Raw genomic sequence first — 288,358 nt, forward strand, 5'->3', positions numbered from 1 at the left:
ACACTCTGTCTCCCTGGTCCTTCCCTCTCCCGCTGACCCAGAGACTGGGGGTTGGTGTTGAGGCTGCGTGTTGGTGGGGGGGATGGTGAGATGATCGAGAGATGTGGGAATTGGGATGTGGGGAAAATCGGGTCGAGACGGAATTGCAGGAGGGAGACCGAGACGGCAGGAGAGAGAGAGAGGGAGGGTGAGTGGGAGAGAGAAGAATGGAGGCAAGTGGAGAAACACATGTTGGGGGTGTGAGAGAGAGAGAGGGGGAGAGTGAGGCAGAAAGAATAGTGGAGGCAGGTGGAGAAACCGGGGTTGGGGGTGTTTTCTGAGAGGGGACCAGAGAGAGTGAAAGGGAGAGGTGGTAAGAAAGAGAGAGAGTGCAGAAAGAGAGAGGGGGAGAGAATTGAGGAGGAAAAGTTGGGGTGAGGAAATGGGGATGCCAGGTTGGAGTGGGGGGGGGACAGGGAGTTAAACCCAGCTCCTGAGCTCAGGGCGCGGTGCCGTCCCCTTCCCTGAGGACCAGGACTTGGGGCTGAGTCTGTCTCTCTCCAGCTCAGCTTCTCCAACACAAAGACACACAACAACACCGGTCACTCTGCTGCTCGGCACGCTTTAATCAACATTTTTATTGGTTACAAATGGAAGTGATGGATACAGTCAGTGGGATGGTGCCTTTTCTCACTGGCCCCTGAGTTGTGAGAAACATTGAAATGTTTCCCTTTTACCCCCCTGTGGGATAAGGATGGACAAACCAGCGCTACCCTCAGTCTGTTACCATAGCGACAGGCTGCTCCATCGCTGAAACACTGAACTGAAATGAGAAAATCCCGGATGGATTGATTAATGAGGGAATTTGATGGATGGATGGATTTGGGTGAAGGGATATTTCAGCACATTCTTCAGCTGCTGCCTGAACTTAGTCTGGGTCACGGCATAAATCGCAGTGTTTGTGCAGCAACTGAGGAGCTGCAGCATGAAGCCCAATTCCTGCACAAAGCGATGGAGATACACAGACTCATACCCAATCCAATACATCCGTTTCCATATAGAATACAGCATGAACGTTGACCATAACAGGATGAAATTGGCCGAGATCACAAACAGTAAAATGATGGATTTTTTTCGGTTTCTCATTTCAGTGTCAGACTGAGCGTCCCCATTGGTGTGAGCGCGGAGTCTCCTGCGGGCTCTGCTGGTCACTAAGATGTGTCTGACGGTGAGAACATTGAGCAGCAGAATCAGGAGAAATGGGACACACGGGGTTAGAATGTGGTGGAGGAACTCGATTTTGACCCAGACACTGGAGAATGTAACAGTGCTTGTTACATAACAAAACCAGGGGGAGTTCACCAGCGAATACCGAGCCATGAGAATAAAATACCAGGAAATGTTCTTTAAACAGCTCAGCACAGTCACTGCTCCCAGAACCACAGCCGCCGTTTTCTCACTGCAATATTTACTTTTCAGCTTCTGGCAACAAATGGCCACAAACCGATCAAAGGTGAAAGTGACAGTGAACCAGACAGAGCAGTCAGTGGCTGCATAAACCAGGACCCCGTGGATATTACACAAGCGGACGGAGTACAGGAAATAAAACTGTTCATCATAAACAATGGGAATGTGTCTCAGGATCAGGTCGAGGATAATGACCAGGAGATCCGCCGATGCCATGGCCCCCAGGTAACGTCTGACACATGGAGACAATCCACAATCTTTCTTAAGCAGGACGTAGATGGTCACTACGTTAACTGTGAGGAAGGAAAACAAACCCATTATCCATCAGCCTGGAGGCAAAGGGACCCGTTTGATCGGGGACCCAGTGAGATTTTCAAATGTGTCCCTGTATTCATGGATTTATTAAAATAATTGGAGCTGGAATAACAAATGGGAAGATCGGAATTACTGACGAAAATGTGACATAAACCACAAGAAACCCTCCCTCCCCAAACACACAGAGACATATCCATAAGGACCGATGGTTTCTAGAAAATTCCCACACACTCGACCACTCGAGAGCAGACACAGGTCACTCCTTCCCAGTTCCTAATACGGAGGGTGGAAACTTTGCTGTCCTGAAGGATTCTCTCCCAGTTTCCTGAACACAACCGGAGTTTGGGAATTCCTGTATTTTGCTCTAAATTGTGGTCGATCCTGTGTCGTGGAGAAATGTAATCGCAGGGAAAACGTATTCACCCCTTTAACTGCCTGAGGGTCCTTCGGAACAGTGTCTCCTTCTCCCTGGAACGGGATCTCTTCCCTCGCGATCGTATCGTTTGTTCAATTCACTGACGTCCGGCCGTTCACAAACAATGTCAGGGACAGAACGTTCCGGGGAATGTCAGTTATAGAATGTCAGGGACAGAACGTTCCGGGGAATGTCAGTTATAGAATGTCAGGGACAGAACGTTCCGGGTAACCCCTTGACCTGTCCATCACCTTTCCCCCATACCCACTTCACCAACATGATGTCCTGTGCCTGGACACACTGTAACATTGATGGGGTGAGAGACGGAGGGTCCAGTCACAGGAATGGGAACTAAAGGCATTGCCTGATCAGCTGAAATGGTGTAATATACCACATTCTCAATCCACCTCACAGAACCAGCCCAGACACCATACACCCAGAGGAGATATCTGTTCACCGGGGAACACTGTACAGACCAGGCCAGTGTCCTGATCAGTACAACCCAGCAATCTGTCCAGATTCATCCATTACACTGGGAAAATACAACCCAGCAATCTGTCCAGAGTGGAACACTGCGCAGACCACAGCAGTGCATTGATCGATAAACCCGGACTAGATATCTGTCCAGGACGGGGAGCTGTGCAGACCACAGCAGTGCATTGATCTATAAACCCGGACTAGATATTTGTCCAGAACGGGGAGCTGTGCAGACCACAGCAGTGCATTGATATATAAACCCGGACTAGATATCTGTCCAGGACGGGGAGCTGTGTAGACCACAGCAGTGCATTGATATATAAACCCAGACTAGATATCTGCCCAGGACGGGGAGCTGTGCAAACCACAGCAGTGCATTGATCTATAAACCCGGACTAGATATCTGTCCAGGTCTCGGAGCTGAGCAGACCACAGCAGGACACTAATGTGTGAACCTGAAACAAATATCTATCCAGCGTGGGGAGCTGCACAGGCCACATCATTGCAGAATCTATAAACCTCAACCAGATAGTCTGACCAGCTCAGCGATCTGTGCAGTGATCACCCATGAATTAATTTGCAAACCAGGAGCAGTTACCCTCCCAGCATGTAGGACTGTGTACACTACCCCAGTGCATTGATCTGTAACCCAGGAGCAGTTACCCTCCCAGCATGTAGGACTGTGTACCTCACCCCAGTGCATTGATCTGTAACCCAGGAGCAGTTACCCTCCCAGCATGTAGGACTGTGTACACCACCCCGGTACATTGATCTGTAACCCAGGAGCAGTTTCCCTCCCAGCATGTAGGACTGTGTACACCACCCCAGTGCATTGATCTGTACACTTGGAGCAGTTACCCTCCCAGCATGTAGGACTGTGTACACCACCCCAGTGCATTGATCTGTACACCAGGAGCAGATACCCTCCCAGCATGTAGGACTGTGTACACCACCCCGGTACATTGATCTGTACACCAGGAGCAGTTACCCTCCCAGCATGTAGGACTGTGTACCTCACCCCAGTGCATTGATCTGTAACCCAGGAGCAGTTACCCTCCCAGCATGTAGGACTGTGTACTCCACCCCAGTGTGGGGAAAGTTGCAGCCCATGCTGGAAGTGAAAGGATGTGCAGCTCCCACCCATTTACAGCTCCATCTCAAAATTGTGCACTGACAAGGGGGTGCTGTGGGTATGAACCTCACTGCCAGAGAGAGATGGCGGGGGAATCAGTTTAGATATCATCACATGGGAGGGGTTTGGGAAATAGACAGAGAAGGGGAGACTGAGAGACAGTGTCATGGAAGGATGTGTTCCCAGGTTGCAGAATGCTGAAAGGTAGACACTTTGATCGCATCCTGTAACATGAGCCAGTCTTCCCAGGAAAAATGGGAAAATGGGATATTGGCGTGAGGTCAGATGATGGAGAGTTTTGGATGAGCATTTGTTCTCCAGCTTTGTAAATGCAGTCCTTCATGGCTGGAGGTACACACCATCACCCAGATGCTCCTGGATATTCCGTGATCCCTGACACTGGGGCCATCTTTAAAAGCCCAATGGGCACCCGATTGAGCTTTCACAGTTTGGAGCTGCCCTGCACAGTTTACCCCGAGCCTGGCAGATAAGGGACAATTACACCATGGTTTGTCAACAGGGGTACGGAGGTCCTGGTGAATGGGCTAGTACAGAGGGGGACCATTCTCTCCCCAGAGGGGGCGACACCACCAGACCCACCGCGCATGGTCTGAGCTCCCCACCCAGCTCAGGGCAGTATCTGTAGTCTGAAGAAATGCCCAGCAAAACAGGACAAGCATCAATAACCTTCCCCACTCTGTAGGGATAAGGGTCACCATATTGTCTCTGCTCCCTCACACTCACTGTATGTCTGTTATAGCACCGACCCCCGAACAAGGCTCATGGTCCACCACTCTCACTGTCGCATGCTGCACCCTGTCTCTCTGTCTCTCTGTCTCTCCCTCCACTTCACCCCCACACTAATAACACTGCATGGATACAAGACTGTGGACTGACTCCCTCCGGACACCTCACTATGACACCCAACTCACCTACACTAATGCTAATAGGAGGACCACCCACTCCCACCCTCCCTCCCTCACTCCCTCCCATTCCAGGAGAAACAGCCTGGAATAGGACAGAAAGGGCCAAGCCCGGTGGTGGAGTGCCCGATATCCGTTCCCTCACCCCCCTCCCCCGCCATGTGTGGAGGACCCTGGCAGGAGCCGGAGAGGACCGGTACACCTCGTGTGGAGATTCTGAAACATCCACGTCCCACCGACCGAGTAAGGAGCAATGTTCAGTGAAGGGCAATTCTCACTTTAAACCCACTGGCAGCTCCGTTTCCCCCCGGCACAACTTAGAAGCCGTGGCCCTGATGCCATCTCTGTTTTGTGTCGAGCTGGTACAGATGGAATCCCCACGGTTTCGGTGGGCAGGAGGGTGGGCTCACAACACATCGTCACCACCACCTCCAGGAAGGGAGCCCGGAGACTCCCTCCTACACCTCCCCCTGTAAACAGTTCAGATACTGAAACTAATCTGTGATAGTAACTGCTCTCCCCACTTGTCCTGATATCTTCAATAATCTATGCTCATATACAGGCAGGACCATCTGCTCCTGCACCCCCTTTATAATGGTACAGCCTGTTTTAAACTGTCTTTCATTGTCCTTCCGACCAAAGTGCATCACCTCACACTGCTCTGCATTGATCCCCATCTGCCTTACACCTGAAAACTACACCAACGTGTGATTGTCCTGTAAGAGTTCCACACTCACCTCCATAGACTTCAGAGGTCTTCCAGGTTCGGTGCCATCTACAAACATTGAGATTGTTATAGTGTCACAGTCCCCATGAAACAACTGACTTCCTGCCCCACATCCACGAGTGTGAGCAAGTGAAATACTGACATATTCCCACGGACTGAGTCGAATTGACATGCTGTCAATGGAGCAACAACAATCCTGACACATTCCAGAAATATTGACAAACCACAGAGCAAGAGAAATCCGGTTAGGTCCCACTTATCGATATTCATCAGGGTACAATGTGATGGAGTTGAAAGTGTGTACTGTACCTTTAAGAGAGAGGGAATGCTGTTCTGAACTGAGAGCTTACAAGCATCTGTGATATGAGAGGATGGAAGACCCAGAAACAGTACATTGCTACAGAGCTGGAGTCGGGTAATAAGCAATTAAGAGAAAGGGGGGTCCCAGAGTTGTGAATAGTTGATGTCAAATGTTCACTTTCAGAGTGAAAAAATAAATTGATGTTTTTATTTAAACAGTGGAATTTGGGAGTTCTCTGTCCCACATATTTTAACAGTTTACGAGGCGAATCGAGCATTTCTTTATGTTTCATTTAAGTTACCAGATGAGTTTCACGCCGTGTCCTAACCATCCCCGTGTGTGTATCTGTGTGTGGCAGGTCTGGTTGTCTCTGTGGTGCCTAAAGTGATGCAATGCCACCCTCTGCTGGCCTCCACACGCCACTGCACAGGCGTTGGCAGAGGGTGAAAACCAACAGGGATTCATTCAGAGATGGGGAGGGAGAGGGCAGCTGCTCACAGCACCATCCAAACTGATGTCTTATCCATGTACTGATCTAAATGTCCTTTAAACGTTGTAACTGTCCCTACTTTCACCACTTCCTCTGGAAGTTCATTCCACACACAAGCCAGCTTCTGTCTAAAATAATTACCTCTCATGACTTTTGTAAATCTTTTTCCTCGCATCTTAAAAATCCCTCAGTTTTGAATCCCCAACTCTAGAGAAAAGACATCAGCCCTTCAGCATATCTGTAACTCTGATTATTTTATAAACCTCTGTAAAGTTACTGCTTAATCTCATATTCTTCAGTGAAAAAAGTCCCAGCCTATCCAGCCTCTCCTTTTCGCTCACTCCCTCCATTCCCAGCAACATCCAGGTTAATCTCTTCTCAAGCCTCTCCAGCTTAATAATATCAACGTCAGTAATATCAAAGTGAATAGTCAAGGTATTTTCTAAGGGTACGGGGAGTCCAAAACTAGAGGACATAGGCTTAAGGTGAGACGGGAAACATTTAAAAGTAACCTAAGGAGCAGCTTTTTCACCCAGAGGGTGGTGTGCCTATGGAATAAGCGGGCAGGATGACCAGGCTGGACACAGAGGTCTCACCAATGTCCTGTACAACCTCAACATGACATGCCAATTCCGATACTCAAAGGTCTGTCCTATGAAGACATGTGTGTTAAACACCTTCTTAACCACACGATCTATCTGAGATGCAAATTTTAAAGAATTAAACCTGACGGCCTAGGTTTCTGTACTACAGCACTGCCAAAGGCTCTTCTTTTAATTGTATAGGTCCTGCTCTTGTTTGATTTACCAAATCCAATACCTCGCATTAATCCAAACTAAACTCCATCAGCCACCCCTCAGCCCAGTGAGTGATATTACTGCCACCTCCCGCTCCCCCTTCAATTTTAAAATGCCCATCCCTTTCCAGGATGCCTGCACACTCCGGCCTTGATTTTCACAAAGACCCTGAGCTTGGTTTGCCTTGTGTGGTTAGGGGGAGGAGGGACAGATTGCAGACACAGTCAGTGGGGAGGAGAGGCTGGACAGCAATCAGCGGCCTGGTGTCATTTCATGGTTTTAGGAAGAGAGGAGTCGCACGTGAGAGTTGGGTAAGAGTGATCGGTGTTTTGGGGTCAGAAATTAAGCTCTTCCTTCGTCTCTGGTGTTCAGTAATAAATATCTGTTTGGGACCCTTCATTGGGCAGAGTGTGTCTGCAGGATTTCTTTCCCTAATATTGCAGACTACAGATCATAGCAATTAAAGCTGATCATAGTTAATTTCAATGGCACAGCACGTACCCTCAATATCCTACAGTTGAGACAAATATCTTGCATTTGTTTAACAATACAAAGTGTTTTGTGTAGTTCAGTAATGGTAACCTGATTATAATAAATCCACACAGAGCTGAAAGTGGGCACTAAAATATGACCCAACATCTGGGTATGGTAGTGTCGTGGGTAGTGTACCTGTCTCTGAGCCGGGCTCTGGATTTGATTCCAATTCCTGAACGTGTGTGGTAGTGTTCCTAGCACTGGGCTAGAAGGCCTGGATTCAAGTTCTGCCTGTTGCAGAGGTATGTCCCAGCATGTCAGAACAGGCTGATGAACAAACACACAGGAGAATACTGTTACAGCTTTATAGGTATTGTTGAGCGATGCTAGTGTCCCTGCCTCCGGGCACAAAGGTCTAGGCGTAAAGCCCACAGAAGTGTCTCAGGATACAGCTGAACAAACTGATTAAAATGGATTGAGAATTGTGACTTGATGGAGAAGGAAGAGGTGTCAGTATTGAATTTCAGAATTTAAGCCCAGGATGACTGAAAGTACAGCCATTCGTGTTGATTGGAGTCACATTTTGCAGCAGTAAAGGTTTATAAAATCAAAATGGTCATGGATAGGGTGAGTAGTCAGGGGTTTTTCCCCAGGTTAGGGGCGTCCAAAACTAGAGGGCATTGGTGGAAAGTGAGAGGGGCAAGGCTTTGAGGAGGCCGAAAGGGCACCATTTCACACAGGGGGTGGTGTGCGTATGGAATGAGCTGCCAATCGAAGTGGTGGAGGATGGTACAACTACAGCATCTGGGTACTGAGAGACCTAGCGAGCTTTTCCAGCAATTTATGTATTTCTTTAAAAAATGCATTTAGTTTAACGCAGGTATTCTGAATAAATTAAACATTTTTATTTTATAATGACACAGGGACATATAAACATATCTTCAGATTGACCGAGACCATTTTCTGCGAAGGGTATGGCACTGTGTATGACAGCAGAAAATTGCACCTACATGGAACAGGGAATGTGATGGAGAAATAGTTTGGACAATGTACAAGGAGACCTCACATGCTCCAGTTTGGGAGAGGATGACATTACTGTGTGATTCAACTCAGAGAGGGAGAAAATGTAATCTTCCTGAGAAGGAACGGCCTATTGCACTCTCTCTCCTTCGTTGTTCCTCATCACAGCAATGTGCACGAGCTAAAAAAAAAACTCTACAGTCATCGTTACCATTCTTATTTTTATGGAATCAAACAGGCCCTTCGACCCAACAAGTCCATACCAACCTTCCCAACCCATTTCCCTATATTTATCCCTGACTATTGCACATAACCTAGAAATCCCTGAACACTATGGACAATTAGCGTGACCAATCCACCGAACCTACACAGTTTGTGGTAGGAAACTGGATCACCCATTAGAAGCTCACACAGACAAGGGGAGAATGTGCAAACTCCACACAGGCAGTCACCCAAGGCTGGAATCGACCCCAAGTCCCTGGTGCTGTGAGGCTGCAGTGCTAACCACCGGGCTACCCTTTGGATGATCCCGAACCAGAATTCACTGGAATCTACTCACTGCCTAAAGCAATGGGAATTCAGCCAAATCCAAACTCTTCCAGGATGAAATCCCATTGCTAGCAGCTTGTGTGAGTACAATACCTTCAAAAGCAGAATAAGGTTTTGGACAATCTCACAATTGTTCCTTTGTCATGAGTTCCAATAATATTTGGACCAAGTTCTGTCAAGTTAAAATTGCAGTGTGTGTGTGTGTGTGTGTGTGTGTCAGCATTTTTAGAAACGGAAATATTGATTATATAATTGCAATACCCAAACAGTTTGCCATTCATCTTTCCATCATAGTTTGAGTAACATTGCTCTGGATCATAAACGTTTTAGCAGATTAAAGAAACTAGCCTGACTTGTTCCTAAAACTGACACTGACCCAGTCTGAGACCGAGATGATCGGCCATATCACCGAACTGGTTACATTTAACATTTGTTGTGAGCAGTGGAGGAGTGGGACTAGAAAAGGAAACAGTGGCCCAAAAGGCTGGGGACCATAGAACGGTGAGCCTGATGTCAGTGGTGGGTAAGTTGTTGGAGGGGATTCTGAGGGACACGATTTACATACATTTGGGAAGGCAAGGGCTGATCGGAGTAGACAACGTGGCTTTCTGCATGGGAAATCATGATTCTTTAATTTGATTGAGTTTTTGAAGAGGTGACAAAGAAGATTGATGAAGGCAATTTGGTAGACATTGTCTATATGGACTTCAGCAAGGTGTTCATTTAAAGAACAAAGAGCAAAGAAAATTTACAGCCCAGGAGCAGGCCCTTCGCCCTCCAAGCCGGAGCCGATCCAAATGTACTGTCTAAATCTGTCGGTCTATTCCTAACCATCTGTATCCCTCTGCTCCCCACCTACTCATGCATCTGTCCAGACGCATCTTAAGTGAATCTACCGTGCCTGCCTCTACCACCTCTGCGGGCAACGCGTTCCAAACGCCCACCGCCCTCTGTATGAAGTACTTACCATGTGTATCCCCCTTAAACTTTCCACCTCTCACTTTGAAAGCACAACCTCTCGTTATTGAATCCTTCAACCTGGAAAAAAGCTTGTCTCTATCCACCCTGGCTATACCCTTCATGATTTTGCAAACCTTAATCAGGTGCCCCTTCAATCTCCTTTTATCTAGTGAAAATAAACCTAACCTACTCGGCCTGTCTTCATAGCTAGTATTTCATTCTGATTGGTAGACAGATTAGTAAGTTTCAGTCACATAAGATACAGAAGAAGCTAGTCATAATTGGCTTGAAGGAAGAGGGATATTTTTCAGACTGGAGGCTTGTGAGCAGCAGTCTGCTGTAAGAATCAGTACTGAGTTCACAGCATTTCATCATTTATGTAAAGAATTTAGATGTGAATATTGGTGCAATAGTTAGTAAGGTTACAGATGACATCAGAAAGGTGGTGTAGTAGATTATCTCAGAGTACAACAAGACCGCAATTAGATGGGACAAAAGGACAAGGAGTAACAGATGAGGTTTAATTTAGATAAATATGAAGCTTTGCATTTTGGGAAGGCAATCAGGTCAGACATTATACACTTCATGGGCAGGTACTGGGGAGTGTTCTGAAACAAAGGGACATAGGGCTGCAGGTACATTGTTCCTTGAAAGTGGAGTCGCAGGTCGACAGTGTGGTGCAGAAAACATTTGGCACATTTGCCTTAATCAGTCAGAGTATTGAATATAGGAGTTGTGGTGGTATGTTGTATCTGTGCAGGATTTTGGTGAGGCCACTTTAAGAATATTGCGTACAATTTGGTTTTCTGCAGAAATGATTACACGGAAATTCCAGGACTGGAAGTTTGAGCTTTAGGGAGAGGCTGGTTAGGTTGAGGTGTTACCCCCTGGAGTGTCAGAGGCTGAAGGGTGACACTATAGAGGTTTATAAAACCATCAGGGGCATGGATATTCTGAACAGCCACGTTCTGCTCCCCAGGGTAGGGGAGTCCAGAACAAGAGGGCATAGGTTGAAGGGGAGAGGGCGAATGATTTAGAAGGGACCTGAAGATAAATGTTTCACACAGAGCATGGTGTGTGTACAGAAAGTGCTGTCAGAGGAAGTGCTGAAGGCGGTTACAATCGCACATTTAAAAAGTATCTGAGAGGAGGGAAATTGGCTAAATGCTGGCAATTGGGACTGAGTCAGATTTGATATCTGATCGTAGTGAACAGATTGTACTAACGGGTCTGTTTCTATTCTGCATGATTCTCTGATTCTATAAGAGGGATGACGAAAAATTCTGAAAGGACCTTTCAAGTGGGAATTCTCTTCACTGGAAGTTTATGTGCCTCTATGTTCACATTGATTGAAAGCTAAATATTTGACAGAGAAGTGAGTCACGGATATTGGGATACAGACAGGAAAGTGGGGCTGAGTCCAAAACCTGATCAGCCACAATCTTAGTTCCTGGTGGAGAAGGGTCAAAATATCTAATGACCCACTCCTGTTCCTCAGTCCCATGTTTCTGTGTTCTATTCAGCCCCTCATACCTGCTAGACAGGAACAGTTGGAGGCCACTTACTCCTATAACCTGGTGCACAGAAACAGAGGAGACCATTCAGCCTCTCAAGACTGTCACACACACTTTGAAGTGATTTGGGAAATGTAATTGGAAAATCCAGGCACAGGTATGAAAGAGTCCCCTCATCTCTCTTTATAGAGCTTCCCCTATCTGCAACTTGTGCTTCAGTTGTAGGTCACGTTGTAGACCCAGATTCACTGTGAATACAGCCCATATACCTCACCCAGAGATGGCTCACAAAATCATCTGCTCTTCCTGACTGAAATATGCAATACCAGAACATCCATGAAAATAACACCCACTAACTTTCCAATAACAGAATGTGAGAACATCAGAAACACGGACAGGTCGTTCACCCCCCAAGCCTGCCTTGCCCTTCACTAAGATTGTGACTGATCTGCTCCTGGTCTCAATTCCTCTTTCATACACAATTTTTCATAACCCTCACCACTCTGACAGGTCAATATCCATCGACCTCCTCTTCAAATACTTTCAGTAATCTCGCTCCCAGAACACTCCTGAGAAGTGAAATCCTGACATTCAATCCCACCTGTTTGAAGAAAACACTTGCTGCTCCTATACCATGGCTTATTGATATGAACAAAAGAAGTTGAGACAAGGGTTCAGGTTAAAATGACTGGCCCCGATATCAAGGCAGTGGTTGACTTTTGTTGACATCAAGGAGCTTAACAAAACTGGACATAATGGGAATCAGAGTAACCACTCCAGTGTTTGGAGTCAAACATGGCACAAAGGAAGATGTTCACCATCTCAGTCCAGTGTCACCTCTGTGCGAGATCCTCAGGGTAGCTTCCCCTTCACAAACAGCTTCAGCTGCTTCATCAATGTCTCCCCACCCTCACCCTCCCCAACATAAGATCAGATGTGGGGATGGTCACCGAACATTCCACAATGTTCAGAACATTTTGTCCCCCGTCAGCTCCTGAACTAGTCTGTGTCCATGTGCAGCAAGACCCAGACACCATTGAGACTTGTGCTGTTAAAGTGCTGTAACATTCATGTAAAAGCACTGCCTGACACTGCACATTGCCACAGTAAAATAAGAGTTCATTCAGCACCTCACGCTGGTTTCACAGGAGTATGAGGAAGCCATTCAGCCCATTGACACTATTGGAGAAGAACAGGGACAGCCCATTCAGTGCCTCAAGCCTATTACTCAGAAAGAGAAGGAGTCTAGTGTGATGGACCACACCAGAGCGCCTGGAAAATATTTGAAGGCGGTAGCCTAGACTCTTTTTTTATTTTAATGGAAATATAAGGTGTCTGTTCTAGACGCAATGTGACTGGTCAAAGTACTTGGTGTGAAGCAAAACACCATTTATTGAAACACGAAAGATAAAATAAAAGCAAAGAAAGAGGAATCTAGAATAACTTCATTCTATTGGACAAGTTAACAGAATAATAGACCTATGAACTATTACTAATGAACTGTTCCAACATAGGAAAATCACACAAACACAGCCCTTGGCAAAAAGGAATATTCAGACACAGAATGTCACAAACATTTCTCCAATCCAGGACTTAAAAACAGCATCAAGAGAAATTTCAGACAGGGTGGCAACCACGAGAATTTCACTGTAGCTTCCAACTCTGTGGAGACCCCAATGGTTTCTGATGTTACTGAGAAACCAAAACCCAGAGATCCTAATCTGTGAGAGCTGGCCACACCCATTCAGGCTGCATTAAAATAAACACAAGGCCTCTCTCGTTGTTTACTCGAGTGGTCTTAACTAGCCAGCTTGGTAATGGTCGTTCAGTCTCTCTCTTAAAAGAAACCCGGACAAAATAACCTCTTAAAACTGCAGAATCATCACACTTGTCAGTACATCATGCTTTCAAAAAGAACCAGGGGTAACCCAATCCGGCCCTTGACCCTGTCCAATCGGACGAGGAAGAAGCCATTCAGACCCTTGGGTCACTTACACAGCAATGGGATGAGGCCATTCAGCTGCTTGAATCACTTTCACAGGAACAGTAAGAGGCCATTCCCCCCTCAAAGCATTTACACAGGGGCAGAATGATGTAATTGATGCTGATTCCTGATGAATGGCTTATGACCGAAACATCGATTCTCCAGCTCCTCGGATGCTGCCTGACCTGCTGTGCTTTTGCAGCAATCGATGCTGTACTCTGATCTCCAGCAACGGCAGTCCTCACTGTCTCCTAAATGATGCTCTAACATGATGAACAAGTGGGGCAGAGGCTGCACAGACAGATTGCTCCATGTTGTTCCTCCTGGCTCCGTTGCTCATGATAAACACGTGGGACTTTAACGTGGTTTTCTAGTGGTGAGGAGGGAAGCCTTATGTCTTGTGTGATGTCTCAAGAAGGCATCTTTAATCTCTGAGGTGCCAGCCTGGTGTTCTCTGTGCAGGGCGGAAGCTGTTGAGAAAAGCTACCTGTTTCCGATGGAAGGTATTGTGGCTGCTGTTGGGGATTGTGAGCAACCTGACGTTCAGTACAGGGTTCACTCACCGACTGCACAGTTAATTTAGTCATATAAACTATTAGGAAGGTCACGTTAGACTGATGAATGGACTCTCTAAGTTCAAATCAAGCTGATCTTGTTCATGCTGACCTTGTCTAGTGCATGTCCTGTTCAGTGTAATCTGTATGCCTTACTCTGTCCAAGTCTATTTCCACCCTATGATCTGTCTGGCCATGCTTACTATGACCTGCCTCCACTTCTCATAAATAAAGTGTTTCCCTGTACTGAGGTACACGTGACAATAAATCAAACCAATCAATCCTGGGCAAAGTATGGAATTTCTCACCCTATCAATGTCTCTTTTGGAAATAAGTGATCGCTGCCACTCCTCGTGTTTCAGCGTCACCATTTCTTCGTCTCTCACAGCTCTACAGATTAAACACTCAGCTTCTTCACTCTATCCTCCTGTTACCATCACCCGTGTCTGTGGTAAGGAGACTATTCCTTACAAAGTAGATCAAATCTGTACAGAGTGCCCCAATGCTCTCTCAGCAAGGCTCTACAACAGCAGGAACATGGCTTTACTTATGTACTCGAATCATCTTACAATGACGGACAGCATACCATTGTCTGCACCCATTACTTACACATGGTTTGATTCAGAGCAGTCAGCATATACTTGTGAGTGGGAGATCATGCTTCCCAAATTTGTTAGAGTTCTTTGATGAAGTTATGAGGAAGGTTGACGAGGACAGAGTGGTAGACGTAGTCTCCATGGATTTCAGTAAGGCCTTTGTTAAGGTTCCACATGGCAGGCTGCTCTGGAAGGTTACATCACGTGGAATGCTGGGTGAACTGGCCAATTGGATACACAGTTGGCTTGATGGTAGGAAGCAGAGGGTTTAGTGGAAGGATACTTGTCAGACTGGAGGCTTTTATCTATGATTATCTATGATTATCTATGACTGCAGACACATATACTTGTAATAAAACTTTTCAACGATCTCTGAATCGGTCGAGCAAGACACTGTATTGTATCAAACTGCTCTGAGGTCTTCAAGGATAAACCCAGACAGAACACCCGGCCCCAGCCTCAGTATCGGAAAATTGGAACGGGAAACACAGTCCTGTTGACCCTACAGAAACCTCCTTCCTAACATCTGAGAGCTTGTGACAGCATTTAAACAGCTTTCCCACAGACCGCACAGAAACATCAGGAATGGAGTAGGCCATACAACACATTGAGCCTACCTCATTGTCGTTCATGTTCAAACATCTCCACAATGCACTTATCCCACACAATGAATATATCCGTTAATGTGATTAACCTTGGGAAGTGCAGTAGTCCCTTTAGTCCATCGAGTTTGCTCCCAATTAAATACAATGATACCTCGACCTTTATTTCCACACCGTACTCCTGCTCTCCCACCATCCCTTTCCTGTCTCTAAACCTGTATTTATATTCAGTGTCTTGGTTTCCATGTGCGAGCGCATTCCCCAGGTTCTCCAGTCTCTGAGGGCAGGCATTTATTGTCATCTCAGTGCAGAATAGCCTGTCTGTATCTAATACTGTGGCCCCTTGTTTTAGACATCACAAACTGGAGAATTATCATCCCTGCTTCCATTCTGTCTCACCCTGTCAGAGTTTTACATATCTCACTGAGATCTCCTCCCATTTTCCTAAACCCCATGGAATACAGGCCCAGTCGCCCCCAAACTCTGCTCCCACAGCAAGCCTGTCATCCTAGAGATCGGTCTGGTCATCTTTCGCTGCTCTCCCTCAATGTCAGGTTTGCCCTTTATTAGGTTCAGAGACCAAACCTGCACACAATATTGCACGATGTTCGAGATGGGGTCTCACTAAGGCCCTGTACAGCTGCAGTAAGACACCCTTACTCCTGGACTCAAATCCCCCTGTAATGAAGGTCAACACTCCATTTAGCTTCCTAACTGCTTTCTGCTCCTGCAATATTGCTTTCAGTGACTGGTCTGCAGGGAGATCCAGATCCTTTGCATTGTTACAGTTCCCTACTTGGTCGTTCTATGTACACTGGACAGCGTGCCAATGCCATTCCCAATATTGCCTTCTGGGTTCAGATCTCACTGCGCTGCAGAGACCTCAGAGGCTGCGCAGAAGGAAACAACAAGCAGGAGCATTCGTCCCATGGTAGATCAACAATTTTCAAACAGTCCCTTTTCAAACGATAGGCTGCCAGTCTATTGTTCCCAGCAAAGGGCACACTGTCACATCTACCCACCTTGCTCTCCATCTGCCACGTATTTGCCCATTCACTCCACTTGTCTTAGTCACCTTGAAGCTTTTTTACAACCTCCTCACCCACTCACAATCCAACATCCTTTAGTTCTGTCAGCAGGTTGGGATATATTGTATTTGATTCCTGCAAGCAAATGTTTAATGGGTAGTGTGAACAAATGGGGCCTTAGCACTGATCTCTGTGATATCCCAGCAACCTTCCTCTGTTATTTTATTGAAATAATATTTATTTCCTGAATCTGGGTGTGACTGACTGGGTCAGCATTTATTGCCTGTCCTTAGTTGCCCTTAAGAAGGTGGTGGTGAGCTGCCTTATTGAACCACTGCAGACCACTGTGGATTCGGGGATAGTAACACCATTGAATGACAAGGGGCAGGTTAGATTGTATTTTATTGGTGATGGTCACGGTCTGGCATTTGTGTGGCGTGAATATTACTTGCCATTTGTCAGCCTGGATACTGTCCAGATCTTGTCGCATTTGGAAATGGCCTGCTTCAGTATCTGAAGAACCACAAATGTTGCTGAACATTGTGCAATCATTGGCGAACATCCCCACTTCTGACCTTAAAATGGAGGCAAGGTCATTGCTCAAGCAGCCCTGAAGATGTTTGGGCCTAGGCCACTGCCCGAGGGACTCCTACAGACTTCGATCTGAGTTGATTGACCTTTATCAACCATGACCATCTTCCTACGTGTCAGGTATGATTCTAACCAGTGGGGAGTTTTGCCCCTGATACCCATTGATTCCAGTTTTGCTAAGACCCCTTGATACCACACTTGGTCGAAGACAGCCTTGTTTTAAAGGGCTATCGCTCTCACCCACCTCTGGAAGTCAGCTCTTTTGTCCATGTTTGAACCACGGTAATGAGGTCAGGAGCTGAGTGGCCCTGGTGGAGCCAAACTGGGCGTCATTGACCAGGTTATTGCTCAGCAGGTGCTGATTAAAAGCACTGAGACCTTCCACCACTTTACTGATGATCGAGAGTAGACTGACGGGGTGGTAATTGGCCGGATTGGATTTGTTATGCTTTTTATATACAGGAGATACTTGGGGTAATTTCCGACGTAATCGGCGAAATGTCATTGTTGTAACTGTATTGGAACAGCTTAGCTAGGGCAGTGACAAGGTCTGGAGCACAACTTTTCAGTACTATAGCCAGAATGTTGTCAGAGTATGTACCCTCTGCAGTATCCAGTGTCTCCAACTGAATCTGGATATCGCGTGGACTGAACCAAATTGGCTGATGACTGGTAACTGAATTGTTGAGGACCACTGGAGGAGGCCGAGATGGATCATCCACTCAGCACTTCTAACTGAAGATTATTGCGAATGCTTAAACGTTATCTTTTGCACTGAAGTGCTGGGCTCTTCCATCATTAAGGATGGGGATGCTTGTGGAATCTCCTCCTCCAATGACTTGTTTAATTGTCCATAAGTGGAACGACTGCAGAGACCCGAACTGTTGCTTGTGGAATCACTTAGCCTGTCTGTCGCTTACTGCTTGTGCTGTTTGGTGCACAAGCAGTCCTGGTTGGTGACTTCATCAGGAAGACACCTCATTTTCAGGTATTCCCAGTGCTGCTCCTGCCCTCCTGCACACTCCATTGAATCAAGGTTTATCCTCTGGCTTGATGGTAATTGTTGTGAGGGGGATATTCCAAGGCCATGGGGTTGTGCTGGAGTACAATTCTGCTGCTATCGATGCCCCACAACACGTTATGGAAACCCAGATTTGAGCTGCTAGTTCTGTTTGAAGTCTGTTCTATTTAGCACGTTGATAGTGCCACCCAGAATTATGGAGGTTATTCTCAATGTGAAGGTGTGACTTTATCTCCACAATGACTATGCGGTGGTCACTCTTACCCGACACTGTCATGGACAGATACTTGTGCAACTGGCAGATTAGTAAGGCTGTGGTCAAATATGGCTTTTCCCTCTTGTGGGTTCCTTCACCACCTGCCGTAGGCCCCGTCTATCAGTTATATCCTTTAGGACATGGCCAGCTGAATCGGTAATGCTGCAGCTGAGCTACTCTTGATGGTGGACATTGAAATCCATCACCCAAAGTACGTTTTGTGCCCTTGCAACCCTCAGTGCTTCCTCCAAGTGTTGATCAGCATGGAGGAGTACTGACTCATCAGCTGAGAGAGGCTGCTACATGGTAATCAGCAGGAAGTTGCCTTTCTCATGTGTAAACTAACGCCATGAGACTTCATGGGATACAGGTCACTGTTGAGGAATCCCAGAGCAATTCCCTTCCAACTGTATCCCACTGTGCCGCCATTTCTGTTGTGTATATCCTGCTGGTGAGAGAGGAGATATCCGGGGAAGGTGATGGGGAGTCAGGGATACAGTCATACTCACAGAACCATACCTTTAACACAATGTCAGGGTGTTGCTTCACAAGTCTGTTTATTTCTATTCACTGTTTCCTGCCAGCTGTCCCATTCTAGAAGCATGGCCATATATTCGCTCCAATCCACTAAGATTTGATTTTGCAAATTAGGCTGGGAGGTTTATCAACATTTTTTTCTGAAAATCCACGTGTTTTACATCTATTGCTTCTCTTTCATTTGTCTCCCAGTCAGTTTCTGAAATATAATTCCCATTTCATAAATCTATGTTAGTGTTGTCTATGACCATTATTTTCAGTCCCAATAATTTCTCCCAAACCATTTACTTACTATTTTCAATATTCCATGTACTATTTCGTTTCCCACACCGGTCTTTCCTGGTATTGTCAGAAAGTTCTGTGAAGACAGAACTGAAGTAGTGGCTTCATTGTTTTGCCATTTCCCTGTTCCCCATTCTCCATTCTCTGGTTTCAAACTAGAAGGAACCCGCACTGTTTTTTCATACTTCTCACATTGATATAATTTGACAAGCGATAACAGTTCACTCTTATAACCTTTGTGAACATTATCTTCAGAAACCTATCAATTCCTGTCTTAAGCTGCTCAGCTCCACATCAGACACGCACAGGAGCATAGACTCTGTACCAACAGAAATACAGCACGATCTACATTAGTCCCACTTTCCAACACCAGGCACATAGCCTGGAATGTTGTGACACTTCCAAGTGCTCGGCCAAGTATACTTTACGATTGAGAGGTTAGCCGTGATAACTCCCCTCTCAGGAAGTACATTCCAGAACTCAACACCCTCTGGGTGAAAAAAAGTAATCTTTAAATCCTCTCTGAACCTCAAACCCTTCACTTTAAAAGTGTGCTCCTTTGTTCTTGACCCTCTGTCTAAAAGGAACAGCTACTGTCTATCCACCCTGGCCATGCCCCTTGTTAACTTATCCTTCTGAATCACATCCCCCTCAGCCTTCTCTGCTCCAATGTAAACAACCTGAGCTTATCCAGCCTCTTTCCATAGCTGATATGCTCCATCCCAGGGAACATCCTGGTGAATCTCCTCTGCAACCACTCCAGTACAATCACATCGTTCCTGTAATGAGGCTCCCAGAACGACATACAATACTCCATCATGGACTAAACCAAGCCTGTATAGCACTTATAATCTACTCCCTGATTAATAAACGCTCCACCCAAGGTTCAATTCTTAACTAGTCCATTACCCTGTTCAGTCACATTCAGGGATGTGTGGAGAAACACCCTCTGAGCTCCCTAGTGTGCTGCCAATCATTGTGTACACCCCATGTCTGGTGCCTCCTTCCAAAGTACATCACCTCATATCTATCAGGATCACATTCCATCTGCCATTGATCTGCCCATCTGATCATTCCATTTGTATTTTCCTGCAAAATCAGAACTTCCGCATCACTAGCAACCACCCGGCCAATCTTTGTGTCAAACACAAACTTACTTATCACAACTCCCACCCCTCCACCCACTCCCCCTCCAGATTCACACCTTTACCATTTATGAATGCTACAAACAATAACGGACACAGCACTGATCCCTGTGATACACCAGGGGACACTGGTCTCCAGTCACACAAACAGCCTTCTCCCACCAGCTCTGACTCCTCACACAAAAACAATTTTCGTTGTAACTTTTCAAGTTACCCTTGATACTGTGAGATTTTACTTTATGTTTTTCAATTTCCCGTGTGGAACTTTGTCAAAGGCCTTGCTGCAAAACTAAATAAGCGACCTCCTCAAACTAATTCAATCAAATTCATTAGATGTGACTTCACTCTGATAAAGTCATGATGATTATCCCTGATCAAACCTTGTGACTCTGATTAGAGTTCGATTTTCTCCTGAACAGTGATCTAATACTCACTCATCTATAGTTAACTTGGAACATCTCTACCACCCTTACTGTGAATTTGGGATCATAATAGCTGTTCTCCAGTCCTCTAGCACCTCCCCATGGTCAGATTCTAATTAAAATTTCCAGTCAGCGTCTTTCCTCCCTTGACTCCAACAGTATCCAGACCTGCGGATTGGTCGAATTTTATACCAGACAAAGCCTCAAACTCCTGCTCATACTTAACATCAATGTCTTTCCAAGAGCTTTCCAGTCCATCTTCTCGAATTCTGTACCTGCATCCTCCTTCTCCCAAGTAAAACAGCTGTGATGTTTATATATAACAATCTATCAATGTTCTCCGGGTTGACACACTGATTGCCCCCCTTTGGTTTCTAATGGACACTAACTGTTTGCTGATTATTCTGTTCTACTTGACCGTGTAGAATACCGTGGGATTCTCCCTAATCTCACCTGCTTGCACTTCTCCATGTCTCTCTGTTATTCAGTTCCCTCAATGTTCCTAAGTTTCTAATTTTCACGACAATCACCTCTCAGGTTTTGAAACTCGATTTCACAGGCTGAGTTTCCCCATCAGACAATATTGCCATTTTATGGATTAGTCTGGAAAATACCTTTTGCAGTTCCTCTGTAGTCATAATATTCTATCTTAGATTGGGACTCCAAGCAGTACACAATACTCTAAGTTTAGTCTCAGCAACACTCTATGCAGCTGGTGCACGACATCTTCTATATTCCAATTACATTCACATGAATGTAAACCTAATTTTTAATTTCCTATTTGCATGCGTTCTTCCCAATTCCTTTCACTTTAACTTTTCTTATGATGATAGTGCGAGAGTTCTTAAAAAAAATGATCCTCCTGAATATCCAACGATACGTTATCCATTAGCTCCTTGTTGCCTACGTCCACAAGAATCATCTTCAAACCATTCCAAAAAATGTTTGCCACTTATGGTTTTCGTTTCATCGATGCATTATCATCCTCCCCAGTTTTCCCATTACCTTCTATATATCCAGTAACACGTTCTTTCTAATTCAGCCCAAGAGACACCCGACTGCGGATGATAAGTTAACTGGTCTGTAGTTTAACACTCTCCACCTTCATCCTTTCTTAAACTGTTGGATAATATTTATAACTTTTGCCATATCCAGATTGGCTAAATATCTTTCTGGAATATATTGGAAAATAACATGAAAATCTGAGATGCAATCAACACGTCTATTGCTGCTTCCTCTTAAATTCTTGTATGAAGTACATCTGATCTGTCAGATCTGTAGATACTCAATCCAGCTTTCTTTTCAAAGATGACCTCATCACTGATAAGAATGATCTTAGACTTTACTTACACAATCCCATGGTAACTTGGTATTTCTGGGAGAATTTCTGGATATTCTGCCTTGAAGATCGACACAAAGAAATTGTTTCTTTCCCCTGTGATTTCTCTGTTCTCTACAATAAATAACCCTGGCCGCACACCTACTTTCTACATTTGACCTTGTTTTTACTTTTGTTTCATACACTGATGTACGTTTTTTTTAAGCAGTCTTTATGGTTTTCTTTTATTTGCATGCTGTTTCACTTTTTGATTTCCTTCTCAGTTTCTTGGTCATCCGTTGCTGGGTCCTACATTTCTCCGAATCCACAAGCTTACTACAACACTTGGCATTTTTCTAAGCTGCCTCATTTGACCTAATAGGTAGTTAAAGGTGAGATTGAAAGGGTTAGGTCGGAGAGGAGGGTGGACCAGATTGATGGGAAGGAAGATGAACACATAGGAACGTTCAAAAGGGGGAGTGTGCTGAGTTGGAAGATTGGACTGGGATAAGGTGGAGTTAGGGTAAATGGGGAAACTGGTGAAATCTGCATTAATACCCTGTCGTTGGAGGGTCCCAAGGTAGAAGAGGAAACTTTCTTCATCCATGCTTCGGGTGGTTAGGGTTTGGCGATGGAGGAGGCCAAGGGCTCTCATGTCCTTGCCAGAGTGGAAAGGAGAGTTAAAGTTTTTAACCACAAGGCGGTGGAGTTGGTCAATGTGGCTGTTCCAGCGAAGTTCTCTGAAATGATCCACGTATGTCTCGCCAATGAAGAGAAGACCACACTGAGCTCAAAGGATGCAGTAGATGAGGCGTTCTGTCTCCCTTCATCACTATCACTTTCAACACCACCTTCATCTACCTATCGCATTCCTAGCTACCTGCCTCCTGCCACACCCCCTTCTCATTTATCCCTCAGGTCCCTTGACCCAGAAGCCTCATTCCTGATAAAGGGTTCTGCCCGAAACGTCAATGCTCCTGCTCCTAGTAGGCTGGCCGACTGTGCTTTTCCAGCGCCACTGATCTCCAGCAGCAGCAGTGCCCACTTTCTCCTCACAACTTCAGGGCTTGCATGATTCAGATTTATGACAGTTACTTCAAATAAAATAAACACTATCGTGTACTCAAACAGCATAAAAGAAAACCAATACATTGTGGTCACTGTTCCCAAAAGGTCCTTTACAGCAAAGTTTTCAATTCGCTTTTCTGATCATCCAACATCAATTCCTAAATAACCTGATCTCTAGCTCAGTGCTCGACAAAATGTTAATGCCAGCGATCTAACATATGCTCATGAAATCCATTTTTCCCAGCATTAGCATTCAGTTGGGTTAACACAGTTTAGATATAATGTGAACAGGACATTATTACTGCAGTACCCACAAATGTGTATATCTTATTTTCCTGTTTTATAACATGTCCAGCATTTGTATTGCAGCTTTCACTTTGACATATAACTCTCATCAATTTTTGATCCACTTGCTGTTTTTACACTCCACATTACAAGATTCTGTGGAATCTGAGTGACGTGGGATTTGGGGAAATTAGTGGTAGAGATCATCTTGCCACATCATTTATGATATTCTTAAGCATCATTTTGACATTTTCTCCAGATCTCCCGTTATCCTAATGGAGTAGAGAAGGACAATGATCGTTCATAAATGCTCTGTATTCCCCCAGAGAGCTGAGACAGCTCTAACCTGGGTGGGAACCTTACAGCAGGGTGGTAAAGTATTGCTGCTGCTGGACAGGAACTTAGTGAGATCACATCTGGAGTAGTGTGTTCAGATTTAATGTCTTCAATGAAGAAAGTATGTTGTTATATTGGAAGCAGCTCAGAGATGGTTCCTTCAACTGATTCCTGCAATGAAGGTGCTAGCTTATATCGAAAGGATGATCAGGTTGATCCAATAGCCATTGGAGTTTACAAAAATGAAAGAAGATCTTATTTAACATAGATGACAGGAAGTAGTCAACAACTGAAGCGAATTACACAGATAATGGAGGAATCCATTCCGTTCTTCAGCCTGTTACACACGAACAACAGAAGGATATTTAGGCCTTTAACCCTGTTACACCAGAATAGGATGCGTGTGTTCAGCCCCTGGAGCCGAATATATATTGACAGGAGGAGGCCAATCAGCTCCTTGAATCTATAACACTGGCCCCAGAGTAGGCCATGCGGCACCAGTATCCTATTACACAGCAACAGGATCAGTCCATTCAGCCACCTCAAGTCCGTAGCATAGGAATTGAAAGCGGTCACACATTGACTGGAGATTTGTTTCACTGGGATAACAGGAGGCCATTCAGACCCACCGAGTCTGTTGCAAGAGAATTGGATAAGGATAAAACTATCTGAGACTTATTTCATGAGAAAGGAGGAGGTAATTTAGACACGTGTCTGTTGTATGGGAACAAGAGAAGACCAATCACTCCCTTGGTCCCATCTCTGGGATACATGAGGAGACCGTTCAGTATCTCCACCGATTATGGAGGAATATGAGAAGACCCATCAGCTCCTTAAAATGTTACACAATAACGGGAAGATTCCATAATCCCACACCCCTCTAACGCATCAACAGGAGGTGGTCATTCTGGCCTTGGAGATGACAACATGGGAACGCCAGAAAGACTTCATCCCATCGATTTTGTACACCAGCAGGATGATGAGTCCAGTCAGCCACACATACCGCTTATGTAGCAATTGGAGCACATCTCTTAAAACCTTTTGCCCATCAAACAGGAATTCAAATAAAACGTAAAGGTTTTAGAAAGGGAAGAACTTATAATAACTGAATACATTTGGGAGTAAAATGTAACAATAAAGTATTGTAATTTAAGGCAAATTATTCAAATCCATTGTTGTGGACATTTGCAAACATAAACCACAATTCATCGGAGTCAACATGGTTTTGCAAAGGATAAATCATGATTGAAGTGTTTTCTTAATTTATTTAAAGATGTAACAAACAAGGTGGATAGTGGGAATCCTGGAAATGGAATATATCTGGTCTTCGTGAAGGATTCAGATACGTCCCTTCTCCAAAGAGTGAGTGGTAAGATCAGACAGGAGTGATTCATTAGCTTGGATGGAGGATTGGTTAACGAACAAAATGCAGTCAGATGAATTAACTGTGTCATTTTCTATTGGAAAATGCAATTTGTTGTGTGCCAAAGATTTCAGTTCTCATGCTTCAACCATTTGTGATCGACATTATTACTCGGTTGACGGGATAGAAAATACTATAGGGAGGAGAAAGTGAGGACTGCAGATGATGCAGATCAGAGCTGAAAATGTGTTGCTGGAAAAGCGCAGCAGGTCAGGCAGCATCCAAGGAACAGGAGGGCTGATGCCCGAAACGTCGATTCTCCTGTTCCTTTGATGCTGCCTGACCTGCTGCGCTTTTCCAGCAACACATTTTCAGCTCGAGGAAATACTATAGCTACATTTTCAGATGACACGAACATTGGTGGGAAATTATGTCAGAATGATGATGCAAGAGATTTAAAAAGTATATGGATAGGTTGGGTCAATGGGCCAACATTTGGCAATGAAAATTAAAGTGGATAAATATGGGGTTATTCAAGTTGGCCAGCCTAATAAAAAGGCAAATGATTATCTAAACGGAGAGAAACTTCAAAGTGCTTAAGTGCAGAGCGATCTGGGTGCCTAATTGTATATCACAGAAAACTTGCTTGCGGGTACTTGAAGTAATGAGGAATGCAAGCATAACTTCATCGTTTATTTGTAAAAGGATAGAGTAGAAAGGTTGCTGTAACTATGCAAGGCGTTAGTGAGGCTGCAACTGGAGTACAGTTTGAGTGTCCTGCAGAATGAGGTATTTCCACTGGAGGCAATTCAGAAGAGCTTCATTAGAATGATTCCATATTTGAAGTGTTTGTCTTATGAAGACAAATTGGGCAGTTTAGGCCTATACTGTCGAGTTTATAAGAATAAAAGGAGAGCTCATTGAGGTCTGTAAAATGCTAAACGTAATTGAAAGGGTAGTTGTGGAGTGGATGTTTTTTTCATGTGGCGCAATCTACAATAAGAGACTAGAGTTTGAGGATCGAGAGAGGGCAGGAAAGTGGAACAGAGGCCACGATGACATCAGCCATGATTGTATTCAATGGCGGAACAGGTTCGAAGGGTTGGATTCCTGACTGATGCTCCTTGTTCATATTCAGCTTTAAGACTGTGTTACACAGTAATGGGGGAGGATTATGTGTCAAACAGGAAGCAGGCACTCCGGATAAATCAGTCTAAATCAGTTTGACAGAACGTCACCAGTGGAGTCACACAGTGACCAGTGCTGGGTCCACCACTATTTACAATCTATATCAATGATCAGGAGGATGGAACAGATATAGAGATACTGAGTTTGGTCATGTTGCTGTGATTAGCAAGAGATTAAATTATCAAGAGAGAGTGGAGGGTCTACAGATAGATACAGAGAGGTAAAGGCAATGGCGAATAATTTGGCAGCTGCAATATAACATGATATAATCTGTCATTTCATTTACAGGAATAATGGAAGGCAGTATGTTACTGAAATGGAGAGGGTTTACAGGGATTAATGATACTGTGTACTGGGGGGTTCACTCAGACCCGTTCAGACATGGGAGGTTTTGCTCCATCCCTGATCATCTGCTCCTTGACAGTCCAAGTGACCCCATTGCTCTCCGTACACATGGAATGCTTTGAAGTGTTTGGTTGGTGATGGGGGATGCTGTTATCAAATGTGTATCACGGGGATGGTCTTTATCCAAGATACATTCATTCCTTTCTACATGGAGATCTGAAGACGATGGGAAGGGCTGCCTGCTTGTGAATGAAGAGGCTGTGGCTGCTGTCAGGACAGGGGTATTCACCAACATGATGTACTGTGATGGGCATGCTGCAACATTAATACAGAGAGTGCTCCTTCAGTTCCTCTACCTCTCCCCATTGACACGGCTACTCCGCAGATGCCATGTACACCATCGGGAATCCCACTATACTGGATACACCCAGCAGTTCCCTGCTGAGGGTGAAACAATGTATTTACCTCATCCACCATATATATCCTCCGTCACTGAATGGTTACATTGATGGCAACATACTGAGAGATGATGGATATGTCACCCAGTCCTGTTTGAAAAGTTCCAGAACATAGAAGCAGAATGAAACTGTGACCCGAACAGCCACTGTGACCCGGCAGCACTATCCTTTCCCCTGGGGTGTAGCTGCAGGATGTGTTAAAGAAGGTGACACCGCTCTGTGAACAGCTCCTTGTTCAATCAGTGTCCTCTCACAATCTGCTCCTGGGATAAGTGGAGCTTGGGAAGCTGTTCCTGGAAAATCCGGGGTGGACACAGATCCCTTTCCCCACTCACACTCACTGCGTGGTTTCAAAGCTTCCCCGCTTTGCAACCTCAGCTCCATTTATATTTCATGTTGCAGACCCAGATGTTGTAACTACAGTCCCCAGGCTCCATCCAAAGTTGGGTCACCAAATCCTCAGGTCTCCCTGAATGTCTGAGGCAGCTCACAGCACAACCTCCAGCAAACCATCCCCAGCTGCTGCACTAACTTTTCAATAACAGGAGTCAGTTAGAAAACCCTCGTCTATAAGTGTTGTGGACCAGACCAGATTCCCGCAATATATTTTAAGAAGGCTGCTTAGACCCAAACCTTGCGTTATTTTGAATATAGATGGGAAGTGTGCTTTCCAGATATGTTGTGACTGGTCAAACCACTCGACGTTAAGCAAAATCTAATCTATTTAAATGCTTTAGTTAAAATTCAATCAAAGAAAAGAACATTTCAGGATGGCTTATATGTTGGAACACTTACACAAACAATAGATACCGTACCTTCTTGGTATACACTTCTTGGCACAAAGATATATTCAAATACAGATCATTACTTGCAGTTTTCTGATCCAGGAGAAATCAACATCAACAGAGATCTCAGAGAGAAAAGCAGCTGGGGATTATGTATTGAAACTCCCAACACTTCTGGGACCCAAACATCTTCTGAATGCTGCAGCTAAAAACAAAACAAGGAAACCTGGTCTGGGAGAGCTGGCCACTGCCCTTCCATTGTTATCACCATTTAATGAAACCTAAAGGCTTTCTCAGTTATTTACTTAAACTGTTTTCAGACAGCAGTTCTTCACCTCTGCCTTTAAAAGCTCTCATTAAAAAAACCCAAGAGACAATAACCTTTTTACAGTGATAGTATTCTCACAACTCCATCTTTAATAAAATGATCCATCAATATACAACGGTGGATTCATTTTAGACCTCCTAATCTTCCTCTATTAGTAGACTGGAATGAATATATATTACATTGACTCTGAGCATACAAATGTTCACAGCTCGTTTCGATTTCAGTCATTTTACTTCTGCCACAGAATGCCTTTTGTCTTTCTTCGTCTAAGTCTCCACAACGTGTCAAAACTTACTTTTTCTCGCCCTGTCAACTTTATAACTTCAAATTGAATAGCAGCAATAATAAACTCAATAAAAACAGACTGGTATTTTTCTCCCGAGACTTCTCCACAAACTTTAAGGGGTCACGATCAGTGATAAAGATGCTTCTCATGTATGTTATTCGCAATTTAAATGCTGAAATGTTGTAATGCCAACACCAAGCTCAAGGCCTCCTTCCCCATTGGGGAATAAATCTGTTGATGTTTCCACTGGACACTCTGACCACACATTACGTAATGGAGCACTTCTCATCTCTCCAATAGTCCTTCTGAATGACATAGCTCCTCATGTCTCTGCATAAAAATATTTCATCCTTCTGTACCACTTAATGCTGTAACCTCTTTACCTGCTACTCCTGCCCTTTGCCAGTAAACCTTACTCTCACAGGGATATGTTTTAAGAAGACCTCACACATTCTTCTCAATCCCTCACAGAAACCAAACTTTGATTTCTGTACCCAAACATCATTATCAGCCATTTCTAATCTTGCCATTGTTACTCTCTGCCCTTCCACATGAGTTCTCATGACTGCAGGAAGTGAATTGTTGAACTTCTCCAAAATTAGAGTCTCTCTCAAAGCGTCATAGGTTTGCTCTGTTTTTAATACCCTTCCCCACCTTTCAAAAGTACTTTGTTAGATTCCTTCAAACACAACGTGTGTTTAACCAGGGATGCTATTTTAGATTTCTGAAACACTGTCGGCTTCTGGCACAAGCTCATATGCACTTCAGATGGCTTTCTTCACCTCCTCCAATAGGGATGCAAATACCTATCAGCTTTGTTTGGATAAACTAAATCCACATGTTCTCTGGCCGCTGCACTTGTTTAGCCACTTTCTGAAATGAAATTAAAAAGACTCCCCCATAATTCTCATCCAATTTAGATAATGCCTGGATGTATTTAAACAGATCCTGATCAGGCCTTTGGCTACCATAGGGTTGCTCAACCTCACTATCCTCTAATGAAAATACATACAAAATGAAGAGGAATTTAGAATAACTTAACTATTGGATAACTTAACCGAATAATGGATACAGTACGTTCTACAAATGAACTGTTCAATCTATTAACATCATCTAAACGCACCCCTTGGAAAAAAGGAACATTCAGACATGCATTATTGCATACAGTTCTCCAATCCAGGAGGAAACACCATCAAGTGAGGCTTTAGAGAGAGTAGCAGCTAGGGATAATTTACTAAAACTTCCAACCCCTCTGGGACCCCAAGCACCCGGTGATTGTTACAGCTACAAGAAAAAACAAACTGGAAAGCCTGGTCTGTGCGAGCTGGCCATTGTTACTACTATTTATTAAAAACCCTAAACGCCCCGTAAGTTATTTACTTGAGCTGTTTTCAGTCAGCAGTTTGGCCTTTAAGCTCTCTTACTAAAAAAAAGAGAAACTAACGTTTTATTTAAAAAAGTGACAGCATTGTCAGGCAATTTAGATGCCTGGTCCTTCACTCAGTGGGCTTCCTCGTGTTATTGATTGCAAGGTCAATCTGAGAGGGACAACTACAGGTACAGACCAAGTTACAAGGATGTGTCTTATAACTTCTGAAACACGCCTGTCCATGGACCATCACATGAGACATACCAGGAAGTGAACAACAGCCTGACACACCATTTCAGTATTTCTGAGCTACACAATGCTCGCACTCGATGCACTAGGGAGCCAAAACCCAAGGCCAGAGAAAGATACAGAGGGACAGAGAGCTTCACTTTAAAGTCAGAAACAGTCAGTTAATTAACTGAAAAGATGTTGTGGAAATATGTGGAAAAAGACAGGGCAGTGGGACTAACTGGAGAAGTGAGATCTTGGAGAGTAAAATGACAAGAATGAGAACATTGAATAAAGGCATTGTCAGATCAACGGAAATGGTTTGTTACATCAAGTTCTGAATCTGCTTGACAGAACACCACAAACAACATAAACTGGGACAAGATGACAGCCCAGCATGGAGAGCTGTGCAGGCCATGCTAGTGTGTTGCTCAGTAAACTGCACTATCTGCCCAGCATAGAGAGTATTGCAAATTTTACTATCATATGCTAACTGTCCTCGCATCAGATCACTGCCTGCAATGATTTTGTGTGTGTGTGTGTGTGTGTGTGTGTGTGTGTGTGTGTGTGTGTGGTTGAATGCGAAACTCATTGTTTGGGAAGGAACAGACATGGATGAAACTATTTCAAATACGAACAACTGACAGGCTTTTTGTTAATCAACAGACAGAACGAGGGAAGTTTCATGGACAGATGAGATAAAGTGTTTGAGAATGTAAAAATAAAGGCATTGCCAGACACAACAGCAATATACATCGGCGTGCACATGAATGACAGATGGATGGGAGTTTGGTTTGAGGTCGAATCAAATTTGTTTCGGCAGGTTTGAAGCCGGGAGCGTCAGCAGCAGATTATTAACTTCATTAAGCCTGTACTTCATAGCTCAAGGTTCAAACAGCAGATGGAATAAACCAGTGAGATATGTTCTGGAGTGGGGAGTATTTCAAGTTAGAAATGGTCAGGGAATGGTGTCAAGAATCAGTTCATTGTCAAAGAGATCTCCCACAGTTGTGACTTGTCTGCTTCAGCTGCAGATATTGGCCAGGGATGGGATGGAAACAGTGGAAGGAAGTGGAGTTTGTAACCAGAACAGTAGAGAGTGATCTCCCTGCTCTTAATAGCAAAGTCAATGTTACAATGCATCGTGGTTCTCCCCTGAAACTGAATAGTTCAACATAGAGATCCGTGAGTAACACTGCCAGGGCAGAGAGGGAGGCAGTAATTGAACACGTTCATTAATGTAGTTAGTAGTGGTCTGGAGAGTGAATATCTGGATTGTGAGATTCAACAGGAATAATAACAGTGGCAGGAAGTGTAGACGATATGAAATAACAATGATACAGTCATAACTGGTTTATAGAAAACAAAATCTGGACAGTGACACTCACCAGGAACACCAACGATAGCCAGGAAGGGAGAATAAAAATATTAAATAATGAGAAGAGCGTAATAGATCTGCGATGATAACGACCACCAATAAAATGCAGAAAGATACCAAACATAATCGGATAAGCTCCTGGATATTGTTGGAATATTCCTGTCTAATGTTCTCAGATTCTGATCCATTGTTGGAACATTCCAGTCTAATGTTCTCAGATTCTGATCTCTCCTCCCCCTCTCTCTGGATCTGCTGATCCCTGTCAGTGCTGTCGGTGATGCTCCCGCTCATGTTTTGGAATAACACATTGAACGGAACCCATTTAACATTAAAGGATGGAAACCCTCCACTGGGATAATTAGAATCCATGGAGACTGGCATTAATCGCACTTACTGAACAAATAGGCTGTTAACCTGTTCAAAACATCACTTTTCATTTACTGGTTTTGGATGGAATGGATGAGGGTTGCTGAGGGATGGATCATAAATCTTTAAATCTTTTAAATCTTTTTATTAACTTGTATATGAGAGTATTAATAGGACACTGCAGGGGTCTATATGTGTTCCACTCTGTTTATGAAAGGAGGCAGTTATAAAATAACAGATCGGTTGCATAATAGAAAATCGGGTGGGCAAGTTTCTCGGTACCTGAACCCAAAGTACGGTACTTATTGACCAGTGTGCGGACACTCCTGGTTTTAATGCCCTGTTGTCAAATCCTTTCATAACCTTGAGACAGAGCATTGAGACTGCTGCTCAGGAACAGGCCGAGGCAATTCTGTCCCTATGGGCCTCTTCCAGAGGGATAAGAGAAGGCCATTCAGTCCATATTAGCCTGTTGCTACTTGAAAAGGTGGAAAGCTGGAATATTGGCACATTTTGTCGAAAGAATAATTCAAAACGATGAGATGCATCGCTGCAGTTTTATGAAGTGTTACTGAGAGGGCCCTGGAGTAAATAGTGCTATTTGTGTTTCTGTAACTGAGAAGGAAAAGACCTCCATTAGATACAGTTTACCAGCTGCTCATAATCCACGGGTTGTTGTCTCATTTAATGTCTCGGGTCTGTTACACAGGGACAGGAGGAGGCCATGAAGCCTCTTGAGTCTATTTCAGAGGGACAGGAGGAGGCCATGAAGCCTCTTGAGTCTATTTCAGAGGGACAGGAGGTGGCCATGAAGCCTCTTGAGTCTATTACAGAGGGACAAGAGGAGGTCATTCAGCCTGTCCAGTCTATTACAGAGGGACAGGAGGAGGTCATTCAGCCTCTCGAGCCTGTTCCAGAGGGGAGGAAATGTTTATTTAACATTCAAGTCTGTTACACATAAATATTAGTTTTAAACGAGTTGTGGAATAGGAAAGACCTGATGTAAACATTAAAGTTGTAACTTTGAACAAGGCCAATTTTGAAAGTATTAGGTGAGCCCTGTGAAAGGCTGATTGGAATACCCTATTCACAGGTAAAGGGATGGTTGGAAAATGCAAGGCCATCAAAATGTGGTTTCAGAGAGTCCAGAGCCAACGTGTTCCCATTAGTGAGATGGGCAAGGCTGGTGGGTGCAAGGAGTGCTGGATGGCTAGATATATTGATGCTCTGGTCAAGGTAACGAAGGAGGCATATGTCAGGTAAACAGAGCTGAGATTAAGTGAATCCTGAGAGGAGTATAAGGGCAATAAGTGTATAGTCAATGTGGAAATTGGGCCAGAAAAATGTGGACATGAGATGGCTTTAGAAATAGGGTTAACGAGGCATTGAAGCAACTCTACACATCCTTTAATTGCAAAATATTAACTAGGGAGAGAATAGGGCACATTAAAGATCAGTAAGGCTACGTATGTGTGGAACCATAGGAGATGGAAGGGATACTAAGCAAGTATTTTTCCTCGTATTTAATGTAGAAGAGGTTACAAGAGTGAGAGAATGAAGAAATACATAGTGATATCTTGAAAAGTATCTATATTACAAGGAGATGTTTGACATTTTAAAACACATAAAGGTGAACAAATCCCTGGGACCTGATCAGTTGTATCCCAGAATATTGTGGGAAGCTAGGAAAGAAATTGCTCAGCTTTTTGCTGATATATCTGGAACATTCATTTCCACAGGTGAGGTGGCAAAAGACTGGAGGGTTGCTAACATAGTGTCATTATTTCAGAAATTAAGGAAAACCCAGGTAACTATAGATCGGTGAGCCTGAATGGTTGGAGGGGATTTTGAAGGAAACGATGTGTATGCATTGAGAAAGACAAGGACAAGGACTGAAGAGGGCTTTGTACATTGGAGATCACGTCGAACTGACTCGGTGTAATCTTTTGAGGAAGTGATGAAGATGATTGATGAAGGCAGGACAGTGGATGTTGTCTTCATGGAATTCAGTAAGAAAACCAAAATTTTCTACATGGTAGACTGGTTAGCAAGATTAGACTTCCTCGGATCCAGGGACAGCTCGCCATTTAGATCCAAACTTTTCTTGAATATCGGAGACAGGATGTGACAGTTGGCATTTGTTCATTAAACTTGGAGACCTGTGACCAGTGGCACTGCTCGCAAAGATCAATAGTGGGTCCAATGCTTTTTGTTACTTATACAAATCATTTGCACTTGAGTATATGAAGTATTGTCAGTAAGGTTGTAGATAATTCCAAATTTGGTGGTGTAGTCGACAGTGAAGACTGATCTCTCACAATATAATGAGAACTTAATTAGGTGAGCTGAGGAGTGGCAGATGGAGTTTATTTTAGATAAATGTGAGGTGTTGCATTTTGGCAAGACAAATCAGGGCCAGACATACAGGTAGGATCCTGTTGAAAATTGCCAATCAAGGAGAACTCCATAGAAATTATAGAATCCCGACAGTTAGGAAACAGGATTTTCGGCCCATCGAGGGCACACCGTCCCTCTAAACAGTATCCCACTGAACAAACCCCTACCCTATCCCTCTCAGCCTGCATTTCCCATTGCTAATGCACCTTGCCCTCACATCCAAGAGTACTATGCACAATTTAGGATGGCCAACCTACCCTTATCTGTATATCTTTATACTGTTGGAGGGAAACATAGCATCCGGAGGAAACTCACACAGACACGGGGAGAATGTGCAAACTCCACACAGCCAGTCATTCAAGGATGGAATTAAACCCCGATCGCTGCCCTGTGAGGCACCTTGTGGTGCAGGTTCTCTGTTCCTTGAAATTGCCGTCACAGGTAGGCAGTGCAGTGAAGAAGGCACTCGGGTTCTTCACTTTATTGGTGCGTGCTTTGTGTCTATGCGTTTGCACGACATATTGCATCTGTCCAGGACATTGGTTTGCCTACTTTTGTAATATTGCCTTTAATTCTGGTCAACCTGCTGTCGGAAAGATGTTATCAAACTTGAAAGGGTGCAGAAGAGATTTAAAAGAATGTTGCAGGTGTTGGAGGGTTAGAGTTACAGGGAGAGTTTGAATAGGCTGGGACTATTTTCAAGTGTTGAGGCTGAGGGTGGACCTTAAAGAAGTTTATAAAATCAGGAGGGGCATAGAAAAAGTAAAAAGTCAATGTATTTTCCCAGGATAGACAATTCCAAATATAGAATATAATGGCGTAAGGTGAGAGGAGAAAGATTTAAAAAGGGACGTGAGGGACAACATTTTCACACAGAGTCTGCTGCGTGTATGGATTGAACAGCCAAAAGAGGTGGTGGAGGCAGGTACAGTTACACCATTCAAAAAGGCATTTGGATGGATACATGCATGGGAAGTGTTTAAAGGGAGATGGGCCAAGTGCTGGCAAGGGAGACGAGATTAATTTAGGATATTTGGTTGGTATAGATGACCAGACCGAAGGATCTTTTTCCTTGCTATACATCTCTGAGAGTCTATTGACTCTTGAGAGTTTAACACGGGAACAGGAGGGGGCTATTCAGCTTCTGAATTCTGTCAGTCAGCTGGTTTGCTCAACTACTGACAGTCAAATACAAAAATGAATCATTGAGATTTTGATGGTGTTTTACAGAAACAGGAGAAAGGCTTTTAGACAAGAAAAGCTGTTAAGAATGTGAAGAGGCCATTCAGTCCCTCACCGCCATTCCACAGGAGCAGCAAGTGAACACAGAGCGATTGGAGCCTGTTACTCAGGAGTAGGAGGACGACATCTATTTTCACAAAACTTCGATTAGGAGGCAGTCACTCAACTGCTCGTGACTGGGACACAGGAACAGGAGGCAGTCACTCAGCTGCTGAAGACTGGGACACAGGAACAGGAGACAATTATTCAACTGCTCGAGACTGGGACACAGGAACAGGAGGGAGTCACTCAGCTGCTGAAGACTGGGACACAGGAACAGGAGTCAGTTATTCTACTGCTCGAGACTGGGACACAAGATAAGGAGGGAGTCACTCAATTGCTCGAGACTGGGACACAGGAACAGGAGGCAGTCACTCAACTGCTCGAGACTGGGACACAGGAACAGGAGGGAGTCACTGAACTGCTCGAGATTGGGACAGAGGAACAGGAGGGAGTCACTCAACTGCTCAAGATTGGGACACAGGAACAGGAGGGAGTCACTCAACTGCTCGAGATTGGGACACAGGAACAGGAGGGAGTCACTCAACTGCTCGAGACTGGGACACAGGAACAGGAGGGAGTCACTCAACTGCTCAAGATTGGGACAGAGGAACAGGAGGGAGTCACTCAACTGCTCAAGATTGGGACACAGGCACAGGAGGGAGTCACTCAACTGCTCAAGATTGGGACAGAGGAACAGGAGGGAGTCACTCAACTGCTCAAGATTGGGACACAGGGACAGGAGGGAGTCACTCAACTGCTCAAGATTGGGACACAGGAACAGGAGGCGGTCATTCAACTGCTCGAAACTGGGACACAGGGAAATCTAGAGGCTAGTGAGGCCCGAGGATCCTGTTACGCAGGAACAGGAGGAGGGGACTCACTCCCCCCCAGTATGGGACACTGGGAGAGAAGGGGAGTTTGCTTGGAACAAACACAAATATATGAATAAGTTGCATTCGTTGTCCACACAATCCTGCACCAACATTCACTATGACCACGGCTGATCTGATGGTGATTCCCTCATTCCATTTTAAGGAGACTGTCCTCTCTACAGCCTCTGCTCCCTTTGTTGGTCATGTTGCCGACAGAGATGCTGCAACAACAGTCACCATGACTCATCCAGAGGGTCGGGTCGAACCGGATGAGTCTGGATTTGAAGGGTCCAATAACAAGAATGAAAACTCAAAATAAAGATATAGCCAGATGTTTCGTTCTCTCACATTCGCAATCCAACTCACATAACCAGCCCGTCCGTTGTATGTTCAGGATGGAGCACTGTGTAGATATGGCTGGAATACTGCAGAATACAACCCAGCAATGTCCAGAATGGAACTCTGTGCAGCCCACACCAATGCTGGATCTATAATCCTGGGCTAAATGTCCAGCGTGGGGAGCTGTGCAGACCATACTGTTTCATTCATATATAAACCCAAGCTGTTGCATTGTTCGGTAACACTGTGTTAGATCACTGCCCATTTTGGGAATCCTGCAGCCAATGTTGGAATTCACAGGATGTGCAGCTCCCATCCATTTACAGCTCAATATCTCCACTGTGCCTTCACATGGGGTGCCATGGATGTGAAAATCACTGTGATGTAGAGATGTAAATGGAAACAGTTAAAATACCAATACTTCTGATTAAGGTGAGTATCACACCAGTATTTCAAGTTGAAATACCTGAGATAATATCCAATGAGGATTCGTGAATGGTGCAAAGTAGTTAGAGGGGGATCGTAATGTTATAGTGGTTGCACTATAATCAACAATGTGAATTAGAGGAACAAATATGCAGGGGGACTGGGGAGACTTGCAGGAACTATAGGGTTGTTATAATAGGCGATTTTAATTTTCCTAACATAGACTGGGACTTCCAGATGGTTAAGAACTTAGATGGAACGTAATTTGTTAAGTGTGTTCAGCAAAGTTTTCACAATCAATATGTAGTGTATCGTACTCGGGAAGGGACAAACACGACCTACTGTTGGGAAATAGGGCAGGAGAGGTGAAGGAGATAAAGTAGGGGGAGCATTTTGGTAAAAGTGTTTAGAGTTGTATTAATTTTAAAATAGTTATGGGAGGGACAAAATTGGTCCACAAGTTCAAGTTCTAAATTGGGGCAAGGCGTATGTTGTTGGAGTTAGACAGGGGATGATTGGAGTTGGTTGATTCCAGGGAAAGGATCTCGTGCAAGTGGGAGGGCTTTACAAGTGAGATAGCTCGAGGTCAAGGTTTCCATTTTCCTGTGAGAGTGAAGTTTATGTGAGACGGGAAGAGAGAACTCAAGAGATATTGAGGCTTTGACCAGAAAAAGGAGGCGTGGCTCATGTTCAGGCAGCTCATATCAAGGGAATTCCTGGAGGTATACTGCAGAATACAACCCAGCAATCCCCAGCAGGGGATAGAGGAGTTTACTGAAGAAGGATATCAGCAAGGCCATAAGGGGGTGTGAGTTAGTTTTGGCTGAGAAGATTAGAGTGAGTCCAAATTCAGTATAGTAAAGATAAAGAGCAACTAGAGAGAGAATAGGATGCTTTAAAATCCAAAACCGGCATGCAAGCGTAAAACCTCAAGAGATGGGTGAAGTCCTCAATTTCCCCTCTGTGTTTATCATGAAGAAAGACATGAAGACCTGTGACCTTTGGGAGGTTAGTTGTGATATCTTGGTACAGTCCATATCACAGTAGTTTTGCTGTTGGACTTATTAGAATGCACAAAGTCAGACAAATCTCTTGGTTCTGACAAGATAAATCTGAGAGCAATGTAAGAGGCGAGAGAAAAAGCTGAGGGACCAAGATCCCGGAAGACTGGGCGGTAGCAAATGTTGTGCCCTTATTCAAGAAGGGCTGCAAAAAAAAACGCCTCGGAAATATAGACCAGTAAGCTTCACATCTGTTTTCGGTAAACCACTTGAGAAGGTTCTGAGAGATAAGATATGCATGCATTTGGAAAGATAGAGTTTGACTTGGAGCAGTCAGCATGGCTTTGTGCGTGGCGGATCATGCCTGACAAAGTTTGTTCGAGATTTTTGAGGAAGTGACCAGGAAGGTTGATGAGAGCAGGGTTGTAGACATATTCTATATGGATTTCAGTAAGGCCTTTGATAAGGTTCCACATAGTAGGCTGCTCTAGAAGGTTAGATCGCATGGAATCCAAGGTTGATCTGAGAAATTAGACTGAGCTGCCAGTGGAAGTGGTTGAAGTGGGTACACTATCAATATTGAAAAGGCATTTGGCCAAATACACAGATAGGAAAGGATTAGATGCATACAGAGCAAAGGCAGAGAAATGGCAGATTGGTAGATGAGGGGCAATTACACCATGGTGTGTTGACGGAGCACGGTGGGCGTATTGGATGGGCGAGTACAGAGTGGGTTTCCATCCCAGAGGGTACCACACCACCAGCCCCACCGAGCATGGTCTGTGCTCACTACCAAATTCAGTGCAGTATTTGAGGTCTGAAGGAATACCCAGCAATACAGGACAAGCATCAATAACCTTCTCCGCTCTGTCAGGATAAGGGTCACCGTATTCTGTCTGCTCCCTCACAATCACTGTATATCTGTGATTGCAACTACTCCCGAACAAGGCTCATGGTCCCCCACTCTCACTACTGCATACAACACCTTCTCTCTCTCTCTCTTTCTCTCTCTCTCTCTCTCCGTCCTTTGCAATACCTCCCACACAGTCATAGAACATTCTGGTGAATGCCGATTATAGAATGTTCCAGATAATGTTCCAAATATTTCCCAGTTTCAGGAAAATGTTAGTATCCCAGTGTGCAACACATAAGAGTCACTTGACTCACCTTAATGATATTAAACCAAAAACAACTTCTAAACACATCTTGTTACAAATACAAATTCGAGCAGAGAACATTTTTACCCTCAGGCGTTATCTTGACCGTTATCTGAACTGTACCACTTTCCTTATCATAAATATTTCTCTTTCCCTTTGTCTGTGACTGTTTCTGTTTGTAACAGTTACACAGTTTCCCACTCAGTTGGTTGGACGGCCGGTTTGTGATGTAGAGGGAGGGCCACAGCGCAGGTTCAGTTCCTCACACTGACAGAGATTACCATGAAGGGGACACTCTCTCAGCCTCACCCCATCACCCGAGATGTGGTGATCCTCATGACAAACCACCATGAGTGGGCTCTCTAATTTTAATTTTAAAAAATATTTTTAAAGAGATTTTTAATATTATAATAAACCAATAACAACACAACTCAAATATCTGAAAAAAATTACATCCAATTGCATGTACATACAAAACAAGTTAAAACGCTACACAGACCGAAGAAAAAACAAAACTAAATAATAAATAATGAATAAATAATACAGCTCAGCATAACAAAAGGACAGCTCTCGTTCATCAAGAGCATTAACTGATACACATTCTTATGTTAATAGCTCTTCCTCTCTGGGGGTGGGGGAGTTCAGACATCCAACACAACAGAATATTTTTCGTAGCACAGAAAGTACAGATTGTAAGGATATAATTTTTTTCCCATATTCATCTGTGGAAAGTACCTTGGGCAGGCCCAGGAAAACACAGAAACCAAGTCCATCTCCAATTCAGTCCCCTGGACCCACTCTATCACATCTGACACAGTGCTCCAATGTAGATGAAGTCTGCAGAAGAACCACAAACAATGAGTAAGAGTGCCTGTAGTCATTCTGCATTTCGGACATGCTGAAGATAATCTCACTTTGAATTTTGAGGGACAATTTGGGGACAGATAGACCCTACGAAGAATTTTCAACTGCATGGAATGGGTCCTATTACAAATCAAGATCCTTTGAGCATTTTCACAAATATCCTCCCATGTCTCCGAAGTGTTCTGAACCCCCAACTCACTAGCGGACATCACAAAGCTGCACACTCTCGTCTGAGGGGACACTCTCCAACTAATGATAAAGGGTACTGACAGAAAGTGTATTCTAAGTAAGAAGCGCCCTCTTCCCTTTATGAGATCTAGAAGAGTGTAGCAAAAGTGTGGTTTTTTTTTAAATCAAATCTCTGATTGGGAAAAAATACAGAAGAGTTCTCTACTAGATAGTCCATACGTACGAGTTATTTGATCAAATGACATCATTGTTTCTCCATCAAATAACACGTGGTGGCTCAGTGGTGAGCATTGCTGCCTCACAGCACCAGGGTCTCGCCTTTGGTTCTGGCCTTGGGTGACTGGCTGTGTGGAGTTAACATTCTCGCCGTGTCTGTGTGGGTTTCCTCCCACTGTGCAAGATGTGCAGGTTAAATGAATTGGTCATTGATAAATCACCCACAGTGTTCAGGGATGTGCAGGTTTGGGCATTAGTCCGGGTAAATATAGGATGGTAGGGGAATGGGTCTGGGTGGGTTACTCTTCAGAAGGTCGAAGTGGACTTGCTGGGCCCAAGGGCTTGTATCCACACTGTAGGGATTCTACTAATTCTAAATCACTCAAGCAAGGTACGCCCCTGGCTGCCCACAGTTTAATACTGCATTCGTGGTGCCGGAAGAGCACAGCAGTTCAGGCAGCAACCAACGAGCAGCGAAATTGACGTTTCGGGCAAAAACGTCGATTTTGCCCGAAACGTCGATTTCGCTGCTCGTTGGATGCTGCCTGAACTGCTGTGCTCTTCCAGCACCACTAATCCAGTATTTGCTTTCCAGCATCTGCAGTCATTGTTTTTGCCCACAATTTAAACCTGGAATCCATTATCCCCGAATGACAACGCAGTATACCAATTACAGGGGAAAGAAACATGATTTTGGCTGTATTGCCGTCGATCTGACGCATTGTCATTCATGCTTTAACAATATTGATAATTATTGGGTTATGACAATACTTCATAAATGATGTCAATTTAGCTAAGAAAAACAGACTAATAAAGGTTCACTTTATCTGATAGGGTTCAATATCTCACAGTATTGACACCGAGTCCTCAGCAGCCCAGGCACTAACATAGAATAAAAAAGAGCTTAATTGATAGCTTTTATCTGGGCAATCTACTCCCCACAATCTGGGGGGTAGTTGCAATTTGGTTAGCTTGATAAAGAGTCGCTTATGCTGCCAAATAAAAGCGCTAAACCAGCCATTATGTTTCCTCAATTTCAACCAATGCCCTCTAGGTTTGGACGCCCAATCTGGGGAAAAACCTGACTACTCATCCTATCCATAACCATTTTTCCCCAGATTGGGCGTCCAAACCTCGAGGGCATTGGTTGAAATTGAGAGGGGAAAGCTTTTGACGAGTCCACGAGCACCATTTAACGCAGAGGGTGGTGTGCATGTGGAATGAGCTGCCAGAGGAAGTGGTGGAGGCTGGTACAAATACAGCATGTGAAAGGTATTTGGATGCTGACAGACCTGCCGAGATTTTCCAGCAATTTCCGTATTTGTTGCAAAATGCATTCATTATAACAAAATATTTTGAATACATTAAACATTTTATTTCTTATTGATGCAGCGATATATAAACATATCTTCAAATCGACCGAGACCATTTTCTGCTAAGAGTATGGCTCTGTGTATGACAGCAGCAATGATGCACCTACATGGAGCAGGGAATGTGATGGAGACATAGTTTGGACAATGTCCAAGGAGACATCACATGTTTGGGAGAGGATGACATTACTGTGTGATTCAGCTCAGAGAGAGAGAAAATGTAATCTGCCTGAGAAGGAACGGCTGATTACACTCTCTTTCCTTCATTGTTCCTCAGGACAGCAATGTGTGCGAGCTAAAACAAAAAATCTACAGTCATCGTTACCATTCTTATTTTTTATAGAATCCCTACAGTGTACAAACTGGCCCTTCAGCACAAAGCGTCCATACCAACCTTCCCAGGCTCGCTCCCTTACATTTACCCCAACCGATGCACCTAACCTAGAAACCCCTGAATACTTCAGACAAATTATCATGGCCAATCCACCTAACCACACAACTTTGGACTGTGGAAGGAAACCGAAGCAACCATTAGAAGGGGAGAATGTGCAACCTCGAAACAAATAGTCACCCGAGTCTGGAATTGAATGCAAGGCCCTGGTGCTGTGAGGCAGCGGTGCTAACCACTGAGCCACTGTGATACCCTTGGGCGATCCCAGGCCAGAATTCATTGGAATCTCTTCACTGCCTAATGCAAAGGGAATTCAGCCAAATCCAACTGTTCCAGGATGAAGTCCCATTGCTAGCAGCTTGTGTGATTAGAATGCGTTCAGAAGCAGAATAATATTTTGAAAAATCTCTTAATTTTTCCTTTTGTCATGAGTTACAATAATATATGGACAAAGCGCATTCAACTTGAAATTGCAGAGATTTTGTTTATCTGCGTGTGTGTGTGTGTGTGTGTGTGTGTGTGTATGCATGTGTGTGTGTGTGTGTGTGTATGTTTGTGTGTGTGTGTGTGTGTCTGTCAGTGTTTTTAGAAAGGGAAATATCGATTCTTTATTTGCAATATCCAAACAGTTTGCCATGCATCTTTCCATCATAGTTTGAGTAACATTGCTCTGGATCATAAAGGTGCTATTTGAGCAGATTTTAAAAACTAGCCTGACTTGTTGCTAAAACTGACATTGACCCAGTCTGATACCGATATCATCGGCCATATCACCAACCTGGTTACATTTGACATGTGTTGTGAGCAGTGGAGCATTGGGAATGGAAAAGGAAGCAGTGACCCCAAAAGTCGGGGAACTATAGACTGGTGAGCCTGATGTCAGTGGTGGGTAAGTTGTTGGAGGGGATTCTGAGGGATAGGATTTACATACATGTTTATGCCGAAACTTCGATTCTCCTGCTCCTTGAATGCTGCCTGACCTGCTGTGTTTTTCCAGCAACACATTTTTCAGCTCATACATTTGGGGCGGCAAGGGCTGATCGGGGTTGTCAACGTGGCTTTCTGCATGGGAAATCATGTCTCATTAATTTGATTGAGTTTTATGAAGAGGTGACAAAGAAGATTGATGAAGGCAGTTTGGTAGACATTGTCTATATGGACCTCAGTAAGGTGTTCACAACATTCCGATTGGTAGGCAGATGAGTAAGGTTCGGTCACACGAGATACAGAGGAAGCTAGTCACAATTGGCTTGAAGGAAGAGGGATATTTTTCAGACTGGAGGCTTGTGAGCAGTAGTGTGCTGTAAGAATCGGTACTGACTTCACTGCATTTCATCATTGATGTAAAGGATTTAGATGTGAATATTGGGGCCATAGTTAGTAAGGTTACAGATTACATCAGAGAGGTGGTGTAGTAGATTATCTCAGAGTACAATGAGACCACAATTAGATTGTACAAAGGGACAAGGAGTAACAGATATAGTTAAATTTAGATAAATACGAAGTTTTGCATTTTGGGAAGGCAAATCAGGGCAGAATTATACAGTTAATTGTAAGGTCCTGGGGCGTGTTGTGGATCAAGGGGACATAGGGCTGCAGGTACATAGTTCCTTGAGAGTGGAGTTGCAGGTAGACAGAGTGGTGCTGAACACATTTGGCACATTTGCCTGAATCAGTCGGAGCATTGAGTATAGGAGTTGTGGTGGCATGTTGCCTCTGAACAGGAAGTTGGTGAGGCCACTTTAAGAAAACTGCGTACAACTCACTTGCAGAACTGGAGGTTTGAGCTTCAGGGAAAGCTTGATTAAGTTGAGGTGTTTCCCCCTGGAGTGTCAGAGGCTGAAGGGTGACATTATAGAAGTTTATAGAATCATCAGAGGCATGGATATTCTGAACAGCCATGTTCTGCTCCCCAAGATAGGGGAGTCCAGCACAAGAGGGCATAGTTTGAAAATGAGAGGGCGAATAATTTAGAATGGACCTGAAGGTAAATGTTTCACACAGAGAGTGGTGTGTGTACAGAAAGTGCTGTCAGAGGAAGTGGTGAAGGTGGCTACAATCGCACATTTAAAATGTATCTGAAAGAGGAGGGATATTGGCCAAATGCCGGCAAATGGGACAAGGTCAGATTTGATATCTGATCGGAGTGAACAGATTGGACTAACGGGTCTGTTTTCATTCTGCATGACTGTCAGATTCGATAAGAGGGATGGCGAAATATTCTGAAAGGATCATTCAAGTGTGAATTCTCTTCACTGGAAGTTTATCGTGCCTCTATGTTCACATGGATTGAAAGCTGTTTAGTTAAATATTTGACAGGGAAGTGAGTTACGGGTAATAGTATACAGACAGGAAAGTGGGGCTGAGTCCATTATCATAGTGCCTGGTGGAGAAGGCTCAAAGTATCTAATGTCCCACTCCTGCTCCTCAGTCCCATGTTTCTGTATTCCATCCAGCCCCGCATACCTGCTAGATAGGAGAGGTTGGAGGCCACTTACTCCTATAACCTGTTGGACAGAAACAGAGGAGACCATTCAGCCTCTCAAGACTATCACACACACATTGAAGTGATTTGGGAAATGCAATTGGAAAATCCAGGCACGGGTATGAAAGAGGCCCCTCATCTCTCTTTACAGAGCTTCCCCTCTCTGCAACTTGTGCTTCATTTGTTGGTCATGTTGTACACCCAGATTCACTGTGAATATAGCCCATATACCTCACCCAGAAATGGCTCACAAAAGCTCTGGTCTCCCTGCCTGCAACATTCCATAACAGACATTCATGAAAATAACACCCACTAACTTTCCAAGAACAGAATGTGAGAACATCAGAAACAGGAACAGGTTGTTCACTCCCCAAGCCGACCTTGCCCTTCACTAAGATCATGATTGATCTGCTCACTGTCTCAAATCCTCTTTCATACCCAATTCATCATTGCCCTCAACTCTCTGACAGATCAATATCCATCTACCTCCTCTTCAAATACTTTCAGTCATTTTGCTCCCCACCACTCTTGAGAAGAGAAGTCCTGACATTCACGACCACCTGTTTGAAGAAAACACTTGCTGCTCCTATATCATGGTTTATTGATATGAACAAAAGACGTTGACTCAAGGGTTCAGGTATAAATGACTGGCCCTGATATCAAGAAGCTGAACAAAACTGGAATTAATGGGAATCAGAGTAAACTCTCCAGTGTTTGGAGTCAAACATGGCACAAAGGAAGGTGTTCATCATCTCAGTCCTGGGTCACCTCTGTGTGAGATCCTCAGCGTAGCTTCCTCTTGACAAACAGCTTCAGCTGCTTCATCAATGTCTCCCGCCCCCACCCCCACCCCTACCCCCACCCTCACCCTCCCCACCATAAGATCAGAAGTGGGGATGGTCACTGAAGATTCCACAATGTTCAGAACATTTTGTACCCCTGTCAGCTCCTGAACTAGTATGTGTCCACGTGCAGCAAGATCCAGACTCCATTGAGACTTGTGCTGTTAAATGGTCCGTAACATTCATGTAAAAGCACTGCCTGACACTGCACATTGCCCCAGTAAAATAAGAGTTCATTCGGCACCTCACGCTAGTTTCACAGGAATATGAGGAAGCCATTCAGCCCATTGACACTATTGGAGAAGAACAGGGACAGCCCATTCAGTGCCTCCAGTCTATTACTCAGGAAGAGAAGGAGTCTAGTGTGATGGGCCACACCAGAGCGCCTGGAAAATATTTGAAGGCGGTAACCTAGACTCTTTTTTTTAAATTTTGAAGTGACTGTTCCAGATGCAATGGACTGGTCAAACTACTTGGTGTGAAGATAAACACTATTTATTGAAACATGAAAGATAAAATGAAAGCAAAGAAAGAGGAATTTAGAATAACGTAATTCTATTAGACAAGTTAACAGAATAACAAATCTAGGAACTATGACTAATGAACTGTTCCAATATAGGAAAATCCCATAAACACAGCCCCTGGCAGAAAGGAAAATTCAGACACAGATTGTCACAAACATTTCTCTAATCCAGGAATTAAAAACAGCACCAAGAGAACATTCAGAGAGTAGCAGACAGGAGATAGTCACTGAAGCTTCCAACTCTGTGGAGACCCCAACAGTTTCTGATGCTACTTGGAAACCAAAACCCAGAGATCGTAACCTGTGAGAGCTGGCCACACCCATTTAGGCTGCATTAAAATTAACCCAAGGCCTCCCTAGCTGTTTACTCAGTGGCCTTAATTAACCAGTTTGGTAAAGATCATTCAATCTCTCTCTGAAAAGGAACCAGGACAAAATAACCTCTCAAAGCCTGCAGCATCATCACACTTGTCAGTACATCGCGCTGTCAAACAGGAACCGGGGTAACCCAATCAGGCCCTTGGTCCTGTCCAATCGGAAGAGGAAGAAGCCATTCAGACCCTTGAGTCTCTTACACAGGAACACGAGGAGGCCATTCAGCCCCTGGAGTCTCTTACAAGGGAACAGGAGGAGGCCATTCGGCCCCTAAAGCCACTTCCACAGCAACACGATGAGGCCATTCAGCTCCTTCAGTCTCTTACACAGGAACAGAAGGAGGCCATTCAGCCCCTAAAGTCACTTATACAGGAACAGGAGGAGGCCATTCAGCCCCTTGAGTCATTTACACATGAACAGTACGAGGCCATTCCTCCCTCAACGCACTTGCAAAGGGACAGATGAGGTAATTGATGCTGATTCCTGGAATGGATTCTGCCCAAAATGTGGATTCTCCTGCTGCTCGGAGCTGCCTGACCATCTGTGCTTTTCCAGCAATCTACTCTCGACTACAATCTCCAGCATTGGCAGTCCTCATTGTCTCCAGATGGATGCGCTAACATGATGAACAAGTGAAGCAGAGGCTGCACAGACAGACTGCTCCACATTGTTCCTCCTGGCTCCGTTGCTCATAATACACACGAGGGACTTTACCATGGTTTTCTCGTGGTGAGGAGGGAAGCCATATGTCTTGTGTGAAGTCTCAAGAAGGCACCTTCCATCTCCGAGAATCCAGCCTAGTGTTCTCTATGTAGGGTGGAAGCTGGTGGGAATAGCTACCTGTTTCAGATCGAAGGTATTGTGGCTGCTGTTGGGGATTGTGAACAACATGGCCTTCAGTACGGGTTCACACGCCAACAGCACAATAACATGGGGAGAATTAATTTAGGCATATAAACAATTCGTAAAGCCATGTTAGATTGATGAATCGACTCTCTACATTCAAATAATGCTGATCTTGCTCATGTTGATCTTGTCAAGTGCTTGTCTTGTGCAGTGCATCCTGTATGCCTTACTCTGTCCAAGTCTATTTCCACCCTATGATCTGTCTGTCTATGCATACTATGATCTGCCTCCACTGCTCATAAATAAAGTGTTTCCCTGTACTGTACGTGACAATAAATCAAACCAATCAATCCTGGGTAAAGTATGGAATTTCTCACCCTATCAATGTGTCTTTTGGAAATACACTTGCTACACCTCATGTTTCAGCACCACCATTTCTTCGTATTTCCCAGCTCTGCAGATTAAACTTTCAGGTTCGTCACTTTCCCCTCATGATACAGCCATCTGTATCTGTGGGAAGGATATCATTCCTTACAAAGGAGATCAAATCTGTAGAGAGTGTCCCAAAAGCTCTCTCAGCAAGTCTTTACAACAGCAGGAAGATGGCTTTACTTATGTACTCGAATCATCTTTCAATGAAGGACAGCATACCATTGACTGCACCCATTACTTACACAGGGTTTGATTCAGAGCAGTCAGCACAGTCTTGTGAGTGGGATATCATGCTTCCCAAATTTGTTAGAGTTCTTTGATGAAGTGACCAAGAAAGTTTACGAGGACAGAGCTGTAAATTTAGTCTCTATGGATTTCAGTAAGGCCTTTCATAAGGTTCCACATGGCAGGCTGCTCTGAAAGGTTCCATCACGTGGAATGCTGGGGGAACTGGCCAATCGGATGTGCAGTTGGGTTGATGGTCTGAAGCAGAGGGTTTAGTGGAAGGATGATGGTCAGACCGGAGGCTGGGTCCATTTCTGTTGGTTATCTATGATTTGGTTGAGAATGTACAAGGCATGCTTAGTAAGTTTGCAGATGACACTAAAATAAGTGGTAGCGTGATCAGTGAGAATGTTTATCAGAAATTGCAGCAGGAACTTAATCAGGTGGGGAAGTGGGCCGAGAAATGGCAAATGGAATTTCATATAGATGTGTGAGGACTTGCATATTGGAAACTCAAGTCAAGGTAGGAGTTGCACTGTGAATGGGAGGGTCTTAAGGGGTGCAGTGGGCAGAGAGTCCTTGGTTTTCACAAGCACGGTTCTCTAAGAGTAGAGTCACAGTTAGACAGGGCAGTGAAGAAGGCTTTTGGCACATTGACCTTCATCAGGCAGGACATTGAGGACAGAAGTTGGGAATTTATGTTGCAGTTACACAGGACTTCGTAAGGCTGCACTTGGAGTATTGTATTCAGTTTTTGTAACCTTGTTATAGGGAGGATGTTATGAAATTAGAAAGAGTGCAGAAGAAATTTACAAAGACGTTGCCAGGACCCAATGGTCTGAGTTATAGGGAGAGGTTGGACAAGCTAGGACCTTTTCTTTAGAGTGTAGGAGAATGAGGGAGTCCTTATAGAGCTGTATAAAATCACAAGGGGTATGGATAGGGTTAATGCTCTCAGTTTTTTTCCAAGGTATAGAAAATCAAGGATTAGAGGGGATCAGTTTAAGGATAGAGGGGAAGGAATAAAAGGGAACCTGAGTGGTCACAACTTTACACAGAGGGCTGGTACATGGATGAGCTGCCAGCAGATGTGGTTGGTGGTGGGGCGGGGCGGGGGGCGGTGTACATTAACAACATTTCAATGCATTTGGATAAATATGTCGATAGGAAAGGACTGGAAGGATATGGGCCAACTGCAGGGAAATGGGGTAAGCGTGGATGGACATTTACAAGGTGAAGATGAACCCCTCTGTTAATTAAAACCAAACACCCAGAAAAGCTCGCCTCACCTCGTAATCTGTTAAAATATGAGTGACACAGATCTCCTATATTCCACTATTTAAACAAAACATAACAAGTTTGTTTCTTAACTTTAATAGTGAACACTAAACAACAACTATTGAAAAATACAAGCCCCTCTTTTCTTAGCTACTTACTATCTGACTCCAACTCTGTGAAAATATGCTGTTCCAACAGCGCAAAAATTAAACATTACCATCTCCGACAATTTTTTTGTCATATACACATTAAAATATTGGCAGGCCAGTGCGAAACATAATCATTCTTGTTCAATAATGGAGATTTTGTTTTTTTTTTCTGGTGGATATTGAGTTTTTTCGACAAGTAGCCAATTAGCCATTCAATTCCATCATCCTCCTTCTGTATCAATACATCTCCGACCCCTATATCCCGAGCATCAAACACAATTTTCAAAAGGTTTCAAAATATTTGGTGTATCTAAAACTGGTGCGGTGATTAATCCTGATTTAAAATTCTCAAATGCTTCCTGGCATTGTTCAGTCCACCAGAATTCTGTGTTCATCTTTAATAAATCCATCAGTGGTGCCAATACGTTGCTGAAGTTTGGGACAAACTTCTGATAGAATCCACTCAGTTCCAAAAATCGAATCATCTCTTTCTTCGAGGATGGTTGTGGAAATTCCTCAAAGCCCTTCGTTTTTGTGTTCCATGGGGTCAACCTTCCATGTCTAATGTAATGTCCCAACAAGTCACCGCTGCTTTCGTGAATTCTGTTTTCTTTAAGCTTATTACCAAGTTTGCTTCTTGTAATCGTTCAACATGCTCAGCCAACTGTTACATGTGAGCTTTTAATCACTTCCTAAAGATCACCACATCATACAGATAAACTACACAATTTGTTCATCTGGCCACCGCCCTGTTCCTGAGTCTTAAATGTGGCTGGAGCATTATTCATCCATATAAAATATTCGATTTTTTTTTGTCATCTCCAGTGTTTTTACTAGATAGTTTAATTGACTCCACATTTTTTTTTATTTGAAAGGGGCCACTAAAACTGGCTTTGAAGGGATTTCTTACCGCTGGTGGTGATACTAATACGTGTTCCCCACGGGATATCCTCAAAGTTTCAGAGTTTTTTATCTGCCACCTGCTTCACTCTATGTTGTGCTCTTCAGATACTATTCAATATAGTATTTAGCAAACTCACCTACTCCATCTACTCTCTCCTTCACCTTACACACAGAATCCAAGTGTGAGATTTCCGACTTTGGTCCTGTCAAATTATATTTAATTAATTTCAAAGGACCTCTCACTTCATGTACGAATATTAACTCAAAGGAAGTAATGTGAGTAGATTTATTTAGGGCATCTCTAATGGCAAACAATTTAATGGGGCACCTTTATTCCAATCATTCGGGTAATCATAACAGTACGCTGATAACATGGTCTTCAGCATCTGATGCTAACTTTCCAAGGCTCCCTGGGATTCAGGATCCGATGCACTTGATTTAAACTGCTGAATGCTGAACCTATCCATGACTTCCTTTAACAGTTGAGCGGTAAAATGAGATCCTTGGTCTGACTGAATCTTACTGCCTAGCCCACAGCTAGTAAAGAAAGCTACCAACTCCTCCACCTCCATTTTTATCTTAACATTCCGTAATGGAATTGCCTCTGGTAATCTGGTAGACATATTCATTTTGGTCAGCAAATATAGTTTTCCACTTCTATTTTAGGAAGCGGAGCTACACAATTAATCATAACCCACGTGAAATGTTCTTCGAATGCAGTAATTGGCACGAAAGGTGCTGGTTTTATTCCTGCCTGTTACTTACCTACCATTTGGTATGTAAGTCATGTACAAAAAATAACCACGTCCTTGTACATTTCAGGCCAGTGGAAATGCTTCTGTAACTTAGCCTGAGTCTTCTGTACACCTACGTGACCGCCTGCAGTTAGTTTATGTGCTACCCGTAACACTGTACGTTACTGCTAACACAATCTGGTGCACTTCAGCCCATTTCCCTTCTGCAGTCACCTATCGGGGTCTCCATTTTAATTTTAGGATTCTATCTTTAAGTTAATAACGTTCAACAATATATTCTGAATTGTTTTCACTGTGTGTGCATGTGTATGTGTGTGTGAATGTGTGTGTATATATCTGTTGTAAGTCCATTAGCCTTTCTGGACTAAACACCTCTGCCTGTTCAGGTTTTTCCTGCACCGTTACATCAAACAGGGTGTCAGTTCACTGCACATCAACCCATTTGTCTTTTTCTTTCGTTTTTCCTTCCTGCTGTAACTTATGACAGTGGGATCTTGTTACTACACACTCTGGAAAGATTCCTCGTTATTTTTCTTTGAACACCCCAATTCCCTAGACTTCTGTTCGCTTCTCCACCACAAGGGGTGCGTCTCCCACCTCGCCTCCTGCTAAATCGTTCCCAAGAACAAACTGTATTCCTGGAACTGACATTCTCTTACTCACTGTCAATGTTAATTCCCTAATCTTGATTTGGCATTCCATCCTGATGTTACACAAGGGAATGCTTAATTTCTGTCCCCATTCCACAAATTATCACACTCTTGATTAACATGCCAGAAAGAGTGAAAATACTTTCATCTCTTAGTATTAGCGGCCGAGAGAAATTGAGGACTGCAGATGCTAGAGATGAGAGTTGTAAAGTGTGTGGCTGGAAAAGCACAACAAGTCGGCAGCATCCGAGGGGCAGGAGAGTTAACGGTTCAGGTATAAATCCTTCATCAGGAAAGTGGGGGGTAAGGGAGGGGGGAGGAGGTTGAGAAATAAATAGGAGGGTGGGGTGGAGCTGGGTGGAAGGGAGCTTGGAAGGCGATAGGTAGATGCAGGTGGGGTGTGATGGTGACAGGTCGGACAGGAGGGTGATAGGACTCCTATCGGTGGTAGGACAGCTGGAATCCTCAAACTGTGCAGCATCAAAGTTGACTTCACCAAATTCCAAATCTCCTCTCCACCAACCTCTCCCAGATCCAACCGTTCAACCTAGCACTGCCCTCTTGAACTGCCCTAACTGGCCATCTTCGTTTCCACCTATCGACTCCACCTTACCCTCCGACATATCACTATCACTCCCACCTACATCTTCTTATTGCCTTCCCAGTGACCCTCCCACCAGCTCAGCTACTCCCCTCGTATTTATCTTTCAGCCCCCTTGTCCCCCCACCATGTTCCTGACGATGGGTTTCTGCCTGATATTCAATTGTCCTGCAGTCTGGATGCTGCCTGATCTGTTGTGCTTTTCCAGCGTCTCATTTCTCAACTATTAGAGACTGAGCAGATCCCGTATCTCACAAAATTATAACTTCTTGTCCTTCTCCCCCTGTTCTTTCTGAGTAAACTTTATCTACAGAGGCGAATTCTTTCAGAGATCAGGTACTGACTCCATACCCAGCCCCTGCCTCGGCTGTGCACTCTCCTGCAGCTCCTCAGCTCTACTTGGGGTCTCCTTTACCAGTTTCACTAATGCCACTGGGCTTAGCCTCTACTAACTCGTCTTTCCCCAAAGTGCCTTCATTCAACGCCCATCACGGTGTGTCCCAGCTTACTGCAGTGAAACCACCTTTTCCCAGTGCCCTTCTTAAACCATCGGCACTGTCATTTTATGTTTTCCACTCCCTTATAGTGAGAATACCCGAGGCCTTTCACCACCTTTCAACCCCTTTGGGCTTCTTTCTTCACCTGTGGTAAAGTATTGTGCGCTACTGTTCGCTTTGTAATGTGTGATCGTCCCTTCTCCCAATTTCTATCCCTAACAGGATGAAACTCCTGCCGAAGCTAAATATCATCTCATGCCCCAGTGCATATTTACCTGCCCTTTCTGCCGTGCTTCCCACTTCTTGAACTTTCTATTCATTCACATGAATTCTTACTATCTCTGCAAGTGAGTCTTTTAACTTCTCCAGCAAATTAATCTCCCTTCAAGCCTCACAGGTCTTATCCATTTTTAAGGCCAGCACCCACCTACCAAAATGACTGTAGTTACTTCTTTCAAACTCAATATAAGACTGACCTGTTTCCGTCTCTATTTTTCTGAACTTCTGTCTATATGCTTCTAGTACCAATTCATAACAAATCAAAATAGCCAATTTGACATCTTGATAATCTCTTGAACCCACATTTGATAGCGCTGCACATACCTGACCAGCTGGGCCCACCAGCTTAGTCTGAACTAGCATTACCCACAAGTTCACTGGACACGTCACCTACCTAGCCATTTTTTCAAATGAAACAAAAAAGGTTTTGACATTTTTCTCACCGAAATATGGCAAGTTATTAACATAGTTGTATACATCCCTATGTTCTCCCTTCATCTCCATCCTGTTAACTTAACTTTCTTGTCTAATTCCTAACTTCTGAATTTCAAATCCTCTCCCTCTTTCTTTTTCCTCTCTTTCTCTTTCGTCTCTCTCTGTTTCCGTCCCTTTATTTATCTTCTATCTCCAGTTGCCACATTTGCAATTTAAGGTTTTTATAACTCTACTTCAGTTGCCTGTTTCTCTGATACATCAAAGTGCTTACCCAACTCCATTACAATTTCAGCTTCCCTTTTGTCCCTGGTTAAACCCAATTCCAACCTATTTGCTAATTCTAAACGATGTCCTCCTTCTGTCTTTCTAAACTTCCTTGGAAAATTTGGGAACCTCTTTAGTAATGTTAAAAGGCATTTCCCTCACTTTTGATTTTATCAACTACAAGTAACAAAATTAAACGAATTTTCCCACTGGTTTTATTTGAAGATCAAAGTCACTAATTGCAATGAGTTGGAATTTGCTAGGACCTTTTGTCCCCCAAATCTGTTCAAGTTTGTCCAAATCCCATACGGCAAGGCCCCAAACTGTTATGACATCAATGTCGAACCCCTCTGTTAATTAAAATCACACACCCATAAAAGCTCACCTCACATCATAATCTGTCAAAACGTGAGCGACAGAGAACTCCTAAATTCCACTAATAAACAACAAATAAAAATTTATATCTCTGCCAGTTAACTCGCTGAGCTTGAAGGTATGTTTTCAGAAGTTTCGTTACAATGACTAGTTGACATCATCAGTGAGAGTCTCCGCTGAATAACTGGTGGTATGTCCCACCTCTTTATTTATATGTCTTGGTTTTTAAAGTGGGTGATGTCATTTCTGGTTATTTTAACAAGAGAATGTAGACAGGATCTAAATTGATGCATTTATTGATGGACTTCTGGTTATAATACCATTCCTCTAAGGAGATCCTTGCGTGTCTTAGCATGTGTGTGTGCTTTGTCCCAGTCAAAGTTGTGCCTTTCTTTGTCTGTATGTATGGAACATAGTGATAGTGGATCATGTCTTTTGGTGGCCAGTTGGTGTTCATGTATCCTCGTAACACGGCAACAGGACAGTTTCAATTGTCGAAAAGTGATTTTATACACACTGTTTAATCAATGTTTGTGTGCAGTAAAGTAGCATTTTTCACATGTGCACAACACATTGTAAATGAACAACAGAGACACAGTTAACGAAAAATGATGCATATGATGTATAAAATTGATAAAAAATTAAAACATGATTTGATCCTCTCAACGTTCCCTCCTTTTCTAGAATTCCCTACTCTACTCTCTCATTCTTACCAGGATGTGCGATCCAAATTCTTGATTCTAGTGTCCCAAATTATTCCAGTTAACCCCCTTCAATATTTTGGCCTGTTGGGTTCTTTCCAAAGCTAGTGTCTGTCATAAAATCGGAGATAAATATTCTGGCTTCAGACTCAGCATTTGAACATATTACTCTGTTATACATGCACTGCACCAAGGACCACAGCACACAGGCATTGCCAAACCATTGGGGAATGTTCGTCTACTTCTTTCGATAATGTAGTTTTCTCATTTTCCACATCTCCAGATCTATATCCTCTCTCTCGTTCTCCCTTTATATCTAGTTAAGAAATCCACCAATTATTCTTCTTGTCCCATCTCCCAAAACTCCTTCTTTCGGTTTATACCTAACGCTCTCTTCAAGATGTAATGTGGTTATAATGAAGCAATGTAACTACCAAGACATGCGGGCGTAGCTGGCCAGAGTTAATTGGAAGGGGAGCTGAGCAGGAAAGACCATGGAGCAGCAATGGGAGGAGGTTCTGGGGATAATTCGGAAGATAATACCAGAAATGCAACCCCAAAGAACTTGAAACATACTCATGGGAGAACAAGGCAGCCATGCGTGATAAGGCATCAAACCAAAAGGGAAAACATACAATGAGGTGAAGGGGCTTGGGAATCCAGAGAATTCATTGGCTCTGAAACTACATAACGCTGGCATCACTGATACTACAGAGCTCTTAATCGTGGTCAGGAAGAGAAACAGAGGAAACGCATTCACTTTAAACACAGAAAGGAAAAAGATTCAGGTGAATTAAATATTTGAATTAAGATCAGTTAAATGCTTTTGCGGAATGTATCATATTGGAAGCAAGACCCAGGAAGACAGACCCTCAGCAGAATAACAGTTTGAAAATGGAAGTATTTCCACATCAGAAACCAGGTTAGGTAACTGAGTGCAGGGCTGATGGGTGAATGGGTCTCAGTGAGAATTGGGGAACAGACAGCAGAATTGCATTGCAGATATTGCAGCTATAAACTGCGTATTCACGTAGTGCTGTAGACCACAGCAGCAGGAGAAGGAGAACACCATTCAACCACAACCTGTAACTTTTTGCCAGGGTAACACTTCAGTCTGTCATTACCATCAACACCATGGTAATGGAAAATAAGGCTCAGTGACGAGTGTGGGTGAACATGTCAGAGTCAGAATCACATGAACTTTAACCTGATGCTAACTCATTAAAGCTACCAGACTTGATCAACAGATCTGAACGAAGCACTGCAGTCCTGTCACATTCAGTCATAAATGGTGATGGACGATTAAACAAATGATTGGAGGAGAGGGCTCTACAAACATTCCCACACTAAATAATGGAACAGACCTGCATATTAGTGTAAAAGAGAAGGATGTTTTATCTTTTATCTGGCACCATCTTCTGCCAGAAGTGTTGAGTCGATGATTCACCTCACCCTCATCATGATGCCCACAAAATCACAGATGCCAGTCTTCAACCAATTTGATTCGCTGCATGTGCCATGGAGAAGAGCTGAACACAGTAGATACGACAAAGGCAATGGGCCCTGACACAATTCCTGCAATAGAACTGAAGACTTGTGCTGCACAACAAGCCGTGTCCCTGGGGGAAGCTGTTTCATTCCAGCTCCAACTCTGATATCTCCCTGGCAATGTGGAAAATTACTAAACTAAGTTACGTCCCCAAAAACGGGAATAATTACAATCTGACCAATTACCACCCCCTCAGTCCCATCACGACAGTCAAATTGGTGGGAGTTCTCTTTGACAGAGCTGTCAAGCAGCACAGAAATAACCTGCTCAGTATAGTTTTTGTAGGTCCCCATGTGGAGATGGTACTGCTGTGGAAATGTTACTGGATTACTAATACAGATCAGGCTAATGATCTGGCAGCGGGTGGAAGTTAAAGACAATTAATAAAATACCGAGATCTAAAATCTGGGATCAGTAACAGTGACCTTGAAGCCAATATCGATTATAAACAGAATTTCTTTCTCCAATGTACATTTAGGAAGTGAATCTCCCATGATTTCCTGGGCTGGCCTAAAAGTGACTCCACAAACCCTGACATGGAAGAAACATTTCAATGGTCTCTGAAATGGTCAATCAAGGCACTCATTTGTATCAAACTACTCCGAGGTCTGAAAGGATAAAACCGGACGGAACACCAGGCCTCAGCATCAATGTCAGAAAAGGGAATGGGAACACAGTACTGTCGACCCTGCAGAAACCTCCTTCCTAACATCTGAGAGCTTGTGACAACATTTACAGAGCTTTACCACAGACTGCACAGAAACAGCAGGAAAGGAGTAGATCATACAACACAGTGAGCCTCTTCCATTCTAGTTCATGGAAAAGATCTCCTCAATGCACTTACCCCACACAATATACATATCCGTTAATGTGAGTAACCTTGGGAAGCTATAAAATAGGTGGTGCAGTAGTACGGGTTTGGTCCATCGAGTTTGCTACCCAATTCAACGTAATAATGCTTGGCCCTTCATATCCCCACCGTACTCCTGCTCTCCCACCATCCATTTACTGTCTCGAAATCCTTATTTATAATCAGTGTCTCGGTTTCCAGGTGCGAGCTAATTCCCCAGATTCACCAGTCTGTGAGTGCAGACATTTATTCTCATCTCAATGCAAAGTGACCTGCCTGTACCTAATACTGTGGCCCATGGTTTTAGACGTCCCAGCCAGGGGAATTATCATCCCTGCTTCCAATCTGTCACACCCTGCCAGATTTTTGTATATTTCACTGACATCCCCATTCATTTTCCTAAACCCCTTGGAATACAGGTCCAGTCTCCCCAAACTCTGCTCCCACAACAAGCCTATCATCCCAGAGATCAGTCTGGTCATCCTTCACTGCTCTCCATCAATGTCAGGGTTGTCCTTTATTAGGTATGCAGATCAAAACTGCACATAATGCTGCACAATGTTTGAGATGACGTCACCAAGGCCGTGCACAGCTGCAGTAAGACACCCTTTCTCCTGGACTCAAATCCTCCTGAAATGAAGGTCAGCACACCATTTATATTTTTAACTGCTTTTTGTCCTGCAATATTGGTGTTTTTTACAACCTCCTCACCCACTCACAATCCCACATCCGTTCGTGCTGCCAGCAGGCTGGGATATATGCATCTGAAACCAGCAACCAAATGTTTAAATGGCATTGTGAACAGCTGGGCCCCAAGCACCGATCCCTGCCACACCTCAGCAACAGTCATCTGTTAATTTCTATTGATTTATTTCGTGAATTTGGGTGTGACTGGCTGGCCAGCATTTATTGCCTGTCCCTAATTGCCCTTGAGAAGGTGGTGGTGAGCTGCATTGTTGAACCGCTGCAGTCCACCTGCTGTGGTTGACCTCCAATGCCATTAGGGAGGGAATTCCAGGATTCTGACCCAGTGACTGTGAAGGAGCAGTGATATATTTCCAAGTCAGGATGGTGAATGGCTTGGAGGGGAACCTGAAGATGATGGTATCCACATACATCTGTAGCCCTTGTCCTTCTAGATAGATGTGGTCGTGAGTTGGGAATGTGGTCTCTGAGGATCTTTGGTGAATCATTTCATTGCAGCATGTAGATAGTAAAACACTGCTGCTGCTGCTGAGCGTTGATGGTGGAGCATTGTGGATGAAGGGACAGTCAAACTGGTTGCTTTGTCCTGGATGGTGTAAAGCTTCTTGAGTGTTGTTGGGGCTGCACTCATCCAGGCAAATTGGGAGTGTTCGACCACACTTCTGACTTATGCATAGTAGATGATGGACAGACGTTTGGAAGTCAGGATGTGAGTTACTCGCCGCAGTATTCCTAGCTTCTGACCTGCTCTTATGGTTACTGTGTTCATGTGGCGAGACCAGTGAGTTTCTGAGCAATGATTACCCACCAGGACTTTGATACTGGGAGATTCAGTGATAGCAATACCATTGAATGCCAACAGGCAGGTAAGATTGTATTTTATTGGTGATGGTCATGATCTGGCATGTGTGGCCTGAATATTACTTGCCACATGTCAGCCTGGATACTCTCCAGATCTTCTCGCATTTGAACATGGACTACTTCCGTATCTGAGGAATCACAAATGTTGCAGAACATTGTACAATCATTGGCGAACATCCCCACTGCTGACCTTAAAATGGAGGGAAGGTCATTACTAAAGCAGCCCTGAAGAGGTTTTCGGCCACTGCTCGAGGGACTCCTGCAGACTTGGAGCTGAGTTGACTGATCTTCAACAACCATGACCACCATCCTATGTGTCAGGTATGATTCTAACCAACAGGGAGTTTGCCTCTGATAACCATTGAATCCGGTTTTCCTATATCCCCTTGATACCACACAGGGTCGAATGCAGCCTTGACTTAAAGTGATGTGACTCTCACCCCACCTCTGGAATTCACCTATTTTGTTCATGTTTGAACCACGGTAATGAGGTCAGGAGCTGCGTGGCCCTGGTGGAGCCCAAATTGGGCGTCATTGACCAGGGTATTGCTGAGCAGGTGCTGCTTAAAAGCACTGAGACCTTCCACCACTTTACTGACGATCGAGTTTAGACTGATGGGGTGGTAATTGGCCGGATTGGATTTGTTCTGCTTTTTATATACAGGAGATACTTGGGGTAATTTTCCACATAATCGGGGAAAGCCATTGTAACTGGCTAGGGGAATGGCAAGTTTTGGAGCACAAGTTTTCAGTCCTGTTTCCAGAATGTTGTCAGAGTATGGACCCTTTGGAGTATGCAGTATCTCAGACCGTTTATGGATATCGCGTGGACTGAATCGAATTGGTTGATGACTGGTAACTGAATCGCTGCGGACCACTGGAGGAGGCTGAGATGGATCATCCACGCAGCAATTCTGACTGAAGGTTGTTGCGAATGCATCAGCCTTATCTTATACACTGAAGTGCTGGGCTCTTCCCACATTGAGGAAGGGGTTACTTGTGGAATCTCTGCGTCCAGTGAATTGTTTAATTGTCCCCAACGTTTCTCGACTAGATGTGGAAGGACTGCAGAGCTTAGATCTGATCATTTGCTTGTGGGATCACTTAGCTCTGTGTATCACTTACTGCTTATGCTGGTTGGCGCACAAATAGTCCTTTTTGGTGGCTTCAACTGGCAGACACCTCAATGTCAGGTATGCCTGGTGCTGGTCCTGCCATCCTGCACACTCCATTGACCCAAGGCTGAACCTCTGGATTGATGGAAATTGTTGTGAGAGGGGGATATGCCAGGCCATGAGGTTGTGTGGGTGTACAATTCTGCTCCTATAGATGACCCACAGCACCTGATGGACACCCAGATGTGAGCTTTTAGATCTGTTCGAAGTTTGCCCTATTTAGCGCCGTGATATTACCACCCAAAATGGAAGGGGTTATTCTCAATGTGCAGGTATGACTTTGTCACCACAATGACTATGCGGTGGTCACTCTTACCGATACTGTCATGGACAGATACTTCTGTAACTGACAGGTTAGTAAGGCTGTGGTCAAGTATGTATTTTCCTCTTGTTGGTTCCTTCACCACCTGCCGCAGAACCAGTTTAGCAGTTATATCCTTTAGGAACCGTCCATCTCGATCAGTAATGCTGTAGCTGAGATACTCTTGGAGGTGGACATTGAAGTCCTCCACCCAGAGTACATCTTGCGTCCGTGCGACCCTCAGCACTTCCTCCAAGGAGGAGTACTGATTCATCAGTTGAAAGAGGCTGGTACATGGTAATCAGCAGAAGGTTTCCTTTCCCATGTGTAAACTAATGCCATGAGACTTCATGGGATACGGAGTCAAGAGCAATTCCCTTCCAACTGTATCCCAATGTGCCGCCACTTCTGCTGTGTCTGTCCTGCTCTTGAGACAGGAGATATCCGGGGAAGGTGATTGGGAGTCTGGGACATAGTCTGAAATAGATCATCGACTCAGTACTTCTGACTGAAGATTGTTGCGAATAAATCAGCCTTATCTTATACACTGAAGTGCTAGGCCCTTCCATCATGGAGGAAGGGATTGTTTGTGGAATCTCTTCCTCCAGTGAATTGTTTAATTGTCCCCAAAGTTTCTTGACTAGATGTTGAAGGACTTATACCTTACAGAATCATACCTTATAGACAATGTCAGGCTGTTGCTTGACGAGTCTGATTATTTATAATCACTGTTTCCTGCCAGCTGTCCCATTCTAGAAACATATCCATATATTAGCCCCAATTCACTCAGATTTGATTTTGCAAACTGGACTTGGAGCTTTACCAAAACTTTTCTAAAAATCAAAATGTTTTACATCCATTGCTTCTCTTTCATTTGTCTCCCAGTTTGTTTCTCAAACATCATTCCCATTCCATAAATCTATGTTCGTGTTGTCTGTGATCATTACTTTCAACCGCAATAATTTCCCCTAAACCATTTCCTTACTATGTTCTATGTTCCATGTACTCTATCATTTTCCCACACCAGACTCGGTTTTCCTTGTATTGTTAGAAAGTTTTGTGAAGACAGAACTGAAGTAGCGGCTTCATAGTTCTTTCATTTCCGTGTTCCCCATTCTCCATTCTCTGGTTTCAAACTGTAAGGAAATTGCACTTGTTTTCTCATATTTCTCACATTGACATGATTTAACAAGCTAATACAGTTCACTCTTATAACCCTTATGAATATACTCTTCAGAAATTCATCAATTCCTGCCTTAAGCTGTTCAATAATTGACCTTCCACACCATACACTCACAGGAGCATAGCCTCTGTGCCAACAGAAGTACAGCACGATCTATATTCGTCCCACTTTCCTACAGCAGGTCCACAGCCTGGAATGTTATGACAATTCCAAGTGCTCGTCCAGTACTTTTTAATGATTGTGAGGTTACCCGTGATAATTCCCCTCTCAGGAAGTAATCCCAGAACCCAACACCCTCGAGGTGAAAAAAAGTTTAAATCCTCTCTGAACCTCAAACTCTTCACTTTAAAAGTGTGCTCCTCTGTTCTTGACCCTCTCACTAAAAGGAACAGCTGCTGTCTATCCACCCTGTCCGTGTCGCTTATAATCGTATCCTTCTGAATCACGGACCCCTCAGCTTTCTCTGCTCCAAAGTAAACAACCCGAGCTTATCCAGCCTCTCTCCATAACTGATATGCTCCATTCCAGGGAACATCCTGGTGAATCACGTCTGCACCCTCTCCAGTACAATCACATCCTTCCTGGAATGTGGCTCCCAGAACCACATACAGTACTCCATTTTGGCCGAACAAAAGCCCTGGATTGCTCTTATAATCTACACCCTGATTAGGAAACACAACACCCAATGTCCAATTCTTAACTCGTCCATTAACCTGTCCAGTCACATTCAGGGATGTGTGGAGAAGCACAATCTGACCTTCCTCGTGTGCTGCCATTCATTGAGTCCTCCCCTGTCTGGTTCCATCTCCCAAAGTGCATCACCTCATATTTATCAGGGTTACATTCTATCTGCCATTGATCTGCCCATCTGACCATTCCATCTGTATCTTCCTGGAACTTAAGGCCTTCCTCCTCACTGCTAACCACCCAGCCAATCTTTATGTCAAACATACACTTACTTATCACACATCCGCCACTCTCCACCTAGCCCCCACCACATTCACATTTTATTTTATGAATAACACAAACAATAAGGGACACAGCACTGATCCCTGTGGTACAACAGGGGACACTAGTCTCCAGGAACACAAACAGCCTTCTCCCACCACCCTCTGTTTCCTGCTACTCAGACAATTTTCATTTTAACCTGTCAAGTTATCCTTCATATTGTGAGATTTTACTTTATTTTTCAGTTTCCCAGGTGGAAATCTGTCAAAGGCCTTCCTACAAAACTAAATAATCCACCTCCTCAAACTAATTCAATCAAATCCATTGGATGTGACTTCCTTCTGATAAAGTCATGATGAGTATCCCTGATCAAACCTTGTGACTCTGATTGGAGTTCGATATTCTCATTCCCTATTTTATCCAGTAGTTTCCTTAACAGTGATCTAATACTCGCTTGTCTATAGTTCCCTGGCCTATCTCTTCCACCCTTACTGTGAAGTGGAATTGTATTAGGTGTTCTCCAGTTCTCTGGCACCTCCCCTTTGGTCAGATTCTAATTAAAATATTCAGTCAGGGTCTTTCGTCCCTTGACCCCAACAGCCTCCTGTGATACAACTCATTCAGACATGGAGATTGGCCCACGTTTATACAGAACAAAGCATCAAATCCCTGCTCATATTTTGAATCAATCTGTTCAAGAGCTTCCTAGTCCATCTTCTTGAAGTCTGTACCTGCATCCTTCTTCTCCCTCGTAAAATAGATGTGAAGGTCTCATGTAACAATCCATCAATGTTCTCCAGCTTGACACACAGATTGCCCCTTTGGTTTCTAATGGACTAACTGTTTGCTGATTATTCTGTTTGACTTGTCCGTGTAGAATATCGTGGGATTATTCCTGATCTCGCGTACTTGTACTTCTCCATGCCCCTCTATTATTCAGTCCCCTTAAGTTTCTAAGTTTCACTGCAATCACCTCTCATGTTTTGAAACTCCAGATCACAGACTGAGTTTCCACATCAGACAATCTTGCCATTTTAGGGTTTAATCTGCATCATACCTTTTGCAGTTCCTCTGTAGTCAATATACCCTTTCGTTGATTGGGACTCCAAATGATACAAAATACTTTAAGTATAGTCTCATGAACACTTGATGCAACTGGTGCACGACATCCTCTATATTCCAATTACATTCACGTGAATGTAAACCTAATTTTTACTATCCCATTTGCATATATTCTCCCCAATACCTCTCGCTTTAACTTTTCTGATGAACTTACTGTGTGAGTTCTTTGAAAAAAAAACTCATGAATATCCAACTATACTGTATACATTGGTTCTTCATTGCCTATGTTCACAAGAATCATCTTCAAACCATTCTAAAAAAAATTTTGCCACTTCTGGTTTTCCTTTCATCGGTACATTCTCACACTCCCCAGTTATGTTATTACTTTCTATATATCTAGTAGCATGTTCTTTGTAATGCAGTCCAACCTGACTGTGGATGACAAGATAACTGGTTTGTAGTTCACCATTCCCAAATTCATCCTTTCTTGAACTGTTGGATATTTTTTAATAACCTTTGCCTTATCCAGATTGGCTAAATGACTTTCGGGAATGTGTCAGAAAATAAAGTGAAAATCCGCGAAGCAATCAACATGTCTATTGCTGCTTCTTCTGAAATTCTTGTATGAAGTACATCTAGTCTGTCAGATTTATAAATACTCAATCCAGCTTTCTTTTCAAAGATAACCCCAACACTGATAAGAATGGTCTTAGACGTTACTTACACAAGTCCCATGGTCACTTGGTATTTCTTGGAGAATATCTGGACATTCTTCCATGAAGATAGACACAAAGAAACTGTTTCTTTTCCCTGCGAATTCTCTGTACTCTGCAATAAATTATCCTGAACGCACACCAACTGTTCCACATTTGACCTTGTTTTTAATTTTTTTTCATATATTGATAGACGCTTTTTAGCAGTCTTCATGTTTTTCTTTCATTTGCCCGCTTTTTCTCTTTTTAATTTTCTTCTCAGTTTCTTGGCCATCCTTTGCTGGGTCCTACATTTCTCTGAATCCTCCGGCTTACTGCAACACTTGGCATTTTTCTAAGCTGCCTCCTTTCATCTAATAGGTAGAAGAAGGTGGAGTTGAAAGTGATAGTCGGAGAGGAGGGTGGACCAGATTGATAGGAAGGAAGGTGGACACTTAGGAACATTCAAAAGGGCGGTGCTGACTTGGAAGGTTGGAGCGAGATAAGGTGGAATTAGGGGAAATGGGGAAATGGTGAAATACGCTATGATCCCCTGTGGTTGGAGGGTCCCAAGGCAGAAGAGGAGGTTTTTTTCCTCCAGGCTTCTCGTAGCTCGGGTTTGGTGATGGATCAGGCCTAGGGCCGTGATGTCCTTGGCAGAGTGGGAAGGGGAGTTAAAGTGCTCAGACACAAGATGATGGATTTATTCAATTGGCTGTCCTAGAGATATTCTCTGAAATGATCCACAAGTTGACCTCCTGTCTCGCCAATGTTGAGAAGACTACATTGGGTTTAATGAATGCAGTAGATGAGGCGTTCTGTCTTCCTTCATTACCTGTTACTTTCAACCCTACCTTCATCTACCTATCACAATCCCTGTTAACCTCTCCCCTGCCGCACTCTCTTCTCATTTATCTCTCAGCCCCCTTAGCCCAGAAGCTTCATTCCTGACGAAGGACTTATGCCCGAAACATCGATTTATCTGCTCTTTGTATGCTGCCTGACTGTGCTTTTCCTGCACCACACTCTTCAACTCTGATCTCCAGCATCTGTAGTCCCCACTTTCTCCTCACACCTTCATGGCTGGCATGAATCAGATTTATAGCGGTTATTTCAAATAGAACAATAACTGTCGTGTACTCAGACAGAATAAAAGAAAACCAATACATTGTGGTCACTGTTCCCAAAAGGTCCTTTCCAGCAAAGTTTCAATTAGCTCTTCTGATCACTCAACACAATTCCTAAATAACCTGATCTCGAACTCAGTGGTCGACATAATGTTAATGTAAACCATCTCACACGTGGTCATTAAATCCTTTTTTCCCAGCATTGGAATTCAATTGAGTGAACACAGTTTAGATATAATTTAAACAGTACATTATTACTGAAGTATCTACAAACGTGAATATCTCATTTCCTGTTTTATAACATGTCCAGCATTTCAATTGCAGCTTTCACTTTGATATATAACTCCCATCAATGTTTACTCCTCCTTGCTGTTTTTGTGCTCCACCTTACTAGATTCTGTGGAATCTGAGCGACGTGGGCTCTGGGGAGATTAATGGTAGAGATCATCTCACCACATCATTTATGATCTTCTCAAACTTTAATTTCTCCAGATCTCCCGTTATGCTGATGGAGTAGAGAAGGACAATGCTCTTCCAACAATGCTCTGCATTCCCCCAGAGAGATGAGACTGCTCTAAGCTGGGTGGGAACCTTACAACAGGCTGGTAAAGTGTTGCTGCTGCTGTACAGGGTCTTAGTGAGATCACATCTGGAGTAGTGTGTACAGATTTAATCTCTTCCATGAAGAAAGGATGTTGTTTTATTAGAAGCAGCTCATTCCTGCAATGAAGGTGCTATCTTATAACGAAAGGATGATCAGGTTGACCCAGTAACCATTGGAGTATACATAAATTAAGGATGATCTTATTTCAACATAGATGACAGAAGGAGTCAACAAGTGAAGCGAATTGCACAGATAATGGAGGAATCCATTCCGTTCTCCAGCCTGTTACACAGGAACAACAGAAGGATATTCAGGCCTTCGAACCTGTTTCTTTTATTTCTACTTTTCATCATAATTCAAACTGTTTCAATTCCTTCACATGCTCAAAGTGCCTCATTTGAAATTTAATTGCAGCCATTTCCAAAAAGTCTGATGGCAGTTCTACCAAATGTAATTGCCGTGCTATGGCTGAAATTATCTCTCATTTTCTCACAGACAAACGCAACCCCACCTCCAGCTTGTCTGTCAATTCCTACAGCTTTGCCTTCATTACCTTTTGTAAAACTGCCAACTTCACTTCCTCCACACCCAGAGAACTCGAAATGACTGAAAGAATCTTTATACACAAAACACTGTTTAAACCAACCGAATTCAACATCGGAACCAAAGACAGAACAACTACCATACGCGACCTTTGAACCCAATAGTCTCCCGGTGCATACTCTCCAGTGTCTGCATGAGCTTAGTCTGGATGCTCTGGTTTCCTCCCACAATCCAAAGATGTGCATGTCAGGTGAATTGGCCATGCTAAATTGTTCATAGTTTTCAGGGATGTGTGGGTTAGGAGTCTTAGTCGGGGTAAATGTGTAATAATAGGGTAAAGGAATGGGTCTGGGTAGGTTACTCCTCGGAGGGTCAGTGTGGACTTGTTGGGTCGAATGGCCTGTTTGCACACTGTAGGGATTGTAATTCCAAACCCAATTTGGTATAATCGATTTAGAACAAGACAAGAGTCCCCAGTTTGCTTTCGATCAACCAGACTGCCTCAAACTAGTTTAAGAGGGTAGCTTGGATGCCACACCTTTCTAATTATAAAGGTAGATGTGAAATGGGTGTTCAAGATGTGATGCAACTAGTCAAACCACTCACCATTAAGCAAAACACAATATATTTAAACACTCTAATGAAAATCCATTCAAAATGAAGAAGAATTTAGAATAATTTAACTATTGGAAACCTTAACCGAATAATGTATACAGTACATTCTATAAATGAACTGTTCCAATATACTAACATGCCATAAACACACCCCTTGTCAAAAAGGAACATTCAGACATACATTCTTGCATACAGTTCTCCAATCCAGGAGGAATCAGCATCAAGTCAGGTTTCAGAGAGAGTAGCAGCTGGGGATAATTTACTAGGCCGTTGTTACTACTATTGATTGAAAACCCTAAAAGTGTCGTAAGTTATTTACTTGAGCCGTTTTCAGCAGGCAGTTTGGCCTTTAAGATCTCTTATTTAAAAAAGGAGAAAATAACTTTTTTTAAGTGACAGCATTGTCACACAATTTAGATGCCTGGTCCTTTACTCTAGGGGCTACCTCGTGCTACTGATCGCAAGGTCATCTGAGAGAGACAAATTCAGGTACAGACCAAGTTACAAGGATGTGTCCCATAACTTCTGAAACACCCCTGTCCATGGACCATGCATGGGACATACCAGGAAGTGAACAACAGCCTGACAGACACCATTTCACTGTTTCTCAGCTTCACAATGATTGCACTCGATACACTAGGGAGCCAAAAGCAAAGGCCAGGGAAAGATGCAGAGGGACAGAAAGATTCACATTAAAGACAGAAACAGACAGTTAATTAACTGAAAAGGTGTTGTGGAAATATGGGGAAAAGGACAGGGCAGTGGGACTAACTGGAGAAGTGAGATCTTCGACAGAAAACTTACAAGAATGAGAACATTGAATAAAGGCATTGTCAGATCAGCTGAAATGGTTTGTTACATCAAATTCTGAATCTGCTTCACAGAACACCACAAACAACATAAACTGGGACAAGATGACAGCCCAGGATGGAGAGCTGTGCAGAGCATGCTAGTGTGTTGCTCGGTAAACTGCACTATCTGCCTAGCATAGAGAGCATTGCACACTTTACTATCATATGGTAACTATACTCGCATCAGATTACTGCCTACAATGGGAAGATTTGCTGCGTGTGTGTGTTCATCAGAAACTGAGGGAGACTGTGTATGATAGGAGTGTTTGAATGTGAAACTCATTGTTTGATAAGCAACGCACATGGAGGAAATTATTTTTAATAAGAACAACTGGCAGGCTTTTTGTAAATCGACGGAGAGAGAACGGGAAAAGTTTCATGGACAGATAAGGTAAAGTGCTTGAGAATGTCAAAATAAAAGCAAAATAAAGGCATTGCCAGACACAATAGCAATATACATCGGCGTGCACATGAATGACAGATGGATGGGAGTTTGGTGTGAGTTCGAATCAGATTTGCTTCGGCAGATTTTTGGCTTCCTGAAGCCTGTATTTCATAGCTCAAGTATCAAACAGGAGATGGAATAAGCCAGTGAGATATATTCTGGAGTGGTGAGTATTTCAAGTTAGAAATGGTCAGGGTATGGTGTCAGGAATCAGCTCATGGTCAAAGGGATCACCCACAGTTGTGACATGTCTGCTTCAGCCGCAGATATTTGCCAGGGATGTGAGGGAAACAGTGGAAGGAAGTGGAGTTTGTAACCAGAACATTAGAGAATGATCTTCATGCTGTTAATACTTCACTAAAAAGAGCAATGATACAATAAATTGTAGTTCTCCGCTGAAACTGAGTAGGTCAACATAGAGACCCATGAGTAATACTGCCAGCGCAGAGAGGGAGACAGGAATGGAACACATTCCTTGATGTAGTTAGTAGTAGTCTGTAGAGTGAATCTATGGATTGAGAGTTTCAACAGGAAGATAATAGGGACAAGAAGTGTAGATGATATAAAAGAACAGTAATACAGTCATAACTGGTTTATAGAAAGAAAAATCTGGACAGTGACACTCACCAGGAACACCGACGATAGCCAGGAAAGGATAATAAAAATATTGAATAATGAGAAGAGCATAATAGATCCGCAATGATAATAACAACCAATTAAATGCAGAAAGATACCAAACATAATTGGATAAACTCCTGTCTATTGTTGGAACATGCCAGTCTAATGTTCCCAGATTCTGATATATTTTTGCAACATTCCAGTCTAATGTTCTCAGATTCTGATCCATTGTTGGAACAGTCCGGTCTAATGTTCTCAGATTCTGATCCATTGTTGGAACATTCCAGTCTAATGTTCTCAGATTCTGATCTCTCCTCGCCCTCTCTCCAAATCTGCTGATCCCTATCAGTGCTGTCGGTGATGGTCCCGCCCATGTTATGGGATAAGACATTAAATGGCGCCTATTTATCATTTAAAGATGGAAACCCTCCACTGGAATAATTAGAATCCATGGAGATTGGCATTAATCACAGTCACTGAACAAACACTGGGTAACCGAGCAAAGGCTACGGAGAACAGATGAATCAACAGACAGGAGTGTTCCCTCCCAGTTCGGGAACACTTCAGTGGTCCAGGATCTTCAACGTTGGACCTTCTGGTGACCATCCTCTAAGGCGGACTTCAGGAGACGCAGCTGCGAAAAGTGGCTGAGCAGAGGCTGATAGCTAATTTCGATACACATAGCGACGGCCTCAACCGGGACCTTGAGTTCATGTCACATTACAGGTGACCGCCATTGTACTATACACACACAGACACTGCTATACACACACATACATACGGACACACATGTACGCAGATACGCATACAGACAATCAGACACACCCTTACAGACACACACACACTCCCACACTCACACGGCATCCTCTCAGAGACTGAGACCACTCTATACTCATGCACAAGCATATACATTCTCTCTCACTGATAGTCAAAACCCCCCACCCCAGTCACGCACACACACACTCCACACTCACACATGCACCCCTTCACAGACTTAAGAGACTCTACATCACTACACACATATATACATTCTCTCTCACACTCACAAACCCCCCAACCCAGACAGTCGCAGACACACAAAACGAATAAGAGCCACATGCACACATATATTTTGTGGGATGAATTTGCACTTGCAGAGTTACATTGTAGTTTGCTCAAAAACTGCATGGATTCATGTAAAACTCTGTTATCTCACTTTTCAGATTAGAATCAATCGAAACATCATGGCATAGACAGAGTACACAGGGGGCTAACACCTTCAACATATTGTCTAGCTAAAACTCACTGTTACAGCTAACCTGAGAATGCAACATTGTTTTAAAAAAAGGTTTTGTGATTTACACAGAAAGAAGTGAAACTATCATGGCATTCGAACAGATGAAAGACCCAACAGACAATCAATGTATTTTTCAATGTATAATTTCAGTTACATCACACTCTAAATTTTTGCTATAAATTCTGTGCCTTCGAAGTATGTCCTGCACTATGACCTGATGAAGGAGCGGCGCTCCGAAAGCAAGTGTGCTTCCAATTAATCCTGTTGGACTATAACCTGATTTGTGTGATTTTTAACTTTGTACATCCCAGTCCAACACCGGCATCTCCAAATCATGACTGAGAAAACAGGTTCAATTAACCAGTTCCACACATCACTTTTCATATAACTACAAAAGAGAACATTTACTGGGTTTGGATGTAATGGATAATAAAAAATGGAATGGAACATAAATCTTTAAATCTTTTTTTAAACTTGGAAATGAGAGTATTAACAGAACACTGCAGGAGTCTATATATGTTCCACTCTGTTTACGAAAGAAGAAGTTAGAAAATATCAGATCGGTTGCATAAAGAAAGGTCGGGTGAGCAAGTTTCTAGATTCCTTATTGACCAGTGTGAGGCTACTCCTGGTTTAAAGTGCCCTGCTACCAAATCCTTTCATAATCTTGAGACAGAGCATTGAGACTGCTGCTCAACAACAGGCCGAAGCAATTCTGTCCCTATGGACATCTTACAGAGGGATAATAGAAGGCAATTCAGCCCATATTAGCCTGTTGCTACTTGAAAAGGTGGAAATCTAGAACATTGGCACATTTTGCCAACAAGGAGAAAGTGAGGACTGCAGACGCTGCAGATCAGAGCTGAAACATGTGTTGCTAGAAAAGCGCAGCAGGTCAGGCAGCATCCAAGGAGCAGGCGAATCGACGTTTCGTGCTTTTCCAACAACACATTTTTCAGCACATTTTGCCAACAGAATCATTCAAAACAAAGAGATGTGTCAGTCCAGCTATATAAGGTGTTACTGAGTGGGCACTGGGAATATATTGTTTTGGTTGTGATACTGTAACTGAGAAGGGATGGACCTCCATCAGATACAGTTTAACACCCGATCGTAATCTACGGACTGCTGTGGCATTTAATGTCTTGGGTCTGTTACACAAGGACAGGAAGAGGCCATTCAGCATTTCCAGTCTATTACAGAGGGCCACGAGGATTCCATTCAGCCTCTCGAGCCTGTTACAGTGGGGCAGGATGTGTTTCTTTAACTTTCTGTTACGCGTAAATATTAGTTTTAAATTAGTTGTGGAATAAGAAAGACATTAAAGTTCTAACTTTGACCAAGGCCAATTTTGAAAGTGTTAGGCGCACCCTGTGAAACGCTGATTGGAATACCCTATTCACAGGAAAAGGGATGGTTGGAAACCGCAAGGCCATCAAAACGTGGTTTCAGAGAGTCCAGAGCCAACGTGTTCCCATTAGTGAGAGGGGCAAGGCTGATGGGTGCAGGGAGTGCTGGATGGTTAGATATATTAATGCTCTGGTCAAGGTAAGGAAGGAGGCATATGTCAGGAAAACAGAGCTAGATCAAGTGAATCCCGAGAGGTGTATAAGGGCAATAAGTGTATAGTCAATGCGGAAGTCAGGCCAGAAAAATGGGGACATGAGAAGGCATTAGAAATAGGGTTAACGAGGCATTGAAGAAATTCTACCTATCCTTTAATGGTAAAAGATTAACTAGGGAGAGAACAGGGCCCCTTAAAGGTCAGTAAAGTTACCTATGTGCAGATTGGAGGGATACGAAACAAAAAATTCTCCTCAGTATTTAATGAGGAGGAGATTACAAGGGCGAGAGAATGAATAAATATATAGTGATACATTGAAAAGTGTCTATATTACAAGGAGGTGTTGGACATTTTAAAACACATAAAGGTGAACAAATCCCTGGGACCTGATCAATTGTATCCCAAATGTTTGTGGGAATCCAAGAAGGAGATTGTTCAGCATTTTGCTGATATATTTGTATCATTGATTTCCACAGGTGAGGTGTCAAAAGACTGGAGGGCTGCTAACATAGTGTCATTATTTAAGAAAGTAAGTTAAAAACAGGTAACCATAGATCGGTGAGCCTGACGTCAATGGTGACTAAATTGTTGGAGGGGATTTTGTTGGAAAGGATGTACATGTATTTGAAAAGACAAGGACTGAAGAGGGCTTTGTACATTGGAGATCACGTCTCACTGACTCGGTGTAATCTTTTGAGGAAGTGATGAAGATGATTGATGAAGGCAGGAGAGTGGATGTTGTCTTTATGGAACTCAGTAAGATTCCCAAAATGTTCTACATGGTTGACTGGTTAGCAAGGTTAGACTTCCTCGGATCCAGGGAGAACTCGCCATTTAGATCCAAAATTTTCTTGAGTATTGAAGACTGGGCGTGACAGTGGGCATTGGTTCATTAAACTTGGAGACATATGACCAGTGGCGTGCCGCAAAGATCAATAGGGTGTCCACTGTATTTTGTCACTTATACAAATCATTTGTAATTGAGTATATGAAGTATGGTCTGTAAGATAATTACAAATTTCGTGACCGTGAAGAATGATCTCTCAGACTATAATGGGACCTTGTTTAGGTGAGCCGAGGAGTGGCAGATAGAGTATATTTTAGTTTCATGTGAGGTGTTGCATTTTGGCAAGACAAATCAAGGCAAGACATGATAGAACTTCATAGAAATTATCGAATCCCTACAGTTAGGAAACAGGCTTTTCGGCCCATCGAGGCCACACCGACCCTCTAAACAGTATCCCACTGGACAAATAGCCTATCCCTCTGAGCCTGCATTTCCCTTGGCTAATCCACCTTACCTGAACATCCCTGGATACGGTGCGCAATTTAGCATGGCCAATCGACCCTTACCTGTATATCCTTATACTGTCAGAGTAAAACATAGCACCTGCAGGAAACTCACGCAGACACGGGGAGAATGTACAAACTCCACACAGCGAGTCATTCATGGATGGAATTAAACCCAGGTCGCTGCCCTGTGAGGCAGCAAAGCTAGCCTCGTGGTGCAGGTTCTTCATTCCTTGACAGTTCTGTCACAGGTAGACAGCGCAGTGATGAAGGCATTTGGTTATCTTCCCTGTATTGGTGCGTGCTTTGAGTTGAAACATTTGCATGACAAAATCTGTACAGGATATTGGTTTGCCCACTTTTGTAATATTGCCTTTAATTCTGGTCAACCTGCTGTCGGAAAGATGTTGTCAAACTTGAAAGGGTGCAGAAGAGATGGAAAAGAATGTTGCAGGTGTTGGAGGGTTAGAGTTACAGGGAGAGTTTGAATAGGCTGGGACTATTTTCAAGTGTTGAGGCTGAGGAGGGACCTTAAAGGGGTTTATAAAATCATGAGGGGTATAGATAAGGTAAACAGTCTATGTCTTTTCCCCAGGATAGGCGAGTCCAAAATTAGAAGACAAAGGTTTGAGGTGAGAGGAGAATGATTTAAAAAGGGACATGAGGGACAACATTTTCACACAGAGTCTGTGGTGTGTATGGATTGAACAGACAAAAGAGGTGGTGGAGGCAGGTACAGTTACACCATTTAAAAGGCATTTGGATGGATACATGCATGGGAAGTGTTTAGAGGGAGATGGGCCAAGTGCTGGCAAGGGAGACGAGATTCATTTAGGATATTTGGCGGTATGGATGACCAGACGGAACGATCTTTTTCCTTGCTGAACATCTCTGAGAGTCTATTGACCCTTCAGTGTATAACACGGGAACAGGAGGAGGCTATTCAGCTTCTGAATTCTGCCAGTCGGCTTGTTTGCTCAATCACAGAGAGTCAAATACAAAAATACATCATTCAGAATTTGATGGTATTTTACAGAAACAGGAAAAAGGCCTTTAGTCAAGAAAAGCTGAAAAGAATGTAAAGAGGCCATTCAATCCCTCACCTCCATTCCACAGGAGCAGCAGGTGAGCACAGATCTATTGCAACCTGTTACTCAGGAGCAGGATGAGGACATCTACTTTCACAAACTTGGGATCAGGATGGAATCACTCAGTTTGTCAAGACTCGGACACAGGAACAGGAGGCAGTCACTCAACTGCTCAAAACTGGGGCACAGGGAAATCTGGAGGCTAGTGAGGCCCGAGGATCCTGTTACGCAGGAATAGGAGGAGGTGATTCACTCCCCACCAGTATGGGACACTGGGAGAGAAGGGGAGTTTGCTTGGAACAAACAGAAATATATGATAAATTGCATCAGTGGTCCATTCAATCCTGCCCCACCATTCACTAAGACCACGTCTGATCTGATGGTGATTCCCTCATTCCATTTCACGGAGACTCCATCTCTGCAGCCTCTGCTCCATTTGTTGGTCATGTTGCAGACTCAGATTCTGCAACAACAGTCACCATGACTCATCCAGAGGGTTGGGTCTAACTGGATGAGTCAGGATTTGAAGGGTCTATTAACAAGAATTGAAACACAAAATAAAGGCATTGCCAGATGTTTAGTTCTCTCATATTCGCGATTTAACTCACATAACCAGCCCATCCATTACATATTCAGAACGGAGCACTGTGTAGATCCGGTTAGTGTACAGCTGTATGTAACCCAGCAATGTCCAGAGTGAAACTCTGTGCAGCCCACACCAATACTTGATCTATAATCCTGGACTAAGTGTCCAGCATGGGGAGCTGTGCAGCCCACACTGGTTCATTCATATATAAACCCAGGCTGTTGCATTGTTCGGTAACACTGTGTTCGATCGCAGCCCAGTGTGGGGAAACTTGCAGCCAATGTTGGAACTGACAGGATGTGCAGCTCCCATCCATTTACAGCTCCATATCTCCACTGTGCCTTGACAAGGGATGCTGCGAATGTGAAAGTCACTGCGAGGAAGAGATGTAAATGGAAACAATTTAAATACCAATAGTTCTGAATTAGGCACGTATCACTCTAATATTTAAAGATGAAATAACTGAGATAATGTCCAAAGAGATTTTGTAAATGATGCAAACAAGTAAGAGGGGGATGGTGATGTTTTAGTGGTTGTACTATACGCCTTCAAATAATCAATGGGAATTAGAAGAACAAATATGCAGGGAGACTGGCGAGACTTGTCATAATAGGTGATTTTAATTATCCGAACATAGACTGGGACTTCCAGAGGGTTAAGAACTTAGATGGAACGTAATTTGTTAAGTATGTTCAGCGAAGTTTCCACAAGCAATTTATAGAGTATCCTACTCGGGAAGGGACAAATACGACCTACTGTTGGGAAATAGGAATGGATAGGTGATGGAGGTAAAGTGGGGGAGCATTTTGGGAAAAGTGACCAGAGATGTAATAATGTTAAAATAGGTATGGTAGGGAAAACATTGGCCCACAGATTCAAGTTCTAAATTGGGGCAAGGCGAATTTTGTTGGAATTAGACAGGGGATTGCAGGGCTTGATTGGAGTAGTGTGTTTCCAGGTAAAAGGATCCCGGGCAAGTGGGAGGGCTTCAAAGTGAGATAGCTCGAGTTCAAGGTCTGCATGTTCCTGTGAGAGTGAAGGGAAAGTGAGGCTGGAAGAGAGAACCCTGGATGACAAGAGATATTGAAGCTCTGACCAGAAAGAAAGGAGGCGTCACTCAGGTACAGGTAGCTGGGACTAAGGGAATCTCTGGAGGTACACAGGGGATAGAGGAGTTTACTGAAGAAGGAAATCAGCAAAGCGAAAAAAGGGGTATGAGATAGCCTTAGCTGAGCAGATTAGGGTGAATTCAAATTCAGTATAGTAAAGAAAAAAAACAACTAGAGAGAGAATACGACGCCTGAAAATCCAAAATGGACATGCATGTGTAAAACTTCAAGAAATGGGCGAGGTCCTCAATTTCCCCTCTGTGTTTATCATGAAGAAAGACATGAATACCTGTGACCTTTAGGAGGTTAGTTGCGATATCTTGGTACAGTCCATATCACAGTAGAGGTGTTGTTGGACATATTAGAATGCACAAAGTCAGATAATTCTCTTGGTCCTGACCAGATATATCTAAGAGCACTGCACGAGGCGAGAGAAGATAGTTCAGGGGCAAGGTCCCGAAAGACTGGGCAGTAGCAAATGTTGTGCCCTTATTCAGAAGGGCTGCAAAGAAAAGCCTGGGAAATATAAACCAGTAAGCTTCACATCTGTTTTCGATAAACCACATGAGAAGGTTCTGAGAGATATGATTTGCATGCATTTGGAAAGACAGAGTTTGACTTGGAGCAGTCAGCATAGCTTTGTGCCTGGCAGATCATGCCTGACAAGTTTTAATAGAGTTTTTGAGGAATTGACCAGGAAGGTTGACGAGGGCAGGGTGGTAGACATATTCTATATGTATTTCAGTAAGGCCTTTGATAAGGTTCCACATGGTAGGCCACTCTGGAAGGTTGATTGCATGGACTCCAAAGTAATCTGGCAAATTGGCGACACAGTTGGCTTGACGTTATGAAGCAAATTACTATGGTGGAGGTATTCTCGTCGGACTGGAGGCCTGTGACTAGTGGAATGCCTCAGTGAACAGTCCTGGGCCCATTGCTGTTTGTTATCTATATCAATGATTTGGACCAGAGTGCACAACGCAACGTTAGTAAGTTTGCACATGACTCGAAATTAGGAGACATCATTTACAGTGAGGAACGTTATCAGAAATTACAGCAGTACCTTGATCAGCTGGGGAAGTGGGCTGAGAAATAGCAAATTGAGTTTAATATAGATAAGTGTCTTGCATTTTGGAAAGTCAAATCCAGGTAGGAATTTAATGACGAATGATAGTGCCTTCAGGCGTGTAGTGCAACAAAAGGACGTTGGAGATCAGGTGCACGGTTGTCTGAAATTTGAGTCACAGATACACAGGACAGTGAAGAAGGTTATTGGCACATTGGCCTTCATCAGGGCATTGAGTATAGAAGGTGGGACGTTATATTGCAGTTGTACAGGATGCTGGTAAGGCTGTAGTTGGAGTATTGTGTTCAGTTTTGTTCAGCTTGCTATAGAAAGGATATTATTGAACAAGAAAGTACGTAGAACAAATTTCCAAAGATGTTTCCTGAGCTCAAGGCTCTAAGTTATAGGCAGAGGTTGGACAGGTTAGAACTTATTTCTTTACAGCGTAGGAAACCGAAGGGGTTCTTATAGAAGTGTAGCTCTTATAAAATTATGAGAGGCGTGCATGGGGTTAATACTTCAAACTTTGTTCACAAGGTTGTGGAATCGAGGACTAGAGGACATCCATTAATGTTTGGAAAGGATTTAAAAAAAGGAAACTGAGGTGCAACTTTTTTACATAGAGTGTGGTACGCATATGGACTGAGCTGTCAGTGGAAGTGATTGAGGTGGGTACAATAACAACATTGAAAAGGATCTGGACACATACACAGTTAGGAAAGGATTAGAGGGATACAGAACAAGGACAGTGGAATGGGGTGAGTCTGGAAGGACATTTTGGTTGGCATGGACCAGCTGGGCCAAATGGCCAGTCATACTGGCAGTCTCATGCCTTATGACTGTAAATGAGTGTTTTTGGGGTGGAGTCGTGGTGGGGGTGGGTGGGGGGAGACTGAGATAAAATGTCATGGAAGGATATGTTCACAGGTTTCAGAATGCTGAACTGAAGACATTTCAATAGTATCATGCAACACGGGTCAGTATTTCGAAGAATTATGAGTGAAAGGGATATTGCTGTGAGTTCAGGCGATGGAGAGTTTTGGATGAGCATTTGTTCTGCAGCTTTGTAACTTTGACTGAGGACAGCAGAGTCTTCGCCTCACTGGGTTGAACCTAACAAAAAACTGTCTCAGTGACATTTTCATTGAGTGTGACAGCGGGGTTGTCTGCACGAGGCCGAGCTAGTTTCATGGTGCTATCTTACCAAACTGATCTAATTAACTACATATCCCACTCCATAATGTCCCTCTCATACAATGCCAGCCCAATTCTCCCACCCAGCATGACTGGAGGTACTCACAATCGCACGGATGCCCCTGGATATTCCGTAATTCTTGACACTGTTGCCATCTTTAAAAGATCAATGGGCACACGGTTGCACTTTCTCAGTTTGGAGCTTCCCTGCACATTTTCCCCAAGCATGGCAATGAAGGGGAAATTACACTACGGTTTTTTGACAGCAGCACGGAGGTCCTGGTGGATGCGCTAGTACAAAAGGGGACCCAGAGGGGGCCACACTACCAGATCCACCGAGAATGGGCTGAGCTCACCACCCAGCTCAGTGCAGTTTCTGGGGTCTGACGAAATGACCAGTAAAACAGGACAAGTATCAATAAGCTTCCCCACTCTGTCAGGATAAGGGTCACCATATTTTCTCTGCTCCCTCACACTTACTGTATATCTGTTATAGCACCGATCCCTGAACAAGGCTCCTGCTCCACCACTCACACTACTGCATGCAGGACCTTCCCTCTCTTTCTCTCTTGCCTTTCTAATGCCCCCCACATAGTTATAGAATATTCTGGGGAATGCCATTTATGGAATGTTCCAGGTATTGTTCCAACTTATTCCCAGTTTCAGGAAAACGGCTGTGCCCCAGTGTGGAACACGTAAGAGGATGGAGGAGAGATGTACGTTTTTCAAATCACACTGAATTAAAATCCATCATGAGGCCATTCAGTACTTCAAATGTGCTCCAACGTCCAATTCATTTGGTTTTCTCAGCTCCATGTTACAGGAACTTCCAGTCATTCAAACCCAAGGTTCCTGTTACCGAGCAGACGATTCTCAGACACTTCATACCCCGGGTTTCTTCTAGCATGTGTTCAGAAGGCATTTCTCATAGGGACGGACTCTCCTTACAATATATTTCATCTGATTTATAAATTCATGGAACAGTCAGCAGGCTTTCCACAGACCAATCAAAAACATGCACTTATTTTATGGTTATCGATATCCAATCACAATTAGTCATTCTGGTTATTTCACTTGTCTCACCTTATTGTATTAAACCAAAGACAGCTTCCAAACACTTGTCTCATTATAAAAGATAATTTCTAGCAGAGAACATTTTATCTCAAATCCACCTTTTCCCTTGTCATTGAAATTTCCCTTGCCCTTTTTTTGTGACTGATTCTGAGTGCAACATGACAGTCTCCCACTCACTTGGCTGGGTGATTGGTTTGTGATGCTGAGGGAGGCCACCAGCGCAGGTTCAATTCCCCACACTGACAGAGGTTACCATGAAGGGGATGCTTTCTGAACCTCAACCTATCACCCGTGTGGAAAAGGATATGGAAGATATAAAATGTAGGGAAATAGATGGTGACACTTTGAAAAATGTCGATATTACAGACGAGGAAGTGCTGGATGTCTTGAAACGGGTAAAGGTGGATAAATCCCCAGGACCTGATCAGGTGCACCCTAGAACTTTGTGGGAAGCTAGAGAAGTGATTGCTGGGCCTCTTGCTGAGATATTTGTAGTATGGATAGTCACAGGTGAGGTGCCAGAAGACTGGAGGTTGGCTAACTTTGTGCCATTGTATAAGAAGGGTGTTAAGGACATGCCAGGGAACTATAGACCAGTGACCCTGATGTTGGTGGTGGGTAAGTTGTTGGAGGAAATCCTGAGGGACAGGATGTGCATGTATTTGGAAAGGCAAGGACTCATGAGGGATAGTCAACATGGCTTTGTGCGTGAGAAATCATGTCTCACAAACTTGATTGAGTTTTTTGAGAAAGTAACAAAGAGGATTGAAGAGGGTAGAGGTGTAGATGTGATCTATACGGATTTCAGGAAGGGTTTTGATGAGGTTCCCATGGGAGACTGAATGGCATCGTTAGATCTCTTGGAATACAGGGAGTACTAGACATTTGGATACAGAACTGGCTCAAAGGTAAAGACAGAGGGTGGTGGTGGAAGGTTGTTTTTCAGACTGGAGGCCTGTGACAAGTGCAGTGCCCCAAGGATCAGTGCTGGATTCACTACTTTTTTGTCATTGACATAAATGATTTGGATGCGAGCATAAGTGGTACAATTAGTAAGTTTGCAGATGACTCCAAAATTGGAGGTGTAGAGGAGAGCGAAGAGGGGCACCTCAGATTGACCAAATGGCCAAAGGGCTGAGAAGTGGCAGATGGAGTTTAATTCAGATAAATGCTAGGTGCTGCATTTTGGGAAAGATAATCTTAGCAGGACTTATACACTTAATGGTAAGGTCGCAGGGAGTGTTGCTGAACAAAGAGACTTTGGAATGCAGGTTCATAGCTCCTTGAAAGTGGAGTCGCAGGTAGATAGGATAGTGAAGAAGGCGTTTCCTTTATTGGTCAGAGTATTGAGTACAGGAGTTGTAAGATCATGTTGCGGCTGTACAGGACACTGGTTAGGCCAGTGTTGATATATTGCGTGCAATTCTGGTCTCCTTCCTATCGGAAAGATGTTGTGAAACTTGAAAAGGTTCAGAAAAGATTTCAAGGGTGTTGCCAGCGTTGGAGGATTTGAGCTACAGGGAGAGGCTGAACAGATTGGGGCTGTTTTCACTGGAGCGTCGGAGGCTGAGGGGTGACCTTATCGAGGTTTACAAAATTATGAGGGGCATGGATAGGTTAAATAGGTAAAGTCTTTTCCCAGGGGTCGGGGAGTAAGAACGAGAGGGTTTAGGTTTAGGGTGAGAGGGGAAAGATATAATAGAGAACTACGGGCCAACTATTTCACACAGAGAGTGGTATGTATATGGAATGAACTGCCAGGTGATGTCAGGGAGGCTGATACAAGTGCAACATTTAAGAGGCATTTGGATGGGTAAATGAATAAGAAGGGTTTGGAGGGTTATGGACCGGGCGCTGGCAGATGGGACTATCTGGTCGGCATGGACGAGTTGGACCGAAGGGACTGTTTCCATGCTGTACATCTCCATGACTCTATGATTCTATGACTTATATTAATCTCTGCTTTTTGGTGCACTATGCTGGTGAGAAAGTCAAAAGGGATATTCTCCATGAGGAGTTTACAAAGTCTCAACAGACCCCGGGAGTTTTCAGACATACAACACAACATAATATCTTTCCTAGCATAGAAAGCAAGGATTTTGTTTCCCCATATGCATCTGCGTAAGATACTCTGGGTAGGTCCAGGAAAAGAGAAACCGGGTCGATTTCCAATTCGGTCCCCATGACCTACTCTACCACACCTAACGCAGTGCTCCAATGTATACGAAGCCTGCAGCAGGACCACATGCAATGAGTAAGAGTGTCTGTAGTCATTCTGCATTTCGGACATGCCGAAGATAATCCCACTTTGAATTTTGAGAGAAAATCTGGGGTCAGAAAGAACCTATGAAGATTTTTCAACTGCATGGAATGGGTTCTATTACAGATCAAAATCCTTCGAGCATTTTTACAAATATCCTCGCATGTCTCCGAAAAGATCTAAACCCCCAACTCTCTTGCACAGACGTCACGAAGCTGCACAGTCTTGTCTGAGTGGACACTATCCAATAAATGGTAAAGGGTACTGACAGAGAGTATATTCTTTACAATAATCACCTGCTTCTCTGTATCGGATCTATAAGTGTCTTGTAAAATTGTGTTTTTTAATCAAATCTCTAATCTGGAAAAAAAACACAAGAGGTCTCTACTAGGTAGTCCATACTTACGAGTTATTTGATCAAACGGTATCATTGTTTCTCCCTCAAGTAACACGTGGTGGCTCCTTGGTTTGCACTGTTGACTCACCGCACCAGGGTCACAGGTTTGGTTCCAGCCTTGGGTGACTGGCTGTGTGGAGTTAGTATATTCTCAACTGTGTCTGCGTAGGTTTCCTCCCACAGTCACAAACATGTGCATATTAGATGACTTGGCCATTGCTCAATCGGTCATAGTGTTCCAGGATCTGTAAGTTGGGGCATTAGTCAGGGTAAATATAGGATGGTAGTGGAATGGTTCTGGGTGGGTTACTCTTCAGAGGATCGAAGTGCACTTGCTGGGCCCAAGGACCTGTTTCCACACTGTAGGGATACTACTAATTCTAAATCTCCCAAACAAGGTATCCCCCTCGCTGCCCACAGTTTAATCCTGGAATCCATTATCCCCGGTATACCAATTATACGGGTAAGAAACATGGTTTTGGCTGTATTGCCTCGATCTGACGCATTGTCCTTCAAGTTGTAACAGTATTGGTAATCATTATTTTATGACAATATTCCAAAATGTTGTCATTTTATCTAAGAACAACAGACTAATAAGGGTTCACTTTGTCTGAGAGGGCTCAATGTCTAGCCGCATTGACGCTGAGTCTTCAGCCGCCCAGGCACTAACATACGATTTAAAAAAAAATAATTGATAGCTTTTAATCGGGGAGATCTACTCCTCACAATCTGGGGGACAGTTGCAATTTTGTTAGCTAGATAAAGAATCGCTTATGGTGCCAAATAAAAGAGCTAAACCAGCCATTATGTTTCCGAAATATCTGTCTGGGAAACATCATAGAAAGCATTTGAACTGGGTGTACGAAATGAGGAAGGACATTCATTTTAATAACAGCTATCTGACCGAGCCAGTATATTGGAAATGCCTCTCATCTTTGAAGGTCTTGTTGAATTTTGTCAAACAAATGGACATAGTTCATGTTAAATAAATGATCAAAGACAGATGTAATGAATATAGATTAGATTACTTACAGTGTGGAAACAGGCCCTTGGCCCAACAAGTCCACACCGACCCACCGAAGCGCACCCACCCATACCCCTATATCTAACACTACGGACAATTTAGCGTGGCCAATTCACCTAACCTGCACATTTTTGGACTGTGGGAGGAAACCGGAGCACCCGGAGGAAACCCACGCAGACACGGGGAGAATGTGCAAACTCCACACAGTCAGTCGCCTGAGGCGGGAATTGAACCCGGGTCTCTGGCGCTGTGAGGCAGCAGTGCGAACCACTGTGCCACTGTTCTCCCCGTGTCTGCGTGGGTTTCCTCCGGGTGCTCCGGTTTCCTCCCACAGTCCAAAGATGTGCAGGTCAGGTGAATTGGCCATGCTAAATTGCCCATAGTGTTCGGTAAGGGGTAGACGTAGGGGTATGGGTGGGTTGCGCTTCGGCGGGTCGGTGTGGACTTATTGGGCCGAAGGGCCTGTTTCCACACTGTAAGTAATATAAAATATACTAAAATAGGGAAACCACCCCCGTGACTATTTCAAAGGAAACCAGGATTTGCCCTCAGTATCAGGTATTTCCCTAAGACCTCCCATAGGCATGGCCTCCAACTTTGTAAAATTAATCTTATCGCCCGGAAAGGCAACAAGCGAATCAATGCATTGCATCACATGACCTACCGAAATTGCGGAATTTGACAAAAACATAAGACCCTCATCTGCATACAATGTAATCTTTCGAGACTTCGACCCCACTTCTGGGTCAGATGTGTTGGCATCCCTACGGATGGCCTCCACCAGTGGCTCAATCCCCAACGTAAACAACAATGGTAAAAGGTGTCAACCTTGTCAGCTGCCTGGAGAAATATTAATATTACTGGTTGGCCACACCATTAGTGAGAACTGCAGCCAGAGGATCACGGTAAAGGTCACTCACCCACTTGATAAAAACTTTGTGGATACCAAACCATTCTAATGTACAGAAGAGATCCGGCCACTCAACCCAATCAAATGTCTTCTCTCATCTAAAGAAATCAATAATCTCTGGACAGATTGTTGTTGACACTCTTGGATCATATTGAGTAAATTCTTAACATTGTAGGAAGATCTGCGGCCATTTATAAAGCATGTTTGGTTCTCTTTGGTAACGGAAGGCAGCAAAGTTTCCAGCCTGAATGCACGGATCTCTGCATGGATTTTGAGACCAATATTTAATAGTGAGATTGGAGTGTAAGAAGCACAATCCTCCGGGGTCTTCATTTCTTCAGCATCAGAGAGATATGGGCCTCTCTTAAGGATGGAGGGAGGGGTCCTGACTGTATGAGTGAAGGAACATATTAAACATCAGCCCTGACAATAGGTTCATAAATTATTTATAAAATTCACGAGGAAATCCGTCAGGAACGTGCACCTTTACATTCTGAAGCTGCTTCACACCCTCCTGCGCTGACAATGGTGCATTAAGGCACAACACCTATTCAGGGGTTACTCCTGGAAGACCCAGGTTCTTGAAAAATAACTCAATCTTAATCCATCTATCCTCAAAATGTTCAGTCTGAAATAATTCGGTGAAAAATCTCGGAAAGGAGACGTTAATCATTTTGGAATTGAACGTAAGGATCCCAATACCTTCCCTAATTGAGGTAATGGCTTGAGAGGGGCGATCGTTTTCCTGGCAAGATAGAATCAATACCTGCCTGGCTTATCACCATGTTCAAACAGTCTTTGTTTTGCAAAAGTAAGTTCCTTCTTGGATGTCTGTGTGAGCATGGAATTCACTATAGACCGAAGCGTTGTGATCCTCTGCAGCTTAGCCACTGAGGGACAATCACAGTATTCACTCTCGGCTGCCCTCAGCTGTGCCTCAAGCCAGCGTTCCTGCTCCCGCTTCTGCTACATCTTAAGGAATAATTATTGCCTTGGCATAAGCCTTAGCAATTTCCCATAGAGTGGATGAGTTACTGGTTGAATCTGAATTAATGGCTAAGAAAGACCTGAATACAATGCAGTGGTCAGCACAGTGGCACAATAATTAGCACTGCTGTCTCACAGCACCAGAAACCCGGATTCAATTCCTGCTTCAGGTGACTGTCTGTGTGGAGTTTACACATTCTCCCTGTGTCCGCGTGGGTTTCCTCCCACAGTCCAAAAATGTGCAGGTTAGGTTAATTGGCCATGCTAAATTGCCTGTAGTGTTAGGTGGAGGGGTATATGTCAGGGGGTGGGTCGATGTGGACGTTTTGGGCCGAAGGGCCTGTTTCTACACTGTAAGTAATCTAATCCAACTACTCAATTAACCAACTAGTCTTAAGAATAAAGGGATACATTCGCGAGTGTCTCGAATCTATTATATTGCCCTTAATCTTAATCAATAAGTAAACTGCTTCATGGTCAGAAATGTTAATATTCCCAATTGTGCAGGATGCCACCGAATCTAAGATTGTTGCAGGAATGGGGAAGATATCAACCCTCATGTGGCATTCATGCCTGTTAAAGAAGAAAATAAAATCCCTACTTGTGATGTGGACCTGCCACCAGACATCCACCAGCTCTCGTTCTACACACATATCCACTAATTGCTTACCTTATAACGAGGGTATTGGGCACTTTTAGACATTCTGTCCACCGTGGGGTCCGTAAGACTTTTGAAAACTTCTACAATAATGTGCCACGATGCAAGATAACTGAATTTGGAAAATGCATCTACCAAGAATTTAAGAGGGTGCGCCGGGAGTGGGTGGGGGTGGAGGGGGAGGGGGGGGGGGGAGTAATAAACATTCAAAATACTATATTCTTTACTATAGTCTATAGTTCAAGGCTTTGGGTATTATGAACCTCCCGTGAGTGTCAAATACAATCTAGTAGGTTAAATGGAAGATTCTGTTTATCCATTATGGCTTCTCCCCTCCTCATAAAATTAAAAGAGGAGAAATAAACCCGATCAAGCCCGACCCGTTGTAATGTCAAATGTTCTTTGTCATCAAGGTGCATCTCCTGCAATAGGACAACATCCACCCTCTCTTTCTAAGACTAGAAAGTAAATGTTTCCTCTTTTCTGGCCAATGGCGCACCTTAATGCTCCAGGTAGACCATTTAAGCACATCTTTACCCAGAACACACTGTAGCAACATTTCAACTCGAGAGACGAAGAACTCGAATTACTGATCATTAATAAACAAAGTCTCATAGAGCTTAGAAACTACACAAACTAAAGCTACTACAACTGCCAACTCTCAAATCTTTCAAAAACTAAGCATTTTAAGTAAATGGCTGTGATGGAGTGGGTGAGGGAACCACTTTGCCCGTGCTGTGATGCAGAGCCCAACAAACCAGACCTTCCAGATAACCACCATCTTGAATTTCCCCTGAACATTTTATCGATATTATCATTTCATTTTGCATTATATTCCTGGATGTTCTGGAGCAATGTGATTTTTTTTTATTACCACTGTCAGCATTTCCCCAACACTGCACATTCCTGCCATTCCCCGATAACCTTGACTCTGTTATTCTTTATGAACCTTCTGTCCGTGCCTCAAACATATTCAATATCTCTGCCTCCAATTCTTTGCAGGGAAGAGAGTTCCAAATACTATCACCACTGAGAAAACTAAAATTAACTTCATCTGTGTCTGAGATTATTTTTGTCTCCTTACCTGAGAAAGGATATAATGAAATTGGAAGCAGTTCATAGATATTTCACTTCATGCATTCCAGGGATGAGGGTCTTATATTATGAAGGCTTTAACAGGTTACTCTTGGAATGAGAGGTGATGTTATTGAAACATACAAAACCTAGATGAGAGTGATCAGATAGATGCCCACTTGGTGTTTGCATAGTAAAACTTCTTGTTTTTATAGAATCTCGACATTGTGGAAGCAGGACATTCCGTCCATCAAGTCCACATTGACCCTCGTAACAGTATCCCCCCCACCCCCGACCTGCCCCCCCCCCCTTCTCTATCCATGTAACCCTGCATTTCCCATGACTAACCTATCTAACCAACACATCCCTGGGCGCTATAGGCAATTTAGCAATGCCAATCCGCTCTAAGCTGGATACCTTTGGACAGTTGGAGGAAACTGGAACACTGGGAGGAAACCCACACAGACATGGGGAGAATGTTCAAAATCAACATCGAGGGTTGCCCGAGGTTGGAATTGAACACAGCTACTTGGTGATGGGAGGTAGCAGTGCTCACCACAGATCCACCATGCACATTCGTTAGTTATATTAGTTACTTGTGGCTGACTAAAGAAATCTTCCTGACTTGTTCCTGTCACTGAACCCGACTCAGTCTGAGAACTTTATCATCAGCCATATCACCAACCTGGTTACATTTCAAATTATGTGTCAGCAGTGGTGGAATGAGACGAGAAAAGGAAACAGTGATACCCTCCAACCTCCATCAGAGCAGGAATTAGGAGAAATACACAAAGTAGGATTTCAGTCAAGTGGGAATTCTGTTACCCAGAAGTCTGGGATGGCTGGATCTTTAAATTATATCTAAGCTGGCTTTGTCTGATTTTCCATGGACAGGTGAATCAGGGATAATGGTGCATGGAAAGAAAAGTGCAGCTGGGATCACAATGAGATGAGCCATGACCTTATTTACTGGTGGAGTAGTGTCAAAGGGCCGAATGGCCCACTTGTGTCCCTCAGCCTTATGTTCTGATGTTCCATTCAGCCCTCAGACATGCTAAACAGGGGCCGATCGAGGCCACTCCGATGGTTAGGTGTAGTTTTGGAAATGTACTTGGAAAATCCAGGCAGGGTCAGGAAGTGACCACCACCCCCACCCCCCAGCCCCTGTTTCCAGGCTTCCCCTCTCTGTAACTTCTGCTCCAGATGTGGGTCATGTAGCAGACCCAGATACGCTGGGAATACAGCTACATACCCCACCTAGGGTTAAAACAACAAATCCTCTGCTCTCCCTGAATGCAACATTGTACAACACGATTTCCAGCAAAATAACCCGTTACTTTCCAAAAGCATAACATGTGAAATGAATAAATAGGAACAGGAGTAGGTCAATCGCCCCATCAAGCTAACCCTGTCATTTAATAAGAACATGGCTGATCTACTCCAGGGCTCAACTCCACTCTCTTGCCGACTCCTTGTATCCCTCCACACCTCTCTGTGTTAGGGAGTTCCAGACATTTACTACCTTCGGAGAGAAGACATGACTCTGCATCTCATACTGAAATCGATGTTCCATATTCGGTATCTATATCATCGAGTTCGACACTTTGCTCAAGAATGGAAACAACTTCTCAACATCTACCTACTCCAACCCCTTCTGTGTCTTGTAGGTTTCAGCAGTATCAATCCTCATTCATTTAAACCCCAATGAATTATCGCCTCACCATCTTAGAGATTCTCAATAACACAACCCTTTCTTCCCAGGAAACCACCTAATGTACCATCCTAGTTCCTTGCTGCATCATCATGCTGACTTTCTGTTTCATACATAGGAACACTCCAAAGCCTTTGTACTGTTCATTTTCTGGAAGTCCTCTCCTTTAAGTAACAGCCTGCCTTTTGATTCTCAGTGTCATCCTCAAACTCGGATGTGTATTGCACTCAACTCCCTCCTTCAGGCTGTCAGCTTAGATTGTAAATAACTGATGCCATCAGACTGATATTTGTGGTACTGCAGCAGTTAAATCTTTACCATAAAGATCCATTAATCCTGACTCTCCAATTTCTGTGTTAAACAATCATCATCCCACGTTAATACAGTATCCGACGTCCTGGAGCTTCTGTTTTGTGTAAGAACCTTTGTTTTGTAATACCTTGTGGAAAATCTCTGGAAAGCCTGGTGTCCACCAGATCCCCTTTATCAAGTCCACTTGTTACATTTACAGGCATCTCCAGAAATACTTTGCATGATTTTACAGGGCAAAATATCATTTCCTTTTCACAAAACCACCCTGACTCTGCGTGAAGATTTTATAAATGTCCATGCTTGCCAGGTTTTCCAAACTATACTAGTCCCATCTGTTTTCATTAAGTCCATGTGCCTCTAAATGTTTCCCATTCATACGTTTGTCCAAATGAGTTTTAAATGTTGTAGCTGTCCTTGCATCTCCCACTCTTCCTCTGGAAGCGTATTCCATACCCACACCGCCCTCTGTGTAAAAACGCTGACCCTTCATCCCTTTTAAATCTACCCTCTTTCACCTTAAACCTATTCCCACTATGTTTGGATTCCCCTACCCTTTGGAAAAGATCTTGGCTATTTACCCTATCCATACCTCTCAAGATTTTATAAGTTTCTATAATGTCACCCCTCAATATCCTACACTCCATCTGATACTAACTTCAAGAACAAGCGTTTAAAGATAAGCACTGCAAAATTAAACAATATTAAAAATGACAGGTAACCAACACGCGGCCCAAAAGTCAACCTGTGATTTGTTTATCCTCCATGTTACAATACTAAGGTAGCATGAAACGTTTACTAGTGCCAATAAGAAGTCAAGCACCTGAATTACTTTATCTAAAGTGGGTGATGATCAGGACAGTGAAAACTTATCTGTGGCCAGATGTATATACCACATGGTCAACATTCTCCCTCCTGACCTCCGTATAACTTTATGTGGTTGTGTGTTTTTTATCTTACATTCAATAGAGAGAACCCCTTTCCCCCATTCACACCTTAAATTTGACCCGTTATACAGAATCTTTCCTTTCACCACTGCTAAAAGCCCGTTTTTCTTTTGCCACACCCTCTTTTCCCTGCAACCCATCCTCTACATCTGGCAAGGGAAGAAAAGAGCATTTTGCAATTGTATTCAGTTTTGAAGAATTGTTACACTGGACTGGAAACGCTAACCCTGTTTCTCTTTCTCTGCAGATGTTGACAGACCTTCTGAGTTTCTCCAGAAATGAATAGGCGCAGAACAATTTTTCAATTAAATAAATAATTATGGATACTGGAAATAAAAATAAAAAGCCTTTATAGAAGGTTCACTGGACCTGAAATTTTAACTCTGCATTCACTCCAAAACATTCTTCAAAATCTTTCGCAATTTCCTCAGCAATTTCTGTTTTTGAACAATTTCCAACGACATATTGTCAAAGATGCCCAAACATCCTGTCCAACATGGAGCGTTGTACACTGGGAACTGAACAGTTACGTATGGTGACAAGTTCCTTGACTCTGAAACTGCATAAGGCTAGCATCACTGACACTGCAGAGCTCTGATTCAAGGTCAGGGAGAAAAACAGAAGGAAACACATTCACTTCAAATACAGAAGATGACATTACTGAAAGGAAAAGATTCAGATTAGTACCTTAAATGGACATTGTTTATGTAACAAATTGGAGACGTGACACCAAGGAAAGACTTCCAGCAGACTGAGAATATGAAAATGGAAGTATTTCCGCATCAGAAACCAGAGTAGGTCACTGAGAACAGGGCTGATGGGTGAATGGGTCTCGGTGTGAACTGGGGGGCAGTCAGTAGAATTGAATTGCAGATATTGCAGCTAAAACTTGGTTATCATCTGATGCTGTAGATTTCAATGACAATCTGTAACCTTTCCCCCAGGATAGTCCATCCATCTACCATTACCATCAAGCCGATCCATGGGTCAGTGACGAGTGTGGGTCAACATGGTCGAGTCGGAATCACGTGCACCTAAAGCTGATGACAATCCATTAAAGCTACCGCACTTGACTGGTTACACTACGAACAGCAGGACTAACATCTGATACAGAGAGAGAGATGATCCCAAGACTAACAAATCAGATATACGCTCTGTCGTCCTGTCAAATCCATGCATAAAAGTCGATGGACCATTAAACAACTTACTGGAGGAGAGGACTCCACAAATATTCCCATCCCAAATAATGGAACAGCCCTGTGCATCCATGTAAAAGATGCAGTATCTGCACCATCCTCAGCCAGAAGTGTTGAGTCCATTACCCACCTCACCCTCAATATGATACCCTCAGAATCACAGATGCCCGTCTTAATCAATTCAATTCACTGCTCGTGATATGAAACAACAGCTGGACACTGTAGGTATGACAAAGGCATTTGGCCCTGACACCATTCCTGCAATAAGACTGAGGAATTTAGCTACAAAACAAGCCGTGTCCCTGGGGAAGCTGTTTCATTCCAGCTCCAACTCTGACAACTCCCTGGCAATGTGGGTAATTAGCAAATGCAGTCCTCACTTTCTCCTAATGTGGGTAATTACTCAACTATGTCCCATCCCCTAAGAAGGGAACAATTACAATCAGACCAATTACCACGCCCTCAGTCCCATCACGATAGTCAAATTGGTTGGGGTTATTTTTGAAAGAGCTGTCACCCAGTACAAAAAATAATCAGTTCAGTGTGGTTTCCGCTAGGCCCCCATGTGGAGATGGTGGTATTGTGGAATTGTCATTGGATTGCTAATCCAGACCAGGATAATTCTCTGGCAACTGGTGCAAGTTATAAACAATTAATAAAATATCGAGATCTATTATCTGGTGTCAGTAATAGTGATCGTGTATTCAAGGTCGATTATAGATGTCGATCTCCTTCCCCAGTGTACTTTCAGGAAGTGAATCCCCCGTGCTTTCCTGTCTGGCCTAAAAGTGACTCCAGACACACAGACATGTGACACACTCTTCAATGGTCTCTGAAACGGCCAAGCAAGGCACTCAATTATATCAAACTGCTCCGAGGTCTTAAAGGACAAACCCGGAGAGAACAGCCGGCAACAGCCTCGTTATCAGAAAAGGGAATGGGAAACACAATCCTGTCGACCCTGCAGAGACCTCCTTCCTAACAGCTGAGAGCTTGTGACAACATTTACAGAGCTTTCCCACACACTGCACAGAAGTATCAGGAAAGAAATACGTCATACAACTCATTGAGCTTTCCCTATTCTAGTTAATGGCCGAACATCTCCTCAATGCAGTTTTCCCCATACAATATTCATAACCCTTAATATGTTTAAACGTTGTGAAACATAAAATGAGAACTGCTGTAGTCCATTCAGCCCATCAGTTTTGCGCCTCCATTCTATGTACAGGCAGTTCACTGATAACGTGTGTTGATTAAATACATTTCAGCTGCAATGCAATTCATGAACCTTTTTCTATAAAGTGAACTGGCATTCACTGTGACGTGATTCCTTGTCGGGCACCAGATGACCAGCAAATCCTGCCTCAGAAACCCTCTGTCTACAAAAGATACAATCAATGTGTTCAGCAAAAACAGGAATGCAATCGACTCTGCAGGCCTTGAAACTGAGCCTGATCTGGGAATTGTAGTCTATGTTTCGAAATAACTTTATTTCAAACTGTGGGGAGAATCTTGGAGAGAACTGAAATTCGGCATCGACATCACATGGTCAGTCAGCCCCCGCGTGCTTTCTGGTGAAGATTGTGGTGAACGGTACAGCGCACCAGTGAGTGACTGTAGTGTGAAAGCGTTACATTTACAGCACTGTTCCAGTACAACATTTAATTTAAAGATTTATTTAAACTGTCCTATTGTTTGTTAGATAAAATTTAATTTTTGGTTTTTACTGATATTTTTGGGGGTTCGCCGATTACCCTCTTTTTTCCATAGACCCCATTATTAATATTGCATGATTTTGTACAACACAGTGTTGCACAGGGACACAGTTATTTCGTTATTGGAGAACAACCTGGAATGAGAGCTGATTTTCTATCTTCACACATACTCCTGCTCTCTCCCTATCCCTTTAGTTTCCAGAAATCCTTATTTATACTCAGCCCCTTGACTTCCACAGACTGATCTTGGAGAGAGTACCCCTGGTTCGCCAGTCTCCGAGTGCAGTCATTTAATCTCATCTCATTGCAAAGTGGCCTGTCGGTACCAAATATTGTCGCCCCTTGTTTTAGACGTCCCAGCCACGGGGATTACCATCCCTGCTTCTAATCTGTCTCGCCCTGTCAGAGTGTTATATATTTCACTGAGATTTCCACTCATTTTCCTAAACCCCATTGAATACAAGTCCAGTTGCCCCAAACTCTGTTCCCACAACAAGTCTGTCATCCCAGATGTCAGTCTGGTCATCCTTTGCTGCTCTCCCTCAATGTCAGGTTTGTCAACTCTTTGGAAAAGAGACCAAAACTGCACACAATACTGCACAATGTTCGAGATGGGATCTCACCAAGGCCCTTAACAGCTGCAGTAAGATACATTTACTCCTGTACTCAAATTCCCCTGAAATGAAGGTAAATCCAGCATTTATCTTCCTTCCTGCTTTCTGCTCCTGCAATATTGCTTGAAGTGATTGGTGTACAGGGAGATCCAGATTCCTTTCAAAGTTACAGTTCCCCACTTGCTCGGCCTACATACAATGGTCAGCGTGCCAATGTCATTCCCAGAATTGACTTCTGGCTTCAGAACTCACTGCCACACATGGACTCGCAGGGCTACGGAGAAATAAACAAAAATGCAGCTTAAGTTCATTTATAGTGCAATATTTTTCAACCACTCCTTTTTCAAATGAGAGGCTGCCAGTCCATTGTTCCCATCAAAGTACACAACACCTCATCTCCCCCATTACTCTCCACCTGCCACGTATTTGCCCAGTCACTCCACTTGTCTCAATCACCTTGGAACTTTTTTACATCCTCCTCATCCACTCACAGGCTGACACCATTTAGTGCTGTCAGCAGACTTGGGAATATTGCATTTGCGCCCCTCACCCAAAGCTATGAAGTGTATTGGGAATAGCTGGAGCCCAAGACACGATCCGTACAATATCCTCCAAGACTTCCATTTAAAAATAAAACATGGTTTTATTCCTACTCACTGTTTCCTGCCAGCTCTCCCATTCTAAATCTATGACCATATATTCGCCCGAGTCCCATAGGATTCGAATTTGCACAATAGGCTTGGGGCTTTATCAAAAATCTTTCTGATAATCCACTCGCATAGCATTGATATCTGATACATAATTTTACTAAAAGCCACTTTCTCAAATATGATTCCCATGTCATAAATCTCCGTTGACTTTGTCTATGCCCATTAATTTCAGTCGAATACTTTTTCTAAACTGCTTAGTTGCTATTTACATTCCATTCCCCTTTTCTCACAAGACTAAAGTTTCCTCGTATTGCTAGAAAGTTTTCTTTTTTGTTTTGTTTTCTTCTGTGAAGGCATAACTAAAGTATTTGCTCCATAGTTCTGCTATTTCCTGGTCCTCAATTATCTGGTATCACACTGTAAGAAATCTGCAACTTTTTTTCTCTTAATTTTGCCATTGACGTATTTCCAGAAAATATTACAAGTTCTCTCTTATCAACTTTGTTAAGATAATCTTCAGAAACCTATCAATTCCTACCTTAAGCTACTCAATGATTGACCTTCCACAGCCATACAATCACAGAAGCACAGACTCTATACTACCAGAAATACAGCACAATCTACATTCGGCCCACTTTCCGACACAAGACCTTAGCCGTGAATCTTAAAGCATTTGAAGTGCACAACAGGGTCGTTTCTAATGGTTTGAGGTTACCATGACAACTCCACTCTCAAGAAGTGCATTCCAGACCCCAACACGCTCTGGTTGAAAAACAATTCTCAAATCTTCATTTAACCGTAAATCCTTCACTTTTAAAGTCTGGCCCTTTGAGTAACAGCAACAGCTGCTGTCTATCCACACTGTCCATGTACCTCGTAATCCTGTCCTTCTGAATCACAGACCTCGCAGCCTTCTCTCCTCCAAACTAAACAACCTGAGGTTATCCTGCCTCTCTCCATAGCTGATATGCTCCATCCAAGGGAACATCTCTGCACGCCCTCCACTACAATCACATCCTCCCTGTAATGTTGTTCCCAGACCTACACACAGTATTCCATCTTGCCCTCACCAATGTTCCTCATAGTTCTTATAATCTATGCCTCGATTAATAACGGCTATGTTTACATCCCCCTAGCCTTTCCCAGATTGTGTATTAACCTGTGCAGTCACATTCAGCGATGTCTGGAGAAGCACCCTCTGAGCTTTCTAGTGTGCTGCCTTCATTGAGTACTCCCCTGTCTGGTTCCTTCTTCCAAATTTGCATCACCTCATAGTTATCAGGGTTATATTCCATCTGCCATTGATCCACCCATTTGACCATTCCATCAGTATCTACCTGGAACATAAGGCCTTCCTCCTCACTGCCAACCACCCGGCCAATCTTTGTATCAAATACAAACTTATTTATTACACACCCCACCCCTCATCCATATTCACAGCTGCATCATTTATGAATACCACAAATAATAAAATTAAAAATCTCTCAACATCAGTTATATCACGTGGTTGTGCATTTTGATGAAGAAGCTGCATTTCGAAAGCTAGTGCTTCTGAATAAACCTGTTAGACTATAGTCTGGTGTTATACTATTTTTAGATTTGTCCACCGCAGCCCAACACTTGCACCTCCGAATCACAAATAATAAGGGACCCAGCACTGATGCCCGTGGCACACTAGGCTCCAGTCACAAAAAAACAGCCTTCTACCACTCCCCTCTTTCTCCTACTACTAAAGTTGATTTAGATGCAACTTGCCAAGTCACTAATGAGTCCTACGTATTCGTGGTTAATCTGTTCCATTTGACACACTTGTAGGTTATCTGGGGATTCTACGTAATCTTGCCCTGCCTTGCCCCTGTGTTAGTCAGTCCCCTCAACGCGCAGCATCTCCTGCTCATTGCAGTCTTTAATGGTCTGTCCCTTATCCTGCCATTATTTGCCTTGAATGTGGATTAGACAGCCTGATAAATTTTCTGTTAATTTCCAATTTGCCGTATGTTTTGTGAGTTTTATAAAGTTCTCAGTGACCCACTACTGATTCGTTGAAACTCTAGACAGCATAGGCCGAGTTTCCTCATCACGCAATCTCGCCACCTGAGGGATTTCTCTGGATAATATCCATTACACTTCCTCTGTGGTCAATATATTCTTTCTTAGATTTGGTTACCAAAACTGTTCTCAATACTCCAGGTACAGTCTCACCAACACTCTGTGAAACTGCTTCAACATGTCTTTACATCTATATTCTGACTCCCTAAAAGGAAGGCAAACCAAACTTTAAGGTTCCACTTACATATATTCCTCCAAATACCCTTCACATCATTGCATTTTCGAACTCACTGTGTGAGTTCTTATAGAAAGCCTTCTGATAATCTAAAATATGCCAATTCTACTGAATCCCCATTATCTATGCTGTAAGAATCAACTTCAGACAATTCCAAAGTTTGTCAAGTATGATTTCCCTTTCAGAAATGCATACTGAGTCTCTCAAAGTTTGCTGTTAATGTCTAAATATCCAATATCACATCCTATATAATATATTCCAACAGTTTCCCCACAAATGTCAAGTTAATTGGTCTACAGTTCTCCACACTGTTTCTTCTTCCCTTTGTAGATGCTTGGATCCCTCCCATTCACATTTGGATCACATTTACTAATGTTCATTTATCTACACCAGCTTCCAGACTCTGCAGAATGTACAGGAAAATAGAACGCAGTCATCGACAATGCAATCAATACTTCTACTTGTGATTTATTTCTGAAGATTTTGGTATGAAGTACATCTGGTTTGTCAAGGTTATCAATGCTCAATCCAGCTGCATGTTCAATATTGCCTTGTTACTGATATGAATTGACTTTATGTCTTTACTTCCACAAGTCCTATACGGTCACTTCGTATTTCTGGGTGATTTTCTGGATCTTACTCCATTAAGACAGATGTAAAGTAACTGCTCATTTGCATTGCCATTTCCCTATGATTCACCATAATCTCGTCTCTCCCGATTGCAAATTTCCACATTTGACATTTTTTTTTCTTTTGAAATATAGATCATAGATTTTTGCAGTCTTTGTGTTCCTGTTTGTTTGCATGCATGTTCGCTTTTTGATATCCTCATCAGTTTCATGGCCCTCCTTTTCTGGATTGCAATTTTCTGAGAATTCTTAGGATTCCACAATGTCTGGAATTCTTCTGAAGTCACTTCCTGTGATGAATATATTCTTTAATTTGTTATGTTAGTCATCATTAAGTCACTTACTCACTCTTTGGTGTTTTCACCTGAAATAAGTAGACATATCTTTCAGACTATGCAGTATTTCTATAAATCTCCTAGTCCTGACCAGATATATTCAGGAACACTGCACGAGGACAGAGAAATAATAGTGGGGGCCCTGGTCGGTACTTTTGTATCATCGGTAGCCAACGGGTGAGGTCCTGGAGGACTGGAATGCTGTGCCTTTATTCAAGAAGAGCTACAAAGAAAAACCTGGTACCTATAAACCAGTAAACCTGACATCTCTAGTAGGTAGGTTTCTTGAGATGATTCTGAGAGAGAGACGATATACATGCATTTGGAAAGGCAGGGTGTGAATATGGGCAGTTAGCACGTCTTTGTGCATGGGGGATCATGGCTTAAAAATTTGTGAGAGTGCTTTGGTGAAATGACCAGTAACTTTGACAAGGGCATGGTGGTATACGCAGTGTATATGGATTTCAGTAAGGCCTTCAGTAAGGTTCCACATGGAAGTTTAGATCATATGGAATTGAGGGGGAGCTGGCAAATCAGATCCAAAATTTGCTTGATGGTAGGAAACATAGAGTAATAGTGGAAGCAGGCTTATCGGACTGAAGGCCTGTGACGAGTGGAATGTCTCAGGAGAAAGTTCTGGGACTATTACTGTTTGTTTCATGCATGTATATTGTATATATATTTACAGATAAGAGTCAGTTCTTGCATTTTAGAAAGTCAAATCAAGGTAGGAGTTTCATGGTGAATGACAGGGTCTTAAGGAGTGTACTGAGACAAAGGACCCTTTGAATTCAGGTTCAAGGTTCTCTGAACGTGGAGTCACAGGGAGATCGGGCAGTGAAAAAAGCATTTGGCACACTGGCCTTCATCAGTCAGAGTAATGAGTATCGAAATTAGGGAGTTGTGTTGCAATTATACAGGATGCTGGTGAGGCAATACTGTTAGTGTTATGTTCAGTGTTGCTCACTTTGCTATAGGAAGAATGTTATTAAACTGGAAATAGTGTAGAAGAAATTTACAAGGATGTTGCCCGGACTCAATGGTCTGAGATATAGTGAGAGGTTCAGCAAGCTAGGAGTTTTTACTTTAGAGTGTATGAGGCTGAGGGGGATCTGATAGAAGTGTATAGGATCATGGAAAGTATAGATAGAGTGAATGCAATCAGTCTTTTTTTCCACAGGATTAAGCAACCTACGGACTAGTGTTCATCAATTTAAGATCCGAGGGGAAACAGTAAAATGGAAGCTGAGGGGCAATTTCTTTTACACACAGGGTGGTATACATATGGAATGAGCTGCCAGCAGAAGTGTTTGAGGGAGGTACATTCACAAAATTTAAAATGCATTTGGACAAATACACGGATAGGAAAGAATAAGATGGATATGGGGCAAGGGCAGGGAAATGGGGTTAATGTGAATGGACATTTTGTTCGGAATGGACCAATTTGGGCTGAAGGGCCTTTCTCTGAGCTGTGGGACTCTATGACTCTCACAATCATTGCTTCTCCCATTGAATGTTATATCATACTTCACCAATTCATTGGAGCGTACTTGACCCTTTAGCCTCCGGGCTTCCATGATGTTTGACCAGAATGTTCAAACATTCGATATTGTATTCAGACGCTGTGTAAAAATGCAACATATTGATGTCACTATTCCTCCAAAGCTGCTTCGGAGCAAGGTTATTAATTAGTCCTCCTAACAACACAACACCGAATCTGAACTAATGTGCTCTCTAGTTTGGTTCACAACATACTGTTCAACCTACCTGATACACACTTATGGAAGTTATTCTTCACAGTTTCAGTGCAATTTGAGACCACTTATTATTACTGCAGCACACACGATTATTTGTTACTCATTCACAGGATGAGGGGGTGGGCGTCCCTGGATAACCAGTATTTATTGCCCATGCTAGAGGGCAGTTAAGAGTCAGCAGCGTTGTCTTCAGTCTGCAGTCACTTGCAGGCCACACCAGGTAAGGACATCAGTATCCTTCCCTCAAGGATATCAGTAAATCGGATGAGTTTTTCCAACAATCGACAATGGATTCCTGTTCGTCATCAACCCTTGATTCCAGATACATATTGAATTCAAATTACACCATGGCAGGATTTGAATTCATGTCCCCAGAATATTACCTGGGTCTTTCGGTTAAGACCCCAGCGATAATATCACTGTGTCATTGCTCCCCCTTGCATATACTTGCATACCTAATTTCCAGAGCATATGTTGTAAAGTATTTACGTGACAGATTTGGTTTTGATATATTATACACTTATGTTTGCTTCACCTTGCTATTTCTAAGATCCACCCAAACTGATTCTGTGGGAAGTGATGGAAAGGGTCTGTGGTGTTATTACCGATAGACTTGGACAAGACGTTCAGCGAGACTCACCTCAACGCTGAGATGATCTGAAGAATTGGTCAGCAATATAGGACAAGCATCAATATTCTTTCCCCCCACTTTGCCAGGATAAGTGTCACCATATTCTTCTGCTCCATCACACTCACTGTATATCTTGTTATAACACCTACCCCCGAACAAGGCTCACACTCTATCTCCAAATAAGGCTCAAGCACGACCACACTCACTGTTGAATTCAACATCTTCCTTCCCCCACTTTTTTCTGTCACTGAAGCAATAGCCCCGCACACTAATACCACTGCATGGGTACAACACTGTGGTCAGACTCCTTCCGGACATCTCACCCTTCCCCCTCCCCTATACCAGCATTAACAGCAGGGACACCCACTCGCACCCTCACTCCATCCCTCCTCTTCTCCCATTCCAAGAGAAACATCCTGGAATAGGACATAAAGGGCCACTCAGCGTGTTAGAGGGCCCGATATCCGTTCCCTCACCCTCTACCTCGACATATGGGGAGGATCCTGGAAAGAGCCAGAGAGGACCAGGACACCTTGTGTGGAGATTCTGAAACATCGACGTCCCACCAACCAAGTAAGCAGCAATGTTCAGGAAAGAGCAATTCTCAATTTAAACTTGCTGGCATTTCCAATCTCATCTCTCTCACTTTTCAGGCTTAGTTAAAAGCATTAATGAAAGACTAAAAGTAAAAAGAATGTTTATTCTCTTCAGTAAAAATGTTAAAAAGAAAAAAATAAATGATATAAGTTCATAACAAAAAATCTAAAACATGACGTTCATTCAAAATTATGGACAATCCTCGTAAATACTCGACATCATTTCTCTCAATAAATCTTCTTACCAGTGTTTGTATTCTAGCATCTGCTTCTTTAATTTCAAAGGAATATCGTTCCCTGCTATCAGATGCTCATCGTAAATGTCCCTTCCTCTCTGAACTTTTCGTAAACTCTCAATATATTTCCAAATAACTAGATGTTCCACATCAAGATCGCATTGTCATCTCCTGTGGACAACTTTTGCATTATTTTTTGTTTTGTCCTCATTGTTTAAAATTCTTTCATATAAATTCCACATTCCAACTGGAAAAAGCGGTGGACGCCGACCATTTCCGCTGCGTAATCTGCTACCTCCATAGTTATCATTGAACCAGTCCAGCAGTGATTGCAATTCATCTGGAAGCGCATCAGTCAAATGTTCAATAGCTTCATGAATGTTTTCAATCTGAATAAATGCAAGACCAATGATCATTTTAGCTCTGAAAGAAAACTCTGAGTCAGTGTTATACTTACTCGTGTCTTTTTAACATTTTTACTGAAGGGAATAAACATTATTTTTAGTTTTATTGCTTTGATTAATGCTTTTGTCTAAGCCTGAAAAGGAATAAATATGAGCTGCGCTGAAATAGTTCTGCGCCTAAATGGGTCTGCGGCAAAATGGGCTGCACCAAACAGACCGCACCAAACAGAATGAAGTATTCAGTAAATTACACAGCACAGGGGGACGCCGTATAACCAACCCAGGCTGTTATGCAGAAGCAGGGACACCCTGGGTAGCTGTCAGCAAGTGCAGAGTATAGATCATCACTCATTTGGTGTTTGGAAAGCTGTAACGAGTGGAATTCTTCAGGGATCTGTGTGAGGTCATCAACAAATTACAATCTATTCTAATGAACCGGATGAAGGAGATGGAGCTCAGTTTGCTCATGCACCAGGATAGACATTCAATAAGATGTCAAATGGAGACAGAGCATCTGCAATGGGATACAGACAGGGGGAGGGCAGAGCGTCTGCAATGGGATACAGACAGTGGACGGAAGACTGTCTGCAGTGAGATACAGATGGAGGATGGCAGAGCGTCTGCAATGGGATACAGACAGGGGGAGGGCAGAGCGTATGCAATGGGACACTAACAGGGGAGGGGCAGAGAGTCTGCAATGGGATACAGACAGGGCGAGGGCAGAGAGTCTGCAGTGGGATACAGACGAGGAAGGGCAGAGCGTCTGCAGTGGGATGCAGACAGGGGACAGCAGAGCGTCTGCAATGGGATACAGACAGGGGAGGGCTGCGCATCTGCAGTGGGACACAGACGAGGAAGGGCAGAGCGTCTGCAATGGGATACAGACAGGTGGAGGGCAGAGTATGAGCAATGGGATACAGACAGGGGGAGGGCTGAGAGTCTGCAATGGGATGCAGACAGGGGGAGGGAAGACTGTCTGCAATGGGATACAGACGAAGGATGGCAGACCGAGGGCAGTACATCTATAATGGGACACAGACAGGGAAGGGCAGAGCCTCTGCAATGCGATACAGACGGCTGAAGGCAGTACGTCTGTCATGGGATATAGACAGGGAAGGGCAGATCGTCTGTTATGGCACACAGACTGGGGAGGGCACAGCAACAAGCAATGGCATACAGACAGAGGATGGCTGTGAGCAAAGCTTCAGCAGAAAAAAAAAAACAGTGTAATGTATATGTGATGGAAATTTTCTGTTTTGGGGAAGATGAAACAGCAGAAATTTATTTAAATGCAAGAAGAATGCAGAACTCAATGGTACAGAGAGATTTGTGTGTCTTAGTATATGAATCAAATCAAATTAACCTGAAGATGCAGCAAATGATTTGGAAGGTAAATGTCATGATCCTGTTTCGTGCAAGGGGTGTTGGGTATGATCTTAGCGATGTTTTCTGCATCAGTACAGGGCATTGCTGAGATTGCATCTGTTGTATTATGTGTAGTTATAACTGTCTAAACTGAAAAAAAAAACAAAATTGCTTTCGAAATGTTTCAAAGATGTTTCTCTTTACGCATTCTTGGGCTGAAGGCATTACGTTGTGAAGAATTAACAGTTCGGCCTCAGAATGAGGGATGTTTTATTGACCATATAAGATCTTGAGAAGAGTGTAGTTGGTGAATACCGGATGGATATTTCTTGTGTGGAAGAATAAAACTGGGGAAATACTTTAAGAATAAGTCAGTTCCAAAGGAAAAGTCATTGGACAGAAAAATTGAATTCTGAATTATCTTCCTAGATGCTGACAGACAGGCTGAACTTTTCCAGCAATTACTGTATATATTTTAGAATATTCATTTTGACACAGATATTGTGAAGACATGAAACGCTTATTTTTACATTATGCAAGCACATATTAACACATCTTCAAAGCAAGTATGACCATTTATTGTGAATGAATTGATTCTGCAATAATGCACTGACCTGGAGTCGAGAATGTAATGGAGTCATATAGTTTGGACAATGTTCAAGACGAGCTCACGGAGTTCAGCGTGGGACTGATAACGTTATTGATTTAACTTACAGATGGAAAATGTAGCCTATCTGTGGAGAAACATTCTATTGCTCCCTTTCTGTTTCTCTATCGCTCATCACAGCAATGTTTGTTAGTGAAAAAAAAGCCCAGTCGTCTTTCCCACTAATGGAGGATTCCTGATGAGGATTCATTGGAATTTCCCCATTGCCTGAAGCAAAACAATTCAGCCAAATTCAACTGTTTCATGAAGATTTCCCATTGTCAGAAGGCTGTGCAAGTAGAATAACTACAGAAGTAATTATTTGACTCGATAGTGAGGGAAACAGACAGGAGATTCTGTGGCAGCAAATGGGAATCCGGAATGGTGTGTAGCCTCCCACATGCCAGGTCCAGGATGTCTCAGAGCAGCTGCAGAACGTTCTCACTGGGGGTGGGGGTGGGGGGAAGCAGCCAGAGGTCATTGTGCACATTGGTACAAAGGACAGAGTGACACAGGTTAAAATCGTGATGACATCATGCAGAGTAATTATAGAGAGCTAGGGAAAAGGAGAAAAGACAGTGGTAATATCCAGTTTACTTCCAGTTCTCCGTGCTAGTGAGGGTAAGAACATGAGGATATGGCAGATAAAGGGGTGGCTAAAGAATTGGTGCAGGGGACAGAGATTTTTGGATTACTGGGATCTTTTGTGGGGCAAGGTGACGTGTTCAGGAAGGATGGGTTGTACCTGAACTGGAAGGGGACCAGTATCCAAGCAGGCAGATTTGCAACTGCTGCAAGAGAGGGTTTCAACTAGATTGGCTGGGGTTGGGGAGTGGTGGGATCCTCAACAGCAGGGAGGCAAGTGCGAGGCTGGAAGGAGATGCAGTAATCAGAAACAGTAAAATGAAGAGACAGGTCAGGCTAGACAACGACAGGAAGCAAGGAATGTCTGTTGGATTAAATTGCAACTGTTTCAATGCAAGATGGCTGACAGGTAAGGCCGATGAACTCAGGGCATGGATTGGTGCATGGGACTGGGATATTATAGCCATTACTGAAACATGGATAAGGGATGGACAGCACTGACAGCTTAATGTACCAGGGTACAGGTGTTTTATATGGGACAGAGATGGTGGAAAGAGGGGACGGGGAGTTTCATTTATGATTAAGGCGAGTAACACAGCAGTAAACAGAGATAAAATAACTGATGGATCATCCTGTGAGGATTTGTGGGGGAAGCTAATAAATAAGAAGGGAATGGTGATAGGGTTTGGATTGTACTATAGGCCCCCAAATAATAAACAAGGAATTAGGGGAACAAAAATATGTAGACAGACTGGGGAGACTTGCACGGCCAATAGGATTGCATTAGTAGGAGATTTTAATTTTCCTAACATAGACTGGGAATGACAGAGAATTAAGGACTGCGATGGGGTGTATTTATTAAGTGTGTTCAGAATAGTTTCCTCAAGCAGTAAGTAGAGGGTGCAACTCGGGAAGGGACGAAGCGTGACCTACTCTAAGATCTAGGGCAGGACAGGTGACTGAGGTGACAGTGGGGGAGCCCTCTGGGACCCGTGACCATAGATGCATTAATTTTTAAATAATTATGGAGAAGGACAAAACTGCTCCACATGTTCAAGTTCAAACTTGGGGCAAGGCGAAGTTTGATGGAATTAGACAGGAGCTTGTAGGGGTTGGTTGGAGGAGTTTGTTTACTGGCGAAGGGACCTCCTGCAAGTGGGAGGACTTTAAAAGTGAAATGTCTACAGCTCAAGGTCTATATGTTCCTGTGAGGGTAAAAGGAAAGGTTGGTAGGAAGCGGGAACCTCGAATGTCAGGCGATCATGAGGCTTTGACCAGCAAAAAAGAGGCGTGGCTCAGGTCCAGGCAGCTGGGATTGAGGGAATACCTGGAGGTATACAGGGGATACAGTAGTTTACTGAAGAAGGAAATCAGGAGGGCGAAAAGGGGGCACAAGATAGCTTTGACTGAGAAGATTAGGGTGAATGCAAAGAGGTTCATTAAGTATATTAAAGTAAAAGGAATAAATAAATGAGAATATGACCCCTTAAGATCCAAAGTGGACATGCACGTCTAGAACCATAGGAGATTTGCGAGATTCTCAATGGATATTTCTCCTCTGCCTTTACTGTGGAGTAATACATGAAGACTTGGGAGCTTAACAAAGGTCGTGGGGTTATCTTGGGGTGAGTCAATATCGCAGGAGAAGACGTGTTGGATACATTAGAATGTATGAAGGTGGATCAATCTCCTGGTCCTAAACAGATGCAACCAAGAACACTGCAAGAGGCTACAGATGAAACTACGGGGACCCTGGCTGATATTTTTGCATCAGCGTTAGCAACAGTTTAGGTTCCAGAATATTGGAGAGTAGCAAATGTGGTGCCATTATTCAAGAAGGGAAGCAAAGAAAAATCTGGGATCAATAGACCAGGAAGTCTAAATCTGTGGTGCGTAGGTTACTTGAGAAGACTCTGAGGGATGAGATATACATGCATTTGGAAAAATAAGGGTTGATTAGAAATCGTCTTTTTGACAGATTCCCTACAGTTTGGAAACAGGCCATTTGGCCCAACAAGACCACACCGATCCTCCAAACTAACCCACCCAGTCTCATTCTCCTACTCTATATTTACCCCTGACGAATGCACATAACACTGTGGGTAACTTAGCATGGTCAATTCACCGGACCTATATATCTTTGGATTGTAGAAGGAAAGTGGAGCACGTAGAGGAAACCGGCACAAACACAGTGAGAATGTGCAAACTCTACACAGATAGTCACCCGAAGCTGGAACCAAACCCGGATCCATGGCACTATGAGGCAGCAGTACTAGCCACGGAACCACCATGCCACCCTTGCTTTTTTTCAACACAGTTCAATGACACAGGGACAAAATTTATTCTGCCCTTCACCCATGATGCACGTTCCAGTATCACATACCATGGATAATTTATTTTCCACTGAAAATGTCATCTTATTATTATTTATTATTTAGTTTGTTATTATTAATAATTATTATTAATAGATGTTTTTAGACTGGAAATATTGCATGGTTTTGTGAGTGGGAGATCATGCCGCTCAAATTTGTTTGAGTTCATTGATGAAGTGACCAGGAATGTTGATGAGGGCAGGGCGGTCGACATAGTCTGTATGGTTTTCACGGAGGCCTTTGACCAGGTTACCATTGATAGGATGGTCTAGAAGGTTAGAATCGCATTGAATCCAGAGGGAGCTGGCAAATTGGACACACAATTGGCTTCATGGTAGTAAGCAGAGGGTAATAGTGGAAGGATGCTCTCGGACTGGAAGCCTGCGACACATGAATTGCCTCAGGGGTCGCTGTTGGGCCCATTGCTGTTTGTTATCTGAATCAATGATATTCTTGCGAATGTACAAGGCATGATTAGGAAATTTGAAGATTACACTAAAATAGGTGGCATCGTGGACAGTGAGGACGTATATCAGAAATTGCACCAGGACCTTGTTCAAACTGGAGAAGTGGGTTGAGGAATATTTTGGCAACGCTAGATCAAGGTAGGAGTTTCATGGTGATTGGTAGGACCTTAAGGAGTGTAGCAGAGCAGAGGGACCATGGAGTTTAGGTCCACCGTTCTCTGAAAGTGGGGTCATAGTTAGACATGGTAGTGAAGTAGGCTTTTGCCACCCGAGCATGCATCGGTCAGGACATGGAGGGGAGCAGTTTGGAAGTTATGTTGCAGTTATACAGGATGTTGGTGGGGCTGCACTTGTAGTGGTGTCTTCAGTTTTAGTCACATTGCGATCAGAAAGATGTTTTTAATTTGGAATGTGTGCAAACGGAATTTATAAAAATGTTGCCAGGACTCAACAGTATGAATTATAGGGAGAGGTTGGACAAGCGAGGACTTTTTTCTTTCAAGAATAGGAGACTGAGAGGGATCTTATCGAAGTTTACACGGTTAGGGTGAATGGATCCAGCCTTTTTTTAATAGAGTTGGGGAATCGAGGAGGAGGGGGCATCATTTTAATGTGAGAGGGGAATGAATAAAAGGGAAACTGATGGAAACTGTTTTACACAGAGAGTGGAACTCAAAGGGAATGAGCTGCCAACGGAAGTGGTTGAAGCATTTATATTGACGATATTTAAAAGGTATTTGGGCAAGTACATGGACAGGAAAGGACGAGAATGCTATGGGCCAAGTGCTGGGAAATGGGGTTAGTGTGGTTGGATGTTTGGGTCAGCATGGACGAGTTTTGACCAAAGGGCCTCTCTGCCTCTCTCCATGCTGTAGGACTTGATGACTCTGCAAATAGAACAGCATTTGAGTCAAACTGTCATTTTTCCTTTGATGATGAGTTTGAATCATATTTGGACAATATTCCTTCAAGTTAACTTTGCAGATATTTTGCTTTTCAGTTTGTTATCAACAATACGTGTGTGTATCCGTGCGTGTGCATGTGTGTGTGTGTGTGTGTGCCTGTGTATGTGTCTGTTTGTGTGTGTGTCTGCGTGTATTTCTCAGTATTTTTCAAAGAAAAATATCAATGTACATATTTGCAATATCCTCTCGTCATTCCTCTTTCCATCATAGTTTGAGCAACTTTGTTTTGGTAATAAACGTGTTGTTTTAGCAGATTAAAGAAATCTGCCTGATTTGTTCCTAGCACTGACCCTGACACACTCTGAGAACTATATCATTGGCCATATCACCAACATAGTAATAATTATTTTTTGTGGTCAGTATCAACCAACCTTAGTGTCGAGGAGTTCGTTGGAGGAGAGTCTGAGGGATAGGATTTATATCTATTTAGAAAGACAAGGACTGATTAGGGATAGTCAATATGGATTTGTGTGATGGAAATCATGGCTAATTAATGTGATTGAGTATTATGAAGAGGTGACAAAGAAGATTGAAGAAGACACCGTGGTATAAATTGTTTACACAGACTTCAGCAAGGCATTAAATAAGGTTCCCCATCGTAGACAGATTACTAAAATTAGGTTATATGTAATCTAGGAAAAACTAATCAATTGGATACAAAATTTGATTGAAGGTAATGGATTGTTTTCCAGACTGAAGACCTGTGGCCAGCAGCGTGCTGAAAGAATCAGTGCTGAGCTCACTGCTTTTCATCACGGATATAAACAACTTTGAAGTGATTATCAGAGGCATGGTCAGTAAGTTTACAGATAACATCACCAAAGTGGTGCAGTGGAGAGTAAAGAAGATGATCTCAGAATATAACGGAATCCTTGACCATCAATGAGCCAAGAACTGGCAGATGGAGTTTAATTTAGATATTTGTGAGGTTTTGCATTTTGGTAAGTTAAAGCAGGGTAGTGCCCTGGGGAATGTTGCTGAACAAAGAGAACTACGGGTGAAGATTCATAGTTCCTTGTAAGTGGAGTTTAGGTCGGTAGAGTGGTGAGGAACGTGGTTGGCATGCTTGCCTTAATCGGTCAGAGAATTGAGTATAGGAGTAGGGGTAGGGTGTTGCGCTTATACAGGACGTAGGTGAGGCCACTTTAAGAATACTGCGTACATGTCAGTTGAGTCTGCTAAAGGATGGATTTTGTTAAGCTTGAAAGGGTGCAGAAAAGATTTACAAGGATTTTCTGGAACCTGAGGGTTTGAGCTCTAGGGAGATGATGAACAGGTTGAGGCTTTTCCCCTGGCCTATCAGAGACTGAATGGTGACATGACAGAGGTTTAACAAATCCTGAGGGACATGGATAGTCTGAATGGGCAAGATCTTTTTCCCAGTGTAGGTGTATCCAGAACTAGACGGCATAGTGTGAAGGTGACAGGGCAAAGACTTAGAAGGGACCTGAGGGGAAACATTTTCATACAGAGGCTGGTGGGTGTAATGTCAGAGGAAGTGGTGAAAGTGGGTACAATTACACGTTTAAAATGTATCTGGATAGGTACATAAATAGAAATGGTTAAGAGGGATGTGGTTCAAATGCTGACAAGTGGGACGAGATCTGATTAAGATGCCTGATTGGCCTGGACAATTTGGACAAAAGGATCTGCTTCCACGCAGTATGACTCTCTTATTCTCACAACAGGATGAGGGAAAATTCATAAAGGGCCATTCGAATGGGAATTCTCTTCCCCAAAAGTTTGTGGTGTCTCTCTGATTAAAAGTATTCACAGCTGAGTTAGCTAAAGTTTTGACAGAGAAGTGTTTCATGGATAATGGGACACAGGCAGGAAAATGAGGCTCAGACCACAATCTGATCAGCCACAATCTTCATGCCTGGTGGAGAAGGCTCAAATTCTCTAATGACCCACTTCTGCTCCTCAGTCCCATGTTTCTGCATTCCATTCAACACCTCAAACCTGCTAGCAATGGCTTCCCCTCCCTGTAATTTGTGCTTCATTTGTTGATCATGTTGTAGACCCAGATTCACTGTGAATACAGCCCCCAAATCTCACCCAGCGATGGCTCACAAAATCCGCTAGTCTCACTGATTGCAACATTCCATAAATGACCTTCCAGGAAAATAAAACTATCTAACTTTCCAATAACAGAATGGGAGAACATCAGAAACAGAGGCAGGTCATTCACATCCTAAGCCTGTCTTGCCCTTCACTACGATCAATCTGACCTGCTCCAAGTCTCAAATCTTCCTCAATGTCCAATTCTTCTTGAGCACTTCCATAGAACACAGAACAAAGAACAGTACTGATTTGAAGATGCCGGTGTTGGAATGGAGTGTACACAGTTAAAAACCACACAACACCAGGTAATAGTCCAACAGGTTTCTTTGGAAGCACACTAACTTCCTCAGCATCGCCCCTTCATCAGGTGATAGTGGAGTACTCAATTCTAACACAGAATTTATAGTACAAATTTGCAGTGTGATGGAACTGAAATTATACATTGAAAATTTGATTGTTAAGCTTTTCATCTGTTAGAATACCATGATAGTGTCTCTTCTTTCATATGTAAATCACAAAACCTTTTTTTTAAAGTTGCATTCTCAGGTTAACTGTTAACAATGGTGATGCATAGCCAATATGGTGAAAGTGTTGCCTCCCTGTGTTCTCTCCCTATGCCATGATGTTTACATTGATTCTAATCTAAAAAGTGAGATAACGGTGTTTTACATGAATTCATGCAGTTTTCGAGCTCAGAGTTCTACATGAATGCATACAGTTCGGACCTTCATCACTCGACGTTATGCCATTTCTCCAACTCTAACATCAGACTAATATACATGCTTCCGTTCACTTTTTTCCATGTGCCTATCCAAGAGTTTCTTAAGTTTCCCTCGCGTATTTGACTCTACTATCACTGCTGGCAGTGCATTCGACTCACCCACCACTCTCTGTGTAAAGAATCTACCGCTGATATCTCCCCTAAACCTTCCTCCAATTGCCTTAAAATTATGTCACCTAGTCATAGATATTTCTGCCCTGGGAAAATGCTTCTGGCTATTCACTCTCTCTTTGACTCTCATCATCTTGTACACCTCCAGTGAGAAAAGCCTCATGGTTTCCTCATAAGACCTGCCCTCCAGTTCAGGCAACATCCTGGTAAATCTCCTCCTGGTAAGTCGCACTTAATTAGAATTAATTATGCCCTCTCCAACTTTTAGAGTCATTCATTGTACAAGGGAAGATAATTATCATTGTTGGGCATCAATCACCTCAGCCGTGGGACACATCTGCAGGAGATCCTCAGCGTGGCTTCCTCAGTCCAGGCATCTCCAGTTTGTCATCACAGAATCCCTACAGTGTGGAAGGAGGCTATTCAGCCCATTGAGTCCAAACTGAGCAGATTGGATTCCCGACAGTGTGGATACAGGCACTGCGGCCCAACCAGTCCACAACGACCCTCTGAAGATTAACCCACCCAGACACATTTCTGTCTGACTAATGCACCTAACATAATGGACAATTTAGCATGGCCAATTCACCTGGCCTGAACATCTTCGGACTATGGGAGGAAACCGGAGCACCCGGGGGAGACTTATGCAGACAAGTGGGGAATGCGGAAACTCCACACAGACAGTTGCCCACGGCCGGAATCGAACCTGGGACCCTGGTGCTGTGAGGCAGCAGTGTTAGCTGCTTAGCCACCGTGCCAGCAGAAAAGGGGGCATTCACTGAAATTTACAAAATTTCCAGGACAAGTTGTCCCTCTTCAACTCTTGAAACAGTCTGTGACCATGTACAGCAAGACGTGGACAACATTCAAGATCATACTGTTAAAGTGTGGGTAACATTTATGTCACAGCACAGTACATTTCCACAGTAAAACGAGGATTTTATTCAGCACCTCAATCTGGTTTCACAAGAACATGGGGAAGCCATTCATCCCATCAAAACTACTGCGCAAGAAGAAGGATGGACCATTCAGTCCCTCCTGCTTGTTGCACAGGAAGACAGGGAGTCTGCTCTCTCCCACATGTGACGTGCATGGGATCAGAAAGAGCCATTTCATACCCGGAGTCACTTACAAAGGAACAGGAAGAGGTTATTCAGCTTGTCAAGCCACTAACGCAGGAACAGGAAACTGTCAGAGATGCTCCAACATCACAAACAAATGGAGCAGGGGCTGCACAGACAGACTGCTCCAAATTGATCCACATGGCTCAATTACTCATGATACATATGTGTTACTTTAACATGGGTTTCTGGCAGTCGGAATGAAGCCAACATTTTTTCGCCATTCTCCAAGTTGTCTTCCATCTCCAAGAAGGCAGACCCATGGTCTCTGTGGAGGTGTGAAACCGGTGAGGAATAACTCACTGTTTCAGAATGAAGGTATTGTGGCTGCTGACAGGATTGTGTACAAAGTGACATTCAATGCAGTGTCGCACAGTAACTGTGCATTAAAGTGTTCAGAGTTCATTCAGAGCCTGCACCTCTCTGTCAATCGACATGGCAGCACTTCAGATGCACATAAACTGTCGTGAATCAAACATCCAATGAAAAGTATGACATTGTCACCCCATTCAGCTATTTGGGACATAATGAGTTTCTGTCCATACCCATCAAGCTTCAACTTCTTATTCTCTCACAGCGCAAAAGATTAAACACATAGTTACTGCACTCTCTCCTCATGGTAACATCATGCCAGTGTTTAGTCTGGTCAAACTCCCGTACACTCTCTCAGTGACAAATGGGATAATTGTTTATAAAGCAGACCAAACCTTTACACAAAGCACCAAATACTTTCTCAACAAAACACGATCATTGGGAAAGATATTCTAACTTTGATACTTCAATCATTTTGCCTGAAGAGCCACATATCATTTATTTCCTGCCCCTGTATGAATTCTGCCAGTGACTTATGACCAAGGACATCCAGGTCCTTTTCAACAAAAGCACTCGCCAACCGCTCTACCATTTAATAAATATAAATGTACATGATGATATTTGTTGTTCACACCTGAATCATTTTTATAGCTGTGAACAGCTATTGCCCAAACACTGATTCTGCTGCCACCCTTCAATCCTTCAGTCCAGAGAAAAACAGTATTCTTCTCGTATCTCCATTACCCAATTTTTAATCTATGTGGTATATATTCCACCCCTACCTACCCATGGACTCTAACATTTCCCACTCACCTGTATTCAAACATGTCAAACGTCTTCTAAAAACACAAATACTTCACTCCCATTGGTTCTCAAGTGTCGATGTCACAACGGACAATCTCCATAAACAGGTTTATCAAAGATCATTTCCCTTTCCTGAATTTAGGCAGAATGTACCAAATTATATAATTATTCTCCAAGTTTCTAGTTGTCACATTCCTTATATAAGGTTCCAATATTTTTTTTTCCTCAGCTGACGTCAAGCTATTTAGTTTTCTGTTTTCCCTCTCCATCCTGTTTTAAACAATGAAGTTTATAATAGTTGTTTTCCAGTCTGCAGCATCCTTTCCAGAATCTAACTAGCTTTGAAGAATAATCAGTAATTCTTTCATTAGCTCTGATCTCATCTCAATTACCCTTGGATGCCGCTCTTCAGATACAGCAACTTATGAAACTTCAATTCAATTAGATTTTCAATAACATACTCTTCATTAATTCTGATTTCCTGCAGTTTCCCATTTTTTACCAGCCACTCTTTTCCCAAATATTTCTGGAAATTAGTTTCTGTACCTTCCTCTGTGGAAATGGAACCAAAGCATTCCTCTCAGCAGGTAGATGGCTTCAGTCAGCTCGTGAATATATTGGAGGACTGCACTTCAGAGATGGTGGATATATTACCCACTGCTGCCTGCAAAGTTCCAGTATCAATCCAGTTTAATTCATCGTGAGTGCCAGCACAGTCCTGTCCCTGGTATGAGACTACAGGTTATAATGAAGGAGGGGATACAGCTCAGTGACAACGTCAATTTTGAGACAAGCTGGTATTACACTTTAAACCTGAATAGGTGCAGCTTAGACAAATGTTCCTGGAAATCCCAGAGAGTATAGTACAGTGCCCTGCTCCTCCCAGTTTACACAGCTTCCCTTCTTTGTAGTCTCGGCTCCATTTGTTTATCATGGACCCAGCCACACTGTAAATGCAGTATCCAGAGTAGGGTCCCCAGACCCTCGGGGCTCCCTGAATGAACCCAGTAGCTGACATCACAATCCTGAGAACACCATCCACAGAACCTCCACTGATTTTCTAGATAACAGCAGCAAGTCAATTCCCCACACCCACAGTGCATTCACTCAGTGTTGAAAATGCCTCGGTCTCCTCAGTTTCTTTTCCTGGCTGAGGAAGCTGTTACATCTCCACACAGTCGCACAGTAACAGTTCCTCTCTCCAATGAAGCAGTTGACAATGGAACATTACGTTTCTCTCTATCTCAGCGACTATAAGTATTGCTGATAGAGCTGATCACCACACTCAGAGACGAGAGATAGAGGAACATTACTCACGGTAAACAGGGACATCCCATAATAAATATGATATTCAGGAATATGTGAAAAGGGGAATTGTTAGAATAACTTCCCATTCTGTTTTCCTTCCAGTCCATCATCAGCAATCATTTTCCTTGCTTTTCCTTTCTCTCTCTCTCTCTCTCTTGCTGGATATCATCCACTCAACACAAACCTCCCATTCATCCTTTCAACCATCCCTGATATAATAATATTATTTCTCAGTTGTATTCAGTTTTGATAGGTTCACTGAATTCGAAACGCTATTTGTGTTTCTTCTTACAGACTGCCATACCTGCTGAGATTCTCCAACATTCTTTCAAACGGTGGAGAATTTTATTTCAGATCGCCAGCATCCGCATTTCCTTGGTTATTTCACCTTTAATGTTGTTGTTTCACGGGATGCCAGCATCGCTGCCAAGGGCAGCATTTGTTGTCCATCCTAACTGCCCTTGACCACGCGGCCGTTTGACAAGGCAATACAGCGGCAACCATATTGTTGTGGATCTGAGGTAACACTTAGTTCAGACAGGGCAAACATGTTAGGTTTCTTTACCAAAGGTTATTAATAAACGAAGAAAAGAAATCCTGATGGTTTGTCGTTGCCATGAGTGAAATTAGGTTTCATTCCAATTTTTGTCATTGGAATTTAAATTTAGTCATCGACTGTGATAGGATTTCAGACAATGGTCTTAGAATCACAACCGGTGCCTCTGAATTACACAGTCAGTGACATTATTACTCTGTTTAAGATTTCCTGTTGTGAAGTAACTGTCGAGACAAGAACAAGTTTGTGGTCAAACTATTTGGAACTGGAAGAGAGGTCAGAAGAGATCTGGAGCCATAAAATCTGTTGTTAACGAAGGGGTAGGTGATGGCAAAGTAAGCAACAGAACTCAGGCAGAGCTGGAGATTGGGGATATTATATAGGTGGGTGTCGGCAGGTTTGATCACAGAGAGAATATGGAGACAGAAAATAGTTCACGGGTAAAAAGGGACTCAAGTTTCCGAACAGTCTTGTTCCTTCTCAGATGTTTATGAGTAAGTAGTTTGGAAATGCATGAGAAGGAAGTGGCGTTTGTGACTGAAATTTTATGTATTTGTTAAATATAATCAACCAGAATAGCAATAACATTCAGAATCATTTATAGAATCGACAGTGATAGACTTACCAGGAACACCAATAATAGCGAGGATGGGATAGTACCCTGCATGAATAATCATCAGTATGGCTTGTGTCCACAACTCTAACCGTGGCCAATCCTGAGAAAGCCAATAAAGACCCCAGGATAAACTCCTGTCCACTGTTGTAACATTCCAGTCTAATGTTCCCAGATTCTGATCCATTGTTAGAAAATTCCAGTCTAATGATCTCAGATTCTGATCCATTGTTGGAACATTCCAGCCTAATATTCTCAATTTCAAATCCATTGTTGGAACATTCTAATGTTCTCAGATTCTGGTTTCTCTCTCTTTCTCTATAGCTGCTGATCCCAATCTTGTTGAGGTTGACTCTGCGCCGAATACTATGGCATTATAAGTTGAAAGAAGTCCCTAATTATGGAAGAGGGAAAGCCTCCAGTGACCCAGTTAGGTCCAGGAAGACTGATATTAATCACAGAGGATGTTGGATTCCTTGGATGCTGCCTGACCTGCTGTGCTTTTCCAGCAACACGTTTTCAGCTGCTATTAATCACAGTCACAGAACAAACAGCTCCAGTTAACCCATTTCACGGCAACTCTGATATATCACATTAATTGGTGTGGGTGGGATTTTGATATCGATGATTATTGGTCTAATGGCATATCTCCAGTTGTAAACATAGAGGTGGGGGAGCGACATAAATCTTTCTCTTCACAAGCTCAATGATTCTGCTGTGTTTTGGCAGTGTAGGAATTGCTGGGCTCCCGAGGCCGTTTGTGTCTGATCACCAGGCCTGCTGCATCTTTTCATTTTATTTATTTATGTTTAACTTTGACTTTTGTCTGTCCAGCATTTAACGCTGAGGGGGGTTTAGCCATTTTTGAGAGACACCTACAGAGCCATAGACGATGTAGATACAGTCCATTCCTTGTGTTCTTGCAACCGCTGCCTGGTCCTGTGGTGTGATGGTCGAACTCTCACAGAACCAGGATTCTTAGTTTTAGCTTTCCATAGTTATTGCGGGGGTCTCAGCAGAGTTGAAGGCAGTAAATCTCTCCCGGGTGCTACACACTCTCTCTGTGATTTCTCTCAGAACTGTCTATTGATGGTCTTTACTCATGGATTGGAGAACTGCATGTGAGACAATCTGTTTCCTGCATTTGTTTTTTGAAAAAAGTGTGCTTATTGGACGATACCATATTGGAGCAGTTACTGTATAGCTATTAAGTAAACTATTATTCTGCTACGTTTTCCAACAGAATTAAGTTATTGCAAGTTCCTCTTCCTTTTGTTGTCTTTTTTCGACAGTATTCGAATAAATAGTGTTTTGCTTAATGTGGAATATTTTTACCAAGTCAATTCTATCTGAAACACATCACCTAACATTTACCAGTGGAATGGGCCGAGCTGGAGGAGTGATAATCATGTAAGGAATTATATCGGATTCTGAATCCACCTCTCCGATCCAGCCCGGATAAGTATTAGCCCTGATGTGACCCACTCAGAATGAAGCACTGCGTAGACCACGCTGGTGTACTGCTCAGCAATCCGTCCAGGATCTAACACTGTTTAGAACTCACCAGCTCACGACTTATCTGTCCAACAGGCACTGATCTATAAACTTGGACTAGATAATCTTTTCAGCACAGGGCGCTGTGCAGAACACACAAAGGCATTGTTCTATACACACGGACTGGATATCTGTGCAGCATGGGGAGCTGTGCAGTGAATAGCAGTGAATTTATCTAATAATGTGGAGCAGCTATCTTCCAGGCATACACAGCTATGTACACCAATCACTGCATTGCTGCGTAACACTGTGTTAGATCACTGCCCAGCGCGGGGGAACTTGCAGCTCATGCTGCAAATGAAAGGATGTGCAGCTTCCTCCATTTACAGATCCATATCTACATTGTGGCATGACACAGTGGTGCTGTGGATGTGAAACTCACTGCCAGAGAGAGATGGCGGGGGCATCAGTTTAAATACCAACAAATCGGAGGAGCTTGGTTAAAAGAGAGGGGGAGATTGAGAGTTGAGAGAGAATTTCACAGAAGGATCTGATAGTAGGTTTATAAATTGTGGAATGAGAACATTTCGATAGTATCTTGCAATATAGGTCACTGTTTCCAGGAATGATGGGTGAGCAGGATATTGGTGTAAGTTAAGATGATGGAGAGTTTTGGATAAACATTTGCCCTGCAGTGTTGTAACTGGGAGTGGGATCAGCAGAGTCTTCGACTCATTGGGCTGAATCGAACAATAATTTGTCTCAGTGCCATTTTCATTGAGTGTGACAGAAGGAATGTCTGCACGAGGCAGAGCTAGTTTCCTGGTGTTATCTTATCGAACTCACCTCATTACCTACCCACCCCACCCCATGGTGTCCCTCTCATTCAATACCAGCCCGACTTTCCCAGACATCATGGCTGGAGTTACACACCATCGCTCGAGTACCCCTGGATATTCAGTGATCCGTGCCACTGCTGCGATCGTTAAAAGGCCAATGGGCACACGGTTGAGCTTTTTCAGTTTGGAGCTGCCCTGCACAGTTTACCCCGAGCATAGCAGATTGGGAAATTACACCACAGCTTGTCGAGAGGGGCACGGAATTCCTGGTGAATTGTCTAGTATAGAGCGGGACCATTCTCTTCCCAGAGGGAGCCACACCGCCAGACTCAAAAAACATGATCTGAGCACACCACTCAGCTGAGTGCAGTATCTGCGGTCCAAAGAAAAGTCCAGCAATACAGTAAAAGCATCAATAACCTTCTCCGTTCTGTCAGGATAAGGGTCACCATATTCTCTCTACTCTCTCACACTCACTGTATATCTGTTAGCGCCTTACCCAGAATAAGCCTCCAGCACTCTCACCACTTCAATGCAGCACCTTCTCTCTCCCTCTCTCTCACCTACGCAATACCCCCACATGGTTATAAAATGTTCTTATGAGTGCTGTTTCTAGAATTCTCTGGATGATGTCATTTGTACAATGTTCCAGATAATTTTCAAAATAATTCAACTTTAGCAAAGTTTTCATCCTCCAGTATGTAATGCATCAGAGGAAGGAGCAGAGTTTTACTTTTTTCAAAATCACTCAGGATGAAAGTGCCTCATGAGTCCATTAAGCCTCTCAAATATGCTCCATAATTCAGACAAAGGGGACACCTAAACACTTGAAGACTCACTCTCTTCTTGAAGACAGGCGCCACATTGGAGTTTCACCAGTTTCACTGGAAAACGCCTGTAATCCCGAGAGTTATGGAATATTTCACACAGTGCCACCAGTCACTCTGTAACCACTTCTTTTAAAGCAAGCTATGAATTGCTGATGAGCTGTTTACTCTTAGACTTTTCTGTTTGAGAAAGGCCTTGTTTGTTTTGTTAGAGATTATGCAAACCTTTCATCAGACTACAATTTTTATTTATAATGTTGAATCTATTTGTGCCTACCCTGTGAGGAACGATGTAAAATACTGTTTTAAATTCTCTGCCTGTTCCTTGAAACCACTTCCCCAGTCACATCCTCCCGATGTCCCACATATTCGCTCCTGCCTTTATTCCAAGGGTCACAGATAGATCATGAACTTGTTTTATTTGATATGGGAAAACTCTTGCGGTTAGTGTCTTTTCATGTATCTTGCCAGTTTTGGAATATTTTTCTTTGTATTTTGTTTTATACAATCTGCTTCTGGTTCCAGAAGTAAACTTCCCAAATGTGGCCACGCCAGAGAGCCCCACTCTGAATTCTTCAGTTTGTGATTGATTAGCAAACTTCACAGTCTTTGTGCATCATGGGTGGTTCATCTTCACATCTTCATATCATCTTCTTTTTGACCAGAGTCAATCATTACTGAGCGTTATTAAGCAGTATCTGCTTAAATGATTCCCCCCCAAACACACACATCTGCTGACCTTCACCTATGTCTGTTTTCACACTCCGTATTTGACCAGATATATGACATAAATATGCTTTTGAAATACCTGGCTCTTTTCAATCATTGAGGGGGAACCTATGTATGTGGCTGAACATATGATCAGCTGAGGGTGTCTCAATTCTCCCAGTTTCCCTGTCTCTGTCATTTCTGTGAGATGATGCCGCATTCCTTTGGGAAGCTTCATACATGTCACCCTTTTCATTCAAACGAGAAAACCCTTCACTCTGATGGTCTGAGCTTTCAGCTGTGTCTGTCCCGTCTCCCTCATTTCTGCCCTCACTCCGTCCCCTCCTCCCCAGAACAATGATAGATCTCCCTTGTCTTCACTTCCTACTGCACTAGGATCTACATTCACTGAATCATCCTCCACCACTTCCACCACCTCCAGCAGGACAGCACCATCAAACACGTCTTCCCCTCCCATCCACTGTCAGTATTCCACAGGGACCACTCCTTCTGTGGCACCCTCCATCATCCCGAACACTTCCCCACACCCCCATGGCACCTTCCCATGTAAATGCAGAAGCTGCAACATTTGCCCATTCACCTCTTCCCTCCTCACTGTCCAAGGCCCTAAACACACCTTCCAGGTAAAGCAACATTTCACTTGTACATTTCCAATCCAGTTTCCTGTCATTGCTGCTCACAATGCAGTCTCCTTTACCAGTCTCCTTGCGCCATGCTGCCCGCAGAATCACAGATCTCAGTCTTTAAGCAATCTGATTTGCTGTATGTGACATGGAGAAACAGCTGAACACATTAGATACGACAAAGGCATTTGGCCCTGACACCATTCCTGCAATGGGACTGAACACTTGTGCTGTACAACAAGCCGTGTCCCTGGGGAAGCTGTTTCATTCCAGCTCCAACTCTGACATCTCCCTGGCAATGTGGAAATTTACTCAGCTATGTCCAATCCCATAACAAGGGAATAACTACTGTCTGACCATTTACCACGCCCTTGGTCCCGTCGCGATAGTCACGTTGGTGGGAGTTCTTTTTGACAGAGCTGTCAAGCAGCACAGAAATAACCAGCTCAGTGTGGTTTCAGATAGGTCCCCATGTGGAGATGGTGCTGCTGTGGAAATATCACTGGATTACTAATCGAGACCAGGCTAATGCTCTTGCAGCTGGTGGACGTTATAATTAATAAAATATCGAGATGTAAATCCTGGAGTCATTAACAGTGACCGAGAAGACAATGTCGATTGTAACCACCCATTTCCTTCCACAATGTCCTTTCAGGAAGTGAATCCCCCGTGCTTTCCTGGTCTGGCCTAAACGTGACTCCAGACACACAGACATGTGATAAACTCTTCAATGGTCTCTGAAACAGCCAAGCAAGGCACTCTATTGTCTCAAACTGTTCTGGGGTCTTAAAGGATAAAACAGATCACCCGACTCCACCCTCACTATTGGAACGGCAAATACTACCGTATTGACCCTGCAGAGATCTGTTTCCTAACATCTGAGAGCAGGTGGCAACATTTACAGAGCTTTCCCACAGACTGCACAGAAACATCGGGAAATGAGGAGGTCATTCAACACACTGAGCATCCTCCATTCTATTTCATGGTGAAAATCTCCTAAATCCAGTTTTCCCCACACAGTGTTCATATCCTTTAGTGTGCTTAAACATGGGAACACATAAAATAGGAACTACTGTATTCGCTTTGGTCCATCAATTTTGATCCTCCATTCAATATACAGGCTGTTATCCAATAAGGCGCGTTTATTAAGTGCAAATTCGCTGCAGCACAATTAGTGAATTGTGCCCCTTTCTTTATAAAGCGATCTCCCGTTCACTGTTATGGGAGTCCATCTCTGGCACCAGCTGAAAAGCAAATCCCAGCCTCAGCATCCCTCTGTCTGCCAAATGCTCCCTCAGTGTGTTCAGCTAAAGCAGGAATATAATCCGCTCTGCATGCCTTGAAACTGAGTCTGAATGTGGGATTTGTAGTCTGCATTTAGAAGGAAATTAATTTCAAACCGGGAGGGGAATATCTTGGAGAGAACTGGAATTCCGCATAGGCATCATGTGGTCAGTCAGCTTGCGTGCTTTCTGGTGAAGATCTTGGTGAAAGATGCAGGGCTGTAGTCAGTGACTGTCGTGTTAAAGTGTGACATTTACACTACTAATTCATTACAGTATTTATTTATAATGAATTAGAGATTTATGTAGCCTGTGCTATTGTTTGCAGGCATAGGAAGAATGTGCACACTCCACACAAACAGTGACCCCAGACTGAAACTGAACCCAGATCTCTCGTGCTGGGATGCAGCAGTGCTAACCACTGAGCTACCACTGTGGGCAACACAACTTGCCTGCACAATTCAATACTCGAAATATGGCAAAACAGTAGGGAGATTCCATAAGCCCCCAAACTTGTCATTAAGCAACAGGAGGAGGACATTGAGATCTTGAGCGGCTTGGTCAGGTATAGGTGCAGGACATGCTAGCCATCGGGACTATAGTGTAGGAACATCAGGAGGACATTCAGCCCATCGTGTGTGTAATGCAGGAACAGAATGAGTCCAATCAGCCACCCATGCCCCTTACACAGCAATTGGAGCAGATCTTTTACAGCCTCGTGCCTATTTCACGGGAACTGAAATGGACTGTCGAGGTTATGGAAAAGGATGAACTTAGAATAACCAACTTCACTCGGGAATGGAAAGGTATGAGCAAACGATTGGGACTGAAGACAAATTGGTCGAATCTGTTATTAAGGAATGAACAACAGGAGACTTTGAAAGTCAAACCACAATCCATTAAAGGCAACATGATTTTATTAAGGATAAATCATATTTGAATGATTTTCTATTTTTTAAAAAAGTAAGATAAACAAGTTGAATAACGGGGATCTGAAAGATGTATTATATCTGGACTTCAACAAGGCAATGCATAACATGCTTGAATAAAGATTAAGATGCAAGACAAGAGCACATGGGGTTAGGACAATTTATTTGCTTGGAGAGAAAATTGGCTAACCAATATAAACCATGATATAGAGGTGCTAGCTTTGGACTGGGTTGAGTAAGGTCAATCATTACATGGCACCAATTTATAGTCTAACGGGTTTATTTGAAAACACAAGCTTTCATTGCCCTGCTCCTTCGTCAGGTGTTAGAGAGAAAAGACCTTAGGCACAAAATTTATAAGGAAAAGATGAAAGGGTTGTACAACACATGCACATGAATTGAACACATCTAAGATGGCTGCTAAATCTTTAATTGCTTAGAATAGAGATGCAGGTATAGATTGATGAATATGCAAATCCAAGTGTTCCTTTCAAGTTCTGCCTGGAGATATCTTCAGGTATTATCGATATAAAGGAGGTGATCCCTCCAGTCAGACAACGTATTTTAGGCAAGTGATCTTGTTTGGAGTGTGTATGCGTCTTCACCTGGAAGTAGTTTGGGTTTATTTCCAAAATAGGAGCTCATAAAATATCTCATTGACTGACTCTACAAATTGTAAATATTTTTGAGAAAATATAATGCATCTGGAAATACAAACTGGCAAATGAAAATTCATCTTACAGATTAGATGTGTGTGTGTGTGTGTGTATGTGTGTGTGTGTGTTTGCGTGTACGTGCATGGCTGTTTGAAAACAAGGTGCAGTGTCTGTGGAAGGGAGAGAGAGACGGAGTGTGTTTGTGAGAGAGTGAGGGGGAGTATGTGTGTCTTTGGGAGGGAGAGAAAGGGAATGCATGTGTGAGAGAGAGGGGAAGTGTGTGCACATGTGAGCGAGGGGGAGTGTGTTTGTTTGCGGGGATGAGAGGGTGAATTTGCATGGATGTATTTAAAGGGGAGAGGGAAATGATGTGTGTCTCCTTGTTAAAACACGGGCAGATTTGGCAGATCCCTTTCCCCACACACACTGTGTGGTTTCAGAGCTTCCCGTCTCTGCAGCCTCTTTTCCATTTGTTGTTCATGTGACAGACCCAGATGGAGTAACTACAGTTCCCCATGCTCCATCCAGAGTTGGTTCAGCAAATCCTCAGGTCTCCCTGAATGTATTTTGCAGCTCACAGCAAAACCTCCAGCAAACCATTCCCATCACCTCCACTAACCTTTCCATAACAGCAGTCAGTCAGAACCCCATCTGCTCCAAGTTAGTAACCTGTGCCTTGACAATAATTCTCGACGGGTTTCCTTATGTTATGGCCCGCACAATCATCTGAGAGGAACAAACACAGGCTTTCAGTGGTCATGCACAGACCAAGTTTCAAAGACGTATCTCAAAACTCCTGGACCCCCTTTCCAACATGGAGCAACAGCCTGCCACATACCATTGCATTTTTTCTGAACTTCACAATGCCAGCACTCGATACAGTCGGGAGCCAAAAAACAAAATGAGGGAAAGGTACAGAAAAACATAGAATTAATTAACTGATAACATGATGTGAAAATATGGATACGGAGACAGGGGAGTGGGAGTAACTGGAGAAGTGAGACAATGGTGTGTCCAATCACATAAATGAGAGCATTCAATAAAATTATTGCCGGATCACTTGAAATGGTTAATTACATCAAATTATGAATCTGCCTCACAGAATCATCCCAGACACCATAAACTGGGACAAGGGACCAGCCAGAATGGAGAGCTATGCGCACCATGCTCGTGGACTACTCTATAAACGGGACTACCTGCCCAGCATGGGGACCATTGCAAACCTTTTCCAGTAGATTTTTAATATACTTGCACTACAAAAATGTCTTGCACGGGAAAATTTGTAACCCAGGCAAGAGATTGCGTGTGTGTGTGTGTGTGTTGGTGGTAGTAGATATGAAAATTATTATTTGAGAGAGAATAGACATAGAGGAAATCTGTTTAAATGTGAACAACTGACAGGGCTTTGTGTCATTAACAGAGGGAGACTGAGGACCGTGTCATAGACAGAGGTGACGACGTGCTTTTGAATATTAAAGTAAAGGCATTGCCAGACCCAACAACAATATAAAGCAATCCGTACAGGAATGATGGGATTTTGGTCTACCTTTAGATACAAGCCATGGAATACCGACTCAAATTTGGTTCAGCAGCAGCAGATTATTGGCTTTATTAAGAATGTGTATCATAGCTGAAGGTTCAAACAGCAGATGGGATGAACCAGTGAAGTATCTGCAGTTGTCAATAGTTAAAATTAGGAATGGTCAGGATATGGTGTCAGTAATCAGTTTGTTGCCAAAGGGATCACCGTAGTTGTGACTGGTCTGTTTCAGCCTCAGTTATTGGCCAGGGATGAGATGGAGTCAGAGGAAGGAAATGGAGTTTGCATGCAGAACAGAAGACAGTGACCTCCAAGCTCTCAATATTTTAATAACAAAGGCAGTGATGCAATGAATCCTGGTTCATACCTGAAAGTGAGTAGGTCAACCAACAAGTGCCAGAACTGAAGAAGGAGAGAAAGAATGAACAAGTTCACTGTTGTTTGTTCTGGTTTGGAGCGTGAATACTTACAGAGTAGAGTAAATGAAAAGAACAGTAATACAGTCGCACATGGTTAATGCAAATAATATATCGACAGTGAAACTTACCAGGGACACCAACAATGGCCAGGATAGGATAATAAAAATATTGAATAATGTAAAGTGCATATTTGATCCGCGCTGTTAACGGCCACCAATAATATGTAGAAAAAATCCAAACATAATAGGATAACCTCCTGTCCATTATTGGAACATTCCAGGCTATTCTTTCCAGATTCTGATCCATTGTTGTAACATTCCAGTATAACGTTCTCAGATTCTGATCCACTGTTGGAACTGTCCAGTCGAATGTTCTCAGTTTCTGATCTCTCCCTCTCTCTGGAGCAGCCGATACCTGTTAGTGCTATCGGTGGTGCTCCCTCCCATACAATGGGATAACGTATTGAATCGAGCCCTTTTGTCATTAAAAGATGGAAACTCTCCACTGGGATAATTAGAATCCATAGAGACTGACATTAGTCACAGTCACCAAACAAACAGTTTCAGTTAACCAGTTCCTTACATCATTTTACATAACACAATAAATGGGAACATTTACTAGGTTTGGATGGAATGAATGAGAGTTGCTGAGGGATAGACCATAAATCTTTCAATCTATTTCATCGGTCTTCCTTTTATATGGGAGTATTGTCTGAACCCTATATATAAAAGGAGACAGGAATAAAATAACAGGCGAGCTGCATAAAATGTTTGGTGGAGATGTTTCTAGATACCTTTGCGTAATGCTGCTCCAAATTCGAAATTCCCTGTTATCAAGTCCTTTCTTAACCTTGTGACATCATTCAGAGCATTTATACTGCTGCTCAGGAACAAGGAGAAACAGGAGATAGTCACTCAACTGCTCGAGCCTGGGACAGAGGAACAGGAGGCAGTCACTCAACTGCTTGAGACTATGATACAGGGAAATCTGGAGACTAGTGAGGCCCAGATTTCTCTTTTCCAGGAACAGGAGGAGGTGACTCACTACCCACCACTGTGAGACACTGGTAGAGAAAAGGAATTGGCTTGGTACTAACAGAAATATCTGAATACGTTGCATGAACGAGCCATTCAATCCTGCTCCAACATTCTTCAAAACCATGGATGATCTGATTGTAATTCCCTCATTTCATTTTACAGAGATTCCCCTCTCTGCAGCCTCTGCTCCATTTGATGGTCATGTTGCAGATCCAGATACTGTAACTACAGTCATCATGTTTCATCCAGAGTAGGATCACCAAAGCCTCTGGTCTTCCTTAATTTCCACAGCAGCTTAAAACACAGCTTCCAGGAAACCATCTCCCAGCATTTCCACGAACGTACAAAAAGTAGATTCTAGTGGGTGGCACGGTGGCACAGTGGTTAACACTGCTGCCTCACAGCGCCAGAGACCCGGGTTCAATTCCCGCCTCAGGTGACTCTCTGTGTGGAGTTTTTACATTCTCCCCGTGTCTGCGTGGGTCCCCTCTGGGTGCTCCGGTTTGCTCCCACACTCCAAAGATGTGCAGGTCAGGTGAATAGGCCATGCTAAATTGCCCGTAGTGTTAGGTAAGGGGTAGATGTAGGGGCATGGGTGGGTTGCGCTACGGCGGGGCGGTGTGTACTTGTTGGGCCGAAGGGCCTGTTTCCACATTGTAAGTAATCTAATCTAATCTAGAGTTAAGTCAAATGTCAGTCAAAGGCAAATGAGAAGCCTCGTCTGAATCACTAACAGTTGTGAGGATTCCTCATGTTACTGAGCACATGAGGAGCAGAGAGTGATTAACACAGGCGTTCAATGAATAGGCACACAGCAAGTTACAAAGGTGTGCCTCGAAACTGTTAAAACCCCATTATCCAGCATGGAGCACAGGGCAGGACACTGGGAAGTCCAAGCTTCTTAGTGTTGGAAGCTGATGCTCTTGAGTGAGCAACATTCAAGGACAGGAAAAGATATAGGACAGTGGTTCACATTGAAACTGGCCAATTAAAACTAGATGGCGGGGAAGCAGTTCAAACACCAACAAATGGGAGGGATTTGGGAAATAGACAGAGGGAGAGAGACTCTGAGTCAGTGTTATGGAAGGATGTGTTTGCAGGTTTCAGAATGCTATAATGAAGACATTTCGATCATATCTAGCAACATAGGTGAGCATGTCCGGGAATGATGAATTAATACGATATTGGTGCAAGATTAGATAGAGTCAGAGTCTCGGAGATGTACAGCACAGAATAAGACGCTACAGTCTAACTCGTCCATGTTGATGGGATATCCCAAATTAAACTAATCACATTTGGCCAATGTCGATATAAACCCTTCCTCTTAATGTACCCATCCAAATATCATTTAGACGTTCTAATTGTAAAAATCCTCCACCACCTCCCCTGGCAGCTCATTCCACACATGCACCACCCTCTGTGGGAAAACAGTTGCTCCTTAGGTCATTTTAAAATATTTTCCCCCTCATTGGAAATCCATGCCCTCTCGAGTTGGGGAAAAAGACCTTTGCTATGCATACTTTTCATGCTCCTCACGCAACAGGAATAAAATAACCCAATCATCAAAGTTTGTGTGAACCCAATCTACTCGCACTCTCCCTATAGCTCCAATCCTGGCAACATCCTTGTAAATCTTTTCTGACTCCCTTCAAGTTTCACAATTTATTTCCAAAAGGAAGGAGACCAGAATTGAATGCAGTACTCCAAAAGTGACCAAAGTAATGTGCTGTAAGTAGCAACATGACCACCCAATTCATATAGTCAAAGCACTGGCCAATAAAGGCAAGCATACCAAATGCCTTCTTCACTATCCTACCGAACTGCGACTCTGCTTTCAAGAAACTATGAACCTGCATTCCATAGTCTCTTTGTTCAGCAACACTCCCCAGGACGTTAGCATGAAGTGTACATGTCCTACCCTGAAGTGCATTTCCAAACTGCAGCACCTCCCATTTGTCTAGATTAAAAACCACCTGCCAATTGTCAGCCCATCTGCCCTTCTGATCAAGATTCCATTGTTCTCTGAGGTAAACCTTCTTTGCTGTCCACTACACCATCATTTTGGGTTTCATCTGTAAACTTAGCAACTATTGCTGCAATGATCAAATCCAAATGATTTATGTGAATAGTGAAAAGCAGTGGAGCCAGCACTAACCCTTGTAGCACACCAATGGTCACAACCCTCCTTTTCGAAAAACAATCCTTCACCACCACCCTCTGTCTCCTGCCTTCGGGCTAATTCTGTATACATATGGCTAGTTCTCCCTGTATTTCATATGAACCAAACTTGTCAACCAATCTACCATGCAGGAAGTTGGCAAATGCCTTACTGAAGTCCATATCAACAATATACACCTCTGCCTCAATGAATCCTCATAGTCACTTCTTCAAACATACTCAGTCAATTTAGTGAGACACAACTTTCCATGCTTCGATCCATGTGGCCTATCACTTATCAGTCCTTGCTTTTCAAAATCCATGCAAACCTTGTGCCTCATAATCCTTAACAACAGCTTGCCTTCCACTGAAGTCAGGCTCACTAGCTTTTCTTTACCATCCTTCTTAAACGTTGTCAATAATCACACCAAGTTCACAAGCCTCCTATCTTCCGGTACCTCATCTGTGAGAATTGACGATACAAATATCTCAGCAAGGGGCCCAGCAATCACTTCACTCGCTACCCACAGAGTTCTCGGGTCCATCTGATCAGGTGCTGAAGATTTTCCCACCTTTACGGGTTTACGAACTCCAACATCTCCTTCTCTGTAATTCAGGCAATTTTCAACAGGTCGCGGTTTATTTCCAAAGTTCTTTAGCTTGCATATCCTTCTGCACAGTGAATACCGACACACGATGCTTGTTTAGTATCGCCTCCACCTCCTTCGGTTTTGTACATCGGCAACTTTGCTGATCTTTAAGTGGCCGAAACTCTCCTGAGTTACTCTTTTGTCCTTAATGTATGTGTAGAGGCCCTTTGGATTCTCCTTAAGCCTATTTGCCAGAGCTATCTCATGTCCCTTTTATGGCCTCTGGATTTCTCTCTTATGTCTACTCCTACTGGCTTTAGACCTTTCTCGACAGTCACTTCAAATCTGGAATTAAGAGCCAATTGACGATGATGAATCCATTTTCGATTTTTGGAGAACCCATCAGGTTCGCTGATGGCCTTGAAGGAAGAAAACTGCCTCCTTACCAGGCCTGGGTTACATGTGACTCCAGACCGACAACCATGTGTGTGACTCGTAACTGGATTAATGGTGCTGGAAAAGAACAGCAGTTCAGGCAGCATCCGAGGAGCAGCAAAATCGACGTTTTGGAAAAAGCCCTTCATCAGGAATAAAGGCAGAGAGCCTGAAGCGTGGAGAGATAAGCTAGAGGAGAGGGGAGGTGGGGAGAAAGTACCATAAAGTACAATAGGTGAGTGGGGGAGGGGATGAAGGTGATAGGTCGGGGGCGGGGGGAGGGTAGAGTGGATAGGTGGAAAAGAAGACAGGCAGGTAGGACAAGTCAGGACAAGTCATGGACAGTTCTGAGCTGGAAGTTTGGAACTATGGTGAGGTGGGGGAAGGGGAAATGAGGAAACTGTTGAAGTCCTCATTGATGCCCTGGGGTTGAAGTGTTCCGAGGTGGAAGATGAGGCATTCTTCCTCCAGGCGTCTGTTGGTGAGGGAGCGGCGGTGAAGGAGGCCCAGGACGTCCATGTCCTCGGTAGAGTGGGAGGGAGAGTTGAAATGTGACTCGTAACTGCTCGCTGGGCAATTAGTATTGGGTAATGAATGCAGGTCCAACCAGTGATAGCCTCAACCCGTGAATGAGTACTGAAAAAAACCTTGACTCCTGCTCTCCCTAGCTGACATATGCCTCCCTCTTATCCATGACCAGACACTCAATTTCTCCCGTCCTCCAGCATTCCTTACACCTATCAGCCTTACCCTTCACCCTAATAGGGGCAGACTGTCTCTGTGATTTTGACATCTCCTTATTGAAGGCTTCCCTCTTCTCAGCTGGCCACATAACTGCGAATATCTGTTCCAATCCAGTTTGGAAGTTCTTGCTAATATCATCAAAATTGGCCTTTCTCCAACTTAGAGCGTTACCTTTTAGACCCAGTTCATCCTTTTCCATCTCTATTTTGAAACTAATAGAATTATGATTATGTGTCTCAAAGTGGTTCCCCACTGATAGCTCAGTCTCCTGCCCTGCCATATTTCCCTAGGGGAAGGTGACGTTGAGATCCTTCTCTGTGATGGAGAGCATTGATCAAGCAGCTGCAGCGTTGTAACTGGGATTGGGGTCAACATTGTCTTCGTCTCATTGGGCTGAATCGAATCATAATTTATCTCAGCGCCATTTTCATTGAGTGTGACAGAGGGATTGTCTGCACAAGGTCGAGCTAATTTCCTGGTGCTACCTTATCGAACTCACCCCATTAACTACCTACCCCACCTCATGGTGTCCCTCTCATTCAATGCCAGCCCTATTCTCCCACCCATCATGGCTGGAGGCACTCACCATCGCACTGATGCCCCTGGGTATTCCGTGATCCCTGGCACTGGTGCCATCTTTAAAAGGTCAGTTGAGCTTTTTTGATGTCAGAGCTGGTTTGTACAGTTTACCCCGAGCATGGCAGATAAGGGGCACTTACACCACAGTTTGTCGACAGGGGCACAGAGGTCCTGGTAGATGGGCTAGTACAGAGGGGGACCATTCTCTTCCAAGAAAGAGTCACACTATCAGACCCACCGAGCATGGTCTGAGCTCCCCACTCAGGTCAGTGCAGTATTTGAGGTCTGAAGAAATGTCTAGCAATACAGGACAAGCATCAATAAACTTCTCTGCTCTGTTAGGATAAGGGTCACCGTATTCCCTCTGCTTCCTCACACTCACTGTATATATGTTGCAGCAGTGACCCAGAACAACATTCATGCTCCACCACTCTCACTGCTGCTTGCAGTACCTTCCCTCTCTTTCTCTCTCCCCATTATTCGCCCCCACCACACACACACTAACAACATTGCATGGATACAACACTGTGGACTGACTCCCTCCAGACACCTCACCATATCTCCCCCCACCTACACCAGCACTAACAGCAGAGGTACCCACTCGCACCCTCCCTCCCTCCGTCCCTACCTTTCTCCCATTCCAGAAGAAACAGCCTGGAATAGGACAGTAAGAGTCAAGCCGAGTGGTGGAGTGCCCGATATCCGTTCCCTCACGTCCATCCTCCCCCTGCCATGTTCGGGGGAACCTGCTACAAGTCTGAGAGGACTGGGACACCTCGTGTGGAGATTCTGAAACATCCACGTCCCACCGACCGAGTAAGGAGCAATGTTCAGTGAAGGGAAATTCTCACTTTAAACCCACTGGCAGCTGCGTTTCCCCCCGGCACAACTTAGAAGCCGTGGCCCTGATGCCATCTCCCTTTTGTGTCGAGCTGGTACAAATGGAATCCCCACGGTCTCGATGGGCAGGAGGGTGGGCTCACAACACATCGTCACCACCACCTCTCAGGAAAGGAGCACGGAGAGTCCCTCCTACACCTCCCCCTGTAAACAGCTCAGATACTGAAACTAATCTGTGAGATTTACTGCTTTCCCCACCTGTCCTGACATCTTCAGTAACCTGTTCTCATATACACCCTGGCCCTTTGCTCCTGCACCTCCTTTATAACGGTACAGCCTGTTTTATATTGTCTTTCAATGTCCTTCCTACGAAAGAGCATCACCTCACACTGTGCTGCATTGATCCTCATCTGCCATACACCTGAACAGTACATCAACATATAACTTTCTTGTTGGAGTTCCACACCTTCCTCAACAAACTTTACAATTCTTTCAGGTTTGGTATCTGCAAATATTGAAATTGTCCTACAGTCACACTCCACTCAAAAATACTGACACACACTAAACAGAGCGAGTGAAATATTGACACACTCTCCAGGTCTATATTGCTGTCAATGTATAAAGAGTGCTTCTATGTGTCTGTATTCGTGTGTGTATCTGTGTGGGGTGGGTCTGGCAATCTGTGTGATGTTTAAAGTGATGTAATATCCCCCGATATGAGTTCTGAGTAAGGATCACTTGATCCAAAACGTCAACTTTCATTTTTGCCCAAAGATGCTTCAAGAGCTGCTGAGATTTATCTTGTTTTCAATCTCTGTTGCACCCCCACCCCGATCCCCCACCCCCCACTCCACTGTAATCGTTGTGCTAAAGTGTGTAAACGATCAGGGATTCTGTCTGAGAGGGAGATAGGGAGGGCAGCAGCTCGCAGCAAAATCCAACCTGAATTTTTATTGCACCAAACATACACACACGTGCATACACGCGTGCGCACACACTCACGAACATGCACACCCTCGGTTGGTTTGGAGAGCATTGTCATTGTACTTAGGCCCGCAGAGTGGAACATGTTCGTGTGGAGAAATGTCTGCGCTCTTTCTGCAATGTGGAAATGTTTTGTCACTGGGTAGTATTTCCAACACACAGTTTAGACATTAAAGCATATTTCCATTGCAATTATATCCAAGGCGTTCGAGTGAGTCACTTTCCAAGGCGATGAGATTATTTTTAATGCACTTCCTGTAACTTGGAATTTTTAATGTTTTACTCTTACGAGTAACCTTACACGTGAGAAAGGATTGAAAATACCTAAACTAGACCAGCAGAGTGTGGGCTTGTATCACTTTTAGAAAAGAGGGAAATGGAGAGGAAGGGAGAGTGGTTTTGACCCAGTTTCAGTGATTCACACCAAAAACAAGAAGAGTTCCCATTGCACAGAGATGCAGAGACAGAGATCCACACACTAATGCAAGAAAACATGTAAAAAGCACAGAGAGATAGACATGCAAACAGAGGTTAACAGAGACATATATAGACACACAGGAATAGACAAACACGAACAGAAATATGCAGACACATACTTGGACATGCAAACACACATAGACTCATCGAGTTATACAGGGTATTTGCAAACAGGCCTTTCGGCCCATACAGTCCATGCTGACCATAATCCCAAGTTAAACCAGTCCCACCTGCCTGCGCTTGGCCCAGATTTGTCCAAATGTTCTCTTATTCTTGTACATAACCAAATGTGTTTTAAATGTTATAACTTCACCCACAATCCGTCACTTCCTCAGAAAGTGCATTCCCTTCACGAACCACATACTGTGTAAAAATGAATCACCTCACAGGTCCTGATCAGGTGGACTAAATACATTTGTAGGAAGCTAAGGAAGTGATTGCTGGGTCCCTTGCTGAGATGTTGTCATCATCAATAGCCATAGGTGAGATGCTGGAAGTCATAATTTGACTAAAGTTTTGCTATTAAACAAAATGGAAAGAAAAAGCCAAGAACTATAGATTGGGGAACCTGACATCAGTGATGGGCATGGTGTTGGAGGGAATAATGAGCTACAGGATTAAAATGCATTTGCAAAGGCAAGGACTGATTAGGGATAGGCCAAAGTGAGGACTGCAGATGCTGGAGATCAGAGTCTAGATAAGAGTGGTAGTGGAAAAGCACAGCAGGTCAGGCAGCATCTGACGAACAGGAAAAGCGACGATCTGGACAAAAGCCCTTTATATGCATCGTGAAATGGGGGTGTGCGTGGATAATCATGTCACACTAATTTGATTTTGTTTTTGTTGAGGGGTAACGGACAGGATTGATTATAGCACAACGCTGGATGTGATCTATATGGACTTCAGTTAGGCATACGACATAGCTCCCCATGGAGACTTGTTAGCAAGATTAGATCACATGGAATACAGGGAGAATTACTCAGTTGGATACAGAACTGGCTCAAGGGTAGAGGACAGAGGGTTGTGGTGGAGGGTTGTTTTGCAGACTGGAGGCCTGTGACCAGTGGAGTGCCACAGGGATTGGTGCTGGGTCCGCTACTTTTCATCACTTCGATATGAACATAGGACAGTTAGTACGTTTGCAGATGACACCGAAATTGGAGGTGTAGTGGCCAGCAAAGAAGATTACTTCAGATTACGACGGGATCTTAATCAGATGGGCCAATGGGCCGAGGAGTGGCAGACAGAGTTTAATTTAGATAAATGTGAGATGCTGCATATTGGAAAGGCATATCAGGGCAGGACTTATACACTTACTGGTAAAATCCTGGGGAGTGTTGCTGAACAAAATGATCTCAGAGTACAGATTTATTCTTCCTTGAAAGTGGATTAGCAGGTAGATAGGGCAGTGAAGAAAGTATTTGATATGTTATTGATCAAGTGCATTGTGTATATGCGTTAGGAGACTGGACTGCGACTGTACAGTACATTGGTTCGGCCACTTTTGGATTACTGTATGCAATTCTGATCTCCCTGCTCTGTAGGAAGCATGTTGCCAAACTCGAAAGGGTTCAAGAAGGGTTTACACTGCCATGATTGGAGGGTTTGAGTTACAGGGAGAGGCTGAATCGGCTGAGCCTGTTTTCCCTGGAGAATCAGAGGAGGAGGGTTGATGTTAGAGGTTAGTAAAATCATGGGTACAACGGATAGATTGAATAGCCAAAGTCTTTTCCCTAGGTAGTGCAGTCAAAAACTACATGGCAAAGGTTTAAGGTTGGCTGGAAAAGACAAAAAAGGGCTCTAATGGGCAATATCTTCATGTAGAGGATGGTCCGTGTGTAATGAGCCTCCAGAGGAAGGTATTGAGGCTGGCACAATTACAACATTTAACAGGCATCTGGATGGACAGATGAATGGGAAGGGTTTAGATGGAAATTGACCAAATGCCGGCAAATGGGAGGAGAATAATTTTGGCTATCTGGTTGCCATGGACACGTTGGACCAAAGGGTCTGTTTCCATGCTGTACAGCTCTATGACGCCATGTCTTTTAACACACTTTCTCCTCTTATCTTAAAACAATCCCCCACTCGAGGGAAAAGACACCTACCATTCAACATTACCGATACCTCTTATGATATTACAAACCTCTAAAAGGTTAATTCTCGGCCTCCTACGCTCCAGTAGAAAATGTCCGAGTCTGTTGAGCCTGTCCTTATATGCAAACACTCCATTCCCAGCAACATCCTGATAAATTTCTTCTGAACTCTCCCGAACTTGATAATATTCTCGATATGACAGGGCGACCAGAACTGCATAAAGTCCTATAGGACATGCCTCATGGATGTCCTGTGCAACCTGAAAATACCGTCCCAACACCTGTACTCAAAGGACAGTCCACTGCTATTCGTCATTTATGTAAATGATTCGAATGAGAACATAGGAGATATAGCTAGTAAATTTGCAGATGGCATCAAAATTGGAGGTGTAGTGAACAGTTAAAAACGTTACCACAGAGTAAAATGGAATCTTGTTCAGATGGGCCAATGGACTGAGGAGTGGCAGATGGAGGTATATTTAGATTAATGCGAGGTGCTAAATCTTGAAAAAGCAAATCAGAGCATGACTTATACATGATAAAGTCCTGGACAGTGTTGCTGAACAAAGAGACCTTGGAGTACAGGGTCATATTTCCTTGAATGTAGAGTTGCAGGTAGATAGGATCGTGAAGTATGTGTTTAATATGCATTCCTTTATTGTTCAAACCACTGAGTGCAAGAGTTGGGAGGTCATGTTGCGGCTGTGCAGGACATTGGTTAGGCCACTTTTGCAATATTGTGTACAATTCTAGTCTCATTCCTATCGGAAAGATGTTGTGAAACTTGGAAAGTTTCAGAAAAAATTGACAAAGATGTTGCCAGGGCTGGAGGATTTGAGCTGTAGGGAGAGCCGGAATAGGCTGAGGCTGTTTTTTCTGAATCATTAGGGGCTGAAAGGTGAATTATCGAGGTTTATAAAATCATGAGAGGCATGCATTGGATAAATAGACAATGTTTTTTTCCCCGGGGTAAGCGAGTCCACAATTAGAGGGCATAGGTTTAAGATGAGAGGGGAAAGATTTAAAAGGATCCACAGTGGCAATTTTTATGCTTAGAGGATGGTAAGTGTATGGAATTAGTTGCCAGAGGCTGGTTAAGTTAAAGTATTTAAAAAGAAACATCTGGATGAGTATATAAATGGGAAGGGTTCAGACCGATATGGGCAGGTGTTGGCAAAATTGACAAGATGAAGTTAGGGTATCTGGTCGACATGGACAAGTTGTACCAGAGGGTCCGTTTCCGTTCAGTACATCTCTATGACTTTGTCTATACAATGGAGAACATCAAGTGAAACACCTTCATAACCATCCTGTCTACATATGAAGCAAACTTCAAAGAATTATGCCTGAAACCCCAGGTTGATCTGTTCTACAACACTACCAATGGCTCAACATTTAATTGTATATGTGTTTTTTTTTGTTTGTTTTACCAAAGTACAATACCTTGCATTTATCAACATTAAACTCCATCTGCAATTTAGCCCAGTGAGTGAGAATACTGGGGAAGAAAGGCTGGAAAATAATCAGTTACCTTGTATCATTTACTGGTTTTAGGAAGAGGGCAGTCACACGTTAGAGATGGGAAACAGTGATCGGTGTTTCAGGCCAGAAAGTAAGCTCTGTTTTTGTCTCTGGTGTTCCGTGTTGATATTTATTCAAGATCCTTCATAGTGCAGTGTGTGTCTGCAGGATGTCATTCCCTCATATTGCAGCCTACAGATAATAGCCATTTAATCTGGAAATAATAGACAAGTATTTAAAGATGTTCATAGTTTATCTCGAAGGCAGAGCCCATAAACTCGACATCCTACAGTTGAGGCAAGTACCTTGCATTTTTTAACAACGTTATTATTTTAACTGGGTAATTCAGTAGAGTGAACCAGATTTCAATAAATCCATACCGATCTGGAAGCTGGCATTTAAAGTTAAAACTTTGGGCATGGTTTAGATTTTGTGCAGTCGGTAGTATCCCTGCCTCTGAGGCAGAGCTCTGGATTCTATTCCAATTCCTGAACTTCCCTGGAAGTGTCCCTAGCTCGAGACCAGATTGTCAGGATTCAGGTGCAGCATGTCAAAACAGGCTGATGAACGAACACACAGGAGAATAATGCTAAAGCTTTTGGGGCTATTGTAGAGTGGTGGTAATGTCCCTACCTCTGGCCCCTATAGGGCCAACTGGAGGCCAACTCATCCAAGTCGAGGTGTTTAATAATAGGTCTGAACGCATTGACTAAAATGATTTTAAAATTGTGGTTTGATCGACATGGAAGAGGTGTCAGTATTGAGTTTCAGAATTTAAGCCCTGGATGCCTGAAAGCACAGACCTTGGGTGGGAGACTTATTTGCACCTTCTAGAGGTTTATAAATTCATGAAGTGCATGGATAGGGGGTGAATAGTCAAGATCTTTTCCCCATGCTTGGAAGTCCAGAATAAGAAGGCATAGATTTAATGTGAGAGGGGAAATATATTAAAGTGACGTCGGGGCAACGTTATCACTCAGAATGTGGAGCGTGTACAAAATGAACTACCAGAAGAAGTGATGGAGGTAGGTATAATTACAACATTTAAAAGGAACCCAGATGGATATATTGACAGGAAGGATTTAGAATGATATGTTCCAATTGCTGGCAAATAGATTAGATTCCCTACAGTGTAGCACAAGTCCACACCAACTCTCTGAAGAGTTACCCACCCAGAACCATCTCACCACATTCACCCCGACTAATGCACCAGACATTATGTGCAACTTAGCATGGCCAATTGACATAAGCTGCGCAACTTTGGACTGTGGGAAGAAACCCACACAGACACAGCGAGAATGTGCAAACTTCACAGTCAGTCAGCTGTGCCAGCAATCAAACTCAGGTACCTGGTACTGTGAAGCAGTAGTGCTAAGCACTGAGCCACAACACCACCCTAAGTAGGGCACGACTACTTTCAGAAATCAGGTTGGTATGGACGAGTTGGTCAAAAGTGTTTGCTTCGATGCTGTACAAATCTTCAGATTCATCAAGCCATTTGATCATGGTCCCTGTGTAATTTTCATTGTCCACTACATAGCCAAACTTGGTTTCATCCACAATCTTTCTAACCACGCCTTCTATAATTCTTATCTGAATCATTTGTCTAAATCTCAAAACAAAAATGGATTGAGCAGAAGTCCCTGTGGAACACCACTGTGCACAGTGTCACAAAGCTGATTCCTTTTCTCTAAAAGCTTCCTTTTCTCAAAGATACTGTGTCCTTAATTTTTTTTTTCAGTGGCGTCGTAAATAGTTCTCGGCTCCAAGGTGATTGGTTTGGTACAGAGATTGAACGGTTTGGTGATTAAAGGTATCATGAAAGGGGAGTGGTCAGCTCTCGAGGTGAGCAGTTCAGTCCAGAACCAGTTTGCAGTTTAGCTCTGTGGACAGTCTCTCTCTCTCTCTCTCTCTCTCGCTCTCTCCCCCCCCCCCCCTTCCTTCTGCCCTTCTAACTTTAACATGCAATCATTTGTTCCATTTCTACTGTTTTTAAGGGGGGTTTGCTTATTGGGATGGTTGTGTACTTCCAGAACAGCTGATTAAGTCTAGTTTGAATAGATTGAGTTCTGCAGGGGTTCTTTATTCTGTTCTTTGTGTTTCATTGTGTAGTTTTGTGAATATTTTTTGTCGATATAAAACCTGATAATTTTCACTGTGCACTTACTGAAACAAATTACAAAGTTATAGTCTGCGCTGCCTGCTCAAGAATATTTTGAGTGGTCTGGCCTAGTCCATAACAACAGGCCTCCAGTCCGAAAAACAACCGTCCTCGATAATGCTGTCTCCTGCTATCAGGACACACACACATACACAGACACGTACACGACACACATACACATACACACGCACCCAGACATACACACACAGACACACATTCCTGAAGAAGGGCTTATGCCCGAAACGTCAATTCTCCTGTTCCTTGGATGCTGCCTGACCTGCTGCGCTTTTCCAGCAACACATTTTCAGCTCTGATCTCTAGCATCTGCAGTCCTCACTTTCTCCTCAAAGACACACACAGACACACACACACACGCACAGACGCACATACACAGAGACACAAAGACACGCACAGACACACACACCCACAGACAACACATGCACACACACGGACGCACAAAGAGACATACACACACACAGATACACACGTGCATGTGCGTGCCGCACACACACACATCTTAGAGTCTAGGATATAACTCGATAAGTTATGATTAAAGATGGGTTCAAGGCTTGTTGTGAGAGGGTAGTAGAACTGGCTTGAAAAACGTGTCATCCATGATCAATAGTTCAGTTGACTGGATGGGCCAAATGGTCTTTTTACTGCTCTAATTTTGTACACACTATGGTACATGCATTCGTCTGTGTTAGTGTGTGTATTTGCGGGTGCATGTGTGTCTGTGTGTCCGTGTTTTTGTGTTTCTGTGTTTTTGTGAGGTTGAGTGTGTCTGTGTGTGCACGTCTGTGTGTGTCTTTGAGTTTGTCTATGTGTGCCTGTGTATGAATCTGTGTGTGTCTGCATATGTTTTTGCTCCTCATTACTTTTAGTAATAGAAATATCAATGTACATTTTTGTAATTTCTACACTGTTTGTCATTAACCTTTACATCATAGCTTGAAGAACTTTGTTTTAGTCATGAATGTGTTATTTTAACAGAGAAGGAAATCTACATGACTTCTTCCCAGGACGACCCTGACCCAATGTGTGACCTATATTATAAGCCATATCATCAAACTGGTAACACCGATAATTTGCTGTGACCAATACAGGAGTGGCAGTCGAAAAGAAAACAGTTACTCAACAACCCAGGGAACTCTGGACCGGTGAGCCTGACATCAGTGGTGGGTGAGTTGTAGGACGGGATTCTGAGGGATAGCCAATTGCATGCATGTTCAAAGGCAAGGCTTAATTGGGGATAGTCACCATGGCTTTTTGCATGAGAAATCGTGTCACACTACTTTGACTGAGTATGTTAAAGAGGTGACAACGCAGATTGATGAAGGCAATGTTGTAGATGCTTTCCATATAGACTGGAGCAAGTTCTTCGACAAGATTCTGCATATTAGGCAAGTTAGCAAGGTTAGGTCACATGGGAACCAGCGCACCCAAGGGAATTGAATAAAAAAAATTAGATTGAAGGAAGGCGACAGAGGTCGGGAGAGGATTGCTTTTCAGACTGGAGGCCTGTGAACAGTAGTGTGCCAGAAGGATCAATGCTGAGCCCACTGCTTTTCTTCATTTATATAAATGATGTGGATGTGACCATAGGTGGTAAAGGTAGCAAGTTTGAAGATTACACCAACATTTTTGGTGTTGTGGGTAATGAAGAAAATTATCTCAGAGTGCAATGAGACCTCGATCAGACGGGCCCATGGGCTGACGAATGGCAGATGGTGTTTAATTCAGATAAATGTGAAGTGCTGCATTTTGGGAAGCAAATCGGGGTACTTAATGGAAATCTATTGGAGGATGTTGCTGAGCAACGAGACGGAGAGATGTAGTGCAACACTCCTTCAAAGTGAATAGTATAGTGAACAAGGTGTTTGGCATGTTTGCCTTCATTTGTCAGAGCATTGAGTTTCGGAGTTGGGATGTCATGTTACAGCTGTACAGGATGTCAGTGAGGCCACATTTTGGAATACTGTGTGCAGTTCTGGTCTCCCTGCTGTAAAACGGTTGCTGTGAAACTTGAAAGGGTTCAGAAAAGATTTATAAGGATGTTGCCAGATTTGGAGAGTTTGAGCTATAAGCAGAAGCTGAATAGGCAAAAGCGGTTTTCCCTGCAGAATCACGTACATAAGGCTGACCATATAGAGGTTTATAAAATCATAAGGGGCATGGATTTTGTAAATAGACAAGGTCTATTTCCCAGAATAGGGGATTCCAAAAATAGAGGGTATAGGTTTAAGGTGCGAGGGGAAATATTTTAGATGGAACTTAGAGGAATTGTTTTCATACAGAGGGAGGTGTGCATATGAAATCATCTGCCAGAGGAAGTGATGGAGTCTGGCATCTTGATGGGTATCTGAATAAGGAGGTATAGAGGAATATGAGCCAAATGCTGGCAAACCAGACTCGATCAGATTGGGATATCTGGTCAGCACGGACAAATGTGCATGCTATATGACTCTTATAAGAGGGATGAGGAGACATTCTAACCAGGCATTTCATGTGGGAATTCTCTTCCCCACAAGTTTGAGATGCTTCTTTGCTAACTTTGATTCAAATCTGAGTTAGTTAAATATTTGGCAGAGAAGTGAGTCATGGATAACGGGATACAGTCAGGGAAGTGGGCCTGTGCCCATAAGCTGATCAGCCACAATCTTCGTGCCTGTTGGAGAAGGCTCAAAGTGTCTAATGGCCCACTCCTGCTCTTCAGTTCCATGTTTCTGTGTTCCATTCAGTCTCTCAAACCTGCTAGACAGGGACAGTTAGAAGCTACTTACTGCGATACCCTAGTGCACAGAAACACAGGAGACCATTCAGCCCCTCAAAACAGTCACACACAATTTGGGCAGGTTTGGAAAATGTAATTGGAAAGCCCAGGTTGGGTATCAAAGAGGTCGCTCATCTCTCTTTACAGAGCTTCCCCTCTCTGCAACATCTGCTTCATATGTTGGTCATGTTGTAGACCCAGTTTCACGGTGTATACAGCCCCAACACCTCAGCCAGAGACGGTCCAGACAATCTGGCAACATTAAATAACAGAACTTCCAGGAAAATAACACCTTCTACTTTCCAATAATAGAATGTGAGAGCCCCACAACCAGGGGTATGTCATTCATCCACACGGCCCCCTCCCCCCACAAGCATGTCTTCACCCACAATAAGATCATAAGGTATAATATCTTCTTTCATGTCCAGTTCTTCACAGCCCTCAACTCTGATTGGTCAAAAAGCACTCATTACCCCCACACTGTGACCTATTGATATGAGCAAAAGACGTGAACACAAGGGCTCAGGGAAGAGTGACCGGCCCTGACATCAAGGCATCATTTAACTAAGGATGGTCTCAAGGAGCCTGAGCAGGATTGCGCTTAATGGGAATGAGTTGGAAACTTCCCTGGTTAGAGTGATTTAAAGCATAAAGCACAATGATTGTGGTTTGTGTACAAAAATCCATGTAGTCCTGGACATATCTGCAAAAGATCCTCAAGGTAGCTTCCTCAGCACAAACATCTTCAGCTGCTTCATAAAGATTAGAAGTGAGGGTGTTCATTGAAGGTCACACAATATTCAGGAAAAACGTTCCCCTTCAGCTCCTGCACTAGTCTGTGTCCATGTGCAGCAAGATCTGGACAACATTCAGGCTTGTGATGTTGGAAGTATCGGTAGCATTCATGCAACAGTGCTGATGGGCACTGCACATTTCCACAGTTACAAGGAAGAAATTATTCAGCGCCTCACGCTGGCTTCACAGGAATATGAGGAAGTCATTCTGCTCAATGAAAATATTGGAGAGGTTTATAGATAACCCATTTAGTGCATCCAACGAATTATACAAGAAGAGGAGGAGTCACGCGTTATAGAAGACCGCAGAGCTCCTCAAAAATATTTGAAGGCTTGGCCTAGACTCTATCAACAGTGCAATGTTCTGATACAGTAATATCCCATAAACATGTACTTGGCAAAAAGGAAAGATCAGACACAGATTGTCAGATGCAGTTCTCCAATCTAGGAAGGAAAACAAATCCACTGAAGCTTCCAACTCTGTGGTGACCCCAAAAGCTTCTGATGTTACTGAGAAACCAAAACACTTGCTGTAATGTGGCTGCCAGAACTGCACACAGTATTCTATCTATGGCCTAACCAATGACATGTTTAACTCATATTATGTCGCCTCGATGAACAAACACTATGCATACAGTCCCGTGTGATTTCTTAACTGGCTATTACACTGTCCAGTCACATTCAGGGATGTGTGGAGAAACACCCTCTCACGTCCCTCGTGTTCTGCTATTTATTGAATTCTCCCCTGTCTCGTTCCTTCATCCAAAGTGCATCATATCCTATTTATCAATGTTCCATTCCATCTGCCATTGATCTGACAATTCCACCTGTATCTTCCCGTAACATAAGGCTTTCCTCTTCACTGCCAACCACCTGGCAAATCTTTGTGTCAAACACAAAATTACTTATTACGCTCAGCCCCCACCCCCCACCACCCCCTCCACATTAATATTTACATCATTTATGAATAATTAGATACATTACACTTCTCGCTGTGGTACACCACCAGACACTGGTGTATCGCTACAACCTTCCCAGTGACTTGGAACCACATAGCTGTTTTCTAGTCCTCTAGCACCTCTCTTGTGTGGTCAGATTCGATTAAAACATTTAGGTCAGGACATTTCCTCTCTTGTCTCCAACAGCATCCTGCGATACAACTCATCTGGACTTTACATCATCCAAAACCATTAATCCCAACTTGCATCTTATATAAATCTGCTCGAGAACTTCCCAGTCCATCTTCTTGAATTCTGTATCTGCATCTTCCTTTCTCAAATAAAACAGTTGTGAAACTCTCATGTCACAGTATATCAATGTTCCCCGGTTTCTCATACTGATTACCCCATTGGTTTCAATACGGGTCCTAATTTTTTCCTGGTTATTCTGTTCAGCTTGCTTTTGTAGAACATCTTGGGTTCCCCCTAACATTGCCTGCTGCACTTCTCCATGCCCCTGTATTAGTCAGTCTGCTGTGGGTCAATTTTCTAAGTTTCCCTGAGATCACCTCTCATTCTTTGAAACAGTACAGAACACAGGTATAATCCCATCCACACTGCATGCAGTCTGTGCAGAACGCCTTTACTTCGATATTCCAATTTCCGTTAACTGAAGGCTAACTTCACTTTTACCTTTCCGTTTCCCAAAGTCGCCCCTGAACCACGTTGGTTCAATTTTATTTACTATTCACTTTCTGAACTCTTAAACATCCACCTGAATATCTAACTATATCACATCCAATAGTTCTCCATTGTCTTCCCCTACAAGAAACATCTTCAAACCATTTCAAAAAAGTTTCTTAACAGTGATTATTCGGGTGAGATCCAAGATGGCGGCGATCCAGTAGGTCTGCCCTGCTGAGCTCTGCACCAGAACCCAGACAAAGTTTTGCATTCACCATCTCTTTCTTCCCTATTGTGGTAAAATCGGAGGTTTTTGATCCCCAGTATTGCTCTATGCCATTTTAAGTGAGTAACGGAAAATAACTAAGGGAAAAGGATCATGAGGATCACAAACAGCAGGGCACCGCAGCAATGGATACACCCGCGGCTGTGACGTCGACCTCTGCGAACGCTCCAGGAGACTTATCTGTGGAGTAGAGCCTGGCCTCAGAGTTCAGAGCCTGCGAGAGAAGATTGATTCAGCGATGGAGGAGACCTGAACCCGGCTGGAACTGATCTCAGCCAAGCTGCAGAAGCAGGATCAGGAGACCCAGCGTCTCGGGCCGGGCATCATCGAGGTGGAACAGCGGATCGCGGCTTTGGAAAACATGGCAGAATCCTCGGCGGGTCGTGTCGAAGCCCTGGAATGGTAGCTAAGGCCGTTAGTAGAGTAGGTCGACGACCTCGAAAATCAGGGCCATCCGAAGAACATCAGCCTGATCGGGCTGCCAGAACGAGAAGAAAATGGCCAGCTCATCAACTTCTTTTCGTTTCTCTCACTTACCGCTGAATGAGAAAGTGGGTTTGGGGATGGTGGGGGTGGTTACATTTTGTTTCACCCGGACTGCCTGATGTCAAAGTATGGATGGGACAAATTTAAGTTTCTTGTTGTAAGACGCGTGCAACTTTTGAAAACATTGTTTTGCCTGGATTTGATGAGCCTTCAGCTCGGAAGAGCCATGGGGGATTAATGGGTAATATGTACACCCTCTGCAGGAAGGGGGGATCTCTCCACTTATTTGTGTTATATGTTGGCTCATTTTAGAAATATTTGTGAGAAGTTTTGCTTTGGCTGTTATTGTAGTTATAGTTTCAAGTTTGTATGAACTGTTTACTGCTTTCACTTGACGTGCTATAAATGGGGTTCTTCTCCCAGTGGGTCATGGGCTGCTTCGGATAGTTATGGCGAACCGCTTGTTTAATGGTGCACGTGGAACCTTAAGGAGAGTTACTCACTCATTAAGAGAAGAAGATACATTCAAGCCTCAGAAAGGAAGGGGTCAATGTAGCCTTGCTGCAAGAAACACATCTAACTGATAAGAAGCACTTAAAGTTACATCAGGGAAGATTCGGTCCAGTGTTTATTTCATCCTTTAATTCGAAAAGTAGAGGAGTAGCTTCACTCAGTCATACAAACCTTCCACTTCAGTTGTTTGACCAAATTAACGACGAACGTGAGTGGTTTCTGATCCTAAAAGCTTTAATACATGGAGAGGAATATGGGACATTGTATAATATTGCCCCACCACACCCCCTCAAATGCGCTCTCCAGGTTGATGACCCTTGGGGAACATTGTACAATTAAAAGGGAGACTTTAACAGACTTATGGACCCCGAAGTGGATAGGATGTCAAGGGGTCTCACGGGTATTTTCCCGCCATCAAGGCAGCTGGTGGACCTGAACAGGGAGCTGCGTTGGTGGACGTTTGAGATGTCTTCACCCTGAAGGTAGGGGCTTCACGTTTTTTTTTACCCCACGTAAGTGCTATACCAGGAGTGACATTTCTTTGCCCCATTGGACTTTTTAAATTCGATGCTGCCCTGCAAAATTCTGATCATGCAGCAATGTACGTGGATGTTAAGGCCGATGGCGATGGGACAGGCTCGCAGCACTGGCGCATGGATCCTTGCCTTCTGAAAGATAGCAAATTCATTGAGTACTTTTCGCGGGAATTGAAGTTTTTATTTGGACATTAACTTGGGTATGGCCAATAATCCATCTGTGTTCTGGAAGACTGCCAAGGCCTATACAAGGGGTTTGATTATTTCTTACTCGGTGACTCAGAAGCGGCAGAAGGGACAGCAGGAGCGTATGCTCAAGGCTTGGCTGAAGGCAGCTGAGACAGCATTCTTTGATAGACTGTCTGTAACTAAGCTGCAGCAGATTACAGTGCTCCGGGCTGCTCTGAACACTGCGCTCACCCACACCACGAAGAGGGAGATTTCCTTTGCAAAACAGAGGTTATTCGAGTATGGTGCTAAACTGAGAAGGTATTTGGCGCACTTGGCCAGAAAGAAGAGTGCCCCCAATCTATTACATCCATTTGAGAGGGTGCTGGTACTATCACCTGCCGTCCCAAAAGGGTTAATGCAGCATTCAGAAAGTTCTACTCTGGTTTGCTCCAGGTCAGAGGATTGTGCGGACAGATTGGTGAAAACGGAGTCATTTTAAGACCCTGGACATCCCAGGTATAACTTCAGAGCAGGAGTCTCTTTTGAATGCCCCGTGACATCCAAGAGATACAGGATGCGGTAAAGCAGATCCAGAGTGGCAGACCGATCGGCCAGATGGCTTGTGGAGTGAGATTTATAAGGAGTTCATAGACATGATGGCTGGACCAATGTTGGATATATTCAATTATACTTGTGGTCAGGGCTGCCTCCCATCCTCTCAAAGAGAAGCAAACATGTCTCTTATTCTCAAGAGAGGGAAAACCCCAGAGGATTGCCTATTCGTATAGGCCTATACAGTTATTAAACGTGGAATTTAAAATTTTGTCGAAAATACTAGCGTTGAGGCTGGAGAAGATCTTGTCCTTCATTGTGAAAGAGGACCAGACACGTTTTATAAGGAGTCACAGGTCCCCTGTTAATATTAGGAGAGTGCAAAATATGGTTCAGGTGTGCCAGCAAGGTCGATTCCAGGCTTGGTAGTCTCATTGGATGCAAAGAAAGCAATTGCTTGGTTGTAGTGGCCGTACCTCTTTTATGTCTTGGAACTGTTTTGCCTTGGAGGTGTCTTTGTCTGTTGGATGGCAGAATTATATAGTGACGCGACAGCGACATGAGTTCTAACTAATGGTATAAGGACTAATGGTATAATTTTAGCATCGGCAGAGGTGTCCCTTTCGCCGTTATGTTTTGTATTGGTGATTGAGCCGTTGGCAGAGGCCACCCAGAGGGGCCCCAATATAACTGAACGGGTGGTAGGTTCAGGAAGGCATGACATCATCCTTACATAGATGACGTTCTTCACTCTCTAACTAACCTGATGATATCTTTGCCCCGTTTTAAAGAAGTGATTGATTTATTTGAATCTATCTCGGGGTACAACATCAATTTTATGAAATCGGACGCCATGCCTGTTGGGTGTTTTTTCGAGTACCTGATCATGGGGGGTGCAATCCGATTCTCTTTCAGATGGTCACAAGAAGGTCTCCTCTATTTAGGCATTTTTATCACACCGGCCTTCTGTCAATTATATAAAGCAAACTTCGTGCAGGTGCTCGAGAAGATATGACAGGACCTTCGGCTCTGGGAAGATATTCAAATATCCTGATTGGGTAGAATACCTCCGGTTAAAATGAATGCACTTCCTCGTTTCTTCTATCCCATGTGAATGTTCCTTTTGATGCTCTCCAGGTCGGTTCTATGGAGGTTTTACAGTTGGTTAAGCTTGTTTACCTGGCACCACAGGTGGCCTCTTATGAAGCTCGCCAAATTGCAGCTTCTGCAGGAGATTAAGGGTGTGAATTTTCTGGACTTTAAGAAATATCAACGAGGTTCCCTGCAGTCGTATGTGGCTGATTGAGCTTGCAAAGACCTGCGGTCAGTTTGGCTGGACATTGAGGCATCCCGGGCAAAATGTCCCCTCATTAATCTGTTGTTCGTGGACAAGACGAGGATTGTTATGAACCATTGCAGAAATCCAATTGTCCATAAAATAGTTAAAGCCTGTAAAATGATGCGACAAAGTGAGGGCAATTGACAAAAATGATCTTCCCCTTTTATTCCCATTGTAGGATTGGTAGGATTCCAGCTGGGATTGATGGACTCTGCCTTTTGGCTCTGAGAGTCCAGAGGAGTTTCCTGTTTCGGGGAATTATTTGACGTGGTGGTCATGGTGGTTTTAGAGCAGCTGAGCCAGAAATATGAGTTATCTTGGAGGGGCCACTTTCGTTAATTTTAGATGAGGAACTTTAGACAGAAAAAAAAAGACTACATTAATGGTTAGTCCCCATAGGTCGGAAGTGGAGGGAAGAGTGCTTCGTCCACAGGTGCTCTCTCGGTCAGCAGCCTCTATCATTTATTAAGAGGTAGTGTCTCAAATGATATAGAGCGGCTGCATGGAATTTGGGCTCAGGAATTGTGGGTGGAGATCTCACCAGAGGAGTGGGAAGATATTTGGGAAACCGTAAGGAAGATTTCAATTTGCAATAGGATGTAGGCTATGCAGTTGAAGGTACTCCACAGGGTTTAATTGACACCCGAGCAGCCTGTCAAATTTAAGACAGGAGAGTCCCAAATATGCCCCAAATGTACAATAGATGTTGGTATACTTACGTATTGCTTTGATCATGCCACAAGCTTCAAAGATATTGGTGCACTATAGCAAGTGTTTTGGAAGGGGTTTTGGGAACCGAGGTCAAGGCAAATCCGGTGCCCCACCTCTTGTGTTCGCTGAATCTTCCCTCATTGGACTTGCATGGGAATAAATTGTTTAGTATTCTTTCATTTTGTGTGAGGAAGAACATTCTGATAAACTGGGTCCCAGGAAACCTCCCAGGACTCTGATCGTGGTGTAGGCTAGTTATGGAGCCAATTCCCCTTGACTTCCTTATGAGTATGGGCACCCAAGAAATGAACATTGTCATAGGACGTGGCGGCCCTATTTCAACCATATACACATGGTTTTATTGGCTATATTGGTCAGGACATTTGTGTAACAGTGAGGGCTCTGAGCGGAAGAATTCTGAACAAATACGGGTATGGCAACTCATGCTACCGGTGATGGGGAGCTTTGGTAGGATTGTGCTGGGTGTTGTAACTTCATGTAATTTAAGTTAATTTGCCTTGGTTCAGCTCGGTTTAATCTATGTTTTGTTTTGATTTTGTTTTGACATCAGCCCATTGATTTTATGCACAGGGAAGAGAATGAGTCCATTCAGCCACTCATGCTTCTTACACAGCAACCAGAGTAGGTCATTTCACACCATGTGTCAATTATACAGGATTGGAGGGAATGAAGAGAATATATAGAGGTGAGAATACAAGCTTACCACATTCACGATGGAATATAAAGTAGTGAGAAAACTGCTGAAATTTAAGAAAATTATTAAAATCGATTATTCAGGAATTAATGAAAGGACATTTACAAAGTGAAGCCACAATCCATGAGAATCAACATAATTTTATAAAGGATGAATCATATTTTCATTATTTATTTGAGTCTTTAAGAATGTGACAAGCAAGCTGCATAATGAGGATCCTGGAGATGTAAAATCAGGACTTGCAGAAGACATTGAATTAGGTGTACACAAAAGATTAATCTGCAGAATAAGATTGCATATGGTTAGAAGTAATTTATTCACTTGGATAGAGGATTGGCGAAACAAAGAATTGCATTGAGTTGGAATAACTGGTTCATTTTCTGTTTCCAAAAATACCATAGGGCTCAGTCCCCAGGCCCCAACTATTAGCAATAAATACGATCACCTATTTGAGGGGATGGACATGTTATAATCAGTTTTTCAGAAGACACTGACTCAGTTGAGAAATTGTAATGAATGTTTAAGGATAGGTTGCAGATGAAATGAAACAAAAGTATGCGGCCGTTTTGGTCAGTGTAACAGAAAGGCAACTTACTATCCAAACAGAGGGAAACTACAGAGTGCTTAGGTACAGAGGGATCTGGAATCCTCATCCATATCGCAAAAGACACAGATGCAGGTGTAGCAGATAATGAGAAAGGAAACTGCAAATTTGGTGTTTATTTATGAATGAATAGATTATAAAGCGAGGGAGGTACTGCTGCAATAATGCCAGGCATTTGTGAGATCGCAATGGAGTACTGTGTATAGTTTTGGTGTCCTGACTGCAGGAGGGATGTAATTACCATAGGGGCAGTTCAGAGGAGGTTTACTAGACTGATTCCAGAGATAAGGAGTTTGTCCTCTGAAGAGAGATTGAGCAATTCAGGCATATACTCTCTGGAGTTTAGAAAAATGGGAGGAGATGTCACTGAGGACTGGACAATGCTAAAGGTGATCGATAATGTCGACATGCATTGGGTATTTCCTCATGTGGGGCAACCTACAACAAGAGATCAGAGTTTTAGGATAACTGGAGAGGTATTAGAACACTGATGAGAGAACTTCTCTCAAAGCATTTTAAATCAGTGTAATTCACTGTTCCAGAGTGCAGTGGATGCTGGGATATTGAGTAACTGAGGGTATATGGAGAGTGGGCCGGAAAGTGGGACTGAGACCGAGATGACATCAGCCATGATTGTATTCAATGTTGGAGCAGGCTGACATCAGCCATCATTGTATTCAATGGTGGAGCAGGCTGACATCAGCCATGATTGTATTCAATGGTGGAGCAGGCTGATATCAGCCATGATTGTATTCAGTGATGGAGCAGGCTGACATCAGCCGTGATTGTATTCAATTGTTGAGCAGATTGACATCAGTTATGATTGTATTCAATGGTGGAGCAGGCTGACATCAGCCATGATTGTATTCAGTGATGGAGCAGGCTGACATCAGCCATGATTGTATTCAATGGTGGAGCAGGCTGACATCAGCCATGATTGTATTCAATGGTGGAGCAGGCTGACATCAGCCATGATTGTATTCAGTGGTGGAGCAGATTGACATCAGCCATGATTGTATTCAGTGATGGAGCAGGCTGATATCAGCCATGATTGTATTCAATGGTGGAGCAGGCTGACATCATCCGTGATTGTATTCAACTGTGGAGCAGATTGACATCAGATATGATTTTATTCAATGGTGGAGCAGGCTGACATCAGCCATGATTATATTCAATGTTGGAGCAGGCTGACATCAGTCGTGATTGTATTCAATTGTGGAGCAGATTGACATCAGATATGATTGTATTCAATGGTGGAGCAGACTGACATCAGCCGTGATTGTATTCAGTTGTGGAGCAGATTGCCATCAGATATGATTGTACTCAATGGTGGAGCAGGCTGACATCAGCCATGATTGTATTCAGTGATGGAGCAGGCTGACATCAGCCATGATTGTATTCAATGGTGGAGCAGGCTGACATCAGCCATGATTGTATTCAATGGTGGAGCAGGCTGACATCAGACATGATTGCATTCAATGGTGGAGCAGGCTGACATCAGCCATGATTGTATTCAGTGGTGGAGCAGATTGACATCAGCCATGATTGTATTCAGTGATGGAGCAGGCTGATATCAGCCATGATTGTATTCAATGGTGGAGCAGGCTGACATCATCCGTGATTGTATTCAACTGTGGAGCAGATTGACATCAGATATGATTTTATTCAATGGTGGAGCAGGCTGACATCAGCCATGATTATATTCAATGTTGGAGCAGGCTGACATCAGCCGTGATTGTATTCAATGGTGGAACAGGCTTACATCAGCCATGATTGTATTCAATGGTGGAGCAGGCTGACATCAACCGTGATTGTATTCAATGTTGGAGCAGGCTGACATCAGCCGTGATTGTATTCAATTGTGGAGCAGATTGATATCACATATGATTGTATTCAATGGTGGAGCAGGCTGACATCAGCCGTGATTGTATTCAGTTGTGGAGCAGATTGCCATCAGATATGATTGTACTCAATGGTGGAGCAGGCTGACATCAGCCATGATTGTATTCAATGGTGGAGCAGGCTGACATCAGCCGTGATTGTATTCAATGGTTGAGCAGATTGACATCAGCCATGATTGTATTCAATGGTGGAGCCGGCTGACATCAGCCGTGATTGTATTCAATGGTGGAGCAGGCTGACTTCAGCCATGATTGTATTCAATGATGGAACAGGCTGACATCAGATATGATTGTATTCAATGATGGAGCAGGGATGACATCAGCCATGATTGTAGTCAATGATGGAGCAGGATGACATCAGCCATGATTGTTTTCAATGGTGGAGCAGGCTGACATCACATATGATTGTATTCAATGGTGGATCAGGCTGACATCAGCCATGATTGTATTCAGTGGTGGAGCAGGCTGACGTCAGCCATGACTGTATTCAGTGATGGAGCAGGCTGACATCTGAAATGATTGTATTCAATGCTGGATCAGGCTGACATCAGCCATGATTGTATTCAGTGGTGGAGCAGGCTGACCTCAGCCATGATTGTATTCAGTGATGGAGCAGGCTGACATCACCCATGATTGTATTCAATGTTGGAGCAGGCTGACATCAGCCGTGATTGTATTCAATTGTGGAGCAGATTGATATCACATATGATTGTATTCAATGGTGGAGCAGGCTGACATCAGCCGTGATTGTATTCAGTTGTGGAGCAGATTGACATCAGATATGATTGTACTCAATGGTGGAGCAGGCTGACATCAGCCATGATTGTATTCAATGGTGGAGCATGCTGACGTCAGCCATGATTGTATTCAGTGATGGAGCAGGCTGACATCTGAAATGATTGTATTCAATGCTGGATCAGGCTGACATCAGCCATGATTGTATTCAGTGGTGGAGCAGGCTGACGTCAGCCATGATTGTATTCAGTGATGGAGCAGGCTGACATCACCCATGATTGTATTCAATGATGGAGCAGACTGACATCATATATGATTGTATTCAATGGAGCAAATCTGACATCAGCCAGGATTGTATTCAATGGTGGAGCAGGCTGATATCAGCCGTGATTGTATTCAATTGTGGAGCAGATTGACATCAGCCGTGATTGTATTCAATGTTGGAGCAGGCTGACATCAGCCGTGATTGTTATCAATGGTGGAGCAGTCTGACATCAGCCGTGATTGTATTCAATTGTGGAGCAGGCTGACATCAGCCGTGATTGTATTCAATGTTGGAGCAGGCTGACATCAGCCGTGATTGTTATCAATGGTGGAGCAGGCTGACATCAGCCGTGATTGTATTCAATGGTGGTGCAGGCTGACATCAGCCGTGATTGTATTCAATGTTGGAGCAGGCTGACATCAGCCGTGATTGTATTCAATTGTGGAGCAGATTGACATCAGATATGATTGTATTCAATGGTGAAGCAGGCTGACATCAGCCATGATTGTATTCAATGGTGGAGCAGATTGACATCAGCCATGATTGTATTCAATGGTGAAGCAGGCTGACATCAGCCGTGATTGTATTCAATGGTGGAGCAGATTGACATCAGCCATGAATGTATTCAATGGTGGAGCAGGCTGACATCAGCCGTGATTGTATTCAATGGTGGAGCAGATTGACATCAGCCATGATTGTATTCAATGGTGGAGCAGGCTGACATCAGCCATGATTGTATTCAATGGTGAAGCAGGCTGACATCAGCCGTGATTGTATTCAATGGTGGAGCAGATTGACATCAGCCATGATTGTATTCAATGGTGGAGCAGGCTGACATCAGCCGTGATTGTATTCAATGGTGGAGCAGGCTGACTTCAGCCATGATTGTATTCAATGATGGAACAGGGTGACATCAGATATGATTGTATTCAATGATGGAGCAGGGATGACATCAGCCATGATTGTAGTCAATGATGGAGCAGGATGACATCAGCCATGATTGTTTTCAATGGTGGAGCAGGCTGACATCACATAGGATTGTATTCAGTGGTGGAGCAGGCTGACTTCTGAAATGATTGTATTCAATGCTGGAGCAGGCTGACATCAGCCATAATTGTATTCAGTGGTGGAGCAGGCTGACGTCAGCCATGATTGTATTCAGTGATGGAGCAGGCTGACATCACCTATGATTGTATTCAATGATGGAGCAGGCTGACATCATATATGATTGTATTCAATGGAGCAGTCTGACATCAGCCATGATTGTATTCAATGTTGGAGCAGGCTGACATCAGCCATGATTGTTTTCAATGATGGAGCAGGCTGACATCATATATGATTGTATTCAATGATGGAGCAGGTTGACATCAGCCATGATTGTATTCAATGGTAGAGCAGGCTGACATCAGCCGTGATTGTATTCAATGTTGGAGCAGGCTGACATCAGATATGATTGTATTCAATGGTGGAGCAGGCTGACATCAGCCAAGATTGTATTCAATGATGGAGCAGGCTGACATCACATATGATTGTATTCAATGGAGCAGGCTGACATCACATATGATTGTATTCAATGGTGGAGCAGGCTGACATCACATATGATTGTATTCAATGGTGGAGCAGGCTGACATCAGCCATGATTTTATTCAATGGTGGAGCAGGCTGACATCACATATGATTGTATTCAGTGATGGAGCAGGCTGACATCAGCCATGATTGTTTTCAATGATGGAGCAGGCTGACATCACATATGATTGTATTCAATGATGGAGCAGGCTGACATCACATATGATTGTATTCAATGGTAGAGCAGGCTGACATCAGCCATGATTGTATTCAATAATAGAGCAGGGATGACATCAGCCGTGATTGTATTCAATGTTGGAGCAGGCTGAAATCAGCCGTGATTGTATTCAATGGTGGAGCAGGTTAACATCAGCCATGATTGTATTCAATGATGGAGCAGGCTGACATCAGCCGTGATTGTATTCAATGATGGAGCAGGCTGACATCACATACGATTGTATTCAATGATGGAACAGGCTGACATCAGCCATGGTTATATTCAATGTTGGAGCAGGTTGACATCAGCCATGATTGTATTCAATGGTGGAGCAGGCTGGAGGAGCTGAATTGCTGACTGAGGTTCCTCGTCTTTTTTCAGTCCTTCGAACGTGTTACACAGGAACAGGGGAGGGCTGGTTAATCGACAGAAAGCAGGCATCAGATTTAATCAGTTTAAAAGAATGTAACCAGTAGGGTCACACAGTGACCAGTGCAGGGTCCTCAGCTATTTACCATCTATATCAATGATCTAGAGAAGTGGAACAAATGTACAGTAACTAAGTTTGCCAATGGAAATAATATAAGCAGGAAAATAAATAATCAATGGAAGTTGTACAGTCTGTACATGGATATGGACAACTTAATCAATGGATAAAAGTTTGGCAGGTGGGATTTAACGTCATATATAACCTGTCATTTTCTTCCAGGAAGAACGGCAAGCAGTATGTTACTGAAATACAGAGGGATTACAGGACTTAGTGATACCATGTGTACTGAAGGGTTTACTCTGAGCCGTGCAGACATGGCATGTGTTGCTCCATCACCCTGATTGTCTGCTGCCTGATGTTCCCAGCGGGCCTATTGCTCTCATCTACCATATGTATCCTCCGTCACTGAATGATGACACTGATGTTGAGATCGGAGAGTTGACGGAGCTGTCACCCAGTCCTGCCTGGAAAGTTCTGGAACATAGAAGCTGAATGAAACTCTGACCCAAAAACCACTGGTAGCACGGTCCTCCCCCTGATATGAAGCTGCAGGTCGTGTTGAAGGAGGTGACACCGCTCTGTGACCAGCTCCTTGTTCAGTCAGTGTCCCCTCACACTCTGCTCCTTGGTTCGGTGGAGCTTGGGAAGCTGTTCCTGGAAAACCCCGGGGTGGATCCAGCAGATCCCTTTCCCCAGACACACGGATTGCGTGGTTTCAGAGCTTCCCCCCTCTGCAGCCTCTGCTCCATTTGTTGTTCGTGTTACAAACGCAGATGCTTTTACTATCGTCCCCATGCTCCATCCACAGTTGTGTCACCAAATCCTCAGGTCTTCCTGAATGTCTGAAGAAGCTCACAGCACAACCTCCAATAAAACATTCCCAGCAGCTCCACTAACTTTCCAATAACAGGAGTCAGTCCGGACTCCCTCAGTTCCAAGTTTGATGCCTGGTAATTAACAATAGTACTCGAGGGGCTTCCTCGTGTAATTGACTGCATGATCAGCTGAGAGGGACAAACACAGATGTTCAGTGAACAGGCACAGACCAAGTTTCAAAGACGTGTCTCAAAGCTGCTGGGACCCACTGCCCACCAAGGAGCAGTACATGGGACACACCAGGAAGTGAACAACAGCCCGACACACACTCCACTGTCCATGGACCACTACATAGGACACATGAGGAAGTGAGCAACAGCCCAACACACACTCCACTGTTCATGGAGCACCACATGGGACACACCAGGCAGTGAAAAGCCCGAGACACACCATTTCATTGTTTCTGAGCTTCACAGTGCCAGCTCTTGATACATTAAGGATCCAAATGGGATCCACAGCCGTGATGTATAGAAGAGCATGAGCCTTGCACTTTGCATGTTGTTTCTGAACTTCATAATTACGTCCCCGCGGATTCAGGAATATTAGCACCAACGGTCAGGTTAAGGTACAGAAAGACAGATACTTGTGTTATATTTGGATAATTACTTGATCAACAAGTTGAATAAACACGGCTCTTCTCAGAGAAATGGGATTAGCCAGAGGAGTCAGATGCTGACGGGTCCAATAACAAGAGTAAGAACATAAAATAAATATGCTGACAGATCAGCTCAAATGCTCAGTTATGCCCGATACCAACTCCACCTCACAGAATCAGATATCATAATCCAGATGATATATATATTCAGCGTGAAGCACTGTGCAGATGAGGCTAGTGTAGTGCTCAATACAAACCAGCAATCTGTACAGACTGTGCAGACCACATCAGTCCACGGGGGGCTGTGCAGTGAATAACTCTGTAAACTTGGAGAAGTTACCTTTCCAGCATGTAGAGCTGTGTCCACCATCCCAGTGCATTGCTCAGTAATACTGTGTTTGATCACTGCACACTGTCGGGAAGCTTGCAGCCCATGCTGCACGTGACAGAGTGTGCAACTCCTATCCATTTACAGCTCCATATCTTCATTGTGCCAGGCGCTTTAGAACATCTAATCAAGAGGAAGGATGAAGGATGAAGGTTGAGGAGGCAAGGGTTAAGCAGTGCCCTAGAAGGTTGCAAGGTAACCAGGGTGGAAATGAAGAATAAACTCAGGAGAGATAAAAGTGTGCATGATCAAGGCTTGGCGGGTAGAATTAAGGTAAAACCTAAGACGTTCTACACTTACATGAGAAACAAGAGGATGGCCAGAATGAGGGTAGGGCGATCAGGGATAGTGGAGGGAACCTACACCAGGAGTCGGAGGAGGTAACGGAAGTTCTTCATGAATATTTGCTTCAGTATTCACTAATGGGAGAGACCTTGACATTTCTGAGGACACCATGAAACAGGCGAATATGCTAGAACAGGAGGATGTGTTGAAACATTTGAGAAACACACGGATAGATAAATTTATTTGGCCAAACAGGATATGCCCTGCGATACTATAGGAAGTGAGAAGAGATTGCTGCGCATTTTGCGATGATCTTTTGCATCCTCACTGTCCACTGGAGTCGTGCCAGATGTCAGGAGGCTGGCAAAAGTTCATGCCTGGTTCAAGAAAGGGTATAGGGATAATCCTGGGAAGTATTGGCTAACCAGTCTTACACTAATGACGGGCAAAGTATTGGAGAGGATTTGAGAGACAGGATTTATGAATACTTGGAAATTATAAATGATTAGAGACAGTCAACATGGCTTTGTGAGGAGCACGTCATGCCTCATAAATCTTATTGAATTCCTTAAGGATGTGACAAAACACGTTGATGAATAAGAGCAGTGGATGTGGTATATATGCATTTTAACAAGGCGTTTGATAAAGCTCATTCACAAGATAAGGAGGCGTGGCTTACAGGGAGACCTGGATGTCTGGATGCAGAATTGGCTGGCCCACAGAAGACAGAAGGTGGTGGTAGATGGAACAGATCCCGCCTGGAGCTTGGTGACTAACTTGGTGATCTGTTCTGGACCTCTGCTCTTTGTGATTTTTTTTATAAGAGAGTAGATGACGAATTGTAAGGGTGGGTTCATAGGTTCGCCGATGTTACGAACTTTGGTGGAGTTGGTGGTTAGTGTGGAGGGCTGTTCTAGATTACAACAGGACATTGACATAACTGAGCTGATGAGTGACAGATCGAGATAAATCTGGAACGGCGGGATCTTGGGTCCATGTCTATAGATCCTCAAAGTTGTCATCCAGGTTGGTGCTGTTGTTTAGAAAGCATATGATGTGTTGGCTTTCACAGCCGGGGAGATCAGTTTCAGAGCTATGAGGTTATGCTGCAGCTCTATAATCCCACTGTTTAACCCACTGTGATGAAGTTGAATGTTGTTCTGCATTGAGAGCTTGCAAGTACTTGTCATATGACGAGCTAATATTTTCAGAGTTTACTGTACTGAAACTATGTAACATCTGGCTGTGAAAAAGATATGTTGAGCTTTGGTTGCTCTTTTAACAACTATTCGAATTTAAACAACCAAGTTTAAATAATGTCCCACTATACTAAACCCAATCGATTTTAAATTTATTGTTTTGTCAACATCAAACCAAGGAGATGAGCTGATGTTGAGGGAATAAAGAGGCACGCATTTTGGAAGTTAGACAGAGAGTAAACTACCATCGTGATGGTCTGCCATGAACAACATTCTCTGTGTAAGATTCATTTTTTGAACGAAATATCCTTGCAATAAAAGACAGAACATGACCCAGGGAGATATTCAGTGGAAAGAAGGATGGCATGGGAGACTACAGCCACTGTCTGTTTTAAGTAATTGTAATACAGTTTTTCTTTAATTGGAAGATTATATTGTTAAAGGTGGGGAAAGATGACAAACAGTTCAGAGAAAGGGAAACTTAGAGTTGGGAATAACTGCTGTTGTTCAATGTTCACTTTTAGAATTAAGGGATACATTGATATTATTTCCTATTAACTGGTGGAATTTGCGAGCTCTCTGTCACTCGACTTTAACAGATTATGAGCGAGGTGAGCTTTTCTGAGTGTTTGGTTTCATTAGCAGAAGGGTTCATCGTCGTGTCATAACACCACACTTGTAATACCGTGTTCTAGTCACCTCATTAAAGGAAAGAGGTGGAAGATAAAGAGAGAATGCAGAGAATTATCTATGGAACAGCAGAAAGGTTGACACAAGCCACACAGAGTGAGTGAAATATTGAGAAAGTCACCACGTGAAAAGAAAACACTGGCAGATTCCCAATGTCTATTTAAACGTCAGTGTGGCACTGAGTGTAGTGCGTCTGTATTGATGACTGTGTATCTGTGTGTGCATGTGCATCTGTGTATCGGCATTTGTCTGTGTGTGCTGAAAATGTGTTGCTGGAAAAGCGCAGCAGGTCAGGCAGCATCCAAGGAGCAGGAGAGTCGATGTTTAGGGCATGAGCACTTCTTCAGGAATTTGTCTATGTGTGCCTGTATATGTGCTATTGCATCAGTCTCCGTGTGTGTCTGTGCATCTATATTCATGTCTGTGTGTCTTTGCATGTCTGTATTTGTCTCTGTGTGTATCTGCATGTCTGTATTCATCTCTGTGTGTACCAGACTGTCCGTATTCAACTCTGTGTGTATCCGCGTGTCTGTATCCATCTCTGCGTATATCGGTGTGTCTCTATTCGTCTCTGTGTGCATCTGCGTATCTCTGTGTGTATCAGCACGTCTCTTTTTGTCTCTGTGTATATCAGTTTATCTGTATTCAACTCTGTGTGTATACGTGTATTTGTACTCATCTCTGTTGGTATCTGTGTGATTTTATTCATCTCTGTGCGTAACTGCGTGTCTATATTTGCCCTTCTGTGTATCTGCGTGTCTATATTTGTCTTTCTGTGTATCTGTGTGCATGTATTCGTCTCTGTGTACATTTGTGTGTCTACATTCATCTCTGAATCTGCGTGTCTGTATTCATCTCTATGTGCATCTGCGTGCCTTTATTCATCTCTATGTGCATCTGCGTGCCTTTATTCATCTCTATGTGCATCTGCCTGCCTGTATCCATCTGTGTGTGTCATTAAATTCGTCTCTGTGTGTATCTGCGAGTCTGTATGTGTGTCTGCGTATCTGTGTTTGTCTCTGTGTTATCTGTGTGTCTGTTTTCATCTCTGTGTGTATCCGTGTGTCTTTATTCATCTCTGTGGGCATCTGTGTGACTCTATTCGTGTCTGTGTGTATCTGCATGTTTGCGTTTGTCTCTGTTGGTATCTGCGTGTCTGTATTCTTCTTACATGTATCTGTGTGCCTCTATCCATCTCTCTGTCTATCTGCGTGTCTCTGTGTGTATCTGCGTGTCTGTATCTGTCTCTGTGTGCATCTGCGTGTTTGCATTCATGTCTGTATCTGCGTGAGTGTATTCGTCTCTATGTCTATCTGCATGCCTGTGTTCATGTGTGAGTATCTGTGTGTCTGTATTCGTCTCTGTGTGTAGCTGCGGGTCTGTGTTTGTCTCTGTGTGTATCTGCGTGTCTGTGTTCATCTCTGTGCGTATCCTTGCGTCTGTATTCATCCCTGTAGGCACCTGTGTGAGTATATTTGTCTTTGTGTGTATCTGCATGTCGATATTTGTCTCTGTGTGTATCTGCGTGCCTGTATTCTTCTCTGTTGTGTATCTTCCTGTCTGTATTTGTCTCTGTGTGTATCTGTGTGCCTGTATTTGTTTCTGTGTGTCGCTCCACGTCTGTATTCATCTCTGTGTGCGCCTGTGCATCTGTATTCATCTCTGTGTGTCTGTATTTGTCTCTTTGTGTATTTGCGTGTTGGTTTTCATCTCTGCATTTTGTCTGCGTGCCTGTATTCGTCTCTGTGTGTATCTGTGTGTTCTTGTGCACAGCGGATCTGTCAGCCTCTCTGGTGTTTAAAGTGATGCAATGTCCCCCTCTGCTGGCCTTCACACTCCTCTACGTTGACAGCACCGCAGGGTGACAACCATCAGGCGGTTCATTCTGGGAGGGAGGGGGAGGGAGGCAGCTCAGAGCGCCATCCAAACTGACAGAACCATCTGCACACGCACACTTACACAGTTTGGTATATGGAGGATTGTATTCGTACTGAGGACGCTTAGAGTGGAGAATATTCATGTAAAGTTATGTCTATGGTCGCTGTGCAATGTGGAAGTGATTTGTCTTTGAAGATTATTCATGACACAGAGTGCGCAAATCAAAGTGTATTTCTATCGCAAATGCATCCAAGCAACATTGACGGAACAATTTGTAAGTCAATACAATGAATGTATTTCAAGTTCATTATCTTGACATGTTTTATAATATACTCCTACAAATTATAAATGAGAAAAGATTGAAAATCCTGAAATGGACACAGTGGTGGTGGTAATATCTCAGGAAAGATTTCGTTAGGTATCAGACGAAACTGCTCTGTGCTTCCAAAGACGTTATTTGAAAAACCAAACAGCCATGCAAGGTGAAAGATTGACAGTATTTGATGTCCTCTGAAAGAAACAAAAAAAAACTGACACTAGTGCAAAGGCATGGGGAGGCTAGCAGAAGGTGGCATTGTATAACTATAAACTAAACAGGGACAGACATAGAGGTGTGGGGGGGGGGGGTGGTGGTGGTGAGGGGTTGATCTCAATTTCAATGGATTTACCCCAAAAAACAGCAGGACATCATCTCACGGAGATACACACAAACATACACAGACACGTTAAACACACAACACATATACATACAGCTATGGACACACAAACAAACACACACACTCCTGCACACAGTTTCTTTAAGATAGAGTTGAATAAGCTTTTCATTAATTTGGGAATCAGTGATCATTTGGTGAAGATAGGAGAATGTAGGTGAGAAACAGTTCAGCTGTAATCCAATGGCACAGCAGATCCAATGGGCTAAGTGGCCTGATTATGCTCTATTTCCCCATATTCAGGAGAGAGCTTTCAAAGGTTGAATTTGAATGCAGATTACAGGGTTAAAGGTAGGCTTCTTGGCAGTGTGGAGGAACAAAGGGATGTTGGGGTCCACGTCTGTAGATTCCTCAAAGTTACCAAAGCCCTCAAGGTAAGAATGTGTATGATGTGTTGGCTTTCATAAACTGGGGGATTGAGTTTAGAGCTTCGAGGTTATGCTGCAGCTGCATAGAGGCCTGGTTAGACCACACTTGGAATATTGTCTTGAGTTCTGTTCGCCCCATTAAAGGAAGGATGTGTAAGGTTTAGAGAGAGTGCAGACGGGAGTTCCCAGCACGTTGCCTGTCCTATAGGGCATGTCTTATGAAGAAGGTTTGAGGGAGCTTTAGCTTTTCTCATTAGAGTATAGAAGGATGAACGGTGACTTGATAGAGGTGTGCAAGATGATGAGAGGCACAGATAAAATGGATTAGTAGATTCTTTTTCATAGGGTAGAAATGGCTAACATGAAGAAAACATAATTTTAATGTGATTGGAGGAGGGTTTTGGGGGGATGTCAAGAGGTAGGTTGTTTACACAGTTAGTGATTGGTGCGTGGAATGCACTGCCAGCAGTGGTCGTAGAATTAGCTACATTAGGGACATTCAAGTAACTCTTGGATAAGCACATAGATGATAATAGGATGAAGGCTCTGCAGTTTAGTTTAATCTTAGAGTCGGATAAAAGGTCAGCACACCATTGAGGGCTGAAGGGCGCTTACTGTGCTGTACTGTTCAATGTTCGCTGTTCTAATTTCTTGAACTCTTGTGAAAATATTGTACCTGGAATTCCTTTAACTTCAGTGGAGGTTAATCTGATCAGTATTTGATTGTTGAGGGTTAATGGAAATTTGGGGAGGGTTGAGGGGCTGAATGGTCTAGATCTGTTCCTAACCGTTGTGTCAAAAAAATAATGATTGGTTTGAGGGGAACTCATTTTGAGAATAAGGGCATTCCTATTTCAGACTGGGAAAGGGATGTTCCTTTTTCTTTAGGATTGTATGGTCTGTGGTCTTCTCATGCCCAAGGATCAGTGAAGACTGGGTTAATGAAAACACTCAAGGAGGAGTTATATAGATCGTTGATGAACAAGAGAATCAATGATTGTTTGGAACAGACAGGAAAGGGATGCAACAATGGACATTCTGAATTGTGCAGAAGGCTCGAGGGGCTGAATGGCCACCTGCTGCTCTTGCTTCATGTATTGTTCACTCACTCAACCCCGCGATGCTGTTACAGAAGGTGAGGAAGATCGCATTCAGCCATTCAGGATCGATCTGCACCTCTAAGTAATTATAAAGAAATAGGATGAAGCTCTTCAGCCATTTCCTTACATGACGCAGCGCAAAAGGAGGTCACACCTACTTTCTAGATTGCTACACAGGAACAGGGGAGCCCTGGGTAACTATGAGGAAATAGATAGTAGGGAGAAATGTGTATTTTCGGGTTGGAAATCTTTAACTTGGTGAAGTGCCTCAGAGATCAGTGCAACATCAAAAGCTATTTAGAATCTGTCAATGATTTGCGTGTGGGAACTGATTGGATGGAAATCAATTGGCTCAACCACGAAGATTCAATAAGATGTCAAGTGGAGGTAGAGAGTCTGTAATGTGATATAGACAGGGAAGGTTAGTGTGCAAACCTTCAGCAGAAACAGGATAACATGGGCTACCGATGTTTGTGCTGTGGCAGATAGGGAAAACAACAGTAATCTAATTCAAAGAAGAGAGATCACAAAACTCAGTTGTACAAAGGCATTTGTTCACCCGAGTACATACATCACACGGGGTTAGTATGCAGATGCAGCAAGTAATTAGGAAGGTATTTGGAATGATTACTTCATGAAAAGGCTATCAGGATATTTTACTGCATCTGTACAGAGGATTTCTGAGTCAACATCTGATGTACTGTGGGCAGTGATGATTCCATAAACTGAAAAATAAATATACTCAATAGCTTTAGAAGATTTTGCAAATATGTTTCACTGCACTTGCTCTTGGAAATAAGGCCTTATTCTGTCATACAGCACGGAAACAGACTCTTCACTGCACCACGTCCATGCCGACCAGATGTCCTAAATTAATCATGTTCCATTTGGCAGCACTTGGCCCATATCCCATAAAACCTTCGTGTTCACTCAAATGGCTTCATTGAAATGGTTAAAAATGCTGTAGCTGTCCCAGCCTCCAACATTTCCTCTGGCAGTTCATTCTATACACTCTGTGAAAAGTTACCACTTTTGTCCCTTTTATATGTTTCTCCCCTCACCTTCAATCTATGTGCTCTAATTGTGGACTGCCCTCAGCTAGGATAATGTTCTTGGATCTTCACCATTTCTTTTCTCCTCATGATGTTTTAAACCTCTATAAGGCGAGAGCACTTCAGGATTGAGAATGAGAGGCGTTCGTATTGAACTGTATAAGATATTGAGGAGAGTGTATCTGATGCATAGCCTATGGACATTGTCTCTGGTATATGAGTCTAGAACGGAGGATTCAAATTTAAGAAAACAACATGTATATGTTATATACTCTTTTCAGAGAATAAGAAAACAAATACTATGAAGACATGATTTTATTGGACAAAAATATGAGGACACATACAAACGTATCTTCATTAAAACTCCTACATGGAGCAGAGAACAGGGACATAGTCCTACAGTTCCGAGAATGTTCAAGGAGGCCTCACGTGGTCCAGTTTGGTGTTGAGATAACATTACTCTATATTTCTGCTCCGAGATGGAGAAAATGCAACATGCTGGAGAAGCCACTGCTTATTGCTACCTATCTTTCCTTGTTCCTTCTCGCAGCAATGTATGAGAGGTGAAAACCATTCAGTCATCTTTATCATTCATATAGGATTACTGTTGAGGAATCATTGGCATCTCCCCACTGCCTAAAATCAAAGGTAATTCAGCAAATCCGACTGTTCCAGGAATAAATCCTGCTTGTGTGAGCAGAACAACCTCAGAGGCAGAATAACATTTCATAATTTTACTTTTGTCTTGAGTTTAACTATTGCTTGGACAAAGCTCTTTCAAGCTGCTATTTTGCAGCTTTTTTTCCTGCTTGTATTTAGGTATATGTATGTGTGTGTGTGTGCACTTGCGTGTGTGAGACACTGTGTATGTCTTAGTGTGTGTGTCTGTGTGTATGCACAGACTGCATCTCAGTATGCGTTCAAAGATAAATATTAATGTACGTATTTGTCCAAACTGTTTGCCATTTATTTTTCCATCTTAGCTTTGAGTAACTTTGCTTTGATGAATTATTTTTGCAAATGTAAGATATCGAGTTGTCTTGTCCCCAGCAAAGAACCTGACCTAGTCTGAGACCTATATCATTGGTCATATCACCAACCGAGTTACATTTAAAATTTATCATGATCAATGGAGGAACGGGACTAGAAAATGAAACAGTGGTTCATCCAGCCCCAGTCTGAACACGGATGAGGAGAATTTCACAAAGGGTTGTTTGAGTGGGAATGCTCTTCCCCAGAAGTTTGTGGTGCCTGTGTGTTTGCATTTAGTCAAAGCAATGGCAGTCAGATATTGGGCAGTAAAGGACAATGAACTACAGATATGGGAGTGGGGCTGAGAACACATCCAGATCAGCCACGACCTTACTGCCCAGTTGAGAAGGCTTAACGTGTCTAATGACACACTCCTACTCCTCATCCCTACGTCCCTATGTTCCATTCAGTTCCTCCAAACTGCAAGACAGGAGCGTTTGGAGTTCATTTACTCCGATAACCTGGTGCACAGAAACTGAGGAGACCATTCAGTGACTGAAGACTCGAGTGTATAGCGTTGTAAAAGCACAACAGTTCAGGCAGCATCCAACGAGCAGGAGAATCGCCGTTTCTGAGCATATACTTCTGCGCTAAACGTGGTTTCAACAGAATACAAGGACGCCATTCGATCCATTGAAACTATTGGACAAGAATAGGGATAGCCCATTCAGACCCTCCTGCCTATTACACAAGGAGTGAAGGAGTGTAGTCAGCACATCGAGATGTTAAACAGGAACCGGAGTCGCCAAGTCAGGTCCTTGAGCTGCTTCCAGATGACCAGGAGGTGGCCATTCAGCCTATCGAACCATGTGTACAGAAATAGGAAGATGTCTTTGATGCCCGAACATAACAAAGAGTGAAGCAGAGTCTACTCAGATAGACTGCTGTATGTTGTTCCTCCTGGTTCCTTTGCTCGTGGTACATATGTCTCACTTTAACTTGGTTTGCTGAACGTGAGAGGGAAAAGTGAGAAGTGAAAAGTTTGTGCGAAGTCTCAAGGAAATGCCTTCTATCTCCGAGAAGACATTATTGTGCTCCTATAGAGGACAGAAGGTGGTGGGAATAGCGAACTATTTCAGGAGTAAGGCATTAAGGCTGCTGATAGATTTATGAACAGTGCAGAGACACACACCAACTGCACATTGAGACAGTGAGAATTCATTCAGAGCCTGGCGCTCCCTCTCAACCAACATGGGGTCTCCACACTGGTACGTGAACTACTGGGAATTACATATCATGGGGAAAATGCAATTTCTCACAAAATCACCATCTTTTTTCCGGACATAATAAATGTTAGTCCATAATCCTCAAGTTTAAATTTAATTGCATTTTATTCTCTTGAAGTGCTACTGCTGTTGCTGGATTATACTCTTATACCTTTTATCAGTTAATTATCGTTTACACAATGTAATTCAATAATTTACTTGCAAAGGTGTAAACATCTTATTGCACAGTTGTATGCCGTTTCTTTTTTAGGTTTGTTGTAGCCTTAGCCCAAAAGTAAATGTTTTGTTTACTGAACAGCCTTGGGCAACTGTCTGTGTGGCGTTTGCACATTGTCGCCGTGTCAGCGTGGGTTTCCTCTGGGTGCTACGGTTTCCTCCCACAGTCCAAAGATATGCAGGTTAGGTGAATTGGCCATGCTAAATTGCCCAGTGTCAGGGGTGAATCGATGGTAGAGGAATGGATCTAGGTGGGTTACAGTTCGGAGGGTCGATGTGGACTTGTTGAGCTGAAGGGCCTGTTTCCATACTAAAGGAATCTAAAAAAAACATGTTTATCGGGATTCAAGGGTCAGACACAGTATGTATTTTTCATGGGCTAAGAAACAGAAAGGAATAGAAGACAGTGACTGTGGAGACTGATGAGGAGTAAAGTGACATCCCCCCTGTCCCCAATGTCTTCTTGACAGACAGAATAAAATCAAATGTAGAGAAAGAAACAGATATATTCAGAAGAAGGAATAGCAAGTGACAGTGTAAATGAAACAGGATAATTTGAAATGGAATGGCTGAACAATGATTGATCTATGTGTGTGTGAGAGAGAGAGTGTGTGTCAGTGTGTGTGTGAGTGTGTGTGTGTCTGCGTGTGCGTGTCTGTGTGTGTGTCTGAGTTTGAGAAAGTGTGTTTGTCTCTGTGCGTGTGAGTGCGTGTGTGTCTGTGTGTGTGAGTGAGTGTGTGTGTCTGTCTGTGTGTGTCTGTGTGAGTGTGTGTGTGTCTGTGTGTGTGAGTGAGTGTGTGTGTGTCTGTGTGAGTGTGTGTGTGTCTGTATGTGTGAGTGTGTGTCTGTGTGTGTGAAAGTGTGCGTGCCTGTGAGTGTGAGTGAGTGTGTGTCTGTGTGAGAGTGTCTGTGTGACTGTGTGTGTGTCTGTATGTGTGCCTGTGATTGAGAGAGTGTGTGTGTCTGTATGTGTGTCTCTGTGCCTCTGAGGGAGGACTGGTAAATGTAACCTCCCCGTTTAAGGAGAGAGGGACACAGAAGACAGGAAATTATAGAAGGACTTATTGGATCTTTGGTTTATGAATAGATGTGTGGAGCATAAGAACAAGGAAGTTGTGAAGCATATTGGAAATGGTGTGGTTAAGCTACAGCATAATAAGAGTTACAATTACAATGCCATTGCGAACAGCAGTGATGAAAGTACGGTTAAAACAAAGAAAATCAGTTCGAAGCAGACAGGAGCATTAGTGACAAAAAGACTGTTTCCTAGATCCTTTTGTGAGAATGTTGAGATCAGCTTGTCAGTAAACAGACAAGGAATGTATTAAAAGCACAATAAAATCTGTTGCTGATAAGGTCTCAACGTGCAACTATGTAGCCAATACCTATGAAGCTGAAAAAGCACAGCAAGTGAGACATCATCCTAGGAAGAGGAAAGTCAACGTTTCAGGCTGAAAGACTTCATCAGGATTGGGGTGGGAAAGGGGAGCCGGGAAGTAAATAGAGGGAGGGCCATGGGGCTGGTGGAAGGCTAGGTGGGATGGCGATAGGGGGATGCAGGCAGGGAATTATTGTGATTGGTCAGTGGGAAGGGTGCAACAGATATGCGAATGGGAAGATGCATAGCTTTGGTGAGGTCAGAGAAAGGGGACATGGGGTAAAGCTGTTGGTCGAGAGATTTTGAAGCCAGTGAAGACAATATTAAGCTGTAAGGTCTCCACCTGGAATATCAAGTTGTGTTCCCCAGTTTCTGTTTGATCTCACTCTGACAGTGGAGGAGGCCTGTTGTCGGATGAGCAAGGGGAGGGGAGTGATTGAAATGGATGGCAACTGGAATGCTGAATTTGTTAAAGTGTGCAGAGATCCGATGCTCCATGATTATGTCCCTGAGTCGCCCTTTGGTCTCCACAACATAGAGGAGACAATGTTGGGATTTGGAGATGAGCTCGGTGGGCCAGGATCAGGCTCTGTGTGGAGCATTAGTGCTCTGTACGAAACAACCAACCAGACTTTCCAGTTACCATTCATTTTAATTCCCACTCCCACTCGCCCGGCGACATGCTCATCCTTAGCCAGACCACTGTCAGACGACCACCACCTGAGAGTTTACCTTTGAAGCTGATAGCCCAATGGCCTCAATATTGACTGAAGCCGATTCAAAAACCCTCCGGCTGCCGCCTTATCCCATGTCCCTTTTCCCTGACCAGACCCACCTGTATCTGATCCACCCTTCCCACTGACCAATCACAGTAACCTCATACCTGCATGTACCTACCACCACCATACCTACCCGCCACCCTTCCATATCCCATCACTCCATTTCTAGGCTCTCCTCCCCCTCACCCGTCCTGACGAAAGGTCCAAGATCAAAACATTACCTTTGCTGCTCCTCTGATTCTGTCTGGTCTGCTGTGTTTATCCAGATCCAAGTTTATTAACTCTGGCCTCCCGCACCTATAGTACTTACACTTTCCAAGCTGTGGAACTAGGTGGTCTAAATATAAGAAGAAATAAATTTGGACATTTGAAAAAATGGCGGACACACCTGTTATTTCTTAACATCCCAATACACATATTCCAGAAGAAGCAGCATTTCATTTGTACTCTTTCAATCCAGTCTCCTGTCACTGCTGCTCACAATGCAGTTTCCTTTATATTGGGGAGACCAAACAGAAACTGTATTGAGGAACACTCCCACTCTGTCTGTGGGAATAACCCTGACCTTCTCATTGCTTCCCATTTCAAAAACCTACCTTGCTGTCATGCAAACATTTCAGTCCTGGGTTGCTGTACTGCTCCAATGAAGCAAAACCCAAGCTCGAATAACACCTCACTTTAGACCTTGGAACGTTCTATCCTGATGGAAGTTTAATTCAATTCCATACTTGCACAGCCTGACCGCATTATGGCTGGTCTCCATTCTTCACACATTCTTTCTCCTTGTCTCCCAATGAACTTGCCCTATTTGTGAATCGTTTGTCTTGCAGTTAATTAACGAACCCATTTCCCCCTTCACAATCTAATTAATACTCATTTTACATTTGATTCACTTTTACCAGAAATAAAAGTCAATTTGTCAGTGGCATTGCTCCTCTACATCATCTTGTATACCGTCACCCCTCCTCTACCGCAGTCAAGGGAATTAAAAGCCCATTTTCCAATTCTTTTCTGTTCTGAAGAGAAGTCACACTTGAAAAGATTCAAGAAAAACCTCCTCTCCATTGTTGTAATGTTCCAGTCCGCTATTATCAGATTCAGATCTGTCCTCTCTTTGTCTACACAGCTGTTGATCTCTGTTACTGTTGGAGCTGAAGCATCTGCTCCTACACTGGGATAGCGCACTGAATGAAGCCCTTCACCAATAGGAGAGGGAAACCCTCCAGTGACACAGTTACATCGCATGGAGACTGACATCAATCATAGTCACTGAGCAATCAGTCCCAGCTTTTAATCCAGAACATTCAGTTCACAATATAACTGGACTCGACGGCATGTCGACATTGCTGGCTATTGGTCAAATCTCCCATCACCAATTGCTCTAGTGAAGTCAGTTGTGAGGGAGAAAGATGAATGTTATCTTTTCGTAGGCTAGATGATTCTGCTCGGTTGTCCATTTACTATGCTGTAACCATCTCCCCCCAAATCCCTCCACCCACCAAAAGAAACACAATCAGGATGTTGGTTCTGTGCGGATCTCTCCTCCACGGGAGCAACCGCCATCCAACACACTGTCACTGGGCACAGTTGCCTTGAACAGAGACAGGATGTGTGGACTTCTCTGAATGTTCCTCTCACTGCTCTAATAAGGCAACTAGGGAATATTCTTCAGTAATTTATTTATACAAATTGACAAACTTCTAAATGCAGTTTTATTTGTGTAAAACCGTACTTTTTTACGCATTTTGGCCTCAGTCGAAAACAAAAGTGATAATTACAATGAACTTATGCATTAAGAATTATGAATTAATGAGTCAGGTTTGAATGATCATGACATTCGCTGGGAGATAGGACAGAATGGGATAGTGGCTGTGGAGACTGCTTGGGGAGGGGGGAGCGGGGGCACAATGATATTTCCCTGTCATCATCACGCTTTCAGCAAGACAGAATTAAATCTAATGCACAACAAGGAAACAGCAACTTTTGAGAAATGCAAAGCTGAATGACAATATGAACTGAACAGGATCATTTTAAATGTGATAAAGTGAACTGTGTTTAATATACACACCACTTAATCATTGGGAATACAGTTCGATTAGGATCACTGGACCAGAAACATTAACTTTGATTTCTCTTCACAGATACTGCCAGACCAGCTGAACTTGCCCTCTAAGTTCTGCTTTTTTTTTTGTTTGAGCTTGATCATATTGTTCATATCCGGCAGGATACTTAAAATTAAAAGCAGACACTAATAACAAAATGTGGAGGGCTATGGGGACAGTGCAGGAGACTAACAGTAGAGATATAGTCGTTCCAAACTGGAAGAGACAATGGGCTGAGTTTCCCCCACTTTTGCTGTAAATAATTCTGTGTTATGTAACCAAAGCCTTTGGGAGGCGGTAGACAAGCGAGTTCAATGAAGGTCACAGAGTGGTCCACCATCAATAATTTGTTCCTATTATCTCATGAAATTTCTGCTGCCTCTAAAATGTCTTTTCAAACAAAGTGGAGTTCCTGAGATTTACAGGATAATCAGAAAAATATTCTTTTTGCCTTTGAATCTTAAAGAAGCAACAGATTTCGGCCGTAACACAGGTGTCACAGACACACCAACTATAATAGTAACAGGAAAGGACTACATTGTCCACATATAACCAAATTCAGCATGTAGCCCTGCCAAGAAACATGAAATATAGTGATACAGAAACATGAAAAACGAATAAAAAATGGTGAAGAAGTGCCACAGATGAGGAAGTATCTGCAGAGATAAACAAAGTTAATATATCGAATATGATGTAAACCTGTTTGAAAAAGTCATATTGGAATCAAAGGTTAATTCTGCGTATCTCTGTTCAGAGAGTACAAGACCTGCTGAGCTACCCTCTATCGTTTTTTTCTTTTCTTTCTGAACTGTGACAAATTGACTGATCTGAACGATATAAGCAAAGCTGCTATCTGAGTTGAATCTCGGGTAATTTGGAACCAAAAGAGAAAATGCTGGAAAATCTCAGCAGGTCTGGCAGCATCTGTAACGAGAGAAAAGAGCTGACGTTTCGAGTCTAACTGCCTCTGTGCACAGAAATCAGAATTAAAGTCTCTAGGTTAGTGGCCCTTCCTCAGAACGGATGGTAGCCCTGAAAATGTTGATTTATATACATAAGAGGCTGAATAGCTGTTCATGGAGACTGTTAGTAGCTAACAATAGGGGGTGAGTACTAGGCTTGGTGTATGGGTAGGGGGCATTGAGGAGTTCAGTCCCTAAAATTATTGAATATTATTTTGAGTCTGAACGGCTGCAGGGTCCAAAGGCGGAAAATGAGGTGTTGTTCCTCCAGCTTGCGTTGAAACGCCCTGGAACACTGTAGCAAGTCTGACTCAGAGATATTGGCCAGGGAACAGGATGGGGTATTAATCTGGCAGGCAACTGGAAACTCAGGGTCTTTTGCACAAGTACAGTTTAGATATACTGTGAAGTGTTCACCCAGTCTAACTTTAGTTTCCCCAATGTTTAACGGTGGTACAGTGGTTAGCACTGCTGCCTCACAGCGCCAGAGGCCTGGGTTCAATTCCCACCTCAGGCGACTGACTGTGTGGAGTTTGCACATTCTCCCCGTGTCTGCATGGGTTTCCTCCGGGTTCTCTGGTCTCCTCCCACAGTCCAATGATGTGCATGTCAGGTGAATTGGCCATGCTAAATTGCCCGTAGTGTGAGGTAAGGGGTAAATGTAGGGGTATGGGTGGGTTGCACTTCAGCGGGTTGGGTGGACTTGTTGGGTCGAAGGGCCTGTTTCCACACTGTAGGGAATCTAGAGCAGACCGCAATGTGAGCAGCGAATGTGGGAAATGTTGATAGGATGCTGCTTCAGCTGGGAGGTATGTTTGGCCCTTGGTTAGTGAGGAGGGAGGAGGTAAATGGGAAAGTGTGACACCTCCGGCAGGGGAAAGTGACGTGGACCTGTGTTGGGGGGTGGTGGAGGTGGGGGGAGGTGTTGGCAGTGAATAACGAGTGGACTAGGGTGTCTCGGAGGAAATGGTCAGAAGGCGGAAAAGGGAGAGGAGAGAAATATGTGTCTGGTGGTGGCATCTCGCTGGAGGTGGGGGAATGCAGACTGATGATCTTCTGCATGTGAATGCTGGTGGGATGGTAGGCAAGGACAAGGAGAACTCTAACACTGTTGCATGAGGGAGGAGAGAGGGTGAGGGTAGAAGTACAGGAGGTGGGTCAGAACTGGTTGAGGGCCCTGGCGAGAACAGTGCTGGGGAATTCTCGGTTGAGGAAGAAGGTGGACATTTCAGAGGCTACATTTTTGAACTTGACATCATCAGAAGCAATGCGGTTGAGAGGGAGGAACTGGGAGAATGGAACGGAGTCTTTGTAGGAAACAGGGTGTGAGGGTGTATACTCCAGGTAGCTGTGGGAGTCGGTGGCTTAATACTGGATAACAGTGACTGGACTATTCCCAGAAATAGAAGCAGAGATGTCGAGGAAAGGAAGGGAGGAGTCAGAGATAGACCTTGTGAAAGTGAGGGACTAGTGCAAATTGGAAACGATTACCTTTTCCAATTCTGGACAAGAGAGAGGAGCAGCAGCTATGATATCATCTACGTATCGGAGCAAGTGTTGTGGATTGGAGGTGGAAAGAACTGGAACAAGGAATCGTCTACGTACCGCATGAAGGAACAGGTATAAATTGAGCCCACGTGTGTATCCATGCACCTCCCTCTGTGTGGCAGGAGCAAGCTGAAGCAATGGGTCTGCCCAGGCAGCTGTTTGTGGATTTTCAGGAGGAGATAAAAGCAAGCTCTGCTATCAAAGGACCATCAGCTTCGGGACTGTTACGTGAGGGCGAATGGGTGGGAATCTCCAGATGAAATGTTCTCAGATTTAGTTAATAAAATGGCCTGATGTGCCATGGCAGGGTTATGGAACAGCAGGTGATGTGTAGAAGTATCTGAGAGCTGGCACTCAGCCTCTGAAATGGAGAGATGAGTCCACCAGACTACAGCAGCACCACCCTTATCGGCACAGGCTGAATAACACAGTCAGGATTGGATCGAAGCATACAGAGTACAGTCTGTTCAGAGAGTGATAGGTGGGATAGGGTGAGGGGGATGCAGAGAAATTAAAACAACCAGTGTCACATTGAAAGTTCTCAAAGAACAGATTGAGTCAAAGCATACGCCAGAGATATGGGTCCAGGTGGAGGGAGAGTGTTGGAACTGGGGGAAGGTTTTTGGGATGGGGAGTGGACTCTTGCCCAAACAACTGGACACCGAGGAGAAGTCGGTGGAAGAGGAGTTCAACATTATGTCGTTCCTGAAATTCATTAAAGGGGGCGCAGAGGGATAAAGCTGAGAACTTTGCTCAGTACAGAACATTCAGCATTACAGCGTGGCAGTTTATGAGGAATGGTGAATACACGACTGGAGGTGGGTGTGGGGGAGGGGATGGGCTCAGAGCGCAAGGCATGGGTGAGGTGACAGGTTCCAGAGGCTCATAGGCATCTCTAAGTTATTCCACCTTGTAGTCCTCGTATAGCTGGTGAGCACAGCGAATGAGCTGGAGAATGATGTAAAATTGTGGAATGGTGCAGCCTTGAGTCAATTTGATGAGATGCTGTTGGACAGAGAAAATGTTGATCTCAGTGGCACTGATATCGCACGATCAGTCCACAGAAAGTAACTGATTGAAAATTATCGTTATCTTATTATAATGCTCTGATTTCATTGGGGTGAAACTCAACCAGCAAGGTGTTACTTTTCTGAGAGTTTAGACCAAACCGTGAAAACAAATGATGTTATTAATAATGTTTTTAATTATTAAATCCATCCATGGTTTTGGAAGGCAGTAGCAAAGGCAGAGTTTATTTGTCATTCCCAATAGCTCTAGGGAAGGTGTCATTGTTCATTGAGGAAATTACCAGCACAGAATTTCCTCTGATTCCCGTTAACCACAGTTTTCTGAGGGTGAATGATGCTACATGAGTCAAATATTACTTTGATGCGAGGCAAGTTACTCTGATCTCACCTCTAATGACATTGGAAAATCAGTTAAAATGGTAAATAGCAAAATGATAGTACACGGCTTATTTGATCAATGTGGTCACTGTCCTCACAACGTTTAAGGAAAAACTGATGCATGTTCATCTGATTCTGAGGAGAGGTTTGTCCTATTTGTGATGAGGCTGTTTGGTTAAGCGTTGTGACACAGAGACAGAAATAAAGTTCCACGCTCTATAGAGAACAGAAGCACCATGTTCACACTATTGTCCATTCCTATTGGACATTGATCATCTCAATCTCATCATTCACTGAAGACCAATAGCAGCACAGAAGCCAGCATTTCCAATCACCCCTGATGGAAAGCAAAAACGGAAAGGATTTGCCAGTGGAATTGGGAGCAACTAGGGAAGTGGTGTAACTTACAGTGGGAGTGGGACAAGAAAGATGTGAAGAGATATCATCAATGGAATAGTATGTAGCTGCAGATGGAGCAGTGCAAGGGAAGTAGGAGTGTAAGAAAAGAGTAAGAAGGCCGAGGAAGAATGGCGAATGAAGTATTAGTGACTGGGAAAAACTTGCTTTGGCAAATGTGAGGTTGGGTGAAAAATATCACTGTTCAGAAAAATTGGGATCTGGTTCCATTGAAAATTAAGATTTGATGTACTTCATTTTCTATACTTGATTCTTGATCAGATTGAACATTCACTCTGTATTTTTGTACCTCCATCATTTGCGGATTGCATTTTTTCCCCTAGCATTAAAATATTTTTTAATATTTTCACAATATGTTTTTGCTTCCAATTCAAGGTAGTCATGAGCACATGATTTGATCTCCTGCAGTTTGCCCATAACGTAGAATTTAATTGAAGAGTTATCCTCATCACATTCACTGATTCAAGCAATGAGTCAGTGTCCACCCTGCAGATGAAATACTTCTTCAGCTCTGACTATTGATAAAAGAACAGTGCCACACAAATGGCTAATGTTCCAGTGCAAGGTGCCAAACCCTAGTTCATCTTAAATTAGGTCCACACTTTATGAATAAGACATGCTGAGGGGCAGAGTGTAAAAGGTGAATTCAACTCGGTGTCGAAAATGCTGTTTGAAGCTCCCTCATAATAGGTGTTAACTACATCACTTTGTAAATTCCCCAAAATTAGAATAGCAAGAGACTGGAATTCTTAATTCCCCTTCTGTGAATAACATCGGGAGAACAGGAAGGAAATCAAGGTTTGTTTGTGATATTCATAAATGATGATGGTGAGAATGTGGAAGATGGATAACAAATGTTGGGGATGACAAAAAGATTAGCTGGGTGGTTCACAGTGAGGAGGAAAGGGTTCGCCCCAGGACGGTATAAACAGATGATTTCTATATCCAGATTAATGGACGATGAAGTTTAACACTGATAAATGTGAGATAATGCACATCTGAATTAACAAGACAAATGAGTACTCAAACTGTGAAGTGTGAGGGCTAAATTTGCTCCTTTTTTCATTGCAGTAGGGAAGGGTGAGGAGGAAACCCGGTACAGGTGTACAAAAGCATAAGGGGAATGGAGATGATGAACAGACATCAGCTGTTTCCCTGACTCAAAGGGTCAAAAACAAAGTGACAAATGCTTAAAGTGAAAGGCAGTGGATTGAGAGAGGATTTGTGAGTCTGTTTTGAACTGAGAGGGTGGCACAGACATAGAATATAAAATTCCTACAGTGTGGAAATAGGCTCATTGGCCCAACAAATCCACATTGACCCGCCAAAGAATAGCCCACACGAACACGTTCCTCCTATATTTACCCCTGACCTACACATCCCTGAACACAATGGGCAATTAAGCACGGCCAATTCACCTAACCTGCACATCTTTGGATTGTGGGAGGAAACCGGAGTACCTGGAGGACACCATGCAGACACGGGGAGAATGTGCAAAATCCATACAGGCAGTCACCCAAGGCTGGAATCAATCCTGGGTCCCCGCACTCTAAGGCAGGAGTTCTAACCACTGAGCCACCGTTCTGTCCCTGGTGACATGTGGCTGGAGTGCATTCCCTCAGCGGGTGATTGAGCAGATAATCTCACAAACGTTTCAAAAAGCCTTTGGATATACACTTGGTGATGTAGGCTCGCATTTTCATTCAATAATTCTATGTGGTGGCAGCCGTGAATATTCTGAAGCAATAGCTATTGGCAGTTCCTGGTTTGTTCCATTGACTGTACTCAGTGAGTGAGCCTCCAGTGAAGTGCTGGTGTTATCTCCCACTTTCTATTTAAGGGTTTCAGTCTCCTTGCATTGATCATGTAAATTCCTCTGTCGATGATGTCATTTCCGGCCCTTTTCATGAGAGGGTGGGAGATGGCATCAAAATTGATGTGTTTGTTGGTGTTGTTCTGGATGGAATGCCATGTTTCTAGGAATTCTTGTGCTTGTCTCTGTTTGGCATGTCCTAGGATGGATATGGTAAAAACAATGACTGCAGATGCTGAAAACCAAATACTGGATTAGTGGTGCTGGAAGAGCACAGCAGTTCAGGCAGCATCCAACGAGCAGCGAAATCGACGTTTCGGGCAAAAGCCCTTCAACAGGAATATTCCTGATGCACCACTATTCGCCATGACCAGGGCCTCCAAGCCCTCCGTTTTTTCCTCTCCAAACGTCCCCAACAGTACCCTTCCATTGACACTCTCTTTCGTTTGGCCGAACTGGTCCTCACCCTTAACAATTTCTCCTTTGAATCCTCCCACTTCCTCCAGACCAAAGGCGTAGCCATGGGCACACGTATGGGCCCCAGCTATGCCTGTCTCTTTGTTGGCTATGTAGAGCAGTTGATCTTCCGTAATTACATCGGCACCACTCCCCACCTCTTCCTCCGCTACATTGATGACTGCATTGGCGCCACCTCGTGCTCCCGCGAGGAGGTTGAGCAATTCATCAACTTCATGAACACATTCCACCCTGACCTTAAATTTACCTGGACTATCTCTGACACCAGGCTCCCCTTCCTGGACCTCTCCATCTCCATTAGTGATGACCGACTTGACACTGACAATTTTTACAAACCCACTGACTCCCATAGCTACCTGGATTACACCTCTTCCCACCCTATCTCTTGCAAAAATGCCATCCCGTATTCCCAATTTCTCCGCCTCCGCCGTATCTGCTCCCTGGAGGACCAGTTCCACCATAGGACACACCAGATGTCCTCCTTCTTTAGAGACCGCAATTTCCCTTCCCATGTGGTTAAAGATGCCCTCCAACGCATCTCGTCCACATCCCGCACCTCCGCCCTCAGACCCCACCCCTCCAACCGTAACAAGGACAGAACGCCCCTGGTGCTCACCTTCCACCCTACAAACCTTTGCATCAACCAAATCATCCACCGACATTTCAGCCACCTCCAGAAAGACCCCACCACCAGGGATATACTTCCGTCCCCACCCCTTTCCGCCTTCCGCAAAGACCGTTCCCTCCGTGACTACCTGGTCAGGTCCACACCCCCCTACGACCCACCCTCCCATTCTGGCACTTTCCCATGCCACCGCAGGAACTGTAAAACCTGTGCCCACACCTCCTCCCTCACCTCTATCCAAGGCCCTAAAGGAGCCTTCCACATCCATCAAAGTTTCACCTGCACATCCACCAATATCATTTATTGTATCCGTTGCTCCCGATGTGGTCTCCTCTACATTGGGGAGACTGGGCGCCTCCTAGCAGAGCGCTTTAGGGAACATCTCAGAGACACCCGCACCAATCAACCAAACCGCCCCGTGGCCCAACATTTCAACTCCCCCTCCCACTCTGCCGAGGACATGGAGGTCCTGGGCCTCCTTCACCGCCGCTCCCTCACCACCAGACGCCTGGAGGAAGAACGCCTCATCTTCCGCCTCGGAACACTTCAACCCCAGGGCATCAATGTGGACTTCAACAGCTTCCTCATTTCCCCTTCCCCCACCTCATCCTAGTTTCAAACTTTCAGCTCAGTTACTGTCTCCTTGACTTGTCCGACCTGCCTATCTTCTCTTCCACCTCTCCACTCCACCCTCTCCTCCTTGACCCATCACCTTCATCTCCTCCCCCACTCACCCATTGTACTCTACGCTACTCTCTCCTCACCCCCACCCTCCTCCAGCTTATCTCTCCATGCTGCAGGCTCACTGCCTTTATTCCTGATGAAGGGCTTTTGCCCGAAACGTTGATTTCGCTGCTCGTTGGATGCTGCCTGAACTACTGTGCTCGTCCAGCAACACTAATCCAATTCTAATTTGTAACAACTCTCCAAATAAAGACACTTTTCCTTATTTCACTCCTCACTCTTTTGCTTACAACCTTGAAATTAGAATTCTTTTACTCTATAATGCCAACTAATAGATTACTATTTTTCACTCTGACAGTTTATTCATACTTTTGAGCACGGCAATAAACTCATATCTTTATCTGTTCAGCTCCACGAACAATAAGCCTTGCAAGAACTGTAACAAAAACTACAACGGAAAAACAAGCAGAAAACTAGTCACCAGGAGAAATGAACATCAACTCGCCACAAAATACATGATCCCAACACGTACTGATGCGGAAGTACGCCACTTTGACTAGGTCTGCATAGATAAGGCGTTGGTGTCCGGGGAAACGGAAGTCTTGGAGGAGGTGGAGGGCGTGGGTGGTGTCTCGAACGTATGTGGGGAGTTCCTGGACTAGGGGGGATAGGGCAGTGTCAAGGTAGGTAGAGATGAGTTCAGTGGGGCAGGAGCATGTTGAGACAATGGGTCGGCCAGGGTGGTCAGGCTTGTGGATCTTGGGAAGGAGGTAGAACGGGGCAGTGCGGGGTTCCCGGACTATGAGGTTGGAAGCTGTGGGTGGGAGATCTCCTGAGGTGATGAGGTTCTGTATGGTCTGGGAGATGATGGTTTGGTGATGGGGGGTGAGGTCATGGTCGAGGGAGCAGTAGGAAGAGGTGTCCTCGAGTTGGCGTTTGGTTTCAGCGGTGTAGAGGTAAGTGCACCAGACTACCACTGCGCCCCCTTTATCCGCTGGCTTGATGGTGAGGTTGGGATTGGAGCAGAGGGATTGGAGGGCTGCGCGTTGTGAGGGTGAGAGGTTGGAGTGGGGGACGACAGGCTGAGGCGGTTAATGTCCCGGCGGCAGTTGGAAATGAAGAGGTCGAGGGCAGGTAATAGGCCAGCGCGGGGTGTCCAGGTGGATGCAGTGTGTTGGAGGTGGGCAAAGGGGTCCTCGGAAGGTGGGCGGGAGTCCTGATTGTGAAAGTAAGCTCGGAGGCGGAGGCGACGGAAGAATTGTTAGATGTCACGTCGTGTATTAAATTCATTGATGCGTAGACGGAGGGGGATGAAGGTGAGTCCTTTGCTGAGGACTGATCGTTCGTCCTCAGTGAGTGGGAAGTCTGGAGGGATGGTGAAAACTCGGCAGGGCCGGGAGCTGGGATCTGGTGTGGGTGTGGAGCTGGGAGTGGGTCGGAGCCAGTACCTGGAGTGGGTGTATTGGTGGGGGGAATGGGGGTGGAGGCATGAGCTGGGGTGATGTTGCCCTCGGGGTTCTGGGGTGTGGGGATAGTGACAGTGGGGTCTGTGGGGGGCGTGTCAGCAGAATGCAGGTGAGTGGCGCTGGTGGAGGCGGAAGTGGTGGTGATCATGGCAGTAGGGGTGGCGGGAGTCACTGAGCGTGTGGCATCAGCGATGATGTGAGGGCCGGAAGTGGCTGTGGGAGTGGCCATGATGAGGGCGGAAGTGACATCATCACGCAGTATGGGGTTGGTAGCTGCGTCAGCCGCATGGCTAATGGCGTTTCCGAGGCCAGGGGAATCTTCTGGAATGTTTGAATCTTCCTGGAGTGAGAACGCCTCATCTTCCGCCTCGGAACACTTCAACCCCAGGGCATCAATGTGGACTTCAACAGCTTCCTCATTTCCCCTTCCCCCACCTCATCCTAGTTTCAAACTTCCAGCTCAGTTACTGTCTCCTTGACTTGTCCGACCTGCCTATCTTCTTTTCCACCTATCCACTCCACCCTCTCCTCCTTGACCTATCACCTTCATCTCCTCCCCCACTCACCCATTGTACTCAATGTTACTCTCTCCTCACCCCCACCCTCCTCTAGCTTATCTCTCCATGCTGCAGGCTCACTGCCTTTATTCCTGATGAAGGGCTTTAGCCCGAAACGTTTATTTCGCTGCTCGTTGGATGCTGCCTGAACTGCTGTGCTCTTCCAGCACCACTAATCCAGTATTTGATTTTCAGCATCTGCAGTCATTGTTTTTAACAAATTAGAATTGACTGACTGGGAAATTTATGAATGAAGATTCAAAAGAGAACTGGATATATATTTGGAAATTATTAATTTAACGGTCAACAGAGAGAGGGCTGACATATTGGAGGTGCTGGGAGACATTTTTGGAGCTGATGCATACATAATTCCAATGACTTCCTCCTGTACTTTAAAGATTTGTACTCTATCACGTGTCAGCTGTGAATAAAAGTCAGTATCAAAATTATCTCACATTGGAAATGCTCGCAAATATCTCATTATTTGGTGCAGCATAAGTATTTAAAATGCAAGTATTGCAAGGTCAGCTTCATTATGAAGTCTAATTATTACTCCGAACATGAATATTTTACATGTTGTATTCCAATTACTAAAACAAATATATCATTGCTTTGGCACAAACCCCTTTGGAAAGCTTTGACATTTCTCTGACACGTTATTATGTTTGTTGTTTTTTTCACTATCCACATTTCATATTAAATATCATTCATTCTAAAATTGGAAGTTTACAAATTATTGTTCTCTCAAATTTGATAACACAAATAATTTAGTTCGTTTAATATTCACAGTTCAGGTTGAATTATTGCCATTTTAAATTGCTGGCAAATAGCTGAAGATCATGCATTTCAGCGAGAAATTAAACTGATTGATTATATGTAAATGTATAAGAACGCTAAATTCTATTTGTATGTTCAATCTTCTGCTCACTCTGAACATGGAATTATCCAGAAACCAAACACTTTAAATATTGGAGTGGCAAAACATTGCTCGGAATCCTGACATTGAATAGGTAATTCTCATTACCACAAGAGTTATGTTCTTTCTTCGATAAAATAGAATGTACGTGCTTTATTTCTGTGTTAGGAAACCTTGACAGTAATTATGTTTTAGGTCCATAAATATAGAATCAACAAAATTGTTTTAAGAGATTATAGTCCAGTTGAAGGATTATCGTTCTCATCTTATTGTTCTGGATTAGTGGTGCTGGAAGAGCACAGCAGTTCAGGCAGCATCCAAGGAGCAGCGAAATCGACGTTTCGGGCAAAAGCCCTTCATCAGGAAGAAAAGCAGAGCCTGAAGCGTGGAGAGATAAGCTAGAGGACGGTGGGGGTGGGGAGAAAGTAGCATAGAGTACAATGGGTGAGTGGGGGAGGGGATGAAGGTGATAGGTCAGGGAGGAGTAGGTGGAGTGGATAGGTGGAGAAGGAGATAGGCAGGTCGGACAAGGCCAGCCAAGTCATAGGACAGTGCTGAGCTGGAAGTACGGAACGAGGGTGAGGTGGGGGAAGGGAAAATGAGGAAACTGTTGAAGTCCACATTGATGCCCCTGGGGTTGACACGTTCAGAGGCAGAAGATGAGGCGTTCTTCCTCCCGGCATCTGGTGGTGAGGGAGTGGCGGTGAAGGAGGCCCAGGACCTCCATGTCCTCGCAGAGTGGGAGGGGGAGTTGAAATGTTGGGCCACGGGGCGGTGAGGTTGATTGGTGTGGGTGTCCTGGAGATGTTCCCTAAAGCACTCTGCTAGGAGGCGCCCAGTCTCCTCAATGTAGAGGAGACCACATCGGGAGCAACAGACACAATAAATGATAACAGTGGATGTAAAACTTTGATGGATGTGGAAGGCTCCTTTAGGGCCTTGGATAGAGGTGAGGGAGGAGGTGTGGGCACAGGTTTTACAGTTCCTGCGGCGGCAGGGGAAAGTGCCAGGATGCGAGGGTGGGTTGTAGGGGGGCGTGGACCTGACCAGGTAGTCACTGAGGGAACGGACTTTGCGGAAGGTGGAAAGGGGTTGGGAGGGAAATATATCCCTTGTAGTGGGGTCATTTTGGAGGTGGCAGAAATGTCGGCGGATGATTTTCTTTATGCGAAGGTTGGTAGGGTGGAAGGTGAGCACCAGGGGCGTTCTGTCCTTGTTACAGTTGGAGGGGTGGGGTATGAGGGCGGAGGTGCAGGATGTGGACGAGATGCGTTGGACGGCATCCTTAACCACTTTGGAAGGGAAATTGATGTCCCTAAAGAAGGAGGCTATCTGTTGTGTTCTGTGGTGGAACTGGTCCTCCTGGAAGCAGATAAGGTGGAGGCAGCGGAATTGGGAATACAGGATAACATTTTTGCAGGAGATAGGGTGGGAAGAGGTTTAATCCAGGGAGCTGTGGGAATCGGTGGGTTTGTAAAAAATGTCAGTGTCAAGTCAGTCGTCATTAATGGAGATGGAGAGGTCCAGGAAGGGAAGGGAGGTATCAGAGATGGTCCAGGTAAATTTAAGGTCAGGGTGGAATGTGTTCATGAAGTTGATGAATTGCTCAAACTCCTCGCGGGAGCATGAGGTGGCACCAATGCAATCATTAATGTCGCGGGGGAAGAGGTGGGGAGTGGTGCCGGTATAATTATGGCAGGTCAACTGTTCAACGTAGCCAACAAAGAGACAGGCATAGCTGAGGCCCATACGTGTGCCTATGGCAACCCCTTTGTTCTGGAGGAAGTGGGAGGATTCAAAGGATAAATTTGTTAAGGGTGAGGACCAGTTCGGCCAAACGAATGAGAGTGTGGGTGGAAGGGTACTGTTGGGGACGTCTGGAGAGGAAAAAATGGAGGGCTTGGAGGCTCTGGTCATGGCGAATGGAGGTGTAGAGGGATTGGATATCCATGGTGAAGATAAGGCGTTGGTGGCCGGGGAAACGGAAGGCTTGGAGGAGGTGGAGGGCGTGGGTGGTGTCTCAAATGTATGTGGGGAGTTCCTGGATTGGGGGGATAGGACAGTGTCGAGGTAGGTAGAGATGAGTTCAATGGGGCAGGAGCATGCTGAGACAATGGTTCGGCCAGGGTGGTCAGGCTTCTGGATCTTGGGAAGGAGGTAGAACCACCGGGGTTCCCAGATTATGAGGTTGGAAGCTGTGGGTGGGAGATCTCCTGAGGTTATGAGGTTCTGTATGGTCTGGGAGATGATGGTTTGGTGATGGAGGGTGGGGTCATAGTCGAGGGTGCAGTAGGAAGAGGTGTCCTCAAGTTGGGGTTTGGCTTCAGCAGTGTAGAGATCAGTGCACCAGACTACCACTGTGCCCCCTTTATCTGCTGGCTTTATGGTGAGGTTGGGATTGGAGCAGAGGGCTTGGAGGGCTGTGCGTTGTGAGGGTGAGAGGGTGGAGTGGGGGCAGGTGTAGACAGGTTGAGGCGGTTAATGTCCCGGTGGCAGTTGGAAATGAAGAGGTCGAGGGCAGGTAATATGTCAGCGTGGGATGTCCAGGTGAATGCAGTGTGTTGGAGGTGGGCGAAGGGGTCCTTGGAAGGTGAGCGGGAATTCTGTTTGTGAACGTAAGCTCGGAGAGGGAAGCGACAGAAGAATTGTTTGACGTCACAGCGTGTATTAATTTCATTGATGCGTGGACAGAGGGGGATGAAAGTGATTCGTTTGCTGAGGACTGATCGTTCGTCCTCAGTGAGTGGGAGGTCTGGAGGGATGGTGAAAACTCGACAGGGCTGGGAGCTGGGATCTGGTGTGGGTGTGGAGCTGGGAGTGGGGGAAGAACCTGTAACTTATTCCCAATGCCTCCGCCTACGCCATACCTGCTCCCAGGAGGACCAGTTCCACCACAGAACACATTAGATGGCCTCCTCCTTTAGAGACCGCAATTTCCCTTCCCACGTGGTTAAAGATGCCGTCCAAAGCATCTCGTCCACATCCCGCACCTCCACGCTCAGACCCACCCCTCCAACCCTAACAAGGACAGAACGCCCCTGGTGCTCACCTTCCACCCTACCAACCTTTGCATAAAGCAAATCATCCGACGACATATCTGCAACATCCAAACAGACCCCACCACCAGGGATATATATCCCTCCCAACTCCTTCCCACCTTCCTCGAAGACCGTTCCCTCCGCGACGACCTGGTCAGGTCGACAGCCCCAAACAACCCACCCTCCAATCCTGGCACTTTCCCCTGCCACCGCAGGAACTGTAAAACCTGTGCCCACACCTCCTCCCTCACCTCTATCCAAGGCCCTAAAGGAGCCTTCTACATCCATCAAAGTTTCACCTGCACATCCACTAGTATCATTTATTGTATCCGTTGCTCCCGATGTGGTCTCCTCTACATTGAGGAGACTGGGCGCCTCCTCGCAGACCGCTTTAGGGAACATCTCCGGGACAACTGCACCAATCAACCACACCGCCCCATGGCCCGACATTCAACTCCCCGTCCCACTCTACCGAGGACATGGAGGCCCTGGGCCTCCTTCACCGCAACCCCCTCACCACCAGACGCCTCGAGGAAGAACGCCTCATCTTCCGCCTCTGAACACTTCAACCCTAGGGTATCAATGTGGACTTCAACAGTTTCCTCATTTCCCCTTCCCCCACCTCACCCTAGTTCCAAACTTTCAGCTCAGCACTGTCCCCATGACTTGTCTGGACTTGTCCTACCTGCCTATCTCCTATTCCACCTATCCACTCCACCCTCTCTTCCCTGACCTATCACCTTCATCCCCTCCCCCACTCACCTATTTTACTCTAATCTACTTTCTCCCCACCCCCACCGTTTTCTAGCTTATCTCTCCACGCTTCAGGCTCACTGCCTTAATTCCTGATGAAGGGCTTTTGCCGAAACGTCGATTTTACTGCTCCTTGGATGCTTCCTGAACTGCTGTGCTCTTCCAGCAGCACTAATCCAGAATCTGGTTTCCAGCATCTGCCATCATTGTTTTTACCTCATCTTATTGTTGCCCAATTCATGAACTATAGCAAATATCCGATTATTGTTTGGGGTCAGTAAACTCAACATCTTGCAGTGAGATACGCTGAACCTTGCTTCCAATTTATCTGAAATAATTTACAGTGTTTTGCACCTCACATCTGCCTGTGATACAGAGAGACTCAGTGGCCTGTTCCAAAACCTGTGCATAGAGCTTCTAACCTGCTTCAGGGCAGTCAGGCAAACATTACTTCAAAACAAATAAGTTGGAACCTTCCTTGGGCAGGGGGATAACCCGCCAACAGACTATCACTGGTCTCAGTGTCGGTACAAATATTGTCCAGGTTAAATACTAATGGCTGACCAGCAACCAGGTTTTGAAATTCATCTTCAGTCAGAGCCTGGCCCAGAGAGCAGACGTGTTGACATTGTGAGCCAGAATCACACCATACAAGTTACCTATAGTGATGAAATCTGACCTGTCTCCCAGACTCCATATATCTGCACCCTGGACCAGGCATGGGTGAAGACGTTAACAAGTTGTCAGTCTATTGCAGTGCCTTGTGTCTCTAAAGCCGTATCTACTAAATGTCACCTTCACATTCTCCAGTAACAAAATAAAATTGTACATCTCTATGAATGGTCAGAGATTACTACATGGATCACACAGCAGCATTTATGTGAAATAACCAGCACCAAATGGCATTCCACAAATCACATTAATAACTGAACTTGGCGGATTCTGTCTGGTCTAAGTAACCACACAGATTATACTGGCTTTCAGGTGACTGTGACAATGCACCCTACAACTGGAGGTTTTGGCCTAACACCCCTCCAAAGCTTTCTGATCTCACACACATCACTACCTCACACATTCAACAATTTAAAGGGAATCCACAAGCTGGGTAAAACTGGAAACATAGAACAGTGCAGCACTGTACAGGCCCTTTGGCCCTTGACATTCTGTTGACTTTTTATCCTACTCTAAGGTCATACTAACCTACATACCTTTCATTATACTATCATTCATGTGCCTATCCAATTAAATATCCCTAATATAGCTGATATTACTACAACTGTTGGCTGTTCATTGCACACACCCACCACTCTCTGTGTAAATAACCTACCTCTGATATCTCCCCTAAACCTTCCTCCAATTACCTTAAAATCATAACCCCTCGAGGTAGCCATTTCCACCCTTGGAGAGAGTCTCTGGCTATCCACTCTATCTGTGCCTCTCATCATCTTGTACACCACTGTCAAGTCACGTTCCATTCTTCTTCGTTCCAATGAGGAAAACACCACAGCTCCCTCAAATTTTCTTTGCAAGGCATGCCCTCCAGTCCAGGCAGCATCTTGATAAATTTCCTCAGCACTCTCATCAAAGCTTCCACATCTTTCCTACAACGAGGCAACCAGAACTGATTACAATATTCTAAGTGTGGTCTCACCAGGGCTGCATATAGTTGGCGCATAATCTTCCAGCTCTTAAACTCAATCCCTCGGCTAATGAACACATCAAATACCTTCTTAACCACCTTATGAACCTATGTAGAAACATTGTGGGAGCTACGCCATGGCCCATATGATCCCCCGTTCCTCCACAATGTAAGAATCGTGCCTCTAACAATGTATTCTGCATTCAAATTCGACCTTCCAAAATGAATCGTATCCCACTTTTCCATATTGAACACCATATGCCACTAAGCAGCTGGGTCCTGCATCCTGTCAATGTCCTGTTGCAAACTACAACAGCCCTCTACACTATCCACGATTCCACCAACCTGTGTTACATCATCAAACTTACGAACCTACCCTTCCAATTCGTCATCCAAGACATTTATCAAAATCACAAGCAGCAGAGGTCCCAGAACCGATCCTTACGGAACACCACTGCTCACCTAGTTCCACACTGAATACTTCCCATTTACCACCACCCTCTGTCTTCTATGGGCTAGCCAATTCTCTATCCAGACGGTTAGGACTCCCTGTATGCCATGCCTCCTTATTTTCTAAATGAAACTACCACGGGGAAGCTTATCAAACACCTTGTTAAAATCCATGCACTCTGCATTCACTGCTCTACCTTCTTCAGTGTGTTTAATCCCATCCTCAATGAATCCAATAAGAGTTGTGAGGTATGGCCATCCCCTCACAAAGTCATGCTGACTGTTTCTAATCAAACTATGATTTTTCAGAATCGTCTCCAATACTGATGTCAGACTGACTGGTCTGTATTCTCAGGACAATCCCTGTTGCCTTGCCTGGACAAGGGAGTAACATTCGCCACCCTCCAATCAACCGACGTTACTCAAATGGAGAGTGAAGACGCAAAGACCATCGCCAAAATCACAGAAATCTCTTTCCTCGCTTCCTGTAGTAACTTAGGGTGTTTCCTGTCTGGATGAGGGATTTATCTATCCTTATGTTTGTACTTCAATCAGTCTGTATTTCACCTCAACTTGTTTACTCCCTGTCTAACCAACTGATTGACTGCTTTCCATTTCAGGGCTCTGTACAGTGCTGCCTTCCTGAGGATATGAATCCCAATATCCTGTGTATTATGGAATGGAAAACATTGGAAGGCAGAAATGCCTTTCACATGAAGGGGAGATGCCAAAACTTTGACTCTGCTGCTCCTCAGATGCTGCCTGAATAGTTGTGCTTTGCCACGCCACACTTTTCGACTCTGATCACCAGGATCTGCAGTCCTCACGGTGCCCATTACTGAGGGCTGTTCCCTCTGTTCACTGAGTAGGGAACTAATCAGCAGAAACTCGTTGTAGTTAGAGTTGACTGTCCAGTTCTGGAAAGCTGCATTTGATTAACACTTTTATTAAAAACGAAATTACAATTCAACAAATATTCATTCAGTCCCAGAGTTACAGTTTTGGTTCATGAATTAGGCAGCTTGATAACGAAAAGTGAATGACTGAAGAACTCCGGGTTACAGAGTATTCCAGGTACTATATTCCAGGTTGGATGTGCTTTACCTTTATGCTGGGAATATAATCAGACAGACAGATATGACAAGGAAATGAGATGACATGTGGAAGTGTGTCATTTTTACCATTACAGAGATGAGATTGAGGGAGGTCATGGTTGACAACTCAATATTCTGTGGTACCAGAAGTATTGTCAGGACAGGCGATAGAGTAAAAGATGAGGTAGTGTTGTCGAATAAATTATGGAGTCAGATACTGACTTAAGAAGGGACAATATCTTGAAAGGATCATCTAATGAGGTTTGGTGGTTAAAGCTCATTGTCAAAACCATAACAGAAACACTGCTTGGGATACACTGTCGAACCCCAGATAAAGGAAAATACGGGAGCAGGTATATAACCAAGTTATTGAGGTGTGTAAAAACAATAATAGGATCATTATATTCAGGAATTTCAATTCCAACCATTCATTATGGTAGTGATAACTCCTTAAGTGGAACAGGTGCTTTGAAATTTATTCCCGAGAGCTTCTTATATCAACATAGAGCAGATACAACAATGGGCAGTGCAGCGCTGGGCCTCACTTTGGGGAACGAATCCAGTCAGGTGTTCCAGGTAGAAGTGGGAGAGCATTATTGGACCAGTGACTGTGATATCACACATTTTGACTTTGCTAAGGAAAAGACCCCAAAATATTTGAATCATAAAAGCTTTTTGGATTGGGTAGACAGATTTTATGAAAAATAATGACATAATCTGGGCAAAGTGCAATTGCTTCTGGGTAAAACCGTAGCAGAACAAGGTGGGGCGGGGGTTGAGGGATCATTTGATTAAAATCAAATTGATGACAGTGTCGGCCCAGCATGTTACACCGAAGATAAGATTTAGGAAAACAAGCCCAGAAAACCTCAGATGTCGACACAAATCCCGAACAGGATGAAAAAGGAAAGAGAAGCTTAAAGCAGGTTCCAAGTGAGCAGGTCAATGAATGCCCTAAAAGAATACAGAAAATGGAGGGCTAAACTTAAAAAGTCAGCGGAAGAGCAGGAGGAGGGGTGATAAAACATTAGCGGGTAATATTAGCAAGAATCCAAAGTCATATTTTTGGTGTATTAAGGGGAAGACGCAATTGTGGGAAAGAATGGGAATGTTAGGGACTAAGGGGACAGCCTGTCCACAAAGACAGAGAATATGTTAAATACATCCTCCGAATCGGTCTTAAGTTTGGAGAAGCTGTTACTGGATTCAGGAAGAGTGACCGTTTGACCCTTGAGCAAATTGACACAGGAGCTGAGGAAGAATTGGAAGTTTATGCAAGATAGAGTGGGCAAATCACCAGATTAAAGACCACCAAGTCTCACTTCAGTGAGAGGGAAACAATTGTATAACATTCGGAGGGCTGTTGAGGCCGGATCATTAAATATCTTCAAGGCTGAGACAGACAGATTTTTATACAAGTGTTATGGGGAAATTGCAGAAAAGTGGAATGTGGGATTAACAAAATAAAAGTAACCTAATCGAAGGAAACGCAGACTCAGTTAGAGGACAGACATATTGTTGTCCCTATGCCTAATGTCTTCTTTTCCAATAGCCCTGTATTCACAAGAACATCACCTCTCTCGAGGGATTCCAGGAATTCATAAACCGATACTGATAGACAGAAAGTATGAGAGGACTGCGACAGCACAGATTGCCTGTCAGGGTGAGGATTTGCATGGACAAGTCACCACTACCAGAAGGATGACCTCAGCAAGACACCCTCCAAGAGCGAGCAGAGATCGCACTGGGGACCTGGTAGTCAGTGGTCAGGTGTCAAGGAGTTCTGAAGGCCTAAACACTACATCACTGTCGTGTTTCCTTCCATCGCTGGCCAAAACTATATGTGGAGAGGTAGAAAGACATGCTTTTGTAGCAGAGTAAGCAGTAAGGCTTTGACACGAGAGGCTTCAGACAGCTCCAGCTCAGAAATATGTACAGGGAAACTGAAATAAAGTCCTTTTAACTTTATTGTTATGACCATCCAGATGACAGTTAGGGCAGTCGCACGTTCCTCTTGTGGGATATGGGAGCCCACGGAGATTTTCACCGTCCCTGATGACTATACGTGTGGACTGTGCACCCAGCTTCAGCTCCTGGGAGACCGTGTTAGGGAGCTGGAGCTGGGCGGTACAGTGGCTCAGTGGTTAGCACTGCTGCCTCACAGCACAAGGGGCCAGGCGTCAAATCCTGGCTCGGGCAACTGTCTGTGTGGAGTTTGTGCATTCTGCCCGTGTCTGCATGGGCTTCCTCTGGATGATGCGGTTTCTTCCCACAGTTCAAAGATGTGCAGGTTAGGTGAATTGGTCGTGCTAATTTGCCTCGTGTAAGGGTGTGGGTCTTGGTGGGCTGCTCTTTGGAGGGTCAGTGCGGACTTGTTGGGCTGAAGGTTATTTAGGATGCACTCAGAGTCATCTGAGATACTCAGAACTTCATAGATAAGAGCTTTAGTGTGGTGGCCACAGCCAAGACACACCCCTAGTTATGTTTCTTTAATGACTGTAATATTCCAGTCGAACGTTCATCGCCCTCAGTTCATTAGCTTTACCTGTCAGTCCTGTTGTATTTAAATAAACACAATTTAATCCAACAGGCGTTCCTTGATTCCTGTCATATTCCAGGTAGAGAGGAGCTGTGCGACCACCAAGAATGGCAAAGGGAGTAGGCAGAGAGTGCAGAAATAGCCTGTGCCCATTGCTTTCAATAACATGTAGAACATTTTGGATTGTTGGGGGCGATGTCTGTTCAGGGGAAAGCAGCAGTAGCCAGGTTGGTGGTACTACCACTGGCTCTGGGGCACAGCGAGAAACGGTAAAGGTAAACAGGTCGTTAAAGATAGGAGGGTCGATTGTTAGAGGGACAGATCGGAGATTCTGTGGCCACAAATGGGAATCCAGAATGGTGGGTTACCTCCCGCTGCTCGGGTCCAGGCTGTCTCCAAATGGCTGCTGAACATTCTCACGGGGTTGGGTGAGCATCCAGAAATCATTATGTACATTGGCACAAATGATACCCGTTAAAATAGGGCCGAGGTTCTGGAGCGAGATTACCTTGACAGTGGTAATCTTCTTAGAGGGTGATTACCGTCCGAGACATGCACTGGAAAGGACACCAATATCTTGGCGGCCAGTTATGCTAGGGTTACGAGGGTGGGTTTAAACTAGATTGGCAGGGGGTGGTATCCTCAAGAGCAGGGAGGCAAGTGCGATGCTGGAAGGAGGTAGAGTAATCAGAAATAGTAAATTTAGGCTGGAAAATGACAGAGAGAAATGCCTTTTGGATTAAATGGCATCTATTTCAATGCAAGAAGGCCTACAGGTAAGGCCGATGAACTCAGGACGTGGATACGTAGGTGGGACTGGTATATTATAGACATTACACAAACATGGCTAAGTGATGGATAGGACTGACAGCTTAATGTGCCAGGGTACAGGTACTTTAGGTGAGACAGAGATGTTGGAAGGAGGGGAGGAGAATTGCATTTCTGATTAAGGGGAGTACCACAGCAGTAATCAGAGATAAAATAACTTATGGATCACCCAGTGAGGCTTTGTGGATGGAGTTAAGAAATAGGAAGGGGTTGGTGAGGTGATTAGGGATGTGCTATAGGCCCCCAAATAGTCAACAGGAATGAGAGTAATAAATACGCAGGGAGAGAGGGGAAACCTGCAGGAGCAATAGGGTTATCATAATAGGGGTTTTTAGTTTTTCTAATACAGACTGGAACGGCCAGAGTGTTAAGGGATTTGATGAGATAGAATCTGATAAAAGCTTCAGGAAAGTTTCCTCAAGCAATATACAGAGAGTTCTACTCGGGAAGGGGAAAAACACGAAATTTTCTTAGGAAATAGGGCAGGACAGGTGACTGAGTTAACAGTGGGGGAGCACTTTGTGACCAGTAACCATAGTTCTATTAATTTTCAAATAGTTATGGTGAGGGACAAAACTGGTCCACAGGTTCATGTTCGAATTTGGGGCGTGGCTCAGGTCCAGGCAGCTGGGATCAAGGGAATTCCTGGAGGTATATAAGAGATACAGGAGTTCTGAAAAAGGAAAGCAGTAGGGTGAAAAGGGGACAAGAAAGAGCCTTGGCTGAGAAGATCAGGATGAATCCAAAAAGATACTTTAAATATATTAAAAGAAAAATCAAAAACTGGATAGAAAATACGACCCCTCGAAGACCAATGTGGACAAGTAAGTGTGGAACTGTAAGTGATGGGTGAAGTCCTCAACTAATATTTCTACTCTATGTTTACCGTGGAAAAAGACATGTTGACTTGAGAACTTGAGGAAGTTAGTGGTGATATCTTAGAGCCAATCTGTACCATAGTTGAGGAGATATTGGATGTACTAGAATGCTTGAAAGTGGATAAATCTCACAGCCCTTACCCGATATATCAAAGAAAACGTCAAGGGGCTTCAGAAGAATTTGCGGGGACCCTGGCTTATAATGTTTATCATCAGTAACCACAGGTAATCTCTCGGAAGACTGGAGGATTGCAAATGTTGTGCCCTTATTCAAGAAGAACTGAACAAAAAATGCCTTGGAACTATAGACCAGCAAGTTTAACATCCGTGGTCGGTAAGTTACTTGAGTAGGTTCTGAGGGATAAGATGTACATGGATTTAGAAAGATAGGCTTTGATTAGGAATAGTAAGTCTGGCTTTGTGCAAGGAAGTGTGTGCCTGACAATTCTCTTAAAGTAAGTGGATGATGTGACCAGGAAGATTGATTTGTGTGGGACAGTAGATTTCAAAACATGTGGTGTTGGATAAGCACAGCAGGTCAGGCATATTCGAGGGGCAGGAGAATCTATGTTTCGGACATAAACCCTTAATCAGCAACATCCAAAGCATCGATTCTCCTGTTCTTCTGATGCTGCCTGACCTGCCGTGATTTCCAGTGCCACACTTTTCGACACTGATCTCCAGCATCTGCCGTGCTCAATTTCTCCATTGTCAGTAGATTCAGTCCATATGGATTTCAGTTACAGCAGAACAGAATGAGGCTTTTTAGCCCCTGGAGCCTGATGTACAATTACAGGAGGAGGCCAATAAACCCCTCGGACCTATAAAACTGTAACCAGATCATGCAACACCAGTATCCAGTTGCACTGCGACAGGATCAATCTATTCAGCTACTTGAATCAGTAACACAGGAAATGGAAGAGGCCACAAAGTGACTGGATTATCAGGTATACTGGAATAAAACCAGGCCACATAGCCCCTCAGACCTGCCCTTCTATTCAGTAAGTCAGGGCTGATTTGAACTCGGCCGCAATTTCTCTTTCATGCCCAATTTTTTGTAGCTGTTGACTCTCTGACGTGTCAAAACCCATTGACACCCATTCGCAAACCCCAAACGTTTCAGTGATGTAGCCTCCCCAAACTGTCTGGCCCCAACCATCACTATTCCCTGAGAGAAGGAAACACTCCCCACACATATACCTTGGCCTATTGACATGGATAGAAGATATGAACACAGTGTAAAGTGTGTCACTTTAAGGACCTGATCTCACGGCAGTATTTGATTAACATGTCAAGGAGACTGAACTAAATTGAACTTGATGAGAATCAGTTGTAAACTCCCCGCTGGTTGAATCATTCAGAGCACAATGGGGCTGGTGGACATCAATCCTCCCAGTCCCTGGATATCTCTGTGGTCAATCCTCAGGGTAGTTTCTTCGGCAGAAACATCTTCAGCTGCTTCATCAATGTCTTTCCCTCTTTCATGCAATCAGAGGTGGGGATATTCTTTCAAGATTATACAATGTTCAGAACAATGAGTCATCTCCTAAGGTACTGAAGAATCAAATCTGGGCAACATTCAAGCTTGTGCTGTTAATGTAAAGGTAACATTAATCAAAAGCACTGCTGGACACTAAACATTTCCACGGTTAAAAGAAAGTGGAACCCCTTCAGCAACTCTAGCTAGTTTCACCCTAATATAAGAAAGCCATTCAGCCCATGAGATCTATTGGATAACAAGAGGCGCAATGCGTTCACTTACTCCTGCCTGTTACACAAGAAGACAATTTAAAATAAAGGCAGGTGTTGGAATCCAAAATACACACGCAGGAAGCTGGAAGAACAGAATAAGCAAGGCAGCATCAAGACTTTGAGATTTGAATGCCTTGGATATAACCCCTCATCAGGACTGTGGACGGGAGTAAGGGGGTCTATAGATAAAGTGCGGGTGAGGGAGGAGGAGGCAGAGTGGCGAGGTGTGGATAAGTGGACACAGATAAAGGTATCAGCGAGTTGTTGATAGAAGAGCTGAATCCAGTTGGCGGCTGGACAAAGGTTGCTCAGAGGAATGGAATGGAGGGGAGGGTTTGGGAAGGGAGTCGGGGACTGGAAGGGAGGTTATTTGAAATTGAAGAATTCAGTGTTGAGTCCCTGGGGTGCAGGCTGCACAGGTAACAGATGAGATCTTGTTCCTCCAGATTATGGTTTGGTTAATTGTGGCAATGGAGGAGGCCAAGAATGGCTATGTCGGAAAGGCATTAGGAAAGAGAATTGAAATAGGAACTGACTGGGATGTCTTCCATTCCACCTAATGACCCTACCTTTCAGCTCCCAACCTGATTCATCCCTCCCATCGCCCAACCAGGTTGCACAAACTACTTGTGTACACATAGCCGTAACTGGCCATCCCCCTGATCTCCCCACCCCAACCACTCCCTTCCCTCTTTATCTGCAGCTCCCCCTACCCCCCAACCCAGTTCTGAAGAGCAGTTATACCTGAAATGTTGACTTTCCCAGCTCATGATGCTGCCTGGCTTGCTGTGTTCTTCCAGCCTTCTGTTTGTCTCCTATAACTCAGGAAGATAGAGTCTAGTCAGCACAGCGTGCTGGTAGGCAGCAACCACGGGTTGCCCACTGAAGTCCTTGAACCTCTGCCCTCGGGCCAGGAGGAAGACATTCAGTCCCTCGAAACACTGACACATGAACAGAAGAGGCCATTCAGCCCCTCCAAACTGTTAGACTGAAATAGGAGTATGTCATTGTTGCTGCAACATGACAAAACCAATGAGGCACAGACTGCACAGACAGACTGCTCCATGTTGCTCCTCCTGGCTCCATTGCTAATGGTACACACGTGCTATGTTAACGTGGTTTGTTGATCATGAGAAGGGAAAGTGAATGGTTTGTGCCAAGTTCCAAGGAGGCATCTTCCATCTCCGAGATGTTATGAACTAGGTTAGACTACTCCAAACACTTTTAAGCAGGCAACCCAGAGCATACCTTTGCAATTTGTTTTGGTAAGTGTACAATGAAAATTACCGTAGGTAATTTAGCGAGGTTGACTACTAGACTTTGAAACAGACAAAAACGTTCTTCATAAAATTACACAATTAAACACAAAGAACAAAATAAAAAATCACGATAGAATTCAACCTATTCAGCTAGACTTAATTATGCTATTCCGAATATACACAACTATCCCAATAAGCAAACTCCCGATTATAAAAAAAACCAGTATAAATGGAACACAAACTTCCAGGCTGAAGTTGAAGGTCAGAAAAGAGAGAGAGTTTCCACACAGCTCCCAGCTGAACTTCCCGTTCAAGACTCAACTGAAAACTGGTCAGCTCAGCTAGTTCAGCTAAAATAGCTCACCACTCTCCGTTCATTATACTGGTCACTTATAAAGCATGGCCACTTTGGCCTGAAGACTCATCTGTTTCCATATAAGTAAAGACCTCTGAAAGTACTTTTCATCTCTGTACCAAACAAGACTGATCGGAGCTTGGAGAAAGTGAGGAAGGGATTATGCCCGAAATGTCGATTCTCCTGCTCCTTGGATGCTGCATGACCAGCTGTGCTTTCCCAGCAACACATTTTTCAGCTCTGATCGGAGCTTGGCCCCGTTTTATTGTTCCCCTTAAAAAAAAAACCAAGGACAGAGTCTCCTTGAGCCAAGGAACAGCTTTTCGATAAAAAGGGACTTGCTTTGTGACACATCTCTCCCCACTTAAAAAAAAACATCAATGCGAAAAGGTGGCTGCATTTTTAACCCTTCAAACCCAGTTAGTAGTCTCAAAACTGACAGATATACTGTACTAATTGTAAACATTCAAACATGCACAAACCCATACAAAACCAGGCTGCTGTATACCCACCACTGAACACCTCCGTATCTCATTCTAGTCTCAGTGACTCATCAGCTTTCACGTTTTCGCGATCTGCCACATGCACAATTGTCAGATTGAATGGCTGCAACAAGTCCATCTAAACTGTCTGGCATTTTTGTCTTTAATTTTTTCCACAAATGTCAATGGGTTGTGATCAGTGTATACGATTGTCTCAGATGCATTTTTGGAAATATAAACACAGTTATGGTGTAATGCCAACACCAAGTTTAAAGTCTCTTTCTCCACCGTTGAACATTTCTGTTGATGTACGTTCGACTTCCCAGAAAAACACCCGATAGGTTTTTCTATTCCCTCATCACCCTCCTGCAGGAACACTGGCATTGATAGCCACCTTGAAAGACTTTGTGTAATCTAGTGTAGCTAATATTGGGGCAGTGTCTAACACAGGTCTTAGGCTGGAAAATGTCTTTTGAAAGTCCTCTGTCCACTGAGAGTTCTTGCCCTTGACAATTCGGTGAGTGGAGCAGCCACACCGCTTAAAGTTTGGCACAAACATTCAGTAAAATCCAGTCAAGCCTAGGAATCCTAGTATTGCATATTTCTTTTTGTCGACGGTTTGGAACATTCCCCAACTACTTTCGTTTTTGTATCTCATGGGGCCATTGGTCATGTCCAATAACGTGACCCAGGAACGTGGCTTGGCTTTTTCAAATTCACTTTTAGCTAGGTTTACCAGCAAGCCTGCCTTCTGAAGTCAAATAAACAAGTCCGATAAGTGCTGTAAATGTTCCTTTCATGAGTGACTAAAAACTACCATGTGATCAATGTACACCACATAGTTGGGTAATCCGACAATGACCTCATTATCAGCCTCTGAAAGGTGGCTGGATCGTTTTACATATCAAATGCCACAACTGTGAACTGATACAATCCATTTAGTGCTATGAAAGCCGAAATTGCCTTTGCTCTCTCTGACAGAGGTCCTTGCCAGTAGCCTCTGAGCAAGTCCAACTTAGAAATGTAAGTAGCTTCTCCCACTTTTTCAACAAAGTTCTCCAAACATGGAATTGGATATGCATCAGTCTTTGTAACGAAGTTGAGTTTGTGATAGTCCACACATGTCCACTGGGTAATATCTGTATTTGGCGCCATGACTATACATGAGCTCCAAGCACAGTAACTCATTTCGATTATGCCATCTTGGAGCGTGTGCTCTATTTCCTTCTGAACCTGTGCCAACTTTAGAGGATAATGCCTTTAAGGATGTTATTTAATCAGAACAGCATCTCCTGTGTCTACATCATGCACAATTATGTTCGTACTTCCCAGTTTATTTCCGTATATCTCTCCAAGATACCATAATAACTCTTTCAGGTCACTATGCTTTTCTTGTGGAAGGTAACTCAATAATTTATCCCAATTTTTGGCAACTTTCTCATTGTTCAATTTGATATTAGGAATGTCCAATTCAGAATCCTCTAAATGTGGGTCTTCCTTCTGTGCTGCAATCATTAACACCTTCTCCTCTTGCTTTCCTTCCCTATCAAAATACCTGTTGAGCATATTCACATGACACACTCTGTGAGATTTCTTCCTGTCTGGCGTCCTTACAAAGTAGTTCACTTCATTCAATTTCTTCCGAATTTGATATGGTACACTAAAACTTGCTTCTAAATGCTCAACTGTTCCTTGAAGTAACACCAATACCTTATTCCCAATTGCAAAATTGCCAATTTGTGATTTCTGATCCACTTCCTGTTTCATTGTATGCTGCCTACTTTTAAATGCTGTCTACCCAACTCCCCAGCTCTATTTAATCATTCCCTAAAATTTGATACATCGTCCAAATGGGTTGTCTCTGAATTCTGACTTATTAATATCTCCTTAACCAATGTTAATGGTCCTTTTACTTCATGCCTGCAAATTAATTCAAATAGACTGAATTTGTTCGATTCATTCTGTGCGTCTCTGATCACAAATAGTTCAAAAGGAATTTCCTTTTCGCGATCATCTGGATAATCCTGACCTTAAAACTTCAACATGGTCTTCAGTTTTTGATGCCGTCTCTCTCATGCTCCCTGAGATTCCGAATCGTTCGCAGTAGATTTGAATTGCTTTATTCCCAAGCTATCCATCACCTCCTTGAATTGTTCAGATGTGAGATTTGATCTGTCTGGATCTCTACTGGTAGGCTGTATCTAGTAAAAACATGAAGTATTTTTTTTCTACAACTCTTTTAGCTGTGATGGTGCATAATGGGATTGCCTCTGGAAATCTAGTCGACGCATCCATTATTGTTAATAAATACTTATTCCCACTTTGTGTTTGAGGTAGGGGCCGACGCAATCTATCAAGACTCTTCTGAAAGGTTCCTCAAATACTGGAATATGTATTGAAGTTGCAGGTCTTATTACTGCCCGTGTGGCATGTTTGAGACGTCTGGCAAAATTCAACTACATCTTTGTGTAGTACAGGCCAGTGAAAATACCTTTGTACTTCAGCCTGTATTGTCCTCATCCCGAAATGATCTCCACGTGGTAGCTCATAAGCCACTCGCAGCATCCTCCGTTCTATACCCAAAACAATTTGATGAATTTCTGTCCACATCTGATCTGCTTGAATGTGTGCTGATCTCCACATTAAGACATCATTTGTTAAATATTAACACACAGGAATGCAATCATTCTCTTTCTTGCTCAATGCCTTTTGATATAACTGATGTAACTCCTCATCTTTCTGCTGCAAATCAATGCGCTTAGCAGAGCTAAAAATACTTGCATGTTTTCCTACTTGCTCCTTCTCTGTTCCACTTAACTGATCAAAAACAACTTTTGGATAACTCTATGTCAGCTTCCTTATCTGCGCCTATATCCTGCTTCAACCAGTGCATCTGTGATCTTGTGATCATTCAATCTGGGAAAATTTCTGGATAAACATTGTCCAGGTCTTCAGTTGCTTGCATTTCCACTGACTTTTCAACTAGAGTAGGCAGCACGCCTACCGGTGAATCAGCTATATCATTTGCAAGGACAAATTTTATTCCCTGAGCTGAGAATTTGTCCAGTACTCCTACCACACATTATCTGCACTTCTCGGGACTCTTTTGCCTCACTTTACATAAATGAGCACTTTTTGTCTCATTATGAATTCCTGTTACAAGCACATTTTCTGGCAATAGCCTCTCAAGAGTGCATATATCCTCACCCCCTCAGCATTACAGACTGAAAAGATCCTACGTCAATTAATATTGGAACCTCCTTACAAAATTACTTCTGGCCTATGTAAATAAACTTTACCCTTTCATGTAGACGTTATAGGCAGTTCTGGCAGGTCCTCTGATCACCTTGTACACTCTGAGGCAGTTACCTATCTTCCCTTGTGCGTTTTGTTACTAGTCCAACAAAATGTCCAGGCTGGTGTGGTTATCTGGTTTTCCTACATCTGGTTTTCTCCCAGCCCAACAACACTGTGATTTTGTGTAGCCCACTTTATTACAGTGAAAACACTAGAGTTTTTTAAACTACTTTGTCCCCCTCAAGGTTTTCTTTTTTGCCGTGGTAAATTATCCTGATGATCTTCACTGAGATCTACCTTTCCCTTTGCACCTAAGGATATCTCTTTGCTCCAATTTTTATCTTTTGTAGACTGGAACTGTATCTGAAAGCTCAACCAAGTCTAATGAACCAGTTCATAATCATCAGCCACTTCAGCTGCTAACCTTACTGTTTACACTCTCTGTTCTTCCACACGAGTTTGCACTACTTCAGACAGTGAATTTTTGAATTCTTCTAAATACTTATCTCTCTAAGGTCATGATAGTATTGTTTGATTTTTAATGCTCGTATCCAACTATCGAAGGTAGTCTGTTTGATCCTTTCAAACTCAATGTAGGTGTGACCACGATCCTTCCTTCGATTCCTGAATCGTTGTCTATAGCCTTCTGGAACAAACTCAAAGGCAGATAAAATGGCTTTTTTTTTTACCGCTACTGTACTCCCATATACCAACGGCTGTATCCTCAGCCCCATACTGTACCACGTGTACACCCAAGGCTGTTCACTCAACCCCCTACTGCACTTCCCGTACACTCACAGCTGTGCCCTCAGTCCAATACTGTCCTCCCTGAAAACCCACAACTCTGTCCTCAGCCCCGACCGTGCTCCCAGTAAACCCACAGTGTGTCCTCAGCCACCTACTGTATTCCCTGTACACCGCAGCTATGCTCTCAGCCCCCTAATGTACTCCCTGTATACCCACAGCTGTGTCCTCAACGTCCTACTATATTCCCTGTACACCCTCTGCCTCCACGGTGCTCCCATACACCCACAGCTGTGTCCTCAGCCCCATACTGTATTCCCTACACACCCTCAGCATTGCCCTCACTCCCCTACTGTACTCCCCGTACACCCTTAGCTGTGTCCTCAGCCCCATACTGGACTCCCCATACACCCACAACTGTGTCCTCCGCTTCCACGGTACACCCCCATACACCCACAGCTGTGTCCTCAGCCCCCTGTGGTACACCCCGTACACACAACTGTGTCCTCAGCCCTCTACTGTACTCCCCGTACACCATTAGCTGTGTCCTCAGCCCCATACTGTACTCCTCATACACCCACAGCTGTGTCCTCCGCTTCCACGGTACACCCCCATACACCCACAGCTGTGTCCTCAGCCCTCTGTGGTACACCCCGTACACCCACAGCTGTGTCCTCAGCACTCTGCAGGACTCCTGTACACCCAAGGCTGTGTAATCAGCCCTCTAGTGTATCCCCTGTACACACAAAGCTGTGTCCTCAGCTGCTATTGTACTCACTGTAGACCCCGGCTGTGACCTCAGCCCCCTACTGTACTCCCTGTGCATCCATAACTGTGTTCTCAACACCCTATTGTAGTCCTGTACACCCAAGGCTGTGTCATCAGTCCTCTACCATACTCCTGTACGCACACAGCTATGTACTCAGCCCGCTACTGCACTCCCTGTAACCCCGGCTGTGGCCTCAGTCCCCTACTGTACACCCTTTACAGCCAAAGCTGTGTCCTCAGCCCCTACCAGACTCGCTGTACACCCCAGCTGTGTCCTCAGCCACCTCATGTACTCCTTGTACACAATCACAGCTGTGCGCTCAGACCCAACTGTACTCCCTCTAAACCTGCGGCTGTGCCCGCAGCTGCCTACACTACTCCCTGTACGCTCACAGTTGTGCCCTCAGTCCCCTACTGCATTCCTGTACACACATGGCTGTGCCTTCAGCCCCCTGCTGCACTCCCCGCACACACAGGGCTGTGAGCTCAGCACCCTACCTTACTCCCCGAACACACAGGGCAGTGCCGTCAACCCCCTACTGCACTCCTTGTGCACCCTGGCTGTGTGCTCAGCCCCCTACTGTACTCCTGGTACATCCACTGCTGTGGCCTCAGCCCCTTACTGTACTCCCCATACACATAGGGCTGTGTCATCAACCCCCTACTGTACTCCTCCTACACCCCGGCTCTGCCCTCACCCCTACTGTACTCCCTGTACACAAATGGCTGTGTCCTCAGCCCCCTACTGTACTCCCTGTACACAAATGGCTGTGTCCTCAGCCCCCTACTGTACTTCCTGTACACAAACGGCTGTGTCATCAGCCCCCTACTGCACTCCCTGTGCACACACAACTATGCTCTCAGCCCCCTACTGTAACCCCTGCACACCCAAGACTCTGTCCTTAGCCCCCCACTGCACTTCGTGTACACCCCGGCTGTACCCTCATCCACATACTGTACCCCCTACACACAGGTTGTGCCTTCAGCCCCTTACTCTACGGCCTGTATATCCATGGCTGTGTCATCAGCCCCCTACTCTACTCCCTGTACACCCACAGCTGTGTCCTCAGCCCCCGACTGTACTCCCTGTACACCCATGGCTGTGTCATCAGCCCCCTACTCTACTCCCTGTACACCCACAGTTGTGTCCTCAGCCCCCGACTGTACTCCCTCTATACACCCTGCTGTGTCCTCTGCCCCCTACTGTACTCCCTGTACAGCCACGGCTGTGCCCTCAGCCCCCGACTGTACTCGCTGTATACACCCTGCTGTGTCCTCTGTCCCCTACTGTACTCCCTGTACAACCACGGCTGTGTCATCAGCCCCCTACTGTTCTCCTTGTGCACCCACAGCTGTGTGCTCAGCCGCCGACTGTACTCCCTCTATACACCCTGCTGTGTCCTCTGCCCCCTACTGTACTCCCTGTAAACCCACGGCTGTGTCATCAGCCCCCTACTGTACTCCCTGTAAGCTCACTGCTGTGTCCTCTGTACCCTACTGTACTCCCTGTACAGCCACGGCTGTGTCATCAGCCTCCTACTCTACTCCCTGCACAGCCACGGCTGTGTCCTCAGCCCCCGACTGTACTCCCTGTAAGCTCACTGCTGTGTCCTCTGTCCCCTACTCTACTCCCTGCACAGCCACGGATGTGCCCTCAGCCCCCTAATGTCCTCCCCATATACCCACGGCTATGCCATTAGCCTCTCCCTGTACACCCTCGGCTGTGTCCGCAGCTCCCCACTGGACTCTCTGTTCTCCCATTGCTGTGTCCTCAGCTATATTATTTGCAAGGACAAATTTTATTCATAGAGCTGAAAGTTAGGGGTCTAGTACACCTACCGCACATGCTCCAATCTTCTCTGGACACACTAGCCTCACTTTATGAAAACACTAGAGTTTTTTTAACTACTTTGTCCCCCCCCCCCCCCCACTGCACTCCCCACACACCCACGGCTGTGCGTTCAGCCCCCTACTGTTCTCCTTGTGCACCCACAGCTGTGTGCTCAGCCGCCGACTGTCCTCCATGTATACATATGGCTGTGTCCTCAGCCCCCTACCGTACTCCCTGTGCACCCACAGCTCTGCCCTCACCCTCCTACTGTACTCCCCATACACTCACGATTGTGTTGCTAAATTCCAAACAACGCCAGTTACAAGTTTGCTGCTGACATCACCAAAGCAGGAGTTATAACAACCAACTGCGAGTCAGAATACGGAAAGGACATAGTGGTGTGGTGGCATGGTGTAATGATAAAAAACTCTCTCCCAAATTTGGCGTAAGTAAAGAACTGACCATTGACTTCACTAAGAAAGTAGGGGAGTATGCCCCCAATCTACATCAACGGTTGAGGACGTACAGAGCATCAAATTCCTCGGAGTGACGATAACTGCCAACCTACCCTGGATGTCTCACCGAGGTGTGACAGTCAAGAACACTCGGGTGGCTCAGAAAATTCAACATGCACTACTTCCACAGATGCAACATTGAGAGCATACTGACCGGGTGCATAACAGTCTGGTACGGCAACAGCTGTGCCCTGAACTGTAAGAAACTACAGAAGGTTGTGTTCACAGCCATGACCATCAGGGACTCCAATCTCCAAACGATTCAGTCTTCTGCTCTGTTTAATCGTTCCCTAAAATTTGACACATTCTCCAAATGAGTGGTCTCTGAATTCTGCCTTATTAATTTCTCCTTAACCAATGTTAACAGTCCTTTTACTTCATGCTCAAAAATTAATTTAAATACTCTGAATTTGGTCGATTCATTCTGTGCGTCTCTGATCACAAATAGTTCAAAAGTAATTTCCTTATCGCAATCATCTGGATTATCCTGACCATAAACCCTCAACATGTTCTTCACTGTTTGATGCCATCTCGCTCATGTTCACTGTGATTCCGAATACTATGTAGCAGATTTGAATTGCTTTATTCCCAAGTTATCGATCACCTGCTTGAATAGTTTGGATGTGAGGTTTGATCTATCTGGATCTCTTGGTAGTCCGTACCTACGTAAAAAATAAGTATTTTTTTCTACAACTCGTTTAGCTGTGATGCTACATAATGGGTCTGCCTCTGGAAATCTAGTCGACACATCCATTATTGTTAAGAAATACTTATTCCCACTTAGTCTTTGCGATAGGGGACCTACACAATCTATCATGACTCTCGTGAAAGGTTCCTCAAATGCTGGAATAGATATTAAAGTTGCAGGTTTTATTAGTGCGTATGTGACATATTTGAGACATTTGGCAATATTCACTACATCTTTGTGAAGTCCAGGCCAGTGAAAATATCTTTGTATTTCAGCCTGTAATGTCCTCACCCCAAATTGTAGCTCACGTGCCACTCGCAGCACTCCCTTTCTATACCCAACAGACAAAACAATTTGATGAATTTCTGTGCACGTCTGATCTGCTTCAATGTGTGCTGATCTCCATATCTGCATTAAAACATCATTTGTTAAGTAATAACACATAGGAATGCATTCATTCTCTTTCTTGCTAAATATCTTTTGATATAACTTCTGTAACTCCACATCTTTCTGCTGTAATTCAATCAGCTTAGCAGAGCTAAAAATACGTTCATATTTTCCTACTCGCTCCGTCTGTTTTTCACTTATCTGATCAAAAAGAAACTTTTGGATAACTCTAGGTCAGCTTCGTTATCTGTGCCTTTATCCTGCTTAAACCTGTGCTTCTGTGATCTTCTGGTGATGCAATCAGGGGAAATTCCTGGAGACATATTCTCCAGGTCTTCAGTTGCCTGCATCTCCACTGGCTTTTCAACTAGTGTAGGCAGCACGCCTACCAGTGAAGCAGCTATATTATTTGCAAGGACAAATTTTATTCATAGAGCTGAAAGTTAGGGGTCTATTAAACCTACAGTACATGCTCCAATCTTCTCTGGACACACTAACCTCACTTTACATAACTGAGCACTTTTTTCCTCACTATGAATTTCTGTTACCAGCACATTTTCTGGAAATAGTCTCTCAAGAGTGCATAAAGCCTCACGCCTCAGCATTACAGACTGAAAAGATCCTGTGTCAATTAATAATGAAACCTTCTTACCAATTAATCCTGGCCTATGTGAATAAACTTTACCCTTTCATGTAAGTTTTGTTTGCAGATTTGGCACGTCAACTGATCATCTTGTACACTCTGAGGCAGTTGCCTACTTTCCCTTATGCTTTTAGTTACGACTCCAACAAAACTTCCAGGCTTGTTTGGTTATCCTACATCTGGTTTTCTCCCAGCCCATCAACGCTGTGATTTTGTGTTGCCCTCTTTTTTACAATGAAAACACGACAGGTTTTAAACTTCTTTGTCCCCCTCAAGGTTTTCTTTATGACTGTGATAAATTATCCTTATGATCTACATTGTGACCTACCTTTCCCTTTGCACGTGAGGATATCTCTTTGCTCCAATTTCTGTCCCTCAGAGACCAGAACTGGTTCTGGAAGCCAAACCAAGTTTATGGACCAGTTCATAATCATCAGCCATTTCAATAGCTAACCTTGCGGCTTACACTCTCTGCTCTTCCACCTGAGTTTGCACGACTTCAGGCAGTTTGAATTCCTCCAAGTGTTAACCTCTTTAAGGGCATCATAGCTTTGCTTGAATTTTAAAGCTCTTATCCAACTATCGAAGTTAGTCTGTTTGATCCTTACAAACTCAGTGTAGGTTTCACCAGGATCCCTCATTAAATTCCTGAAAGGTTGCCTATGCAGACAAAATGTTTTTTTAACCTCCTTATACTCCCCAGATACCTCCTCTGATAGGGATGTGAATACCTCACCAGTCCTACCTACAAGTTTCATTTGGATCAACAAAATCCACATAGCCTCTGGCCACTGCATTTGTTTAGCCAACTTTACAAATGAGATGAAAAGGGCATCACATTATTCTCATCAAATTGAGGCGATGCTTGAACATACTCAAACAAATTCTCACTAGGCTTCTGACTACCAGCGGCTTTCCCATCCTCACTCTCTTCCTTACTAAGCCCACCCTCAGCCGTTATCTCCAGCCTTTTACACTGACTTTTCTTTTTAATTGTCAGTTTTTGTTCTTCAAAAGTTCTCTCTTTCTCTCTCCCCTATTGCTCTCTCTTTTGCCATTCTTTCTTTTTACTCTGTGTTCTGCTGCTTTCTTTTTTCCCTCTCTTCTGCATTTTATCGAAAGTCAAATGTTTCATTTTGGGTATTAGTTTGATTGGGTTGTGAAAACTTAGAATAATAATGGCTATTTCAGTCGCCAAACATTTTCTGGGTGTGCATGCAGTGACTTTGGAAATTTTACGAAAAATGAATAAGACCAAGTTGCAAGAATTATCAGAGAAGCTGGAATTGGAACTGACTGCTTCTGTGAGGAAAGGAGAGATAATTACAGCGGTATCTCGTCAATTAAACTTGCTGGAGAAACCATCAGAATCAGAGATGTCAAGAATTCAGTTGCAAATGAAACATCTTGAACTAACGGCGAGAGGTAAGGAAAGGGCAGTCAAATTCCTTCACACTCTCCTCACGATACCATCACCGCAGGGATTAGTCTGGTGAAACTCTATTACACCGTCTCTCTGTACCAAGGAGATCATTGATTATAAATGAAAGAAAATACTGTCTCAAGTATACTCCACAACTGCAGGACGGCGTCTTCACTCTTATTCTTTAATCATTTCGTAATGAACGATTCTACTCAGTTATTGTGCTGATTACTTGCTGAGTCATAGAGATGCACAGCATGGAAACAGATCCTTCGGTCGGACCTGTCCGTGCCAACAAGATATCTAAACCCAATGTCGTCCCACCTGCCAGTACCCGACTGCTCTGCATGAATTCTGTTAGTGCCTCATGATCAAGGACATCCAGCTCCTTTTCACCAAGAGCACTTCCCATCATCTTGCCTTCTCATAAATACAAACTGAGAAGGATGGCATTTTTTGCCAATCATTTATTTGCCTTATGAAGCAAAGTCACAGCAACAACAACATCACTGTTGCCATTCGAGTTGATTGGTGATGCTGAGGAGGCGATGGCCGAGCTGTATTATTTCCGAGTATTAATCCAGGCAATCATGTAATGCCCAGTACACCGGATCCGAATCCCACACTGGCAAATGTTGGAAATTAAATTCAATAAAATATCAGGAAGTAAGAATCAAATTAAACAATGAAACCAATGTCGATTGTCCTACTTTGCACCCTCATGCCCTTCAGAAAAGGAAATCTACCATCTTCAGCTGGTCGGGCTTACATGTTACTCCACAGCAATGTGGTTAACTCTCAGTTGCAGTTTGAAATAGCCAAGCCAGCCACTCAGTTATATCAGTCACTTCAAAGCCTCAAAGAAAAGAAACTGCATGGACCTCAGCACTGACTACTTACAGCCCACAGACTGCAGTGGGTCAGGAAGGCAGCTCACCAGCACCTTCTCAAGACCAATGAGGAAAGGGAATTAAATACTGGCCCAGCATCGCATTACTGAATAAAAGACGATGATCACACTCAGGGAAGAGAGAACAACAGACATAAATAACTTTAAGCAGGGACTTTGACATATACCTTACATGGTCATGATTATCAATAATATGGGAACAGGAAAAACATAAGTAATGTTTAATTTCAGTTTTTATTTCCATCCCAGCTGATCATCAACAATCCCTGTGTTTGTTTCTTTCTCTCTATCTCTCTCTTTTTTCCATCTATTCAACTCAATCCTTCTCCCCTTCTTGACAGATGTCGGTGTCACCAACATCAATCACACTATTTCCCAACTGTGTTCAGTTCCGATGTATGAATCGAATTGCCAATTCTATTTTCCTTTCGACCCGAGGGCGCTGCCAAATCTGCTCAGTTTGTCTGGCACTTTCTCGTTCTTTATTGTTTCTGATCTGTTGCATCATTCTTTGCTTTATATAACCTTTAATTTTGTTATTATTTGGAGTGTCTGTATTGCTGACAGGGGCAGCATTTGTTGACCAAACCAAATGTCATTTACTGCGAGGTCATTCTTTCAGGTAGTACAGAACCAAGCACATTGCTGTGGGTCTCAAAATCAATCTTTAGTCAGACCAGAGAGTAACGCAAGATCTATTTACCAAAGGACATCACTGAAATAGATAAACGTAAATGCTGGAGATGTTATGGTTGTTAATAGTAAAACTTGCTTTTTTTCCCAATTCCTGTCTTGTGTATTTACTTTCTGACATCGTCTGTGGTGGATGTGGAACAGGATCTTTCTGTGTAAAAACCTGTGCATCTGAATTACATTTCTTCCGACATTACTGCTCTGAGAGAGTGTTCCTGTCATTAAGTTATTTTAGAGACAAGAACAAAGAGCTGATAGAAATATTTGCAACTGAAAGAGTGCTTAGAAGACAGGTGGAACCATACCGTCTGAATTTTACCGAAGCATAGATAATAGATAATGAAGCTTCACCATTGAAGCCAAGATGGTGACTGGGCATATAATCGAGCTGGTAGTGGGTTGGTTTGGTGATGGACAGAATACCGAGACATAAATGAATTCAGGGATGAAAGATACTTCGGTATTGTGAACAGTCTTGTTCTCAGATGTTTGTGAGGGCGGGGTTTTGGGTGGTTCTGAAATTTGTGGGTACTTAATGGAATTTGCATTTGAAACTGAAGACAATAGTTTTCGTCTTTGACAAATATAGATAACACAAATAGCAAAGAAGTTCGCCATGGTTGAAGAGATTAATAAATGGATAGAGATGAAGAAACTTACCAGGAACACCAATAATTGCGAGGATAGGATAGTAACCCGACTGGATAATCAGCAGTGCACCCAATATCCGAAATGGTAATGTTGACCGAGACCAGGAAAAAAAGAAAAGACCCCAGGATAAACTCCTGTCCATTGTTGCAGCTTTCCAGTCTAATGTTCTCAGATTCTGATTCATTAATAGATCATTCCAGACTATTCTCAGATGTTTAAATCTCCTTTTTGTGTCTCTGCAGCTGTGTCCCTTTGAGCGTTGGAGTTGATGTATCTGCTGCTACAATGGCATAAACCATTGCAAGAGGCCTCTTACTAATAGGAGACGGAAAACATCCAATGACACAACCAGGATCCATGGAGACTGGCATCAATCACAGTCACTGAACAAACAGCTCCATTTAACCCCTTTCAGTATGGTTCCTTCAGTTCACAAAAATTACTGGACTGGATTGAATATTGGCACCGCTGGCTATTGATCACATCTCCCATCACCCATTGCTCTCGTGAAGTTAGTAGTGAGGGAGAAAGATGCATGTTTTCTTATCGAGGCTAGATGATTCTGCTGCGTTGTCCGTTTGCAATACTGTAACTGGCTGAACCGCCCACCACCACAACCCTCAAAAACCATAATCTCCATGCTGTTACCGGGCAGATCTCTCCTCGACTGGAACACACATCAAACAATATATTTACAGTGGATATATTTACATTCCAATACATTGGAAATGTGAATTTGCCTGGGCATTCCTTTAATTGATCTAATAAGGCAATTTTGTATTTTCAACTCTCAATGTGCTTCAGCATTTTTTAAAATATAAACTCACAAACACCTTCACACACTTTTTAAGCACAAGTTTCTGAATTTCTCCTCATGGTAGCATCATGCCAGGGTTTAGTCTGGACTAAATCGCTGATAAGATCATTATTTATAAAGTTGATTCAACCTGTACACAATACACCTCACAGTCTCTCAACAAAACACTATTTTTGGGAAAAATACATTTACTCTGGTACTTTAATCATTTTGCATGATGAGCCACATATCATTTACTTCCTGCTGCGTAAGAATTCTGTTTGTGACTTATGACCAAGCACATCCAGGTCTGTTTCAACAACAGCACTTCCCAACCTCTCACTATTTAATGAACATAAATGTGAATGATGATATTTGTTGTTCATATCTGAAATACTTTATATCTTGCGAAGAGCTATTGCCCAAACACTGATCCTTCTGATACACCAAAGCCTTCACTCCAGATAATTACATTACTCTCTTCCTTCTCTCGGCTATCCAACTTTTAATACATTCGGTGTATTCCACCCCTACCTACCATGGACTCGAACATTCCCCACTCATGTGTATTCAACCATGTCAAACATCTACTGAAAATTCAAATACTTCATTCCCACTGGTTCTCAATTGTCGATGTCACAACGGACAATCTCCATAAAATCCAGCAGGTTTATCAAAGATCAAGATCATTTCCCCTTCCTGAATCTAGATTGACTCTACTGAATCATGTCATTATTTTCCAAGTGTCTAGTTGTCACATTCCTCACAAAAGGTTCCAATGTTTTTCTCACAGCTTACATCAAGCTAACCATTGTTTAGTTTGCTGTTTGCACTCTCCGTCCTGTTTTAAATATTTAGGTTTACAATAGCTGCTTTCAAGTCTGGAGGATCCTTTCCAGAATCTAACCAGCTTTGAAGAACAATCAGTAATTCTTTCACTTGCTCTACTGCCACCTCCTCAATACTCGGGAATGTAGCTCATCAGATGCAGCAATATACCAACCTTAAATTCAATGAGATTTTGAAAGACGTACCTTTTATTAATTCTAATTTCCTGCTGTTCCTCATTTTCACCAGTCACTCTGTTCCCTTATATTTCTGGAAGTTCCTTTCAGTATCTTCCTCAGGGAGATGGACACAATATATTACTCACAGCGGACAGATGGGTCCTGTCAGCCAGTGAATATATCGGAGGACTGCACTCCGGTGATGGTGGATATGTTACTCACTCCTGCCTGGAAAGTTCCAGAATTAATCCAGTTTAATTTATGGTGAGCATTAACACAGTCCTGTCACTGGTGTGAGGCTACACAGTATATTGAAGGAGGGGACACAGATCCGTGAACACCTCAATTTTGAAACAAACTGGTTTCATACCTGATACCTGGTCCAGCTTAGACAAATGTCCGGGGAAATCCCAGGAGAGATAATGCACTGTTCTGCACCTCCCTATTTATAGAGCTTTCCTTCCGTGGAGCCTCATCTCCATTTGTTTACCATGGACCCAGACACTCTGTAAATGCAGTGTATAGAGTGGGGTCACCAGACCCAGCAGCTGACAATAGAAACCCGAGATAAGCATCCACAGAAACTCCACTGATTTTCCAATGACAGGAACAAGTCAATTCCCCACATAGAACGTGCACGCGCTCAGTGTTGAAAACTATTTCCACTCCTGAGTTTCTCTTCCTAGCTGAGAAACCGTTGCATCTCTGCACACTCCCACAGTAAGAGGTTCACTCTCCAAAGAAGCAGTTGACAATGTAGCATTAACTTCCTCTATATCTCAGCAACTATAAAGGCAGCACCAGTATTGCTAATGGATTCGATCATCGCACTCAGAGAAGAGAGATAAGGGAACCTAATTCACTTTAAACAGGAACATATCTAAATGGACTCGATATTCAGGAATATGGGAAATGGAGAAATGTGAGAATAACTTGCCTTTTTTTTCCTTTCAGTTCATCATCAGCAATCCCTTTGCTTACTTTTCATTTCTTTTCCTCTCTTTTTCTGGCCATTTCGCCATCCATTCAATTTAAACCTAGCTCCCACCTCTCTCTCCAACCCAACCATCCATGATACCAGGATAAATAATATTATTTCCCCAGTTTGCTTTCTGTTGTGAAGCAGGTTCAAAACATTATCTGCATTTCTCCTGACAGGCTGCCATACCTGCGAGATTCTCTAACACTTTCAGACTCTGGAGAATTTTATTTTCGATCTCTAGAACCCACCATTCTTTGATTTATTTCACCTTTAATGTTGTTTCCCGGGGTGCCACCATCACGGGCAAAGGCAGCATTTGTTGTCCATCACTAATTGTCCTTGACCACGCGGCCATGTGTCAAGACAAAATGGAGCCAACAATGTTGCTGTGAGTCTGAAGTCACACTGAGCTCAGATTGTGTAATAATGTTAAGTTTCTTTAACAAAGACAATCAGTAAAATAATAAAAATAAATCTTAACGGCTTCTGGTTTCCATGAGTGAAATTATTCCAATTTTTGTCATTCGAATTTAAGCTCTGACATCGGCTGTGGTAGGATGTTAAACACTGCCCTGGAGTCACAGCCCGTACCTCTGAATTACCCGTCTAGTTACATGATCACTCTGATACTGAGTCCTTATTGCCTAGTCCGTATTGCCTAGTTCCTGCCGGAGAGAGATGGTGGAGAAATCAGTTTAACTAACAACAATAAAAAGGATTTTGAGGAAAAAAAGCGAAAGGGAGATTGAGAGACAATTTCTTGTAAGATCACAGGTTTCAGAATGCTGAAATGAAGGCATTTTGACAGCATCCTACAACATGAGCCAGTATTCCCAGGATGATAGGTGAAGGGGATATTGGCGTCAATAAAGATGAGGGAGAGTTTTAGATGAACATTTGTTCTGCAACTTTGTAACTGGGTGTAGGGTCAGCAGAGTCTTCGACTCATTGGGCTGAATCTAATAATAGTTTGTCTCAGTGACATTTTTATTGAGTGTGACAAAGGGATTATCTGTACGAGACTGAACTAGTTTCATGGCGCTATCTTATCGAACTCACCACATTAACTACCCACTCAAACTCATAGTGTTCCTCGCATTCAATGCCACCCCAATTCTCCAACCCAATATGGCTGGAGGGACTCACCATCGCACTGATGCCCCTGGCTATTCTACGATCACTGACACTGGTGCCATCTTTAAAAGGCCAATGGGCACACTGTTGTACTTCCTCTGTTTGAAGCCACCCTGCACAGTTGACCACGAGCATGGCAGGTAAGGGGAGCTAACACCACGGTTTTTCATCAGAGGCACAGAGGTCCTAGTGGATGGGCTAGTATGGGGGGTCCATTCTCTTCTCAGAGGAGGCCTCACCACCAGCCCCACCGAGCACGGTCTGAGCTCACCACCCAGCTCAGTGCAGTATCTGCGGTCTCTCTCTCTCTCTCTCTCACACACACACACACACACACACAGACACACACACACACACACACACACACACACACACACACACACACACACACACACACACACTCTTTGAATATGGAATTTTCCAGATAGTGTTCCAAAGAACCCCCATTGTCAGGTATAGGAACTTTCAGTCATTCAACCCCCTGGGTGCAAAAATATGCACTTATTTTATATCCAATCACAGTTAGTAATTCTGGCTATTTCACTTTGTCTCACATTATTGTTTTCAGCCAAACACTGCTTCTCAACACTTGTCGCATTATGAAATACAATTTTGAGCATGGAATATTTTACCCTCAGCTGTAATCTTGACCGTTATCTGAATTATACAATTTTCCATGTTATGAAAGTTTCTCTTGCCCTTTGCCTGTGCCTGTTTCTGTCTGTAACAGTTACACTGTCTCCCACTCAGTTGGCTGGACGGCTGGTTTGTAATGCAGAGGGAGGCCAGCAGCGCAGGTTAAGTTCCCCACACTAACAAGGGTACCATGAAGGGGACGCTCTCTCAACAATGGGCAATCGAGCATGGCAAATCCACTCTAAGCTGCACATCTTTGTAATCTGGGAGGAAACTGGAGCATTGGGAGGGAACCCACACAGATGCGTGGGGAATGTTCAAACTCACCTGAGGTTGGAATTGAAACCAGCTCCTTGGTGATGTGCGGCCACAGTGATAACCACATATCCATCATACACCTCAGTTAGTTCTGTTAATTACTTGTAGCTGACTAAAGAAATCCAACTGGCTTGTTCTGATAACTGAACTTGACCCAGTATTAGACCTTTATCATCGGCCATATCGCCAACCTGGTTACATTTAAAATTTGTTGTGAGCAGTGGGACTAGAAATGGAAACAGTGACACCCTCCAACCTCAGTCAGAACCGTACTGAGGAGAAATTCACAAAGTGGGAATTCATTCAAGTGGGAATTCTCTCGCCCAGAAGATTGGGAGGGCTGAATCTTTATACTATATCGAGGCTGACTTTGTCTGATTTTCCATAGACAGATGAATCAGGAATCATTGTGAAATCAGAGAAAAGTGCAGCTGGGAACACAATGAGATGAGCCATGACCTTATTGACTGGTGGAATAGTGTTAAAGTGCCGAATGGCCCAGTCGTGTCCGTTCCATTCAGTCCTTCGGTCTTGCTGTGCAGGAGCAGATTGAGGACACTCCGATGGTTTGGTGTGGTTTGGCAAATGTATAGGAAAATCCAGGCTGGGTCAGGCAGTGACTCCCCTCCCCCAATCTCTCTTTTCAGGCTTCCCCTCTCTGTAACTTCTGCTCCCGATGTTACATGTTACAGGCTCAGATTCGCATTGAATACAGTCCCCATGCCCCACACAAGGTCAACTCAGACAAACCCTCTGCCCTCTCTGAATGCAACATTTTACATCATGACTTCCAGGAAAATAATCAAGTATTTTCCAAAAACATAAATAAGAATGTAAGAAATAGGAACCTGCGCTGTCATTCAATAAGAACATGGCTGATCTACTCCACGGCTCAACTCCACTTTTCTGCTAACCCCTTGCATCCCTCAACTCGCTGAAATGTCACAAACCAATCTATCCGTCTGTAAATATAATCAGTGACCCAACCTCCAGAACTCTCGGGGTTAGGAAATTCCAGCCATTCACTACATTCTGAAAGAAGACATTTCTTTACATCTCAGTTTGAAATCGATATTCCTTATTCTGTAACTACATATCTGACTTCGAGACTCTGCTCTGGTGTGGAACCACATTCTCAGCAACGACCTTGTCAAGCCCCCTCTGTATCTTATCCGTTTCAGTAATGACACTCTCATTCATTTAAACCACAACGAGAATCGCCTCAGCATTTTTGATGTATTCAATAATTCAATCCTTTCATTCCAGGAACCAGTCAAATGAACCAACATTTCTGCATCAGCATGCTGACGTAATGTTTCATATACAGGAACAGTCCAATCCGTTGTACTGCTCCTTTTTTGGGAGTCCTCTCCATTTAATAACAGCCTGCCTTTTGGTTGTCAGTGTCATCCTCAAATTCGAATGTATATTGCACTCAGCTCCCGTCCTCTGGAGCTGAATGCAGCTGTTGTAAGCAGCTCTTGCCGTCGGACTGATATTTGTGGTACTCCAGTAGATACATTTTTTTTCATAAAGATCGATGAATCATGACTCTCCGATTTGTAAGTGTTTACCAAATGCCATCCCATGCTAATGCATTACTCATCAGACTATGAGCTTCTGTGTTGCATAAGAACCTTTACTTTGTGATACCTTGTGGAAAATCTCTAGAAAGCCTCATGTCTACCAGTCTCCCTTTATCAAGGCCACTTGTTACATTCTCACGGAATTCCAGAAAAACTTTGCATTATTTTACAGGCAAAATGTAGTTCTCCTTTAACAAGACCATGCTGACTCTGTGTGAAGCTTTTCTTAATGCTCTGCATTTCCTTCCTTAATAACAGACTCTCACAGATTCCCAGCAACAATGGTTAGGCTAAGTGTTTCCTGCTTTCAGTCTCGCTCATTTCTTGAAGACAGGCGCCACATTGGAGGGTCTCCAGTTTCACTGGATCACTCCTTTAATCCAGAGAGCTATGGAATATTTAACACAGAGCCACCAGCCACTCTGTGACCACTTCTTTTAAAACCAGCTATGAATTGCTGATGACCTGTTTACCCATGGTCTTATTAGTTTGAGAATTGTCTTGTTCCTCATGTTAGAGACAGCTCAATATTTTCCCTGCTGTTACCATTTTGCTTATACCATTGAAATATTCACAGCTCCTTTACCTGTGAGGAATGATGTAAAATACAGGTGTAAATTATCTGTCTGTTCCCTGTATCCAGTTCCCCAGTCACACCCTCCAAATGTCCTCAATATACTTTCCTGGCTTCCTTTCTATCAAAGATCACACACACACACCTCTTTAACTCTTCTTACATACATGGAAAAGCTTGTGCTGCTTATTTTTATATTTCTTGCCAATTTACTTATATCACATCTTTTCTTCCCTTTTCTTCGCTTTCTATATTCATACAGTCTTATCACATACAAACACAATCTTTGGTCCAACTTGTCCAAACTAAACTATTCCCATCTTCTTGCATTTGGCCCATATGCCTCTAAACGGTCCCCATTCACATGTCTTTTCAATGTTGGAGGTGTACTTGCATCTGCCAGTCTTCCTCTGGCAGCTCATTCCATAAACACGTCACCCTCTGTGCAAATAACAGTTCCTTCCTCGTCCCTTTTAAATCTTCCCTCTTCCACCATAAACCTATGGCTCTATGAGTTACTTTACCTATCCTGTGGAAAAGACCTCGGCTTTTCACCCTGCCCAAGTCTCCCCCGGTTTTTTTAAATTACTATAATGTCACCCCTCAACCTCTTATACTCCATCTGACACTAACTTCAAGAACAAACATTTAAAGATAAGCACTGTAAATTTGAAACAATGTTAAAAGTGACAGGTAAACAACGCTCAGCCCAAACTTCATACTGTTATTTGCTTTCTTCTTTATGTTACAACACTAAGGCAGCATGAAAATCTTACTAGCGCCAATAAGCCGTCAAGCACCTGAATTCCTTTGCCTGACGGCAGTGATCTCTACAATGAAAATGTATCTCTGGCCAGATCTATATAATACCACATGTTCAACATTCTCCCTCCTGGCCTCTGTATGACCTTATGTGGTTGCGTCTTCTTTATCTTGCATTCAATAGATAGAACCCCTTTCCCCCATTCACATCTTAATTTAAACTCATTTTATACCATCTTCTCTTTTCACCACTGCTAAAAGCCTGTTTATCTGTTGTCACATCCTCTTTTCCCTGTCACCTACCCCCCACCTCTGGCAAGGAACTTAAATGCCCAGTTTCCAATCCTTTTCAGTTCTGAAGAAGGATCACACTGGACTTGAAACGCTAACTATGTTTGTCTGTCTCTGCAGATGTTGCCAGACCTGCTAAGTTTCTCCAGAAATGAATAGGCACAGCACAAATTTTCAATTAAACAAATAACTATGAATACGAGAAATAAAAATGCACAAATTGCTGTAGCAAGTGGGACCTTTGTCAAAGGGTCGCTGGACACGAAAGATGAACTCAGCTTTCACCTCACAAGATGCAACCAGACCCTCTTAGTTTCTCCAGCAGTTTCTGTTTTTGAACATTTTCCAAAGACATGTGTTGAATCTGCTCCAACACCCTGTCCAGCAGAGAGCGCTGTACATTGGGAAGTGAACAAAACGCAAAGTGCACAAGTTCATTGTCTCTGAAACGACATAACGCTGGCATCACTGACACGACAGAGGTCTTAATCATGGTCAGGGAGAAAAACAGAGGCAAAAACATTCACGTCAAACATAGAAGATGTTATGATGGGAAAGAAAATGATTCCGATTAATATGTTAAAGTAACATTACAAATTGGAGGCATGACATCAGGGAGAGACCCTCAGCAGAATGAGAATATGAAACTGGATGTGTTTGCACTTCAGAAACCAGTTTAGGGGACTGAGTACAGGGCTGATGAACGAATGGGTATGGGTGTGAACTGGGGGAAAGTCAGTAAAATTGATTTGTTGTGCAAATATCACTGGATTACTGATCCAAACCAGGATAATTCTCTGGCAGCTGGTGGAAGTTGAAAACAATAAACAAAATATCGAGGCATAAAATCTGGTGCCAGTAATAGTTACCTTGAGTCTAATGCCCATCGTTAGCATCTGTCCCTTCCCCAATGTACTTTCAGGAAGTGAATCTCCCATGCTTCCTGGTCTGGTCTACAAGTGTCTCCAGACACACAGACATGTGCGAAACTCTATAATGGTCTCTGAAACGGCCAAGCAACACGCTCAATTGTATCAAATTGCTCTGAGTTCTTAAGGGATAAAACCAGACAGAACACCGGCAACGATCTTTGGAAAAGGGAGCAGGAAACACAGTCCTTTCAACCAGACAGATGCTGCCCTGCTAATGTTTAAGAGCTTGTGAAAACAATGACAGGGCTTTCCCACACACTGCACAGAAACATCAGGAAGGGAGCAGGGCATTAAACACGTATAGCTTCCCTGTTCTCGCACATGGAGACAAGTTTACTTTTATAACCCTGGTTAATACATTCTTCAGAAACTCATCAATTCCTGTCTTATGCTGCTCAATGATTGACCGTCCAACCCATACAATCACAGAAGCACTGGCTCTGTACTGTCAGAAATACAGCACAATCTATATTAGTCCCACTTTCCTATACGAGGCCCATAGCCATGTATGTTATGGCACTTCAAGGCACGACCATGTATTTAGTAACGGTTGTGAGGTTATCTGTGCCAACTGCCCTCTCAGGAAGTGCATTCCTGACCCCAACAGCCTCTGGATGAAAACCAATCCTCAAATCCTCACTAAACATCAATCCCTTCACTTTAAAATGATATTCCCTTCTTCTTCGCCCTTTGACTGAAAGGAGCAGCTGCTGTCTATCCATCCTGTCCATGATCCTGTTAATCTTATCCTTCTGAAGCACGTCCCTCTCAGCCTTCTCTGCTTCAAACTAAACAACCTGAGCTGATCTACTCCATCCAAGGGAACATCTTGGTGAATCTCCACTGCACCTTCTCCAGTGCAATCACATACTTCATGTAATGTGACTACCAGAACTGTACATAGTATTCCATTTGGCCTAACCAAAGTTACACACAGCTCTTATAATCTGTGCCTCCATGAATACAGTCTATGTTTATGGTCGCTATGATTTGTCAACTTGTGCATTAAGCTGATTAATCACATTCACGGGTATTAGATTGGATTATTTACGGTGTGGAAACAGGCACTTCGGCCCAACAAGTCCACATCGATCCACCGAAGCGCAACCCATCCATTCCCCTTTACCTAACACTACGGGCAATTTAGCATGGCCAATTCACCTGATCTGCACATCTTTGGACAGCGGGATGAAATCAGCGTACCCGGAGGAAATCTCCTCAGACATGGGGGGAATGTGCAAGCTCCACACAATCAGTCGACTGAGTCGGGAATTGAACCCGGGTCTCTGACGCTGTGAGGTAGCAGTGCTAACCACTGTGCCACCGTGCCACCCATTATGTGGAGTAGCACCCTCTGAGCTTCCTAGTGTGCTGCTATTCTTTGAGTCCTCCCCTGTCTGGTTTCTTCTTCCAAAGTACATCACCTCATATTTATCAGGGTTGCATTCCATCGGCCATTGATCCACCCATTTCATCATTCCATCTGTATCTTCCTGTAATATAAGGCCTTCCTCCTCACTGTCAACCAACCACCCAAGCTTAGTGTTAAACACAAACTGATTTATCACACTCACGCCGATCCCTTCCATATTCATAGCTGCATCATTTATGAATATTATAAATAATAAGGTTAAAAATCATAAAACATCAGTTTATAATCCAACAGTTTTATTCGGACGCACTAGCTTTCGCAGCGCTGCTTCTTCATCACGTGATTATGCTCTTAGAAAGGTCATGCCTCCAAATAAACTGTTGGAATATCATCTAGTGTTTGCAACTTTTTTAACTTTGCCCAAGCCAGTCCAACACTGGCATCTCCGAATCACAAATAATTTGGGACACACCACTGATCCCTGTGGTACACGACTAGATACTGGTCTCCAGTCAAACAAACAGACTTCCATCAGCAGACCTTCAGTCTCCTGCCACTAAGATGATTTGGATGAAACCTGGCAAGTCACTTATGAGTCCTACCTGTTCCCTGGTTATTCTGTTTCACTTGACGTCCCAGTCGAATATCTGGGGATTCTCTCTAATCTTGCCCTGCCAGCAGGTTCCCATGTCCCTGTGCTGGTCAGTCCCCTTCAAATCAAGAATTGCCTTCTTATTGCAGTCTGAAATGGTCCATCCTTACCTGGCATTATTTGCCTCAAATGTAGAGTAGGCAGCCAGAGAAAAATCCTGTTTATGTCCACCTTGTCATATATTTAGTAACTTTTCTAAATTTCACTATGATCACCTCTCATTCTTTGAAACTCTAAAGAACACAGGCCGAGTTTCCACATCAGGCAATCTCACCATCAGAGGGATTAATCTTGAGACTGTCCATCGCACATCCTCCGTGGTCAGTATATTCTTTCTCAGAGTGGGTCACCAACACTGGACTCAATACTTTATGTATAATTTCATTAGCAAGCTGTGAAACTGCTTCAACATGTCCTTCTGACTATATTCTGATTCATCTAAATGAAGGCGAACCTGACTTTAACTTTCCACTTCTATATATTTCTCCAATTACCATTTACATTACTTTATTTATGAATTCACTGCATGAGTTCTGATTAAAAAAAAGCCTTCTGAAAATCGAAATATGCCATTTCTGTGTTGCAATAGACAAGTTCAAATCGTTCTGTAATTTGTCAATTATGAACACTCTGTCAGACTCTGTCAGTGCATTCTGATTCTCTCCAATGTTGTTGTTAATTAAGAAATATCCAATATCAGACCCTATATAATTAATTCCATCAGTTTCCCTACAGATGTCAAGTTAATTGGTCTGCAATTCTCCACACTATCTCTTCTTCCCTTTGCAGTTGCTTGAATCCCTCCCATCCATCTACAATGCTTGGAACACATTTACTAACTTCCAGCCTCTGCAGAATGTACAGGAAAAAACATAGTCATCGACAGCACCATTAATGCGTCTATTGCTGATTTATTTCTAATATTTTGATACGAAGTACAACTGGCTCATCAGACTTAGCAATGCTCAATCCAGCTACAATATCACTATGGTAGCCTTCAACTACTACCTTGTTACTGATATGAATTGAGTTTTTGTCTTTAGTTCCACAAGTTGCATGTGATCACTTAGTATTTCTCAGCGATTTTCCTCCGTGATGACAGATGCAAAGTAACTGGCTGCTTTCTTCGTCATTTCCCTGTTCTTCACAATAACCTCTCCTCTCCCCATTACAAAATTCCACATTTGACCTTGCTTTTATTTTGTTTTCTTTGCAATACAGATTGTAGATTTATGTAGTCTTTGTGTTCTTCTTTCACAGAATCATTAAAAGCCCACAGTATGGAAAAGGCCCATGGGCCCAACAAGTCCATCCTGCCCCTCCGAAGAGTAACCACCCAGACCCATTCCCGTCCGATTCTACATTTTGCGACTGATGCAGCAAATCTACACATCGCTGAACACTTTGGGCAAATAAGCATGTCCATTTCACCTAACCTGTAAATCTTTGGACTGTGGGAGGAAACCGGAGCACCCGGAGGAAACCCATGCAGACAGGGGGAGAATATGCAAACTCCATACAAACAAATTTCTGAGAATTTTCCGGTTTCCCCCATGTCTAAAATTCTTCTGAAATCACTTCCTACGATTAATATAATCTTTAATTTATCATGTTAGCATTATTAAGTCACTTGCCCTTTCCTTGGTGATTCTATCATAAAGAAATAAACATTTTATTTCAGACATTGCAGTATTTCTGCAGAGCTTCTGGTCTTGAACCAGATGTATCCAACAACACAGAAAAAGAAGAGAGAAGATATTGCCGTGGTCCTGGCTGATCTTTTTGCATCATCGCTGGCCACGGCGGAGGTCCTGGAAGACTAGAGGGTAGAGAACGCTGTGCCCTTGTTCAAGGAGGGCTGCGAAGAAGAACCTGCGAACTGTAGACCAGTTAGCTTAACAACTGTAATAACTTGAGAAGGTTCTGAGAGATAACATTTACATGCATTTGAAAAGACACGGATTCATAAGGAGCAGTCAACACTGCTTTGTGGATCGGATATCATGGCTCACAATTCTTTACGGCTCTTTTGAGGAAGTGACCTGGAATGTTGATGAGGTTAGGGTGGTAGACGTAGTCTAAATAGATTTCAGAAAGGCCTTTGATAAGATTCCACATGATAGGCTGCTCTGAAAGGTTCGATAGCATGGAATCCAAGGGACTCTGGCAAATTGGATACTCAATTGGCTTGATGGTAGAAAGCAGAGGCTAATACTGGAAGGATACTTGTTGGACTTGAGGCCTGTGACTAGTCGAGTGTCTCAGGGTTTGTGCTGGGCCTATTACTGTTTGTTATCTATATCAATGATTTGGATGAGAATGTGCAAAGCATGATTAGTAATTAGGCTGGTGACAATATAATAGGCAGGACTGTGAACAGTGAGGTTATCAGAAATTGCAGCAGGACCTTTATCAGCTGGGGAAGTGGGCCGAGAAATGGCAAATGGAGATTAATATGTTGGATGTTGCCTTTTGAAAAGTCAAATCCAGGTTGGAATTTCGTGGTGAATGTTAGACCCTGAAGGATTGTAGTGGAACGGGGGACCTTGGTGCTCAGATCCGTGGTTCTCTGAAAGTAGTTGCACGTAGACAGGGCAGTGAAAAAGGTTTTTGGCACACTGGCCTTCATTAGTCAGGGCATTGAGTATGGAAGTTCGAGAGTTATATTGCAGTTGGACAGGACGCTGGTGAGACATGCACTTGGAGTATTGTGTTTGATTTTGTTCACTTGCCATAGGAAGGATGTGATTAAATTGGAAAGAGGACAGAAGAAATTTACAAGGATGTTGCCAGTACTCAATGGTCTGAGTTGTAGTGAGAGTTTGGACAGGCATTTTTCTTTAAGTGGAAGAAACTGAGGGGAAATCGTATAGAAATGTATAAGATCATGAGATGCGTCAATAAGGTGAATGCACTCATTCTTTTCCCCAGTTTTGGGAATCAAAGACTAGAGGACATCAGGTTAGAGGTGAAAGAATAAAAATGATCCTGAGCACCAAGTTTTTTAAGCAGAGGTTAGTAGACATATGGAATTAGCAGACAGCAGTTTGATTGAGGCACGTAAATTAACAACATTCAAAAGGCTTTTAGACAAATACGCGGTTAGGAAAGATTTAGAAGAATAAGGGACAAGGGCAGGGAAATGGAATTAGCATGGATGGACATTTTGGTCGGCACAGACCACTTTGGTCCAAAGAGCCTGTATCCAAGCTGCAGGACTCCATGATTCTAATATTCTAACGACCATTTCGTGTCTACCACTCCGTGTTCAAACATTCGAGATTGTATGCAGGCGCCGTGTAAAATGCAGTATGTTAACCTCTGTAGTCCTCAGAGCCAGGTTATTAATGAGTCCTTCTTACCTCACAACACCAAATCCAAAATAACCTGCTCTCTTTTTTGAGTCACAACCTACTCTTCAACCAACCTGTTATAGGCTTATGGAATTTATTTTTCACAACATTGGCAGTCACATAGTTAACGAGTTTAGATGCAATTTGAGATTATGCAATAATAAAATATTTGCATCTCTAATTTACAGAACATATAATGCACAGAATTTGCCCGAGAGTAAAAACAACACTAATACACTAATGCTTGCTTCTCCTTCCTATTTGTATGATCCACCCAAACTTATTCTGTGGAATCTGAGGGACAGGGTCTGTGGCGTTATTAGTGATAGACGTGAACAAGCCATTCTGGGAGGGTCACCTCGACGCTGACATGATCTGAAGAAATGACCAGCATCACAGGACAAGCATCAATATCCTCCCCACTCTGCCAGGTTAACTTTCACCGTACTCTCTCTGCGCCCTCACACTCACTACCAGCTGTAGCACCTACCCCCTAACAAGGCTCATACTTTATCTCCAAATAAGGCTCAGGCACTACCACTCTCACTATTGAATTCATCAACTACCACCACCACCCCCCCACCCCACGCACTCTCTCCCTCCACTATACTCCCAACACTAATAACACTACATGGATACAACACTGTGGACTGACTCCCTCCGGACACCTCACCATTCCCCCTACGTCATGTGTTCTTCCCTCAATCCACCCTCGAGGCTGTTACAGAGATACACTGCTGCCCCTACCACATGTGTTGTTCCCTCAATCCACTCTCGATGCTGTAACAGGGAAATACTGCTGCCACTACCCTATGTATTGTGCCCTCCATCCACCCCTCGAAGCTGTGACAAAGATAGGGGGCCACCTCATTTAGCCAGTCATTATCGTTACCATGAGACTGGAGGAGTATATTCTGCCTATTTAACAAGTTACAGAGGGAAATAGAACTAATCATTTTAGCTCATTGAGTACATTTTACCGCACAGGACGCCATGTAAACATCTGAGCTGTTACACAGGAAGCTGTTGCTAACAGGAAATAGTTGACATGATTGCATGTTTCAACACAGAGAGGGAGAACAATGTTCCCTGCCTGAGAAGCAGCAGCCGACGGATCCCTCTATCTTCTTTTGTTCCAACTGGCAACAGTAAATCTCTGACTCACCTCTACCTGATGAGTCGTGGAGTATTTCTGACGAGAGGTTCATTGGAATCTCTCTACCGTCTGAAGCAAAGGGAATTCAGCTAAATCCAACTATTCTGGGGAGAAATCACATCACAAGTAGCTTGCCTGAGCAGAATGGGCGGCACGGCGGCTCAGTGGTTAGCACAACTACCTCCCAGCACCAAGGTCCTAGGTTTGATTGCAGACTCGGGCGACTGTCTGTGTGGAGTTTGTGTATTCTCCTCGTGTCTGTGTGGATTTCCTCCGGGTGCTCCGGTTTATTCCCACTCGTCCAAAAATGTGCCGGTCATGTGAATTAGCCATGCTAAATTGTTCATAGTGTTCGGTGCATTAGCCAGAGGGAAATGGGACTGGATCAGTTAATCTTGGGAGGGTCAGTGTGGACTTGTTGAGCTGAAGGGCCTGTTACCACACTGTAAGGAATCTAAACTAATGACTTCAGAGGACCGAATAACATTTGGGACAGTCTATCATCTATCCATTTATTATGAGTTCTACTATTATGAAACTCTGGAAAACTTCCATTTTTCTGTTAGTCTTAAGATCTCTGTGTGTGTGTTTCACATTATTCTAGAAGATGGGCCAGGCTGACATTTATATCATTAGTCATATCACTAAACTTTGAAATTTGTTGTAAAAAGTGGAGCAGTGTGACAGCAAAATGAAACACTGACCCTGCAATATTGATTGGATCACGAATGACAAATTCTAAAAGGGCTGTTCAAGTGGGAGTTCCCTTCCCCAGAAGTTTGTGGTACCTGGATGCTTACATTTATTCAAAGTTGTGTCTGTTAAATATTTGATAGACAAGTGAATGTAGGAAAATGATGCACGTGCAGAAGAAGTACTGCTGAGACCACAATCAGATCAGCTACGATCTTAGTGCAATGCAGAGCAAAGACAAAGTGCCTAATGGCCCAATCCTACTCCTCAGTCCGATGTTCCTATATTCCATTCAGCCCCTCACAGCTCCTGCACAGGAGTAGACAGAGGCCAATTGCTCGAAATACCTGGTCCACTGTAATACAGGATCTCCTTCTGTCCCTCACAATTGTCACACAAAGTTTGACGTGGGTTGAAAAATGTTAATTCAAAACCCAGGCTGGGCTCAAAAGACGCCTCTGGTCTATAAATAGAGTGTCTCCTCTCTGCAACTTGTGCTTCATTTGTTGCTCATGGTGAAGATCCAGATTCACTGTGAATACAGTCCCCATACCTCACCCTGAGATGACTCATAAAATGCTTTGCTCTCTGTAATTGTAACATCCAATAACGGAATGTTCAGGAAAATTACAACCATTAACTTCCTAATTACAGAATATGAGAGCATAAGGAACAGGATCGGATGGTAATTCGGATGGTCAGGCCTGCCGTGCCATTGTATAAGATTATGGATGATCCACTGTTGTTATCTACTCTGCTTTATTTCCCAATTTTTCACATCCCTCAATTCCATGGCAGGTCAAAAACCCACCTACCTCATCTGTAAGTACTTTCAGCGATATAGCCCCCCGAACTCTCTTTACCAGATAATTTCTGATATTTTCTATCCTCTGTGAGAAGGTTACACACCCCAAACATACAAAACGACCTATTTGTATGTTCAAAAGAGTGAACACAGCAGCTCATGTAATAGTGACAGACCCTGATATCATAGCAGGAGTTGTCTCAGGATGGGATCAAGAAACGTTGACTAAATTAAATTTAATAGGAATCAGCCACAATCTCTCCACTGGGGGTCAGCCATCGCACAGAGGAAGATGCTCATGGTTGTGGACATCAATCCTTTCAGTCCCGGGACATCCCTACAGGAGATCCTCAGGGTAGCTTCCTCGACAATCATCTTCAGCTGCGTCATAAATGTCCTTCCCCATTATTACATCAAAAATCGGGATGATCACTGAAGATCACACAATGTTCAGAATATTTATCCCCCTCATCTCCTGAAGCAGTCTGTGTCCATGTGCAGCAAGGCCCGGGCAGCATTCCAGTTTGTGCTGTTAAAGTGTTGGTAAAATTTATGTAATAGCAGGGCCGGACATTGCACATTTCCATAGTTAAAAGAGGAGCTCATTCAGCATCTCAAGCTGGTTACACATGAATATGAGCTAGCATTCAGCCCATCAAATCTACTGAACAGGAAGAATGGCAATACATTCAATACTCCTGCCTGTTACATAGGAAGGGGAGGGGTCTGGTCAGCACATCGAACTGTTAAACAGGAACAGGTGGAGCCAAAACAGTCTCTCGAAACTGTTCCACGGGACCAGGAAGAGGCCATTCAGCCTCGCAAAGGCTTATACAGGAACAGGAGGATGTCACTGATGCTCCAACATAACAATTCACAGGAGTAGATCTTGATGTTTATCGTGGCTCCATTGTCTGTGGAACAATTGCTACTTTAACGTGGTTTGCTGGCAGTGAGGAGGGAAGTGAGATGTTTTCTGTCAAGTCTCAAGGAAACATCTTCCATCTCTGAAAAGGCAGACCCATGTTCTCCGTGGGGATCAGAAGCTGGTGGGAATAGTTAACTGTTTTAGATTGAAGGTATTGTGGCTGATGTTGGGATTATGAATAACATGACATTCAGTGCAGGATCACTAAACAAATGCACTGCATTAATAAGTGGAGTTTTTATTGAAAGTCTGGATTTTCTGCTCTCTCATTGATATGGGGAGTGGGGGTGGTTGGGGGGAATGTTTTCAGAGGTACTAAAAGTATCTAGAATTTAATAAAGTTAGTAAAAAAAAGATGCGGTGTGATCTATCACTGTATTAATGTCTGTTTAGAACATCATGTGTGATTGTCCATCCCCCTGAACTTCCAACACAATCCCATCTTATTCTCTCACAGTGCGACAGATTAATCTTCACTCACTCCTCATGGTACCATCATCCCAGGGATTAGTTTGGTGGAACTCCTTTGAACTCTCTCTGTGGTAAGGAGAATATTCCTTATAAAGGAGAGAAAATCTGTGGACAATGCCCCAAATACTGCCTCAACAAATCTCTCAGGGATGATCACATTAATTACTTTCCCTCACTTCGCCGTCTCCATTTCTTTCTCAAGGCGTAAAAAGCATCATTCTCTGTATATTGCAACTGATGCGATATTTACATCTTCCTTACATCTGTATGTCAGTGTCAACAAAACCAGCACCAGAGGAGCCGATCGAGATGGACATCACTCTCGGGGCCAGACTCAATGAGATGGAATACACCTAAAATAAGGAATAGTCGCCTACCTTATGGAAATGAGCAGGAGCAATATGGGAAACAGGAAGTAGGAGGGAGTTATCTTTCATTTTCTTCTTTTTCACGAGGCATATGAAGCCCTGGTCAGACCAGTATGTTATCCCTATCTTGAACTGAGTGGCTGGTTCAGCTGTTCCATTGGACAGTAAAGAGTAAACCACATTGCTGTGGGTTTGCAGTTACACGGAGACCTGACCAAGGAAGGATAACTCATTGCCTTCTCGAAAGGACATGACACAAGCAGATGGGCTTCTGTTTATTACAAATAATGATGTTTTTTTTTAAATTCCATCAACTTGCTTCATGAGACATCAACAGATCATTAATCTGTGCCTCTACATGAAGAGTCAATGACTTGAGCACCACGCACTATCTTCCTGTCTGACAGATTCTGTGGAGAGAACAAGTTAAACATCTCAAGTACAATTCTTTTCGATTGGACATGTGGTTAGAAGGGACTTGAAACAGATGAATCCAAATTTCGTAGTGGCACAAATAAAGAAGTTTATTCAGAAGTTGTACTGAGGCTGACGATTAGACCGGGACATCATAATGGTGGTACTGGGCAGGATTGGTGAGTGGGCAGGATATGGAAATGTAGATCTGTCCAGGGCAGGAAGGATTATGGAGTTTGAGAACAGTCTGATTCCTTCTCGCATATCAGTGAGCGATTTATAAATAGCAATTTGCTTTGTAGAATTTATCAGGAAAGGAATTTTTGATTGGAAGTGAAGACACTGATTTCCCCTTTTCCAAAATTTACCTAACATGAGCAGAAACACAGTTCAGCCCGGTTTTATAGACAAAGAGAATGACTTACGAGGAACACCAACTACACCATTACCTCTGATTCTATCTTCTCCCTCTCAAATTGCAGAATAAATTCAATCATATTGTGATTACTGCTTCCTTTGTGTTCTTTCACTTTAAGTTCTCTTAAATAGTCTGCCTCATTGACACAACACTAAACCCAGTATTGCCTGTTCCTGAGTGGGCTCCACCACAAGCTGCTCCAAAAAGCCCTATCGAAGATACTCCACAAATTAGTTTTCTTGCAAACCACTAACGCCCTGATTTTCCCAGTCCCGCCCCCCCGCCCCCCCCCCCCCCCAGTGTATTAAAATCTCACATGACTACTGTACTTTGCCTTTTCTACGCATCTTTTCTATCTCCTGGTGTATATTGTGACGCAGCTCCTGACTACTTTTTGGAATCCTGAACATAACGCCATCTATGTGTCTTTATTCAACCTTTCGGGATACACTATTCGACCCACACTGATTTTGGGCCATCTGACCCTACTTTATGTCGTTCAGTCAGAATGTTATACAGTCAGAGAGATGTACAGCATGGAAACAGATCCTTCAGTCCAACTCGTCCATGCCGACCAGGGTACCCAACCTAATCTAGTCCCATTTGCCAGCACTTGGCCTGTATCTTTCATACCCCTCCAATTTACATACCCATCCAGATGCCTTTTAAAGATTGGAATGGGACCAGTGTCCATCACTTCCTCCCACAGTTGTTTCCATACACACACCAGCCTGTGCATGAAAAAACTCATCCACAGATTCAATCAATAAGCACATCGACCTGGACCCAATATACCGGCCATTGCAATGGACAGCTGGAACTGACAACCAGAAGCGGCAGATACAAACCGCTATAAATGCCGGAGGAAAGATCACAGAAGCGCTTCACAGGAGGATGAGGATGTCACCTAGACAGGGGATGAACCATCTGCAACACAAATTCCCAGCTCGGCGAACAGAACCACGACAATGAACACACGAGCTACAAATCTTCTCACAAACTTTGAATATTCTCTGTGACCAGTATTGAGAGTCCTGAAGGTTGTGCTGCCTACCTGGTGCTTGCGTTTGGGATATGTCATCTGGGATGCAGACGAACTTGGAGTGTGAGCGGAATGAGTCAGTGGCTAGGGTTCGTGTAGGTACCAATGGCTGGACAAGCAAATGACAATGAGAAGAGGACGGTAAATACAGAACTGAACTGTTATATCGGAATGCAAGGAAGAAATAATGTAAATAAGCTTGTGACACATACACAAATTAGCATATATGACGTGGAGGGCATCACAGTGACATCACTGAAAGAAGATCAGGAGTGGGAGCTGAATATTCATCCAGTCGAAATGATAGGAATGTGGGAGAGAGACAGATTTGTCTCATTCATAAAAAATGGAATTGAATCAATTAGAAGAAATGAAATAATCTCAGATGGTGTAGAATCTGTGTCGGTAGAAGTGGGGAATCAAAAAGCTGAAAAAATGCTGTTGCAGTTATATACAGGCCGCCAAACAGTAGTCAGGAGGTGGGGTGCAAGATACACAGGAGATAGAAAGATCTGTAGGAAAGGCAACGTTACAGTGATCATGGGGGATTTCATTATACAGGTGGACTGGGAATTCAGATTGATAGTGGTTTGTAGGAAAAGGAATTTGTGGAATGTCTATGAAATGGCTTTTTGTAGCAGCTTGAACAAGCAGACTAGATGAGGAGAGCTTTGGATAAAAGAAATCATAGGAGGCAGTGATCAAAATATGATTGAACTTACTCTGCAATTTCAGGTGGAGAAGTTAGAATCAGAGGTAATGGTATTACAGCTGAATAAAGGCAATTACAGAGGCATGAGAGAGGAGCTGGTAGAATTAACTGGGATACAGGCCCAGAAGGACAAGCAATGACAGGAGATTTTTGGAGTAATTCAGGATGCACCAGAGATTTATCTTGAAGAAAAAGAGGCATGATAGAGAGAGGATGCATAGAAGCAAATGAGAACACATATAATGTAGCGAGTGGCTGTTTGGGAAACCAGAGGATTGGGAAGCTTACAAAGACAAAACAGAGAGCAAACAAAATAAAATAAGGAGGGAGATTATTAAATATAGGGGTAAGCTAGCCATTAACATTAAGGAAGTCTGTACGAGCTTCTTTCAATATATAAAGTACAAAAGAGAGGCAAAAGTAGACATTGAACTGCTGGAAAATGATACAGGAGAGGTAGTAGTGGTGAACAAGAATAGGCTGAGGAACTGAAAGATTTGGTCACCGTGGAAGATACGAGTAATACCTTAACATTCAAGACAGTGAGGGGCCAGAACTGAGTATGCTGGCCACCACCACAGAGAGCGTGCTAGAAAAAACTGAATGACCAGCAGGTGGTTGATTATCCTGGACCGGATGTACTACATCCCAGAGATATAAGGAAGATAGCTGCAGAAGGTGTGGAGGGACAGTGGTGATCTTTCAGGAATCACTAGAGTAAAGAACTATCCCAGAGCTCTGGACACCCACTAACGTGACACCCCATTGTAACACGAGAGTGAGGCAAAAGACAAAAAATATCCACAATTAATGGCTTAACTTATGATCCTGGAATCCATTGTGAAGGATGAGATTTCTGAATATTTGGAAGTGTTTGGTAAAATGGGACAAAATCACTTCATCAAGTGATCTGTTGGAATTCTTTGAAGAGGAAATGAGCAGGCTTGACCAAGCACAGCCAATGGATGTTATCCACCTGGATTTCAAGAAGGCCTTTGACAAGGTGTCACACAGGAGATGACTGAGTATGATAAGGGCCCGTGGTGTTCTAGGTAAGGCAGCGGCATGAAATACTTGCGGGGCAAATAACATAAACAGCAAGGGACAGACAGAACTGAGCTATCCCACAATGAATGCATTAGATGTAAACAATGCAGTCCTCCGAGTTCGATCATGGATGGTGTTGGAGAATTAAACAACTCACTGGAGTCTCCACAAATAGTTCCATCCTCAATGATGGAAGAGCCAAGCACATCAGTGCAAAAGGTAAGGCTGAACCTTTTTTCAGAAATCTTCAGTCAGAAGTTTCGAGTGAATTGTCCATTTCGGCCTTCTCCCGTGGTCCCCATCATTACAGATAGCAGTCTTCAGCAAATTCGATTGACTGATATCAAGAAATGATTGAAGGTACTGGGCCATGCAAAGGCTATAATCCCTGATAACCTGCCGGCAATAGTTCTGAAGACTTGTGCTCCAGAACTTTTCGCTTCCCGAGACAAGCTGTTCCAGTACAGTTACAAACCGACAATGGGAAAAAAACTGTTCAAGTATGTTTTGTACATAAAATGCAGGACAAATTCAACACGACCCAATACCGCCTCATCAGTCTACTCTCCATCATCAGTAAAGTGATGGAAGTTGTCATCAATCGTGTTGTCAAGCCGCACCTGCTCAGCAATAGCCTGCTCAGTGACGCCCCTTTTGGGTTTTGCCAAAGACACTCAGCTCCTGACCTAATCATAGCCTTGGTTCAAACATAGAAAAAAGAACTGAAATCCAGCCCTTGACATCAAGGCTGCATTCTTTCAAATGTGGCATCAAGGAACCCCAGCAAAAAGGGTATCGCGGGCCAACACTTGTTATTGGAGTCATAACTGACAGATAGGAAAACGGTCATTGTTATTGGAGGTCAGTCATCTCAGTTCCAGAACATCTCTGCAGTAGTCCCTCAGGATAATGTTGATGTAGTTTTGCTCCAAGAACTGGAATGTTCATTTACAGACATTTCAACACCACACTACGTAAAATCTTCAGTAGCCCTCCGGATGAAACTAGGTCCAAACATCTTCAGTGGCTTCATCAATGAACTTCTCTCCATCATAAGGTCAGAATGGGGATATTCGATGATGACTGCACAATGTTCAGCACCATTCACAAATGCTCAGATACCGAAGCAGTCCATGCCTAAATGCAACAAGATCTGGACAATCTCCAGACATGAGCTGACAAGTGGCAAGTAACATTCACGTCACACAAATGTCAGACAATGACCGTCACCAATAAGAAACAATATAAACACTTGGTATTCAGCAGCATATTTGTCACTACATTCCCCACTCCACACCCTCTATCAATACACTTGGGGTTACCATTGACCAGAACTTCAACAGGACTCACCACATAAATATAAGAGCCGATCAGAGGCTAGGAATACTGCGTGAGTAACTCACCTCCTGTCTTCCCAAAGCATTTTCACCATCTACAAGACACAAGTCAGGGGTGAGATGGAATTCTCCCACTTGCCTGAATGAGTGCAGCCACAACGACACGAAAGAAGCTTGACACCATCCAGGACAAAGCAGCCCTTTTGATTGACACCACATCCACAAGCATTCACTGGCTCCACGACCAACGCTTCTTAGCAGCAGTGTGTACTATCTACAAGATGCACTGCAGAAATTCTTCAAAGATCCTCAGACAGTACCTTGCAATCCTACAAGCACTTCCATCTAGAATGACAAGAGCAGCAGGCTTTTGTGAACACCACCACATTCAAACTCCCCTCCAAACCAGTCAACATCCTGAGTTGGAAATATATCACAATTCTTTCACTGTTGCTGGGTCAAAACCCTGTTACTCCCTCCCTCATAGCATTGTGGGTCAATGCACAGGAGGTGGACTGCAGCGGTACAACAAGGCAGCTTAGCACCACCTTCTCAAAGGGGCATCTAGGGACGGACAAGAAATGGTGGGCCCATCCAGCGATTCTCATATTCGAAAAAAAATGTAAAAAGTTCGAAGTTGAGCGCCTTGATGGGACAAGTAGTCAGATTTGAACATGAACAGGTAAGCAGTGTCTCTGATGATGAACATTTTAGACCATTCTGTTATTAGAAAGGTGTTCAGTGTTCCATGGCGTATTGTTGCTGAGCGCTGTGATAAATTGCACCTGTTTTGTTAAATTCAACAACATTAGCGTAACAGGATCAATCCTTCAAAAATACCAAACTGAAAATGACAATCATCATAGAGACTCACAGATAGCAGCTTATATTCAACATATTACTGCACTACTGACTTGCACTGAATTCTCCCAGCATCCATATTACAGGGGGTACCATTGACCAGAAGGTGAAGTCAAATCAATGTACATATACAAGGGTTACAAGAGCAGGTCTGAGACTTTCAACTCTGCACTGAATAATAGACTGTATGACCATAAGGGCATTAGATATAGCAATAGATTTAGGCTATTCAGCCTATCTCTTCACTATGAAACTGTGCCATTTTGTCGTAGTCTCTAAGACTAATGGAAATGTCTTCTACACTCTAACTGTATCAATCTTTGCAGTAGTCAGTCAGCTTCAATCAGATGCGCCCTCCCCACCCCACCCCCGCCCACAATTCTTCTAAATTCCATTGAGTACTGACAGAGAGTCCTGAACTGCCACTCATATGACAAGCCATCATTCCCAGGATAAATCATGTCCAACACCCGTAGATCCTTCCCCAGAACAGCTCACAATAATCCAAATGCCGTCTGTCCATAGTCCATTACATTCTCAGGAGTATGTCTCCGCTTTTCTATTCTCACTCTCTTGAAATGAATGTTAACATTGCATTTGATTTCCTAACTGCCAATTGAACCTGCACATTAACCGTAAGAGAGGGCGAGGACTCAACTCCTTTTGCTTCAGATTTCATGAAGCCTTTTACAACAAAGTGTCTGCCTGTATTCTGCCTACTGAAATGCATAATCTCACACGTTCCCATATCGTGTTCCATTAGCCATGTGTTTTCCCAGTGTCCTAAACTGTCCAAGTCTTTCTGCAGCCTCCCCACTTCCTCAATATCACCTGCCCATCCAATCATCATTGTATCATCTGCAAAGCTCGCAAAACTTCCGTCAGGTCAGATGGTTCATGTAAATGGCACTTTCTGACTACCTAAGGACTGTCCACCATTGAAAAGGCACAACGCTCAAGATGCTTGACTCCATTTAGGTTTAAGCAGTGGCTTGACTGGAATTACACCTGCAAAGTCTTCACTCCTTGCACCACTGGCACTGGCACCCTGCCCACCATTTTATTATGAATTTACCCCATTATGGTGAAACAGAACTTGATGGTGCACGATCCCAGTCTATTAATGGCAATCTGTCTCAATGCTGACTGTGTGGTGCTCACAACAACCAATGTCATTGTGTGTTGAAGACGACAGAGAGAGGTGTGGGGAGGGAATGTCGATCATAAATGACTGTGTGACTGTCACTGAGGGCTGACACATGCCGCAAAAGCCCCAGATGTACCTGTGTCTGTTGTCAGCGCTGCAGGCAAGGTCAGTCTTTCAGTGAGTCAAATCAAAGAAACTGATGGGCCTGGAGAGTGTTCCTGGCTGAGCACTCAGATCCTGTTTGTACCAACTAGCAGAGGTATTCACATACAACTTCAGCCTCTCCCTCAAGAAGCCGAAGTCCCAACCTGATTCAAGAAAGCCATCATCAACCTCGTGAGTGAGAAAGCACATGGAACGTGCCCTTATAGACGATGAAGTGCTTTGAGAGGCTGGTTATGGCCTACACCAACTCCAGTCTCCCAGCCTGACCTGCTGCACTATAATGTGCCGACTGATGTAATGGGTTCACAACAGATGCCATACCCGAGCCTGCACGCATCCCTGGAACATCTGGACAACAAGGACACCTACACCAGACTCCTGCTCATTGACTAAAGCTCCACCTTCAAAATCATTGTCCCTTACAGACTAATCCCAAAATTCCACGACCTTGGTCTCGGTTCGATCCTCTGCAACTGGCTCCTAAGGATTTTGACCCACAATCGTGAAGATAGGTAAAATCACCTCCTCCACAATAATAATCAACACTAAAGCTGCTGAAGGATGTGTTCTCAACACCCGACAATACTCCCTGTACACCCACGGCTGTACCCTCAGCCCACTACTGTCCTCCCTGTACACACACGGCTGTGCCCTCAGCACCTTACTGTCCGCCCTGTACACCCACGGTTGTGTCCTTAACCCCCACTGTCCTCCATGCACACCCACGTCTGTGCCCTCAGCCCCTTACGGTACTCCAGCTACACCCATGCCTGTGATCTCAGCCCCTTAGTGTGTTCCCTGAACACCCACGGCTGTGCCCTCAGCCAACCTCTGTACTCCCTGTACATCCACGGTTGTTTCTGCATCCCCCTAATGTCCTCCCTGTAAAATCACGGCTGTGTCCTCAGCCCCCAACTCTACTCCGTATACACCCACGGCTGCGTTCCCAAATTCCAAACAACGCCAGCTACAAGTTCGATGATGACATCACTATAGCAGTACGGATATTAAACAACAACACATCAGAATCTAGAAAGGCGATAGAGAGCTTGGTGGCATGACCTGTTGATAATGACCTCTCTCTCTAATCCGGGAAATGTAAAGGACTGATCAATGACTTTAAGAAGAAAGGAGGGCAACACACCCCATCTACATCAACCGTTTGTGGGAGTGCAGAGCATCAAGTCCCTCGGAGTGATGATAACTCACAACCTGTCCTGAACTTCTCACATAGGTCCGACGGTCGGGAAGGTTCAACAATGCCTCTCCTTCCTGAGGTGATACAGGAAAATCAGCATGTACTACTTCTACAGATGCACCATTGAGAGCGTATTGTCCCGGTGCATAACAGCCAGGTACAGCAACTGCTCTACTCAGGACCGTGAGAAACTACAGAAGGTTGGGTAGCACAGCTCTGACCAACACGGACTCTAATATCCCAACCATCGATTCCATTTACATGGCTCGTTGCCGCAGAAAGGCTGCCAACATCTACCCCAGATTACCGAGGGAAGGGAGAGAGGAAATTAACAGATATCCTTGAACACGACTGATGTCCCGGAAGACTCGATAATTGTTAATCCCCTTGTTTAAGACAGTTAGTAGGGATAATCCAGTCAATTGTAGACCAGTGAGACTGATGTCAGCGGTAGGGAACCTGCTAGAGAAGATACTGGGGGATACGATCTACTCTCATTTGGAAGAAAATAGTATTATGAGTGATAGGCAACAAGTTTTTGTGCAGGGAAGGTCATGTCTTACCAACTCAATAGAATTCTTTGAGGAAGTGACAAAGTTGATTGATGAGGGATAGAAAGTGAGGACTGCAGATGCTGGAGATCAGAGCTGAAAATGTGCTGCTGGAAAAGCGCAGCAGGTCAGGCAGCATCCAAGGAACGGGCGAGTCGACGTTTCGGGCATAAGCCCTGAAGAAGCCCTTCCGGAAGAAGGGCTTATGCCCGAAACGTCGATTCTCCTGTTCCTTGGATGCTGCCTGACCTGATGCGCTTTTCCAGCAACACATTTTCAGCTCTGATGAGGGAGAGACTTTAGGTGTCAAGTGCATGGACTTCAGGAAGGCGTTTGGTATGTTTCCCCAAGGTCGGGTTATGGAGAAAGTGTAGTCACATGGTGCGCTAGCTGCGTGGATAAGGAACTGGCTGGGCAACAGGAGACAGAGAATGGTAAGGGAAGGGAGTTTCGCAAAATGGGGAACTATGACCAGTGGTTCCATTTGAGATGTTTCTGGAAAGATACATGAATTGGAAGAGAGCAAATGGATACAGATCCTTAGAAAATAGGTGACAGGTTTAGGTAGAAGATTTGGATCGGCGCAGGCTCGGACCACCGAATGGCCTGTTTCTGTGCCAGAATGTTTTGTTCAAACATGATCAAAGACCAATCACACCCCAGTAATGGTCTCCCACAACCTCTTCCATCAGGCTAAAAGATATGGAAGCTTGAAAACACAGAGCAGTTGGTTCATTAAAAGTTCCTTCCTGACTGTTATTAGATGGATGAATGTACTCTCTAATCTCAGATAATACTGATCTTGTTCATGTTGATCTCGCCTAGCGCATGCGCTGTGCAGCGTAACCTGCATCCCTCTCAGACATGTTTTATAGCCATCGTTCTGCACATCCTTGCTTACTATGATCTGCCTGTACACCTTGTTACAGTTCATAGTAAATGCTCATCTTCCTCCCCACAGCTCTCTCCGAGCTCTCTCTGGTCCTCATCCCCAGCACCTCCCATTCCCATCCTCAGCTCACTGTGACCCTGTCCTCAGCTCCCTGTGTGCTTTGCCTCTCACTATTTCTCTCACACTATCTGTTTCCCTGTCTTTTCCTTTTCTCTGTCTTTTGTTTCTTTCCCTGAACTTACTATCTCCCCTTCTCCATGTCCATGTGACTGTTTGTTTCTTGTTTTGTTTCCTTTCTCTGTTTTAATGACTATCATTCTGTTTCCCTCACTGTGTTCTCTCTCTCCTTATACATGTCTGTCTATTTCTCCCTCGTTGTGATGGTGATGGCATCTCTATTCTTTTGAAGCATGTGATGGCTCTTTGGTTGGACGTTGGCAATAAAATAAACTCAATTGTGTTTTGGTATTCTGGACATAATTTAAATTTATTGGTTAAATTTCAATTGTTGTCAAAACAGCAATGAGAACTTGGATCTCCCTTTAACAACCAATTGTTGCATCTAAATATTTTGGAACTGCCTTCTCCTAGTGCTCTGCATACTGGCAACTGAAAGCATTCTATTCATGTGCATAATAGTGTGACGGTAACAGCTCTTCCCAGGACCATAAGAAACTACAGACGGTTGTGTGCACAGCCCAGACTATCATGGAGGACAATCTTCCATCCATTTATACTTCTCATTGTCAGCGAAAGGCTGGCAACATCAAATATCTCTCAAAAACCGGTAGTGATCTCCTGCAACCTCTTCCAAAAGGGAGGAGATACAGAGGCTTGAAAACATGGACCAGTATGCTCAGGAACACCTTCTTCCCCACCCTAATTACACTGGCGAATTGAAATCTCGAACTTTTCAAATAATATCAATGTTGCGAAAGTCGCTCTTGCTTTGTGCACCTCCTGTGCAACTGTCACCTTGTATGCCTCACTCTGTCTAAGTGCCATTGAGGCTCAAGGTCTTCTCAAGGGCAATCAAATAAGTGAATTAATGCTGGCCCAGCCATCGATACCTATATCCCATTAATAAATATAAGAAGATGACGACACTCAGGGAAGACAGACAGTTGGGATCAAATCGCTTTAAACATGATCTTAGATATATATAGTTTCCCTGAGTATCTGAAAGTAGAGTGTTCCTACAAAACCTTTCATAAGCTGATATGCTGTAAAGTGAAGTAGCATTAATTTATGTGGGAAAATAAATAATCTTTCTTGGTAAAAGTGAAAATCCTCCTCGGATTTCTTTTGGTTTGCGAAAACAGGACGTAATGGAGGTTTTTCAGAAAGGGTAGTGGCAAGAAGCGAATATGTGAAATGCGGGGTATACATGTCCCAGCATGGGCAAGATATTCAGGAAGATGGGAAAAGTCAAAAATAAATGAGGTGAATCTCACATTTATATTTCCATACCAGCTGATCATCATTCCTGTTGTTTGCTCTTTTTCTTCTATCTCTCTCTTTCTCTATCGATTTAGCTCACTCCTCCTCCCTTCCACAGCAGACTTCCCTGTCCCCAGCATTATTCACACTATTTTCCAACTGGTTTCAGTTCAGGAAAGCTCCCAGCACTTTCTGTTCTTTGCTTTGCATTTCTAATGCAATTTCCGATGTCCAGCATCTTCTTTTATTTGGTTTAAGATACACATTTGTTATTCCATGGGAAGTCGGCATCTCTGCCAGGGCAGCATTTGTTAATCATCACTAATTGTCCTTATTGTGAGGCCATTCCACAAGCCAATATAAAATCAAGCACATTGATATGGCTCTGAAGTCACACTTAACCCAGACTGGGTAGTAACAATAAATTTCTTTAAAGTCATCAGTGAAACAGTAAGATTTTCAGACAAAATCTGGGTTTTATGGTTGTTTTTCGTGAAATGCACTTTATTCGAATGCTTATCATTTTTTTTGAAGTTCTGCCATCAGCTGTGGTAGGACTTGAAACAAATCGCTTGAAACAATGTATTTTGTTTAATAAGCTTTTCTCCTGAATTACATCCAGCGACATTCCTACTCTGATACATTGTCCTAATCATGAAGTAACGTCCGAGACAAGAACAATTTTGTGAGTGAAATACTTGTAACTGGAAAAGTGGCCAGAAGAGAGCTTGAAACATAAAGTCTGAATTTTACCAACGTGCAGACAATGGTTTGTTCAGACACAGAACTGACGCAGAGATGGAGACTGGGGATATTATGAGCTGGTAGTGGACATTGATCGTGACAGAGAGAACACGAGACATAAATCAATTCAGGACCAAAAGGGATCTTGAGGTTGTCCACAGTTTTGTTCTCAGATGTTTGTAAGGGAGTGGTCTGCATTTCAGATGAATGAAGACTGCAATTTGAATTGAAGATAATAGTTTCTTTCTTTGACAAGTATAGATAACAGCAATTGCAATGAAGTTCAAAATTGTTTATGGGATTAATGAATGGACAGAGGTAGAAAACACCAACAATAGCGAGAATAGGTTAGTAACACACCCTCCACCCCGCCCAAAATAATGATCAGTACCTCTAATATGCGATATGGTAGAAATTCCCAACAGAGAAAAATGTTAAAAAGTCCCAAGGAAAGCCTCCTCTCCATTTGTTTAATTATCCATTCCATTATTCTCAGATTCAGATCTGTCCTCTCCACGTCTCTGCAGCTGCTGATCTTTGTTACTGTTGGAGCTGATGCATCTGCTCCTACACTGGGATAGCGCACTGAGTGAAGCCCCTCACCAATAGGAGAAGGAAACCCTCCAGTGACACAGTTACAATGCATGGAGACTGACATCAATCACAGTCACTGAGCAAACAGTTCTAGCTTTCAGTACAGCACATTCAGTTCACAATATAACTGGACGGGACTGGATGCTGACATCGCTGGCTATTGGTCACATCTCCCATCACTAATTGCTCTAATGAAGTCAGTTGTGAGGGAGAATGATGGATGTTTTCTTTTCGCAGGCTAGATGACTCTGCCCTGTTGTACGTTTGCAATGCTGTAACCATCTTACCCCGAATTTTCACCGCTCCACAAAAAAAGAAACACAATCAGGACGTTGTTACTGTGCTGATCTCTCCTCCACGGGAAGAAATGCCAGCCAACACACTGTCACTGGGTGCAGTTACTCTGCACATAGACAGGAAGTGTGGACTTCTCTGAATGTTCCTCTCCCTGCTCTAATAAAGAAACGTTGGACCTTCCATTCATAATATGCTTCAGTAATTAATTTATACAAATGGACAAACATTTTAATGCAGTTTTACTTGCTATAAACCAGTAATTTTTACGCTTTTTCTCCTCAGTCCCAAACCAAAAGTGAATTTATTCATTAAGACTTTTGAATTAATGAGTCAGGTTTGGCTGGGAGATAGGGCGGAATGGGGGCAGTGGCTGTGGAGACTGCATGGGGAGGACAATGATATTCCACATGTCATCAACACTCTTAATGTCAGATAGAATTAAATATAGTTCACAACAAGGATATTTGATATTTTATATACACACCATTTAATCATTGGGAATACAGTTTGAGTAGGGTCACCGCACTTGATGCATTAACATTGATTTCTCTTCATAGCTACTGCCAGACCTGCTGAGCTTTCCCTCCAACGTCTGTCTTTGTTTGAGGTTGATCATATTGTTCATATCTTGCAGGATGCTTACAATTAAAAACAGATACTAATAATAAAATGTGCAGGGCTATGGGGACAATACAGGAGAATAATATTAGAGATATCGCTCATTCCAAACTGGAAGAGACAATGGGCTAAGCTTTCACCACCTTTGTTGTAATAATTCTATGTTATGCATTGAAAGCATTTGTAGAGTGGGGAGACAAGCTTGTTCAATGAAGGACACAGAGTGTTCCATCATCAATAATCTATCCCTATTATTTCATGAAGTTCAGCTGCCTCTAAAGTATATTTTAAAAAAAGATCTCCTGAGATTTATAGGATGTTCAGAATTGTTTTTACTTTCTATCTGAAAGAAGAAGCAGATTTCGGTTGTAATTCAGGTGTCACAGGAATACCAACTGTAATAGAACGAGAAATTACCACATTGTTCAAATATTACCAACTTCAACGTGTAGACCTGTCAAGAAACATGAAATATAGTGATAATGGAAACATGAAATATAAACTGAAATTGCTGGAGAAACGAAAAAGATGAGGAAGTATATGATGTGACACTGTTCTGAAAAGTCATATTAGAATCAAAGGTCAATTTTTTTGCATCTCTGCTCAGATGTTGCCAGATCTACTGAGTTTCACTCCAGCTCTTTTGATTTCTTTCTTCTTTCTGAACTGTGACAAAGTGTCTGATCTGAGATGATAACAACAAAGTTGTTATCTCAGTTGAATCTTGAGTAATTTGTTATGGACATTAAATGAGAAATTACAAAGTTCCTCTGTTTGACAGGGCTCTAAATATCAATGACGTATTGTATTGTGAGACCTTGCGATGAAAATGTTGAAACAAAACAGAAGTTGCTGCAACTGCTCAGTCGGTCTGGGAGCATCTGTGCAGAGAAATCAGAGTTAACGTTTCAGGTCCTGTGCCCCTTCCTCAGAACTGATGGTAATACGGAAAATGTTGGTTTATATGCAGAAAAGGCTGGATGGTGAGATTGGATGAGAAACCATCACTATTCAAGAAAATCGGGACCTGGAATTCATTCAAAATTAAGAAAGGATTTCTTGTACTCTCTCTTCTATCGCTTGGTCCTTGTTCAGGTTGTACATGTACTATATATTTCTAAATCTCCATCAAGTGCAGACGACATGTTTTTTTTTCTCCCCTACTGTGGTGTTTCAATATTTTTGATTATTTTCCAGTATGTATTTGCTTCCAATTCAATGCGGATATGAGAATATGGCTTGACCTTCTGCAGTTTGCCCATAATATAGAATTTAATTGAATATTTATCCCCATCATACCCGTTCAATTAAACAAACAATGCATGAGTCCACGTCCATCCTGCAGATGAAAAAAATCGTCAGCTCTGGCTATTGCAGGGAATGTTACAAAGAACAGTGCCACACACAATGCTAATGTTCCAGCGCAAGATGCCAAACCCAGTTTATCCTAATTTATTTACAAGGTTTATAAATAAAACATGCAGAGGGACGGAGTGTAAAAAGTGAATTCAACTCTGTGTCGAAAATGCTATTTGTGGCTCCCTCATAAAATGTGTTAATTACATCAGTCATAAATTCACCAAAATAGGGAAAGCAAGAAACTGGAATTGACAAATAATCCTCTGAATAACATCTGGAGAACAGGAAGGAAATCACGGCTTGTTTGTGATATTCAGAAATGACGATTGTGAGAATGTGGAGGTGGGGAGCAGTGAAATGATGATCAATGTTGTGGATGACACAAAGATGGGCTGGGTGGATCACAGTCAGGAGGGAAGTGTTAGGCTACAGGAGGATAGAAGCAGATTATTCAGATAGCCAGATCAATGGCCTGATGAAATTTAACACCGATAAATTGGGAAGATGCAAGTCAGAAGTAACAAGACAAGTAAGTACTCAAAAGTGAGTATGAAAGAGGAGGGCTAAATTTGCTCGTTTTTTCTTTGCAGCAGGAATGGTTGAGGAGGGAATCTGGTACAGGTATACAAGAGCATAAGGGGTATGGAGAGGATGAACAGACAACAGCTGTTTTCCTGAGTCAAAGGATCAAAAAATAAAGGATAACAATTTTAAAGAGAAAGGGAGGGGTTTGAGAGAGAATTTGTGGAATGTGTTTCGAACTGAGAGGGTAGCCTGAATCTGGAATGTGTTGTCCAGGAAGGTGGTTGAGGCAGGTAACCTCACAAACGTTTAAAAAGCCTTTGGATGTGCACTTGCTGGCACAGGCGTGATGTGCCTGTTTTTCATTGCATGATTCTTTGCAATGGCAGCCATGAACACTCTGGTATATTCTGAATCAATAAGCAATGGCATTTGCTGCTTTGTTCCTTTGATGGTACTCAGTAAGTTTCTGTATTACAAAGCAGCAGCATCTCATGCAGCTTCAGCACTTACTCAACCAAAGTCAGCCCAGCCATCTCTGGGAACATCCAGGGTAATTCACATGCTCTGTGCAAGCATTGGCCAACAATAGCACTGACACTATTCGAGCCACCATTATTATAGTTACAACCATAATTTGAACATAGCTTTTCCTCCATTATAATAAACACCTCTCGCAATAAGGATGTTGTTTCGCTGAAGCATAATAAATTATTTCCCAGGTATTCACTTTGACAAACAGCAAGTTTTCCTGTGTTTTTTTCTGCCAGTTGTTTCTCACAGAATTCCCCACCCCACCCTCTTTCCACTTTATCATTTTCTTGTGCACTGTCTCTCTGCTCAACACACCTCACTCCCTCACATCCCCCACACTCTCCATCCTTATTTATTAATCCCTGAAAAACTTGCGCCTAATCTCTATAATTTATTCCAACTCCCAACTCACATTTTGGACTGATTTGATTCCTTCTCTCAGCATGGTCATTAGACTGGCCGTGCCTGATGTCCTATTCACCTCGACCTTCTGCTCAGTTCCTGATCTGCTGCTTTGGTTCTCACTCTCCTGGTTTATTCAAATCCATCTGGATGTTGGTGCTCGTCCAGTTAAGATACAACCTGTATTCTTTGTACAGATTATCGCCTGTCTTGGAAGAGATCGCAATGATCCAACAATCTGAAATCCCCACCCTTGAACGAGCTTGTTAACAACGTGTTAAGCTATACTGCCTTCCTCATCCATCCCTCTTTTCCACATGGCACGGGGAGTAATCCAGAGATTATAGAGGATTGTTTTCTCTCTCTGTCTCTGCCTCTCTCTCCGTCTGTCTCTCTCGCCCTCTCTCTCTCTTGCACCCAACCCCCCCAAAAAAACACACACACATTCAGAAGACAGACAGACAGACACCAAATTACTTTGCAGAAGAATACAAATAACCTTAAAATAATGGGAATGATAACTGGAATTAAGGATTTAGTTAAAGGGAGGATGAGAGAAATTGCGCTTCTTCTGGATGTCAGTTTTGCTCGCTGAGCTGGAGAGTTCATTTTCAGATGGTTCATCACTGTACTAGGGAACATTATCAGTGAGACTCTGGTGAAGTGCTGGTATTATGTCCCACTTGCTATTTATGTTTGTTCGGTTTCCTTGAGTCAGTGATATAATTTCCAGTATTGGTGATTTTATGTCCGGTTCTTTTTCTCAGAGAGTGTTAGATGGAATCAAAATCGATGTGTTTGTTGATAGAGTTCCGGTTGGAATGCTCTGCTTCTAGGAATTTTCGTGCGTATTTCTGTTTGATTTGTCCTAGATGGACCCAGACCAAATGGTGTACTTCCTCATCTGTATGTAAAGATACTAGTGATAGTAGGTCATGCCTTTTTTTCTGGATAGCTGATGTTCATGTATCCAGGTGGCTAGTTTTCTGCCTGTTTTTCCAATGTAGTGCTTGTTACAGTTCTTGCAAGGCTTATTCTTCCTGGAGGAGAACAGACAAATATGTGAACTTATTGCAGTGCTCAAAAGTATGAAATAAAGTTGTAGAGTAAAACAGGAATACTCTGTTTTGGTTAGTTGGCATTACAGCATCAAGGAGTTTTAATTCCAAGATTGTTAACAGAAGAACCAGGTTTGAGATAAGGAAAGACTTCTTTATTGGGAGAGTTGTTAGGATTTGGAATGGACTGCCTGGGAGAGTTGTGGATGAAGATCAAAAAGAGATCTGGATACGTATTTGGAAATATGAATTTAACAGGCTGCAGAGATAAGGCTAGCAAATGGGAGGGGCTTTGGAGACATTCCTGGAGCTGATGCACACACTCTATCATGTGTCTGATGTGAATAAAAGTCAGTATACGATTATTTCCCATTGTAAATGCTCGCGCATATCTGATTATTTAGTGCAGCATAAGCATTTAAAATGCAAGTATTGCAAGACCATTTTCATTATATAGTCTAATTATTGCTCAGAACATTAATATTTTAAATGTTGAATTCCAATTACAAAAACAAATCTGTCATTGCTTTGGCACAAGTCACTTTGAAAAGGTCTGATTTTCACTCACACGATAATATGTTTGTCGTTTTTGTTCACTGTCTGCATTTCAAATTAAATAACATTTTTTCTAAAAATTAAATGTTTTCAAATTATTGTTCACTAAAGTTTGATAACACAAATCATTTATTTAGTTGAATATTCACAGTGCATGTTGAATTATAGCCATTTCAAATTCGCTGGCAAATAGCTGAAGCTTGTACATTTCAGTGATAAATTAAACTGATTGATTATGTATAAATGTATAAGAACGATAATTCTATTTGATTATTCAATCATTTGCTCACCCTGAACATGTAATTATTCAGAAGCCAACCGCTTTCAAAATGTTGGAGTGACAATGCATTATTTTGAATCCTGACACTGTGTGTGTAATTCCGATCGCCAGAAGAGTTACATCCATGTTGTTTGTTCGATACAAAATAAAATGTACATTCTTTATTTCTGTGTTAGAAAATCTTGACAGAAGTTTATATTTTTGATCCATAAATATAGAATCAACCTAATTCTTTTCAGAGATTATAGTTCAGTTGAATAATCATATTTGATGTCTTATTTTTGCCTAACTCACTCAACTTAGCAAACATCTGATTAATACATGGGTCACCCAACAGATTGTATCTGAAGAAAAGAGCAGCAAATGACAAGTCAAGAATCACGTTAATAACTGAACTTGGTGGAGCCTGCCTGATGTAGGACACCACACATACTGGCATTCAGGTGAATGGAACAATGAACAACATAACTGGAAGTTTTGGGCTAACGCCCCTCCCCAGCTTCCTGATCTTACACATATCACTCCCTCACACATTCAACAATTGATAAGAATCCACAGGCTGGGTGAAATGTAAAACACAGAACAGTACAGCACATTGCAGACCCTTCGACCCTTGACGTCCTGCCAATCTTTTATCCTACTCGAAGATCAGACTAACTGACATACCCAGACATGCTGGTCCGGTGACAGGTACAGTGTACAGTCAGCCATTCTTACTTCCTGTTCTTTTCTGATGTGCAGCTGCCTTGAAATGTCTGTTCAAACCAAACAGATTGAATGAAATTCAAGCCGTCGAGACGACGTTCATGACCTTGTAATTCAATCAGGATTTAATGATGGTTGAAATTCCAGAATAACATAATCAATGAATGAAAAACAGGGCAACACAAGAAATAGCAGTTGAGTACAACACGTGGCTCCAAGTAGGCCTCATGGTGGTACCGATAGATTATCAATCCAGACAATCAGCTCCTGTCTTTTGGACCCAGGTTCAAATCCCGCCATTGCAGATAGTGGAAATTCCACTCAGTAATTTTAAAATATCCCTGGAATTATGAATCTACCTATGAAAATAAAATCATTGCCCATTTTTAGAAAAATCCATCTGGATCATTAATATCCTTAAACGAAGGAATCTTCTATCCTCACCTGGTCTGGCTGACATGCAAATCCAGACCCAAAGCAACGTCATTGACTCCCAATCGCCCCCTGAAATGGTCCAGTGAGTCATTCACTTGTACCAATGGTTACAAAGTTTCAAAGAAATGAAACCGGCTGGACCACCTGGCATCAAACTGTGCACTGGAAAAGTCAACATTAGAATCATCACTGTAGAACCTCCAAAGTCTTCCTTACTATCATCTAATGGGTAGTTCCAAAACTGGGACAACTGCCTGAGAGGCTCTACAAGCAACAGCCTGACACAGTCATACTCACGGAATCATACCTTACAAAAATAACCCAGCCACCACCATCACCATCCCTGGATATGTCCTGCCCCAAAGGCAGGACCGATCCAGCAGAGGGGGCAGCTCAGTGAGAAAGAGTCGGTAGGTAGTTGCTCTGGGAGTCTCCCGAATTGACTCGAGACCTAATGAAGTCCCATGGCTTCATATTAAACATGGACAAAAAATTCTCTTACTGTTTACCACGTAACGTCATTCCTCATCTGAATCAGTGCTCCTCTATGTGAAACAACACTTGGAGAAAGCACTGACTGAGGGAAGGGCACAAAGCGTATTCTGGCCGGGAGATTTCAAAGTCGACCACCAAGAATGGATTGGCAGCAGTACTATTGATCATGCTGGTCGGGTCCTGAAGGACATAGCTACTAGATTGGGTCTGCAGCAGGTGGTGAGTGAAAGAACAGGAGGGAAAAAATCATACATGACCTCATCCTTACCAATCTACCAACTGCAGACGTATCTGTCCATGACAGTATCGGTAAAAGTCTCGTGGTTAGGTTCAGAATAAATTCTATTGTGTTGTGTGGCACTATCACCATGCTAAATGGCACTGATTTCGAAGAGATCTAGCAACTCAAGACTCGCATCCATAAGACACTGTGGATCATTAATAGCAGCAGCACTGTACTCCAGCACAAACTGTAATGTCACAAACCATAATATCCCCCCACTCAACCATTACCATCAAGGTAGAGGATCAACTCTGGTTCAATGGAGAGTGCAGGAACGCATGCCACGAGCAGAACCAGGAATATACAAAAATAAAATGTTAATCTGCTGAAGCTTCCAAACAGAAATACTTGCGTGCCAAATAACTTAAACAGCAAGGGACAGACAGAACTGAGATATCCCACAATGAATGCATCAGATTTAAGCTCTGCAATCCTCCTAATCCGATCATGGATGGTGGTGGATGATCAAACAACTCACTGGAGTAGGAGTCTCCACAAATATCCCCATCCTCAATGATGGAAGATCCCAGAACATCAGTGCAAAAGATAAGGCTGAAGCTTTCGCAGCAATCTTCAGTCAGAAGTTTTGAGTGGATGATCCATTTCGGCCTCCTCCCGTGGTCCCCATCATTACAGATGGCAGTCTTCAGCAAATTCGATTCACTGATATCAAGAAACGGTTAAAGGTACTGGATACTGCAAAGGCTATAACCCTGATAACATGCTGACAATAGTCCTGAAGACTTGTACTCCAGAACTTCCCACTTCTCTAGACAAGCTGTTCCAGTACGGTTACAAACAGACAATGGGGAAAACTGCTCAAGTATGTTCTGTACATAAAACGCAGGACAAATTCAACCCGACCCAATACCGCCTCATCAGTCTACTCTCCATCATCAGTAAAGTGATGGAAGGGGTCAACAACAGTGTTATCAAGCAGCACCTGCTCAGGGACGCCCATTTTGTGTTCCACCAGGGTCACTCAGCTCCTCACCTCATCACAGCCTTGGTTCAAACATAGAAAAAGGAACTGAATTCCAGCCCCTGATATCAAGGCTGCATTCTGCCAAATGTGACATCAAGGACCCCAAGCAAAAACGGTATCACAGGCCAACAGTGCATTATTGGAGTCATACCTGACAGATAGGAAGATGGTCATTGTTGTTGGAGGTCAGTCATTTCAGCTCCAGAACATCTCTGCAGTAGTCCATTAGGATAATGTTCGAGGTACAAACATCTTCAGCAGCTTCAACAATGACCTTCCTTCCATCATAAGGTCGGGAGTGGGGATTATCCAGTCTCGGGCTGACAAGTTGCAAGTAACATTTGTGCCACACAAATCCAGACAATGACCATCACGAATAAGAAACAACATAACCACTTGTTTTTCAGCAGCATTATCCCCACTAAATTCCCCACTATCAAAATCCTGGGAGGTATTATTGACCATAAACTCAACTGGACTCGTCACAGATAAGAGCAGATCAGAGGCTAGTAATACTGCGCGATTAACTCACCTTCTGACTTCCCAAAGCCAGTCCAACATTTACAAGGCACAAGTCAGGGATGAGATGTAATAATCCTCACTTGCCTGACTGAGTGCAGCCCCAACATCACTAAAGAAGCTTGACACCATCCAGGATAAAGCAGCCCATTTGATTTGCACCACATCCACAAGCATTCACTCCCTTCACCACGGTCGCTCAGGAACAGCAGTGTGTACTATCTACGAGACACAATGCAGAAATTCCACAAAAATCCTCAGAGAACTCCTTCCAATTTCACGAACACTTCCATGGAGACTGACAAGGGTAGTAGACTTTTGGGAACACCACCAACTTCAAATTCCCCTCCAAACCAGTCAACATCCTGATTTGGAAACATATCGCAGTTCCTTCCCTGTTGCTGGTTCAAAACACTAGAATTCCCTTCTTAATCACTAGTGAGTCAACGCACAGCACGTAGATTGCACCAGTTCGAGAAGGTAGCTCACCACCACCTTCTCAAGGGCAACTTGGGACGGGCAAGAAATGCTGGGCCCGTCCAGTGATGCCCACATCCAAAAAATATTTTTTAAAATAAATCTTTCCAAGTCGAGCATCTCGATGGGACAGATTATCTGATTTGAACACGAACAGGAAAACAGTGTTTCTAATAGTGAATATTTTAGATTTTTTCTGTTATTGGAAAGGTGTTCCGTATTCGATGACATATTGTTGCTGAGTACTGTGATAAATTGCACCTTTTTAGTTAAAATCAACAATACTGGTGTAACAGGCTCAATCCTTCAAAATGACCAGATTACAAATGACAATCATAATAGAGACAATGTACTCCCGCCAGGTAAGACTCACAGATAGTAGCTTACATTCAACAGATTAATGGACGACTGGCTACACTGAATCCTCCCACCGTCTATTTCACAGGGGTTACCACTGACCAGAACGTGAAGTCAAATCAACTTATAAATACAAGAGCAGATCAGAGACTTACAATTCTGCACTGTGCTGTTTTAGCATTGTCTCTCTGTCTAGTGGAAATATGTTCTACACACTGACTGTATTAATCTTTGCAGTAATCGATCAGTTTCAATCAGATGCCTCCCCCACCCCCGCCATTCTTCTAAGTTCCATCATGTACACACACTGCCGCTCATATGACAAGCCGTCATCCCTCAGCAGTTCACAATATGCCAAATGCCGTCTGACCATTGCCCATTACATTCTCAACAGTATGTCTCCTCTCTTGTATTCTTGTTCTCTTGAAATGAACGTGAACATTGCATTTGCTTTCGTAACTGCCAACGGAACCTGCACAATAACCATAAGGGAGGACGAGTGATTCAAAATCCTTTTGTGCTTCAGATTGAATGGATCCTATTAGAACATAGTGTCTGCCTCTATTCCGCCTATCAAACTGCATAATCTCACGTGATTCTATATTGTGTTCCATCAGCCACATGTTTTCCCACAGTCCAAAACTGTCCAAGTCTTTCTGCAGCCTCCCCACTTCCTCAATATCATCTTCCCAGCAAACCATCACTGCATCATCTTCAAACTTAGCAAAACTGCCCTTAGCTCCTTTGTCCAATTTGTCCATATATAATACATTTCCTGGCTCCCTAAGGACTGTCCACCATCTACAAGGCACAACACTCAAGGTGCTTGACTCTATTCATGTTGAAGCAATGGCTTGAGTGGAACTACACCTGCAAAGTCTTCACTCCCTGCTCCACTGACTCTCAGTAGAAGCACACCCTGCCCCGTTTTGTGGTGAGTTTACTTCATTATTGTGCACAATCCCAGTCTATTGATGGCATTCTGTCTGGACAAACTGTGTGTTGATGATGATGGAGGGAGGTGGGGGAAGGAATGTCTATGATGAATGATTGTGTGACTGCCAGGCTGAAACCTGTCCCGACAGCCTCGGATGTATCTGTGCCCGCTGTCACCACTGCAGACATGATCAGTCTTCCTGAGAGTCAAGGCAAGGGAAGCAACAGACCTGGACAATGTTCTCGGCTGTGTACTCAGAGCCTATGAGGACCAACTGGTAGAGGTATTCATATACAACTACAGCTTCTCCCTCTTACAAGCTGAAGTCCCAACCCGCTTCGAGAAGACCACCATCATCCTCGTAAGTGAGAAAGCACATGTAACGTGCCTTAATGACTACCGCCCAGTGGCTCCGACCTCAATAAACATGGAGTGATTTGAAAGGCTGGTTATGGCCCACATCAGCTCCAGTCTCCCAGCCTGACCTGATCCCTTATAATTTGCCTACTGATGTAACAGGTCCAGAACGGATGCCATACCCCGATCCCTGCACTCATCCCTGGGACATCGAGACAACAAGGACACTTACACCAGACTCCTGCTCACTGACGACAGCTCCACCTTCAATACCATTATCCCCTCCAGACTGATCTCAAAATTCCGTGACCTTAGTCGCGGCACGACCCTCTGCAACTTGGTTCCCCGGTTTCAGAACCACAGACCACAATCTGTGAAGAGAGGTATCTGCACTTCGACCACAATCACACTCAACACTGGATACCCCAAGGATGCGTCCTCAGCCCCCTACTGTACTCCCTGTACACACACAGCTGTATCCTCAGCCCCCTACTGTACTCCCTGTACACACACGGCTATGTCCTCAGCCCCCCTACTGTACTTTCTTGTACACGTACGGCTGTGTCCTCAGGCCCCTACTGTACTCCCTGTACAAACACGGCTGTGTCCTCAGCCCCCTACTGTACTCCCTGTACACACACGGCTGTGTCCTCAGCCCCCTACTGTACTCCCTGTACACACATGGCTGTGTCCTCAGCCCCCTACTGTACTCCCTGTACACACACATGGCTGTGTCCTCAGCCCCATACTGTACTCCCTGTACACACACAGCTGTGTCCTCAGCCCCCTACTGTACTCCCTGTACACACACGGCTATGTCCTCAGCCCCCCTACTGTACTCCCTCTACACATACGGCTGTGTCCTCAGGCCCCTACTGTACTCCCTGTACACACACGGCTGTGTCCTCAGCCCCCTACTGTACTCCCTGTACACACACGGCTGTGTCCTCAGCCCCCTACTGTACTCCCTGTACACACATGGCTGTGTCCTCAGCCACCTACTGTACTCCCTGTACAAACACGGCTGCGGCCTCATACCCCTACTGTACTCCCTGTACACACACATGGCTGTGTCCTCAGCCCCCTACTGTACTCCCTGTACACCCACGGCTGTGTTCCTCAGCCCCCTACTATACTCCCTGTACACACACGGCTGTGTCCCTCAGTCCCCTACTATACTCCCTGTCCACACACGGCTGTGTCCTCAGCCCCCTACTATACTCCCTGTCCACACACGGCTGTGTCCTCAGTCACTACTGTACTCGCTGTACACACACGGCTGTGTCCTCAGCCCCCTACTATACTCCCTGTCCACACACGGCTGTGTCCTCAGCCCCTACTGTACTGCCTGTACACACACGGCTGTGTCCCTCAGCCCCCTACTGTACTCCCTGTACACACATGGCTGTGTCCCTCATCCCCCTACTGTACTCCCTGTACACACACGGCTGTGTCCCTCAGCCCCCTACTGTTCTCCCTGTACACACACGGCTGTGTCCTCAGCCCCCTACTGTACTCCCTGTCCACTCACGGCTGTGTCCCTCAGCCCCCGACTGTACTCCCTGTCCACTCACGGCTGTGTCCCTCAGCCCCCTACTGTACTCCCTGTCCACTCACGGCTGTGTCCCTCAGCCCCCTACTGTACTCCCTGTAAACATACGGCTGTGTCCCTCAGCCCCCTACTGTACTCCCTGTACACACACGGCTGTCTCTCTCAGCCCCCTACTGTACTCCCTGTACACACATGGCACTGTCCCTCAGACCCCTACTGTACTCCCTGTACACACACGGCTGTGTCCCTCAGCCGCCTACTGTACTCCCTGTACACACACGGCTGTGTCCCTCAGCCCCCTACTGTACTCCCTGTACACACACGGCTGTGTCCTCAGCCCCTTACTGTACTCCCTGTCCACACACTGCTGTGTCCTCAGCCCCCTACTGTACTCCCTGTACACACACGGCTGTGTCCCTCAGCCCCCTACTGTACTCCCTGTACACACACGGCTGTGTCCCTCAGCCCCCTACTGTACTCCCTGTACACACACGGCTGTGTCCCTCAGCACCCTACTGTACTCCCTGTACACACACAGCGGTGACCCTCAGCCCCCTATTTTACTCCCTGTACACACACGGCTGTGTCCCTCAGCCCCTACTGTACTCCCTGTCCACACACGGCTCAGCCCCTCAGTCCCCCTACTGTACTCCCTGTCCACACACGGCTGAGTCCCTCAGTCCCCTACTGTGCACCCTGTACACACACGGCTGTGTCCCTCAGCCCCCTACTGTACTCCCTGTACACACACGGCTCAGCCCCTCAGTCCCCCTACTGTACTCCCTGTCCACACACGTCTGTGTCCCTCAGTCCCCCTACTGTACTCCCTGTACACACACAGCTGTGTCCGTCAGCCTCCTACTGTACTCCATGTACACACAGAGCTGTGCCCTCTGACCCCTACTGTACTCCCTGTCCACACACGGCTGTGTCCCTCAGCCCCCTACTGTTCTCCCTGTACACACACGACTGTGTCCCTCAGCCCCCTACTCTACTCCCTGTACACACACGACTGTGTCCCTCAGTCCCCTACTTTACTCCCTGTACACACACGGCTGTGTCCCTCAGCCCCCTACTGTACTCCCTGTACACACAGAGCTGTGTCCTCAGCCCCCTACTGTACTCCCTGTACACCGACGGCTGTGCCCTATGCCTGCTACCGTATTCCATGTACACGCAAGGCTGTGTCCTCACCCCTGACTGTACTCCCTGAGCACCAAGAGATGTGTCCTCAGACCCCTACTGTACTCCCTGTACACACACGGCTGAGTCCCTCAGCCCCCTACTGTACTCCCTGCACACCCACGGCTGTGTCCTCAGCCCCCTACTGTACTGCCTGTACACACACAGCTGTGTCCCTCAGCCCCCTACTGTACTCCCTGTACACACACGGCTGTGTCCCTTAGCCCCCTACTGTACTCCCTGTCCACACACGGCTGTGTCCCTCAGCCCCCTACTGTGCTCCCTGTACACACACGGCTGAGTCCCTCAGCCCCCTACTGTACTCCCTGTACACACGCGGCTGTGTCCTCAGCCCCCTACTGTACTCCCTGTACACACATGGCTGTGTCCTCAGCCCTCTACTGTACTCCCTGTCCACACACAGCTGTGTCCCTCAGCCACCTACTGTACTCCCTGTTCACACACGGCTGTGTCCTCAGCCCCCTACTGTATTCCCTGTACACACACGGCTGTGTCCTCAGTCCCCCTACTGTACCCCCTGTACACACACGGCTGTGTCCTCAGTCCCCCTACTGTACTCCCTGTACACACACAGCTGTGTCCCAGCCCCCACTCTGCTCCCTGTACACACACAACTGTGTCCCTCAGCCCCCTACTGTACTCCCTGTACACCCACGGCTGTGTACCTCAGCCCCCTACTGTACTCCCTGTACACACACGGCTGTGTCCCTCAGCCCCCTACTGTACTCCCAGTACACACACGGCTGTGTCCCTCAGCCCCCTATTGTACTCCCTGTACACACACGGCTGTGTCCCTCAGCCCCATACTGTACTCCCTGTACATACACGGCTGAGTCCCTCGGCCCCCTACTGTACTCCCTGTACACACACGGCTGTGTCCCTCAGCCCCCTACTGTACTCCCCGTACACACACGGCTGTGTCCCTCAGCCCCCTATTGTACTCCCTGTACACACACGGCTGTGTCCCTCAGCCCCATACTGTACTCCCTGTACACACACGGCTGTGTCATCAGCCCCCTACTGTACTCCTTGTACACACAGGGCTGTGTCCCTCAGACCCCTACTGTACTCCCTGTCCACACACAGCTGTGTCCCTCAGCCCCCTATTGTACTCCCTATCCACACACGGCTTTGTCCCTCAGCCCCCTACTGTACTCCCTGTACACACATGGCTGTGTCCTCAGCCTCCTACTGTACTCCCTGTCCACACATGGCTGTGTCCCTCAGCCCCCTACTGTACTCCCTGTCCGCACGCGGCTGTGTCCTTAACCCCCTACTGTCCTCCCTGTCCACACACGGCTGTGTTGCCAAATTCCAAACAACGCCAGCTGCAAGTTCGCTGATGACATGCCCATGTAAATCCTGCTTTTCAAAAGTTCGCTTTTCCCCGCTTCCCTTTCCAAATAATTAGGACCTGTTGTCGCTAATCAAAACAAATCCAAAGAGGATTTTCACTTTTACGAAGATTGCCGAAATGTTTCCCATACAAATGAATGCTTCTTCACTTTACACCGTATCGGCTTATGAAAGGAACACTGTACTTCAAATCGCAGAGCAGTTACCATGTCACAAGAATAGAATGCTTTCAGTTGCCAGTATACAGAATAACAGTAAGAGATACAGCTCATTCTAAGCTGGAAGAGACAATGGGTTGAGTTTCCGCAACCTTTGCTGTAATAAGTCTGTGATATGTATTGAAAGCCTATTGAGGGTGGGGGGGGGGGGGTGGTGGTGGGGGGGGGGGCAAGACCAGCTTGTTCAATAAAGGACACAGACTGTTCCATCAACAAAAATCGATTCTTATTATATCATGGAGTTCAGTTGCAATGAAAAGTGTTTTAATGCAGTGGTTTTCTGAGATTTACAGGATATTCAGAAACATGTTTTTTTTCTCTTTGAATCTTATAGAAGAAACAGATTTCGGCCTTAAGACACGTGTCACAGACACACCAACTGTAATAGGACCACAGTGTCGAAATCCAACCAAGGTCAGCATATGGACCTGTCAAGAAACATGAGATAAAATGATATGCAAACATGAGATACAAACGGAACATGGTGGAGAAACGAAATAAAAACATGAAGAAGTATCTGCAGAGAGAAACAGAGTTAACATATTGATTATGATGTGACATTTCTGAAAAGTCAAGGTTAATTCTATGTATCTCTGCTCAAATTCTGCCAGATTTGCTGAGTTTTGCTCCAGCTCTTTTGATTTCTTTTTCTTTCTGAACTGCGGCAAATTGTCTGATCTGAACGTTAACAGCAAAGCCCCTGTCTCACTTGGATCTCGAGTAATTTGTTATGGACATTAAATGAGAAATTACAAAGTTCCTATGTTTGACAAGGCTCTAAATATTGATGATGTATTGGATTGTGAAAACGTGCCATGAAAGTGTTGAAACGAAAACAGAAGTTGCTTCTAAAGCTCAGTAGGTCTGGCAGCATCTGTGAAGAGAAATCACAGTTAACGTTTCAGGTTTAGTGACCCTTCCTCAGAACTGGTGGTAGCTAGGAAAATGTTAGTTGATATGCAGAAGGGGCTGGACAGCTGTTAATGGAGATTGTTAGTAGCTAACCATAGAGGGGGTGTAATGGAAGGCGATGTGAGAACTAGGCCTGGTGTATTATTGGTAGGGGGCCAAGACATTGGGGAGTTCAGGGCCGAAAATAATTGAACTTGATTTTGAGTCTGAAGGGCTGTAGGGTCCTCACACGGTAAATGGGGCATTGTTCTTCCAGTTTGCATAGACTTTTCCTGGAACACTGCAGCAAGCCTGACATAGAGATATTGGCCAGGGAACAGGATGCGGTATTAAACTGGCAGGCAACTGGAAGCTCAGGGTCATTTGTATAGGTACACTTTGGATGTTCTGTGAAGCGGTCACCCAGGCTACCGTTAGTTTCCCCAATGTAGAGGAGACCACATTGTGAGAAGCGAATCGAGTAGACTCATTGTGGAAAATGTCGGTAAGGTGCTGCTTCATCGGTACGGTGTGGTTGGGCCCTTGGATAGTGCGAAAGGAGGACAGAAGTGCAAATATGTTACACTTTCGGCAGGGGCAGGTGATGTGGGCCTGTGGTGAGGGTGAGGGTGGGGTAATGGGAGTGAATAAAGAGTGAACCAGGGTTTCCTGGTCCCTCCAGAAGGCGGACAAGGGAGAGGAGGAAAATATGTATCTGGAGATGGCATCTTGCTGGTGGTGGGGGAAATGGCGGCTGATGATCCACTTCATGTGAATGCAGGTGGGATGGTAGACTAGGACAAGAGGAATTCTCTCCCTGTTGCAGGAAGGTAGAGAGACGGTGAGAATAGAAATGTAAGACGTGGGTCAGACCTGCTTGAGGGCCCTCTTGAGAACAGTGCTGGGAAATTCTCAGTTGAGGAAGAAAGTGGAAATTTTGGAAATTGACATCATCAGAAGCAATGCGGTGGAGACAGAAAAATTGGTGGAATGGAATGGAGTATAAGCAAAAAACAGATTGTGAGGGTGTATACTCCAGGTAGCTGTGGGAGTCGGTTGGTTAATACTGGATATTAGTGGCCTGTCGATCCCCAGAAATGGAAACAGAGATGCCGAGGAAAGGAAGAGATGAATCAGATAAAGATGAGGTGAAAGTGAGGGAGGGATGTAAATTGGAAGTGAAATCGATGTTTTTTTTCAAATTCAGGACAAGAGAGAGAAGCAGAATCGATGGTATAATCTATGCATTGGAGAAAGAGTTGTGGATGGGTCTGGAACAGAAGTGGAACAGGGAATTGTCTACGTACCCCTTGAAGAAACAGGTATGACTGGAGCCCACGTGTGTATCCATGCACCCCCCCCCCCCCCTATGTGGCAGGAGTAGGCTGAAGCAATGGGTCTGCCAGGGCAGTTCTGAATGTGGATTCTCAGGAGGAGATCGAAGTGAGCTCTGCTATCAGAGGACCATCAGCTTGGGGAACGTTAGGTGGGGGCAAGTACGGTGTGAATGACCAGATGAAATGTGGTCAATTATCATATTTGATTCAATGGCCTGATGTGCCATGGTCGGGTCATGGTCCAGCAGGTGATATGAGGAGATAACTGAGAGCTGGCCCTCAGTCTCTGCAATGTAGAGGTCAGTCCACCAGACTACAGCAGCATAACCCTTACCAGCACAGGCTGAATAACAAAGTCAGGTTTGGATCAAAGCACACGGCATACAGCCTGTTCAGAGGGTGATTTGTTGGATTGGGTGACGGGATGCAGATAAATTAAGACAATCAATGTCACATCGAACATTCTCAATGAACAGATTGAGTTCAAGCAAACAGCAGAGGGAGAGGTCCAGGTGGAGGAAGAGTATTGGAGCTAGGCGAAGAGTCTGTGGAACAGGGAACAGAATCTTTGCCCAAAGAAATGGGCACCGAGGAAAAGATGGTGGGAGAAGAGTTCAACGTCATGCCGTACCCGAAATTCATTGAAGTCGGGGCACAGCGGGATAACGCTGAGACCATTGTTAAGTACAGAACATTAAACATCTGAGAGTGGAAGGGTAGGAGGGAGGGTGAATATACAACAGGAGGTGCATTTGGGGGAGGGGATGCAGTCAGAGTGCAGGGCACGGGTGGGGAGTCAGGTTCCAAGGGGTCATAGGCATCTCTGTATTATTGCATCTTGTGCACCTCATATATCTGATGAGCATGGCGAATGAGCGGAGAAAGAAATAGAATTGGGGAGTGGTGCAGCCTTGAGCCAATAAGATGTGATGCTGTTGCACAGATAAAATGTTGATATCACTGGCACTGCAATCACATGATCAGTCCTCAGGAAGTAACTGAATGAAAATGAAAGTAATCTTATTGTAATGCCCTGATTTCATTGGAGTGACACTCAATCAGCAAAGTCTTACTTTTCTGAGATTTTAAACAAAACTGAAAACATAATAAATGTTGATGCTATCAACAGGACAACGTCATCCATGGCTTTGGAAGGTATTAGCAAGGGCAGAGTTTATTTGTCATTCTCAAAAGCTCTGGGGAAGGTGTCATCGTTCAGTGAGGAAATTACCAGGACAGAATTTCCTCCGATTCCCATTGACCCCTGTTTACTCAGGGTCTGTGATGCCACATGAATCAAATACTACTTTGATGCAAGGGACGTTACTCTGATCTCACCTCAAAAGAGATAAACTGTTAAAATAATAAAAAGCAAAAGTGTAAAACACGGCTTGTTTGAACAATGTGCTCACTGTACTCACAATTTTTAAGGGATAAATGATGCATGGACTTCTGATTTGAGGAAAGGTTCATCCTATTTGTGATGAGGCTGTTTGGTTATGCACTGTGACACAGAGACAGAAAGATACACTACTCTGGAACATAGGGAACTAAACCATCCTGTTCACGGTGCATCTGACAGTGACAGACACACACTATTGTCTGTTCTGATTGGACATTGATCATCCCAATCTCAACATTCACTGATGATCAATAGCAGAACAGAAGCCAGCGGCTCCCATCATCCCAGTTGGAAAGCAAAAAGGGAATGCGATGGCCAGATGAAGTGGGAGTAACTGGGGAATTGGTGTAACTTACGGTGGGAGTGACAGAAGGAGGGTGTAAAGGGAAATCATCAGTGGAAGAGCATGTAGCAGCAGAAGGGGTAGTGCAAGGGAAGTAGGAGTGTGAGGAAAGAGTAGGACGAAGGAGGAAGAATGACGAATGAAGTTTTAGTGACAAGGAAAATCTTGTTTTTGGGGAAGCGGGATTGGATGTGAAAAAATCACTGTTCAGGAAAATCAAGATCAGGTTTCCATTCAAAATTAAGAAAAGATTTAATGTTCTTTCTTTTCTATCACTTGATTCTTGTTAACATGATACATGTACTCTATCTTTCTGTATCAAGTGCGGAGGATTTTTTTTTCTTGTCTTGTGTGGTGTTTCAACATTTTTGATTTTTCTTTACAGTATGTATTTGCTTCCAATTCAAGGTAGACATGAGAATATGATTTGATCTCCTTCAGTTTGTCCATAACACAGAATTTCATTGAGTATTTATCCTCATCACACTAGCTGATTTAAACAAACAATGAATTAGTCTGTGTCCATCCTGCAGATGAAAAATGTCTCCAGCTCTGGCTATTGCAGTGCCTCCAAAAGGTTAATGTTCCAGCGCAAGATGCCAAAACCTAGTTCATCCTAAATTATTTACAAGCTTTATGAATAAAACATGCAAAGTGTAAAAGATGAATTCAACTCTGTGTGAAAACTGTTATTTCTGGCTTCCTCATAAAAGATGTTAACCAAATCACTGTGTAAATTGACCAAAATAAGAAAAAACAGAGACTGGAATTCTCAAATCTTCCTCTGAATAACATCTGGGAAACAGGAAGGAAATCACGGTTTGTTTGTGATATTCATAAATGACGATGGTGAGCATGTGGAAAATGGGGCGGGGGGGGTGGTGGGGTGGTGTGGGGGGGGGGGGGCAATGGAATGCTGACCAATGTTGGTGGATGACACAAATCTGAGCTGAGTGGCTCACAATCAGGAGAATATAAAGATTATTCAGATAGCCAGATCAATGGCCGATGAAATGTAACACTAATAAATGTGGGTGATGCACGTCAGAAGTAATAAGACAAAGTGAGTACTCAAACTATGAATGGGGAGGGCTAAATTTGCTCGTTTTTCCTTTGCAGCAGGGAAGGTTGAGGAGGGAATCTGCTACAGGTATACTGGAGTATAGGGGTACGGAGAAGATGAATAAACAGAAGCTGTTTCTCTTAGTCAAAGGGTCAAAAACAAAGGAACGCATTTTTGAAGTGAAAGGCAGGGATTTGAGAGAGGATTTGTGGAATGTGTTTCGTACTGAGAGGGTGGTATGAATCTGGAACGCATTGTCTAGGAGGGTCGTTGAGGGAGGTAACCTCACAAACATTTACAAACCCTTTGGATGTACACTTTCTGGCACAGACGTGATAGGCCTTTAATTCGTTTCATGATTCTATGCGTTGGCAGCCATGAATGCTCTGATATATTCTGAAGCAATAAGCAATGGCAGTTGCTGGTTTGTTCCTTTGACTAGACTCAGTAAGTGGTGAGATCACAAACCAGAATCATCTCATGGAGTTTTAGCCCTTTCCCCACCTACAGCATCCAAGCCATCTCTGTGAACATCCAGGGTAATTCACATGCTCAGTGCAAGCATTGTCTAACAACAGCACGAGCATTTTTCCAACTGTTTACCACTATTATTGTAGCTACAGCAATGTCATGGACACAGATTTTCCTTCAATATAATGAAGACTTCTAGCTATGAGGGTGCTATTTCTCTGAAGCATAATAAATTACCTCCCAGATATTCACTTTGATAAAAAACAAGTTTTCATGTGTTTTGCTGCCAGTTATTTATCACAGCATTCCCCACTCCACTCCATCCCTTCAATATTTACCCTTTAATATTTTCTTGTGCACTGTCTTCCTGATCTCTCACACCTCAATCCCTCACATCCTCCACAGTCTCCATCCTCATTTGTGAATCGTTGATAAACCTGAGCCTCATCTCTATCATTTATTCCAACTTCCATCTCACAATGGGAACTGATATGATTCCTTCCCTCAGCATGGTCATTAGACTGATCATGCCTGATGTGCTATTCATCTCGACCTTCTACTCAGTTTCTGACCCGCTGCTTTGGTTACCAAACTCCTGGTTTATTAGTTTAAATCCATTCGACGTGCACTAGCAAAGCTCCCCAAAAGGATGTTGTTGCTCCTCCAGTAAAGATGCAATCTGTCTTTTTTGTACAGGTCCCACCAGACCTGGAAGATTTTCCAATAATCCAAAAATCTGAAACCATCAACCCTGAACTAGCTTTTTAACAACATGTTAAACTATACTGGCGTCCTAATACTTACCTCTTTTCCATATGGCACGGGGAGTAATTCAGAGATTCCTGAGGATTGTTCTGTTTCTCTCTCTCTCTCTCACACGCACGCACTCACACACACACAATCTGACAGACTCCATATTACTTTGCAGAAGAATACCAATAACTTTATAAATAATCAGAATGATAACTGAATGAAGGATTTAGTTAAAGAAAGGACGAGAGAAATTCCATTTCTTCTGGATGTCAGTTTGAGTTGGAGAGTTCATTTTCCGATGGTTCATCACTATCCTACTGAACATTATCAGTGAGTCTCCGATGAAATGCTAGTTTTATGTCCCACTTGCTTTTTAAGTGTTTTGGTTTCTTTGAGTCAGTGATGTAATTTCCAGTATTGGTGATTTCACGCCTGGTCCTTTTCCTCAGAGAGTGTTCGATGGAATCAAAATCGATGTGTTTGTTTATAGAGTTCCGGTTGGATTTCCATGCTTCTAGGAATTCTCCTGCGTGTCTTTCTTTGGCTGGTCCTAGATGGATGTGCAGACCCAGTCAAAATGATATACTTCCTCATCCGTATGTAAGGACCTAGTGATCGTGGGTCATGTCTTTATTCTGGTTAGTTGCTGTTCATGCATCCAGGTGGCTCGTTTTCTGCCTGTTTTTCCGATGTAGTGTTTGTTACAGTTCTTGCAAGGCTTATTCTTCCTGGAGCAGAACAGACATAGATGTGAACTTATCGCGGTGCTCAAAAGTATGAAGAAAGTTGCAGAGTAAAACAGGAAAACTCTGTTTCCGTTAGTTGGCATTACAGCATCAAGGAGTTCTAATTTCGAAATGGTCAGCAAAAGAGCTGGGACTGAGATACATAAATACTTCTTTATTGAGAGAGTTGTTAGGATTTGGATTAGACTGCCTGGGAGAGTTGTAGATGACGATTCAATAAAGAATTGGATATATATTTGGAAATTATAACTTTAATGGGCTACAGAGATAGGGCTGGCAAATGGAAGGTGCTGGGGAAACATTACTGGAGCTGGTGCACACACAGTGGCCAATGGCCTCCTCCTGTACTTTAAAGGCTTGTACTCTATCATGTGTCTGATGCAAATAAAAGTCAGTATCGGATTATTTCCTGTTTTAAGTGCTCGCAAATATCTGATTATTTGGTTCAGGATAAACATTTAAAATGCAAATATTGCAAGGTCAGTCTCATTATGTAGTCTATTTATTTCTCAGAACATGAATATTTTAAATGTTATGTTCTGATAACGAAAACAAATATCTCATTGCTTTGGCACAAATCTCTTTGAAAAGGTCTGACTTTTCCCTCACGCCAAAATATGTCCATTTTTTTTTCACTGTCCACATTTCATATTAAGTCGCATTCTTTCTAAAAATCGGAAGTTTTCAAATTATTGTTCGCTAAAATTTGATAATGTAATCATTCACAGTGCATGTTGAATTATTGCTATTTCTAAATTGCTGGCTATTAGCTGAAGCTCGTACATTTCACTGAGAAATTTAACTGATTGATTATATATAAATGTATATGAACGCTAATTCTATTTGATTGTCCAATCGTTTACTCACTCCGAACATGTAATCATTCAGAAGCCGACCATTTTCAAAATGTTGGAGTGGCAATGCATTGTTTTGAATCCTGACATTGAATGTATAATTCTGATCATAACAGTTACGTACCATGTTCTTTATTCGAAGTAAAATAAAATGTGCATTCTTTATTTTTGTGTTACAAAAAATTGATAGGAGATTATACTTTACTCCCATAAATATAGAATCGACCTAATTGTTTTCAGAGATTATAGTTCAGTTGAATAATCATACTTCATATCTCATTTTTGCCCAATTCATGAAACATAGCTAACAGTTGATTATTGTTCGGGTCAGTAAACTCAACACCTTGCAATGAGCTACGCTAAAAATGGCTTCCAAAAGATTTTGAATCATTTACAGTGTTACTGGAATTCACAGTTGCCTGTGATGCTGAGTGACACACTGACCTGCTCCTAAATCTGTGCAAAGAGTTTCTAACCTGGGTCAGGGCAGTAATTCAAACATTTCTTCACAACAAATAATTTGGAATCCACCCTGAGAAAGGTGGGAGCTCTTTAACAGACTATTACTGGTCTCAGTGTAGCTACAAATAATGTCCAAATCAATGGCTGACCAGCAACCAAGTTTTAAAAAATCATCTTCAGTCAGAGCCTGGCCAAATGGGCAGATGTGTCGCCATGCAGTGTCAGAATCACACCGCACAACTTACTGATGGTGCTGACACCTGGCCTGCCTCCCAGACTCCATACATCTGCACCCTGGACCAGATGCCGGGAAAAGACTTTAAAAATTTGGCAGTCTTATGCTCTATCTTGAGTCTCACAAAGAAACCTCTGAAACCATACCCAATAAATGTCACCTTCATTATCACCAGTATCAAAATGAAATTTTACATCTCTGTGGATGACCAGAGATGAATATATGGTTCACCAAACAGAATATATCTGAAGAGAACAGCAGCAAATGGCAGGCCAAGAAGCACGTTAATAACTGAACTTGGCGGATTCTGTTTGGTGTGTGGTGACCTACACATATTGTACTGGCACTCAGGTGACTGTAACAATGCACAACATAAATGTAAGTTTCGACCTAACACCTCGTCAAAGCTTCCTGATCTCACACACATCACTCCCTCACACACTCAAGAATTGATGAGAACCTACAAGCTTGGTGAAACAGGAATCATAGTACAGGCCCTTCAGCCCTTGATGTCCTGCCGACATTTTATCCTGGTCTAAGATCAGACTAACCTACATACCTTTCATTATACGATCATTCAAGTGCCTATCCGCACACCCACACTCTCTGTGTAAAGAACCTACCTCGGACATCTCCCATAAATATTCCTCCAATTACCTTAAAATCATGCCCCCTCATCATAGCCATTTCCGTCCTGCGTGAAAGTTTCTGGCTATGCCTCTCATCATCTTGTCCACCTCTATCAAGTCATGTTCCATTCTTTTACATTCCAATGAGAAAAAAACCTAGTTCCCTGAATTTTCTTTGCAAGACCTGCCCTCCAGTCCAAGCAGCGTCCTGATAAATTTCCTCTGTACACTCACCAATGCTTCCACATCTTTCATATAACGAGGTGACCAGAACGGAACGCAACTTTCTAAGTGTGATCTCACCAGGGTTCCATAGAGCTGCAGCATAACCTCACGACTTAAACTCAACCCCCATGCTAATGAAAACATCATCCGTCTTCTTAAGAACCTTATCAACCTGGGTGGCAACTTTGTGGGAGCTATGACATGGATCATCAGCTCCCACTGTTATTCCACAATGTATGAATCCTACATTTAACCGTGTATTATGCATTCAAATTTGACCTTCCAAACTGAATTGCTTCACAATTTTCCAATTTTCACAACTCCAACTGTCCCTTATCAGCCCAGTTCAGCATCCTGTCAATGTCCTGTGCAAACTACAATACCCCTCCACACTACCCACAATTCCACCATGCTTTGTTAAATTGAAAAACTTACTAATCCACCTTCCCTCTTCCTCATCGAAGTCATTTATAAATATCACAAACAGCAGAGGCCCCGGAACTGATCCCAATGGAGCACCAATTGTCACCGAGCTCCAGACTGAATACTTGCCATTTACCATCCCCCTCTGTCTTCTATGGACCAGTCCATTCTGCATCAAGACAGGCCGGTTTCCCTGTATCTGATGCGTCCTTACTTTCTGAATGAACCTACCATGGGGAAATTTACCAAACGCCTGATTAAAAACCATGTACTCCAAATCCACTACTCTCACTTCTTCAATGTGTTTGATCCCATCCTCAAAGAATTCCGTAAGGTTTGTGAGGCATGACCTGTCCCTCACAAAACCATGCTGACTATTTCTAACCAAACTATGATTTACAAGTAATCATAAATTCTGTCTCTCAGAATCCTCTCCAAACCTTTGCCCAATGCTGATGCAAACTGACTGGTCTGTAATTCTCTGGATTAACTTTATTCCATTTCCTGAACAAGGGAGTAACATTTGCCTCCCTCCAATCATCTGGCACGACTCCAATGGAGAGTGAGGACGCAAAGACCATCTCCAAAGGTACTGTAATCTCTTCCCTCTCTTCCTGTTGTAAGCCAGGGTGGATCCTGTCTCGCCTAGGAGATTTATCTATCCCTATGTTTGTATTACAATCAGTCTGTCCTTCACCTCACCATGTCTCCTCACTGTCCAACTATCTGATTGACTGCTTTCCATTTCAGGGCTCTATACAGTGCTGCTTTCCTGAACACATATTGTTCCCTATAACCTGTTAATCATGGAATGGAAAACATGGGAAGGCACCAATGCCTTCCTGATGAAAGGCTGATGCCCAAAGCTTTGACTCTCCTGCTCCGCAAATGCACCTGATATGTTGTGCTTTTCCAGCGCCACACTTTTCGACTCTGATCCCCAGCATATCCAGGTCTCACTTTCTCCATTACAAAGGGCTGTCCCCTCTGCACACTAAGCAGGCAATTAATCAGCAGAAACTCGCTGTATTTAGAGCTGACCGTTCAGTTCTGGAAAGTTGCATTTGATGAATACATTTACTGAAAACGAAATTCCTATTCAACAAATATTCATTCAGTCCTAGAGTTACAGTTTTGGTTCATGAATTAGGCAGCTTGATAACGAGCAGTCAATGACTGAAGAACTCCGAAGTACAGAGTATTCTAGGTGATACATTCCAGGGTGGATGTGCTTTCCCTTAATGTTGGGTATGTTATCGGACAGACAGATGTGATAAGGGAACGCAGTGACACGTGGAATTGTGACATTTTTGCCATTACAGAGATGTGCTTGAGGGAGGTCAGGGCTGACAACTCAATATTCTGCGGTGCAAGAACTACAGGCAGCACAGGAGATGGGTAAAGGAGGAGGTGGTGATGCATTATTAGTCATTATGGAGTCAGTTGCTGCAGTAAGAAGGGAATTAAATCGGAAAGACAAACTTAAAGCAGGTACAAATTGAGCAGGTCAATGGAGGCAACTACCATATGTGTCGGGCTAAACTTAAAACGGAAGTAGAAGCGTAAATATGAGGCGTGATAAAACATTAGCGGGTAGTATGAGCGGGTGAGAGAGATAGGGAGTAGTATGTGATTTGGGCGGGTCTTAGAGATATAGGGAGGGGTGTAGGGTTTGGAGTGGATTAGAGGGATAGGGAGGCGTGCAGGGTTTGAGAGAGTTGTGGAGTAGTATAGGGTTTGAAGGAGGTTGGAGAGATAGAGAAGGGTTACGGATTGGAGGGGGTTTGACAGATAGGGAAATGTGTAGGTTTGGAGGGGTTAGAGAGATAGGGAGGCGTGCAGGGTTTGAGAGAGATACGGAGTAGCATAGAGTTTGGAACAGGTTAGTGAGATAGGGAAGGGTGTAGGGATTGGATGTGATTAGATAGATAGAGAAAGGGTTTGGTGGGGTTGATTAAGTAGGGAGAAGTATAGGGTTTAGAGGGTTCAGAAATATAGGGAGGAGAGCAGGGTTTAGAATGGGTTAAGGAAATAGAGTGTGGTGCAGGGTGTAGAGTAGGTTGAAGTGATAGGGAAGGGAGTAGTGATTGGAGGAGTTTAGAGAGCTAGGAAAGGGTGCAGTATTTGGAAAGGGTTAAGGAGATAGGGAGGGGTGTCGGGTTTGGAGGAAGTTAGAGAGATATAAAAGGGGTACAGTGCATGAAGGGTGTTATAGAGAAAGCAAAGGCAGTAGGGGCTGGAGGAAGTTATATAGATGGGATGGGTGGAAGGTTTGGAGGAGATTATAGAGATAGAGAGGAACGTAGGGTTTGTGGAAGGAAAGAGAGATAGCGAAGGGGGTAGGTATGGAGGAGGTTTGAAGTTCTTATGTCAGATCAAACACTGACACAGAAACCTCCTGCTGACTCCCCTCTCTCAGCCTCACGATGTCAGATCAAACACTGACACAGAAACCTCCTGCTGACTCCCCTGCCTCAGTGTCCCTGGACATTGAACAACACTTGGAGGAAGCACAGAGACTGACAGAGCTGGAGAATGTATACTGGGTGGGCCATTTTAAACCCACCACCAAGAGGAGCTCAGCAGCAGCATTACTGATCGAGGTGGTCGAGTTCAAAAGGACACAACTGCTTCACTGCGTCTGCACCGGGTCAGGGGGAACGACTGATAGGGAGAAACATCCTTGACCTCACCATCACCAACCTACCGGCTGCAAACACATTGTTCAATGACCGTATTGGGAACGGTGAACTACCGCACACAGTATTTTTGGAGACATTTTCCACTTTTACATTGTGAAGACCCCTGTGTATATGTGACACCATCACTGTTCTCAACGGGGCAGATTTCCAATAGATTTTGGAATTTTGCACTGGCCTGTGTGAGGTGGTTCGGGTCATTACCAACAGCAGCAGAATTGTACTCCAGTATAATTTTCACTATCACTGCCTGGCATATACTTCACGTTATCCTGGCCGTCAAGCCAGGGATACACCCTTGATAAATGGAGAAAACAGGAAGGCCTGACTATAGTAGCACCAAATACACCTCAGAATGAGATGAAGTTACTAAATTGGGCCACTTACTCATGACATGGTATAAATAGCAAATGAGACACAGATGTAACCAGTGAATCAGACCTAATCTCTACAATCCGGGTGAGTAGTGGTGGACAATCACACAACTCACTGGAAGAGAAGAATCCACCAATACCACCTTCCTGAATGATGGAAGGGTTTAGCACAACAATAGAAATCTAAGGCTGAAACATTTATAGCTATGTTCAGACAGAAATATCGATGGGATGATCTATTTTAGTCTCCTCCAGATGGCAGTCTTCAGCTAATCCGACTCACTTTGTGTGGTATCTACAAACAGCTGGAGGGATTGGAGAATGCAAAGGCTATGGGCCATGATAACATTCCATTCCGGCTGTTCCTGCTGGGATACAGCACTGGGACCTACCTGACAATGTTGGAAACTATCCGGGTGTGTTCTGTAGACACACAGACAAAACATCGGACAATCAGTGACTACCCCATTGCTCTAATCCCTGTCATTAATAAAGGGATGGCAGATGTCGTCTACAGTGGGGTCAAGCAGCACTTCCTCAGTACTAACCTGCTCGCTAAAGGTCAGTTTGGGCTCTCATCCCTTGGGCTCATTGAAGCCTTGGTTTAATGATATACAACAAGAGAACACACAGCTGAATTCGAGAGGTGAGGTGACAGTTACTGCACTTTTTATATGATCATAACTGCATTTGACCAAATGTCATATCCAGGATTAACGGCAAGCCTGGAACAAATAGGAATCGTCTGCACTGGCATGAGTTATACTTGGTACAAAGGAAGGTGGCTGGGGTTGGTGGAGAGCAGCCATCTCAGCTTCACCGTAGTTCCCAAGTGACGGGGTTTCTGGGTAAGCCTGTAGATCAGAAATGTAAAGGTAGGGCACCATACTCCTACAGGATGATAGAGACAACTGGCGGCAGTTGAACTGGACAGTTATCATACCTCAAGTAAGGGAGAGGTTGAGTAGGACAGTTCTTTAGTCCTTAGTTCAGTCCAAGGAATTGAACCCACACTGTTGGCATTAATCTGCATTATAAACCAACCATCCAACTGATTGAGCTAACCAAATCGTCACGCAGCTCTGTCTGATAGATATTGTAATATTATTCCATTAAGATATGTTGGTAAACACCTTTGGAGCAGGTGGAACGAGAAGCAAGCTTCCTAGCTCAGAGAGAGGGACAGTATTAGTGAGCTGTAAGAGTGCTCTCTGCCCTAGGCCCTATAATTTTCAGCTGCTTCATAAATGACTGTAAAATCACAAGTGAGGATGTTTGCCAATGATTGGACAGTATTCAACACCATTCATGATTTACTCAGATACTGAAGCAGTCCTTGTCCAAATGTAACAGAACCTGGTGATATGCAGGTTTGTGCTTAACAGTGACAATACCATTTCCATTACACATGTGCCAGACAACGATTACTGATATCAATGGAAAATTGAACCACATCCTCTAACGTTCAATTCCACCACCATCACTGAACACATACCAAACAATATCGTGGGGATTATCGTTAACCTGAACTGGACTGACCATATGATTTCATTCCCCTTCCTGTGAAGGGCGTATGCGAAAACATTGACTTCTCCTGTACCTCAGATGCTGCCTGACCTGTTTCGATTTTCCAGCGCCACTTTTTGACGCACATGACTTCATTGGCTACAAGATTATGTCAGGGGCTCGAAATTCTGCAGGAATAACTCACCTCAAAATTTTCGAAAGCCTGTCCCCTATTGCTAAGACACATGTTGAATGTGTGTGTGATTAAATACTTCCATTTGGCCGTGTGGGTGCAGCTTCACCCCTCATCCACTGACGATCAGTAGCAGCAATACCTGCCATCTACTCAGTGCTCTGCAGAAATTTACCAAGGCTCCTTACAACGTACCTCTGAAACCCCCGACCATCGAGAAGGACAAGGGAAGCAGATACACGGGACCCCCACCATGTTCGCGTTCTGTTCCAAGCCATCTAATATCCTGATTGGGAAGTATATTGCCAATCCTTCAGTGTCACTGTTTTAAGTTCCCTATCTATCAATAAGTGCCGTACAAATCACATTTCATGAATAAATTAACAGAAAAATTTTGACTCGACCTATTCAATACTGGACACTGTGTTTTGGGTTTTGTGAGCTCAGGCTAGTTGGTCCAGGCAGTACCTTGCATTTTGTGAACAGCTGAAGGGATATGCTGTTTAAACAATCTGTCAGTCTCTCAGAGGCATGGCCTACATACCGAGCATCACAGACACTGGCATTGTCATCCCACATTACTGAGCTCTGAGATAGACAGAAGCAACTGAAAACGTACTCATACCAGACTGGAACTGTTTAAACACACAGTGATATTGTTGCCACGAAGATTATTATGAGTGAATATTAGCAGGGAGAAAGTGAGGACTGCAGATGCTGGAGATCAGAGTCAAAAAGTGTGGTTCTGGAAAAAAAACTCAGACGTTCAAGCAGCATCTGAGGAGTAGGAGAATCGACTATTAGTTAACAATATTAATACAAGGGAAAATAATCGTATATTTTCAAAGTTCTTGTACTTAATTATAATTTGGTCTTGGGTGTGGCAATGAGACTCATCATTTCAATGCTGCTTACTGTGAGTTTTCATCATATTGTTGTTATGATTAGATTAGATTAGATTAGATTAGATTACTTACAGTGTGGAAACAGGCCCTTCGGCCCAACAAGTCCACACCGCCCCGCCGAAGCGTAACCCACCCATACCCCTACATCTACATTTACTCCTTACCTAACACTATGGGCAATTTAGCATGGCCAATTCACCTGGCCTGCACATCTTTGGACTGTGGGAGGAAACCGGAGCACCCGGAGGAAACCCACGCAGACACGGGGAGAACGTGCAAACTCCACACAGTCAGTCACCTGAGGCGGGAATAGAACCCCGGTCTCAGGCGCTGTGAGGCAGCAGTGCTAACCACTGTGCCACCGTGCCGCCCACAGTGTACTGAATAAATGGGTGGATTTTGTGCTTGTTGGACAAACTATAAGTTGGAATTATGAAAGGATATCGGACCTTTAGTAAAGAGACTTTGCTGTTAATGTTTAGAACAATGGTGCAAACATTTACACAGAGATTTCCAGCTCAAGTCACACACAGGCTTGTTGGGCTAGGATCACGCTGGGCATCAATGGAGCTGCACAATTCTGTTTAGACACTGACATTGTCGGGCTAACATACACTGGATATGGTTTATGAGGGATTCAATGTAAGATGCCATGAGCTGCAGGAGCCCATCACCTTTACAACACATTCATTCAGGATCGGGTCCAAGGTGCAGAATTACAGAGTTTAGGTGGCACGCAAGAAGAGATATACTTGCAAGACATGGCTGTTTGTAGGTCATTGTTATAAATATTGAACTGCATCTGGACCAGTGCCATGTGCTAGTCCATTGACCAGTCTGAACCACACACATCTCCCTGTTGTTCAGGTGTACCTCTAACCAGTCTATTCTGAGGGAGTGTGTGTGCAACTGCCCAGCTCCAGTTTGGACGCTCTTTGTCAGATTTTGGAGATGGCCAGTGTTTTGGAGGGCCTGGTGAGACCCAATAACACTGTATCTGAATTCAGGCTTTTCATCAAAGACATTTCAACAGCTTTGCTGCCTGCAAGATGGTGTGTTCACTGATCTGAACATGAATCAGCTGTTTACTATACTTACTGAATTGTGTAATAGTTAGGTGTGCGCTCTGGTATTTCAATTATTGTTCACTTCAATTGTTTTCAACTGAAAAACAATGATGGTTGGTTTATTTTAAAATATGTAAGAAATCAAGTGATATTAACTCTTCATTACAGAAAATGTGAAAGAGACCAGGTATATATTTCCCATGGACTAATCAAGCAACAGTCAGATATTGTCTGTAAAGCAGGATTCTGTGAACAGGACTATGTCCCAGGCAACATCACCACCCTCTCTGGTAGGTTCTGTCCCACTGACAGGAGACAGCCAGGCAAAGGGGGACTGCTCATTGATATATAGTCAATATAGGGTGGCGTGGTGGCTCAGTGGCTAGCACTGCTGCCTCACACCATGAGGGTCCCAGGTTCGATTCCAGCCTCGGGCAAATGCCTGTGTGGAGTTTGCAAATTCCCCCTCTGTCTGCGTGGGCTTCCTCCCACAGTCCAAAGATATGCACCTCAGATGAATTGGTCATGCTAAACTGCCCATAATGTTCAGTGCATTAGTCAGAGATGTGTGCGTTGCTCTTTGGAATGTCGGTGTGGACTGGTTGAACTGATAGGCCTGTTCCTATCCTGAAAGGGATCAAATCTAATGATAGTGCTGGATCCTGTGGCTGCTAGACTGCTCTGCAGCAGGTTATGGTGGAATCAATAAAAGGGAAACATATAATTGATCACATCATCACCGATCTGCCTGCTGCAGATACACCTCTCCATCTCAAATATCAGTAAAAATGGTCACTGCACAATGGGGAGCAAGGGGTACCTTAACATTTTGCAGACACTCCTCACTATGATATGTAGCCCCTGGAGTACTGAATGGGACAGAATTTAAACAGATTGAATAATTAATGATGATGCGGCCATGAGGGGCAGAGGGCCATCAGCAGCAGCAGAATCATACTCAGTACAGCTCAAGCAGTCTGCAACTTCACAGCCAGACATAACTCCCACTGTACAGTAACCATCACACTCCGACATACCTCCCACTGTACAGTAACCATCACGGGCCAACATACCTCCCACTGTACAGTAACCATCACGGACCGACATACCTCCCACTGTACAGTAACCATCACACCCCAATATACCTCCCACTGTACAGTAACCATCACGGTCCAACATACCTCCCACAGCACAGTAACCATCACGGTCCAACATACCTCCCACTGTACAGTAACCATCACACTCCGACATACCTCCCACTGTACAGTAACCATCACGGTCAAACATACCTCCCACTGTACATTAACCCTCACACCCCGACACACCTCCCACTGTACAGTAACCATCACACCCCAATATACCTCCCACTGTACAGTAACCATCACGGTCCAACATACCTCCCACTGTACAGTAACCATCACGGTCCAACATACCTCCCACTGTACAGTAACCATCACACTCTGACATACCTCCCACTGTACAGTAACCATCACAACCCGACATACCTCCCACTGTACAGTAACCATCACACTCCGACTTACCTCCCACTGTACAGTAACCATCACGGTCCAACATACCTCCCACTGTACATTAACCCTCACACCCCGACATACCTCCAACTGTACAGTAACCCTCACGGCCCGACATACCTCCTACTGTACAGTAACCATCACACCCCGACATACCCCCCACTGTACAGTAACCATCACACGCCGACATACCTCCCACTGTACAGTTACCATCACACTCCGACATACCTCCCACTGTACAGTAACCATCACACCCCGACATACCTCCCACTGTACAGTAACCATCACGGCCCGATATACCTCCCACTGTACAGTAACCATCACACCCCGACATACCTCCCACTGTACAGTCACCATCACAGCCCGACATGCCTCCCACTGTACAGTAACCATCACGGCCCAACATACCTCCCACTGTACAGTCACCATCACAGCCCGACGTACCCCACATTGTACAGTAACCATCACAGCCCGACATACCTCCCACTGGAGAGTAATCATCACAAACCGAATACATTAACCGCCTCAACCTGTCGTCCCCCTCCCCCACTCCAACCTCTCACCCTCACAACGCGCAGCCCTCCAATCCCTCTGCTCCAATCCCAACCTCACCATCAAGCCAGCGGATAAAGGGGGCGCAGTGGTAGTCTGGCGCACTGACCTCTGCACCGCTGAAGCCAAACGCCAACTCGAGGACACCTCTCCCTACTGCCCCCTCGACTATGACCCCACCCCCCATCACCAAACCATCATCTCCCAGACCATACAGAACCTCATCACCTCAGGAGATCTCCCACCCACAGCTTCCAACCTCACAGTCCGGGAACGCCGCACTGCCCGGTTCTACCTCCTTCCCAAGATCCACAAGCCTGACCACCCTGGCCGACCCATTGTCTCAGCATGCTCCTGCCCCACTGAACACATCTCTACCTACCTTGACACTGTCCTATCCCCCCTAGTCCAGGAACTCCCCACATACGTTCGAGACACCACCCACGCCCTCCACCTCCTCCAAGACTTCCGTTTCCCCGGCCCCCAACGCCTTATCTTCACCATGGATATCCAATCCCTCTACCCCTCCGTCCGCCATGACCAGGGCCTCCAAGCCCTCCGTTTTTGCCTCTCCAGACGTCCCCAACAGTACCCTTCCACTGACACTCTCATTCGTTTGGCCGAACTGGTCCTCACCCTTAACAATTTCTCCTTTGAATCCTCCCACTTCCTCCAGACCAAAGGAGTAGCCATGAGCAGACCATGGGCCCCAGCTATGCCTGTCTCTTTGTTGGCTATGTAGAACATTTGATCTTCTGTAATTACACCGGCACCACTCCCCAACTCATCCTCCGCTACATTGATGACTGCATTGGCGCCACCTCGTGCTCCCGCGAGGAGGTTGAGCAATTCATCAACTTCGCCAACACATTCCACCCTGACCTTAAATTTACCTGGACTATCTCTGACACCTCGCTCCCCTTCCTGGACCTCTCCATCTTCATTAGTGGCGACCGACTTGACACTGACATTTTTTACAAACCCACTGACTCCCATAGCTACCTGGATTACACCTCTTCCCACCCTATCTCTTGCAAAAATGCCATCCCGTATTCCCAATTTCTCCGCCTCCGCTGGATCTGCTCCCAGGAGGACCAGTTCCACCACAGGACACACCAGATGGCCTCCTTCTTTAGAGACCGCAATTTCCCTTCCCACATGGTTAAAGATGCCCTCCAACGCATCTCGTCCACATCCCGCACCTCCACCCTCAGACCCCACACCTCCAACCGTAACAAGGACAGAACGCCCCTGGTGCTCACCTTCCACCCTACAAACCTTCGCATCAACCAAATCATCCACCGACATTTCCGCCATCTCCAAAAAGACCCCACCACCAGGGATATATTTCCCTCCCCACCCCTTTCCGCCTTCCGCAAACACCGTTCCCTCCGTGACTACCTGGTCAAGTCCACACCCCACTACGGCCCACCCTCCCATTCTGGCAGTTTCCCCTGCCACCGCAGGAACTGTAAAACCTGTGCCCACACCTCCTCCCTCACCTCTATCCAAGGCCCTAAAGGAACCTTCCACATCCATCAAAGTTTCACCTGCACATCCACCAATATCATTTATTGTATCCGTTGCTCCCGATGCGGTCTCCTCTACATTGGGGAGACTGGGCGCCTCCTAGCAGAGAGCTTTAGGGAACATCTCCGAGACATCCGCACCAATCAACCAAACCGCTCCGTGGCCCAACATTTCAACTCTCCCTCCCACTCTGCCGAGGACATGGAGGTCCTGGGCCTCCTTCACCGCCGCTCCCTCACCACCAGACGCCTGGAGGAAGAACGCCTCATCTTTCGCCTCGGAACACTTCAACCCCAGGGCATCAATGTGGACTTCAACAGCTTCCTCATTTCCCCTTCCCCCACCTTATCCTGGTTTCAAACTTCCAACTCAGTTACTGTCTCCTTGACATGTCCGACCTGCCTATCTTCTTTTCCACCTATCCACTTCACCCTCTCCTCCTTGACCTATCACCTTCATCTCCTCCCCCACTCATCCATTGTACTCTATGCTACTCTCTCCCCACCCCAACCCTCCTCTAGCTTATCTCTCCATGCTTCAGGCTCACTGCCTTTATTCCTGATAAAGGGCTTTTGCCCGAAACGTTGATTTTGCTGCTCGGTGGATGCTGCCTGAACTGCTGTGCTCTTCCAGCACCACTAATCCAGTATTTGGTTTTCAGCATCTGCAGTCATTGTTTATACCTCCCACTGTACAGTGACCATCACGGCCCGACATACCCCCCACTGTACAGTAACCATCACATCCCGACATACCTCCCACTGTACAGTAACCATCACACCCCGACATACCTCCCACTGTACAGTAACCATCACACCCCGACATACCTCCCAATGCACAGTAACCATCACGGCCCGACATACCCCCCACTGTACAGTAACCATCACATCCCGACATACCCCCCACTGTACAGTAACCATCACATCCCGACATACCTCCCACTGTACAGTAACCATCACACCCCGACATACCTCCCACTGTACAGTAACCATCACACCCCGACATACCTCCCAATGCACAGTAACCATCACGGCCCGACATACCCCCCACTGTACAGTAACCATCACATCCCGACATACCCCCCACTGTACAGTAACCATCACATCCCGACATACCTCCCACTGTACAGTAACCATCACACCCCGACTTACCCCCCACTGTACAGTAACCATCACACCCCGACATACCTCCCACTGTACAGTAACCATCACACCCCGACATACCCCCCACTGTACAGTAACCATCACATCCCGACATACCTCCCACTGTGCAGTAACCATCACACCCCGACATACCTCCCACTGTACAGTAACCATCACACCCCAACATACCTCCCACTGTACAGTAACCATCACGGCCCGACATACCTCCCACTGTACAGTAACCATCACACCCCGACATACCTCCCACTGTACAGTAACCATCACACCCAGATATACCTCCCACTGTACAGTAACCATCACGGCCCGACATACCTCCCACTGTACAGTCACCATCACACCCCGACATACCTCCCACTGTACAGTCACCATCACACCCCGACATACCTCCCTCTGTACAGTCACCATCACGGCCCGACATACCTCCCATTGTCCAGTTACCATCACCGACCAACACACCTCCCACTGTCAGGTGCAGACTTGGACAGAGAAAATACAGATGTAACGTTATCTGGGCAGTTGCGATGCGATGTGTTTTAGAAGGTCTAATGCAGGAGAGAAGTATAAAGTGGATGGGAAAACTACTGGCCACATCAACATCCAAAGGGATCTCGGTGTGCAGTTCGACAGTTCCCTGAAAGTGGTAACACGGGTGGATAGGGTGATCAAGAAGACTGATGGCAAACTTGCAGACAGGCATCGGAGCATGCAGTATGAAAGTTAGCAGGTCATATTGCAGCTGTAGAAAAACTTAGTTCGGGCACATTTAGAATATCGTGTACAGTACTGGTTGCCACACCAGCAGAACGATGTTGAAGTGTTGTAGAGGTTATGGAAAAGTTTTACCGGGATGTTGTCTGGTTTGGAGGGTATTAGCCAAAAAGAGAAATTGAACACACATGGTTTGTGTGCACCTGGTAATCATTGGCTATGGAACTACCTGATAGATATTTACACAATTATCAGAGACATAGAGAGAAGGACAGTTTCTTTTGCCCCAGAATAGATATATCAATTACTCAGGATGGTAGGTTTTAGGTAAAAGGGAGAAAGTTCAGGAGATGTGATAGGTATTTTTTTTTGCTGTTCCAGACAGAATGTGAAAGTGCCTGGAATGCACTAATAGAGGGGAAGAAGCTAATATAGCAAGGTTTAAGAGGGATCTTGGCACAAGTATGAGTAAGTAGGGAATAGAATGACATAGAAGGTATTGGACCAAAATTTTTTTTTAACTTTAGAAGGGCAGCATGTGTCAGTGCGGGCTTGCTGGGCTGAAGGGCCTGTTCCTGAGCTGGACCGTTCTTTATGTCAAGATTTGAGCCCGGGGGTGGCGAGATGCTCACTGAATGATTACTGATTACCAACAGCCATATTATTGTGGATCCCTCCCCTCATCAACTTGTAGCTTCATATCCTTCGCCACCGTGGGGAAACTCAATATTGAGAATTTGACATGAATGCCTGAGCTGGTACCTGGTGACGCCATCTTGACCCTCGCTCCTGCGTCATTCTATCTTGGATACCAACGTCTCGGGGGAAACTGCACTGACAGAAGCTGCATGTACTCCACACCCACCAATGCTGGCATCTGACACATGCCAGCCTCACCATGCCATCCCAGCACATCTCTGACCCACTGACACCACGCTTCTGTACTTCAATGCTGCAGCTCAGGGCGCGCTGACAACTCACATTGCAATGCTGCTGCAAGGACACTGTGCCCATCGACCCACACCCAGCTCATGGACTGTCCCTCTGGTCTGCTCAATCCGTGTTTGTACACACTCACTTTGTACTGACTTCAATGCTTTCAAAATTATTGCCTTGCCTTACCCTGCCTTAAGCAGCGTTTTCCCTCAGCCAGAGCTACCAGGCTCACCTGTCTGCTGTATTGTCTTGGTGTTTAGCAGAGACACAAACCAGGAAGCTTGATATCATTGTCCACAGTCAGTCACTGTGCCCAGCACAGGGAGTCAGGGGGAGTCTCAGATCCCAGTTCGGGAGCTTGGACACGGTCTGTCAGCCTCTCATGGTTGTTGAGGTCAGGATCCTTCCCCTGTGAGGGGGTGAGGAGATGAATGTTAGGCTGCCTCATATCCCTCTTAGCTCTTTGTGCCCTAGTGTGGGATAGTTCCTTCCGCAATGTGAGAATTACCAAGGAGGATTAGTGAAATGGAAGTGGTTGGTACAGCTGTTAGTGCTGGGACAGCTGGGGGAAAGTTGTCGAGGTGTTCTGACTGAGGGAGTGGGCAGTACAGACACCAGGCAGAGTTGGGCAGAGGGGCAGAGAAGAGATTAGAGAGAGACTGAGAGAAGGTGCTGCATTCACTGAGGGTGGGAGAAGTGGAGATGTTGCCACTTACTCAGGTAGAGGGGAAAAGGTCACTGACCTCCTTCCTACACTGCTGGGCATTCACCCAGAAGGCTGGAATCACACTGACCCAGGGGTCAGCCTCGGACCAAGCTGGAAGGGTCTGGTGTCATAGCTTCCCCTGCCAGCCCTGGAGGAAGATAATGTCCCTCTCATGCACCATGTCATACACCAGGACCAGGGGCTTGTCCACAATGGGGAGCCCCAGTTTTACCCCCTCTGCCATGTCCAGGCCAGTTTCGGATTCACAATTCAAGAGTAAAATGACTTTTTAAAGATGGCTCCTGGAAACAGGGAGGCCGGTGCATTCTGGGATATCCAGTCAGAGGGCAGCTGTTATGACGAAGGGGAAAAATCATTGTGTTAGTATCAGATGAGAGGAAGACCACGCGGGCAGGGAGAGTAGGTAATGAGGCAGATTGGGGATCGTATCATGAGAAAATGCACTTCACCTGGTGGAGAGTAACCCTCCATGAAACCAGATTAAAATGATACTTGACCATATCATAAGATGGTTTAGGCCTCTGTCTGTCTGAATCAAAACAGGGATGAAATATTGGGAGCAACAAACTTGGAGTGGAAAATTATACAGGAGATTAAAATCCTCAAAAAAGGGGTAACACAATGTTCCAGACTGTTAAAAGGAGCCAGGGAAAATCCCCTGCCTTATATTTACCTACATTATCCAATCCTGCAGCAATGATGCCGGAGGACAGGAAAATGGCTAATACTGCAACTTTGTTTACTGTGGAGCAAGGGACTGAGTGAACAGGTCGAGGCTGGAACTCTGAGAGTGAATAAACGGTCAATGAGGAAGTCCCAGGGACTCCAGGACAGTCGGTCTGGATTTGGTCAAGGAAGATCGTGTGTAATTAATCTGACTGTTGATCTGAGGCACTAACCTGTAACTGCATGTGAATAACTGGGATTTTACGAGAGATCCCATGGCAGACTGTTTAAAAACTGAAACTATGGGGTCCAGGTGAATGAAGTAAACAACCCAGAAAAGTGTAAGGCAAGGCATTTAGGGACATCAGCAATAGAGGAGAATGTGCAATAAATGAGCGCGTGGTCAGTGTGGGCAGATAAATGAATTTAGCTGGAAACACCAAAAATCCTGTTAATGGAGCAAATGGCATCATTTCATCTGTAAGCCATAGGGTAGAATTTCGCAGCAGGAAGCTTATGCAGGAACTGTATAAAGAATGAGTTCAGTCAGAGCTTGGGGACTGTGTGCAGTTCTGGTCACCCCATCACATGGAAGGATGGGATTGAACTGGAGAGGGTACAGAGGAGATTCTTCACCCTGTGACAGTGGAAGTGCAGTTATGAGTAAAGATTGGAACGGAGGGTGCTGATAGGAGATTAGATTGGGGTGCGATATTGTCAGGAGCCTGGGTAGAAAGGGAGAGAATACCTTGCTCCTGTTGGACAGCTCAGTTATCAGTGGCAAATATTTAATGTAATTGGTTGAAATATTAGAGAATTGATGAGGAAAGTTGTTATTTAACGCAGTTTATGGTCGGGATCCGGGAGTCACACATGGAAGTAGAGGCAGAAACTCTCAAACCATTTTAAAAAGGAGCCGGGATCTGCACCTGACGTCCTACACTGTCTAGGGAGAAAGAACTAGAGCTTTAAAAAACAACATTACATCTTGTCCAATGCAGACAGTGGACAGAGTGATCTCCTCTATACTGTGCTATTTTCTGAAGTTTGCAAAGGTTACCAATATCTGATAGGATTAATATGCAGGGATGAGGGGTGAGGGCAGGGAGGAGGAGTGTGTGAATTGATTAGCATCACAATAATACTGATCCCATCCTTTATACACAATGCTACTTCACTGTGTTGTCCTGTTTATCCTTCCTGTAAAAATGGGGAAAATTTTTGATTATCCATGTCTGTCTTGGTCACACTGGAGACATATCTCCATAATCCCAGCTCAATCTGACCTGGTTCACACTATTTAACGCTACCATTTCACTGGCCTTGTTCAAAATTTCCCAGCTTCATTCTTGCCCCATTGAAGCCTGCTCTCAATCAACTAATGTTTCTCAGTCAAAATTATTGCATGTCATTCTCTACATCATCCTGAACTTTACAATAAAATGATCGCTGTGCCCCAAAACCATCCCCTACCGATACTGGATCCACTTGCCCCACCTCTTTCCCAAGGACCAGATCCAACAGTACATGCTCTCTTGAGCTGGATACATACTCCTGCAGTGAGTTCTCCTCCATGTAATCCAGGAACACTTGCCCCTCGTGACCATTCTCCACCAGTATCCCTGTCTATATCTGGAAACATTACGTTTCTCAGTATAACCGATCTGTAGTATTGTCATCGCTCTCAAATGACCCTGCATATTTATTCTCTCCATCAGTTCTTTGGTTGCTGGCCGACAGACTGTACCTCACAGTGTAAGTGTACACCTTTTGTTCTGTAGCTCCAGCCAAATTCATTCTGTCCTTGGACGGATCCTCTTTCTCTTGGACCCCTTAACTAACACGAATCAAAACAAATACTTCTACCTTCATCTTTTCCCTTCACTTCTATCATATCAAAATCCCTTATACCCAGCACTATTTAACACCCAGTCCTGCCATTCCTTGAGCCAGTTCTCGGTGATCAGTCGATCAGATTACCACACACCAATCTGCATCTCGAACTCCCCACACTCCGAGTATTCACGTCCATGCAGAGTACCTCAGATTAAGGCTTTCTTTCTTACTCAATCTTCCACTGATAAACTTGTTGTTGTAAATTAGTACCAACTGTATCTCACATTATTTTGAGAATTCTGGTAGTCTCCTCTTCTATTCCATTTTGGATCTTAAGCACACACCAAGTTATTTTCAATCCCTCCCAAACACCCCGTAAGAAATTCAGTCCCAGCTCTGTCACGTTAGCACATCCAGCTTGTACAGTTGCTGCCTTCCCCAGAACCAGTCCCAATGTCCCAGGAATCTGAAGCCCTTCCTGCTGAATCATCGTTCCAGTCACAATCTCATCTACCTAAAACCACGAGTCCTGTTCTCACTTGGACACGGCACTTGGAGTATTCCAGGGATTGCTGCATTTGCGGACCGGCTTGCTAACCATCCACCTTGCTCCCTAAATTCTGACTCCCAGACCACTTCGCCCTTCCTACCCAGGTCATTCCTACCAACATGAACATGACCTTTGACTGCTCACTGTTCCCCAGACGAATGTCCTGCAGACACGGTGACATTCTTAACCCCACTATCCTGGAATTGCAGAAACGCTGACACCTTCTTCATTTTCCTGTCTCCCCTGTGCCTATTGCTCCTCCCTCCTTCTCCCTCCCCTCCTGTACAGTCAGGCTGCTTGTGGTACCACAGATATGGCTCTGACTGCCCTCCCTTGAGCAGCCTACAATGTAATCATCATCCAAACTGGGAAACTGAATTGGGAGGGAGATACCAGGATTTTCTTGTATTCCCTCATTGTTTCTCTCTGGTTGCCTCATCCCCCAGACCCTTCCTTCTTCCAGGCTGTCATGTCTGCAGGGTAATCTGCTGTGTGTGTGTGCTATCCACCTAACTCTCAGCATCACAGATGTCCCATAGAGTCGCTAGTCACTGTCTGAACTCCATGACCAAGTGCCCATCTAGGACACAAGCAGGGGCTATGACTTCCCAATGTAACAGACCACATTTTCCATCTGACAAACATGTCTTGCCATGTCTTAAAATGCAACGTGTCTGGAGTAACTTAATTAATTACTTAGAATGAAGTTAGCAATCGGGAAATAACAATATGGTTAAGTCCCTTATTCAACTGGGCTTACTGAGGTTAATTTCTTATATTGGCTCACAATTTCACTTCTCCCTCTTATTTCTGTGTTCAACCCTTATTTCAGAAGTTGAAAAAAAATTTGCTAACTTATAGCAATTAACTGACAGTCGCTAATAGCGGTGTATTTATCAGCCAATGAAATTACAGCCTTTTCTGTGATGGCTCTTGCACTTCTTTCAAACTCAGTGCAGGCAGGTCCCAGCAGCAGAAGTTATCTCTGTGATTCCCAGGGACATGTAATCCTCCAGCTCCCACTCCACTCTGCTCCCTCACAGGGTCACCGTCTCTGTGACTCCCAGGGACGTGTAATCCCCCAGCTCTCACTCCACTCTGCTCCCTCACAGGGTCACCGTCTCTGTGACTCCCAGGGACGTGTAATCCCCCAGCTCCCACTCCACTCTGCTCCCTCACAGGGTCACCGTCTCTGTGACTCCCAGGTATGTGTAATCCCCCAGATCCCAATCCACTCTGCTCCCTCACAGGGTCACCGTCTCTGTGACTCCCAGGCACCATTAGGCCTCAATCCTCAGTGCTGATTTATATCCTCCCACTTTGCTGCCTCTGAAACTCCCAGTCATGTTAGCCTCATGCTCCTGCTCCAAGTTGCTCCGTCACATGGTCACTCCTTCTGTGACTCGGTGCTGATTTCGAGCCTCCTGCTCTGCTGCTTCTCCAACTCCAAGTCCCAGTCGGCCTCGATCCTCGCTGCTGATTTATATTCTCCCGCTCTGTGCTGCTCTCTCTCAGGTTCCCTCCCTTTGTGACTCCCAGGTAATGATAGGCCTCAAGCCTCAGCTGAAATTTATAACATTCCATTCCGTATTGCTCTCTTATAGGATCGCCGTTGTGCCTGGAAAAACATTAGAAAAGGCAGGACTAGACAAAGCAGAGAGTGTTACAGTGATTGAGCGTGCTATATGGGATGGAACAGGTATTCTGGGGACCTAGGCAAACCTGCATCATCTCAAGAACGTAACTGGAAGATACAGTGAGAGTTTCAGACATTGAAGAAGGCAAGGGAAATAGAGAGATGGTGGCTTGTACATGACGGAGCTTTGTAGAGTCTAAGTGACTTTTTCTGAGCTGCTTCCAGAGACGTGTAGACTTCAACAAATGCAAATTGAGAGCCAGCAAGTGTTGTCTGGTCCTGGAGATTTGGATGGAGACTTGGATGTGACAAAGTGAGAAGACTTGCAGTAACTGGGGGGAATATAAACCTTTGGGGCACTGGTAATTTTCAAGGACCCCCAGGACTTGAGGAGGTGCAGAGATTGGGAGCATTCCAAATAGTGGGATTGTAGGGGCTGGAAGTCCTGAGATGGATAGGGAGGAAGAAAAGTGCCACTTTAGCACACGCAATCATTGTAATTAGAGATTGAGGAAGGGAACCTGTGCTATCATTGATTGCAGTTATATGGAGAGTAACAGAAACTGAAGGGGTTACACATTTAAAATGGGAGAGATTTTGGATGACCAGAAGTTTAAACAAGAATAAAGTAATTTTAGTGATCTCTAGCACAGATGGGAATGGAGGAGGTGAGATATTGTGAGGAACTGTCAGATTTATATGGCGGGGAGGATGTGAGATATAAAAGGGAGAGGTGCATTGTCTGTGTGCAGTTAGAGACGTGAGGAGTGTTGGAGCGCCTGCTGGAGGCTACACAGATAACAACAGTTCCAACGGCTGGTGCAGTGGTTGAGGAAGGCAGCTCACCACCACCTTCTCAGGGACAACTCCAAATCAACAACAAATGCTGGCCCAGCCAACAAAGCTCATGTTCATGAATGAATGAAGGAAGGAATAAAAGATCTACAAGTAGCACTGAGGTCACTCAGGAAGGCCCTTTCAACAGTACTTCATAAACCCGGAACCACTATGCCCTAGAAAGAGAGGAACTCCAAGTGCACGGGAACACCAGCATTTCCAAGGTGCCCTCCAAGCCATGCTCCATCCTCCCAGCACTGTGTCTGTTCCTACACCCAAAGGACTGCAGTGGGTCAGAAAGGCAGCTCCCCACCACCTTCTCCAGGGAATTACAGATGGGAAGGTAATGGTGAAACTCTGCTGTTTACAGCCAGACAGAAAAATAAATCCAGCAGTGGGTGTGAAATGACATTTCCGTTTCAGAACAACATGCTGAACATGGATAGAGGATTTGTCTGATTGGCACAAGGCAGAGAGTGTGAAGAAAGGGGTATTTTTCACGATGGGAACTGGTGATGGGGGAGCTCCACGGGGTCAGTGTTGGGACTACACTCTACACGTTATTCATTAAGAGTCTGAACAAAGGATGTGAAGGGGCACGAGAAATGGGTTTCCAAGAAAGATCTCAGGGTTGAAATTTGTGTTATATGAGGAGCAGGTGAAGTCTCTGGGTCTGCACTTGATGAAGTTTCAGAGGCGGCGGCAGAATCTCATTCAAACTTACAGACTACTGAGGGGCCTGGATGGAGTGGATGTGGGAAAGATGTTTCCACGAGCAGGAGAGACCAGAAGCCAAGGGCACAGCTTCAGAGTGAAGAGACGACCCTTTAGAACAGAGATGTGGAGGAATTTATTCAGCCAGAGGGTGATGGATCAGTGGACCTCACTGCCTCATGGGACTGTGGATGCTCAGTGATTCAGTGTATCTTACTCAGAGATAAGCAGGTTCTGGATGAATAAGGAGATCAAGGGTTACAGGGAGTGGGAGAATGGGGTTGAGAAACAATTCATATACAATCGAATAGTGGAACAGACCTGATGGATTAAATGGTCTAATTCTACCCCTATACATGATGATCTTATGGACTGCGCTTATTCCATAGGTTTCTAAGTGTGCAGTTAGTATTTCTAGCATATTGTTTAACATACATTCCAGCACTTTCGTGATTATTGCTGTCAGCTCTTGGTTTCAGATCAACTGCAGAAAGCTACGCTATGGTGTAACTTTGGAATCCTGGTGTATAAATCTCAGAAATGTGGCATACAGGGCCAGCAGGACATAGAGAAGGTAAATGGAATGCTGGCATTGATTTCAAAGGGAATGGAGAATAAAAATAGTGAAGGCTTGTAACAACTATAGAAGACTCCTGTCAGCCCGCACGTAGAATACTGTGAACAGGTTTGCTGCCCTATCTGGAGGGAAAATGCCCTTGCATTGGAGGCAGCCCAGATAAGGTTCACCAAGTTGGTCTTCAAAATGGAGGGATATTGATAAAAAGAGGTGGAGAAGGTTGAACTTGCAGTCGTTAAAATTTAGAAAATGAGGCAAATTTATTGATACACCAAAGATTCTTATGTTCTTACAGATTAGGTACTGAGACATTGTTTCACTGAGCAAGGAGCTGTAACCGGAGATGAAGGGGAATACAGTTACCAGAGAAGCTAATAGAGAAAAGCTGGGCTGTAGAGACTGGAGGATGTTACAGAGATTTGAGATCAGGTGGTTATCGGGCTGAAAGATGTCAAGTAGAGTTACAGGATTATCAGTTCTGAAGGATTTACAGAGATTGGGAGGAATATAGGGACTAGAGATTACACAGAGGCACTGGAGAGTAGAAAGATGGGGTGGTATTGGAGCTACAGGAGTGTATAGAGAAAGGGAGGATTGGAGGGACTGGAGAGTCCACAGATAGGGGTGGCAGTTGGAGCTGCAGGAGTTTATAGAGACTGGGAGGATTGTTGGTGCTGGTAATTACACTGACATGGACAAGAGTGGGAGCTTCAGGAGTGAGTGAGATAGGGAGGTTTGAAGGGGCTGGATCAGTCCACACAGCCAGGGAGAAGTGTAGGGATTGGAGGAGCCAGAGATGCTGAGGGTTGTAGGGCTGCAGGAGTTCAGAGAGTTACTGAGGACTGTGAAGGCAGGTCTGCAGCATTCCCATCAGTTACACAGAGATGTAGAGTGCTATTCTGGGGTGGGTTACAAACATCGAGAGGGTTGCAGATACTGGAAGATATTACAAAGACAGTGAGCTGTAGTATTTGAGGAGGTTACAGCGACAGGATGCGTTGAGGAGTTGGAGGCTGCTCCAGGTGTTAAACATGCTGCAAAGGATCAATAACCTTACATCGATCGGGGGATTGGAAGCTCTGGAGATAAAGAATGAGAATTGCAGTAACTGAAGAATATCACAGAGATGGGGAGGAACATAAAAGTTAGAGGGGTTATAACATGAGATGGGCTGTATTCAATGGAGTCAGGGAAGATACAGGGAGATCTGAAGGGACAACAGGTGATCAAAAGGTCAGTGAGGCTTCTCAGTGCAGGATTGGGGCAGTTTACGCAGGCATGGGGTATTTGATGGAATTGTGCTACTTACAGAGATTAAGAGAGTTGTATAGAATTGAGGAAAGAACAGAGATATGGAAGGCTGTAGTTAATGAAGACTTTTGTTGATGTCAGATGCTGAGGTTCTGGAAAGAATATGGACCGGAAAGCTGTACAATCTGTAAGAGCTTACAGAGACAGGAACAGCAATAGATCCTGGAGACACAAACACAGATAGGGAGTATTGCAGACACTGGAGGAGGTTTCTGCTTTAGGGATGGTTGTAGAGGAGTGTAACGTTTACACAGATAGGGGTGTAAGAGCAGGAGAAGGTTATGGAGATGATTAGATTGGTGGGGGGACCGAAGGAGCCTACATTGACAGGGCGGGTGATAGCGATGGGAGAAGGTTACATAGATAGTAAGGCTTGTAGAAACTGATCGGGAGAGTCACAAGCATTGGAGCTGGTTCCACAGATCGGTAGTTTTACAGGGTCCTGAGAGGATTACACAGATAGGGAGGTTTGTAGGATGTCCACATTTTCAGAGTGTTTCAGGAATGGAAAAGGTTACACAGTTAAGGAGGGATGGTGGAGCTGTGGGAGTTCACAGAGACTCACAGAGAGGTTTGAAGGTGTTGGGGCTGATTATGGATAGAGGGATATATTTAGGGACAGTAATATGGAACACAGAGGGAGAGTTTAGATTAGATTCCCTACAGCATGAGAACAGGTACTTCGGCCAAACAAGTCCACACCAACTCTCCAAAGAGTAATCCACCCAGACCCACTTCTCTCCAACAATGCACCTAACACTATGGACAATTTAGCATGGCCGATTCACCTGATCTGCACATCTTTGGACTGTGGGAGGAAACTGCAACACCTGGAGGAAACCCACGCAGACACAGGGAGAAGGATCAAACTCCACACAGACAGACAGTCACCTAACGCTGGAATCGAACCTGGGTCCCTGGTACTGTGAGGAACCAGTGCTCACCACTGAGCCACCGTGCTGCCCAAATTGTAGAATTATACAAAGAGAGAGTGTTTGAGGTGCTGGGAGGACTGTAGGGAGTGGACGAGCGAACAGAGATGTGGAGTGCTGCTGTGGCTTGAAAAGGGTCTGGAGGTGTTCATATCGGTAAGGAGGTGGGTAGGGTTGGGAGAAGGTTACTGTGGTCGTGTGGTGCTATAGGCCAGGAGGCAGGAGTGTGATCGGACCTACAGAAGGTTACAGTGATATCATGTTTTCTTGGGGTTTGAGGAAAGTACACAGGTGGGTATTTTGCTCTAGGCTGGAGGATTTTACAGAGATGGGGTTAATGTAAGTATTGTGCAAAACTTCAGAAATGGGAATTATTGTACTGAGTGCAGGATGAGATTATTGAGATTGGGCATGTTATCGACATTGGAGCAATTTACATACAGGGAGCGTCATCAGCATCGGAGTAGGTTTCAAATATACAGCGGGAATTTGGGAGGGGTGGAGGTTACAGAAATAGGAAAATTTCTGTGAATTACAAGCATT

Source organism: Chiloscyllium punctatum, chromosome 50 (genome assembly GCF_047496795.1).
Source record: "Chiloscyllium punctatum isolate Juve2018m chromosome 50, sChiPun1.3, whole genome shotgun sequence".
Taxonomy (NCBI): Eukaryota; Metazoa; Chordata; class Chondrichthyes; order Orectolobiformes; family Hemiscylliidae; genus Chiloscyllium; species Chiloscyllium punctatum.